Below are 288,358 nucleotides of genomic sequence, written 5' to 3'. Positions count from 1 at the left end.
CTGTTTTCTTCATTCTCACTGAAAACTTTGAGCACTCGGAAAACAAAAACCGAATACAAATAGTACACTGGACGGCGCAGCTCGGAAGGTTTGAAGATACAAAAAAAACTTCATCACAATTAGAGTGAAACATTCGAAATTCACTTCACTGTTCCGCGTAAAAACATTATTACGCACAATCGCTTCAAGTGCGCACAAATTCTGAATAAATACGATTTCCACTAACAGTTTACGACATTTTTACATATCGGTTTAGAAATTTAAATAAAGATATATCGAACACATGCGAAAAACATCAAAACAATGTTCAAGCAGTTTCAATAAGACTGTCCTTTTTAGCTTTTTAATGGATTGTTTTGCTTTGACACTTCTCATGAGTTTTTGGCTAATAAACTTGTTAATAATACCCATTTCAGTTTTGGTTTTTTTGTGCTGTCCTTCAGTAATGATGGTGATAGAGAAATAGAAACAAATTTTCTGATTTTAATAACAAAATTAGTTGTCAATGAGAATTTCGTGTTGGATTGAAATATTGCTGGTTTGAGTCCAGGATATTCACCAACTAAACACATTCTCTAAAAATAAGAGTTTTTTCAGCAAAGTAAATTCTCAATTTTAACTAATTTTATAGTTATTTTGGAAATTTTGTTGTTAAAATCAACTAATTCAAAAACAGTAATACGAATTAGGCGCAGAGCTAATTTCGGTCGTTCCGTGTACGAATGAATAGTACGAGAGGGCTAGGAAAGCATCTTCTCTACCAAATATTTCAATCATATACAAATGTTCGAAAGATTATGTAAAAGCAGAGAAATCGTTTCGAAAAATGTAAAACTATTTCTGGAACACAATGTTGAGCCGCACGGAGACAAGGAATTGAAAATGAAAGTTTTCTCTTCCCAGGACACGTTGCAAGTATTGAGTTTTTGTAAACCAGAAAAACCAAATCATATAAAAATTGCAACTTTGTAAAAGCTTTATGTCACCATTAATTTATTACTCACGTAAATCCTTTGTCCAAATTTTACTTGTTTTCTGTCTGAAACGTTGTTAACAATAAACTGACCAATTTAGGAATCGATCAGTGGCGCGACCAGTGTCGACAAGTTAAGCCCGTATCCGAGCCAGTTGCGCTGCGGTACGCTCCGTACGTGCGGGTCGTAATTGAAAAATTCACTGCTCCGAAAGTATTGATCTTTCCACTCTGAAACTTTGCCAAGATTGAGTTAAACCCCTAAGGCTTCTTTTTTCAACAAAAAAAAAGGAAAAACAACCAGGAACAAGTTTGATTTTTTTTATTTGTTTATTAATTTTTAACTTTTTTCATGAAACTAACTTTAAAGGTTGTTTTGTGGAATCGCTTATTTGAAAGCTAAAGAAAAGACGCGTATTTCATGTCTTGTTCGAATTTTTGTATCTTTATTAGATTATACAGTATAGGCTGTTGAAAAATGGCTCTTTTTTGAAAACGCGAAATTTCAAGAAATCATATTTCGAAAATTTTACGTACCATATTGAAATAAAAACCTGTTTTGATCCACCTAGTGGTGTAATGATGCCTTTCTCATATCAATCATACTATCATATATAATACTGTGGTATTCTTCAAAATTATTTTTCTTCGATTCTTAAAAGAATATCCGAAATAGATTTGCTTGACCGTCTGCTGGTAAAAATTATCAATTGGAAAAGATCGATTTAGAAAACTTTTTACGGTTTCTCGCTCTTTTCAGTGAAGGTATAAAATTTTAAACACACTTTACCCTATATTTCCGGATCCGGAAGTCGGATCCTGATGAAATTCAGGAATTACGTATGGGACCACAGGACCTTTTATTTGAACCTAAGTTAGTGAAAATCGGTTGCGCCATCTATGAGAAAAGTTAGAACACATATTTTCATTTTTTTGCACATTTTACCCCATAACTCCGGAACCGGAAGTCGGATCCGAATAATATGCAGGAATTTGTATGGGACAACAAGACCTTTCATTTGAATCTAAGTTTGTGAAAATCGGTTCAGCCATCTCCGAGAAAACTTAGTGCAAAAAACGTTACATACACACATACGCACACACACACACACAGACATTTTGCGTACTCGACGAACTGAGTCGAATGGTATATGACACTCGGCCCTCCGGGCCTCGGTTCAAAAGTTGGTTTTCACAGTGATTGCATAACCTTTCTATACGAGAAAGACAAAAAATACGTGTCGAATATTTCTTTACCGAAAAAAATTTTGGGTGGCTAATTTTGCGTGAAATGCCCCATAGGTATTTTCGGAACGGGTTTAATGAATGAATGTTGGAAAACGATGTTAGAGGTGGCTCTGAATTCCAAGATGGCATAGCATAGTTTCAACAGTCTTGATAATCTGAAGCTGATTTGTCTGGTTTTTCATCTTTTTTCTACTAAATCCGGCCATAATTTAGATCCCTCGCAGATATTAGGCTACTGCTTCAAATATGTAAGCCCTTACTAATAAAAACCGTTCCGAAAATATGCATATTGTGAAGGTATTCGAGCAATTCGAGAAATATCGACACAAATTGTAAGGGTTTTCAAGGAATATGAATAAACCGGAAGTCGCCATCTTAGATTTCAGAACCACCTCAAACATCGTTTTCTGACATGTACTCATCAAAACCGTTCCATAAATACCCATATTTTGAAGGTTTGTCACGAATATCGATGAACCGGAAGTCGCCATCTTGGAAGTTGATGAGACCTAGAACATCCTTTTCCTGCAAATACTAATAATTTTTTTTTTTTTTTTATTCAACAATATAATATAATTTTTTTAGGCACACTGCTTAAGCTCTAAGATGCCGACTTTTTCTAATTTTAGTTAACGACTAATATAAAACTGTAATATTGGTGTTGAAATTGTCTATTCTCGAGAATCCAGTCTACAGCTGGCAATCCGCAGTGGTTGATGAACTGAATATAGCGTGTGTCTTCCAGATGACGTTGGTAAATATTTATGCTGGCCGCATCCTTTGGTCCGTATGGGTCCGCGGGAAACACCCCCAGGCTACGAAGACCCGGCGGGTGGCCCGCATGCTGGTTATCGATTGGAGCGGTCTTCCATTGGGGTTGATTGTTATGTTACGGAAGAGAATAAAAGAGACATAGACTAGTAAATATTGTAGAAAAACGGGGTAAAAAGGGGATATGGGAACGAAATGCCTAGAAAACGACAGAGATCTAATTAGTTGACAACGAGATGGTGAAGAGACGGGGAAAGGGAGAACAGAAAAGTTAGTGACAACAAAAAGATCTAGTTAGTTCCAATGAAGATGGTGGACAGGACGAGGGGTCGATAGAATCGGGCGGATGTTAGTGTCGAACCTGCAGTTGGAGATTATTCTTAGTCATAGTTAAAATATCGTCGAGGAATGGGAGGAACTTTCTCTGCAAGATATAATAGATTACACTTGTATACGAATGTGTTTAAGGAATTGGTAAATGAGAAGCATGTATGAACTATCCCGACTCGCCAACACATCCCGAACCGGAACCTCAGGCGGTCTACCTCGGGCCCTAAGGGATTCCAGTAGCTTCGACCTGGCGTCACGATACTCTACGCACGACCACACGACATGCTCGATGTCCTGGTAACCGTCGCCACAGGTGCAGAGATTGCTCTCCACGAGCCCAATACGCCGGAGATGTGCGTTGAATGTATAATGATTTGACATGAGCCGCGACATAACACGAATGAAATCGCGACTCACGTTCATCCCCTTGAACCAAGGTTTCGTCGATACCTTAGGGATAATGGCGTGTAGCCATCGTCCCAGTTCGTCATTCGTCCATGAAGTTTGCCAACTTTCGAGAGTTTTCTGACGAGAGATACTGAAAAATTCATTGAAGCAGATTGGTCTTTCATAAATATCACCTTCTAATGCGCCCACCTTAGCCAATGAGTCTGCCTTTTCATTGCCCGGAATGGAACAATGCGAAGGGACCCAGACTAACGATATTAAATAAGACCGTCCAGATAAAGTTCTCAAATGTTCCCGTATTTTCCCCAGGAAATATGGGGGATACTTTCCTGGCTTCATTGCCCGGAGAGCTTCTATTGAGCTTAGACTGTCCGTGACAATGAAGTAATGGTCTTTGGGCAAGGTTTCAATGATCTCGAGGGTGTACTGAATGGCAGCTAATTCTGCGACGTAAACTGAAGCCGGATCACTGAGTTTGTACGAAGCGGTGATGTTCTGATTGAAGATACCGAAGCCTGTGGACTCGTTGATGTTTGATCCGTCAGTGTAAAACACTTTTTCACAGTTGACTGTTCTTAGTTTATTATAAAAAATATTAGGGGCCACTTGAGGGCGTATGTGATCCGGAATTCCACGAATCTCTTCTCTCATGGATGTGTCGAAAAACACAGTAGAATCAGAAGTATCCAGGAAATGAGCACGGTTGGAAACAAACGAAGAAGGATTAATATTCTGAGCCATGTAATCAAAATACAAGGACATAAAACGGGTTTGAGAATTAAGCTCAACTAACCTTTCGAAGTTTTCAATCACCATCGGATTCAAGATATCGCATCGGATAAGCAAACGATATGAGAGATCCCAGAATCGATTTTTCAACGGTAAGACGCCCGCGAGCACTTCGAGACTCATCGTATGAGTCGATTGCATGCAACCTAGGGCAATACGCAAACAACGATACTGAATTCTTTCCAGTTTAATGAAATGGGTGTTCGCGGCGGATCGGAAGCAGAAGCATCCATATTCCATTACGGACAATATCGTTGTTTGGTAAAGCCTGATCAAGTCTCCTGGGTGGGCACCCCACCAAGTTCCGGTTATTGTGCGAAGAAAATTGATTCTCTGCTGGCATTTTTGTTTCAGATACCTAATGTGACATCCCCAGGTGCCTTTGGAGTCGAACCAGACCCCGAGATATTTGAATGTGAAGACCTGAGCTATGTTTTCACCCCCTAGTTGAAGCTGTAGTTGTGCTGGTTCTCGCTTCCTTGAAAATACAGGTGTTCCATTGGCTCTAAACTGTTTGAACGCGGAGGCTCTATCAGCGTTCAGTGATGAGCACTCTTTGTCCCACCACGGATTGGGAGGACGGATGTTAGTTTTCGCGCCAGGTACACGTTTCGTCTGAGCTTGAATCGCAGTATCGAGAATCAAGCCAGCCATAAACGTGTACTCTTCCTCCGGAGGAAGTTCTTGTGTTGTTTTGAGTTTCTCAGATATCGAATTTGCGTAGTCTTTCCAATCAATATTTCGTGTGAGGTCATACGAAACATTGATTGTCTCCGATGGTCTTAATCCGCAGGTGATTGAGATTACGATAGGTAGATGATCGCTACCGTGGGGATCAGGGATCACCTTCCACTTGCAATCTAACCGTAGCGATGTCGAGCAGAGGGATAAATCCAGCGCACTTGGTCTTGCTGGTGGTGCAGGAATCCGTGTCATTTCTCCCGTATTCAAGAGTGTCATATTGAAGTTGTCGCAAATATCATGGATCATAGATGATCTGTTATCATCGTGAAGACAGCCCCATCCCGTACCGTGTGAGTTAAAGTCTCCTAAAACCAACGTCGGGGCAGGAAGGAGCTCTACGATATCACTGAGCCGCCGATGCCCAACCGAGGCTCTTGGGGGAATGTAGATGGAAGCAATGCAAAGGTCCTTACCTTTGATTGTAACATGACATGCGACAACTTCAATACCTGGTATCGAGGGGAGGTTAATGCGATAGAAAGAATAGCACTTTTTGATCCCCAAAAGTACTCCTCCATAGGGATCATCTCGATCCAGACGAATAATGTTAAAATCGTGGAAGTTTAGGGGTACATCAGAAGTTAGCCAAGTTTCGCACAATGCAAATGCGTCACATTTCAGATTATTCACTAGAATTTTGAGAGGATCTATTTTCGGGGTGATACTTCTACAATTCCACTGTAAAACAGTGATTGAATCCTTAACCTCAGAGGGTGACTTAGCCATCGAAGGACACGATCGCTGAAAGAAGGGGCCAATTTGCAGTCATCTGCTTCAAATATGTTTTCACTGTAGGCATGAATGCAATTAAAATGCATTTAAGAGGGTCAGATATGTTGAAATTTTTGAAAATCCAGTCCACAATATCTGAGAACTTGATAAGTCCAGCACTGAGTTGGTTCTCAGATAGATTTTCGGGGACGCTTGAGGGGTTTGATGTCCCAGGAAGTGGTGGGAATTCTTTCGTAGAATTTAGATTTCCTAGACCAGGAGCATTTTGCTTCGGTTTTGCTTTAGCACCACTTCCTCTAGCTGTAACTTTTAAAGGCCCTTCTGAGGATATCTTCGAACCCTTACTAGGAAGCTTGTGGGAGGATATATTTCTTCTCTTTCTATAGCTTTGAGGGACAGCCGAAGATGTACCTTCCAAAGGGTCGTCATAATCACTCTCGTCATTTGACAAGCAGGCATATGGGTTCGTTATTTGTTTGGGGGGAGTGGCACTCTTCAGCATATCGGCGAAAGAGCGTTTAGAATGTTCTTTCAGAGAACGCTTCATTCTGTCACCGCGAAGTCTATACGCGGGACATGCCGAGAGGTCATGCGGACCCTCCTTACAATAGAGGCACTTTTCAGTATCCTTACCGCAAGAGCCATCCGCATGTCCTCCCCCACAGTTGGCGCACCGGGGCTTATTGCAGCAATGAGAAGCTGTATGCCCCAATTGTTTACAGTTGGTACAGTTCATTACTCGCGGTACAAAGAGACGAACGGGCAGACGAACCCGGTCCAAGAGGACGTAGTTGGGTAAAGCCGAGCCAGCAAAGGTAACTCGATAAGAATCTGATTGGGGATAAGATTTTGTTCCATCCCCGGCGATCGATACTGAATGCAAGCGTTTGCAATCCAGTATCTTGACATTCTTAAGTAAGGGGTCTTTAAAACAACCTGCTCCGTACTTAAGAATGTCCTCACAAGTCAGAGTCGAATCGGTTACCACGCCGTCTATTTCGACTTCACGAGCTGGTACGTACACGCGGTAGTCCCGCGTAAAGTGCTCATTTCGAACAATCTCGTTTGCCTGCTGAGAGCTGGTTAGTAAGACCCTGAGCTTGTCTGGTCGTACTTTATCTATTCTTTTTATAGTAGAATATCGCGAGGACAGGTCACGAGATATTTTCAAAGTATTCAATTTTTTGTCGATTGATTTGGTCCGGAAATATACAGCATAAGGTCCGACCGGGAGTGCAAGCCCATCCGGATAGCTCTTAATGCGAATCTTACTGCTGTCAGCAGAAGTCTCCATCTTATCATCGGGAGGGGGAGGATCAGGTTCAGAGTTGCTCATGTCCTCACGGATAGTTGTGAGGATAAAATGATGAGGAACCGATAATAAAAAGGCGGGAGAATAAACAATGAGAAGACAGTACTTATCTTAAAATCCGGCTGATCGTCCACCAAGTTCTCGCTTTTGCAGATCGGTGTATCACCGCAGATGGTGTGTAAAAATCCTCCACGAGGAAAAAAAAACACAATTGTCTATAATGTTCAACGTATAACGGCACTTTTCACCAGAACACAATATACAGTGATATCACAATAGCACCCGACACTGGCCAACTGTGCCTATTGATACTAACACTCGCTAGCACACAGAGAGAGCAAAATGACCTTGAGAATGGATTAAAACGCTCGACTGGACAAATGTTAAGAGAAACGTAAATACGCATCCGATCACATCGACTGTTGATTTGGAACTGACTAATAATTTATTCATTATATTACACATATCCAATAACATACTTACATAGGGAAAACTTTTTTTACGTCATAATTCGATTTACGAAGTCCCGATTATTCCGTAAATGGAGGTTTGGGTGTACCGGTGTAGTGAAATTCAAATCATTCAAACATAAACTAATATGAACTTCAAATTGAAACAGTTTTGAGTTCAACTGAGAGAATTCTTTACGATTTTTCGTAACGACTAATTTATTTATTTAATAAATTATTTATTTATTTATTTATTTGTTTATTTATTTATTTATTTATTTATTTTTCCATTTTTGACTTTCCCTCCAGGCCTCCGTTAATGTCATATACCATTCGACTCAGCTCGACGATATCTGTATGTGTATGTATATATGTGTTATGTGTGTATGTGACAAATAATGTCACTCGATTTTCTCAGAAATGGCTGAACCGATTTTCACAAATTCAGATTCAAACGAAAGGTCTTATAGTCTCATACGAGGTCTGTTCAAAAAGTACCCGGAATTCTCATTTTTCTAAAAAAATATTTATTTATTCGTCTACATCTATATGGTCTCCTTCAAAGTAATCCCCCCTAGATATAATACACTTATGCCAGCGTTTTTTCCAGTCTTCGAAACACCCCTGATAGTCACTTTTTGTAATGCTCTGTAGCACTCTCAGCGATTCTGCCTTTATCTCTTCAATCGATGAAAAACGCTATCCTTTCATGGGTCTCTTCAACTTTGGGAACAGGAAAAAATCACACGGAGCGATATCTGGTGAATAAGGAGGTTGGGGCATGATTAAAGTCTTGTTTTTAGCCAAAACAACGATGAATGAGCAGCAGTTTTGGAACGAATTTTGCTGCCACTCGTCTCATGCCCAAAACATTTGAAAAAATATGATGGCATGAGCCAACTGATATGCCAACTTCATCAGCAACTTCTCTAATAGTGATTCGGCGATCATCCATAATCATTTTTTCCACTTTTCCCACATTTTCATCGATTATTGACGTGCTGGGTCGACCGGAGCGTTCGTCGTCTTCAACGTCTTCGCGGCCATCTTGGAAACGCTTATACCACTCGTAAACACTTGTTTTTTTCATAGCAGACTCACCGTAGGCTCTCTGTAACATTTCGCACACTTGGTTACACTTTATTTCATTTTTCACGCAAAATTTAATACAAATTCTTTGACTCTTCAATTCTTCCATTGTTTAAACTAACAAAAATCGCCGAGCTCAAAAAAACACGTCTACACCAGCCGCTACAAGACAGAATGTAAACAATGAATACAGCTGAAAATTTCACCATACATTAGGGACATATGTACCAACACAATAAAAAAAATTTTTTGACCACCGGACTCTCCAGACGCGCGCAATTAAAAAATTCCGGGAACTTTTTGAACAGACCTCGTATATCGCTATTGAATATAATCTTTATCCGACTTCCGGTTCCGGAATTACAAGGCAGTATGTGCAAATCTATGAAAAAATGCACATTCAATTTTCTCGGAAATTTGTTAACCGATTTTTACAAACAACGATGCAAATGAAAGGTCTTGAGATTCTTCTAAAAGTCCTCTAAAAGTTGATCCAGATCCGATTTCCGGTTCCGGTATTACAGGGAGATTAGTAAAAATGAGGATTTTATCACCAGTGATGGTAAAAAAAGTGCACATTTTCATAAAATTTACTGGAAAATTCATCTAGTTCACAGACCTTGTTAGTTGGTGGATATATAAATCCACTTTGGGACTATTAGTGTCCGGTTTACGCTTCCGAACGCACCAGTAATAGTGACGAAAAGCTCCAAAAACGGAACTTACTTCGGTTTCATAGCCACGGTTAAACCGCTTTTCACAAATCATGATTCGACTTTTTTGGGGAATTATTTTAGGATCCAAAAAATGAAGTTATCCGAATTTTGTACAAAGCAATTTTTAATATGTATATTTAAGTACAAAAACGTGCCTAATCCACCTAGTAGTGGGATGATACCTTTTTTACCAATCCGCATGTGTTTTTTGCATGAATATTCTTCGGTGTTTCAGTTTTCATGCCATTATTCTAATGTCCGTCGTTTTAAAGGGGCAATTTGAGATTTTAATCACTCATTACTCTGTAATGTCGAAACTGCAAATCGGATCGAATTTGAATCTAAAAGTGTAACAATCGACATTCCATGATATGTCGAAGTAATTTCCACTTTAGAGTTTAGGGTAATTTAAGGTACTTCCAGAGCCGGTATCCAGCAACCAGCATAATCCAAACCGATTCGTATGGCCATATGACGAATAAATAGCAATAGTTTTGAGTCCAACTTTAAAACTTTTCGGGATTGTCATCTTCTATATCGCTTAGAATTTTAAAAATTCATCATCCTATAATTCCTATTAATCGGAAGTCAGAATTGAATAAAATTGGATTTATTTTATTTGAACTTTTGTTTCTGAAATTCGATTTGGCTTTTTTATGAGAAAACGATTGAGCTTTGAAAAACGATTCGATACTGGAACCGGAATTCGAAAATCGGTATATCCGAAGTCAGATAAATTCACCTGAGTAGCTGTCTAGTTTACATTTGTTTCAAAATGTTTGAAAATCAATGAAGACATCTTTGAGAAATCGTAGTACGAAATAAATTTTTGAGTGCCTTCCGAAACGAAAACTGGATACAACCAAAAATGAAATAAGTTTATTTGGTTATCGACTATCCAAATCTGCTAACCCGATAAATCTGATTAATTTATGTGAAATAGACATTTTTATACTAATGTCCCGGGTTGGCGGTTCAATGCATAGGACGCTGGTCTTACAAGCCAGTTGTCGTATGTTCGTACTAGCCATGCAATGATTCTGTGATTCTGGCATACGAGAAAAATGAGTTACACAATTTTAATTTCGTTTCACATATCATCCTGTAGTTCCGGAACCCGAGGTCGGAACCAATCATAATTTAGGAACATTGTTTGGGAGTTTACACCTCTATGGAGATTACTATCGAGAATATTCTGTAAAATTTTTGAATCGATTGGTCAAGATTTACTTCACTTATGTTTCCGGCTGTTAAAATGTAACACTTTCGATCAGTTATATCAAGATCAGTTATTATCAGTGCTATATACAAAATTCGGATTACTCCATTTTTTGAATCCCAAAATAATTCCCCAAAAAAGTCCTTCTCTTTTTTTTTACATTGTTGTAACCCCTTAATAAAACAACTGTTTACAAATTGAAAAGGTGATAGTAGTTTATACCAAAGAAAGTTTTGATTTTATTCATCATTCATAAGAAGAAACTTGACAGAATCTTTAACTGATGTTTTTGAAAATATAAGTAATAAGAGAAAAGCATCATTACACCATTAGGTGAATTGAAAAAGGTTTTTATTTATTTACTCATTTATTTATTTATTAATTTGTTTATTTGTTAATTTTGTTTTTTTTTAATTTAATTCATTCGCCATTGAAAGGTCCTAATGAACATAATGCAGTAAAGTTATGAAATTGTGGAACGTAATCTCGGACTATCGCGACCTGCAAACTAAAGGAATTTGTTACCCAATTTTAGAAATTCGCTACTCATCACATCGTAACTTTTGAAAAAAAAAACTCTTGAAATTGACACTTTTTTTAAGCACCTTATCCCCGGAACCGGATGTTGGATCTTCATAAAAACCAGCACATTCTTATAGCAAATTTCAATTGAATCTAAGGTGGTTAAATTCGGTTGAACCACCTCGGAGAAAAGAGTGACATTGTTTTAATTTTGCCACACAAATCAGCTTTCCAAAGTTGCAAATCAGAACCGAAGGAACTTTGTACAGGACTGTAAGACCTTTCATTTGAATCTAGGTTTTGTGAAAATCGCTTAGTCAGTCGAGCTAAATGGTATACGACGTTCGGCTCCCTTAACCATAACCTTTCTATACGAAAAAAGTAGTTCGCATTATGAAGTACTTCAAAATGTTCCTCTTTCCTAATTTACTGCAGAAGGCGAAGAAATCTAAAAGAGAAAAAGAGCTTAAATTTCGGTTTTATGCTAGGAACTGCACGAAAAGAAAACCATAAATAAAAACAACATAAAAATTCTCAATGTTTTAAAAGTTTACCATCATTGGAATAAACTTGAAGGTATCAAATGTCGAGACTAAATCAAACGTTATCCAGTTTTAGGAAAGTAGTCATCATTCTCCACATCCCAGATTTTTTTGATTACATTTCTAATAAAAAAATCAATTTCTCTGGCATCACTGGCACCATTGCAATCCGGCGAGAGCTGCATAATCCTTTCCCATCGTACATGTCACGCTAAATCTGCACTTTTGCGGTCATTGTTGGGATCCACTGTTGAAGAATTCACGGCCTCTTGGGCGAAGGAAGCCAGACGCGTTGAAACGGAAATGAATTATGAATGCCGAGCCAAAGCGGACAAGTTTTCATCTTTCTGAACCGCATGGGGCGGATACTTGAAACGGAGTTGCTGGAATCTTCCTGCCGGTGCATTGAATTGGATATTCCTATGTTCTAAAGATATGCACGTTGCTATTTGGCGTTTATTTAGGCGCACAATTGGCGCATCCTGGCGTTTGATTGCGAAATATTTCGCAAAATCTCAGTACAGGACCATTAATCATCGCACAAGAAGGACGCCGTACACAAATTCTTGCTTGCTGCATCATACCGGCATCCGTATTGTAAATCTTTTGGACATGCCGAGAAGTACGCATCTATCCAGCCGGGTCAGTCTTTCAGCTATGCTCACCGGTTTCCGGCAGCTGGTTTGGGGTTGTCTATTCATTTTTGATATACGTGATTAGAGTAATTACGTACGGAAGATGAATGATGCTGATCGGCTGCGGTGGTTCGTAAGCAAAACACCGCGAACCACCAGCGGCTTAGCAGGAACGGAAATGCATGCGATCGGCTTTTGTTTGACGCTCGATCTGACCAAATGGTGCTGCTGAATGGAGCGCACTCCGGAAACGAACGCAGGGCTTTAAACCGGCTGTTGAAAACTTCAGAGAGTTTGGTTTTGTACATGAGAAAAATTAGAAAAGTGCAAGGAAAATTTTTCTAACTCAATTTTAAAAATATGAATTAAGATCATGTTATTTTTAAGATCGACCGAATATTAAAGTGGACGCGTGGTTGTTTATCCCAATCGATATGGTTTACACCTCAATCAAACATTCGTAACGCCATAAGTGACTAGGAAATTTTCGAGATTTCTAGTCACAAGTTTGGGAAAAAATCATGAGTTGTGAACAAAACTGAATCCTGTATCCGGAGAAACTACAAACTCCGCTCAATTGATTATTCAACACAAAATAAGACATCTTACATGAGTTTCAATTTATCTCAAAGTCATTAATTTCAATTTCAAACAGTTTGACGGCTCTGAGAACTTCCGGGTCAGGATATGGCCATTTGTGTAACGGAATGACATCACAACAACCCACATGATGTTGCAATTCCTCGATTCATTACCGTTCCACAAATCGTCTTCGCGCGTAACCACTCTTACTTGGTATGTTCTCTCAAGATGGTCAGCATAATATATGTAAACCGAGACGCTGGCTAATGTGTGTTTAACGCAGGAATTTAATTTCGTGCCAGATTTACAAGACATGATTCGTGATATAACAACGTAGCCAACAACATGCCTTTGCATTACACCACACCTACAGTAAGACAAACAGAGACGGACAACCACGATCCTAGAACAATGAGTTTGGATACAAAAGATAATTCTTTGATTATCGTAATCTCTCGAGCTAATGCCGCCTTTCGACGTTGTCCCCGATTTTAGGTTGGAGTATTATCCGGATAAAAGAATTAAATCGCTTCCATCAAATTGCATTATGCTTCAACAAAAATTCGGCACAGAATTGCCTATCTCATATCAACAAATGAATAAATTGAAAAAACGATATTCGTTTTTATTGCGTTAAGGAATAAACGTACAGAACAACAGATTTCAATTACTCATTTGTGCATTCTCTAAAATATTCGAAATAATGGAGAATTAGAAAAATTTTAGAAACAACACTCGCTATCGCTTCTGGCGCAGGGGTCGGGAACCTTTTGAGTCGAAAGAGACAAAAACGCTCTTCACAATATTTCAAACACTTTACAGAGCCACGAAATATTTTCTCAATAACAATAATTAGTACTTGAATAAATTCCATTTTTTTCTATTTAACTAATTACCTTCAAAAGCCTCAAAGTGGATGACGTTACTATTTGTGTTAACAGGATTTACTATATACGTTTGAGTAGTTTTGTTGACTTGCAAAATTATTCGTCAAAACAATAAATTTTTCCTCGAAGCAAACCAATTCTTGTGTCAAAACAAAAGCTGGGATTTCTGCATCTCCAAATAACCTGGGTGACGTGCTACTTGAGCCAATTGTTTTGATTCCATTCCGGGTTGGAGCTGAATCAGTTTCAGTTGTCTTCAAAGTTGTCTTCGAAAAAGATGCACTCGATTTTCTCAGAAACCACCCAAACGATTTTATTCAACTTAAATTCAAAACAATCGATTTTTATCTGGATCCGACTTCCGGTTCCGGAGTTACGGGGAAAAATGTGGCAATTTTCACAAACTGGGGCAGAACGAACATGACACGTAAAAATCGAAATAAATACATTTAAATAGCCGTATCAGAGCTAATAAAAGTCATTTTCATTTACTAAAAATAGACGAAAATGACAAGTAATTACTCTAACTCTCAGCTTCGCTTGCAAACTATGAGAACGAAATCCATGTCCAGTCAATGACATAAGCGGAACAGTAGTTTCAAAATTGTGTTTTTTTTTCATTTGCCCTTTCAGTCATTTGCAGTTTTCAGTGAAAATCCCATAGTATGAAGTGTCGATATTCAAACGAAGCTGTGAGAATCGAAAATGATAGAAAAAGGTTTCACAATAACTTTTACCTGATGGTGGTCGAATTTGTAGTAGTTTTGGTTTCCAAAGAGGTTCTGGGATGTAATTACTTCGATTTGTCATATTTTATCACTATTTATAGACAAGCGTCACAGATTTTCAATACATCGATGAAAGAATGAGAATTGAAATTCTACTGATGCTCCCTGAAGACGTTAGTTATGTTTCGTCTTGTCATACAGGAAAGAGTGAGGTTGGCAATTATTCTCTCTCATTTTTTCAATGAGAAACGAAAATGCTTCGTCTCTCTTCGTTTGTTCTGTTGTCGGTCATTTACGAACGAAACAGTAAAATATTGAAAATGAGGCTGTTGGATTGGATTCATTCATTGAGAATACGTGAAAATTTTAAGCTCTAAGCCGTATAACTCTTCTATCCGGCTGGTGTGGTTAGTTGATGACCAATTACGTTGATTTTGGGTATACCGGTGATACTGGAAATGTGCTCGTGTGCTCCAAACCGGAAATAACTCCAATATCTCAGAAACGGCCAGACCGATCTTAGCAAACTCAGATTTGAATGAAAAGTATGAATGTTTCCATGAGTTAATGTAGAATTTTATTATAATTGTTAATGTAAGAAACGTAACCGTCATCTGAATTTGATTCAAAACTACTTCAATTTACAGGTTTTGCTGGCCAAACGAACCGATTTCAGCTATACCCATTCCCAGCTCACGGTTCCAGGAGTACCGGAAATATAGACACTTAATTTTTTTCAGAAACAGCTGAGTTCCAAGGGGTCAACTTCTATAAAAGTAGACTGCTTTTCACTTCCGTTTCCGGTACTACAGGGTGAGATGTGTTTAAAATTTTAAACCGTCATTTTGTGCGAGGTCAAAAATGAACAATTCCTATTAACTTGAGTCACAGCTGTTAAAAACTAAAAGAGTTGTGCTAATATATGCCCGAACAAACTTTTGTTTTCTTATTCAAAAATCAAAGAAACGTAGTTGAAGTGCAATCTTCTTTTTTTGAGCATTTCGAGGCCAATAAACAGGTAGTCGTTAGGGGCCATATACGGCGAATATGGTGGGAGCGGCAGCACTTCGAAGCCAAATTCATGCAATGCAATTCATCAAAAGCCACCTTATAGACAAACGTTCATGCAAAATAGTGAAAACACTACCGTTTGACGTCTCCACGAAGACAGCTATCTCACGCAATTTAAATCTACGGTTTTAAAAATCGATTCGGTTGAATGTTGTCATGATATTACTTCTTTTTCGACCGGCCTGTTTCTGTTGTTGTTGTTGTTGTTGTTGTTGTTGTTGTTGTTGTTGTTGGTGTTGTTGTTGTTGTTGTTGTTGTTGTTGTTGTTGTTGTTGTTGTTGGTGTTGTTGTTGTTGTTGTTGTTGTTGTTGTTGTTGTTGTTGTTGTTGTTGTTATTGTTGTTGTTGTTGTTGTTGTTGTTGTTGTTGTTGTTGTTGTTGTTGTTGTTGTTGTTGTTGTTGTTGTTGTTGTTGTTGTTGTTGTTGTTGTTGTTGTTGTTGTTGTTGTTGTTGTTGTTGTTGTTGTTGTTGTTGTTGTTGTTGTTGTTGTTGTTGTTGTTGTTGTTGTTGTTGTTGTTGTTGTTGTTGTTGTTGTTGTTGTTGTTGTTGTTGTTGTTGTTGTTGTTGTTGTTGTTGTTGTTGTTGTTGTTGTTGTTGTTGTTGTTGTTGTTGTTGTTGTTGTTGTTGTTGTTGTTGTTGTTGTTGTTGTTGTTGTTGTTGTTGTTGTTGTTGTTGTTGTTGTTGTTGTTGTTGTTGTTGTTGTTGTTGTTGTTGTTGTTGTTGTTGTTGTTGTTGTTGTTGTTGTTGTTGTTGTTGTTGTTGTTGTTGTTGTTGTTGTTGTTGTTGTTGTTGTTGTTGTTGTTGTTGTTGTTGTTGTTGTTGTTGTTGTTGTTGTTGTTGTTGTTGTTGTTGTTGTTGTTGTTGTTGTTGTTGTTGTTGTTGTTGTTGTTGTTGTTGTTGTTGTTGTTGTTGTTGTTGTTGTTGTTGTTGTTGTTGTTGTTGTTGTTGTTGTTGTTGTTGTTGTTGTTGTTGTTGTTGTTGTTGTTGTTGTTGTTGTTGTTGTTGTTGTTGTTGTTGTTGTTGTTGTTGTTGTTGTTGTTGTTGTTGTTGTTGTTGTTGTTGTTGTTGTTGTTGTTGTTGTTGTTGTTGTTGTTGTTGTTGTTGTTGTTGTTGTTGTTGTTGTTGTTGTTGTTGTTGTTGTTGTTGTTGTTGTTGTTGTTGTTGTTGTTGTTGTTGTTGTTGTTGTTGTTGTTGTTGTTGTTGTTGTTGTTGTTGTTGTTGTTGTTGTTGTTGTTGTTGTTGTTGTTGTTGTTGTTGTTGTTGTTGTTGTTGTTGTTGTTGTTGTTGTTGTTGTTGTTGTTGTTGTTGTTGTTGTTGTTGTTGTTGTTGTTGTTGTTGTTGTTGTTGTTGTTGTTGTTGTTGTTGTTGTTGTTGTTGTTGTTGTTGTTGTTGTTGTTGTTGTTGTTGTTGTTGTTGTTGTTGTTGTTGTTGTTGTTGTTGTTGTTGTTGTTGTTGTTGTTGTTGTTGTTGTTGTTGTTGTTGTTGTTGTTGTTGTTGTTGTTGTTGTTGTTGTTGTTGTTGTTGTTGTTGTTGTTGTTGTTGTTGTTGTTGTTGTTGTTGTTGTTGTTGTTGTTGTTGTTGTTGTTGTTGTTGTTGTTGTTGTTGTTGTTGTTGTTGTTGTTGTTGTTGTTGTTGTTGTTGTTGTTGTTGTTGTTGTTGTTGTTGTTGTTGTTGTTGTTGTTGTTGTTGTTGTTGTTTCGAACCTATAAGAAGCAGAAACAACCAAAACGTAGTCAGAACCAAGAAGCATCGATCAGGCCGAGCTGTACAATACGATTCTTGGTGGAAATTAGAAATGCATAATCATGGACGACGAAACCTACGTGAAACTCGATTACAAATCCATGTCGGGAACACAATATTATACGGTGCAAGAAGGGCAAGTGTTAAACCAGTCGGAGACATCGATTGAAGTCGAAAAATTTAGTAAGAAAGCTATGGTCTGGCAAGCAATTTGTAGCTGCGGTAAGATTTCGAGACCCATCATCACCACTGCTTCAATGAACAGCAAAATATAGATCAAGGAATGTTTACAAAACGACTTCTACCCATGATTTGAAGCCACAAAGATCCTGGCCAGACCTTGCTTCTTGCCACTACTCGAAATCAACGGTAGAATGGTATACTACCAAAAATGTCACTTTCGTTCCAAAAGACATGAATCCATCAAATTACCTACAACTTCGACCAATTGAGGAATTTTGGGCATTAACGAAGGCACATCTTAGGAAACATGTCTCGGCAGCCGAAACCATTCAATAGTTCGAAAAAGATTGGAAAAAAGTGTCAAAACTTGTATGTACGGAATTTAATGAGGAACGTTCGCAAGAAGGTGCTAGCTAGTCTACAATGGCTAAGTAGCAAATGTTGAGAATAATATTCTGTTGTTGTAGTCTAATATTATCAGTATATCGAATAAAATTTGAATATCTAACACTTGTGAATTATTTACAGCAAAATCAAAGTGTGTCCATACTATCTGGGACAGTCTTTATTGGTTGCTCATAACTTGAATAACCTAATTTGAGACGCGTTCGAAATAGTTGGATAAGTAGTCGTTTTGCCGTTAAGTAGATTAAGTGTGCTTCCCCGCGAATGATAGAATTGGAGTTGGAATAATATATCCAATATAAGCATGACTGATATAAAATTCCAAAGTACCTCTCTTATTGGTACAACAACACAGAAGAACAAAGGAAAGGGATAGGAAACAGAACACAATTCGTCAAAATGTCGTCTCAATACTCCGGGCACTACGTTGCGAAGCGGAAGCGAACTTCTGAAAAATATCAAAACAAGAAAAATCACATGGCTTGCTATAGAATCTTAGTGACACTAATGTCGTTTTCGCTTGAGGAAACTGAAACTGACCCAGGGTAGTTTCATCAAACAAACACTTTTCATGGAACTGTGTTGATTTCGCACCTAGCAACGGGGGTTTAAGCAAACCTGATATAACAACCAGGTTCGAAACTGACTCGATTTTCAGTTCAACAACGTTAGAACTAGGCTCGAAACTAGCATCAAATAAACGGGATGAAAGCAGTTAGAGTGGACACTGGGTTAGGTTTGGCATCAAGCGAAAACGACATAAGCATTCTCCCAGATTGAGGCTCGAACTAACAGCATCTGTTTGGATAGACCAAAACCTTAATCTCTGACCCATCGACCTGGACAGAATTGAAGTGTGTTGGAAATAACGCAATACAAAATTATATTGGAAATGGATGAACGTGTACAGAATTCGTGTTATAAAGGGTGATTTTTTAAGAGCTTGAGAACTTTTTTAAACAATAAAACGCATAAAATTTGCAAAATCTCATCGGTTCTTTATTTTAAACGTTAGATTGGTACATGACATTTACTTTTTGAAGATAATTTCATTTAAATGTTGACCGCGGCTGCGTCTTAGGTGGTCCATTCGGAAAATCCGCTTTTTTATCGACAAATTTTGTTCAGCGATGAGGCTCATTTCTGGTTGAATGGCTACGTAAATAAGCAAAATTGCCGCATTTGAAGTGAAGAGCAACCAGAAGCCGTTCAAGAACTGCCCATGCATCCCGAAAAATGCACTGTTTGGTGTGGTTTGTACGCTGGTGGAATCATTGGACCGTATTTTTTCAAAGATGCTGTTGGACGCAACGTTACAGTGAATGGCGATCGCTATCGTTCGATGCTAACAAACTTTTTGTTGCCAAAAATGGAAGAACTGAACTTGGTTGACATGTGGTTTCAACAAGATGGCGCTACATGCCACACAGCTCGCGATTCTATGGCCATTTTGAGGGAAAACTTCGGAGAACAATTCATCTCAAGAAATGGACCGGTAAGTTGGCCACCAAGATCATGCGATTTGACGCCTTTAGACTATTTTTTGTGGGGCTACGTCAAGTCTAAAGTCTACAGAAATAAGCCAGTAACTATTCCAGCTTTGGAAGACAACATTTCCGAAGAAATTCGGGCTATTCCGGCCGAAATGCTCGAAAAAGTTGCCCAAAATTGGACTTTCCGAATGGACCACCTAAGACGCAGCCGCGGTCAACATTTAAATGAAATTATCTTCAAAAAATAAATGTCATGTACCAATCTAACGTTTAAAATAAAGAACCGATGAGATTTTGCAAATTTTATGCGTTTTATTGTTTAAAAAAGTTCTCAAGCTCTTAAAAAATCACCCTTTATCTGTAGATACATGTAACAAATCAAAAAATTGTGACAGAACACCCAATTTAAATCTTAATAATTGAAGATTAACTTATATTTCAATAAATATTTCTTTAAAAAAAAATAAACAAATCAGGAAAATGTAACATAGACAACAAGTCAACAATAACTCAATCAATCTTTTATATTCTACATGGTTGTAATCCGGGTTCCGAGACACATGACTTGCTTCAAATGTTATCCTTGGCATATGAGAATCATTTTACTCCGACATGCAAGTAAAAAGTGATGACGTCTTTTAGCAAAACCTAAATGTATGCATGATGCAAACCTCTGATGGAAAATTAATTACACTTGGTTGCGATGTTTCTGGTGTCATCGTTCTACTAAATGTCTTAGAATGAAATATCCTCTGAAAGTAAGTTTTTACGGTTGTAATTTCACGAAATTTCCTATGAAAGACCAGCACCTTTTGTCCTGTGCTCCTTACCAAAAACCTATGCATTCAAACCAATACGACTTTTCATCGTTTCACTAACAAGAACTATCCGACGATCTAACCACCCTACAAAAACCAGCTTACCAACTAGGACAAAAAAGTCCCACACATCGTCTCCGTATCTAAAGTGTTCAGCGAAATGGAAAACCGCTTTTCACCTTCATCACTATCAGGAGCACCATCTTCTAGCGGAGTCATTATCGTTATCATGAACAACATTTTGCGATATACATGAGCATAGCCAGTCTGGTGCACAACGAAACGGTTAGTGTGACGACCAGGAAGTGGGAAATAACTTTTTCCTTGACAGGCAGGCGATATCAACCGGTTTCGTCCATTATTCTAAATGCTTTCCTCGTCCTGTACCTGCCATGCCGCTTTAGAAGGAAAGTCGTCATTTTTCATCGGGGTTTTTTTCCAGTCTATACGACACTGACAGCTCTACTGGGACGGCCTGATGGATAGTAAACCGAACCAGTGAACTCGGAGCGAGAACTGTTGGTTGATCGAGCAACGATTGTTCCCGGACTGATGTTCAAGTTTGCCATGATTGATTATTGGTAACATTGATGCTCGGTTTGCAACTGCTGTGCTGAATGCATGCACGGAACCACTCGTTTGAATGCATGCACGGAATCAGTCGTTTTTTCTGAATTCTATTGGTTGAAACTTTGTACAACTAGTCGATTGTTTTTCTTTTTTTTTTTTTCTAAACTGTCATTTTTGTTTTACAATTAGCAGAAACGATGGTTGAAACAACTAATATTATTGTTGAAAATAAATGATTTTAGGAAGTTCGGGTATTTTTTATCTGGACGAACATAACACAAAATCGTGTTAGAAATCTTTGTAACACCCTAAAAAACGTGTTTCGGGTTTTTTTAATAGTATTGTACTGTAGCTTTCGTGACTCCTATGGTAACACTCCTATGGTATTGTTAAATATATCACAAGCCGAAGGATTGCTACTTCTACCAAACAAAAATAACTGGTCACCATCATAAATCACCTATTAAAATATGTCTAAGTGATGACTGTATCGAAACCAGTCCCAAGAGAAGAACAAGATTTACAGACAAAAATCCAGGAAATTCTCCTAAATTAAGCAACGAATCTTCTGAGCGAAATAATGAACCTATGATCCGTACGGAGTATTGGGTATCGTGTGACATTTCGTGTCAAGTCAGGATTATCGTGATCTTTCATTCAAAATGAACGTTCCAACTTTTTTTACTTCCTTGGTACAGAGTTGCAATTTGTCAGTCACGTCGTATGACCACAGACCACAGACTGACTAAAAACATCGTCAACTGTAATCGGTACTGTGAAAGTGACTGTCGAAAGAGATACTCGATAGTTATATGACCAAGTAGAAGTATCCTCAGTCAAGCACAGGCGAGTATTTTGTTCTCTCTCTCATTCTTCTATTCCCTGTTGAAGTAAAAAAAAGTCAATGAGAGTACTAACATAAACATAAATTGATAAAGTTCATTGTTCTTTGCAAAAAAATGATGAAAAAATGACTTAGTCGTCGTCAAGTTCGAACGTGTTTTTCATTCGCTCCCAGTGCCGCGCGCGAAATATTATTTATTGTTTATTTTAACTGTTTTTAGTTGTGTAATCCACATGAGTTGTGAAATTTGTGCACTGGATACCTCCGTCGACACAATCATGTGGACATGCGTTGGCTGCCCTCGAAAATTTCACGCGACTTGCATCGGTGTTACCATTCAGCGCGGTTCTCTCAGGAAGAGAGACAAAAAAGCATTATGTGCTGCCATGTTGCGAGGTATGTCAAGAATTACTACAAGTAAAGATGCATTATAGTAGCCTTGTTGAGCAACCAAAACTGCTGGAGAAGCAACTTCAGGCCAACACGGAAGTGCTGCATAAGTTTGCTTTTCAATAGGAGAAGACAACTGTAATACATGAGGCGATTGACGGACTAGAAGTCTTACTAACTACCATAAAAAATGAGCTGATCGCACTAAATAAAAATAGCAGTTTGCCGGGAAGTGTGACAAGTATTAAAAATCCCATGACTGCACTGCTAGATACAGCTTTAAAGTCGACAAAGGAAAGTGTGTTCTCGACACTGCAAACCGTGACGTCAGAATTTTCTACAAATTTGCGAGACCTGAGTAACGAAATAAGTCAACTCAGCCAGCTATCACTTGACACAGCAACCTGTTTACCTAAAAATCCGAATTCTACGGTTGAGTTGGACATTCTAGAGGAGTTGAAGTCTTCATCAACAAATATTGCTGGAATCCAAATTGCTGTATCATCATCATCGACACCTGACCCATGCCCCAGTTTGGATGACGAATTGAACTGTAAAAACCCCGACTATTCTGGGTGGCGTTTATTAGGCACCAAAAAGGTATGGAAAGCTGATTGGAGTGAGTAAGACGCACGCCAATCTAGGTTCCGACGTCAGCAAAATGACAAGTCAATAACAGATCCAATATTCTTTCAACGCATCATTCATCTACAAAACGACGTCGTGATAACGTTATTAGTCACAACATGAATAATAATTACAATAACTATAATAACAACAACTACAACAACAGCCAAAATAATCTTCCACCTGATAGAATACTTCTTGCTGCGGCAATTTTGACGCATTACCCGGAAGAAGAAGAGATGACAATATTATCATAAGTCAACAATCATGATCAATAAGATCTCCTCATCTAGCGTCGTCGACAGAAATCGTAGCATATTGTCAAAATGTCAACCGTATGAAGAGCGCGCTTAAGATTAATGAAATCCATAAAAATATTTTAGGGTGTTCGTATGGAATTATTCTAGCAACCGAAACTAGTTGGGATGAAAGCGTTAACAGCACGGAAGTCTTCGGAAACATTTACAACGTTTTTAGAAACGATCGGGAGCTCCATACATCTGATAAAAAATCGGGGGGAGGTGTTCTTATTGCTGTTTTAGCTGAATTTGACGCCGAAATGATAACCACTACGAAATTTAAAGAATTTGAACACGTATGGGTAAGAATTCATTTAGCAGGTTAAACACATATTTTTGTTTCAGTATATTTTCCTCCTAACAATGCCCAAAAAGCCACATATGAAAAGTTTTTGCATGTTGCTGATGAAATAATGACTAAGCTTCCATCGGAAGTTAAAGTTCATATATATGGAGACTTTAATCAGCGCAATATCGACTTTATTCCAGACGCTGAAAATGATAGCATTTTACTTCCTCTCGTTGGGGAGAATGAAACACTTCATTACTTATTCGACAAAATATCCGGTTTAGGTCTTAATCAAATTAATCATGTAAAAAATCAGCAAAACTGTTACTTAGATTTTTTATTTACTAATATTCACGATGATTTCTGTGTAATAGAATCACCAACTCCATTCTGGAAAAATGAAGCTTTTCAATCAAGCAATCGAATTCTCAATATTTATACATCAGATTAATAGACCCGACGACTACGAGTATGAGGAGATTTTCGATTATCACTCAGCAAATTATGATAGTATTAGTCGTAAGCTACGAGAAATAGATTGGCAAGAACTGAAAATGTCGAAATTTCTGTTGATATTTTCCACGCACGGCCGTATGACATAATAAATGAACATGTCCCATTAAAGAAAATTAGGCGACAAAATAATTCAAAGTATCCTATTTGATATAACGAGCATATTAGGAACCTAAGAAATCGAAAACAAAAAGCTCATAAAAAGTACAAAAGAGAAAATAATAGTGACAATTTATCGAATTACATACACATCTGTGACCAACTAAGTTTAGCAATTGATACTGCATTCAAAGAGTATAACTCAAGAACTGAACAGGAAATAAAGTCTTGCCAAAAAAATTCTTTGGTTATGTTAGAAACAAATTGAAATCAGAAAACTTTCCGTCAAGAATGTATCTACAGGAAAACATTGGTAATAACTCACAAGAAATTTGTAATCTTTTCGCTAAAATTTTTCAACAAATCTACACGAAGTTTTCTGAAGATGACCGCGATCGTGAATATTTTAATTTCTTTCCAGAGTTTACTGAAGATATTAATGTAAATCAAATCGAAGTGCTAGACATAATAGATGCCCTAAACAAATTGGATGTCTCTAAAAGTGCCGGACCTGATGGGATTGCACCCATATTTATGAAAAAATTAGCATTAGATCTTGCAACCCCTTTATGCTGGCTTTTTACCTTTTTACCTTTTTTTATATATATAAAAAATAGGTATAGAATTCGCTCAAACTTTCGAAAAATTTTCCGAGGCCCGGAGGGCCGAATGTCATATACCAATCGATTCAGCTCGACGAACTGAGCAAATGTCTGTGTGTGTGTGTATGTGTGTGTGTCTGTATGTGTGTTGTCAACTAAGAGGTCGAGATCTCAGAGATGGCTGAACCGATTTTGATCAAACTAGTCGCAAATGAAAGGTCTTCCCGTCACCCAAAACGCTATTGAATGGTTTTGAGATAAGATGTTTACTTTTTGAGTTATACGGAGTTTCATGTCAAAATTTTCAGTTTTTTGACAGTATCTGTCACAATTGACCTTGAAAACAGAATATGTTTTCAGACTTAGATTCCGCACGGTAATAGCTATCCAATAAGCCATAGATTGTTAAAATCCGTCCATTTTTAACGGAGATATCGAAATTTTTGTGTAAACGACTTTTCGCCTTATTCCAGCAGTAGAAGTTTTGAGCGCTGTATGACAAAAAAATGCTTGGGAGCAACGGAAAACACGATTTTTATACTGTGACATACAATTGTTTCTAAGTGCTTAAAAGACTGTGTACATCATCCTTTTTCATGACAATTTGCCTTGGACCAATTTTAGCACGGTTCGTTTTTGGCAACATAATCGTTCGAATATGGCATTTATAAACCAGATGATATCAGCATTTTCGAGTTGAAAGTAATTCCATAATTATATTGATTTAAACTTCTTACAGCAATAAATGCTGGAAGAACATAACTTCCATATACCATACGACTCAGTTCGTCGAGATCAGCAAATGCGTGTGTGACGAATAATTTCACTCAATTTTTTCGGAGATGGCTAAACCGTTTTCTACAAACTCAGATTCATATGAAAACTAGTATACTTCCAAATTTGGATCCGACTTCTGATTTCGGAACCACAGGATGACATGTGAAACGAAATTAAAATAATGCAATTCATTTTTCTCGTAGATGGCTGAACCGATCTAAGATTCAAATGAAATCTAAGAATCATCTATGATTCAAATGAGAGGTCTTAAAATCCTATAAAAATTAGTCAGATCCGATTTCTTGGTTAGGAGATACAGGGTGATTAGTATAAAAATGTCCATTTCACATAAATTAATCAGGTTTATCGGGTTTGCAAATTTGGATAGTCGATTACCAAATAAATTTATTTCAGTTTAAGCGGTATTCGTTTTTGGATTCGGAATGTACCCCCAAATTTTAATTCGCACTACAATTTCTCAAAGATGTCTACACACTCCTCAGGTGAATTTATCTGATTTCGGCTACACCGATCTTAGAACTTCGGATCCAGTTTCGAATCGTTTCTCAAAGTTTAATCATTTTTTCAAAAAGGCCAAATCGAACTTCAAAAACAAAAATTCAAATTAAAGGACTTCCCATACAAAATTGGTGAATTTTATCCGATTCAGGAATTACATTTTTTTAAATTCATACCGGTGATGAATTTTTAAAATTCATACCGATATAGAAGATGTAAATTGTTTGGCGTATTAATTTATGGCCATTCGAATCATTTTGGGTTATGCTAGTTCCTGAATACCAGCTCTGGAAGTACCATAAATAATGACGAAAAACTCTAAAGTGGAACTTACTTCGACATCTCATGGAATGTTCAATCGAATGTCACACGTTAAGATTGAAATTCAATACGATTTGCAGATTCGAAATTACAGGGTAATGAGTGATTAAAATCTCAATTTGCCGTTTGAAATGACGATAATTGAAATAATGTCATGAGAACTAAAACACCTAAGAATATCCATGCAAAAAAACACATGCGGATTGATAAAAAAAAGGTATCATCTCACTGCTAGGTGGATTAATCACTTTTTTATAATACGCTTCAATCTGGAGTTTTTTCCAGATGCGTGGAAAAACTCTTTCCTTACACCAATTTTCAAAAATGGGAAAAAAGCAGACATATGCAACTATCGCGGGATTGCTATTCTTTCTTGCATTCCGAAGCTCTTTGAAGCGATCGTTAATGACAAACTGTTTAGTCAAATAAAAAATAGAATTACTCATATGCAACATGGATTTTTCAAAGGACGTTCCACTACTACTAATTTGCTTGAATTCGTCCACTATACCCTGACCGCTATGGACAAGAGAAATTACATTGAAGCTCTTTATACAGATTTCAGCAAAGCATTCGATCGTGTTGACATACCCATGCTTATGTTCAAATTACAGAAATTGGGAATTTCACCAGGTCTTCTTAAATGGTTGGAATCTTATCTAACAAATCGTCAAAAAATTGTAAAATTCAAGGGTAAAAAGTCGAGCCCCATTCACGTCAGTTCCGGGATCCCCCAGGGATCTCATTTAGGTCCTCTTTTATTTATCTTGTTTGTTAACGACATTTCCTTTGTTTTCAAAAAAAAATTAAAATTCTAATATACGCAGACGATATAAAACTATTTTTAGAAATAGAGAAAAGTGAGGATGCCAAGGTTCATCAAGAAGAAATTCTTTCTTTTTATACATGGTGTAACAAAAGTCTTCTTCAACTAAATGTCAAAAAAATGCAGTAGAATAACATTCAATAAAAAACAAAATACACCTGACTTTATACTTACTCTTGGAAGTCAAACAGTTAAAAAATGCGAAAGAATTAGGGACTTAGGAATAATACTAGATTTTAAAATGACTTTTGTTGACCATTATAATACAATCATAAACAGATCCAATAACATGCTAGGATTCATAAAACGATTTTGTTACTGTTTTCACGATCCGTATACAATTAAAACATTATACATTGCCTATGTTCGGTCAGTACTAGAATACTGTAGCTTAGTTTGGTCACCTTACTTAATCACATGGGAAGATCGAATAGAATCAGTTCAAAAACAATTTTTGTTATTTGCACTTCGTAAATTAGGTTGGACAAGACTTCCTCTTCCGTCATATAAAGCCCGCTGTATGCTGATAAGTATTCAAACATTAAAAGAACGCAGAGAATTTTCAATGGTCTCGTTTGTAAATGACATTGTCTCGAATCGCATAGATTCCAGTCCACTCCTGTCCAAACTACATTTTTACATACCATCTCGGCGTTTAAGAAATCGAAATATTTTTATTACAAACCACCAGCGAACAAACTGCAAAAAATGGGCCAAAAAATCAATTGATGGCTGTATACAACAAGCATTCAGAAGCTGTCGATTTCACTATGTCAAAAACAAACTAAAGCAATATTTGAGTTCTATTCGGTAAGCTAATTATTATTATTTGACTCATAATAAATTATACATAAATATAAATTATTTAGTGATCTATTAAGAATAGTTTACTAAGACGATTATTGTAATTATCCTTATGGTCTACTTTTGATTGACGACAAATAAATAAAAAATAAAAAGTCATCGAACTTCGGAGTTTTTGCTTTCTAATTTTTACGTTTTTCCTTCGACTCATCAGTGCATTAGCAGTTCAACTGCTAACGCCACCACCACTGCTCAAAATAAACTGCTGCTGATGTACTGTTGAATCGAAGACGAAACGTAAAATTAGACATGTGCAGCCGTCCCAAGTTTCCTTCTTTCGGCACTTCAGTAAGCATGACATTCGGGTGCAAATAGTATAAATGTTAGTAGCATTACCTTTATGACTACTTAGAGGTCCATTAGGAGGCGTTGCACTGTGAAAACCGTTGAAACACAAAACAAAAAGAAAACAGTCATAATCACTTTAGCACAAATCGGCGCTTGTTCGGTACGAAACCCCTAAATGACGTGATCTTACACAATTTTAAGAACCCTTGAAACCTGATAATCAAAATATTTCATATCTTATACATTTGGACAATCTTTTCTGGTTTTCGGAAGTTATTGCATTGAATATTTTCGGCGGTGCCCAACAAATTTTAAATAAAACATGGCACAACAGGGTATATAGTCAATATGACTGGCCCTTACAAATGAGCTGTAACAGCTCGACTACAAAAAGAAGAAGAAGAAATAAAAGATGTGACCTATGACGCATGCTTATCTTTCCCTTACTCGGAAGACGGATTAGATGTGACTTATCAGTATTGAACAATACTGGTACTGAAAGAGTATAAAATACAAGACTAAGTCATTCAATATTTCAAGCGATCTTTTTACGCAATGAACAGATTATAGCAGCGGAATCTGTACTTTTCTTCCAATTAAAAAATAACTAAAACTTTCTACAAAAGCTGCCCAGTTAACAAAAAAATTGCACATAATTAACACAGTGAAAAACAAAGTTTCTGTTTTTTTTTAACTCGAAGCAATATGAACTGAATCTTATTAAAAGACACCTTAGACACCTCTTGAAACCGATCGACATCGGCTGTTACTGTTCAATATTCATAACAGCCAGAGCAATCTTTTGAAAACGGACCAAGCTAATTTGTACTCCCAATATTACTGCGGTTAACAAACCTAATCAAAGCAAATAAAAGTCATTTTCACTGACTCAAAATAGACGAAAATGACAGGAAATTACTGTAACTCTCAGCTTCGCTTGCAAACTATGAGAACGAAATCCATGTCCAGTCAATGACATAAGCGGGACAGTAGTTTGAAAATTGTGTTTTCTCTTTCATTTTCCCTTCCAATCATTGGCAGTTTTCAGTGAAAATCCCATAGTATGCAGTGTCGATATTCAACCGAAACTGTGAGAATCGACAATGACAGAAAAAGGTTTCACAATAACTTTTACCTGTTGGTGCTCGAATTTGTAGTAGTTTTGGTTTCCAAAGAGGTCCCGGGATGTAATTACTTCGATTTGTCATATTTTAGTCACTTTTTATAGCCAAGCGTCACAGATTTTCAACACATCTATGAAAGAATGAGAATTGAAATTCTGCTGATGCTCCCTGAAGAAGTTAGTTTGGTTTCGTCTTGTCATAGAGGAAAGAGTGACGTTGGCTATTATACTCTCTCTTTGTTTCAATGAGAAACGAGAATGCTTCGTCTCTCTTCGTTTGTTCTGGTGTTGGTCGTTTACGAATGAGACAGTAAAATATTGAAAATGAAGGTGTTGGATTGTATTCTTTCATTGAGAATGCGTGACAATTTTAAGCTCTACACCTTAGTTACGCGGAGCACCAAGTCTGAAAAAAGTTGGAACGGCAAATTTGAGCTGTCAAAGCTCAGTTGTTCCTTGACCAACTTCGATAAATTTCACACCATCGAATTTTTATTGAAGTTTGTAGATTATTTTAAGTATATCATTATTGACGATCGTTTAGGAGAAACTAACGAAAATCTGATTTTTCCCGTTCCAAGTTTTTTTTCAAGCTAAAAATATGCTCTATCTGCATTCATGCGGCACCTGCATCGCGAGTCGGATATTGAGAACTTCAACTTTACCGAGTCATAACTTTGTTGTTGGTCAACCAATTTCGAAATTTGTTCACCATTAGAAAGGTACTACTACCAGAAAAAAAATGCACTGAAAAAAAAAGGAAAAATAGGGTTTTATACCCAAAGTTATAATGAAAACTGTAGACCTCAGAAAAGATGACTTTTTACAATAATCGTGAATATCTCGAAATTCAAAGCAATGACCTACATATTTTTACACATCATTCGATTGCTAGCGACACCAGCTACAATTTTCGCCCAACTACCATTCCTGCACTATCAAAAGAAAACTTTAAAAAATCGATAAATTTATAAAAAGATATTAATTTCTAATTTTTTTTTCACATGTTTGTATATAACTCAAAAATTAAAGCAATAGCATATACATTTTTCTGCTCCAAAATATTGGAATCATTACCAGAACCAATGTATTGATGAACAAAATTATATATCCGTTCAAAGAATCTCAAGAAATTTGGTACAATTACAGAGATATTCTATTATTAGGAAAATTTTGACAAGCAAAATCAAGTCAAAACTTTTAAACTTTATGACATATATGTTTTTAATATTTTAGTTGGAAATTTATTATGAACAAAATTTACAAAAAAAAAAGTGCCTAATCCACCTAGCAGTGAGATGATACCTTTTTTTATCAACCCGCAAGTGTTTTTTGCATGAATATTGTTCGGTGTTTCAGTTTTCATGACATTATTCTAATATCCGTCGTTTTGAGAGGCAATTTGAGATTTTAATCACTCATTACTATGTAATGTCGAAACTGCGAATCGAAACGAATTTGAATCTAAAAGCGTGACAATCGATTAAACATTCCATGATATGTCGAAGTAATTTTCACTTTAGAGTTTAGGGTAATTTAAGGTACTTCCAGAGCCGGTATTCAGGAACCAGCATAACCCAAACCGTTGCGTATGGCCATATGACTAATAAATTGCAATATTTTTGAGTCCAACTTTAAAACTTTTCGGGATTGTCATCGTCTATATCGCTTTGAATTTTAAACATTCATCGTCCTACAATTCCAGAATCGGAAGTCGGAATTGGATAAAATTGGATTTATTTTAATTTGAACTTTTGTTTCTGAAATTCGATTTGGCTTGTTTTGAGCAAACGATTGAGCTTTGAGAAACGATTCGATACTGGAACCGGAATTCGAAATTCGGTGTAGCCTAAGCCAGTTAAATTCACCTGCGAAGCTATAGTTCACATTTGTTTTAAAATGTTTGAAAATCAGTGTAGACATCTTTGAGAAATCGTAGTGCGAATTGAATTTTGGGGTACCTTCCGAATCGAAAACTGAATACCACTAAAACTGAAATAAGTTTATTTGGTTATCGACTATGCAAATCTGCTAACCCGATAAACCTGATTAATTTATGTGAAATAAACATTTTTATACTAATCACCCTGTATCTCCGAAACCGGAAGTTGGATCTGACTGAAAAACAAGATGTTTTATAGAACCTTAAAACTTTTCATTTGAATCTTAGATGATTCTTAGATATCATTTGAATCTTAGATCTGTTCAACCATCTACGAGAAAAATGAGTTACATAGTTTAAATTTCGTTTCACATATCATCGTGTAGTTCCGGAACCAGAGGTCGGATCCAAACATAATTCAGTAACCTTGTTTGAGAGTATACGACTTTTCACATGAATCTGAGTTTGTAGAAAACACACATACAGACACACACACATACACACACACAAACACACACACACATACACACACATACACACACACACACACACACACACACACACACACACACACACACACACACACACACACACACACACACACACACACACACACACACACACACACACACACACACACACACACACACACACACACGGACATTTGCTCAGTTCGTCGAGCTGAATCGATTGGTATATCAAATTCAGCCCTCGGGGCCTCGGAAAATTTTTCTAAAGTTTGAGCGAATTTAGGGGGACACAAACATTTGTGGTTTAACCTTTATATTTTAGAACTATGATGTATTCCAAACAAATGATCAGTGAAAATTAAATTTTTTAAATTCATGTAAGGCATTAATTAGCTATATATGAAAATAAGGTATTTTTGTCTTCTAGAGTGTTAAAACTAATTTAGGTGCATATTGGGGAAGTTGAAGTTCACTCACGTTGGTTGTTACTCTATTTGATAATGCTATTACAGAGATTACCTGACTTTAAAAGCAATCGTTTGAATACCTCCTCCAGGTTCACTAAACGATTGTATTTTGCTATACTTGTGTATTGATTAATATTGACTTTCTTGCGCGTCCTCACCGAACGTCGGGATCATGAGTCATCTCGATTTTTTTTTTCATTTTCACTCTGATATTTGATATAAAAAATAAATTTCTGATTTCGGTGAATTTTTTTCTGAAAAAATTATTTTTGGATGACACTAGATCTTAACGTTTCAGCCAGTTTTAAGATATTTGTAATTGAAAAAAATTGTGTGGTGATTTCTTACAATGGAAAATTATCAAACCTTTACGTTTCACCTTTACGTTTCGTCTTAGACTCGTCAGTGCATAGCAGTTTATGTTGAACTGTTATGCCACCTGCTGTTCAACATAAACCGCCGAGGCTAAAACGAAACGTAAACATTATGAAATTGGTTATGTGCCCTAGCACAAACAAGTTTAATTCCTAAATGACTTCCAATGACGGCCGGTACCACTCACCAACCACCCGCTTTACGAAATTAAAGATGATTCCAAAGTATTGGTACCCTAGTGTTTAATTATAATGGTAGTAGTAATGATAAAAATCCAATCACAAACAATATTTTATGTTTTTGGTTAAAAATTATTCCCTTATATAGTATGAATTTCATATACAAATGTAACGTAAGTGCAGGGTTTCATCCAGTAGAAAGCATTCAAACGGAGGGGTTGTGTTTCGAGACGAAGACAACTGCAATGTGCAGGTAGATTGGTTAGTTGGTGCTAATCGCAAAGGTTGCGGCAAAGCCAACATTCGGGGCGATTCCAGTTTCACAAGTACCTGGAATAATGGAACTCACTCCGCTGAGAAAGATGGCCTAACCGATCTGAGAACTGGTTCATTCTGTAAGTTACACTAGTTCATGTATTAGCTTTCATGTTTTTCAAAAATCAAACAAAATTGTTTGAAGAATACCTTTTTTATATGAAAATAAGAGAGATATGAGAAAGGCATCATTACATCATTAGGTGGATAAAAACAGGTTTTACTTAATTTCGTGAAATTTTTTGAGCTTAATTCGTAATTCTACTTTTTCCGAGTTGATAAACAAGTATATGATAGATTTTCGAGTAGAATTTACTAATAGAAAATTCAAATAATTTTCGAATACTATACATTCCGAAATAATTCTAAGTTTGTGAAATTAAAAATTTAATATTCTATCGATTATAATTGATGTCGTTTAAGATAGCGGAAAATTTAAGATATATGTTTTTGTTCTTAAATGCTTGTAAAACAAAAAACCAAGCGATAAGTTATTTTTAAATTGTGGTTGGTTTCTTTTGCCATGAGTTAGTATACGAAATTCATGTAATTTTACGTTCCATTATTTATAGTACAAAGCCATTGAAATGATTTAAAATTTTTGTGTTGTCACAAAATTTATTTTATTAGTAAATCGGATTGCAATATCTTCACTATGATTTGCAGATACGTTAGAACGTAATATAAATAAAAATTGCATAAAAATTGTTCAATACAAAAATATAATTATTTTTAGAGTTTAGGTATATTTACCAAATTTTTAAGATTTTCAGTGAAATCCAAGTTTAAGTTTTTTTTGTAAATTTTGTTCATAGTAAATTTCCAACTGAAATATCAGGTGTACAACTTTGCTTCCGCCGTTTTTTTTTTCAAAATTAAAAGCTTTATTGTGAAAAAGTGCTTACAGATGTATTATTCAAAGTATTGCCCATCGCTAGCGACAACTTTCTCCCATCTTTCCGGCAATTTTCGGATCCCGGCTTGAAAAAAGGAGTCCTCTTTTGACGCTATCCATGAAGCAATCCATTTTTCCAACTCTTCGAAGGATTGAAAATGTTGATCTGTCAGGCCGTGTGCCATCGAACGGAATAAGTGGAAGCCAAAAGGGGCGACATTTGGGGAATACGGCGGGTGGGGCAAGACTTCCCATTTCAGCGTTTCCAGGTACTTTTTGATCACTTTTGCGACGTGAGGCCGAGCATTGTCGTGTTGGAGGATGACTTTGTCATGTCCCTCTTGATATTGTGGCCGTTTTTCTTTTAGCGCGCGACTAAGACGCATCAGTTGTGTTCGTAGCGATCTCCTGTGATGGTTTTACCCGGTTTTAAGAGCTCTTTATCAAGCAATGCTTCTAGTTGTTCATCTTTGAAGGTTTCTTCTCTTCCACCACCATGTTTGTCTTCGACATCGGAATCACAATTTTCAAAACGTTGAAACCACTCCCGATACGTTCTTCTACTCAGAGCAGCATCACAGTAAGTTTCTAAGAGCATTCGATGCGCTTCAGCTGCATTTTTTTGCGAATTGTAACAGAAAAGTAAAACTTCCTGCAAATGGCGAGAATTGGGCACATAAACAGACGTTTTAGAGCGTGAATAATACGAAAACAAGAACAACTGTCACTGAAACGGCGATGACAATTCGTTAAGCACTGTACACAGTCACTTTAAAGGCATCATCATAAATGTATTTTGACCAGCCTCAGCCGGTACAGCCACCTATCGGAAAACGGCGGAAGCAAAGTTGTACACCTGATAATAAAAAAATTGTGTCATAAAAATGGAAAAGCTTTGACTTTATTTTGTTTGGCAAAATTTTCCCAATAATAGATATTCTCTGTATTTTTACCAAATTTCTTGAGGATATTTAATTTTGTTCATCAATTCATTGTTTCTGGTAATGATTCCAATATTTCAGAGCAGAAAAATGTACATGTTATTGCTTTAATTTTTTAGTTATATACAAACATGTAAAAAAATGAAAAATTAATATCTATTTATAAATTTATCGATTTTTTAAGGTTTTCTTTTGATACTTCCAGAATGGTAGTTGGGCGAAAATTGTATCTCGTATCGCTAGCAATCGAATGATGTGTAAAAATATAGGTCATCGCTTTGAATTTCGAGATATTCACGATCATTGTAAAAAGTCTCACCTTTTCTGTAGTCATCTATCTACAGTTTTCATTATAACTTTGGGTAGACAACCCTATTTTTCGTTTTTTTTTCAGTGCATTTTATTTCTGAAAGTAGTACCTTTTCAATGGTGAACAAATTTCGAGACTGGTTGACTAACAACAAAGTTATGACTCGGTAAAGTTGAAGTGTTCAATATTTTCTATGCGACGTTTATGCCAAAGGAAAGAAAACAGGAAAGCAGATAGGGCATATTGGGCGCGTGAAAAAGCCAGGAACGAGAAAAATCAAATTTTCATTGGTTTTTCTTCACCAATCGTCTCCTACAAAGTTTTTGAATCCATGTACGAGCTTCACAAAATTCGAGGGTGTAAAATTTATTGAGATTCGTTGAAAAAATGCTGAGCTATGACAGCTCGAAGTTACCGTTCCAACTTTTTTTCAAGCTTGGTATATGGAGTGTAAGCCATCAAAAATGATAATGAACTTCTCTACAAAATTGTTAATATGTATAGGGTTGAATCTAGATTTGTTTCCGGTTTGAAGTAAAACGGCATAGGGCAAACATCTCTGACGTCATTGTTTAGACGGAAAGTGACTATTGTAATTACTTTCTCGAAGATCTGTCAGTGATACCACAATGGCTTTCCGTCAAATTCGTTTAACAGCAGCAGAAATCTTATCAGAATGCATAAACATCTAGTTGAATCAATTGTAAAATTTTGCATTAAACATTTTGACACGGTAGTATCTATATATGAATCCAGAAACTGTGAAACACAGCAACAAGTTAAAACACAGTGTTCGAACAAGGTCTGTGCTGACATCCCGATTACTACCGAAAACAACCGTTACAAATTGCCTACAATATGTAGCATTGAATTGAACATACCGATTGTTACAAAAATATTTGTTGCATTACCCTCAATCGAATATATAAACAAAATTATCAGCGGCTTGCTATTTTATCCAGAAATAATTGCCTAATTGGTCGTGAATATTCCTTCCCATCCTCTAACGCTTCTATCAACGCCCAAAAGTCACGAGACGGGTTCTGTTTTTCTCTTTTTGAACTGTGGGCATGCGGCTGCTCTCTGATGGACCGTTTTAACTTTATTTCGAGAATTTTGTTCGTTTCCTTTCTCCTATCCGAATGATTAACGATCGTAAAATTTTTCATCCAGCACATAAATAATTGCGTTAATACACGCGATTCGCTACCGTAGTTTTTCGAAGGCTGCGCTAAAATGCTTTCAATCATGTTTACAAATTTAATTATAAAATTTATCACGAAATTAAGTTTCCCTGTTTGGCCGCACTGGGCGATCCAGCAGGTTGAGTCCGCCCCTGCCACGAAGTCAGAAATTAAAACTCATTTGAAAAAAAAAACGATCTGAACTTTCGATAAACAAAGTCGTCCCATATCAAGATTCCGTCTTGGACATGAACATGGGTCAGCCTAGGATTGAATCGAGACAGCCATGACGACAGAAGAAATTTATTTCTGGAACAACAAGCAACAGCTCCCATGCCTGTATTTGCCCTGGTCCAGAGGCTTAGCGATGGTAATCCCATTCGAGATACCATTTCTGGTAAGAACATGACAGTAACCAAAGCTCGCCGGGGACTTTGCTGGTTCGGTACAGATGTTCGGAAACAATTGCGAATGAAGAGGGATTTTGTTGATTTCCTTATTCGATAGTGAAGTGGAGTCTATTTCTATCTTCTCCTTTTCAGTAAAACGTTGTTTAGTCTTTGCCATGTTAAATAGAGCATGAAAAATTATGAGTACAACAAGTTTATGAATATAATAGAAGGTAGAGACATGAACTTAAAGGTTCGCATCAGAGCTTAAAATTGTCACGCATTCTCAATGAAAGAATCCAATCCAACAGCCTCATTTTCAATATTTTACTGTCTCATTCGTAAATGACCAACACCAGAACAAACGAAGAGAGACGAAGCATTCTCGTTTCTCATTGAAACGAAGAGAGAGTATAATTGCCAATGTAACTCTTTCCTCTATGACAAGACGAAACCAAACTAACGTCTTCAGGGAGCATTAGCAGAATTTTAATTCTCATTCTTTCATAGATGTATTGAAAATCTGTGACGCTTGGGTATAAAAAGTGACTAAAATATGACAAATCGAAGTAATTACATTCCGGAACCTCTTTGGAAACCAAAACTACTATAAATTCGAGCACCAACAGGTAAAAGTTATTGTGAAACCTTTTTCTGTCATTTTCGATTCTCACAGCTTCGGTTGAATATCGACACTTCATACTATGGGACTTTCACTGAAAACTGCAAATGACTGAAAGGGCAAATGAAAGAGAAAACACAATTTTCAAACTACTGTCCCGCTTATGTCATTGACTGGACATGGATTTCGTTCTCATAGTTTGCAAGCGAAGCTGAGAGTGACAGTAATTTCTTGTCATTTTCGTCTATTTTGAGTCAATGAAAATGACTTTTATTAGCTCTGATTCGCATAGTTCAAAATCGGGTTACAAAATTACCTTACCAGCGGGATTATTTTGAGTTCATTAGAAAAAAAGTTTGGTCAGATTTTATCAGTTCTTAACACTAAAAATTTCCCTGGATTCAGAGACGCACCTTGTTTTCGTCTTGAAAATAAAACAAAAGTATTGAATATTATATTTTTGTTGTATATAGTATTAATATTAGACTAGTACAACAGATTGGTAATCTAAACATTCGCTGTATGGCTGTTGTAGACTAACTGGTGAACGTTCTTCATTAGATTCAACACAGACTTCTTGATGACAAGTTTTGACACCTTCTCCAATCTTTCTCAAACTGTTGAATGGTTTCAGCTGACGAATGCTGCTTCATTAATGCTCAATACTCATCAATTGGTCGAATTTACGGGCAATTTGGTCGGTTCGTGTCTCTTGTAATAGTCGATGCTTCATGTTTCGGATTGCCTTCTGGATACTTCTGCTTCTTATAGGATCTAAGATACAACCGTTTTAAAACCCAACGAACATTTTTCTACGAAGTGTCTACTTTTTTGAGCCACATCTCACACTAAAACCTCCTTCTTCCGCTCGAACGCCTTCAGTATATCCAGTTATCCAAACGAGGGATAGCAGGACCCTTTTTCGGTTAATCCCCAAAGGCATTACATTCAGTGAACTTTCTGATCGCTCTTCACACGGCTTTCTCACTTGCTTCATTTTTGCTATCTTTATCAGTGACAGCACGGATTCGGCCCATCATTTTAGAGCAATATTTCACCGAATTCTGCTGAAAGTCCACGCCTTTAAGCACAAACTGGTGGAAACAAATAAACGGATACTCAAGTGATGAGAGAAAAGTGTAAACAAAAAAGGGGGCTGTCACAAAAAATTACAGATTCTCAATTATTTCGAAATGGTTGCGGTCAGCCAGTATTACCTACAAAACGAATCAGCTCTCAGATCGGTTAGGCCATCTTTGAGCAAACTGAGAAGTGTGTTCCATTACTATATTATTTATTATTTATTATTTATTTGTAGTCAATCAAGAGTAGGCCATAGGATTCATTGCAATAATCGTCTATACTGAATAAATCACTAAATGATGTCTTCTTCTGAATGCTATTCAGGAATTTGAAGTCCTAGAAAGTATGGACGCACTTTGATTTCGCTGTAAATATTTCACAAGTGTTTGATATTCAAATTTTATTCGATATACTGATATTATTAGAATACAACAACAGAATAACTGGTTTCTTTCGGGACATCAGTTTTGATATTACACTTAGTTACCAGACCATAGCTTTCTTACCAAATTTTTCGACTTCAATCGATGTCTCGGACTGGTTTAACACTTGCCCTTCTCGTACCGTATAATATTGTGGTCCCGGCAAGAATTTGTAATTGAGTTTCACGTAGGTTTCGTCGTCCATGATTATGCAGTTCGAATTTCCAGCAAGAATCGTATTGTACAGCTTTCGAACCCTCCGCCTGATCGATGCTTCTTGTTTCGGACTACGTTTTGGTTGTTTCTGCTTCTTATAGGGTCGAAGATTCAAACGTTCTCTAGCACGAAGAACATTTGACTTCTAAATGCTCACTTTTTTGGCCACATCCCAAACTGAAACCTCCTTCTTTTGCTCGAACGCTTTCAGTATACCTTTATCCAACTGAGGGTTAGCAGGACCTTTTTTTCGACCCGTTTTCGGTTTATCCTCAAAGGTGTTATCCTCATCGAACTTCCCGATTGCATTTCGCACGGCTTTTTTACTTACTCCTTCCATTTTTGCTATCTTTCTCAGTGACAGTCCGCGTTCTGTGCACCATTTGTACACAATTTTTCGACGTTGCTCTGCTGAAAGTCCACGCATTTCGAAACAAACTAATGAAAACGAATAAACAACTGCACAAGTGGTTAGAGAAGAGTGTAAACAACCATAAAAATTGACAGATTTTGAACCATTGCGAAATACCAGCGGTTTTTGGTTGCGTCCATACTTTCTGGGACAGTCTTTAGTCTGCGCTGAGATCTCAAATCATGATTTATAAAAAGCGTCCTCAAAAATATCTCTCCATTGACTTATTTCTCAATATTTTTCCACGAAAAAATTACAAAATGTTGTTCGAATTATGCTTTTTATAATGCAAAACGTTTGAATTTATTTTGTTGAATGATAATTCTGGAATGAATTCGCAAAAATGATGATTTTTTTCATCGTTTTCATTTCCTGTAAGTTATTACCAAAGTTTTCCTGTAGATACATTATTAAGGTAAAATTTTCTGAATTCAATTTGTTTCTAATATAACTAAAGATTTTGGGTAAGATTTTATTTCCTGTTCAATTTTTGTGTTATACTCTTTGAGTGCAGTATCAATTGAAAATGTGTAAGTAGTTCGACAAATTTTTAATGTTGTTTTCTCTTTTGAACGTTTTATGTGCTTTTTGTTTCCCTTTCCTCTTGTTTCTAAAATGCAATATCCTTTATGATGGCTTGAATGAGTCTGTGTTTTTATTCACCCCATGAGAGGTATGCATTTTTTCTAGCCCGAACCCGACCCGTAACCGAATGAAAATAAATATCTTTTTCCCGTACCAGACCCGAAAGATCAGGCTCATTTCGCCGAAAGCCATTCCGCCGAAAGCCGTTTCGCTGAAAGAGTTATTTCGCCGAATGGGCCACTTCGCCGAATGCCATTTTGCGAGAAAGAGTCATTTCGCCTAATCTTGAAATTGTTTTTAAACCGTGATTGGAATTGATTTAAAATAAAGTTTTAAACTGAAAGATGATAGCGTTAATGCCCATTCTGTTGACTTACAATTATACTTCTTAAATAAATATTGATTCTTGTACTCTTGAATAAAGATTGATTCATGAACCTCAGAACGGAGTTCCCAAGAAAACTTGTTGACTATTAGCTACTAAGCGTGAAAGCAATTGCATAGGTGTATCTACCAGGCAAATGTATGTGGTATTTTTCGTTCATTAAGTGAAAATGAAAAATTATCTAATGCGGCTATGCTACATCGTTTTGGTACATGTGCTGTCCGACCTCGCTACCGCTTGTTCGGACCTAACTAAAGCAAAGAAACTTAGCTTTGTGTAGACCGGGCAAACGAGGCGGTTACAGGTTTTATGTAAGAGGTTATCTGTAACCAAACCCGAACAATACCCCTCATCTCTAATGAGAGTTTTAAATTTATCTAACGATTTTTTGGTGATCATTTTTGCCTGTTGCATACAGTCCATGGCCATGCCACCCCCTTCATACGAACCGGAGAGAACTGTCATGCCATATTTTGACAACTGGAATAAATATCAGGTGTTCCGCCGTTTTCCGATAGGTGGCTGTACCGGCTGAGGCTGGTCAAAATAAATAGATAATAATGCCTTTAAAGTGAGTGTGTACACAAGGAGAACCCGCAGATCACAAAATTACAATATTGTAATTGTTGTTTCACGCCCTGGTTGTTTCAACTAAAATGTTGTTGATTTAACTAACATATTTGTTGATTTTGTCATAACCATTCAGTTAACCTAAATTGTTGTATTCGAACGCTGTCACTTGGCGGAGAATGAATGTTCTAGGACAGGTTATGTCAATGTTATTAAAACGCTTAAAAATTTGCTGCCAAAGTGAAGTGGTACTATTTGTATTTTCTTGAAAGTGTATCTGTAGCATTAGGTTTACCAGCGAGCCATTCTGCAAGTGAAGGAAAAATTTTCAAATTCCCTGTGACCATTTTTCTGGTGAGTTCCCTTTGAAGAACTATAATCTTTTGGTTCATTTCTATATCCTTCGTGAATTTAGTGATAAAGATATAAGCTGTTAAGTAGGTAAAATTTCGTTGTTCAAGCAGTGAACGATTAGCTGCCCCCGAAGAGGCTAACCGTAAAAAAATATTTATTGCAATTGGCAATTTATTGCAAGTCATCCTCCAACACGACAATGCTCGGCCTCACGTCGCAAAAGTGGTCAAAAAGTACCTGGAAACGCTGAAATGGGAAGTCTTACCCCACACGCCGTATTCCCCAGATGTCGCCCCTTCTGACTTCCACCTATTCCGTTCGATGGCACACGGCCTGGCAGATCAACATTTTTCAATCCTTCGAAGAGTTGGAAAAATGGATAGCTTCATAGATAGCGTCGAAAGAGGATTCCTATTTTCGAGCCGGGATCCGGAAATTGCCGGCAAGATGGGAGAAAGTTGTCGCTAGCGACGGACAATACTTTGAACAATACATCTGTAAGCACTTTTTCGCAATAAAGCTTTTAATTTTGGAAAAACGGCGGAAGCAAAGTTGTACACCTGATATTAGAAAATTTGCTGAAAATATCTTATGATATAACACTTTTTTCTGTTCTCCCTGTAACTCGTATCTGTAATCCTTCATATTTTGTAAATAAGTTACTAGAATTTATTAACTATTTTACTACATTGTGAAATGTGCTGTACTTTACCACTTTCGAATATTGGTTATTACTGGAATAGTAGGCTTGTGGACATATTCTTTGCGACACACCTTTTGTAAAATTCTACTATTCTGTTGGAGAGTTCGCAGCTGACTATCAGTGCACAAAGCCATAGCAACAATACGATTCAACCAAAACGAAACAATTTTCAGATCAAAATTCAAACAAACAAAAACCTTCATAGACCAGCGCCATATGCATTGGAACCCCAAACCGCAATAGTCCATCAGTGAATATTCAATTTCTTTCTTACTAATGTTAGATTGAATTGAAATACACAAGAGTATCCAGAGTTCACAAATTATTGGTGGAACGTAATCGAAACTGTTCAGGCTTTCTCAAAACAGACTTAAATTGGCAGCGCGGTTATTTTTTCTGCTATTTAGCACTTCCGACAAACTGGCAGCTCAATTCCTTTTTCCTGACGGAAAGTATAAATTTTCTGCGACGTGGCTCACTTCCCTTGTACGTCGCCATTATCTTCGACGGCAGTAAAATGAATTGTGTCGACACTAACCAGCAGGGTAAGATATACTACTTTATCTATTATTTCACCAAGAATCGCCGGAAACGATACTCGCAATTCAGTCATTGTAAAATTGTAAAGACGGCTTGTGCAGTTGCCTTGGAACCGAGTGCTCAAAGGGGCACAGTTTTAGAGGAATATATCGTTATGCTAAAATAATGCCTGGTAGCTTTGAGCTATAAATCATTGTTCACAGTTGAATATAACAAAATCTAGGGTACAGAAAATGCCACAGTAAGATACTTTTAGGTATGTACAATATATATAATGTAGTAAGGCCATCGACGACAGTCACACTTGCCAGTGAAATGAAGCATTCTTCTTTGGTAGAATTTTTCAACCATACTACATAAATTGTATCCATAACACATGCCTTGGTGAAAGTAAAAAAGAAAGTATTTTGTCGCCAACTGTCTATTAAGTCTCTTAGTGCTGCGTAGCATTGAGACGATAGTCTTAGCGAATTGCACATGTATATATTATAATGTTCGCGCTAGTTGACTGATAAAAGCTACTTAGCCTATGGTATGGGGAATTTAAACCATTCCAGTTAGGATTGAACATCTCAACAGCATTATCGGCTTTGAATCCATCTCCATAGTTCACAGAGAGAATAAATGAATGATATGGGAGAGTCAACCTGCCACGAAACTATCAATTTTGACGGACATGAGGCCCAGGTATTGATCTAAATACAAAAGGCTTGAGTGCACACTTTACGAACGAGTGAGAAGAATTTCTGCTACCGCTGGCTACCGAAATCGTGCAATATCGTGTATGAGTATTCCTGTAGGCATCGAGTTAAAACAACTATTGACAGAATAGTACCCAAGGTAGACTATCCAATCAGTCAGTGTGGGATTCTAAACAGTGCTGACACGATGGTCCTCCGGCGAGACAGGAGGTTGGTGCAGGCCTAACAAGCTTCCCGGAAAACACTTGTTACCAATAATCAAGGAAGAAATACGACTCGGAATAATCGGCAAAGACATACGCGACGAGCTAAGGACTACCATTAGAAGCTTGACACATGGCACTGCAAATCGCTTGGCTTCCCAGGATGCGACCGAATGCTGCATGATGAGCTTCAAATCCGCGGCTTCGATGTCGTAGCACTGCAAGAACTTTGTTGGACGGGACAGAAGGTGTGGAAAAGTGGACATCGAGCGGCTATCTTCTACCAGAGCCGTGGCACAACCAGCGTTCTAGGAACGGGATTTGTAGTGTTGGGCAAGATGCGCCAGCGCGTAATTGAGTGACAGCCAATCAGTGATAGGATGTGCGTATTGAAGATCAAGGGCCGTTTCTTCAATTACAGCATCATCAACGTGCACTGCCCACATGAGACGAGACCCGATGACGAGAAGGAAACATTTTACGCGCAGCTGGAACGAACCTGCGACAGCTGTCCACGGAGGGATGTAAACCTCGTCATCGGCGACATGAATGCTCAGATAGGCCGGGAGGCTTTTTTTTTGTTCAATAACATATATTAAGGCACACTGCGTTAAGCTATAAGATGCCGAGGGCATTTTTATACTACTTAAAATTAGAGTAAATTAGAATCTTCACTTTCATGACCATATTTTCCAACTAGTCATTGGTGGAGGCTGTTCGGTTGGTGACGTTGGTGCCTGGTGACGATGGTATGCATCGATGGTGGTTTCATTCTTCGTGTGGGTCCGCGGGAAACACCCCCGGGCAACAAGAACCCGGCGGGTGGCCCGCATGTTGATCATCGACTCGGCCCTCCGGGGTGGTGAATTTTGCGGAAAAGAAGGAGTGAAACAGAGAGAAATAAATGTTGTTGAAAAAGGGGTTAGAAAGCGAAATTATTTAGGTCAGCGAAAAGATCTAATTAGTTCACGTCGAGATAGTGAAGAGACGAGAGAAGGGGGAGCAAAAAAAATTAGTGTCAGCACAAGATCTTGTTAGTTCCGAAGAAGATGGTGAACAGATGTTGGATGAGGAGTTGCGAGCGGATGTTAGAATCGAGCTTGAATTGAAATATCATCGGAGGATAGCAAAACACAGATCAGACTTGTAAGTTGATGTTTTTTATGAATTGGTACAAGAGTGACATATAGGGAAGGTCTCGATGGGCCAAAACGTCTCGTACTGGAACCCCGGGTGATATACCTCGGGCCCGAAGGGAGTCCATTAGCTGCGATCTGGTGCCACAATACTCGGTACATGCCCAGACAATATGTTCAATGTCGTGATAACCCTTACCGCAAGTGCAGAGACCGCTCTCCACGAGGCCGATACGCCGGAGGTGTGCATTCAAGATGTGGTGATTAGACATGAGCCGGGACATCACACGAATGAAATCACGACCCACATTCATCCCTCTGAACCAAGGTTTCGTCGATACCTTCGGGATAATGGAGTGTAACCATCGTCCCAGCTCCCCATTACTCCATGAAGTTTGCCAACTTTCGAGAGTCCTTCGACGAGATATACTGAAAAATTCGTTGAAGCAAATTGGTCTTTCGTAAATTTCACCATCTAATGCGCCCGCCTTGGCCAATGAGTCTGCCTTTTCGTTGCCCGGAATAGAGCAATGCGAAGGGACCCAGACTAAGGAAATTTGATAAGACCGTCGAGATAAAGCTCTCAAGTGTTCCCGTATTTTCCCCAGGAAATATGGGGGATGCTTTTCTGGCTTCATTGCCCGGAGAGCCTCTATTGAACTTAAACTGTCCGTGACAATGAAGTAATGGTCTTCGGGCGAGGTTTCAATGATCCCAAGGGTATACTGAATAGCAGCTAATTCTGTGACGTAAACTGAAGCAGGATCACTGAGTTTGTATGAAGCGGTGATGTTTTTGTTGAAGATACCGAAGCCCGTGGACCCGTTGAGATTTGATCCGTCAGTGTAGAACATCTTTTCACAGTTGACTGCTCTAAACTTATTGTAAAAAATATTAGGGGTCACTTGAGGGCGCATGTGATCCGGAATTCCACGAATCTCTTCTCTCATGGATGTGTCGAAAAACACAGTAGAATCAGAAGTATCCAAGAAATGAGCACGGTTGGAAGCAAGCGAAGAAGGATTAATATTCTGAGCCATGTAATCAAAATACAAGGACATAAAACGGGTTTGAGAATTAAGCTCGACAAGCCTTTCGAAGTTTTCAATCACCATCGGATTCAAGATATCGCATCGGATTAACAATCGATATGAGAGATCCCAGAATCGGTTTTTCAACGGTAAGACGCCCGCCAGAACTTCGAGACTCATCGTATGAGTCGACTGCATGCAACCTGAGGCAATACGCAAACAACGATACTGAATTCTTTCCAGTTTAATGAAATGGGTGTTCGCGGCGGATCGGAAACAGAAGCATCCATATTCCATTACGGACAATATCGTTGTTTGGTATAGCCTGATCAGGTCTCCTGGGTGGGCACCCCACCATGAACCAGTTATTGTACGAAGAAAGTTGATTCTCTGTTGGCATTTTTGTTTCAGATACCTAACATGACATCCCCAGGTGCCGTTGGAATCGAACCAGACCCCGAGATATTTAAATGTGATCAGGTCTTCACATTTAAATATCTCGGGGCAATGGTTTCACCCCTTAATTGAAGTTGTAGTTGTGCTGGTTCTCGCTTCCTTGAAAATACAACCAGCTCAGTTTTCTCCGTAGAGAAATCAATACCCATTTGAAGAGCCCATGTTGACAAGTTGTCGAGGGTATGTTGTAATGGTCCTTGGAGATCGGCAGCTTTGGGTCCTATAATAGACACAATGCTGTCGTCGGCAAGTTGCCTTAGCGTGCAAGGTGTGTTGATACATTCATCAATGTTGTTCACGTAAAAATTGTATAAAAGGGGGCTTAAGCATGAGCCCTGAGGAAGACCCATGTAACTGAATCGTATTGTCGACAAATCACCATGCGCGAAATACATGTGTTTCTCGGACAATAGATTAAACAAAAAGTTATTCAAAACTGGCGAAAGACCATGCTGATGCAACTTCTCAGACAGGATATTTATAGAAACTGAGTCGAAAGCCCCCTTGATATCTAGGAAAACTGATGCCATTTGTTCTTTACGAGCAAATGCCATTTGAATTTCTGTTGAGAGCAACGCAAGACAATCGTTCGTTCCTTTGCCCTTGCGGAAGCCAAATTGTGTATCTGAAAGCAAGCCATTAGTCTCCACCCAATTGTCAAGACGAAAGAGAATCATTTTTTCGAACAATTTCCGGATGCAGGAAAGCATAGCAATCGGCCTATACGAATTGTGATCGGAGGCTGGTTTCCCTGGTTTTTGAATGGCGATCACTCTCACTTGTCTCCAGTCGTGTGGGACAATATTACCCTCTAGAAACTCGTTGAATAAATTCAGCAAGCGTCTTTTGGCGGTGTCAGGCAGATTTTTCAACAAGTTGAATTTAATTCTGTCTAGCCCCGGGGTTTTATTGTTACACGACAGGAGCGCAAGTGAGAGCTCTACCATCGAAAACGGTGTTTCATTTGTATTCGATGTCGCGACGCGGGAGATCTTCTGTTCCGGAACAGAATCGGGGCATACTTTTTTTGCGAAATCGAATATCCAGCTGTTAGAATATTCTTCGCTTTCGTTCGACTTGTTTTGGTTGCGCATTCGTCGAGCAGTGTTCCAAAGAGTGCTCATCGATGTTTCTTTTGTTAATCCGTCAACAAACCGTCGCCAGTAACCTAGTTTTTTTGCTTTAACTAAGTTCTTCATTTGCTTGTCTAGTGCTGCGTAATTCCGATAATTTTCAGATGTTCCATTTTTTTTTAACTTTTTGAATGCTAAAAATTTTTCCGCGTTCAGTGATGAGCACTCTTTGTCCCACCACGGGTTGGGAGGACGGATGTTAGTTTTCGCGCCGGGTACACGTTTCGTCTGAGCTTGAATCGCAGTATCGAGAATCAAGCCAGCCAAAAACGTGTACTCTTCCTCCGGGGGAAGTTCTTGTGTTGTTTCTAGTTTCTCAGATATCAAGATTGCGTAGCATTTCCAATCAATATTTCGTGTGAGGTCATACGAAACATTGATTGTCTCCAATGGTCTCAATCCTCTGGCGACTGAAATTACGATAGGTAGATGATCGCTACCGTGGGGATCAGGGATTGTCTTCCACTTGCAATCTAGCCGCAACGAGGTCGAGCAAAGGGATAAATCCAGCGCACTTGGTCTTGCTGGTGGTGGAGGAATCCGTGTCATTTCTCCCGTGTTCAGAATAGTCATATTGAAGTTATCGCAAATATCATAGATCGCGGTTGATCTGTTGTCATCGTGAAGACAACCCCATCCCGTACCGTGAGAGTTAAAGTCTCCTAAAACTAACGTCGGCGCAGGAAGGAGTTGCATGATATCGCTGAGCCATTGGAACCCAACCGAGACTCTTGGGGGAATGTAAATGGAAGCAATGCAAAGGTCCTTGCCTTTGATTGTGATATGACATGCGACCACTTCAATACCTGGTATCGAGGGGAGGTTAATTCGATAGAAAGAATAGCACTTTTTGATCCCTAAAAGTACTCCTCCGTAGGGGTTATCTCGATCCAAGCGAATAATGTTAAAGTCGTGGAAGTTGAGGGAAATATTTGAAGTCAACCAGGTTTCACATAATGCAAACGCGTCACATTTCACACTATTTATTAAAATTTTAAAGGAATCAATTTTCGGGATAATACTTCTGCAATTCCACTGTAAGACAGTGATTGAATCCTCAACCCCGTTCGATGAGTTAGCCATCGAAGGATACAATCACTGAAAGGAGGGGCCATGTAGCAGTCAACTGCTTCAAAAATGTTCTAATTGTTGGCATAAATGTCATCATCATACTTTTAAGAGGATCAGTGATATTGAAATGTCTGAAAATCCAGTCCACAATATCAGAGAATTTCAGTAGTCCAGCACTTGATTGATTCTCTAGTTGAATTTTGGGGGTACTGGGGGTTTTTGTTGTACCAGGAAGTGATGGAAATTCTTGGTCTGATCTTAAGTTTGCCAAACCAGGAGCCTTTTGCTTCGGTTTCTGTGAAGCACTTCCCCGTGTTGTAACTTTGTTGATCCCCACAGAGGACACCCTTGGGCCTTTACAAGGCAGTTTAGGAGATGAGGTTGGCTTTCTTTTCCTAGAACCGCTAGGCATAGCAAAGGATGTTCCCTCTTGAGGGTCATCGGAGTCAATCTCGTCAGAAGGCAAACAATCATAAAGGTTAACTGATTCGACAGGTGGCATGGCGTTCTTCAGCATTTCTGCGAAAGTGCGCTTGGAACGTTCCTTAAGAGATCGCTTCAATTTTTCCCCGCGCAGTTTGTACGTGGGGCAAGAACTCAATTCATGTGGATTTTCCCCACAGTAAAGACACTTTTCAGCTTTTTTACCGCAGGAATCATCCATATGGTTTCCTCCACATTTAATGCATCTCTGTTTATTGCCGCAATAGGTGGCTGTATGGCCCAACTGCTTGCAGTTAGTGCAATTCATCACCCGCGGCACAAAAAGTCGAACCGGTAAGCGAACTCTGTCCAGAAGGATGAAGTTAGGAAGAACAGATCCAGCAAAAGTCACCCGAAACGAGCCTGATGGAGAATATGTTTTTGTATTATCCTCTGCAATTTTTATTGAGTTCAATTGCTTGCAGTCCAATATTTTTACCTTCTGGAGTGTAGGGTCCCTGAAACAACCAACCCCATGCTTCAGAAGGTCTTCGCAATTCAGGCTCGCTTCCGTGACCACGCCGTCAATTTCTACTTCTCGCGCTGGTATGTAGACTCGATAGCTCCGTGTAAAAGCATCGTGGCGAGCGATTTTACGACCACTTTCAATTTTTTTTGCTCAAACCTTTGTTATCTGAATCACGTCCGGATAATGTTTAGCCAGTTCGCGCGATATTTGCATCAAATTAAGCGGTTCATCTTTTTTGGACCGGAAATATACCACATAAGGCCCAGCAGAACCGATCGGCCACACGCGAGTACGAGATGGATTGTCAGAGGGAGGAAGATCATCTATACCCTCCATATTGATGAGGGAGACGCTTTACAAATATATACTAGCGAGAAGGATAGAGAGAACAAATACTACAATAATACTTAGCTTGATATAACACTGGTTCACTTCAAGGTCAGCAAAATGATCGTCTCTGCTGCTGGTGTGCAGAACGCTACTCAAGGTAACATATAATCAGCACAGCAACCAATGAACGCTGACCACGTGTTTGGTTGCACGATGGCGGTGGATGCTAAGCAGTATCTTCAGACACACTACTACTATCACACACGTCTTCACTGCACATATACAGTATTGCCGATAGGCTATCAATTTATGTCTGGAAGGCTAAGTCCGAGCTGGCTACCGTCCGGGAGGCAGAGCTCGACCTTGGCAGCCAATATCGTGATTCGTTGCTGTAAGCACGTGTTATCACAACGATTTTTGTGGTATCGAATAATGCACTTTTTATCCGTACAACGGATCGAATTTCACTTGATCGAGATGGATTAGCTCCGATCCTAAACACTGGTACTGAAATTACCCGTAACAAAAGGTTGCAATTCACAAATTTACACTCTACGCTTGGGGAGACTCTAACGAAGCGACCGATTTGAACGATTGTTCGATACGAACTGAGGGGGGGGGGGGTTATTTGCACTTTAATATAATAAGTACTCCATTGTTCATGAAACTTAATTTTAAAAAAATTCTTCATGGGGGGGGGGGGTTTAAACCCCCAAACCCCCCCCCCCCTGCGCACGGGCCTGTTCTGACCACTACATTGTCGCGGTTTGTATGCGATCAAAACTGTCACGGTCCACAACACTCGTCGCACAGTAACGCCGGGACTCAATCTCGAGCAGCTGCGTAGCTTTCGTACTGCAGAGGAATACGCGCAACAACTGGAGCTAGTGCTACCAACAGACGAATAGTGAGTAGCACTGCTGCAACCGGTTATCGAATCGAGAAAATGACTGATTTGACGGCGAATATCAGCAGTTGGTCGAAGAGAAGAATGCAGCAAGGGCGAGGATGCTGCAACATCGCACGAGAGCGAACGAGGAACGATACAGGCAGGCGCGGAGCAGACAGAACACGGTTTTCCGGAGGAAAAAGCGCCACCAGGAAGACCAAGATCGCGAAGCGATGGAACAGCTGTACCGCGCAAATGACACACGGAAGTTCTATGAGAAGGTGAACCGCTCACGTAGAGGCTACACGCCACAGGCCGAAATGTGCAGACATACCAGTGGTAACCTTCTCACGAACGAACGTGAGGTGATCGACGGGTGGAAGCAGTACTATGACGAGCATCTAAATGGCGAAGCACAGGATACAGAGAACGACACAGGAATCAATCTGAGAAAAGATAAGTGAGAAGATCGGTAAACTGAGGAACAACAAAGCCGCGGGCAATGACCAGTTACCAGGCGAGCTGCTCAAACATGGAGGAGAGGCACTGGCTAGAGCGCTGCACTGGATGATTTCTAAGATTTGGGAGGAAGAGATTCTACCGCAGGAATGGATGGAAGGAGTGATATGTCCCGTCTACAAAAAGGGTGATAAGCTAGATTGTTGCAATTACAGCGCAATCATATTGCTGAATGCCGCCTACAAGGTACTCTCCCAAATCCTTTGCCGTCGTCTATCACCAAAAGCTAAGGAATTCGTAGGGCCGTACCAAGCGGGATTTACCGCGCCATTACGGATCACATATTCGCAATAAGACGAGTACTCCAGAAGTGTCGTGAATACAACGTACCCACGCATCACCTATTCATTGACTTCAAAGCGGCATACGACACAATCGATCGAGAACAGCTATGGCAGATAATGCACGACTACGGTTTCCTGGATAAACTGACGCGATTGGTTAAAGCAACGATGGATAGAGTGATGTGCTACGTCCGAATATCTGGAACGCTAACGAGTTCCTTCGAATCTCGGAGAGGGCTACAGCAAGGTTATGTACTCACTTGTATCTTGTTCAAAATTGCTTGTGAAGGTGTGATTCGAAGAGCGAGAATCGACACGAGTGGCACGATCTCCCGAAATCCCGTACAACTTTTTGACTTCGCTGACGATATTGATATTGTGACATGTAACCTTGAGAAGATGACGAAAACCTACATCGGACTGAAAACTGAAGCTAGGAGTATCGGACTAGTCATAAATGCATCAAAAACAAAATACATGAGTAGAAGAGGCTCTAGAGAAGGAACACTATGACTGGCACCACGAATATTGATAGACGGTGACGATATCGAGGTGGTTGACGACATACAGAGGACCATCTATGGCGGAGTGCAGATGGAAGACGGAACGTGGAGACGGCGTATGAATCACGAATTACAACAGCTGCTAGGAGAGCCACCCATCGTACGGACAGCTAAAATCGGACGTCTACGATGGGCTGTGCATGTCATAAGGATGTCGGACGACAGCCCAGTGAAAATGAATCTAGTCCGACTGATACAAGAAGAAGAGGAGCACAGCGAACAAGGTGGATCGATCAAGTGCAGGGTGATCTCAGAAGAATCCGTGCCTTGAGTGGCTGGCGACGAGCAGCCATGGACCGATTTATGTGGAGACGTATGCTTGATACAGCAAAAGACACCCCACGACTATAGCTGTTAGGTAAGGTAAGGTAAGTAACTGATACAAACGAACCTTAAATAATTATAAGATCATGTAGAGTATATACAAAAATACACGTTTCTTTTCCAATCCAATTTATACCAGCTAATCATAGGATGAAACAATGTATTTGAGTAGGTTAACTAATAAATACCGAAATTCTAATTATCATATAAGTATATTATCATTTAAGGAAAGTATTAGTAATTAGAATAAAAAAACATAAATACTAACCGTTGTGACCATATTCGAAATATATTAGGTAATTATTTCCAAATCGGTTGAGAAAAGAATTTTTTTTGTTGTCTTTGCGAAATTTTGTTTTTGAAAAACATCTTCAAGAATTTTGGATACTCTGAAAAGGATCGTTAGTGTTCATTATAAAAGGTGCTAATCACGTTCATGCAGCACTCCATGATCGAAATCATCCTGCGTTTTCCTCGAAATCGAAGAAACGGCAGAGTTTCGTTGAAAATGCATCTCATTCAAAGCGAACGGCGCACAAAACAAATCCACAAACGGCCCTGTTGCTGATGTGCTTGGCAATCTTCTCTACGGCATTAACGAACCGCGCAGAGTGAAAATCGATTTGATACTGACACTTGTTCCATATCTTAAATGTATACGTAACTGTCGTTTCAGTTAGGAGAACCCGGTGTAATGGCTTGAAAACCAGACAAAATTCAACATCCTTCCCTACAATTAAAGTATCTATCACCAATTAAAAGATAAAAAGCGACTGCACTTCGTCGTTACACAAGTCGACGGGACCCAATTACAAAAAGAGATTTTTCCCTTGATCACTGTGAAAATTTCAATTTAAAATTACTTACTTCAACGAATTTTGATTCAAATGAATGGTCTTATGGTCTCATACAAAACTTCTGCATTTCATTTGGATCTGACTACCGTTCCGGAATTATAGAGTAAAGTGTGTCAAAACTTTTATACCATCACTTAGAGGGGCGAAACAAAAAACGAAAAAAAAATTCTAACTGAACTAAATACTACTCCATTCAATAGTCATTATCAGTAAACGGTCAACTAAACCGATTCCGGTTAATCTTTCAAGAATCGGAATTACGCTAAAATAATTGCAAAAAAGTTAATATTGATAAACCATCATCATCAGATTGAATTATTTGTAGTTTTTACCAGACTTGATATTCTCTTTTATTCAAGTTGTATCCAATTGTTAGTATTATTACAAAATCATGATAACGATTCTATTATATAAAAATATACGTATTGCCTTTCTCATATAGAACGTTTGTGCTGTCACTTGAAAAATTGACTACTTGGGTTAAGTGTCCAACACCATTCGACACAGTTCATCGAGCTGAGCAATGTCAGTGCGTGTGTGTATGTATGTATGTATGTATGTGTCTGAGTATCTGTCAAATAATGTCACTCATTTTTCACAAGCTTAAGCTGAAATAAAAAGTCTCATAGTCCCATAGGTTGCTATTGAATTTAATCGAAAAGTTTCACCGACAATAATTTCGGAAACAACACTGCTCAACATACATCCGCTTTGTAGTGCACTGTTTCAATGACACAACAGCTGCTTGGGGTTTTCACTGACATCCGACAGTACTTTTAGAAACCTGTTCATTCGTATGTGGTCTTCGGTAACATGACACAAGCCATCCATGCAAATCAATGCTCACCTACGAGAATCAACGAGACTAAAAGCCAATATTGGCATTAGAGGGCTCACTTTGATAAGCCTTGTGAGAAATCAGTTAAAGTACCAAAGCTAGAGGAAATTCTCGGTTGTAACGGGAGAGAAAGTGTATCAATTGGAAAAAGGGTGATTCGGACGTGTCCCGGTAAACTATATGATTTCAACAGTGAGAGTCCCGATACTATCAATTTTCCAAACACTTCAAACACTTGTTTCAATATTTGTTGGAATATATTAATAGTTGTGCTCACTTTTCATTAAGATAACGTTGTACAAAAGGAAGGCGCGTCTTTTCGAAAATTCAATTATGCTAGAAACTTACACAAGAAACACTCACGAGGACTATCTAAAGGTTTCAGTCCAATAAACAATGAACAAGTTTTACAGTTCGTCACTTTAAGGGTACATTAACTCATCAGCCAGCTTAATTTTCCTCACGTCTCTCTCTAGCATTAGGAGAAAAACGGAAGTGTCACGTTATTCAGGCAAGAAAATTTTCACGCTTTTTCTCTTCCTTGAATGTGACTGCGTTTGAAGAACAACTTATCTAATTAGCAAAGTGAAAACTGAATGAAATTTTCGCACCAGATAGAAAATCGCCGGCAAATTCGGGAACCTTGAACGGGTCCTCAAGTGTTTACATTGCAGCAGAGATCTAGGTCTTACAGACTGGATTCCGCTTTAACATGTGTACAATGCAACAGAACCCGGTGTTTTTGTCACCATAAATCTTCCTCGAGCGAAATATATCAAGATTAATTATTTCCTACAAAGAAGGGACTGAATGCTGGAATACTGGAGAGATTTATTTTTGTTCCACGAGACTTACTGTGCGTTTCATATCCTACCTTCTAACAGGATTACGAACGCCTTAGTGCATTCCCATTTCGTTGTTCAACGAGTGAAGAACTTGAAATTATGCAATGATCACTGCAGCAGATCTGTCCGAACACCGAACACCCAAGAGGAGCACTCCAGCACTCCGGGCTCAACAAAGTTCTTTGCACTTATTCCATACGGCTGGTGATAGCATGCTGGTTATTTTATACCGGGCGAGGGCAAAAGGACTTGGCTTGTGTAATTACATTGATGTAAAGCGGGCGGTAAATTTTATATTCGATTTTATATCTGATGAGTATTTGTACTTCAATTGAATATTCAGTACTTCAATGGAATATTCATTAAACTGCACCTTCAATAAACAGTTCTTGACAAATGTCGACAATCTCGTTCAATATATTCAAAATGCCTTCCAAATGACTGATTGTTCAGTAAAAAAAAACATGTTCGGCACGGATCATGACCGATTGTAGTGACATAAAAATGTATGAATGAATTTAACCTCTTAGTAAATTTCTGATGCACGGAACCACCCGCGATCCCATTTCAACCAGAATATTAGTTGATTTTCTGAATTCGATTGGTTAAAATTTGGTACAACTAATCGATTGTTGTTTTAACTAAACTGTCATTTTTGTTTTTCGATTAGCAGGAACGATGGTTAAAACAACTAATTTAACTGTTTGAAAAAAAAAATGCTGTCAATTAGTGAGGACACATACCTTTCAATTTCAACAAATATTTTAGTTGAAATAACTGGTGTTGTTATTGAAACAAAATTCTGTTAGTTGAAAAATAAATCGGTTTTGTTTGTTTGTTTGTTTTGAGATCAGTAAAGATCTAAATTCTAAAAAAATTACTTCTGATTCGATGTAGAAAAACGTTTTTAATCAGCAAAAGTGCCCGGAGGGGCGAGTAAATTAGCGAAATTATTAAATTTACCTAAAATGATGCCTTCAAACGGTTGAACTAAAGTTATGCACTGATAATTTTAGTCAATTTATATGAGCTTGTGTGTATCAACCGCTGGGAATTGGAATTTTGCGACGGCAATTCAAACGCGCCCTCAATCGCAGCACGTTCTGTGCGTTTGAAACCCTTCGCTCCTGTTACTTTTATAAATTAAATTCATGTCAAAAAGCGTTTTATTGCTAATGCATGAACATCATCATCGGTAACAAACAGCTGGAAGTAAAACAGTCTGCAGGAAGTAAATAATGATCGAATTTGAAGCATAAAATTTTTGCGCATACCTGAAAGATTACGAGATGATCATTCATTAACATTTTCTAATTTGTCACCAAATCTTTTTCATCTCAAACGAGGTTAACTTCATCACAACACCGCTGTTAGATAAACACTTGTTATCATAAAATTCTCAAATCGAATGAACACAATTTCACCAAACGCTTTAACCATCGATGTTGTTTTCATTGACATTTTGAAGCGACGCGAACAGATTTCAACTAAAAAAGTTGTTGATTTTGCATTGCAATTATTGTTTTGCTTTCAACTGTCTCCGGCATTTGACAGCATTCAAAACAACATATTTTTCAACTACTTGAATATATGCAAATCAAAAACCATTTTGGTTGAATCAAAAAGAAATTAGTTAAATCAACTATCGCAAAAATCAAAAACTGCGATATCGCAATTTTATGATCGAAGGGTTCTCCGTGTGGATTTATTGATTTGTGAAACTATCTAACTGTCATCAGTTCCTGGTATGGTTCATAAAGAGTTGAACAAACAACTGTTAGAAGTGACTCGAACTGTTACGCTGCCTAGCATCCAAGTCATACTACCGAAAAATTTTATACGATGACAATACAGCAATTCCAGAAATTAAGGGATAAAAAATAAGGCAGAATAAGAATGAATTTCTTCGATTTAGATGAAACTTTATAAAGCAAAGCCTTGGTATTACATTCCTGTAGTGGAGTTTGAGATGAAACCTTATACAAGGCTTCAAAATAGCAAATTAATTTTTCGCGGACAGTAAGACCGACTCGACTCAAGACAAATTTTCAAATAACCACAAACGTTTTTTTGTCATGAATACGACTTACTTTACTATGGAATGCCTTTTTAAAATTAGCCATATGGAAGAATGGACAGAACTTAATCGTGAATATCTCGGACTTGTATTAATGGCAGCAACATAATTCTTTCACTATTTCATCAAATATATAATCAGGAATTTAGGATAATATTTTGAACAGTGTGAGATAAACACAAAACACATTGCCGTTTCAACCTTCCGAGCGAACAGACGTGCTTTTGTGAACTGCGAAACGCTGAAAACCAGTGCCGTGTGTGATAAAGCGATCGGACAATCGACATTGTACCGTTATTGTATAATAGACAATGGTGCTCGTTCCGCTGAGAGGTTTTCATACATAATACAATAGTGCAGTGTATAGACTTTGAATAGTGAACATTTGGAGTAGTGTCGTGACCCGGTGCTGTGTGCTTTTTTTCCTCTTAGAGGTTTTTGGCACACAGATACAACAACAATTCAACCAACGCGTGGCCCCAGCGGCCGAGTTTCGTAGCACACCGATTAGCCAAGGCCAGGCATTGGTGGCTATCCATTATTAAGCTAAGTATCATTCTCTTTTCCTTTTTTTCTGTCCTTGAAATTATCTGGTGGTATCCCAGATTTCTAACCCGTGCGGATACAATTCCGTGCCATGACAAACCCTGTGAAACAAAACCCTGACCCACCAGATGATAAAATGGAGACAACTGTCGATAGCAAAACTCGCATTAAGAGCTATCCCGACGGACTTGCACTCCCGGCCGGACCGTACACGGTTTATTTCCGGCCCAAATTAAATGGAAAAAAATTAAATTGTCTCCATATATCGCGAGAGCTGACGAAGCGATACTCTACTATCAAGAGTATTGACAAAGTACGCCCGGACAAGCTTAGGGTCTCGTTAACCAGCTCAAAACAGGCTAACGAGATCGTTCAGGGTGAGCTTTTTACGCGGGAATACCGTGTGTACATCCCAGCTCGTGAAGTCGAAATTGACGGTGTTGTCACCGATGCCAGTTTGACTTGCGATGACGTTCTTAAGTACGGGATGGGTTGCTTTAAAAACCCCCTACTTAAGAACGTAAAGATACTGGATTGCAAGCGATTGCATTCAGTGTCGATCGCGGGGGATGGTACCAAATCATACTCCCAATCAGACTCGTATCGGGTGACATTCGCTGGCTCGGCTTTACCTAACTACGTCCTCCTGGACCGAGTTCGCCTCCCTGTTCGTCTCTATGTTCCACGTATCATGAACTGCACCAACTGCAAGCAACTGGGACACACAGCGTCCCATTGCAGCAATAAGCCCCGTTGTGCTAATTGTGGGGAGGCTCATGCGGATGGCTCCTGCGGTAAGGGTACTGCAAAGTGTCTTTACTGTAAGGAGGGTTCGCATGACCTGATGGCATGTCCCGCGTACAAAGTGCGCAAGGATGGTTTGAAACGTTCCCTGAAGGAACACTCCAAGCGTTCCTTTGCTGACATGCTCAAGAGTGCCACCCCCCCTAAGCAATCAACGAACATCTATACCTGCTTGTCAACTGACGAGAGCGATTTTGACGACCCATTAGAAGGTACATCTTCAGCGGCCCCTCATAGCTATAGGAAAAGAGTAAACAAATCCTCTCCTAAGCTCCCTAGTAAGGGTACGAAGTTGTCTTCCAATGGGCCTCCAACATTTATGTTTAGAAGTAGTGGAGACAAAGCTCCGAAGCAAACAGTTCCTGGTCTCGGAAAACTCAATTCTGAGAAGGAATTCCCACCACTTCCCGGGACACCAAAATCCCCAAGTGCCCCTGAAAACCCAACAGAGAACCAGCTGGGTGCTGGGCTCATAAAATTCTCTGATGTTGTGGACTGCATTTTTAACACCTTCAATATTTCTGATCCTCTTAAAAGCCTGTTTATGGCTTTGATACCTACAGTTAGAACTTTTTTGAAGCAGTTGACTGCAAAATGGCCCCTTCTTTCAGCGATCGTATCCTTCGATGGCTAACTCATCCACCGAGGTCACGGATTCAATCACTGTTTTACAGTGGAATTGTAGAAGTATCATCCCAAAAATAGATTCTTTTAAAATTATTGTGAATAATCTGAAATGTGACGCATTTGCATTGTGCGAAACTTGGCTAACTTCTGATGTTTCCCTGAACTTCCACGATTTTAACATTATTCGCCTGGATCGAGACGATCCCTACGGAGGAGTACTTTTGGGGATCAAAAAGTGCTATTCCTTCTATCGAATTAACCTCCCATCGATACCAGGTATTGAAGTTGTCGCATGTCATGTCACAATGAAAGGCAAGGACCTTTGCATTGCTTCCATCTACATTCCCCCTAGAGCCTCAGTTGGGTACCACTGGCTCAGCAGTATCATGCAACTTCTTCCCGCACCGACGTTAGTTTTAGGAGACTTTAACTCTCACGGTGCGGGATGGGGTTGTCTTCATGATGACAACAGATCAACCGCGATCTATGATCTTTGCGATAACTTCAATATGACTATTTTGAATACCGGAGAAATGACACGGATTCCCGCACCACCAGCAAGACCAAGCGCGCTGGATTTATCCTTATGCTCGACCTCGCTACGGTTGGATTGCACGTGGAAGGTGATCCCCGATCCCCACGGTAGCGACCATCTACCTATCGTAATTTCAATCGCCTACGGATTAAGACCATCGGAGACAATCAATGTTTCGTATGACCTCACACGAAATATTGATTGGAAATACTACGCAAATTCGATATCTGAGAAACTAGAATCAACACAAGAACTTCCTCCGGAGGAAGAGTACACGTTGTTGGCTGGCTTGATTCTCGACACCGCGACTCAAACTCAGACGAAACGTGTACCTGGCGCGAAAACCAACATCCGTCCTCCTAACCTGTGGTGGGACAAAGAGTGCTCATCACTGAACGCGGAAAGATCTTTAGCGTTCAAAAAGTTCAGAAAAAATGGAACACCCGATAATTATCGGAATTACGCGGCGTTAGACAAGCAAATGAAGAACTTAGTCAAAGCAAAGAAACTTGGTTATTGGCGACGGTTTGTTGAAGGATTATCAAAAGAAACATCGATGAGCACTCTTTGGAACACAGCCCGACGAATGCGCAACCAAAACGCCACGAATGAAAGCGAGGAATATTCCAACCGCTGGATATTCGATTTCGCTAAAAAAGTATGCCCAGACTCTGTTCCGGAACAGAAGACCACCCGCGCCGCGACATCAAATACAAACGAAACACCGTTTTCGATGGTAGAGTTCTCACTCGCACTCTTGTCGTGTAACAATAAAGCCCCGGGGCTAGACAGAATTAAATTCAACTTGTTGAAAAATCTCCCTGACCCTGCGAAAAGGCGCTTGTTGAATTTATTTAACAAGTTTCTTACGGGTAATATTGTCCCACACGACTGGAGACAAGTGCGAGTGATCGCCATCCAAAAACCAGGAAAACCAGCCTCCGATCACAATTCGTATCGGCCGATTGCTATGCTTTCCTGCATCCGGAAATTGTTCGAAAAAATGATTCTCTTTCGTCTTGACAATTGGGTGGAGACTAATGGCTTGCTTTCAGATACACAATTTGGTTTCCGCAGGGGCAAAGGAACGAACGATTGTCTTGCGTTGCTCTCAACAGAAATTCAAATGGCATTTGCTCGTAAAGAACAAATGGCGTCAGTTTTCCTCGACATCAAGGGGGCCTTTGACTCAGTTTCCATAAACATCCTATCTGAGAAGTTGCATCAGCATGGTCTTTCACCAATTTTGAATAACTTTTTGTATAATCTATTGTCCGAGAAACACATGTATTTCGCGCATGGTGATTTGTCGACAATACGATTCAGTTACATGGGTCTTCCTCAGGGCTCATGTTTAAGCCCCCTTTTATACAATTTTTACGTAAGCAATATTGATGAATGTATCAACACATCTTGCACGCTAAGACAACTTGCCGACGACAGCGTTGTGTCTATTATAGGACGCAAAGCTGCCGATCTTCAAGGACCATTACAAGATACCCTCGACAACTTGTCGACATGGGCTCTTCAAATGGGTATCGATTTCTCTACGGAGAAAACTGAGCTAGTTGTATTTTCAAGGAAGCGAGAACCAGCACAATTACAGCTTCAACTAGGGGGTGAAACCATAGCTCAGGTCTTCACATTTAAATATCTCGGGGTCTGGTTCGACTCCAAAGGCACCTGGGGATGTCACATTAGATATCTGAAACAAAAATGCCAACGGAGAATCAACTTTCTTCGTACGATAACCGGATCGTGGTGGAGTGCCCATCCAGGAGACCTGATCAGGTTGTACCAAACAACGATATTGTCCGTTATGGAATATGGATGCTTTTGCTTCCGATCCGCGGCGAACACTCATTTCATCAAGCTGGAAAGAATCCAGTATCGTTGCTTGCGTATTTCCTTAGGTTGCATGCAGTCAACTCATACGATGAGTCTCGAAGTGTTGGCGGGCGTCTTACCGTTGAAAAACCGATTCTGGGATCTCTCATATCGATTGCTAATCCGATGCGAAATCTTGAATCCGAAAGTGATTGAAAACTTCGAAAGGCTTGTCGAGCTCAATTCTCAGACCCGTTTTATGTCCTTGTATTTTGATTACATGGCTCAGAATATTAACCCTTCTTCGTTTGTGCCCAACCGTGTCCTATTCTTGGATACTTCTGATTCCACTGTATTTTTCGACACATCCATGAGAGAAGAGATTCGTGGAATTCCGGATCACGTACGCCCTCAAGTGGCCCCCAATATTTTTTATAACAAATTCAGAACAGTCAACTGTGAAAAGATATTCTACACTGACGGATCATACATCAACGAGTCCACAGGCTTCGGCATCTTCAATCAAAACATCACCGCTTCTTACAAACTCAGTGATCCAGCTTCAGTTTACGTCGCAGAACTAGCTGCCATTCAGTACACTCTTGAGATCATTGAAACCTTGCCCAAAGATCATTACTTCATTGTCACGGACAGTCTAAGTTCAATAGAAGCTCTCCGGGCAATGAAGCCAGGAAAGTATCCCCCCTATTTTCTGGGGAAAATATGGGAACACTTGAGAGCTTTATCTGGACGGTCTTATTTAATATCCTTAGTCTGGGTCCCATCGCATTGTTCCATTCCAGGCAATGAACAGGCAGACTCATTGGCTAAAGTGGGCGCATTAGAAGGTGATATTTATGAAAGACCAATATGCTTCAATGAATTTTTCAGAATCTCTCGTCAGAAAACTCTCGAAAGTTGGCAAACTTCATGGAGCAATGACGAACTGGGACGATGGCTACACTCCATTATCCCTAAGGTATCGACGAAACCTTGGTTCAGGGGGATGAACGTGAGTCGCGATTTCATTCGTGTTATGTCGCGGCTCATGTCAAATCACTACACCTTCAACGCACATCTCCGGCGTATTGGGCTCGCGGAGAGCGGTCTCTGCACCTGTGGCGACGGTTATCAGGACATCGAGCATGTCGTGTGGTCGTGCGTAGAGTATCGCGACGTCAGGTCGGAGCTACTGGAATCCCTTAGGGCCCGAGGTAGACCGTCCAATGTTCCGGTTCGGGATGTGTTGGCGAGTCGGGATAGTTTATATATGCTTCTCATATACCAGTACCTTAAACACATTAATATACAAGTGTAATCCGTAGTTTCCTCTCTCTTGTCGAGGCTAAGAATAATCTTCACCTGCAGGTTCGAGACTAACATTCGCCCGATTCTCCAAATCCCTCGCCTGTCCACCATCTCTGTATAAAATAACAAGATCTTTTTGCTGTCACTAACTTCTTCGTTCCCCCTTTCTCCGTTTCTCCACCATCTCGATGTCAACTAATTAGATCTTTATCGTGTTTGGTCATTCGTTCTCATACCCCCTTTTTCATCCCGTTTTCCACAAAATTACTTCTCTATACTTCTTTCATTCTCTTAGGCAAAGGCATCGCCCACGGGAAAACTGCTTCAATCGATGAACAACATGCGGGCCACCCGCTGGGTCTCTGTGACCTGGGGGTGTTTCCCGCGGACCCATTGAAACGTATAATCGTCATCTAGAAGAAACTAATGCCATATTTAATCCACCGACCATTGCCGATCGCCAGCTGCAGACTGAATTTGCAGAATCGACCATTGCGACCGGAATTCGCCACTACTTTAATGATAATACCCTAGTTTTAAGTTAGTTTTAATTTAAAATAAGAAAATGCCCTTGGCATCTAAGAGCTTAAGCAGTGTGCCTTCAAACATGTTACTATTGAATAAAAAAAAACACAAAACAACTCATAAATGAAGTTTTCTCAAAATTTGAAAACAACGCGGAAAACTCTTTACTTTCGCTTGGGTTTGTTCGCGCAAGGACGACGATTTTGAGGTAGTCAGGCACATATCTTCAACTGAACGTTATGAAAGGGGAACCGTGGTCGAAAATCGATCATTTCTTCTTGTGCTTTGGATGGAAGCAGACGTCGGGGCGAGAAGACGCATTGAAACAGCGGCATCGGAGAGCGCACCTTCTGCGTGGCTAAAAACCTCAAACGCTCAGGTCTTAGTTCTTATTTGCCTTCCGGTCGTCAAGGCGAAAATACGCATTAAACCAGTTTGGCATCATTTGGCACTGCAAGCGGATGTCTTGCTGTTTGTACGCAAAGCTAGTTTCAACTCAAACAAGAGCGATTGCATCATGCAACAGAGCTGCTGGTCGTTTGCATTGGAGAGAAAGAAAACTAAAAACGAAAAGTGGACAACATTATATAAAATCAGCCGTTCTAATAGCTCTAAATGATATTTGAAGAACTATTAAGATTACTTCTTTACAAATCGATAGTAAAAATTATCATTTTAGTGAAAATCCAAAATAATTTGATTTGCTTTGCACTTTTCGCTCCAGGAAAATGTTCCAAACTGTGCTAAATATCGTGCAGAATTCCACAATTTGGTCCTTCTAGAAGGCAGAAATGAATCACGTACAGCATTTTTATAGTTTCTTTCAATGAAATATGCAAATCCGAAATGAGATAATCGACGTCAAAAATCGTTTAAAATTTTAGTAGTGAAAAGGGGGAAAGTTTCGCAATTCACACAATCGATCAACTATTAATTCGAATTCGAAAGTATAAAGAAATCGTGTCAGTTTTATTCGTATTCACGACATCCAGTTATGTCCCTGACATTACACACCCGTACTATTTTTTTCAAATTGTCGGAACTCGGAAACCGTTATTTGTACAAAAATGGTGTCCAAGAAGAGTCAGGCATCCTATATAGATTATGCACTGAATAAAAAGGTCAATGTTTTTCTTTAATCAACAATATAATAGGCACACTACTGAAGCTCTAAGATGCCAAGGGCTTTTTCTAATTTCAAATAACGACTAACTTAAAACTTAGGTAATGTCGTCGACTCGGTAGTATCATTAGGTAATGTCGCCGCAGTGGTCTACTTTGGCAAATTCAGCCTTCAGCTGGTGATCGGAACCATGCGTATAACACAAATGTATGTGGATAGCTTATTTTCGATACACTCCTTACGATATTAAACACTGTTCGGAATATTTTCTGGAACGATTTGTTGTACAGCAGCAGATATTTTGTTTTCTTCTTCAGAACGCATTCTGATTGGCTGGTGTTGACATGAGTCAAATGAGACAGGTTTTTCAATAGTGTACTATTGAAATACTTCAATGCTTTTTCTATACACGCTTAAGTTGAAAAATTTCGATTCTATTGGTAGTTAGATTATATAAATCCTTCTACGGATACGAGAAAGGCAAACGCGCCTAATGAATTATCCTCTTTGACACTCGTTTATACCAAACATATCAGAAAAGCTTGATTTTGAACTATTTGAGATTATGTCACACAACTGAATATTTTATCATAAAATTGTGATCATATTTCCGATGGCATGTCGCAAGAATTATGTTGATTCATTAGATTCAACAGGAGATATTCACGATCAAAAACTTATCACTCTCTCAGAGGGTAAATTTTGAAAAGGCGCCCCATAGTAAAGTAAGTCGTATTCACGAAACAATTGTGAAATATAAATACAACATTCGTAACGTAACATTCTATAATTTATAAATTACTTTCTCGTAGAATATTGAGCGCATGTTATTTCAGCCAGTTATGCCACTATCTATAACCGCTACTTATTTCATCTAAATGTGTATGCTTTGCTTTATAGCGTCAACATTCTCGAAACCTTATCTATGGTGCCAGCAGACTTTCAAACATGATACCTGGATTTCAAATCAAAATATGAACGCTACCACCTGGAGCGATAGCGTGATGCACTAAATAGTTCAGTCCCAAACAAACATTTCAATAAAGCAATGCACATATTTCAGAAGCTCAACCACAAAATAACATACGCCTACAAACCAGTATTCAATATGGGTCTACTATAGAGTTTGCGCTCATTCATGAAATAACATGGAAAAGCTGTTCCCGAACGAATTTTCAGGTCGAGTGTCAACAGGAATGATCTCACAAAAGGACTCATCCGCAGTTTATTAACAATGTAGCATGTTGTCAGCGGATGGTGGTAACTAGAGCTAACCCAGTTTAAAATGAAGCAATAGTGGCCGTTTCGCGTCAACATCTACGGTTCAGCTTACAAGGTTGATTAATAATAGCAAACAGAAAAAAACAACATTAAATTCAAAACCTAGCCAGATTGTAAATGATATTTTTGAACAATATAAATATTTTAGATGCATTGCGTTTTCGATGGAGTCATATCGGAAAAAAATCAGAATGAATAGGATAACTAATTTGAAAACGATTGCTTCTTGATTGTGGGCTGTGCCGGGCCCAAAGCTACTTGCCGGGCTGCTGGGCCTAACGAAATTGTGCCGGGCCGCGCGCATATTTTTTAAAATTCAAGCACAATTCGAATTCGCATTTCCGTGTTCAGCATTAAGACGTTACTAACTTTTTCATATTTTTGCGAACCAAAATAACGGTAAGTATATATAATATATTGCTGGTTTCTATATCTCATGCTATTTCATCTCACAGAAGAATCGGAGAATTTAATACCGGTCTGTTCGACCGGTTCTGATTATTTTTCGTTCTGTATTGATAATCAACTTTTGAAGAATTCTATTCAATCAACATTTTTCATCTCTATCAGAGCACCAGAGGAAAAATAATTAAAATATGAGCTATTATGTTTACAGCAAACGCATTCTGTTTTATCTTTTTCATAGAATGCTACACTATACATATTTTCCAAGGTCCGATGGACCGAATTTAACATGCTGCTTGAATCCATTCGTTGAAAACTGTGTCAATAAATGATTAAAATTACAGAGACATTTCTCACAAACACAGGGCTTCGCCAGAACAATCATGACATGCGAATTCATTCGATGCTCGATACTATGCACATTAGGGTGGGACAAAATATTGATTTCAGATCCACTGAACATTTCGTATTCCTTTTGAGTTCTGTAAGCACTGAAAATTTAGTACGGAGAAATTCATTTTTTCCAAAAAAAAAAATCGGCTGGAGTTCAACCTATGAACTCTAAAAATCAGTGCATGTGTTTATTTTCGTAGGAGATTTATCAAGGAAAACCTTTGAACACCGCAAAATAATCCGACATTGGTAGAAAAAAGTTATTAAATGAAAATGAAACTAAAAATTTGTAAAAAAAAGTTACTGAATGAAATGGTAATATGATTTTGCTTTCTTTTCTAATGCTATAACGGTTGATCTGAATTGTTCGAAGTTGGTGTAAATACCGAAACGGGCAAATCCGTCGTCCACAAAGTGCAGCCAGATAGCCGTTTTCGACGTGATGGCGTGCCGTTCTTCGAACGCGCACACTTCTGGAAGGAGTTGCTTCACTGTTTTTGCCATCACGGTTAGAGTTTGACTGATACAGCTGACAAATTTCGGCTCATGGGTTACTGCGATGGATACTGTGTGGGTAGTTTCGTCAGTTGCGGCTGAAGAAAACACATGAAAAATCGGCATTTTTCGTACTTTTTTGCCTTTCTCATATGGAAAGGTTATGCAATAGCTGTGAAAAACGAGTTATGAACCAAGGCCCGAAGGGTCGAGTGTCATATACCATTCGACTTAGTTCGTCGAATACGCAAAATGTCTATGTGCGTATGTGTGCATGTAAAGTTTTTTGCACCAATTTTTTTCGGAGATGACTGAACCGATTTTCACAAACTAAGACTCGAATGAAAGGTCATGTGGTCCCATACAAAATTCCTGAATATTATTTGGATCCGACTTCCGGTTCCAGAGTGATGGGGTAAAATGCGCAAAAAATGAAAATATGTGTTCCAACATTTCTCATAGATGGCGCGACCGATTTTCACAAACTTAGATTCAAATGAAAGGTCTCACGGTCCCATACAAAGGTCCTGAATTTCATTTGGATCCGACTTCCGGTTTCGGAATTACAGGGTGATATGTACCAAAAATGTTAAAATAATGTCACTCACTTTTCTCGGTGATGGCTAAACCGATTTTCACAAACTTAGATTCAAATGAAAGGTCTCATAGTCCCATACAAAGTTCCTGAGTAAATTTTGGATCCTACTTCCGCTTCGCAAATAACAGAGGGATATGCACCAATAATATAAAAATAATGCCCTCAAAATGTGAAAATAATGTCAGTCACTTCTCTCGGTGATGGCCAAACCGATTTTCACAAACTTAGATTCAAATGAAAGGTCTCACGGATCCATACAAAGTTATTAAATTTCATTCGGATCCGACTTCCGGTCCCGGAATTACAGTGTGATATGCACAAAAATGTGAAAATAATGTCATTCACTTTTCTCGGAGATGGAAGTTCTTAAGATGTCATAAGAATATCCCAATTTTCATTTGGATTAAACCTCTTGTTCCGGAGATAGGGTGCTCAGTATGAAAATAATAATTTCAAAAATACTTTGTTCATAAGCTACCTCTTTATATTGACTCGAATTTGCAGACCATGAGACTCTGTAACCAAATAAACCATTGATAGTCCCATAAATGGTTTGCTGAATTTTATCCCAGTCCGACTACCAGTATATTCTTTTGTCCAATATTCAAATCGTCATAGAGAACCGTAAATAATTTTGTAGTTCATGTTAGTGTATGGTTAAATGAACCGAATGTCACTATGCCGATATCCAGCTTTCGGTTTCGGAAGCACCGGGAATAATTATCAAATATGATAAAATGTAGCTCACTTCACTTTCTCACATATGATTCAATAGATTTTCACTTTAATTCAAATGTAGTGTATCTATGTAGTAGTATTATGGAACAGAAATCTTCAAAACTATTTTCTAAACTTTTTCAAATTGTAGTATTTCGGGGAATTTCTGCTGTAATATACAGGAGAAAATGAAAATGAGAAAGGCATCATTGCACACTAGGTGGATTAAAACGAGTTTTTTTAAATGCAAACGTTGAGAGCTTAGTTACCTTAAGCCAGAAGACAGTGGGTCGCGAAAAGATTTTGAAACGACCACGTGGCTCCCTCAATTCCGTTTGCTTCTGTGTGTTTAGCAAACTTGTAGAGTCGATTATCTTTCTCTTTTCCCCTCTCCACTCCTTTTTTCGAGCGCTGCCAGAAAATTAATGTTGATAAAATGGCAGACGCATTGAAACTGACTGTGTTTCACAGAAAATAAAAGGTATAATTTTTATCGCCACAACGTATATGTTTTAATGTAATAATCGCATCGATACTAAATTATCTAGACTTTGTCACGGTAGATTTATGATTTAATTCTCAAAAATTGAGATACTCGATGGAGATTTCACCAATTCTCCAGTAAAAAAAATACTACACGAGCAGTAAACTCAATTAACCATTCTGAAAATTCCATAGAATATATAGAAAACTGATTTCATATTAAATTGAAAACTGACGACTGTCCCAGAAAGTATGGACGCAACCAAAAACCGCTACCATTTCGCAATGGATCAGAATCTGTCAATTTTTATGGCTGCGTCCTGTTGTTTACACTCTTCTCTAACCACTTTTGCAGTTCTTTATTCGTTTTCATTAGTTTGTTTCGAAATGCGTGGACTTTCAGCAGAACAACGTCGAAAAATTGTGTACAAATGGTGCATAGAACGCGGACTGAGAAAGATAGCAAAAATGGAAGGAGTATGTGAAAAAGCCGTGCGAAATGCAATCAGGAAGTTCGGTGAGGATAACACTTTTGAGGATCAACCGAAAACGGGTCGAAAAAAGGTCCTGCTAACCCTCAGTTGGATAAACGTATACTGAAGGCGTTCGAGCAAAAGAAGGAGGTGGGGATGTGGCCAAAAAAGTGGGCACCTCGAAGTCAAATGTTCTTCGAGCTAAAGAACGTTGGAATCTTCGAACCTATAAGAAGCAGAAACAATCAAAACGTAGTCCGAAACAAGAAGCAACGATCAAGTCGAGGGTTCGAAAGCTGTACAATACGATTCTTGCTGGAAATTTGAACTGCATAATCATGGACGACGGAACCTACGTCAAGCTCGATTACAAATCCTTGCCGGGACCACAATATTATACGGGGCGAGAAGGGCAAGTGTTAAACCAGTCCGAGAAATCGATTGAAGTCGAAAAATTTGGTAAGAAAGCTATGGTCTGGCAAGCAATTTGTAGCTGCGGTAAGATTTCGAAACCCTTCATCACCACTGCTTCAATGAACAGCGAAATATACATCAAGGAATGTTTACAAAAACGACTTCTACCCATGATTCAAGCCACAAGGATCCTGTTGTCTTCTGGTTAGATTTTGCTTCTTACCACTATTCGAAATCAACGGTAGAATGGTATACTACCAAAAATGTCACTTTCGTCCCAAAAGACATGAATCCACCAAATTGCCCACAGCTTCGACCAATTGAGGAATTTTGGGCATTAACGAAGGCACATCTTAGGAAACATGTCTCGGCAGCCGAAACCATTCAACAGTTCGAAAAAGATAGAAAAAAAGTGCCAAAATTTGTCGTCAAGAAGTCTGTACGGAGTTTAATGAAGAACGTTCGCAAGAAGGTGCGCCAGCTAGTCTACAATGGCTAAGTAGCAAATGTTGAGTAGTCTAATATTATCAGTATTTCGAATAAAATTTGAATATCTAACACTTGTGAATTATTTACAGCGAAATCAAAGTGCGTCCATACTTTCTGGGACAGTCTTTAATAGAGTTTGTACGTTGACACATGGGCTGAACAGTCAGCGTTAACGTTTGTTTGAGAATAAATTATTGCTAAAAGAAATCGTTTTAAACTCCATCTTTCAAGCCACTTTGATAAATTTGTTACACTGCATATATTAATTCAGTGGTGTCGGCAGGTGTAGTGTTATAAGTGTTAGTGTTACATACTGTAAAGGAAAACGAAGCATCACACCATCAAAGTTATCAGCAGATAGCTCTACTTGTATTATAAAATTATTGTAAATGCTTTTCCCGAAGTGTGAGATTGTTCGTGAATTTGTTTTTTTTTAATCTGCGTTGAATATCATTACAATATCAAAAGCTTTAGTTCTATAGAATAATAAACATAGCGTAAAATTGTTATATCATATATCTAGTTTAATATGGACTTCACATTAATATGCTGATTTTATATTATAACCACAAGGTGATCATTTTGAACATATAAATTTTCCTTCAAGAAATAATTTTCAATACTGTGATTAAAAAAAACGTGATTAAAAAAAGGGTCTAAACTGGGTTTAAACTGAAATAAATTTATTTGGTAATCGATGAAAATGCTGCCATCATCTAGTTTACATGTCATACTCGAACGATTATGTTGCCAAAAACAAACCGTGTTAAAATCGGTCCGAGGCAAAATGCAATGAAAAAAGATGCTGCACACAGTCTTTTTGGTACTTAGAAACAATTGTATATAACAGTATAAAAATCGTGTTTCATTTGGCTCCGAAACAGCGCTTTATCATCAAACGCGTAAAACTCCTGCTACTGGAATAAGGGGAAAAGTCGTTTACACAAAAATATCGATATCTCTGTTAAAAATGGACGTATTTTGACTATCTATGGCTTGTTGGATAGTTTTTACCGTGCAAAATCTAAGTCTAAAAACATATTCTGTTTTCAAGGTCAGTCGTGACAGATATTGTCAAAAAACTGACAATTTTGCCATAAAATTTAGTATAACTCAAAAAGTAAACATCCGATAACAAAACCATTCAATAGCGTCATGGGTGACGGAAAGACCTTTCATTTGCAACTAGTTTGATCAAAATCACACACACCCACACGGACATTTGCTCAGTTCGTCGGAAAAATTTTCTAAGATTTGAGCAAATTCTATACCTATTTTTTATAGTTATAAAAAAGGTAAAAATTCACGACAATTGATATCTAACAGATCGGCTGAAAAGTTCGTATCGTTTCTATGAGAGGGCGCAACTAGAATTAAATCCATACCATTTTCAGTTAGTACCAACATCCAAAAGATACGTGTATGAATTTGACAGCTGTCTGATTATTAGTTTATGAGATATTGCAAAAAAAGTGCCACCGATACCAAAAAATGGCTTGATGAGTGTTATCCAGACTCTGCACCGGGCGAAGCAACAATTGGAAAGTGGTTTGCAAAACTTCGTACTGGTCATATGAACACCGAAGACGATGAACGCAGTGGACGTCCAAATGAGGCTGTTACCGATGAAAACGTGAAAAAATCCACAAAATGATTTTCAATGACCGTAAAGTGAAGTTGATCGAGATAGCTGACACCCTGAAGATATCAAAGAAACGTGGTGGACATATTATTCACGAATATTTGAATATGAGAAAGCTTCGTGCAAAATGGGTGCCGCGTGAGCTCACAATCGATCAAAAACAACAACGAATTGATGATTCTGAGCAGTGTTTGGAGCTGTTATATCGAAATAAAACCGATTTTTTTCGTCGATTAATACACGGAACGACCGAAATTAGCTTTGCGCCTAATTCGTATTACTGTTTTTGAATAAGTTGATTTTAACATCAAAACTGCCAAAATAACTAATAAATTGGTTAATATTCAGAATTTAATTTGCTGAAAAAAGTTCTTGTTTTTAGCGAATATATTTAGATGGCGAAAATCCTGGACACAAACCAGCAACATTTCAATCCCACACGAAATTCTCGTTGTCAACTAATTTTGTTGTTAAAATCAAATAGTTTGACGCTGTTTGGCTGTCATCATCACTGCAGAAAGACAGCACAAAGAAAACAAGAATGCAATTGGTTTAATTAACAAGTTTGTTAGTCAAAAACTCATGAGAAGTGTCAAAGCAACACAATTCGTTGAAAAACAAAACAGGATAGTCTAGTTGAAATTGTTTTGATATTATTTATATATAGATTTTGAAATTTCTAACTGACCGATATGTAAAACTGCTGTAAAGTTGCTTGGTTTAAGTTTATTTGTGGAGTGCTTTCAGCTATCAGTGAATTATTAAAAGATTAACTAACAATCATTTCTGTGACCAGTGCAGAAAGTACATGTTTATTGCATATTCTATGCTTGCTTTGCCATTCCGACTTCTATCTCTGAACTTTATGTATGAGACGACATCTGAATGCTTTGGTTTCCGCTTAGTACATGTAAATAAACGAAAATATACTCGTTAAGACGCTCAATAATCAGAAAAGAAGTAAACAAATCGAAACTGACACTTCTCTGTACGGTCATTTGGAAAATTTACCGTGATGTTACAAGCAGCATCTACAACAATAGAGTAGGACACATGAATCAAAGAGCTACTATCCGATATGGTAAGACATTTTAATTGGCCATTCATTACATTCCGTGCCTAACCAAAGCAGATCGTTTGTAATTACGCTTTGTGATTGTAAGTGAGAGTTTACAATGAACAAACAAAATGTTGCTTTGGAGAAGCAAATCATTTTTACAGTGTATAAGAATTCAACGAATTAGATAAAATGAGTTATAATCAGGACCGTACCCATATGTATTGTTCCTTTTGTTAAGAGGCCTTTTACAAACTAAGGAAAGCAGCTATTAGTTTATAGTGCAAAATCAATTATTCACATTATAAACAGAAATAAATTTATTAAACTCAAGAAAGTTTATTGATCAAATCAACTGTCAATTCCAATTAAAATAAATTAATTAATTGGACTCGTTTTGGCTGTAGCTAAAATTAACAGTTCGTATTAGTTGGAATCAGTATATATTTTACTTAACTCAAGAAGGTTTATTGTTATTATTAACTGTCATTTTTCATTGAAATTAACAACAATATCACATAATTCAACAACATTTTTTACTGAAATCAACAATAATTATTTGTTAAAATCAACCATAGTTTTGCTGATTTTGCTAAAAATATTAGTTGAATGAAGGTGGAGCGTGTCTTTGCTAAGAAATGACAGCATGTAAATGTTGCAAAATCAACTGAAAAATTAGCAAATTCAACCAACTTTTTAGCATTATTAAGGGGTTCAAAAATAACAAATTTGAATTAGCAAATATAAGAATTTTTTAGTTGTCCTAAAAAATAACTAACTAAAATCAGCAAATCAACTAATTTTTTCGTCAAAAAGCTGATTTCGGTCTTTGCGTGTAACAATGGACGAAACATGGCTCCATCACTTCACTCCGGAGTCCAATCGACAGTCAGCTGAGTGGACTGCACGCGATGAACCGTGGCCACCCAAAGCGTGGAAAGACTCAACAATCGGCCGGTAAGGTTATGGCGTCTGTATTTTGGGATTCGCATGGTATAATTTTCATCGACTACCTTGAAAAGGGAAAAACCATCAACAGTGACTATTATATAGCGTTATTAGAGCGTTTGAAGGACGAAATTTCAAAAAAACGGCCTCATTTGAAGAAGAAAAAAGTTTTGTTTCATCAAGACAATCCACCGTGTCACAAGTCGATGAAAACCATGCTGAAATTGAACGAATTGGGCTTCGAATTGCTCCCTCATCCACCGTATTCTCCAAATTTTGCCCCCAGTGACTTTTTCCTGTTCTCAGACCTCAATAGAATGCTCGCTGGTAAAAAATTTAGAAGCAATGAAGAGGTAATCGCTGAAACTGAGGCCCATTTTGAGGCAAAGGACAAATCGTACTACAAAAATGGTATCGAAAAGTTGGAAGATCGCTATAATCGCTGTATCGCCTCTGATGGCAATTATGTTGAATAATAGAAACGAATTTTGACAAAAAAATGTGTGTTTCTGTTTAACGATACGAACTTTTCAGCCGAACTGTTATAACCTTCAACTATATCATTTTTGATCTTGAAAAATCAATAATCGAAAGAGAAAGTATGTATACAAAGAAAGTCTGTTAATTGAGGAATAATATAATTTCACTTTCGAATTACCCGATAAGAAGCGTTTAAAATTACGGTAATCCAGAGCCTACTTTGTAAGTACAGCGTTTTCTTCAACCGCATCATTCACGCTGAGCCAAAATTGATAGCGAATTGCAGTGCTGTGAGCACCCACACAAACGAACACATATTTACCATTTCCGCATACAGCGCCACACTACACATCGATCAGATGACTACAACCATTTTTCATGCCAATATAATGCTTCATATAACTATGTCAAGTTCTAACCATTTAATTAAGGTAAATGATTATTGTTTGGGTCAATAATAGCAACTAAAGGTTTACGCTGAAAGATGATTCAATATGTAAGTACCCAAGTAGCACACGTTATTTCACTTCAATGACTGTAACCTATATAAAACAAATTCATAGAATAGGTTGAAGACAAAGCAACGTTCATTAGAACTGCTATGTAACCTGAAAAGCGTAAGAGGCGGAGCTTGTGCGACTTACCGAGAGTTGCCAAACAAGTTATCAGTAACGAAATAGTGAACATCAGTCTCATAGAAACAGGAATATTTGAGCCTGTTTGTGGAAATCGATCAAATCATCTCTGCAAAAATTAAGTGCGTCTCGTTAGAGTTTTGACCACTATTTCCGATACTTCGGAAACATTAGAACTTGGAACCAGTATAGCCGAAGTCGAAGATCGTTTAGTAAATAAATAATATAGCCAACAAATTGAATCAGTTTTGAGCCAAATCTAGAAGAATTTTACCCTTTTTTGCATCATCACTGTAAATCACGGTGTGAAATTTTAAATACACTTCACCCTATGACATTCTTTAGCAACCTATGAGACTATGTGCCCTTCGGGCCTCCGTTGTAATATCGGTTTTCACAGCGATTGTGTAGCCTTTCTACATGAGAAAGGCAGAACGTGCCTAACGGGATTCACCAGCCGAGTGCGGCTAGGCCTTGTGGTACAATTCATATGTGGTATAGGAGTCCGTAATATTGCTATCCCCCGAGGCCCCTATTTTCTCTCGGCGGCCCTGGATGCAGTAGTCCGTGAAATGTGCTTCCAAGACGTATAAATGTAGTACTTTTAATTGTTAGCCATACCAGCTTCAGGAAACTGGAATGAATAACATCATTTACATAGCCCTTAATTTGGATTCCACAAAAATTCTGAAATTGTTTGGGTTGATTGTCGGTCTGACATCGAAGGGTGTCGGTTTTACCCGCAGTAATTGAATCAACTTAATATTAGTCAAGTTGTTTTGAAGCACGTTGGTTGATAGAATAATAAACAATTTTTCATGACGAATGGTTTCTGAATAACAAACCATTTTTTTCCGGAAATGTACCTATATCACGAATGGAATCGTAATTCCAGCACTCTGATATTAAAAAGTTAACCAAATGCTTTGAGTGACGTGCTTCCTCCTACTTTCCCTATGACTGCCCGGATAGCAAACAACAAGAAAGTTTCCTGTACACGGCTTTGAAAGCAAACATCTACAGTTCTGAGTACCAACTTAGGAACTTCACTTGTTGGAAACGGCTTTTATATAGGAGAAAGTTTGAAACCCATCCTGTAAAAACATAGCTCTAGATCTTACATCTGATATCAAATCAAACAACTAATCGAAACCGACTACAACTACTTAACCTCTGTTCCCGGGAACGATACTCCAGTAGAAAGAAATAGCCATGAAATAACCGCGTTGTGGTAAAACATATGGGAGTACGCAATCATGTAATTAGTGCAGTGCACAAAGTACGAACAGTTAAAGTTTAATTATAATCAGCGATTTATTTCGGTTTTGTTTCTTCTTCGTTGCATGCGGCACTGTCCCGCAGATAAAAACTTGGGTGCGTCCGAATACGACCAAGCCGTCTATAGACGAAGCAAATTCTAAATTACACCCGAAACAGAAACCAATAAATCTCCGAAGGTACAGCATCTTTTGCATGCTGTCGGCTTAGGTAGAAATCATTCCACAGATATGCAGACGAAACAAGATTTATTTTTAATCATTACGCACATTTTAAAGTTTTAAGTTGAAGTAGAACAAATCCCAGTGGACTCTGAAACAGTGTGTCCAAACAAACTGTCGGGACTAGAAGCAATTCAATCTTTTTTTTGGAGCCGCACTACTAGATCCTGTTGTCTGTGATCAATCAAGCAATTGCCTTATCATGGACAAACGGGAACACGACGGCGATGACAATGTAGTTGCACCTCTGCGCGAAGTTGTTCGGGAGTTTGAAACGATCGTGTTTTACTGCTATTGCTTGAACTGGAAAGCAACCGGTAATCGTGTTAATAATCAGCGTTCAATTCATGCTTGGTTACTCGAGAAAAAAAATACTGCATCACAGATGGTAGAATAATAAAAATTTGCACTTAGCATCATTCGATTTCTTTTTTGCTACTCAGCAGTCGGACTGACGAGCGGAAAGTGTGAAAAGTTTGTTCGGGCAGAGGAGAGAAAAAAAAACATCGAGCAACGGTAAAGTGGTTCAAAAGGAGGAAAAGTTTACAGCGATATTTTTCTGTGCTAGTGTTGATGACGAGTTGTAGTGCGAAAAAGAAAGTTGCTGCAAAAATAGCGAAAATTAAAGAAAACTGGTCTGAAAAGGGAAGTTTGGATTTTTTTACGGGAAACTTTCGTGCATCCATTTCACTGAAACCGAAAAGGAATCGATGAGTCCGTCGAAAAGCTTTATCAGTGTGAATGTTTCCCAGTGCGGGTATTTTTGCCAATCTGTAATAGCATCCAATCACCGGTAAATTCGTAACTTTTCCATTTATTTTTCTTCTAGTTAAAAAGTTGGAATGAATATTTGATTCTTTATTTGATTAGTAGAGTTTACGTTCAGTTTAACGTAAAGTTCAGAAGCGTTCAGTAAATAAAAATCTGTGAATTCTCAATAAATTTCAATATTTTTCTGGATAGTAGAGGATAATATGAGTGAACGTAAAAAAGATACGGAACTGACAACTGAATAGTTTTTATTGGAATCTTTTGCTTGATGATTAAAGACCTTTAAACAAAGTAAACTGAAGGAAAAACATTCAGATGACTAGATATTAAATTTTCGATTTTTTTTTCTCGATTACTATTTCAGAGTTTCGTTTCCTGTAGCAAGATGAACGTCAGTTTAAGAAGTAAACTTCTTCCTAGAACTGAACGTTCGCTCTTAAGTTCGACGAATTTGTTACATGCTGTTTCTGATGATAGTGAGGTGGAGTGTACCGAGGATAACATAATCGTAAGTACTACCCTAGTAGAACACGTTTCCTGTTGTAAGTTTTCAATACAATGCAAAGAGATTGTTTTGCTTCAATCCATACAACGACACGGAAAGTGTTGGTCATGACTGTGATTCATGACCGAATTTTCTAACCGATCGAAAGCCATCTTCAGTATGTCCAAACTTTATTTTTTCACAGATAAAGACACTAATTCGACTCTAACTGTTTTTAAAAAAGGGCGAATCTATTTTGGCACGCCCTTCTTTGAAAAACAAGGATTTTCTAAGTAGCATCATCCAAGATGACGACTTCCGGTTCATCGATATTCGTTACAAACCATCAGAATATGGGTTTTTTCGGAACTGGTTTGAGGAGTAGTTGTCGGAAAACGATGTTTGAGGTGGTTCTGAATTCCAAGATGGTGACTTCCGGTTTATTGATAGTTCTCTAAAAACCCTTACAATATGGGTATTTTCGTACAATGCCATTTATGGACAATTAACTCAGAATACAATATCGATCAAATGGCCGCCTCCAGTAGACATATGTACAAAAAGTGTCAATTTTCTTTCTCCCTTTATACTGTCAAGAGAACATTTAACGTTCGGTGAAAGATATTCTTAGGAACATTCATGTTGAGCTTGAACTTGAGCGACCATCCCTGGTTGCTACTTCGCTACTGATCGGGATTAGCTGAAATTGTACAGGGAATTTCTAGATGATCCAACCTGGAACTGGTAAATCATCCTTCAACGTATATCTTCTGGTAACCCCAGAGTTCATTGATCAGTATCGGCGCCTGCCAGGCCCGAACGTACATCTAACATCTGTGGCAGGTTTCTTTCATTAACGAAGAAGTCCAGTTCCCGTCTTGGTTACTGAATGAATGTCTGATTTATTTTCTGCATTTTGGTTTTTATAAAATGTACAAATTTTCTCTGTGTACGTGTAAGTTTGACGAGAAGTCTTGAGACTTGACAATTACATATATCGAACAAGTTTTGGTAATGATTATATGGAGAAGGCTAGTGTTTAATAAACAATTGAAGTTATTTATTTTCCTTCGCGCGAGGCGGAAAATCCACGCCAGCGGCGCAATGGTTTAAAGTGTTTATATTCATTGCGTTACTTTGCTTGTGCGCTGTAAGCAGTTCAAGTGTTTAAGATAGGAGGACCGTTTTTGGTACCGAGCATAATTTCGGCTGTATCGGTCCAACTCATAAAATATTTAAAGTTTATGATTTGTAAAGTGCCGATGCATCAAATCATAAAGCTGTATGTGCTACGATGTATGGCTGATTTCCGTACAAAGTATTCCCAAGAAGACGTTTACAATGTAACTACATTGTGTCGAAATGAAATGAAATGAAATGTACTATTGCAATTGTTCTGAGTGTTTAACGTGGAAAACGTGGTGGTTTTGTAATTCCGCCACACCTTCCCCGTAAAAAAAATGATGAAGTTTACGGAGTCATTTTCGGTTGATAAAAATTAAGGTCTGGTCTCAAGAAATCTCTTACAATATTGTGTGAAGTGTAATGTGTTTTACAATGTTTTAATTTTTCTTCTGTGTTATAATTCCTGAATTTTGATATTATTATGTTATTGTATAATGTCAATAGTGTAATTTGTGTGATATAATGGTATGTAAAGAAATGACAATAAGGTAGTTTTGAATGTAACAGGGATATAGTAATAAAATAATGTTTTGGAATTAATAATTGTATAGTTGTATAATCGTATGTGTATAATTATATGGTATATAATATGATATAAAATATAATAGTTTTAAAAATTTGTTCTTGAGTAAAATTTCGTGTTTTCCATAGATTTGTAATTTATTTTTGTATAACATGTGGTAATATTATTGTATATGATTACAATTTAACAATTTGATTTTTGTGGACTGTATGAGTTTGCTTTGTTTCTAGGTTTTCTACTATTGCATTTGGGTGGTCTATATTTTTTACTATGTAAGGGCCTTTGTAAATTTTGTCTAATTTTGTTCTATTGTGATTTTCTAACATTACCTTATCGTTTATCTGAATGGAAGAGGGTTTCGATTTATTTTCTTGATTTGAGTTTCGTTTAGTTTTGATTTTGTCTATGAGTTGGTTTGCTTTCAAGGCTGCAGTTTTTAATTTGTATTTCAATTCCGAGTAGTATTCGTCATAATTATATGTCGGTTCTATGAATTCTGGATTTTTCAATTCGTTTGGTACTGATGCTGTTTTACCAAAGATCAGTTCAAAAGGTGTGTATGGGAAATCGGTGTGAGGAGTCGAATTGTAGCAAAATGCGTAGTAAGGCAGCCAGTCATCCCAATCAGTATGTGATTCGTTGACGAACTGTCTTACGTACTCATTCAGACATCGATGGTTTCTCTCTAGACTTCCAATAGTTTGAGGGTGATACGGTGTTGAAAATTTTTGAGTGAACTTGAGTAATTCGCTAATTTTGTGGAAGACTTCATTTTTATATTCGGTTCCTTGATCTGTTCGTATAATAGACGGGGTTCCGTATATTAGAATGCAGTGTTCGACAAAAGCTTTTGCTATTGTTTCTGCTTGCTTGTCTGGAATTGGTTGCACGATGATATATTTAGATAAGTCGCATTGAATTGTTAGCGCGTATCTGTTTCCTGAATTTGATTTTGTAAATGGTCCCATTGTGTCCATAGCTATTGTAGAAAAGGCTTTTTGTGGTGTTGGTGTTTGAATAAAGTTTTCTGTTGTTCTAAAGGTGTGTTTATTTTCTTTGCATTTTATACAATTATGTATATAATTTGCAATGGATTTTTTCATATCTGGCCATATATAATGACACTTTAGTTTCCGATAGAGTCTGTTAATTCCGATGTGTCCGCCAATTGCAGAGTCGTGGTTTTCTTGGATAATTCTGTTAATTAGGTTTTTATCATCTATCTCGCGTTGCGGTTGATAGAGTATGATTTGGAGTGATTTCAGATGTTTATTACATGCTGACTTAAAATTATTAATACTAATAAAATTGAAAATTGTATTCGAAAGCGCTAGAGCAATTTTTCCAATATTCAATTTATTAGCTTTTTCTTCGATAATATTTAAAATTCTCTCGAGAGATTCATTCATATTTGTTATTATACATCGGGTAAATGACGCTTGAGTCAAGTCCTTTTTGTAATTTTTATTTTGAATTTTAATTTTTAGGCCATTTATATTATTTGTCGACGATTTTTCAATGCTTAATTTTTGCATGTTGTGTACTTCATTTATATTGATTGATTCAAATACTTTGAGTTGATCAGGCTCAGTATCTAACGAATCATTAGAGTTTTTCTCTTTCTGAATAATATTTTCGTCATTTTGTTTCCTTTTGTCGGCTCTAGTTTGAACCTTTAAAATAGACATATTACTTAACATGTCTGTGTTAATTTTAATCCTAGAGAGCGCGTCCGCTCCTACATTTAATTTACCTTGTACGTATTCTACTTCGAAGTCGAATTCTTCGAGGTCTAAACGCATTCTTGTTAATTTTGAAGAAGGATTTTTCATCGAAAACAGATAAACCAATGGTCTGTGGTCTGTTTTGACAAGAAATTTTCTTCCGTATAGATATGGTCTAAAATGCGTGATGGCCCAATGGATTGCTGTCAGCTCTTGTTCAATTGTCGACTTATTTGATTCGCCTCTGGTGAACGATCTACTTGCGTACGCTATTGGCAAATCAATATTGTCGTGTGTCTGAGCAAGAACTGCACCGCAAGCCATTTTGGAAGCATCTGTGATTACGATAAATTTCTTGTTGAAGTCAGGGAATTGTAAAATTGTTGGCGTTAAAAGTAGATTTTTAAGTGTTTGGAAGGATTGTTCGCATTCGAGCGACCAGTCAAATTTTGTATTCTTTCTAAGTAATTTGTTTAATGGGTGTGCTATTTTGGCAAAATTTTCGATAAAACGACGATAGTAGTTACAAAAGGCTACAAATCGCCTAACTTCATCTGCATTTGTTGGGATGGGGTAGTTTTTTATTGTTGAGAATTTTGATGGATCTGGCAAAATTCCTTTTTCCGAAATGTGATGACCCAAGTATGTGACGTCATTTCCGAAGAAATTACATTTTGCTGGATTTAGTTTTAAATTATATTTCCTGAGTTGTTGGAAAACCATCTCTAGATTTTTCAAATGGTGGTTGATTGAACAACCCACCACGATGATGTCATCAATGTACAAGAACGCACACTCTGGTGGTAAACCACTCAGAGCGATTGTCATCATACGTTGGAAGCTATTGGGTGAAATGTTTAGTCCGAAAGGTAATCTATTAAATTCATAGTGGCCTGTTGAACTCGAGAATGCTGTGTATTTTTTTGAGTTTTCTTCTAATTCGATCTGATGAAATCCTGACATCAGGTCGAGTGTCGTAAAATACTTTGCTCGACCTAAATTATCAAGTATCTCATCGATTCTTGGTAATGGAAATTTATCCGCAATAATTTTTTTGTTTAATTGGCGAAAATCAATGACTAATCGCCATTTTTTATTTTCAGTAGTTGATTTTTTCGGTACTAGTAAAAGAGGTGAGTTATACGGGGATACGGAAGGTTGGATAATATTTTCATCAAGCATCTTATTAATTTGATTATTTATTTCTCCTTTGTGGATTTCGGGTGTTCGGTAATTTTTTATGTAAACTGGTGATTTATTTTCTAGATTAATTTCTTGTTTGTAGAAAATGTTTGCACTTAACGGATCATCCTTGAGTGCGAAAATGTCGTTATATCTATAGCATAGGTCTATTAATTTACCTTTAGCATTGATTGGTATATTTTTAATATTAATCTGATTTTGTAAATCTAGTATTCGTTGATTAATTTTTCGTTTAGAGTTTTTATTTTCGTTTCCGGCTGCTTCGTAGTTGCTAGCTGGGATTATTTTGATTTTTTCTATTAAATCATTAAAAGGAATCTGTACGAAACTATCGCTAGTATTCATAATATTTACATATTGGGCACCAGGAGTGATAAGCGCGTTTGAGTAGTTCACTCCTGGCTTTATTTCACCGGATAGGATAACACTATCCTCAGTGATATTTCTTAATTTTATTTCTTTAATTACTTGGCATCTAGGTGGTATAATAAATTTTTCCTTGAATTTATCTCTAATGGGTATTTCGAAGATTTCATTATTTATTTCGAAAGTAATTAGCCATGTTTTCAGGCATATGTTGCATTCGTAGTTTATTAGAAAGTCTCTACCGAGAATTCCGTCTGTAAAGATAGGTAGCTTATCGTTAACTATTTGGAATTTATGTGGTATTAAATTATTATTTAGTTTAATATTAGCATATGTGCTACCTTCGGTTTCCATTTTACCTTCGGTAACACCATTTATAATACAGTTCTCATTCATGTGAATAAGTATATTTGGCTTTAGTGCGCTTTCTTTTAATATAGAGATGTCTGCACCTGTGTCTACGATTAGTGTGACCGGTTTGTTACAGACATCTAATTTTAAAATTACAAAATTTGTATAACTTATCTCGCAATTGAATATTTTCATTGCTGACTTGCTTGATTCGTTAACCGAGCTTGAATGTGACCCACATTCTGGTTCACATCCATTCTCATGTTCTGATTTGTCTTGGTTGTCCCATTTGCACTTCGTTGCTGGCCGACGTCTTGGGGACCAGACGTCAGCTCCGATGTGTTTTCCGCAACCATCACATTTCTGTTTGGATGTGCGTTGCTGTGATTGGTGTTGGAATTATTTCTCCAGTTATTTTGGTATTGATATGGGTTTTGTTGATAAAACTGCTGATACGGAGTATAAGGAAACTGTCCGTAACTGAACATTTGTTGAGGCAGGTTATGCCATTGGTTAAAATTTGGTCTCATTTGGCGCCCTTGACTTTGATTTGCTTGGTTAGGCATTTGTTGGTTGTTTTGATTATTCCAGCCACGCTGTGCTTGGAACCGTGGCTGAAAAGGCATATTGAAGAATGGTATCGGTTGTTGTTTAAACTGACGACCTTCACCGTTACTTTTTTGCTGTATATTCGTTTTATTCGTTTGCATTTTTGCAAATAGTATCTTTTCTTCGCAGGCCGGGTTTACCTCTAGCACTTTATTTATCGCTGAAGGTAGGTCCGTGAATGTTCCTGCTCGAAGAATAATTGATGTTTTTTCATTTTTTAGACCTTCCGCCATGTGTTTAATTGCTTCTTGGGTAGCCATTTCTTTTGCTACCTCGGCATGAATTTTTTTCGCTACATACGCAGCTTCAAGCTGTGTAGCGAGAGTTTCGATTTCATTTGTAAAGGTAATTATGTCAGACTTTTGTTTGCATAATTTTAGTTTAGATTGCACTGCTCCTACGGAGGCGGGTGCAATTGTTTTTAATTTGTCCACTATGGACTCGACGTTTTCGGGCTTGGCGGCAAATGCGTTTCGTGCTTTGCCTCTTAGTTTTGATAATATGATGCTGATAACTAATTGTTTGTTATCATTTGTGACTATTGTCTTAATAATATCCAGTGCATCAATGACACTGGTGAGGTTTGTTGGATTTCCATCAAATTCTGGCATCAAAGCCGTCACTGTTTTTATTGTATTTTCCTGATTAGTCATTTTGGTTTTTGCCTCACGATTTAGCTTAATTAATTTCTTTGTCGCCCGTTTAAATTTAGGCAATAACGACGGTTTGGCGTATGGGAGTTTAGTGTCTATGATATTGTAAATTTTTCCTGAGAGCAATTTTGCTTCTCGGTTGATTAAATTGAAAAGGTCTGAATCTAGATTGTTTTCTAGTTCGGCAAGTTTTTCGTTAATTACGTTTTGAGCGAAGCTGGCTTCGCTTCTTTTCAATAGTAAAATTTGGCTCGAATAGGTTCTATTCGGAGCTTTCCTAAAATTACTTTCGATTGCCTTTAATGTATTCAGGCTTTCTTCAATTTCGTCCATTCATATTCAATGGTTTGTTTGTTGTTAGTAAAACTGTAGAATTTACATCATATAATATGGTTGTTTAAAATTTATTTTTTTTTTTTTTCAGAGGTTATATTGTGCAGGATCCAGGTAAATTCCTTTCCGTGCAAAATAAGCCTTGTTTTTTCGAGTTGCTTCTTTTTTGTCGAAGTACGGCCCCTGCGATACTTCTATTTTAACTATTTCTGTTTTCTCAGGCTGTTCAGGAAAAATTTTAATTTCTAAATTTAATGTGTGATTTTCTGCTTCGGCAAAGGCTTTTATGTTTTCTTTGGTTTTAAAAATTTTTGCCGCTTGCCGGTCGATTTCATTAAAATATTCGGCGGCTGCCTCTATTTCTTCAAAAAATTCTTTGATATTTTCCATATTTAACTGTGTACTTTCAAATTTCTTTTTAAAGAAAAAAAATTTTCTACTGTACTCTATAGATATATAAATGAATAAAAATCAAAATCAGTACTTAACTTAGACCTGATTGGCGATGATCCTTCTTGTTGTCCGCTCGGCTGTCCTCTCCGTGTATATGTGGTGTAGCTTGGTGATGAATCTTCCAGCTGTGTAGATCATCAGGCAGGCTGCTATGATGATTCCTGTCCAGGTTTGGGCGTCGTTTCCAAGTTGGACGTACGTGGTGTTGGTATCGGTCGAGTCGAACCAGCCCATGTTGTTTTTTTTTTTTTTTTTTTTTTTGTATTTTATAACTGGTTTAGCACTTTTTAGTTTTGATTTGTTTAGTTTCATCTATTTCGATATTCTTTCAGTTCGGAAAGTAACACACATATTTGTTGCACTTGATTGTTTTTTCCAAGTTCACTATTTTTTAGCTAAGTCCCTTCTTAACTGGGACTTAGCTTGACGCGCGGTGAACAGTGTCACGGTCTGCCATGTGGCAGGTTTCTTTCATTAACGAAGAAGTCCAGTTCCCGTCTTGGTTACTGAATGAATGTCTGATTTATTTTCTGCATTTTGGTTTTTATAAAATGTACAAATTTTCTCTGTGTACGTGTAAGTTTGACGAGAAGTCTTGAGACTTGACAATTACATATATCGAACAAGTTTTGGTAATGATTATATGGAGAAGGCTAGTGTTTAATAAACAATTGAAGTTATTTATTTTCCTTCGCGCGAGGCGGAAAATCCACGCCAGCGGCGCAATGGTTTAAAGTGTTTATATTCATTGCGTTACTTTGCTTGTGCGCTGTAAGCAGTTCAAGTGTTTAAGATAGGAGGACCGTTTTTGGTACCGAGCATAATTTCGGCTGTATCGGTCCAACTCATAAAATATTTAAAGTTTATGATTTGTAAAGTGCCGATGCATCAAATCATAAAGCTGTATGTGCTACGATGTATGGCTGATTTCCGTACAAAGTATTCCCAAGAAGACGTTTACACACGGAACGACCGAAATTAGCTCTGCGCCTAATTCGTATTACTGTTTTTGAATTAGTTGATTCTAACAACAAAATTTCCAAAATAACTATAAAATTAGTTAAAATGTAGAATTTACTGTGCTGAAAAAAACTCTTATTTTTAGAGAATGTGTTTAGTTGGCGAATATTCTGGACACAAACCAGCAATATTTCAATCCAACACGAAATTCTCATTGACAACTAATTTCGTTATTAAAATCAGAAACTTTGATTCTATTTATCTATCACCGTCATTACTGAAGGACAGCAGTGTCAAAGCAAAACAATCCATTAAAAAGCTAAAAGGGACAGTCTTGTTGAAACTGCTCGCAAATTGTTTAGATGTTTTTCGCATGTGTTACGATATATCCCTATATAATTTTCTAAACCGATATGTAAAAATGACGTAAACTGTTAGTGGAAAGTGTATTTATTCAGAATTTGTGCGCACTTGAAGCGATTGTGCGTAATAATGTTTTTACGCGGAACAGTGATGTGAATTTCGAATGTTTCACTCTAATTGTGATGAAGGTTTTTTGTATCTTCAAACCTTCCGAGCTGCGCCGTCCGGTGTACTATTTGTATTCGGTTTTTGTTTTCCGAGTGCTCAAAGTTTTCAGTGAGAATGAAGAAACAGTGATTTAGAAGAAAAAAAATTCAAAAAGATGTTTACGTTTCGTTTATGTCTTTTTCTCCAACACAACATCGTATTTATACCTGCCAATATAGAAAAGACAACCGCGTCTGAGTTTTTTTCGGCAGTAGTGTGCCATCTAGTGGCTAGTAGTCATTAAGGTGTTACCGTTTCGGTGACAGGGCGCCATATAGCTGCAGATTGCAGAAGCCAATTCAACCATTCATATTGGTTGAAAACAACATTATATTTCTTTAATTCAACTAAAAAATTAGTTGACTGGATATGAAGTGTGCCTTAGCTAAGAAATGACAGTACGTTTAATTTGTGAATTCAACTAAAAAAAATAGTCATTTCAACAAATATTTTATTATTATTAAGGGAATGAGAATAGAAAATCTAAATCAGCAAAAGTAAGATTTTTTTAGTTGTCTCAAAAAATAACTAACTAAAATCAGCAAATCAACTAAATTTTTCGCGAAAATGCTGATTTCGGTCGTTCCGTGCAATGTAACTACATTGTGTCGAAATGGAATGAAATGAAATGTACTATTGCAATTGTTCTGAGTGTTTAACGTGGAAAACGTGGTGGTTTTGTAATTCCGCCACACATCTAAGGAATGGGAAGGGATGCGCGCTCCACAAGTAGCACGGGAGAAGGATATTTGTTAGTAAAAATTTCAGTATTGGTATTATTCGCGCGCGACTCAGTATGTTCCGGTTTCAAGATGCTCGGATGCACCACTAAACTCACTGACTTCTCGAGTGAACGTTTGAACAATATCCTATATTGAAGTCCCGGGAAGTCTTGATTCACAGCTCTTATTCAAGGAAACTGAAAAAAAATGTCAATACTATCGCGCAAAGAATAAAAACTTCTTTATTTTCTATAAATGAAATTACGTAATACAAAATAAACGAGTGAATAGGATTTAGACAAAATAATTGATTCATTGCATTGACATATTCTAAACAGTTGTCATAAAATCATTTTAAATCACCAAATAAAGGTCAACAGATTTCACGCGCATCTTGATTCTGTATTATGTCCACTTTATTATTTTATTATTTATTAAAATTAGCAATTGATTATATTGGTCGATCTGGGCAGCCGGCTACCGAGAAAAATATTAATTTATCGTTTGAAATATTAATATAAAGTGTTTCTGAACTATGTATTCAATATAACGATATATGTTATTTCTGTTATTAACTTTGTAATATCAACGGATTTGCGCAATAGTTGATTTTTATCATTCAATTTATAATACTGAAGACAATCAATAACATGGAAGAAGAAAACATTCCAAATAAAACTTTTCTCCGAAGCTAGACGGAAATTGATAGGTTGAATGAAGAGATAATTTAGTAAAATAGAGTAATCAAAAGTGAAACATTGAAAATATCTGATAACTGAAAGGAAAAAGAAACTCCTGCAATTGTCGCCTTTTACGACATGGAAGCAGGAACCCAGTGGATCTATTCTTGGTTCATCTTTTTCCGCCGGATTCCACACGGCATCTATGCTGGTACTGTCCGGAGAGAGCTAATAAGTACTATCAATCTCCTAGTGGACCCCAGCCCCTGATATCCTAGGAATATTAATGTTGTATGTCGTCAAACTACTCGAATACTGTTCCGACAAAGGTGGTAAGTTATTACTTAGAGCACTTTGAAAGAAAGACGCTGCTGACAAAAGCCAAATCAAGCAGTTTCCCATTATCATTAGACAAATAGTTAATTTGCTGTAAACCAAATGCAATCATGGATTCGACCAGTAAAATTTCGTGTTCAGAAGATGGATTATACGGAATTAAAGTAATGGCACAGAAGCGTAATTGATGCGAATCGAAATTTGCTCTAAACAATCAGCTTCAGCGTGAGTAACAGTATTACTACGAATGACTTTCTTGACTCCGATCAAGACACCACCACCACGATTGCACTGACTAGTAGAGGAATTTGGGTCACAGCGATATATCGTATATTCATCAGAGAGTTCTGAATTGATAATACTGTTTTTGAGCCAAGTTTCGGTTAACACAACAACGTCATAATCAGAAGAGGGCAGTGCTGTGTATAATTCATTTGTTTTTGTGCGAAGGCCACGAACGTTTTGGTAATAAGGAGTGTATCGAAAATAAGCTATTCACAAATTTTTTTTCCAAATTATGATAAAAAAAGATATTTTATTCAAAGTAAAAATTGATCCTCTATTGTACGAGGTTAAACTTGAGCATAATGAAAACCGGATGAAATTTAAATTGTTCCTTCACGAATTTTCGAATTTTTGATCGAACGCTCTTCATCAATTTCCGGACAAGTATTGCATCGCATTTTTTGGACGATTAAGCCCAATTTTTTTGAACTCCTGCATGCTCCCAGCTGCCTTACCAGTCTTCTTGAATACCCTCTTCACGATTGCCCAGTGACGATCCATGGGTCGAAGCTGAGGGCAATTTGGTGGATTGATATTTTTCTCAACGAAATGTATACCCATTTCCGCAAGCCAATTGAGAGTGGTTTTGGCATAGTGAACCGACGCTAAATCCAGCCAAAACAATGGAGGTGTACTACGCTTCTTAAACAAAGGCAGCAATGTCTTTCGGAGACACTCAGATCGATAGATTTCTGCAAACAACAGGAACATATTGCTTTCCGTACCAGTACCTTTCGACCGAATTCCTCCACTTGAATCGACCTGTCCGCATCGCTCACATCCTCCTCAACGACGACAATAAAGTATTGTAGACCTGGAAGGGTTTTTGTGTTTTCCTTTACATAAGTCTCATCGTCCATCAAAACGCATGCATCTGGACACTGCAAAAGACGCGAATACAATTTCCGGGCCCTTGTTGCTGCTCGCTTCTTCTGTTCTACACTTTGTTTCAAGATTTTCTGCTTCTTGTAGGTCTTCAGGTGATTTCGCCTCTTGATACACTGGATCATTCCGACACTCGTTCCTGCTTTTTTGGCCAAATCACGTGTTGACATTGATTTGTTCTTCATGATTAGAGATACCACTTTCTTGACCAGTTTCGGGTTGGAAGAACCGGGTTTTCTTCCTCTTCCTGGTACCTCATCCAAAGAATAGTGTTCCCCAAACTTATTAATGATGGTTTTAACACTGATATGATGAATTCCAAACCGCTTCGCCAATTTTCGCATAGTAATTCCCTTCTCACTTAGCCATGTGTCCAGAACCTTAATTTTCACTCCCTTTTCAATAAGCGACATTTTGAAAATGCAGAATTTCATCCGCACAAACAAGTAAGCAAACGAAAGCAGACAGCCAAACGCACCGCATACTATGATCTGAGCATAAAAAACCATCACAAATATATGCGTACAACACAAATGTATGTGGATAGCTTATTTTCGATACACTCCTTGTACAGTGAGGTATTGTTTTGGTTGATCGTTTGCGTTATTGATCATTTGATCGAAAGAGGGACTTTCAGAAGGGGATTGGGTTTGAACATCGTTATCAATGGATGGTGGAAAAGTGAAGAGGTGATGCTTAGTGGCTTAATATCAAGTTCATTGCGATGGTTGAAACAGAAAGGTTGAACGTGTTTGAAAATCAAACTGCCTGTAAACGATACCCTTCTGCCAAGTGGAATTAGACAATACTTAGAAAAATCAGGGTCCAAAGGGGCCCGCTCGCGAGATGTGCTTGATATGCCATCAGTGCGCTGGATTCGATTCTGAAAAACGGTCGGTATGCCCTGGAGAATTTCTTGAATTTTTTCACTATTTTGTTCCATTTCAAAACGAATGTCCTGAAGTGCTTCACTATGCTCTGCAGTTATGGCTTCCATTGCATTGTTTGTTGACAAAATTGCTTGGCGGAAAGTTGCATTTGCCATTATTTTAGTACACGCGTTACACATCCAGAAAAGCTGCGAGCATTTCGATACTGTTTCACGGATTGCAGCTGACTCTTTCACGCACTTTAGATAAATTAATGATGATATCCAAGCCACAAGCACAAGCACAACAGATGGTGGCAGCGTCCATTGTGTAGTCACAATGAAACATAATTTATCGAACGAAGATGCGGTAATTAACACGAAAAAGGTGAACTCGAGTTTTATCGCACGAAATGATGGTCGGTGAACGAGGACCTAGACGATTCACCGTTGGAATCCAATATGAAATCGTAACAAAAATGAAAATTAGAAACCGAGTGAATCACAAGCCTGTCAAAACTCTAACTTTACCTCAAACTGTCAATATCCTGCTCGCAAACGAATTTTTTGAACGGTACTGTGAGCAGCAGCGTATTTTTGAACGATTTCATTATCTGATAGTCCAGGGTGAAATTTATACCATGGAAAGTGAGTGCTAAAACAAACCGCTGTATACCCAAGTAGCAATCCGCAACTAGTTCTGATACGACAAAGTCCAAACTATGTTGCAACAAGAGCACGAATATGTTTTTTATGTTATACTGGTTAAAACATGGTGACAGCAATGTTTCATCATAACATAACTAGTTACGAAATAGTTATTTAGGTTTCCAATAATAACATATTTGTGTCATATTGAATTAAATATAATTTATAAGCTATCGTTACTTAATCCAAACATATCTTTAATCACAACAATGCTTCTAGCTACTAGTTGAAAATAAGTTTATTTGACTTCAATACACGGAACGACCGAAATTAGCTCTGCGCCTAATTCGTATTACTGTTTTTGAATTAGTTGATTCTAACAACAAAATTTCCAAAATAACTATAAAATTAGTTAAAATGTAGAATTTACTGTGCTGAAAAAAACTCTTATTTTTAGAGAATGTGTTTAGTTGGCGAATATTCTGGACACAAACCAGCAATATTTCAATCCAACACGAAATTCTCATTGACAACTAATTTCGTTATTAAAATCAGAAACTTTGATTCTATTTATCAATCACCGTCATTACTGAAGGACAGCAGTGTCAAAGCAAAACAATCCATTAAAAAGCTAAAAGGGACAGTCTTGTTGAAACTGCTCGCAAATTGTTTAGATGTTTTTCGCATGTGTTACGATATATCCCTATATAATTTTCTAAACCGATATGTAAAAATGACGTAAACTGTTAGTGGAAAGTGTATTTATTCAGAATTTGTGCGCACTTGAAGCGATTGTGCGTAATAATGTTTTTACGCGGAACAGTGATGTGAATTTCGAATGTTTCACTCTAATTGTGATGAAGGTTTTTTGTATCTTCAAACCTTCCGAGCTGCGCCGTCCGGTGTACTATTTGTATTCGGTTTTTGTTTTCCGAGTGCTCAAAGTTTTCAGTGAGAATGAAGAAACAGTGATTTAGAAGAAAAAAAATTCAAAAAGATGTTTACGTTTCGTTTATGTCTTTTTCTCCAACACAACATCGTATTTATACCTGCCAATATAGAAAAGACAACCGCGTCTGAATTTTTTTCGGCAGTAGTGTGCCATCTAGTGGCTAGTAGTCATTAAGGTGTTACCGTTTCGGTGACAGGGCGCCATATAGCTGCAGATTGCAGAAGCCAATTCAACCATTCATATTGGTTGAAAACAACATTATATTTCTTTAATTCAACTAAAAAATTAGTTGACTGGATATGAAGTGTGCCTTAGCTAAGAAATGACAGTACGTTTAATTTGTGAATTCAACTAAAAAAAATAGTCATTTCAACAAATATTTTATTATTATTAAGGGAATGAGAATAAAAAATCTAAATCAGCAAAAGTAAGATTTTTTTAGTTGTCTCAAAAAATAACTAACTAAAATCAGCAAATCAACTAAATTTTTCGCGAAAATGCTGATTTCGGTCGTTCCGTGTAGTAGCAACCCGCAACAAGTTTTGATACCACTTAACCCAACTGTGTTGCAACAAGAGCACGAACATGGTTTTTATGTTATATTGGTTAAAACAAGGTGACAGCAATGTTTCTTTATAACGTAAACATTGAACTAACTATCATTTATAAGTTATCGTTACTTGATTCTAACATATCTTTAATCACAGCTATGCTTTTAGCTACTAGTTAAAAAAAGGTTTATTTTCCGTTGCGAAACCATTATAAATACGTAAGCGTATATGTAAATCGTTACTGTGAATTGATGTAGTAATAACTTAGATATTATAAGATTCTAACATATAATTTCTTCATCGATTCAGACGGTTATCGGTTGGTTTTCCCAACGTTATGATAACGAAAATGCAAACAAAACAACCTTTGTTGGCTTGAATATGGCGAACACAATATGGAGTCTCAAGAAGTGTGTGAAACATAAATAAAACCAAGATATTACTTTTTTCAAAACTACTTTTTGCCGAATATAGTGAAAGGCAGAATAATCATTTTTGTTCTATGCACTGTCATAAACACGAAGAAAATAATATAGGGATTGAACATCGGTTGTGATAATTCTATAATTCTCATGATATATGAATTTAAAATGATGAGAAATCACTCTACTTGGAATAATTTTGAGCATTCTGAACATAGGGTTATTTTGCTGTTTATTTTTTATATCTTTATAAACTGTTCTAATAGTTTGTTTTTTTGCGTTCTGGAATTTGTCCTGAAATATGGAAGAAATCCTATGTGAATAAGGGTATAGTATCCAACTACCTTGGAATTGTTACTTTGTGCGCTGTATCGAAGCTGTTTGAAATTATAGTTCTGGATTTTATAACACATAGTTGCTCTGACTACATATCAGAGACTCAGCTTGGATCCATGCCAAAGCTTTCAACTTCCCCTGCTGCGGTCGACAAAATCAATCATCACATAACGATCTCCAAGTTAAGTAGACTGGGATTAAATGGATAATTTTTTAATTGGCTTCGATCATATCTAACTGGTAATGAAATGATAGTGAAAAAAGGAGCCTGTACAACCTCACCAAGTGCTGTTACATCTGGAGTTCCTCAAGGAAGTCACCTTGGACCGTTCATAATTTTATTGTATCAACGATCTAAATTTTTCGATCAAGTGTAAGAAACTATCGTTCGCTGATGACTTTCGTATTTCATATTTCTAAATGGTTTAAATGCCACTAAATGCTCCGTCGTCTCTTTGTGTAGCAAAAAGTCTGTATTCAAGTTCGACTACAATATGCCACAAACTGTTCTCGAACGCGCATCGTCTGTTAAGGACCTGGGTGTTCTGGAAACCAAGTTAAATTTTAAAGAGCACATAGAGCTTTCAATTGTTACAATTTGACATTCGACATCGTAGTTTTCCTATTTTTTCGGATTCCCTATGTTAGAACTAATTATGGATATAACGAGCCCATTGCTAGCATGTGCTGCATATTTAACAAATGTTTCAATTCTTTCGACTTTCATTTATTACGTAATGTTATCAAGAAATCGTTTCTCATGTTACTGTCTCATTAGATGTAGTTACTATAGAAGCACTAGATTTAAGCAAATGTATCATTTGGATGATTTTGATCTATTGATGCAAAAGATGAGGAGTTTTTATGCCTACTTGAGAACAAGTTTGACAGAAACTAATTCCAGTGAGCTTTTCCCTGATCCAAATAAAAGAATAAAAGATGATTTCCTCCTCAGACATTCAGAGTAAAATCTTTCAGCAGAAGAAGACGCTATTATAATTGAAACTGATATTAAAAAGAGTGAATCAGATCATCCCGATGTGGTTTACCTAAAAATTCTTCTTACCAAGAAGGAAATGTTTGCCGAGCAAAAAAAAGTCGAAACAAAAAAAAATATCTTCGATGAAATCTGTTTCACTTCTTTTAAAATCACAAGTGTAAGCATTTTTATTTTTACTGTAACATTTTCCGTACATCAGAGAGTATTAATTAAGGATCAAGAATAAACCAAGTTAACTTGTGTATTACGTACAATTTATTCAGTACGTTTGTTATAGATTAATAAATGCAGTGCAACGAGTTTCTTAAAGTAACTTGCAGGATTGAGTTTCAAACAATTTTTTTTAACAATAATTTATTCTCAAATGAATGTTAAACCTGACATTTTGTATGATATTTCAGCTTTGAACAATTTCTCACCAACGTTTGATGGAAAATTGCTTACATTTTATGAATATAGATTTTAATTCCCTTATAAAAAAGTTGGCATCACTGCTTCAAATCATTTGTATTAGATTGCGCTACACAAAATAAGCAAAACTAAATATTTTCTGTTAAAAAAGTAGTTTTCCGGAAAAATAAATAGTTTTACGACAACATGCCATTTCCATTGCCTCTCGCATGTTAAATTAAAGGTTCCTATTTTACGGGTTCACTTGTAGAAGCTACGAAAAAAAATTTTGCAAGAGGAAATCCATATAGGAATGTGTTTGTTGCTAATCAAATGTGTCAGTGGAAGTAAGCTGAAACTGAGATAATTTTTCTCGAGCAGTTTTAAGGAAAACCGAAGAGTTCTAGACTAAGACACTTTTCTTGAATTGCAATTTTAAGTAGAATGAACTGATTGGTTTATTTTTCAACCATATGGAAGATTTATTGATTAAAATCAGTAAAAGAAGCGCCGGAATTTGTTTTTACGCACATATTGTTGACATTACTCATACGCTTGCAAAAAGTCTTGCTCCTTAACTAAGGGCATCGAAAAAGATGAAGAATAAAAATGAAATCGTTTTCGTTGGGTTTTTCGAAGTGACGTGCTGTATGCGGACTTATTTATTGTGTTCATATGACAAACTTATGCAGATTTTTAAATTATATTTAAGTGAATTTTCAAGTACTGCGTAAAGTATCACCTGCATAAAAATAGTTGTCTAACGCTTCGCTCGAATATCGCGCGTTTCAGTTTTCAACTTCGCGCGGATTTCGCGCGTTTTAGTGTTCGACTTCGCGCGGATTTCGCGCGTTTTGATTTTGAAATTTTTCGTAACAACCCTGTTGATATGCCATCAGTGCGCTGGATTCGATTCTGAAAAACGGTCGGTATGCCCTGGAGAATTTCTTGAATTTTTTCACTATTTTGTTCCATTTCAAAACGAATGTCCTGAAGTGCTTCACTATGCTCTGCAGTTATGGCTTCCATTGCATTGTTTGTTGACAAAATTGCTTGGCGGAAAGTTGCATTTGCCATTATTTTAGTACACGCGTTACACATCCAGAAAAGCTGCGAGCATTTCGATACTGTTTCACGGATTGCAGCTGACTCTTTCACGCACTTTAGATAAATTAATGATGATATCCAAGCCACAAGCACAAGCACAACAGATGGTGGCAGCGTCCATTGTGTAGTCACAATGAAACATAATTTATCGAACGAAGATGCGGTAATTAACACGAAAAAGGTGAACTCGAGTTTTATCGCACGAAATGATGGTCAGTGAACGAGGACCTAGACGATTCACCGTTGGAATCCAATATGAAATCGTAACAAAAATGAAAATTAGAAACCGAGTGAATCACAAGCCTGTCAAAACTCTAACTTTACCTCAAACTGTCAATATCCTGCTCGCAAACGATTTTTTTGAACGGTACTGTGAGCAGCAGCGTATTTTTGAACGATTTCATTATCTGATAGTCCAGGGTGAAATTTATACCATGGAAAGTGAGTGCTAAAACAAACCGCTGTATACCCAAGTAGCAATCCGCAACTAGTTCTGATACGACAAAGTCCAAACTATGTTGCAACAAGAGCACGAATATGTTTTTTATGTTATACTGGTTAAAACATGGTGACAGCAATGTTTCATCATAACATAACTAGTTACGAAATAGTTATTTAGGTTTCCAATAATAACATATTTGTGTCATATTGAATTAAATATAATTTATAAGCTATCGTTACTTAATCCAAACATATCTTTAATCACAACAATGCTTCTAGCTACTAGTTGAAAATAAGTTTATTTGACTTCAATAGTAGCAACCCGCAACAAGTTTTGATACCACTTAACCCAACTGTGTTGCAACAAGAGCACGAACATGGTTTTTATGTTATATTGGTTAAAACAAGGTGACAGCAATGTTTCTTTATAACGTAAACATTGAACTAACTATCATTTATAAGTTATCGTTACTTGATTCTAACATATCTTTAATCACAGCTATGCTTTTAGCTACTAGTTAAAAAAAGGTTTATTTTCCGTTGCGAAACCATTATAAATACGTAAGCGTATATGTAAATCGTTACTGTGAATTGATGTAGTAATAACTTAGATATTATAAGATTCTAACATATAATTTCTTCATCGATTCAGACGGTTATCGGTTGGTTTTCCCAACGTTATGATAACGAAAATGCAAACAAAACAACCTTTGTTGGCTTGAATATGGCGAACACAATATGGAGTCTCAAGAAGTGTGTGAAACATAAATAAAACCAAGATATTACTTTTTTCAAAACTACTTTTTGCCGAAAATAGTGAAAGGCAGAATAATCATTTTTGTTCTATGCACTGTCATAAACACGAAGAAAATAATATAGGGATTGAACATCGGTTGTGATAATTCTATAATTCTCATGATATATGAATTTAAAATGATGAGAAATCACTCTACTTGGAATAATTTTGAGCATTCTGAACATAGGGTTATTTTGCTGTTTATTTTTTATATCTTTATAAACAGATTTTGATTGACGGCGCATAAAAAACAGTTAAGTAAAATTTAATTCCGCTTGACAGTTTTAAAATCGTTGTGAAATTTGTACCTTGTATCAAGTTTGTGATTTAAAGCACTCTTCTGCTTTTTTATTGATGATAAAAAAGTGTTCTGTATTCATTCAATGTTTATAATATCGATGGCGACTAAGTTTCAACTAGTTTACTTGAAAACAAGTTATTTTCAAGTTATGAAAAGATAAGTTCTTTCAGTATGACATTACAACGTAAGGACAACTTATTTTTAGCCGACCTAACAACTAGTAGAAACTGCGCTTTTTGAGTCATGCAAGTGGTTAGATGTTAGTAACAATCACTCAAATATCTGGTTGCAAACTAGTCACAAACAAGCTAGCGTAACAAAAATTGTTACTTGGGTAAGAATTCTCGCAGTGGTCACTTTCCGTGCCGTTGCAACACAAAAAGTGATTCCGGACTCTAACTGGACAGAACTTTACGTTCCAGATTACTACTTTGTAGATCTCCTGCATTGTTTAAGAATAGCGTTGATGGACTGTCAACCAATAACCTCATAGAAAGGTAATATATAATACATAACACAATATAAATCCAATGCATAGTAATATACACATGCTAATATTATTATTACAATTACTAACAAACTACTATTTTCTGTGATGTATGTTGAAGTGCAAAGATATATTTAGTTTCTAGGCAATGCTTCGAACTAACAACCGTTTCTTTCCCAAGTAAATCTGCATTCGGACGTAGCACAATGTGAAAGAACGTGTTACTCCCGAGCATGTTGCTACAACATGTTACCATTCTGTAGCCTTAATTTATCTTGATCAACGACGGAGTAGCAATGGGCGGTCTCTAGTGCTATTGCTTAATGAAGCATTATATACTAAATAAAAATCAAATTCCAAAAACAGCGCTGCAAATGAAAACATGGGGAAAGACGTACACATTACAGTCAAATTTCTCTTTGAATACTTACTTTCGAAGAGAAAAATCGTAAACAATTATGTAAGTACACTGTAGGCATTTCATCAAACATACATACACACACACACCGTACTCCGAAGTAAGAAAACCAACCAGTCAAAATAACAACGATTTCATGAAAATGTGAAATGCTTTCAACCGGTGGCGTAAGGCATCACTTTCCGTGAATGTTTTCAGACAGGCAAACGGAAAATAGTCATATCATCGTGCTGGGAAGATCCGACCGGCGGAGCTGCGTTTGAAATAAGAGACGCATCCGACGCTGGAAATGAACCAAATGATATAGTTTATGTAAGGCTTTTCGTTCTTTGTCGTTGCTGCAGACAAAGGGGCTTGTATGTGTCGTATGCAAAGTAATAGACTTTCTAAAGCATCATGCATCACGCAAAAGACTGAATTGAGGCGGTAGAAAAACATTGGCTTTATGCCGTACGTATTTCTTTATTGCAAGGAAAGCATTTCAATTCTTAATTGCAGACTTGTTTGGAATGAACTAAGTAAGTCCTTCGTGAAAATTGTTTATTTCCTATTTGGATGGGAGTGGAAATGGTAATATGATAATGCTTTAAACTCTGTTAGCGAAAAGATTTCAAGGGTATTGAAATAAATATACCGTCACTTTCTGTTGAGATTAGTTGTTTAATGATACCATTTTTCAACAGATAAACCACAATCCAATTCGTAAGCCTTTTCACTATTGCTGGTATTATATTTTATTCAGAAACAACTTCCGGTTCCGGAGATAGGGTGCTTAGAGCAAAACGGTCAATTTCAACAGTTTTTTTTTCATAAGCCACTATATAATAAGTAGCGGGTCTTCATATAAATAAATTTCTCTAGTTTGCAGATCAAGATAGTCTCGGACCCTAAAAACTCATATGAGATTTTCATAAAAAAATTCAAATTAACAGGTGTGATAGTCCCATAAAAATATTCAAATTCGATTTCCAGCTCTAGCGTTTGGATTTAGTAAATCGATAAAAGCATGAAGAAGAACATTTGGCACTGTTGAACATCCCTTCGGTTTTGGTAAACCTACAAATAAATTCACAATTTTATAGCTTGACTACATTGTATTCATTAAGACCATTTATTGTCGGATGAACTGAATAAGAAATTAATAAACAAATATTCTATTGTATGATTGATAGGAGGAGATTTTTTTTATAAAGTGTTTTCGGAAACTATGTGAATTCTCACACTAATAGACATATCGAGCAGACAAAAATGATCATCAAAAAATCACTTTAAGTCAGATGCAACACTTATTCCATCTTTTTGACAAACTCTTCTTCAAATCCTTGTCGTTATCGAAGACTTTCCAATTTTTTCGAAACTTTTCCTTCACAATCGCTCAGATGTTTTTTCTTTTGGACAAAGTTCCGAAAAGATGTGCCATCTTCAGTACAAAAAACATCAATGTTGACCACCCCTTCACCGATTTCGTGAATCAGCACGATGCCACATCCTTCCAAAACAGAGCGTTCTTCGAGGGACCGGAGGAAGAAAAACAAGAGGCTTTGAAGTCATTCTGCTTTATAAATTCTGCGATTGCGATTTTGAAATCTGTTTTCAAACGAACATATTCAAATAAGTTTTCTTTTACTTATACAACTTACCCAAAAAGCAATGAGACAGATTTATTTACATTTTTAATATTTCATCACATTTGTAAGGACGTTACCTCAAAAAAATTATTTAGCCACTAAAATCAACTGTAACTGTTTAATATTTCTGATTAATTCGCCTTGCTTCACATTTGTTGGAAATTGAACTAAAATAAAAAAAAACAGCTGAAAACACTTTTAATATGCTCACAACTCTGTTTCTAATTTCATCTAAATGGATTTTTATTCATCCTATCCGTGGTCCAATATTCGTCCTATTATTAAACAATTGCAAAAGCAATCAAAATAAAATATTGTGCTATTACACTTTCAGGTTCAAAATGTCAAAATTCTTCTTAAAATGGTCCAATGTTAAATGTGAGATAACACGCGATATTTTTAGAACCAGATTGGAATCACTTTGACATTTAAATATTTTTGGGTCGTTTTCGTTTCCTTCCATTTTCCACTAAAAAATTCTCTGTAAGGTTTATCTCAAGGGTTTCCAAATGACAATCGTGATGAGACTTAATCCAGGACTACTCCGATTTTTTGCGAGTAATCCAGTAATCGATGGATTACATTAGGAATCCAAAAGAAATCATTGGTAATCCTAAGTAATCTGAGTAATCACATTTATTCTCAGAGTAATCCAAGTAATCAGAAAATATCTCGAAATAATCCAGTAATCATAAAGTAATCATCAAATAATCAGAAAGTATTTTTTCGTTTTGATTTAAAGTATCGTTATTTTATATTATATTAAGTTTATGATTAGTTTTCTATTTAAACCATATCTGTTTTGTACAATAGAGCGTATCAACTCGTTATCTTCTAATTTGAACCAGTTACATACAATACCGTTCGTGGTTCGTGGTTCGTGGTTCGGTAGAAAAAAATGAGTAAAAAGGGCGAAAAACGAATCGTGCCTCTGTTTTCGCACAATCCTGACTTGTAAGCAAAGTTTTGTTATTACATGCCTTTTGTAAAATCTGACTTTCTGTCTCAACAGACTTCGCAGGCGATTCTTAGCGTACAGAATCATTGCATGGCTGGTGCTACGATCCTACTGACACTAAGAATCCTTCCAAGTCAGGGCTCGAACATACGACAACTGGCTTATAATCCTGGTTTGTCTTTACGTCAAATGCCCAAAAATGGTTGATATCTATAAGAATTATAGCTCTATTATCAACTGCCGAAACACATTTTATCACAAAAAGTGAGACCTGGATTTTGCAAGAAGATAATGATCCCAAACACCGGAGCCGTACTGTACTGAACGAAAACGGGAAAAATGCATGCAAATGGAAAGTACACCGAAAGGGCATTTGGTACATTTTTTTGGGTCAAGAATGCATTTATTTCAAATTTAAAGGAATTTAATGATTATTCAAAGTATCGTCCATCGCCGTCCATACTTTTTCCCACCTCTCAGGCAATTTTCGAATTCCGTATTGAAAAAATGTTTCGCCTTTTGAGGTAATACAAGATTGAAGCTAATTTTCGGTTTCTGTGAAAGAAGTAAACCAATGACCTGCCAGATCGTCGTAATCAGAAGGAGCAATGTGAGGAGAATACGGCGGGTGCCACAAAATATCCCACTTGTGCATTTCCAAATATTTAATAATGACTCATGTCGCGAAAGTCTTGAAAAATATTTGGAAAACCAGATGCCAGAGAGTAGTAACGTCATTCCCGTAGATTGGTATTTTTCTCGGAAGCTCTCGCGGTGAAAAGCTTTTTTTTTGCTCTTCAGACAAAACTAGTTTCCGTAGTTCTTCGTTGATAAATTCAAATTTCCGTAGATTTCCGTATAAAACAATCCAATTTTCGTAGATTTTGTCTACGGATCTGTTCGTATCCGTAGATCTACGGAGATTTCCGTAGATCTGACATCGCTGGACATGAGGCCGAACTCCTACCGGTATCAGTTCATAGGGCACCAAATTGTCTTTCTTTTAAATCATTTACATGGATTTTAATCGTACAGTTAGTGCTTGTTGAGCTAATTTAACTGATTCTGCAAGTTTCTTCTGCATTTGATTCGGATCTTCATCGAGTAATTTCTCTAACTGTGTCAGCCGTCAGAGCGACTGACTGTTCCCTGTCGCAAATTCTTTTTAATTTGCCTTAAGACTTTACGATTAAAGTTTTCGGATATCCGGGGAGAAGCAAGTAGGGCATAAGAGCGGAAGTACGCTTTTATGCTGGCTACGGTTCTCCAGCGGACTGTACCTGCGAAGGGAAAGGAAGAAATATTTGTTGAAGTAAATTATACTTATACAATTCTCTTCTTAGAGAGAATTACTTCCTGGGCGATGATGCTTCCTTCTAGGGGAGGATGACTTCTTCTGGTGGGGGCTCGTCCGGGAATTTTCTTTCTAGTGATGAATGCGAACGACCGTTTTCTCTGGTAACTGATGACTGATTTATTTTTAATTTCCTTAAACTATATATACATGAATCTTATGGTAAAATATTAAAGATGTTGCACGACATGCAGTGCAACATTTATTACTATCTCCCTTTCTCCTTAGATGCTGACGTTACCATTCGTCAGCACGGTAAACAAATTCCTGGTGCCTCACTACTACATAAAGATTTGATTAGATGGTTGCACTTGCATTTCGTGCTATCCCACTCTATTCCCTAACGGCTGCAAGGGCCCTCCTAGAAGGTTCAAGTTCAAGTTCAAATCTTGCTTAGCCGTCCTATCTAAACATATGCGGCACCTTATCTGTATGCTTGAAGAGCATGTTAATTATTTCACCAGATGTTTCCATGACGGTTACTAGATCGTCGATTTATTGCATCCTTCGTTAGAGATGCATTTATGACTTTATTACCACAACCCTCCGAGAGCAAGTTCTAACCGATATTTGTTATCGTTCCCTTTTGGAGTTTGTTTATGTTTTGTTCCTTCGCATTTCGTCATGGTCCTTGCTAGTTAATTTACATTGCCATCAGCACCAGCTTATCTGGTGTCTCGACCCGAACTTAGGCTTCCGCCGCTATATGAATCAGTGCAATATTAATGCATACGGGATGCGAGATTTGATGGGTAAATAACAGCTCTCATGACTGCGCTGGGAACGAACTATCGGGACAATTACTTCCCATGATAAGTGCTCCTTTAAGCACGTATTTTTTTTAAATTTTCGTTTCTTTTGGTTGATAAATAAAGTCTATTAATGCCATCATCTGATTAATGCGAATGTAGCAAACACTACGCTCGACATTTCTGGCCCCGTAAATCTTCCTGAAGAATTACCTTTATTGATAATCGAGCGACTGTCGTGGAATATTGGTGTTTACTCTTAAATTTTCAAATTGTGTTCGTCCTCTCTGTTAAGTTTATTATTCCTATAAATAATTGCAAAGACCTTATTTTTTTTATAACGAGCTTTCAGCTGTATTTCGCGGAAGTGGAAACAAACACTCCGCCGGTCTTCTGGAATTTCGTGTTGTATTACATTTTTTAACTCGTAGATAAATATATACTACCACATACATAATACCTAACAATCCTACACCCACTAATACATATTCAATAATGGGTTCACCTATATCTTGTTCCTTATAATCATCCGTTGTTATAGTGAAAATTTTGTTGTCAAATGGATTCGCAGGCTTATTTAATTCTGCTAATGCCGTTTCATTCTTCTCTAAATTGAAATTAATCTGAATTCTTTCTTTAAAGAATAAGTTTGTCCGCCTTTCTTCCCTATTCACGAATCCATATATAACACTCTTATTATTTTGGATTTTACAATCGAAATCTAATTTAACTACAGCCACCTTGTATGGTGGCGCTATAATAGAATTCTTGCAGTGAATTATAATACTAGTTGTGTCGCTGGCGAAGTAAAGCACCTGGTTCTCATCCGTGAGTGAAATCATCTCGGCGTATGGTGGCGATAGGTGCGTAATATTGCAGTGGCTTTTCGAAAGTTTGTGTGCCACTAGTCCAGATACGCAGTCAAGCTCCTTATGAACCGGGCTAGGTTCCACGATAAAATGAGTTTGGTTCATCCGTACTGGTTCCGTAGTTGGGTAGAAATATTCCCCGTTATGGTCAATCAGTATGCGTGGTTTTCCTATATCAATGATGGCATGATTTTCCATATGAGGTACAGGAATAATTCGAAACATTTCGTACACTGTTTTGCTGACAACTACAGTGTACATTGCGATTACGATAGTCCCATTGATCTGCTGCGTTTCATATTTTACCAATGAGGATTGTCGAAGAACTGTTAGTCCTGCTGGCAATGTTGACGAGATGTTGTCGAACGTTGCGGTAAGTTCTTCCGTCGAAAGTGGATATGATCTCATCCTTTTGTACTTGTGAAGCACTGCGTCAATAGTCTCTCGAGAAAGCATGATTATCTCGATCAAACGACTTTCCAAGTACTCCGTTTCACCTAGGGCGTACTTTTGCTTCAGGTGGTTTGTTTCCTTCATCAGACCGTAGAATTGATCGTTTAAGGTATTTCCCATCTCAGTGGTCTTTCCATTTAATTGAACTAACGACTCAGATAACTGATGTATTTTTTCATTGTCGTGCATTCTCATTGCTTTTAGTTCAGTTTCGATGTCATTTTCACCGAATAGGAAGCTCCACAAGAATCCAAATATCCCTTTTGAGCGTCGAGATCTTGTTCGCTCATAATCAATTTCGGAAATTGCATCCGAGCATAATTTGTCGAAGACGCTCAAAATTCTATTCATATTTTCATTTTTTATGTCCTTGGTCATGCGCTTCCTTGTTGCTGACATATTACATCTTATGCCTTCGATCAATTCCCGGTCTTCATTCGGCGATATCGACGTATTTATATTCGTCCGCCATATGCCCCGTTTCATAAAAGTAGTTCCTATGTGGTCGAGAAATACCCCATCTTGCTCGACCGGTGTTACTAATAAGGAATTCGCCGTGCTGAGAACTGCTGCTGTAGTTAACATAGCTGCAAGTACAGAACGAGGAGAAAAACGAATAACTGGTCTTTTCTTTTTGCCCGATTGAGAAATATTGTTAATTTCTCGTTTCATTTCAATCCGGTGATCTTCAAACTTAGGATCAGCGGATTCAGTTTCAGATACGTGCATTATTACATGCTCTGATTCTTGTTTACTTTGCGTCGGCTCAGGAGTTAAATCCTTCCTCTCGACGTCCAATATCGCGAGTTTAGCAACTGCGCGCCTAAAAGTACCTTTTCCGGTGATAACTTCAGCTTGTCTAGCTACGCCATCATCAGAAATGATTAATTTGACAACACGTCCTTTCAACCACCGTCCAGGTGGTTCTTCATTATCTACCATTAAGACTATATCATCAGTCTTAATTGGTTTGACATCTCCAGTCCATTTCTCTCTGGTGATAAGTGTTGGAAGATACTCTTTCTTCCATTTATCCCAAAATACCTTCATGGCGTGTTGAATCCTTGCCTGCGAGTTCTTATCGTAAGGTTTTGGATCAATCTCGAAGGGTGGTGCATATTGTCCCGGCCTTCCTAAAATCGCATGGAAGGGGGTTAATAGCTCATCATTCACATCCTTTAAAGCTCTATGTATCAAAGGACGTGAATTAACGAACCACTCCGCTTGAATAAAGGCTGATCGCAGCACTTCACTCGTAGGTGTCCTTTTAGACATATCGTCTATCATGACACCAAGCGCCTTCTTTACTATTCCTATTAACCTCTCCCATACGCCTCCAAAATGTGGAGCCGCTGGAGGGTTAAACACCCATGAAATTTCTAACTCTGCGGCTTCTCCTTGTCTCATTCTTGTGTCGAGTTCTTGTAGGAGGCGTTTCAACTCTCTTTCGGCTCCAACGAAATTAGTTCCGTTGTCGCTGTAAAGCTGAGTTACTTTACCTCTGCGACACTGAAAATTCCTAAAGCATACGAAAAAGGCATCGGTACTCAAATTTTCTGCCATTTCGATGTGTATCCCTCTAGTAACTAGGCAGGTGAATATAACACCCCATTTTTTTTCCTTGCCATTTCTACCCCTTTGAACGTAAAACGGTCCGAAATAATCCACTCCACTAAACTGGAATGGAAACGAATTTAAATTAGTTCGTACCTGCGGGAGAGGCGCCATTCTAGGTACTGCTGCATGAGCTGTATTCAGAATGCATTTCTGACAACAACTTTTTACATTTTTTAATACAGCTCTCGCGTTTATAATATAAAAACGTAGCGCCAGATTGCTTATAACAATTTCATCTGCTTGATGGTAGCATTCCTCATGATAACGCCTCACAAGCAGATTAGTTATATGGCCTTTTTGAGGTAATATTATGGGGTATTTTTGCTCATGGTTTACATGAGCACTATACTCCAATCTACTTCGTGCCCTCATGACCCCATTTTTGTCGTCTATGAAGGGATATAATTTCCTCAAGCAGTCTTCCTTGGGCACATAGTCCCTTGTTTGTTTTCTCTCCTCTTCGTTTTGAATATCATATCGCGGCATATTTTTCATTTCCTTTGAAAACGCTTCTATTTCAGCAATTTTGAACATTAACCTTTTTTTTTTTTTTGTCTTTCATCGTCCAAGCAGGATCCAAGTTATGTTTGGAAGTAATAAAATTGATATTTTCCATTCAAAATATTAGTCTCTGCATACTTTTCTCCAAACAGAGAATGCCCTGACATCTATAAATTTGATGTTTGAATACTTTGTGCCGTTTTTTTTTTTGAAAATATCTTCCAATTCAGTCCAATCATTAACGAGCGAATTCTTCAATCGAACATTTTTCCACAGTCGGAGGTGGTTCGCTACCTGGTTCCTCATTCGACACACAAAGGTAGCTTGGGAACCAGTCCTTATTTCTCTTGATTCAGGAGGGGTTTGCGAATTCGAGCGCAATGAAGGAGTTGTACCTGATCGACTTACGGATGCACATACCAACGACACACATGGCGGTGAACTTGTTTCTTTGAGCAGTTTACCCAAATTGTTGCCTGGTAGTGGTTCTGGTATAGGTAAGGAGTTCAGAGAACGTCGAGGCGTTAATCCATATGATTTGGCACTTCGTATAATTTTTTCATCTGATGATCCACCCACGGAATCTTTCTTAAACGTAAAATTATCCGACGTTAACCCCCCGTGTAGTGGCATGATGATATAATTATTTGTATCTTTACTATTGCCATCCAACTTGGCATAATAAACCAATTCCCTTTTCCATTCATATTCAAAGGGTACACTGAAGGCTTCATCGAGAGCATTGACAGGAGCGGTGACTTTTCTCTTAGTCACCATCGTAGACATAGCTAATACTTTAGCGTTGTTGTCAAATGCATTCCCAGGTGCTGGTGCCATACCAACAACAGATTTCATTTTGTTCTGTTCGTCGGAAGATCCTAATGTGACACTTCTCACCGAGGCAACCACATTTTCCCCATATGCTTCCGTAGACGACCAAAGATTTGCTTCCAGTTCTTGGACTTTTTCAGAATTTGTGAAATCGGAAATCGAACTTGAGGATCTTGGAGAACTTAACATTCCGTTCTCTCTACCAGCGACGTCCTCATCGAATCCGACAAAATCATTTTCATTACTATCACACTCTAACTCTTCAGAATCGCTTGTGTTCTTTTCTGAGCCAGTGGTTATTGTAATTCCAGTTGTTCCACCAGTCGTACTTGGCTGCAGCATATCATATCGGTGCAGCTTTGGTTGTTGCTCCATTCCTCTGGCATTACCGATAATCTTAGGCAAGGTTTCATAATAACTTTTCCATTCAATCGAGTTTCCTGAATTTACTGACATTGCGTCTTCTTTCATGCTCGTATTCTGAATGGAAGTCACGAGGGATAACATGGTCCTCTCGTGTATTCTCATCAGCTCAATAATTGCCCTGCTGCTGCCATTTTTTGCTTGGAGTGCCATATTTGTCACTTCCAAGTCCTTCGTCATTGCAGCGTATTCCTTTTTACGCTGCTGGCATTTCATACAGTACCAGTCCTCTGGTCTTGGTGGCCGTTTATCAAGATTCACACAAGATAAATGGAACCACCTATCGCACTCATCGCAAGTTATCATTTCGACCATTGCACGATCTTTCTTCGTGCAAAGGCGACAATGTCCATTTGGATTAGCCACAAACTCCATTTTAGTACAGAGAATTGCTATGTTAATCTATTTAGAAGTTCCCGCAACTCAAATTATCTACTGCTGATGGCAATGATAATAATATTTTTTTTTTTCAACAAATATTCTCCAAAATAGTTTAAAGCAACTATTCCAGAGTCTTTTGATAAAGCTTAAGCAAGTTAAAAGAATTTGCGATACGCTCCTCTCTGGAGCCACCAAAATGTCAGCCGTCAGAGCGACTGACTGTTCCCTGTCGCAAATTCTTTTTAATTTGCCTTAAGACTTTACGATTAAAGTTTTCGGATATCCGGGGAGAAGCAAGTAGGGCATAAGAGCGGAAGTACGCTTTTATGCTGGCTACGGTTCTCCAGCGGACTGTACCTGCGAAGGGAAAGGAAGAAATATTTGTTGAAGTAAATTATACTTATACAATTCTCTTCTTAGAGAGAATTACTTCCTGGGCGATGATGCTTCCTTCTAGGGGAGGATGACTTCTTCTGGTGGGGGCTCGTCCGGGAATTTTCTTTCTAGTGATGAATGCGAACGACCGTTTTCTCTGGTAACTGATGACTGATTTATTTTTAATTTCCTTAAACTATATATACATGAATCTTATGGTAAAATATTAAAGATGTTGCACGACATGCAGTGCAACATTTATTACTATCTCCCTTTCTCCTTAGATGCTGACGTTACCATTCGTCAGCACGGTAAACAAATTCCTGGTGCCTCACTACTACATAAAGATTTGATTAGATGGTTGCACTTGCATTTCGTGCTATCCCACTCTATTCCCTAACGGCTGCAAGGGCCCTCCTAGAAGGTTCAAGTTCAAGTTCAAATCTTGCTTAGCCGTCCTATCTAAACATATGCGGCACCTTATCTGTATGCTTGAAGAGCATGTTAATTATTTCACCAGATGTTTCCATGACGGTTACTAGATCGTCGATTTATTGCATCCTTCGTTAGAGATGCATTTATGACTTTATTACCACAACCCTCCGAGAGCAAGTTCTAACCGATATTTGTTATCGTTCCCTTTTGGAGTTTGTTTATGTTTTGTTCCTTCGCATTTCGTCATGGTCCTTGCTAGTTAATTTACATTGCCATCAGCACCAGCTTATCTGGTGTCTCGACCCGAACTTAGGCTTCCGCCGCTATATGAATCAGTGCAATATTAATGCATACGGGATGCGAGATTTGATGGGTAAATAACAGCTCTCATGACTGCGCTGGGAACGAACTATCGGGACAATTACTTCCCATGATAAGTGCTCCTTTAAGCACGTATTTTTTTTAAATTTTCGTTTCTTTTGGTTGATAAATAAAGTCTATTAATGCCATCATCTGATTAATGCGATTGTAGCAAACACTACGCTCGACAAACTGTTTGTCTTCGATTTTTTTATTTGTCCAGAGTGAGGACTATGTTCAACGCTGAAATCTTCTTTCTTGAAACGTCGGAACCATCCATTCTATCTGCACTTTTCTTTCAATTAAAACAAAAAACCAGAACTTCCCGTAAATGTGAAGCTGAAAACCATTTCGCCGAAAATCGTTTCGCCGAACACCATTTCGCCGAGGGGGTCATTTCGCCGAAAGGGTCATGTCTCCTGTATGTTATGTCTCCTGTATAACTGATGTGGCGGAGCCACGAAACCGAAGCCAAGATGGCTCGGCGGCACAAAGCCTTAATTTTCTTTGGTTTAGTTAGGTCCGAACGAGCACATGAACCAAAATGAAAATAAACTAACATATTTTCATTTTAACTTAATAAACGGAAAAGACCACATACATTTGCCTGATAGATACACCTATGCAATTGTTTTGATGCTTAGTAGCTAATAGTCAATAAGTTGTCTTTGGAATTCCGTTCTGAGGTTCATGAGGTGCAATCTTTATTCAAGAAGACAAGAATCAATTTTCATTCAAGAAGAACAATTTTAGGTCAAGAAAACAGGCGTTTACGTTATCATATTTCATTTGTCTTTATTTTAAATCAATTCCAATTACGATTTGAAGACGAAGTTAGGATTCGGCGAAATTACTCTTTTGGCGAAATGGCCTGTCTACTGTCTACTGCATTTCTCCAAGTATCATTGCAGTATTCTGGTCAGAGCTCTGACTGGACATTGCAAACTCAATTATCACATGGCTACTATTCAACGTGCTGAGTATTACTCGTGTGATTTGTGTGAATGCGATTATGGTACTTCATATCATCTGATATGTAACTGTCCCGCATTGACGCAGCTACGTATCCGGGTTTTTGGTTCTCCATACATGGTTGAGTCTGTGTATGCGGAGCTAAAATTGAAGGATATTCTCTCGTTTCTCACCCAATGTGGTAAGGAGCTATAGTCAGAAGGGTTCATCGTTCTTCCTGGAGTGAATGGATCCCTTCTGTATTCACCTTAAATAGGGTTTAGCAGATTGTTTGGCATCCTTTAGGGGGTACCGAATTTACTTCTGCTCGTACATACTGCGAGTCGTTCTGCATTCTTCCGGGAGTGCAGAATGGTGTCGCTTTTGTAAGATCTCTAAATCCCCTCGGGGGTTGGAGGTTTGATTAACAGCAGACTGTTCGGGACCTCGTAGAGGTTCAGAATTTACTTCTGCTTCCACTAAATGTGATCCTCAGCAGATTGTTCAGCATCCCTTTGGGGTGCAGAATTTACTTCTGCATTTATGTGTTTTTGTGTCGTAAATTTTTCCCATCCTCCTAGTCCAACCCTCACCATTTCCTTTCAATCCTTCCCTCTTATACATCGGGAAAATGATGCTAAAAACAAATTGATGGCAAGTCACAAATATCCAAATATCAAGGGGAACGTGCCATTTGAGCCAATTTGTTCTGATTCCTGATTCCATGCCATTTCAAATAAATTTCAATCCTTTGAAATCCTTTCATTCTGTCATTCAAAATTACACATCGGTAGCAAACATTCCTATGTGCATCTGGTTCTGCAACACGAATAGAACCACGTGCACATGTGTGCTCAATGACAATGAACTCGGTTGCTGCTTCAAATCCGAGCTCAGGTTTTCGTTTTCTTTGCCGCGTGCACGAAATCCAACACGGCCTTATATGTGCATGTGTTGTGTTTCCTTTATCAATACGAGCACATGTTCGTACAGGTGCATTTAATATTTTAGTTTGAACATTCTGCCACTCATCACCTTGTAATCTCACTGCAGGAACTCTTATTCGGAAGAAATAAAGGAATATGAACTTTCATTTAAACCTAAGTATGTGAAAGTAACTCAAGCTATGGCTGAGAAAAGTGTGTTCAATTTTAAAGTTTTGACCACACACCTCCGGCATCGAAAACCGGGGAATCATATAGCCAAAGTCGATTTGTTTGGACATCAACTGACAAGGCCTATCGATTAGAAATGATTTGAGTCAAGTTTCATTTTTTTTCTGTGTTTTGAATCGCTGCTCCACACAACAATTCACCATTATTCCGGACAACACTTCAGGAACTTTGTACGAGACCAGAAGACATTTCATTTGAATCTAAGTTGGTGAAAATCGACCATCTCCGAGAAAATTTAAACGTTACTTACACATATACACAGACAAACATTGTACGTACTCGACGACTGAGTCCAACCAAAGGGTTTTCAAAATCGTCCAAGTTGGATTGTTGCATCTCTATATTAAATAAATGTTTCTAAGTGGAACCTGCATGGAACCGATGTTCTGAAACGAGTTTTTTGTTGTTCCCACAGGATTGTGGTAACTTTTCATTCAACAAACAAAATGGAAACTATCGGATAATGCGAAAGAGTTAAATTTCGTGGTTGGCTCACTTTAGAAAAATTGTATATTGACGTAAATAATATAATATCCTGAAGAAATATTACCATAAACAAGAAGTAATCCCGAGTAGTCTCGAGTAATCCAGAGTAATCAGATTTTAAAAGTATTCGAGTAATCCAGAAATAATCAGGGTAATAATGTAAGTAATCGAAGTAACCCATTTCGAGACTGGCAAGTAATTCAAGCTGTTGAAAACCCTTGGTTTATCTGGATTGGCCCACTTTGACAATATGAAAATATCAGATGCCCAGCCGATGAAACACACACACACACACACTGCTTTATGTTGACAATGGAATCAGTGCTTTCAAATGCTTCCAAAATTGTCCATACTGGTTATAAATATTAATTATATAATTAAAATAATGTCAAAGATACAAAAAAATGCTTGTGGATGGGAATTTAAAGCAGAAAACAAATTTTTTCATTACATTGTGAGAAAACTTGGCAACCATGCGATACGAAATTAGATGAAAACAAGACGCCATGAGGTAAATTGGTTGCAAATATTCATCTCATATTTTTTAAGATTGCTATTGCTTAGTGGGTAATTTTAGAAGTTTTCAATTGTTGATTAAACAAGTGAAAAGTTAACATTACGAATTATGAAGTCATTCAACATTGAATAGTGATGTTATTATTTGATCACTATATGTTTAGAGAGTAATCAATAAAAAATATTCAGTAACATGACGAACTGTTAAGCTTGAGACGAAATTGTTTCCTAAATTGGAAAGTTATTTTTAAATGAAAAAAAACGATCGATGAAGGATTTAGACAAATTTTCTAATGGGAAAATATGACAAAAACTTAAATAAACGTTTTAAAACATTTCACAGTTTTGTTCAGGTATGTTGAAAGATATGATTCATGTTCAAAATTGGGTTAGGAGAAACGCAGTTGTGACAGTACAAAATATAAAACTGCGTTAAATTTTTTTACACATTTCTCTAAATCTCTTCGTTCAAGTGAATCATCTTTGGATAATTGAAAAATGAATGTGATTTTTTTCAAATAACTATTTATTGGAATATGAGTTAAAATTAAATTATTAAGATTTAAATTGGGTATTCAGCCACAAGTGGTGACTTTTCTGCCCTATTATATATATGACTTGGTTATTACCATGAAGACATCGTACGGGTAGTAATTCAGATTTTCAATTCTGATAGCTAACCTGAAGTGTGCGATCAGTTAAATAATTTTGAATCATTTTGATCAAATAAATAGGAAACTGGAAATCAGACATTTTTGCTATTAAACTTTTGTGCCAAACACTGCCGAATGCTTTTTCTATGTCTAGAAGAGCAACTCTAGTGGACAACCCAGAAGATTTATTTGCTTTTATCATGTTCGTTACTCTGACAAGTTAATGAGTAGTTGAATGTTCATGACGAAATCCAAACTGCTCTGGTGAAAAATTGAATTCTCATTTATATTAGACATCATTCTCGACAAGATAATTTTTTCAAAAAGTTTACTGATAGAAGAAAGTAAGCTAATTGATCGATAACTTGATCTTTCTGCTGGATTTTTATCAGGTTTGACGATAGGAATTACTTTAGCATTTTTCCATCTTTTTGAGAAGTGTTAAGCTAATGAAAAACGCTTAAAATTTAAACCAAGTGACTCAAGGCAACATCGGGAAAATTTTTAATAAGAATATTAAAGATTCCATCATTACCAGGAGCCTTCATGTTTTTCAGTTATCTAATAATTGACTTAATTTCATCAAAATTCGTCTCAATAATGTCATCTTGTAATAACACTTGAGTTGAAATATGATCATATTTCAGTGAGACTTCATTTTCAATAGGACTCACAACGTTCAAATTGTGGACACTCTCGAACTGCTGAGCAAGTTTTTGAGCTTTTTCGCCAATTGAAAGAAGTATTTAATTTCCTTCCTTGAGAGCAGGAATTGGTTTCTGAGGTTTCTTCAGAACCTTAGAAAGTTTCCAGAAAGGTTTAGAATATGGTTTAATTTGTTCAACTTCTTTAGCGAAATTTTCATTATGCAAAAGAGTAAATCTATGTTTAATTTATTTTTGTAAATCCTTAACTATGTTTTTCATAGCAGGATCACGATTAAGTTGATATTGTCGTCGACGAACATTCTTCAACCGAATGAGCAGTTGAAGATTGTCATCGATGATAGGAGAATTTAATTTAGTTTGAGCTTTACGAACTGAAATATTTCTTGCTTCGATAATGTAATGTGATGATTATCAATTGCTGTGTCGATGTCCGCAGAATTTTCTAAAATAGTTTCATGATCCAAATGGTTTTCAATTCATCCTCACTCAATTTTAAAGATCGATCATTCCAATTTAAAATATTCAAATATTTATTTAACATAACTGTTTAATTTTAAATGCATTATAATATTATTTGCAATATGACATCCGATTTGAAATGCTTCAAAAAGTGATAAAGTCGAATGCATTCGGATGATCATTTGAAAAAGTTGATCTTACAGGTAGATCATTTTATTTTCAGTTATATCGCCTAAATCGACTTCGTTTAAAGAAGTAAATGGCATTGAAGGATTATAGGTAGGTAGATTTCTACTTGTTACACTAGTGTAACTGCCATTAGAAGAAGATGATTTGGCCGATCTACCTATTAATAAATTGTGTTCGTTAGAAGATGAACTGGAAGGCGTTCCTGTGTTTTGATTATTTACATTAGAAGAATTTCTACCTTTTTACATTAGAAGAATTTCTACCTGTTACCAAAGCGTAACTGTCATTAGAAGATGATGATGACGAAGTCGATCTATCTGTCGATAAGTTGTTTTCGTTAGAAGACGAATTGGAAGGCGTACCTGTTGAAGTGTATTAGGTAAAGTTCATGAGAACTTCCAGAGCGTGGTTTAGAAGTACCATTCGCTCTTTTTTTCGTATTACTTGGGAAGGGGCAAAACCAAGCAATTCTTTTAGTCCATTTTTAATTTCATCAGTACTTTGATCATTTTATAAGCCTTTCAAGACAGCCTTGAAGGGTTTGTCTGATTTTATATCATATGAATAAAAGTTATGAAGTTTCTTGGACAAATATCGGATAAGACGTTCATAATCTTCCAATCCATCAACCAAGACTCGACATTCTCCTCTTCTCGTCCGATTCGAAATGAGACTTTTACTTCCGGGAGAAAAGTAGAAAGCTCAGTACGGAATGCTTTGAAATCGGAGATCATCACCGTCTCGGGTGGTATAGATTGTTGTTTCTTCCCAGAACGAGTCTTAGTCTTGAAAAAGACTGATTATATTAAAATATCACTCTTTGTATAGCCTTGATAAAGGCTGACTAATTGTTAGTCTTTCAAAAGACTGCTAGTGATTCAGGTAGCCTTAAAAAAGACTGAAGTTTTGAATCAATGAAACTCTAGGTAGCCATAAAAAAAATTCCAGGAGCCAAGAGTTATACGCGTGCGGTGCGAACGACTATTCAACACCGACTGATGAATGTGATTTATTTCAGTGTAATACTCGATACATCCGAAAACCAATAACCTGTTCAGTTTATCATATAAACATGCATTGTTCATCAAATCGGCCTGTTTAGTAAGAAAATGGGCTCGATTTCCGTCACCCGGTGGATACGTGTTCCCTTACAATGTCATCACTTCTGCCTACATATGACATAAAATATGCAGTTGATGATGAACTTACAACACAATTTAAGTTTGCCATGAGATACGAACTATTGGAAATCGAAAGCATTGCTGATAAATCGCTACTTGAAAAAAATGCCGACAAGGGACGCGGACGAAGCGAGCCCACCACCACCTCTCCGGAATACCCAGACGGGACTTACTGAGAAAAAACTCCATGCCAGGGATCTACTTGGCGTCCGCTTTAATGTACATATCGTCGACTATTACGATACATTTCGGCTGCACGGGGTTTGGCCAACGTATTCTGTTTATTGGTTCGGTTCGATGCCTTTTTTATCTCGAAGACATAAAGTCCAGCCCATTGCCGTTTCAACCTTCCGAGTGAACGGACGTGCTTTGTGTTTACTGCGAAAGCGTTGAAAACCAGTGCCGTGTGTGATAAAGTGACCGGACGATCAAAACTAGATTGCTATTGTGTAATAGACAATAGTGCTTTTTCCTGTGAGAGGTTTTATGCACATTATATACTGAAGCAGTGTATTGTTGTGAGCGGACGATCGAAACAGTACCGTTAGCCGGTGATTGTTCGATCGATCAAAACAGGCCCAGCGGTGTACGTGATATCACTGTGCGGATTAAAAAAGAGTGTGCTTTTTCCTCTCGGAGGTTTTTTGCACACCATCGCAGCGGCGATACGCCGATCGACGAGGGCTAGGCCTTGGTGGCCCCCGTTGGATTTAAGTTAAGTATCATTATTTAGTTTTTTTTTCCTTCCTGCATTCGACTGTTCTATTTCTCCCCGATTCACTTATTTCTGTGCGGAGGTAGCTCCGCAACATGTCTAGTGTAAATTCTGACCCCCCCGTTCCCGATGATCAAATGGAGACTTCCCTTGACTATAAAAAGTCTCGCCTAAAGAGCTATCCGGATGGGCTCGCACTACCGGCCGGTCCTTATGCGGTCTATTTCCGGACCAAATCGAAAGAAAAAAAATTAAATATTTTAAAAATATCGCGGGACCTGTCCTCGCGATACAATACTATAAAAAGTTTTGATAAGATACGTCCAGACAAGCTCAGGGTCCTGTTTACCAGTTCAAAACAGGCTAATGAGCTCGTTCAAAATGATCCTTTTACGCGGGAGTACCGCGTCTACGTGCCAGCTCGCGAAGTAGAAATCGACGGTGTGGTCACCGATTCGAGTTTGACTTGCGAGGACGTTCTTAAGTACGGGGCGGGTTGTTTTAAAGACCCCTCACTTAAGAATGTCAAGATACTGGATTGCAAGCGATTGCATTCAGTATCGATCGCCGGGGATGGAACAAAGTCCTATCCCCAATCAGACTCTTATCGTGTGACCTTCGCCGGTTCTGCTTTGCCCAACTACATCCTCTTGGACCGGGTTCGTTTGCCTGTTCGCCTATTCGTACCCCGAGTAATGAACTGTACTAATTGCAAACAACTGGGGCATACAGCTACCCATTGCAGCAATAAGCCACGTTGTGCTAACTGTGGGGAAGCTCATGCGGACGGCTCTTGCGGTAAGGATGCTGAAAAGTGTCTCTACTGTAAGGAGGGTCCGCATGACCTCTCTGATTGTCCCGCTTACAAACTGCGAGGTGATCGAATGAAGCGTTCCCTAAAGGAGCACTCCAAGCGTTCTTTCGCAGAGATGCTTAAAAGTGCCACCCCTCCTAAACAGACAATGAACCCATATGCCTGCTTGTCAACTGACGAGAGCGATTCTGACGACCCTTTGGAAGGTCCATCTTCGGCGGTCCCTCATAGCTGTAGGAAAAGAATAAATAAATCCTCTCATAAGCTACCTAGTAAGGGTTCGAAGGTGTCTTCCGAAGGGCTTCGAAAAGTTACAGCTAACGGGAATCGGGACACAACACCGAAGCAAAAAGCTCCTGGTCTCGGAAAACTCAATTCCGAGATGGAATTCCCACGACTTCCCGGGACTACAAAATCCCCAAGCGTCCCAGAAAATCTACCAGAGAACCAACTAGGTGCTGGACTTATCAAGTTCTCTGATGTTGTGGACTGGATTTTTACAACTTTCAATATTTCAGACCCTCTTAGAAGCATTTTAATTGCTTTCATGCCAACAGTAAAAACATATTTGAAGCAGTTGACTGCAAATTGGCCCCTTCTCTCAGCGATTGTATCCTTCGATGGCTAAATCATCCACCGAGGTCACGGATCTAATCACTGTTTTACAGTGGAATTGCAGAAGTATCATCCCAAAAATAGATTCTTTTAAATTTCTAGTAAATAATCTGAAATGTGACGCATTTGCATTGTGCGAAACTTGGCTAACTTCTGAAATATCCTTAAACTTCCACGATTTTAACATTATTCGCCTGGATCGAGATGTTCCCTATGGAGGAGTACTTTTAGGGATCAAAAAGTGCTATTCTTTTTATCGAATTAACCTCCCCTCGATACCAGGTATTGAAGTTGTCGCATGTCATGTTACAATCAAAGGTAAGGACCTTTGTATTGCTTCCATCTACATTCCCCCTAGAGCCTTGGTTGGGCATCGGCGGCTCAGTAATATCATAGAGCTCCTTCCCGCACCGACGTTGGTTTTAGGAGACTTTAACTCACACGGTACGGGATGGGGCTGTCTTCACGACGATAACAGATCAGCTATGATCCATGATATTTGCGACAACTTCAATATGACAATCTTGAATACGGGAGAAATGACACGGATTCCTGCACCACCAGCAAGACCAAGTGCGCTGGATTTATCCCTTTGCTCGACATCGCTACGGTTGGATTGCACGTGGGAGGTAATTCCTGATCCCCACGGTAGTGATCATCTACCGATCGTAATATCAATCACCAGCGGCTTAAAACCATCGAAGACAATCAATGTTTCGTATGACCTCACACGAAATATTGATTGGAATAGCTATGCGACCTCGATATCTGAGAAACTTGAAAGAACTCTACAACTTCCTCCGGAGGAAGAGTACACGTTTTTGGCCGGCTTGATTCTCGATACTGCGATTCAAGCTCAGACGAAACGTGTACCCGGCGCAAAAACTAACATCCGTCCTCCCAACCCGTGGTGGGACAAAGAGTGCACAAATTTAAACGCGGAGAGAGCCTCCGCGTATAAAAAATTCAGAAAAAATGGAACACCTGATAATTACCGGAATTACGCGGAGTTAGACGTTAAAACTAAGAACTTGATTAGAGCCAAGAAACGCGGTTACTGGCGTCGTTTTATAGACGGCTTAACGAAAGAAACATCTATGAGCACTCTTTGGAACACAGCCCGACGAATGCGCAACCATAACACCACGAATGAAAGCGAGGAATACTCCAACCGCTGGATATTCGATTTCGCTAAAAAAGTATGCCCAGACTCTGTTCCGGAACAGAAGATCACCCGCGCCGCGACACCAAATACAAACGAATCACCGTTTTCGATGGTAGAGCTTTCACTTGCACTTTTGTCATGTAACAATAAAGCCCCGGGATTAGACAGAATAAAATTCAACTTGTTGAAAAATCTGCCTGACCCCGCCAAAAGGCGCTTGCTGAATTTATTCAACAAGTTCCTCACGGGTAATATTGTCCCACACGACTGGAGACAAGTCAGAGTTATCGCCATCCAAAAACCAGGGAAACCAGCCTCCGATCACAATTCGTATCGGCCGATTGCTATGCTTTCCTGTATCCGGAAATTGTTCGAAAAAATGATTCTGTTTCGTCTAGACAATTGGGTCGAAACTAATGGTTTACTTTCAGATACACAATTTGGTTTCCGCAGGGGCAAAGGAACGAACGATTGTCTTGCGTTGCTCTCAACAGAAATTCAAATGGCATTTGCTCGTAAAGAACAAATGGCGTCAGTTTTCCTAGACATTAAGGGGGCTTTTGACTCAGTTTCTATAAATATCCTATCTGAGAAGTTGCATCAGCATGGTCTTTCGCCAGTTTTGAACAACTTTTTACATAATCTATTGTCTGAGAAACACATGTACTTTGCGCATGGTGATTTGTCGACAATACGATTCAGCTACATGGGTCTTCCTCAGGGCTCATGCTTAAGCCCCCTTTTATACAATTTTTACGTAAGTAATATCGATGAATGTATCAACACATCTTGCACGCTAAGACAACTTGCCGACGACAGCGTTGTGTCTATTATAGGACCCAAAGCTGCCGATCTCCAAGGACCATTACAAGATACTCTCGACAACTTATCATCATGGGCTCTTCAAATGGGTATCGAGTTCTCTACGGAGAAAACTGAGCTGGTTGTATTTTCGAGGAAGCGAGAACCAGCACAATTACAGCTTCAACTAGGGGGTGAAACCATAGCTCAGGCCTTCACATTTAAATATCTCGGGGTCTGGTTCGACTCCAAAGGCACCTGGGGATGTCACATTAGGTATCTGAAACAAAAATGCCAGCAGAGAATCAACTTTCTTCGTACAATAACCGGATCATGGTGGGGTGCCCACCCAGGAGACCTGATCAGGTTGTATCAAACAACGATATTGTCCGTGATGGAATACGGATGCTTCTGCTTCCGATCAGTGGCGAACACTCATTTCATCAAGCTGGAAAGAATTCAGTATCGTTGTTTGCGTATTGCCTTGGGTTGCATGCAATCGACTCATACGATGAGCCTCGAAGTGCTGGCGCGGCGTTAGACGTTAAAACTAAGAACTTGATTAGAGCCAAGAAACGCGGTTACTGGCGTCGTTTTATAGACGGCTTAACGAAAGAAACATCTATGAGCACTCTTTGGAACACAGCCCGACGAATGCGCAACCATAACACCACGAATGAAAGCGAGGAATACTCCAACCGCTGGATATTCGATTTCGCTAAAAAAGTATGCCCAGACTCTGTTCCGGAACAGAAGATCACCCGCGCCGCGACACCAAATACAAACGAATCACCGTTTTCGATGGTAGAGCTTTCACTTGCACTTTTGTCATGTAACAATAAAGCCCCGGGATTAGACAGAATAAAATTCAACTTGTTGAAAAATCTGCCTGACCCCGCCAAAAGGCGCTTGCTGAATTTATTCAACAAGTTCCTCACGGGTAATATTGTCCCACACGACTGGAGACAAGTCAGAGTTATCGCCATCCAAAAACCAGGGAAACCAGCCTCCGATCACAATTCGTATCGGCCGATTGCTATGCTTTCCTGTATCCGGAAATTGTTCGAAAAAATGATTCTGTTTCGTCTAGACAATTGGGTCGAAACTAATGGTTTACTTTCAGATACACAATTTGGTTTCCGCAGGGGCAAAGGAACGAACGATTGTCTTGCGTTGCTCTCAACAGAAATTCAAATGGCATTTGCTCGTAAAGAACAAATGGCGTCAGTTTTCCTAGACATTAAGGGGGCTTTTGACTCAGTTTCTATAAATATCCTATCTGAGAAGTTGCATCAGCATGGTCTTTCGCCAGTTTTGAACAACTTTTTACATAATCTATTGTCTGAGAAACACATGTACTTTGCGCATGGTGATTTGTCGACAATACGATTCAGCTACATGGGTCTTCCTCAGGGCTCATGCTTAAGCCCCCTTTTATACAATTTTTACGTTAGTAATATCGATGAATGTATCAACACATCTTGCACGCTAAGACAACTTGCCGACGACAGCGTTGTGTCTATTATAGGACCCAAAGCTGCCGATCTCCAAGGACCATTACAAGATACTCTCGACAACTTATCATCATGGGCTCTTCAAATGGGTATCGAGTTCTCTACGGAGAAAACTGAGCTGGTTGTATTTTCGAGGAAGCGAGAACCAGCACAATTACAGCTTCAACTAGGGGGTGAAACCATAGCTCAGGCCTTCACATTTAAATATCTCGGGGTCTGGTTCGACTCCAAAGGCACCTGGGGATGTCACATTAGGTATCTGAAACAAAAATGCCAGCAGAGAATCAACTTTCTTCGTACAATAACCGGATCATGGTGGGGTGCCCACCCAGGAGACCTGATCAGGTTGTATCAAACAACGATATTGTCCGTGATGGAATACGGATGCTTCTGCTTCCGATCAGTGGCGAACACTCATTTCATCAAGCTGGAAAGAATTCAGTATCGTTGTTTGCGTATTGCCTTGGGTTGCATGCAATCGACTCATACGATGAGCCTCGAAGTGCTGGCAGGCGTTCTTCCACTGAAAAACCGGTTCTGGGATCTCTCATATCGTTTGCTCATTCGATGCGACATTTTGAATCCTCTGGTGATTGAAAACTTCGAAAGGTTAGTTGAGCTTAACTCTCAAACCCGTTTTATGTCCTTGTATTTTGATTACATGGCTCAGAATATTAATCCTTCTTCGTTTGTTTCCAACCGTGCTCATTTCTTGGATACTTCTGATTCTACTGTGTTTTTCGACACATCCATGAGAGAAGAAATTCGTGGAATTCCGGATCACGTGCGCCCTCAAGTGGCCCCAAATATTTTTTATAATAAATTTAGAACAGTCAACTGTGAAAAGGTGTTTTACACTGACGGATCAAACATCAACGAGTCCACAGGCTTCGGCATCTTCAATCAAAACATCACCGCTTCTTACAAACTCAGTGATCCGGCTTCAGTTTACGTCGCAGAATTAGCTGCTATTCAGTACACCCTCGAGATCATTGAAACCATGCCCAAAGACCATTACTTCATTGTCACGGACAGTCTAAGTTCAATAGAAGCTCTCCGGGCAATGAAGCCAGGAAAGTATCCCCTATATTTCCTGGGGAAAATACGGGAACATTTGAGAACTTTATCTGAACGGTCTTATTTAATATCGTTAGTCTGGGTCCCTTCGCATTGTTCCATTCCGGGCAATGAAAAGGCAGACTTATTGGCTAAAGTGGGCGCATTGGAAGGTGATATTTATGAAAGACCAATTTGCTTCAATGAATTTTTCAGTATTTCTCGTCAGAAAACTCTCGAAAGTTGGCAAACTTCATGGACGAATGACGAACTGGGACGATGGCTACACTCCATTATCCCTAAGGTATCGACGAAACCTTGGTTCAAGGGGATGAACATGAGTCGTGATTTCATTCGCGTTATGTCACGGCTCATGTCAAATCACTATACATTCAACGCACATCTCCGGCGTATCGGGATCGTGGAGAACGGGCTCTGCACCTGTGGCGACGGTTATCAGGACATCGAGCATGTCGTGTGGTCGTGCGTAGAGTATCGTGACGCCAGGTCGAAGCTACTGGAATCCCTCAGGGCCCGAGGTAGACCGCCTGAGGTGCCGGTTCGGGATGTGTTGGCGAGTCGGGATAGTTCATATATGCTTCTCATATACCAGTACCTCAAACACATTGATATACAAGTGTAATGTGTTATTCCTCGCTCAGAAAATATAATCTCCACCTACAGGTTCGACACTAACATCCGCCCGATTCTCTCGATCCCCGTCCCTGTTCACCATCTTCATTGGAATTAACAAGATCTTTTTTTTTGTCACTAACTTTTTCGTTCCCCTTTCCCTGTTTTTTCACCATCTCGATGGCAACTAATTAGATCTCTGTCGTTTTCAAACATTTTGTTCCCACACCCCTTTTTTACCCCGTTTCCCACAATATTTACTTCTTTTTTTTCATTCTCTTCCGTAACATCACCATCACCGGAAGACCGCTCCAGTCAATGACCAGCATGCGGGCCACCCGCCGGGCCTTCGTAGCCTGGGGGTGTTTCCCGCGGACCCTCACGGACCGAAGAATGCGGCCAACATAGAAAATTACCATCGCCATCTGGAATCATCTCATCCTAAATTCAATTCACCGGCCACTACCGATCGCCAGATACTATATTACATAATGATACTACTCTAGTTTTAAGTTAGACGATAATTAAGATTAGTAAATACCCTTGGCATCTTAGAGCTTAAGCAGTGTGCCTTAATATTATATTATATTATTGAATATAAAGTCCAGCCCGCTTCATTGTCTGCTGGATGAACCAGACGGAAGAATTGGGCTTTTTGGTCATGTACCGAAGCAAACAGTTTGGATTGCGCTTGAAGCAAACCCTCAACTTTCTTGCGAAATGCTACTCTGATTTCTACACTTCTGCTGGCGCTCGTCGCGGGGTCCACTTAAATGATTTTACCATACGAGACAAATTTGAATTGTCGAAATTTCCGGTTCAGCCATTCCGATCTCGTAGAGCTGAGTCGAATGATACATAACACTAGGGGTCTCCGGGGCTTCTACATCCATTGTATAGAGAAAATCCAGAAACAACTATAGTGACTACAGTACTATTGGGCATACCCTAGCATTGCATTCTGTCTGTAAGTTTTCAAGGACAGTTATTCCATTTAATAAATTTCCCGTACCTTAGTATTTTGTTTCGGAAAAATATATACAGTTCCTTTTGGTCGAAGCCTCACTTCTTGCACGAAGCAGCTTCTTGCACTCTCAAGAGCGTTCATGAGATAACACCCGAACCCTAGCAGCAACGGATGCTGCTGATGTGCAGCCACCGCCATTGCAGCACCTAAACGTAATCTTCGAGAAACAACGAGCTCGAGTAGAAGTTGGCCAAAGAAGACAATCTCATTATCATCATTTGGTGTGCGCTATATTTATTCTGAAAAGAAAGTTCAACTTGCTAATGTGAGGGATGAAACTGAGCTAGAACAGTCACGATATCAAGTAGGTGGACATTTTGGCGTGTCGGATAGTGCAAGATGAGCAGGGAAGAATTTTGGGTAGCTCACCGGGGGGGTTTCACAACAGCATGGAAAGTTTTCGATTACGTAAGAAATTTCAAATTTCTTTCCAAGCTGTCCAATGCACACAGTAGGAAGAAGCTCATTATGACAGCATGACAGGGGAAGGAAACTTTGGTGAATGTTGGATTCTTATGTTCACCGCCACTCACCATCATTAAGCTATTGTGTCGGAGTTCAAGGTTGCACCGTGCTTGGCTGTGGTGCCACAGCTCAGCACCTATCGTACTGTCTTGGAATTAAGCGAGAATTTCTAGATTGCGAAAGGTTGTTAAAAAAAATAATCAATGAGTTCGAAGCTCTACGAAGAAGAGTGCTCTAAAAAAATCAAAAGTCCCTTTTGACGATTTGGTCTACTAGGAAACAATAAAGTTGCCGATTGAGCCGATTTTTTAAATAAATTTTGTCACCCTTTTTCTAGGGGGAGAGGAGCTTCCATTTCCCTTCTGCGAGGATTTGAGGGGCACTTCGCTCGTGGTTCGTCTCGTCATCCATTGCCGCATCGATGGTATTGTTGTCGATTTCCGTCTTCTTTTCATTGATAGTTGCTGTAGATGCACCTTGTTGTACATTGGTTGCAATTGCTGGTTGGTTGGAGGGTAAGTTGTTAACTTCAGCTGCTGCACTTTGTTCTAAAGGGGATGATGATGCATTCGTTGAAGGGGATGTGCTTCATTGTTGTTGGTGGCTGTCACAGGTGTACTGGGGTTGCTTGGGGTTGGTGTGAAGGAAGCACCGTTGTCCTTTGGTATAGTTGTCTCCTTGTCCGGTTTATCACATGGCTTCCCGTAGTGAACAGCTTTTTGGCAATATTGCCATGTGGCCATCTGATTGTCAATCTCTCTGTATTGGGACATAGTCTTGCGAATATAAGGATCGATGACGCTTAAGGGAAGATCATGCACCCGCACTTCTATAGCACTATCTTCCATATATACTGGAATGTTGTACTTAATGTTCTCGTGCCCCACATAATGCACATTGTTATTGTCTTTTTCGAATTGAATTGCATCCAACTTTTTATAAAACTGGATGCAAACAACATTATTTGTCTTATTGCATTGAAGTAAATGCACACGTTTAATGTCAAGATGCATTTGCTCCTTAAGCAACCCTTCAAGTTCTCGTATCGAAGGTCGAATTTTGCACTGCCTGAATTCAACAACGCGGCTTTCTCAGTCAAATGGATATAGGCAAACGATTTGTTTGTAAAATTGCCCGACGTTTCGGCCGTTTTTGATGGCCTTTTTCAAGGGAAATTTGGTCTAATCGTTATTGTCAGTCTCGTTGATTTCCAATGGTGGGATGTCTGTTGTCTATTTACGGTAACATATATAAAATAAACTAAGTTCGTTAAGGAACTTTTCATCGGATAGCACTATTGCCCCAGAGTTTGGTGATTGCATACACATGTGTGTATGTGACAGATAATGTCAATCAGTTTTCTCGGAGATGGCTGAACTGATTTTCACAAACTTAGATTCCAGTGAAAGGTCTTATGGATTCATAAAATTTTCCTGAAGTTTATTTGAATCCGAATTCCGGTTCCGTAATTACAAGTAAATATGTGCAAATTTATTAATAAATGCGCACTCAATTTTCTCGGAACTTTCTTAACTAATTTTTCAAACTAAGAAGCAAATAAAAGGTCTTAAAATTCTCTAAAAAGACTCAGATCCAGATCCGACTTCCGGTTCCGGTATTACAGTGCGATTGGTGAAAATTTTCAATTTCCTTAGAATTTTTTCACAAGCAATGGCGAAATGAAGTGCACATTCATATAAAACTAAACTAATGTTATCTAGTTGACAGATCTTGTTTGTTAGTGAATATATGAAACTACTTTGGGACTACTAGTCCCAGGTTTCCGCTTTCGAAAACACCGATAATAGTGAAGAAAATCCCCAAAAAGGGGACAGATGTAGCGTGATGGATAAGTCGATGCCTTTCACTCAGCCCGCCTGGATTCGATACCCAACCCCGCACATAGGGTCAGAAAGTTTTTCTGGCCCGAAGAGGTGAAAGATCTTAAGGTTAAAACTTCTATAATCGGAACAAAAAGAAATCCCCAAAAAACGGAAATCAATTCGATTTCTGTACTTTGCGACGGTTAAGCCGATTTGACGATGCAACACTAGTACGCGACCCCCGATGAACGACCAAAATGGTTAAAGCTGGGGTAAAATAAATTATATAAAAAATAGTACGCGACGGTACGTGCGGCTTTGCTCCGTTCGCAGCGTGCTTTGTTCAATTTCGTATAGCGTGCAGGGTTGCTACATCAAAATTTTTATTTTTCGGGTTAAAAAAATGTAAATTTTCTTATTCTTTTATTCAATTTGTACCTACTTGTTAGTGTTATAACGATGCTTTTCTATAAAAGTACACTTATTGCCTTTCTCATATAGAAAGGTTATGCCATCACTTGAAAACACGACTATTGAAAATTGGCCCGGAGGGCCAAGTGTCATATACCATTCGACTCAATTTGAGCTGAGCAATGTCTGTGTGTGTGTATATGTGTGTATGTATGTGTGTATGTGTCAAATTATCTCACAAGGTTTTCTCGGGGATGGCTGAACCGATTTTGGCAATCAAATCTATAGTCATTATCAGTAGGCAACTAAACAAACCGATTCCGGCTATCCTGGTTCCCGGTATCCGTTTCCGGAAGTACCGGAAATAGTGATCACATATACCAAAATGGATCTCACTCACTTTTCTCAGTGATGGTTTGACCGATTTTCACAAATTTTAATCAAATGAAAGGTCTCGTGATCCCATACGGAATTCTTGATTTTCTTCCGGATCCGACTTCCGGTTCCGGAGTTATAGGGTAAAGTGTCTTCAATATTGTACACCGTCTCTTAAGCCCGTGAAACAAAAAACAAAACCTGTTTTAATCCACCTAGTGGTGTAACGATGCCTTTCTCATATTACTAATATTTTCAAAAATATCACCAGAAAATTTTGTGAAGAATTTTTTTTCAATCTTGATTAAAATAAGAAACTCTCTTTGGTTATAAACTAACATAACCTTTTCAAATTGCAAACAGTTATGTCAAGTTGATAAGAATTTTTCTTTATTTTGCATCGTCGCACTAAATGATTAAACACACTTTACCCTGAAACCGGAAATCGGACCAGAACGAAATTAAACAGCAACCTATAAGACTGTAGGAACTTTCATTTGAGCCTGTTTGTGGAAATCGATCAAATCATCTCTGCGAAAATTGAGTGAGTCTCGTTTTAAGCTTTTTGACTACTACTTCTGGTACTTCTGGAGCCAGGAACTTGAAACCAGTATAACGAAAGTCGATTTGTTTAGTAAGTAACTAATATAGCCTACAAATTGAATCAGTTTTAAGACAAATCTAGAAGAATTTTACTCTTCGTCGCTCTAAATGACGGTGTGAAATTCAATAGCAACCTACAGGATTACGAGATTTTTTATGAGTGACATTATTTGACACATACCCACACATCCACATACATTGCTCAGCTCGATGAACTGTGTCGAATTATATAGAACACTTAGCCTTTCAGGTCAATTTTTCAAGTGATTGTATAAACTTTCTTTATGAGAAAGGCAATAAGTGCACTTTTATTGAAAAGCATCTTCAACATGATTTTGTATTAACACTAACAAGTAGGTACAAATTGAATAAAAGGATTAGAAATTTACATATTTTTCACCTGAAAAATATAAATTTTAATGGGGCAACCCTGCAGCTATACAAAATTGAACAAAGCGCGCTGTAAATGGAGCAAAATCGCACGTACCGCCGCGTACCAGTTTTGCATCTTTGTCATTCACCTCTTCGGGCCAGAAAAGTTTTCTGACTCTATGTGCGGGGTTGGGAATCGAACCCAGGTGGGCAGCGTGAAAGGCATCGACTTACCCATCACGCTATACCCGTTCTCCTGCATCATCATTTTGAATTTGAATGTTTTGACACTCATCGCCCTATAATTTCGGAACCGGAAGTCGAATCAGGATGAAATTGCACAGTATATTTAAAACCAACGAGAGCTTTAATTTGAAAAAATCGTAAAAATCGGCTTAACCGTTGCTGAGAAATCGACGTGATTTCCGTTTTTGGAGATTTTCTTCCCTATTACCGGTGCTTTCGGAAGCGGATACTAGCAGTCCCAAAGTAATCTTATATAATCACTAACCAATAAGATCCATCAACTAGATCAATTTATCAGTAAGTTTTATAAAAATGTGCACCTCGTTTCGCAATCGCTTGTGAAAAAATACTCATGAAATTGAAAATTTTCAACAATCGCACTGTATACCGGAACCGGAAGTCGGATCTGGATCAACTTTTCGGGGACTTTTTAAATAATTTCAAGACCTTTTATTTGCTTCTCAGTTTGTGAAAATTGATCAAGAAATTTCCGAGAAAATTGATTGCATATTTTTTCATAAATTTTCACATTTTTCCTTGTAATTCCGGAACCGGAAGTGGGATTCAAATAACATTCAAGAAAATTTTATAAGGCTATAAGACCTTTGATTTAAATCTAAGTTTGTGAAAATCGATTCAACCATGTTTGAAAAACGTGTGTAACTATTTTGTTTCTTATTTTTGGTGCATATCACCCTGTAATTCCGGAACCAGAAGTCGGATCCATACGAAACTCAGGAACTTTGTATGGGACCTCAAGACCTTTAATTTGAATCTAAATTTGTGAAAATCGGTTCAGCCATCTCTGAGAAAATAAAGTGACATTATTTGTCACACACACAGACATTTTGTGATCTTCACGAACTGAGTCGAATGATATATGACACTCGGCCCTTCGGGCCTTGGTTCAAAAGTCGGTTTTCGCAGTAATTGCATAACCTTTCTATATGAGAAAGGCAAAAACGTAAAAAAATTTCTAAACTGGTCTCAAAACTACACAAATCGATAGTCATTATAAGTAGGCAACTAAACAAACCGATTCCGGCTATCCTGGTTCTCGGTATCCGGTTCCGGAAGTACCGGAAATAGTGGTCATATATACCAAAATGGATCTCACTCACTTTTCTCAGCGATGGTTTGAACGATTTCCACAAACTCAGATTCAAATGAAAGTTCTCACGGTCCCATACGGAATTCCTAAATTTTATAAGGATCCGACTTTCGATTCCGGAGTTATAGGGTACAGTGTGTTCAATATTGTACACCATCACCTAAACTGGCGGAACAAAAACCGTACAAAATGTTGTAAACTGGACTCAAAACCGTCATTCCCAATCTTAGGGTCAAATGAAAGGTCTTATGGTCCTACCGAAAATTAGTGCATGTTTTCGGATGCAACAAACATTTAAATCGTTATTTAGAGTGCGATGGCAAAATTGTATATAATCTTCAAAATTTGAATAGAAACTAGTAGAGTTTGTAAGCCATGTTAGTTGGTGGCCATACAAACCGACTCTCGGGTTCTCGTGTTCCGTTGCCGGATGTGCATATAATAGTGAACCCACTTCGTTTTCTTCAGGATGACCGACGCGAGCAATGCACTGTTTCATTATGTATGTTATGCATAAGCAATCTCTTAGTTTCTTTCAAAAATCGAAGAGAAAAATTTTGAATAGAATACCACAATATTATACATGAGAAAGGCATCATTACACCACTAGGTGGATTAAAACGGTTTTTTTTCTGTTTCAACCACCTTACGCGCACTGAACGTTTTCAGGAAAGATCAGTTTTTGTTCACCGGCGAATATATTTATCACAACAAAAAGGGTTGAGATATAAGGGCTGTGAAAATTAATTTCCCAGGAATCTTTATTCGAGAATTATATCAGATATAATCAACGAGCGAAATTTTTTTAAAACATCATCGAGAAGAATGTTCGCTAATGAACTTTTCATAACTGATTGTTTGACATGTGAGATCAATTTCTGTGAGATACGCGTTTGCAAAAAATCAGTAGTGAACTTTGCTTCAGTGAGTTTTCTAATCGATGATTATTTTTTGTCTGAAAATCACTCGCAATTTTTTTTATTTTATCCCAATAACAACAAGCAATTTTCATAGCATCCTCTGATCTAATCTTGATCTGGTTAGTAGCATAAATCAAATAAACATAGATTTCTCATTGTACGGAGACACTAACAGCGCTTCAAGCTACTGTGGTTGTGTTGAATGCGCAGGCAACTTTTTACATGCATTTTACGAGAATTTACGCACCCATTCTAAACCAGACGTCGCTTTTGGTGTCACGGGTTGCTCAAGTACAGTACTATTACACTGGGGGATCTAGGATTATTTTATTTATGTTAGTAGTTACAATAACCAAAAATTTAAACGAATACCAAAACAAGGTAAAATATTGGTATTATTCTATTATGACCGGCTGATCGAGGAAAGGTGCTGCATTTGGCGCCGTTAACGAGTGCATATCGGCTCAATACGTAGAATATTTTCAAGCAGTCTCGTAGGATAATAATATCTAAAATCTGTTTAAAATGGGTTGAATTGCAGATGCTCAAAACCTGGCGATTTTTTCACGGATTTATTTCCTGAAATTAGAAAACGAATCGAAAAACCATAGTGCTGAAAACTAAGACCTGAGTGAAAAGCAAAGGAAAAGTAGCGACATAGCTAATGTTTTTAATTTAATTCAGTCACTGTCCCACCTCCACCAGAATCATTATTGTTGAAATAACGGGTTATATTTTTGCAAGCGATAGTTGAATTAGAAGTCGTTTTTTTTTTAATGTGAACTTTACACTCTTGAATTAATCAGAGACATAACAAAAGCAAAACAAATGACTACCAACAATTTTATAACAAATATTCAAACATGACACTTGCTGTTCCAGTGTCGATGTGGACAATCCGAGTAATGAATCTGCCAAGAGTCTGTTCAGGCATTCCATGCTCACTTTTAAGCCACTGCACGTAGCTTTTGAATTACACAACCAATTTACTGTTGTGGGACTCATCAATCTTCAGCTCCGAAGAGACAAACACACACCGAAGAGTATGATTTACGAGTTGATTTAACCCAAGAAACCACTTGACACAATGACCACCGTATCGAAGCAGGACCGCTGGATGCAACAGAGTTGACATTTCAGACGAAGGGTTTGCTTTGTCCGTGTGTACATGCGAGCAAAAGACCCGGTGGACTATTGCCCAGGGACGACACCGAACTGTTCCTGTCCATCGGTTCGACCGTTCCAGGTTACTGCTGTGCGCTCACTTCCAAACAATGAGAATTATATTAAACCATACTACTGCTGCAATCTATCACCAGGGACCGATGGCGGTGGCGTTAAGACTGGGAGTTGTAGCCGGTTCCAGGATATCGATTACAATTACGCTAATTAAACTGTTAAATATTGTAGCAACCGTCCACGCATGCTACGGAAATTTTCCTGGCACACGCAGTTTCAATAAATTTCCTGACTGTGTTGTTGTGGGATTTCCGAAACGAAAACAATCGCCGCCTTCAGATGCACCGGGACCCAAGCGGCCGATCGCCTATGTTGGTGTTGGGTGGACAAATGGGATTTCACTGAGTTTGAGTTTGGAACACTCGTAGCTATTTTTTTAAATGAATCCGACTGCTTTGAGATTCGTGATTTAGTGTGATCGTACGTAAATGAATCAACTCAGTTATAGGTTGGAAAACGTTTCCTTTGAATGTTTAGAGCGGGTCAGAAGGTAGCGTTCTTTTTTGTCATTTTCACAGGTCAAACCAAGCTTGCCTTATCCAACAGCAACAAAAACGTTAACCAAATGATTTGCAATTGAGTTGGAACAAAGCGTGATGAATAAGATGATCGCCTTTCGTACAACCTACCTGGGTTCAATTCGTCCCAATGATGCCTAGTTGTTTATCCATACGTAACATAAATGCTGCTGAAATTTTGTAGAAATCAAGAATAGTGGTTCGACTTTAGAACATTCATTCAAACATGAGAAATAAACAGAATTTTTGAAGGTGGAGTGCTATTCCTTCCATAGTAAATGTATGCCTCAAAGATGATGCACTGTGGGAAAAAATCAAATACGCGATATTAGTCAAAACTGCATTCTTATGCAAAAACTACAAGGATCAGCCCCATGGGGGTTTTCGAGCCATTGATGGGGAACAAGGCAATTGCACGAGAGTCTGCTTAGATGGATCTTGATTAGGAACCAACACCAAACATTGTTTGTCTTGATTTGTATTTATTTTATAGGGACCGTGCACGACAACAAGTAGCGCCATTGGTGGCGAATAGGCGAAACTATCTTACCATAGCTTTACACTGTTACCATATGTTTACGTTGAATAAAATAGTCTAAAACCAGTTTTAATCCACCTAGCGGTGTAATGATACCTTTCTCATATCAATCATATTCTCATATACAATACTGTGATATTCACAGAAAAAAATTATGAATTTTACTGGTGACATAATTCTACAAACGTTACAATTCATAACTAATTACCTTCATATGAAAGATGAAATATTCCATTCGTACGAAATTTTACAAGCCCCGAGTGTAATCTGCACTCGGCTACAATATGCCTCTGTATAGGATTATATGTATCAATTATCCATCAAGCAGATATGTACTTCTGTGGCTCAGTCGATTAATTCATGTGCTTTATGACCAAATGTTTCTCGGTTCAAGTCGCGCTGCTACCATCGCTTTTTTTTATTTTATCGCATTTCAAGCCATGTAATTTTCGTATCAGACAATTTTACATGTTCCTGAATATAAATTTGTGTGTAATACGACGCTCCATATATGTGCATCAGATAAGATATAAAATCACAAGATTTTTTCGAACTGTGTTCTATTAAAAATATTTCTCTTCGATTCTTAAAATAAACCAAAGAGATTGTTTATGCGTTAACTAGTATAACCTACAGAATGAAACAATTTTCTGACATGCATGGGAAAACCAAGTAAGTTCCACTATTGTAGGTATTTCGGGCACTGGAACCCGAGAACCGGTATGATCTAAGTTGGTTCGTATGACCATCAACGAACATGACCTACAAACTCTACTAGTTTTTATTCAAATTTTGAAAATTTTATACGATTTTGACATCGAACTATAAACGATGATTTTAATTGCATGCTTAATTTTCGGCAGAAGCATAAGATCTTTCATTTGACCCTAAGATTAGGAATACTGGACTGCCATCTCTGAGAAAAGTAAGTGAGATCCTTTTTTGAGTTTATAACTATTATCTAAATATTACCATTTATTCTGTTTATTTAAAAAATTCATCCTTGTAAAATCATTCTGTTCAAACACTCAAACGAATAGTTAACTGTTATCTGCCGTTTTTATTCGAAAACCGGGAATCAGAATAGCCGGAATCATTTTGTTTGGTTGCCTACTGATATTGGCTACCGATTGGAATACTTTCGAGACCAATTTAGAAAACTATTTACTTGTTTCGTTTCGATTCTTTAAATGACGGTACACAATTTTTACCACACTTTACCCTATCATTCCGGAACCGAAAGTCGGATGCGGATGAAATTCAGGAATTCCAAGTAGAACCACAAGACCTTTCATTTGAATCTAAGTTGGTCAACATCGATGACGTCATTTTCGAGAAACCCACACACACAGACATTGCTCAGCTCGACGAACCAAATGAAATGGCATATGAAACTTGGCCAATTTTTACTAGTCGATTTTCAAGTAAATGTATAACTTTTCTATATGAGAAAGGCAAAATAGTTCAGCGTTTCAATAAACTGATTATTTATTGTTAATCTTGTGACTCGTATTTTCAATATACGTCGTGCAATTTTTACGATTGCAATTTATTTCCTTTCTCCATTCTAAGAATATGGACCATTCTGCGAATTATTTAAACCTTTCGTTGAAATTTGACATTCGAGCAGTTATTTTTTATCGAGTAGTTAAATTTGGGAGCGAATCATTTCGCCGAATAGGTCATTTCGCCGAAAGGGTCATTTCGCCTAAAGGGACATTTCGCCGACCCACCGTCGGAAGCGGCGGCGTCTTGCATACAAACCTGTAACCGCCTCGTTTGACCGGTATACTCAAAGCTAGGTATCTTTGGTTAGGTCCAAACGAGCGGTAGCGAGTTCGGACAGCACACGAATCGATGTGACGAAGCTGCATTAGGTATTTTTTCACTTAGTAAACTGAAAATACCACATATATTTGCTTGGTAGATACACCTATGCAATTGCGTTGATGCTTAGTGGCTAACAGTCAACAAGTTTCCTTGGGAACTCCGTTCTTAGGTTCATGAATCAATCTTTATTCAAGAGTACAAGAATCAATCATTATTCAAGAAGTACAAAACGGGCGTAAACGTATCATTCATTTGTGTTTATTTAAAATCAATTCCAATTATAATATTAAGACAATTGCAGGAATCGGCGAAATGGCTTTCGGCGAAATGACATTCGGCGAAGTGACCCATTCGGCGAAATGGCTTTCGGCAAAATGACCCTGACCCGTTAAATTTATCTAAAACTGCGGCCCATTTCAAAGTTGGACGGATGGAAAGTTATTTGGGTCTATTTTGCTCTGAAAATAAGGTAATAGCAAGTGCTGCAATAATTGCTTTCTTCTTCTTCCTTTCTGGTTGGCGTCACCTCACTTGAGATGACGCCGAATTGATGGCACAGCAACTAAGGCTATATTGCCAGTTAATTTTCGTTTATAGTCCAGTGGACTTTCTTTTCACTTGACTACAAGCGAAAATCTCGCTGTGTGGCTGCGTCGAATCGTCAAAGTACGGCTGAAAATCCTTTCTTTCTTGCGAAATACTCGAATTTTCCCCGGACTAACACGATGCAACGTGCTCACCCGTTGAGAGTTTCACCGGAAGTGGCAATAATTGCAATTCAACGAAAGTAAAAAGAGCTTCGAGATAAACTTACTTCATTTAACAAAGTATTTAAACTCTTTATTGGGGTATTTTCTTTGAGTGATTTTTTAATCGACTGTTTCCAGTCCAGTCGATTAAAAAATCATTTAATGTGCTGAGAATATCGTGATAATAGAGTATGTTTGAGAAAATGTGTCAATATTATACACAAATCCAACTGCAATAACAGAAAATGACGTGGCCGTATTTAGATAACGTACAAAACGTATAAGCGACTGTCCATAACAGACGTCACGCCGCAAGGAGGAGGGGGGTGTTTCACAAAGCGAGACCTTTTGTGACAGAGGGAAGTGGGGAGAGTTGTTGAAATGTGACGTCCAACATTTTCAATGAGCGCATTTTTGAAATGCCTAATTATATTCCTGCTTTGCCCAATTTCCTGCAAATTTTTCCACAATAAACGTTTACATTCTATAGGAAAACGTGTATTTGTTGATGTAAAAGCTTCTTGTGAAGTCGGAAACGAATGATGCAGGAAATCATTTCTGTTGTGATCAGCTAAAGTGCACGGAGGGACGCCTAATATGAGTAAAAAAAAGATGCCTTCAAACGGTTTAACTTAAGTTATGCACTGACAATTTTAGTCAATGTATATAAGATTGGGAGCACCAATCGCTTGGAATTATGGATTTTTTAACTTTCGGAAATCTTATGATAGGTAGTAAGCAGTTGTGGAATAAAAACCACACAAAGAATGAAAGAATTTCAAAAAGTTTGTTTGGTCGGTCGCATCGAAATTTCATGCTTCTTGATGTATTTAAAATTCATTCAGCAATACCATGTTGGCGGAGTAATATCAATAAAACCATCAAATAACATTAACATATCTGCTTTGATTATCAATAATTATAATGATAAGAAAAACATGTTCAATCATAAAGCATGTCATGCAGCTGATTAATTGATCCTGTTTAGCTTAAATATCATAAAGTAACAGCCCGGGTAGAAGTGATTTGCAAACCAATTATTAAAACCAAACATCTCAATGGTAGAAAAAATGGTACTTATTTTGAAATAAGAGTTAAAATATCAAAAACCATTGCAAAGTCTGCATGAGAAAATAGCAACAAAATATAAAATTCTGCCATTGTAACATCAAAGCAAGAGCAAAACATTTATTTTTCAGTAATTTGATTTTCCAGCATTGAGAATAGTCTATCATAAGAAGTTCTCTTATCTGATTCTGATGCAGTTTATTCAATTGTATTCCATTTGAAAAAGGAACCCCTGGATTATTTGTACTTAATGAAATTGGTGTGCCTCATCAAAAACGAAATAAGATATAATAACAAATGCTAAATAGATAATCTCAATCTAGTAGTCATTTGATTGCGAATGAAACAACGGTTGCGAAATCGAACACGGGATGCATCAAACGAGAATATATGTTGAAACTACGTAAACCGTGCCTCTACGAAACCGGTATTTTCCCCAACTCTGTTGATAATGAGTGTTAAAAGAGCATTTCCCAAAGATACAAAATTGACAATGTTCCATGATTTTGGAAAAGTCTCATTGACACGCGTTATCCTTAGTTATAAATTTCTGTAGGATTGCTGTTGTTACTAATTTTCACGATTTCAGACGTAGATCATGTCATGTCTTATCTTGATCATATGTGACTTTCCTCCACCAAGATCAAAGCTGATCGAATCATCCAATGATTGAACTTACATGAATCAAGAATCATTTTAGCTCAAAATCACTACCGATTTTTTGTGATGGATCAGTACCGATTTTAATCGATGTGTTCTGCAGAAAACTCGACTCTTCAGAACCCAAATTATTTTTATTCTTGCGTACACAGAAAGAAATAATGAAATTTACACGAGATGTAAATCTAAGTAACATGGAATAGACATGGGTTGAATCGAAATTTTGATTGAAAACCTTCATCGATGCAAAACTAAATTGAATTGCATAGAATTTTCAATGAATATAACTGTATCTTTCAATTAACGCTTATTTTGCGATTAAATTGTATGGAAACGTACAGAATTGTAAAGTAATTTTATGTTTAATTACCTGCTCCAAATATGTGCATGAAAATAGATGTAAATTCACAAAATATTTTTATCTGTGTACGCTCTCTGTAACAAGTTTCAAACTCTTCACATGAAAAAAAATATGCGATCTGTGGCACTAAACATGTGTAGCATATTGGATTACAGAATCTGTGGTTGTCCATAATATATATGAAAATGGCACCACCGCGCACAAACAGCTTATGTACATGCTCTAGAAGCACCGAATGAAAACAGCAACCGTCCTGCCCTCCTCTCGATAAATTGCACCAAATATAAGAACGAGTGCGAATAGCAGCGTGTGAAACTCTTTCGTTCGCACACGTTACTTGAATCCTCAAGCACTCCATAACGCTAGACACTCACATAACTGAACACCAGCACGGCCATGCTTCGAAACCCAAATCACTCTCGCACAAAATGCCTCTGTTGCCATATTCTAATCAATTTATAAATTTTACGTGTATGTAACGTATACGGAAGCAGTTTATACTACTTTCTTTGTATACGGAATAAACATGTGTGTTTTTCGGTATCGAAAGTTATCCAAAGGACATCAGCTGCTACTCAATCTCGTTCACATTTCAATCAACCATATGTTTTACAAAGCAGTGTTGACAGTTTTTTTTTTGCTTTGTCCTGTTTCGCACGTTTCTGAACTCTGAGTTGAACTCAATTCTTTGTGATTTGAATTTTCCAATATTGACCATGAGTTTAACTCGGTGCAATATACTTCATGTTGGTCATGGGCTTAACCCGACGCAACAGTTATTCTTTTCTTTCTTTTAATATTGACCATGAGCAAAACTCGGTTCAATGAACTTTATGTTGGCCATGGGCTTAACCCGACGCAACAATCTGTTTTTTTTGTTTACAATTCGACATTGACCATGAGCTTTACTCGGTGCAATGTACTCTATGTTGGTTATTTGCTTAACCCAACGCATCTCTTATCGTTTTTTTTTGTTTTTTGCTGATTATTTTTAATTTTATTTGCCATGAGCTGAACTTGGCTCACTCATTGCGCACTTCTGGTAACACTTGAAAAAAAAGCTTGCCATCGTTTTTTTTTCGGCTTTCTCGTCGTTTGTAAATCGTCTTAATCATACTTACGATGAAAATGAATTTAAGATTCTCCAGTTCAGTTTATCATGGCAGGATAGCCAATGTGATATTCTCCTTTCCGCAGATATCCACACATATTCTAGACACTCGTTCGCAGCCCTTGACTCAACGCATGCCACCGTTATTCCGCACTGTCACTCACCGCTACACGCTAACCCAATCATACTCAATGTGGATATCACATAATTCAGGATACCACAACACTAAGCAAATATTGTTCCTTAGCTAAAAAATACATAATATTTCTGTGTACCCCTAGGAGGATTAAACAGATGATTTAAATGTTTCATCAGTTTCAATCAAATACTTTTGTTAAATTATATAATTAATATTAATAAAATAATTTCGATGGTTTTGTAGTTTTAGGGATATTTTTTAATCTAATGTAGTATGTGATAAATCGATGTTTCCCTCATATTCGTATGGTTTGTTATACATATTGAGTATGTATTGAGATGAGTTTTATTTATTTTGAATTTGTGACATGTGACATAGGGGGGGTGGGGGATCTTTGCTGCTGTGACAATTTGTGACAAAGGGGGGATAGGGAGTCGAAAATTGCCGAAAAAAGCGTGACGGACAGCCCCTAATTCGACTCAAAATTTAATAGCCATGTTGAACGATGTTGAACAATCGTTCGCACCGAACGCGAATAGTTCCTGGTTCCGAAAAAAAAATGCGCAGAGAAAATACACTGGGAAGTATTTTCAAACTCAGATTACAAGTTTTGCTATGGTAACATATCAGTTGAAATGCACGTTGGAATGCCTTCAATTTGTTTCGTATATGAGTTACTGTCGTTGAGGTGAACGCATTGTCATTGAGGTGAACTCAATCGAAAAATCTTCCAGCTTTTCTTAGATCGATAAAATAATAGTAAAACACATTATAGGGGCAAAATTTGATAATCTGTCAAAATTATATACTGTAAACGAAAATGTTCATTGCTCTCTAGAACGGAACAAAGTGAGGAAAATGCGATTTAAAGCCATTTTTATTATCTCTCAAGGTTTCTAATGAATGTTAAGTTACATAAAATTTAAAAAATTGAAGAAACTTGTTTTTAGGTCTGAATCGGATGTGACGAGCGATATGATTCCCTTTCTTGGGGTGTTTTGATGGTGTACGTCAACCTGTTTGGCAACCAACGAAGCGTTGAGTGTTAACCTGCCTCAGCCCCGTTTAGGTGCTAGGTTACAAATTTTGTCTCAGAAAAAAATGTTTCGCCCCTCTCCGCTTTTGCCCCTTACCTTGTCCTAAATGCACGTTTACAATCAAATATTCAACATATGACCAAAACTAAATATAACAGTTCGGTTCTTCGCTACATTTATTCATTGTGGTGTTCACTTCGACATCATATAAATACTTCAAATGCAAAAACAACAACGTGATTGTGTTATACTAGCCAATGCAACGGTTAATATAATTTAGAATCTTGGTTAGCTTTCCACCACTCTGTAATGCGTGATCAGAATGTGCGGCAACGTTTAAAATTACATCACGCCAGTTTTACAACAAAATGATTTACCGATAACTCACCGCATTGCCCCGCATTTCTCTACAATGAATACACTATTCTCAATTTGAGACTATTCTTGAGTTCAACTATTTAAATAATCAACCTAATTGATCAGTATATACTATTTAGAGCACGGTATGTTTGTCAGGTGTCATAGATATCTCGTAGCATATCCCTTAACGGTAAAACTTTCTTACCAACACCTGGTCACGTCGTTCCACTTGAGATAAGCCAGACTACACCTTTCTTTTATTTACAAAATACTGACTTAGAATATCAGCGATATCATGAATGTTGAAAGCCGAAGTGCATCTCGGAGAAATGTTTTTACTACTGCTCGGTTGATAGAAAATCAAATGGGGCAAAGTTTGAGTTTTTGCTTTCATTTCCTATGGCCACATAAATTGATTGTGTCACTCAACTCATTCAACATCCGCAATTCATTGGGAAGTTTTACTCCTACAGACTCCACTAGACACAGTGCAAAGCGGAAATATTTATCAAGTGGTTGTTGGTTTTTCTTATCTATGAAATAAAATTCGTTCAAACTTTATCTGTCGGAAAGTTTAGTTCCCCTCTCGATGGCTGTGCTTCTTTCCATTTATAATGACAAAAATGTCAGTCAAGAAGTGAAAAACGTGCTTGACATAGTCACCAGTGCAATTATTCAGAGTTTTGGCATCTGCATTCCAAGCTCATCAACTCAGGCTTCCCATTTGAATTCATCTGTAAGAATAAAATTAATTAATCATGCCAAGAAACATAAAGCTTGTTTTCGAGCCACGCCTTACATGGGCGAAGTTTATAATAATTCTTTGTTCATTTAAAACTGCTTCTTAAACTTAAACAGATGCGGTTTATCATATTACATACTAAATATGAAAGTAAAATCTCGTTGTTTCATCTTTGTTCTTGGAGGCAGACATACGGTGCTTTGTAGATCTCTAGTGTCACATACCACTCGAATCAGCTCGACAGACAAGGAAGTGTCCGTGAGTATGTGTGTGTGCACCTTTCTGCTCTTTTTCTATCCGCTCGATTTTCTCGAAAATGGTAGAGCATTCCGTTTTTAACAATCTAGTTTGAAAGTTACTAATAGGTCATTGATTACGTTTTCGATCATACGATCGTAATCGTAAGACAGACCACATGATTATTTAATTCGTTCAATTTTCTCGAAGATTTTTGAACCAACTTCGAAAATTTCAGGTTAGTTTGAATGTTACTATGAGGGCATTGATAAAGTTTGGAAGGTCCTTTGCGAACACTTTCGGTTCCGGAGATATAACATTGGCCTACCATTATATATTTATGCGTTGTACGAAGAGAAACTCCCTGCTTGGGACAGTTATAAAAAACCTTTTTTAATCCACCTACTGGTGTGATGATGCCTTTCTCATATTACTTATATTTTTTATCACTAGATTGATTTTCTTTTTCAAACTTGAATAAAATCAAAAAATTTCTTTGGTGTAAACTACCATCACCTTTTAAATTTGTAAACAGTTATGTCCAGTTAGGGCATGTTCAGGAGTGTTCTGGTTCTAAATGCATAATTTATTTCAGTTTTAAAATTCAAATCTAGAAATTATAACAAAATAAACTGGCAGCTCTAGCAGCGTTTTATCTGTGTTTCGAATATATAAAAAAATAGAACGGCAGCGTATTCCAGTTCTAAATTTGACAGTAGAACTGTTCGAATAAATAAAACTAAAACGGCTTGCTGGGGATATGTTTGTTTCAGTTTCAGTTATATTCTAGACCACCCATATGAATCCTGCAGCTGCTGAATTTGCTCTTAATATAGATTTAAATGTGGCAGCCCTGCACGCTATACAAAACTGAACAAAGCACGCTAGGTGGGTACGTTTTCATTTTCTTATTCTTCTTCTTCCGTACCAGCACGTACCGATGTGCCCCAATTTTGCATCATTTGGTATGACAGTTTGAAAGTTTTGATATTCATTGTCCTATAATTTCGGAACCGGGAGTCGGATCTAGATGAAATTGCACAGTGTTTTTAAAGACACTGAAAGCTTTAATTTGAATCATGATTTAGAAAATCGGTTTAACCGTTGCTGAGAAATCGAAGGGTGTTTCGTTTTTGGAGCTTTTCTTTACTATTACCGGTGCGTTCGGAAGCGGAAACCGGGCACTAGTAGCCCCATGGAGATTTATATATCCACCAACTAAAAGGATCTGCCAGCTGGATGAATTTGCCAGTAAATTTTATAAAAATGTGCATGCTCAGTTCGTCGAGCTGAGTCGAATGGTATATGACTCCGAACCTCGGTTAGAGCTGTGCGCCGATCAAAATTGTCAACATCGGCGGCTGAAACGTCTTTTTGACCAGCGGCGGCGGCGAATCGGCGTGACGCTATTTCCTGAAAACATCGGCGGCGGAGGCGGCGCGATTCGGCGTAATCAATTATAAACATATTAAAAATTTTAATAGGACAATTTCTCTATCTTATTGTTTTGTCGACCTACAATCAAAGATCCTAATTTTTATGTAATCCATTAAAGCCAATGTAGTGAATAGAGATGGTAAATGGTTTCGAATGCATCGAATTAGAAGAGAAATTGAGATGAGTATAAGTGCGATTATTTGGAGATGGTTGACTATTGTTTAAATAAATATTTCGTTTCATATACAAAGGGTTTTTTTATTGTGAGCAAGAAATATAAAGTTTTATTCGGAACTATTTTTCAAATCGCTTTTTACATAGTTGATAATTATCATGTATAAAAATCGTTTTATCAACTCAAAAAATAAGTATATCTTTTTCGTACGTATGTAATTAACATAAAATCGATTTGGCGCTCAAATTCATTCAGATATCAAAAATATTATCAAATTAACAAATTCAAATTTTAATTACTTCACATTTGTAACGATTTCTTATAAAAACGGGTAAATTCATTTGAAAAGTCATAGTAGAAGTAGAAGAAAATGTTTTTACTTTGAGTTGGTAACGTTGATCCTAATTTATTGTGCGAAAACTATCGTTTCTTTAGAATGGAGCATGAAACTTTGTTCAATACCATTTTTCAAATACGCGGAAATAACAAATAAAGTATCCAAAATAAATGATACTCGATCGCTAAACATTCTAGTACCCGAGAAATCAACACTACACTGGTTTCTAAAAAAAATGTTAATCCGAAAAAACCTAACATTATATTTTTTTTCGGAAGAACCCTCCTTTTCTTGGTTCCATTTTTCATTTTCATATGTCGCGACCGATAATGTTGCGATAATGTGCCAATAGCTCAAAACCTTTTAAATAAAGACAGAAAATAGACTTTGAATCAAATGACATTGGCTTCGGTTGACAACGGTAGTACTGAGTTTCAATATAAGTAGGAGGAAAGTGACTGTACTGTAATTTTCAATGAATTTTCATGAAAACTGTAAACAATTTTCCACATTGATAAAATCATTTTTTCGGCTGATGTAATATTATCGGCGGCACGATTAAAATGGGATAACCGGCGCGCTGATCATATTTTTCTTAAATTGGCGGCGTGTCGAAATTATCGGCGGCGGCGGCGTGGCGCGGCGGCGCACAGCTCTAACCTCGGTTCAAAAGTCGGTTTTCACATATGAGGTTTTCTATATGAGAAAGGCAATAACAAAACGATGGAACGATCTCTCCGGTAATCAACATGCTGACTCTTATGTCTTGTCTACTCTCATGAATATCTACTAATGATTCCTGCTGCACGTTCAAACAACTTTCACAAATATTGTATCCAAGTAATATTGTATAATCCGGCATTAGCGAACACTATTTCGCTTTTGGTAAGTTTTTAAACAGTTACAACTCAGTCTATTTTGTATCAATTATTAATATTATATCATCATTTTATTCGAAATATTTCTAAGTTTCGATTTGAATGTAGCAAGTCACGTATTTTCAATTATGAATGATTGAAATTTTGATTAGTAGCGAGCAGTGTCCTATTTTGTCTGCTAAAAAAGGCGGTTGGGTAATGTCAGAGACATAACTGGATATCGTGAATACTAAAACAACTGACATGTTCCTTAACACTTCCGAATATCAATCAGTTGATCAATTGTATGAATTATGCAAGCATTAGTCTTTTTCAATTTTTTCGCAAAAACAAAGCAGGCTTCACTTTATCTCAATTATTATGAATTTCACACAGCGGAAAGTGTACAAATCTAATCAAACTGTTCTAGATTTGCACACGTTTTGCGAAGAAGAAATCGTAATAGTACCGTTGTCCACTTTTCGTTGTTTTTGCACCAATGCAAACGACTAGCAGCTGTGACGTAATCGCTCTTGTCGGAAGCGAAACTAGCTTTGCAAACGTCACACAATACATCTGCTCGCAGTGGCGATAGAATCCAAACTGATCCGATTTTTGTTAGGAGGTTTCTTTTCACGTGATTTCGTTTGTAGCTTTTTCACTAATGGGCGGTCCTAACGGCTATAAAAAAAGCCACATACAAAATTTTAATGTCGATTATTTCATTTCGGATTTGCATTTCATTGAAAGAAACTATCGGGATGCTGTACGGGATTCATTCCTGCCTTTCAGAAGGACCAAATTGTGGAACTCACTACGATATTAAGCACGCTCTTCCTCAGAACGCGTTCTGATTGGCTGGTGTTGACATGGGTCAAATGAAACAGGTTTTCTAATAGTGTACTATTGAAACACTTCAATGCTGTTGCTATACACGTTTGAGTTGAAAAATTTCGATTCTATTGGTAGTTAGATTATATAAATCCTTTCACAGATCACTGAGCTATGAGTTTTAAAAATACGAGAAAGGCAAACGCGCCTTATGAATTATCCTCTTTGATACTCGTTTACCAAACATTTCAGAAAAGTTTAATTGTGAATTATTTGAAATTATGTCACACACTTGAAAATTTTATCATAAAATTGTGATTATTTTGATTCGTTAAATGCAACAAGAGATGGCCACGATCAAAAACTTATCACTCTCTCAGGGGGTAAATTTTCAAAAGGCGCCTCATAATAAAGTAAGTCGTATTCACGACAAAATCTCCGGCACACCGGATTTAGACGGTTTTGATGGAGTAAACGATATATCAAAGGGAAAGCTTCGCTCTGATTGGTCAATCGATGCAAATGTAAAGCTGTTGGAAGTACGCGAATCTGTAATTAGAAGCGAAATTATAGTTAACGTTTCAGTCCTACGCGTAGCATGCTAGAGGTAGGTTGTTGCTAGACAGCAAAACAAAAAGTGCCATAAAACGATCTGAAGTTTTAATTTTACGTAAATTTTGAGTACTTGAATTTAATTTCTAATTTATGTAAGATGATCTCGATTGATAATAAGAAAAAGTTTATCGCTTCAACCGAAATCGCAGAATGGTAGTAGGGGCTGGGGTCCACTAGGAGATTGATAGTACATATTAGCTCTCTCCGGACAGTACCAGCCTAGATACCGTATGGAATTCGGCGGAAAAAATTAATTAAGAATAGATCCACTGGGTTCCTGCTTCCATGTCGTAAAAGGCGACAATTGCAGGAGTTTCAGTTCGTGCTAGCATCTCATCAGACACAGTCGACAATTGCTTACGGTCGAGACGATAAAAACAAAGAGAATACAGTGTAGTGGACAATAGAGTGTACGAAATGGGCAAATACGATCTAACAAAGCCTGAAACTTGGCCTACAAGGCCAAATTCAATCTGTATTGATTTCAAGCGATGCAAAGTTAGACCAGCAGCAACCGAAATTGAAATCTTGCTTAAGGAACGAATGCATCTAAACGTTACTGATGTAAGTGAGATTCAATTCAACAAGGCGTCTAACTGTGTGTATATTATGTTTAAACGTGAAAGCGATGCAATTGCATTCGCTTCGGTTAACAACGAGGTGCACATCGTTGAGTGTGACAACATTAAATACAAAATTCCTGTGCACATGGTGGACAATGCCATACAAGTACGCGTGCATGATCTTCCCCCGCAGTCCAGCGATGAGTATGTTCGGGAAAGTATGTCGCAGTACGGTGAAGTTCTTTCCATCGAAAGGGAAGTATGGCGGAATTTTTTTCCGGGTATCCGGAATGGCGTGCGAGTGGTACGTATGCAACTACGTAAAGCGATTCCATCTTACATCATTTGTAATCAAGACGGGAAACATCCATGTAAAACGCTGATTACGTATGAAAATCAACTGGTTACATGTCAGTTTTGTGAACAACCTGCACACTACGGCAAACCTTGCACTGAAACCGCAAAAACGACATCTTCAAACAAAAATAAGGACAACCACCCAACAACGGAAACTAGTGAGCGCAGTACTCCTGTTGTACCATTAAACCCACCAGCAACTGCAATTATTGCACAACAAGGCGCGTCTACAGCAACTAACAACCAACCCAAGAATGCGAATAACAAGGAAAACGATGAAAAAACGGGAACCAACAACGATACCACCGATGCGGCAATGGAGGACGAGACGAGCCACGAACAAAGTGCCCCTCACTCATCGCAAGATAAAAATGGAAGCTCCTCTTCCCCTAGAAAAAGGGTGACAACGAGATCCAGCGGTAGAAAAATTATTTTATGTAATAAAAACAAGGCTCATTCGGCCACGTAAAGCTTGTACGCAAATTGGCCTGAATAAAAAAAATTAAAAAAAAAATTGCAGGAGTTTCTTTTTCCTTTCAGTTTTGCAGATATTTTCAATCTTTAACTTCTGATTACTCTATTTTACTAAATTATCTCTTCATATAACTTATCAATTTCCGTCTTGCTTCGGAGAAAAGTTTTATTTGGAATGTTTTCTACTTCCATGTAATTGATTGTCTTTCAGGATTATAAATTGAATGATAAAAAACAACTATTGCGCAAATCCGTTGATATTACAAAGTTAATAACAGAGATAGCATATAACAATGTATTGAACACGTAGTAAAAAAACACTTGATATTAATATAAACAATAAAATAAGATTTTTCTCGGTAGACGGCTGCCCAGATCAACCAATATAACCAATTAATATTTTTATTAAATTATTAAAATAATAAAGCGGAAATAGTAAAGAATCAAGAGGCGCGTGAAATCTGTTAACCTTTATTTGGTGATTTAAAATGATTTTATAACTAGAATATGTCAATGCAATGAGTCAACTATTTTGTCTAAATCCTGTTCATTCTTCATTTTGTATCACATAATTTCATTTATGAAAAATAGGGAAGCTTTTATACTTTACGCGACAGGATTGCAAATTTTTCTTCAGTTTCCTCGAATAAAAGCTGTGAATCAAGACTTCCCGGGACTTCAGTATCGGATATTGTTGAAATGTTCACTCGGGAAGTCTGTGAGTTAAGTGGTGCATCCGAGCATCTTGAAACCGGAACATACTGAGTCGCGTGCGAATAATACGAATAAAAAAATTTTTACTAACAAATATCCTTCTCCCGTGACACTTGTGGAGCGCGCAGTAGTATATATGGCTTCTAATAACAACAAGTGTCGGACTAACATCCCTTCCCATTCCTTAGACGATCTAAGTTCGGGCCTGGCCGGCGCCGATAAATGAATGATAAATGAATTCTGGGATTACCAGAAGATGTACATTGAAGGATGATTTACCATTCCCAGGTCGGATCATCTAGGAACTCCCTGTACAATTTCAGCTAATCCCGATCAGTAACGGAGTAGCAACCAGGGGTGGTCGCTCAAGCTCAAGCTCAACCGAAATCGCAGAATGGTAGAGAAACTTAACACTATAAAAATAACTGCTTGCATACAAAACTTGAACACAAGCTTGGCGAAAAGAAGCTTAAATATCGAAATCCGTATCGCAAGTATGTAAAAAGATATAATTGCATCCATTTGGGATTTGGTGTAATTTTGACGATGGTTTTAAAACTGTCGTATGCAATCGTTGCAATAGTTAACTGAAATATTGATTATAACTCTATTTAGCATGGTACTATGGTATATTTCGTTGTTTTTGGAAACAATCGTTCTACTACGACATGGTGTGAAACACATATACTGAAAAAATGTCATTATCTCCGAATTCAAAAGGGAGACCTAAATATTTTCAAGTACTAACCGATCTCAAATGTTTATCAATTTTTTTAAGCACAGAATTCCAACCTACGTAAACTTCTCCAAAAATGCTTGTTTATAGAAAATTTCGCTTATTCAAAGTATTGAATTGATTAAAATTTTTAAGCGATGGCAGTTGTGTACAGAAATCGATCGAAATTCGTTTTAGCTACACGTTCTGGGAGGCACAAAACTCATAAGCGAAGTCCTGACGTAACATTATTCCTTTCGTGGAATTTGGCCTTTCTGTTTCTACTGACATCACAGCCTAGTCATAGCGTACAGAATCATTGCATGGCTAGTGCTGCGATCCTACTTGCACTAAGAATCCTTCCAGATCGGAGCTCGAACATACGACAACTGGCTTGTGAGACCAGTGTTCTATGCATTGAACCACCAACCCGGGCCATCAAAAGTCATACTACTCGGATTATTTTGAAAACTAAACATGCGTTCAATTAATGACTGAAAAAAATGATCTTTGCATTTCGCTCCATCAATCGATGGTAGTTATTATATGTTAAGATAAAAAACGTGTCTAATCCAACTAGCAGTGAGATGATACTTTTTTTATCAATCCGTATGTGTTTTTTGCATGAATATTCTTCGATGTTTCAGTTTTCATGACATTATTCAAATGTCCGTCGTTTTAAATGGCATTTTGAGATTTTAATCACTCATTACTCTGTAATATCGAAACTGCAAATCGGATCGAATTTGAATCTAAAAGTATAACAATCGATTAAACATTCCATGATATGTCGAAGTAATTTCCACTTTAGAGTTTAGGGTAGTTTAAGGTACTTCCAGAGCCGGTATTCAGGAACCAGCATAACCCAAACCGATTCGTATGGCCATATGACGAATAAATTGCAATATTTTTGAGTTCAACTTTAAAGCTTTTCGGGATTGTCATCTTCTATATCGCTTTGAATTTTAAAAATTCATCATCCTACAATTCCAGAATCGAAAGTTAGAATGGGTTAAAATTGAATAGCTGTATAGTTTACAGTAGTAGCTGTATAGTTTACATTTGATTCTAAATATTCGTATCAATGTAGACATCTTTGAGGAATCGTAGTGCGAATTACATTTTTGGGTGCCTTCCAAAACGAAAACTGAATACAACCAAAAATGAAATAAGTTTATTTGATTATCGACTATCCAAATCTGCTAACCCAATAAACCTGATTATTTATGTGAAATACATATTTTTATACTGATCACCCTGTATCTCCGAAACCGGAAGTTGGATCTGACTGAAAAACAAGATGTTTTATAGAACCTTAAAACTTTTCATTCGAATCTTAGATGATTCTTAGAATTCATTTGAATCTTAGATCTGTTCAGCCATCTACGAGAAATATGAGTTACACAGTTTTAATTTCGTTTCACATATCATCCTGTAGTTCCGGAACCAGACGTCGGAGCCAAACATAATTCAGAAACCTTGTATGGGAGTATACAACTTTTTATATGAATCTGAGTTTGTAAAAAATGGTTGAGTCATCTTCGAGAAAATTGAGTGAAGTTATTTGGCACACAAGCATCCGCTGATCACGACGAACTAATTCGAATGGTATATGGATGTTAGGTTCTTCCAGCATTTATTGCTGTAAGTAGTTTAAATCAATATGGAATTGCTTTCAACTCGAAAATTCTGCCATCATCTGGTTTACATATGGCATATTCGAACGATTATGTTGCCAAAATCGAACCGTGCTAAAATCGGTCCGAGGCAAAATGTCATGAAAAAGGATGCTGTACACAGTCTTTTGGGTACTTAGAAACAAATGTATGTAACAGTATAAAAAATCATCGATTTGTTTTAGTCTTTGTTAAGACATAGAACCGTCTTGAGCTAGTTTTATTATTATCAGTATCAGTATCGGCCAGGGTTGGCGGTTCAATGCATAGGGCGCTGGTCTTACAAACCAGTTGTCGTATGTTCGTGCCCCGGCCTGTAAGGATTCGTAGTGTCAGTAGAATCGTAGCACCAGCCATGCAATGGTTCTGTACACTCTTAATCGGCTGCGAAGTCTGTTGAAACGGAAGGTCAAATTCCACTACAGGAATGTAATACCAAGGCTTTGCTAAGGCTATCTAACGAGGAAACAGATAGGAAAACTGACATATAAACATAATGATGTAATGAAAACCGCGAAAATGTTACCGCAGAGACGGGACTCGAACCCGTAGCTAGCTCCGAACCGGGGAAATTGTTTTACCAATTAAACTACCCTGCATATGAGAACACATGAAGAGAAAGTCCAATTGATTGGACGAAACTAAGCATGCTTCGCTGTACTTAGCCACCGCGGTATTCACTTACAGTCCCGTATCGACGAAAACAAATCCAACAGAAACACATACAATGATCACGAGTCTATTTCTACCCATCTATTTTTGCCGCACGATACTGATTCGAGACTTTTGATTTTGGATTGAATGCTGGAACCTTAGCTTCATTTTGAACCTGAATTCTAGACCTGGTTTCCGGAACCAAATTTTGAACTGATATTATTAAACTGAATTCAGGAACAAATCTATTTCCTATAATTTTATGGGAAATATTTTCCTCTATGATCCTCAGAAACAGATAAACGAATAGTTGGGGTATTATACGTTTATATTATTATATTATTGCTGTTTCTTTTCTAATTTTCAGATAGACGAACTAACAGAGCTGGAACCAACATCGGTAATTTTGCGCTACTGCAAGAGAAAAGTGAGTGTAACATTGAGTTTTTTTTTTCAGCAGATAGAAAAATATTTGTCTTCAAGAAATGGATTAAACAAATCCTGTTTGTGTTGTTGTCCATATAAAATATGTCATGTCAAGTGAATGAAATCAACAAACAACCATAATTGAACAAAGTTGCGATGACTAACACAAATAAAGGCATGCTTAGTGTCGATAAATACTAATCTATCGTAGCGGTTTGAATGGGTCGTTCCACCAAATGCCATTTGACAGAAAAAAAAACATTTCACCGAATGCCATCTTGACGAAAGGATCATTTCAACAATTCATAATATTGTCCTAATACCGTTTAAGTTTTGGTTTTAAGTTAAGAAAAATGAAAAAATATTAGAGTTAATCCAAAATCGCATATACGTAATTTAAATTTAAATAGCGGATAAGATCATTTTCCCATGCTTTTTCGACGTGAATACGCTTTCCTTTACTATGGGGCGACTTTTCAAAATGCATCGAATATGTGAGTGATAATTTTTTGATCGTGAATGTCTCTTATTTTATTTAACACATCAGCATAATTATTTCTCCGCGTCATCGGAGATATGATCAGAAATTTGTGCTAGAATTTTCCGTAGTATGAGATAACCATAAATAACACGAAATTATTTGTTTCTAAAATATATGATATGTACGAAAAGTAAAAATTTGATACTTCATTCATTCAAGACTGCGTTGTTGTCTCGTTCAGTTTAGACTAGAATCAAATTCTATAGATCAGTTCTGAAACTCAGTTTCAGAGTCCAAGACCAGATTTTGCTTCTATGTAAAACTCAGTCCAGAACCCAGGGCCAGAATCGAGATCCAGAGTTCTGGAACTGAAAACGAATTTGAAAATTTTATTGTTAGCCTGGATTTTGGAACCCAAACCTGTAAACGAGGTCACGATCTTAATTCTAGATCTGTACTCTGGAACTAAATTTCTGAACTGTACCTGAATTCAGGAGGTAGATTTCACTTTAGAACAAAATTCCTAATCTGGATTCTAGAAAGGAGTTAACTTCTGGATCTGAGCATACGACATTTCATATGAAAAATGAGCCCTGCAACGGAATTCTGTTACAAAAATTCAGCACCCTGAGTTCAGTGCTAGGATGCAGGTTCAGAACTCATTGGAATGTTCAGACTCAGGAAGTTTTCTACAAAATCATATTCATATGAAATGTCGTATGCTCCCAAACAAGTTTCCTGAATACAATTTATACAATTCTGATTTCCGATTCTGGAATTTTTAAAATTCAAACCGATATACAAGATGACAATCCCGAAAAACTTTAAAGTTGAACGGTTTGGGTTATGCTGGTTCCTGAATACCGGCTCTGGAAGTACCTTAAATAATCGTAAATTCTAAAGTGGAACATACTTCGACATATCATGGAATGTTCAAACGATTATCACCCGTTCAAATTCGATCCGATTTACAGTTTCGACATTACAGAGTACTGAGTGATTGAAATCTCAAATTGCCGCTTAAAACGACGGTCATTAAAATAATGTCATGAGAACTAAAACACCGAAGAATGTTAATGCAAAAAACACATGCGGATTGATAAAAAAAAGGTATCATCTCACTGCTAGGTGGATTAAGCACGTTTTTATATGACAATAAGAGAGATATGAGAAAGACATCATTACACCACTAGGTGGATAAAAACAGGTTTAACTTAATTTCGTGTGATTTTTTGTGTTAAATTCGGAATTCTACTTTTTCGCAATTGTAAAACAAGTATATGATAGATTTTCTAATGAAATTTACTAATAGAAAGTTCAAATAATTTTCGAATTCTAAACACTTAAATTGGTTTACCGATGCCAGCTGTTCCATCCTCGTTAGCAGCTTTTTTTCTGTAAAATCAACATTTCATCACAGCGGTACCTCAAGGTACTGCTGTCAACCAACGTTTATTTTTACTTATAAATCAGCATAATGAGAATGTTCGGTAGCTCGGCTGTTCTAAGCTGGTCAAAAGATTAAAAAATACCGAAGGAGTTTAGCGTGTATACATTCCGAAATAATTCGAAATAGATTGCGAAATTTATATTTTAATATTCTATCAACTAATTGATGTCGCTTAATATAGCGGAAAATTTAAGATATATGCCTTTGCTCTTAATTGCTTATAAAACAAACATCAAGCAATGTATTATTTTTAAATTGTAGTTGGTTTCTTTTTGTGCCAAGCCATTAAAATTATTTAAAAACTACAAGGATCAGCCCCATGGGGTTGTTCGAGCCGTTGATGTGGAACAAGGCAACCAAAATTTCTAATGATCTACAATCAAAAAGTTCAATCAATCCGAATCAACACCGAACATCATTTGTCTTGATTTGCATTTGTTTTATGACCGACGAAATTACACCATTATCCTAAATATATGCAATTATATCTTTGTACATACTTGCGATTTCGATAATTAAGCTTCTCTTCGCCAAGCTTGTGTTCAAGTTTTTTATGCAAGCAGTTTTCTAGCGTTAAGTTTCTCTACCATTCTGCGATTTCGGTTGAAGCGATAAACTATTTCTCATTATCAATCGAGTTCATCTAATATAAATTAGAAATTAATCTTAAGCACTCAAAATTTATCCAGAGGTAGGGTAAGGGCTTCCTATTTCATCTCATTTGTAAGGACGTCGCCTTCAAACCTCGATTTAGCCACTAAAATCACTATAACTATTTTATATTACTGCTTCATTCGCCTTGCTCCACATTGAGATTTGATTCACATTCCTTGGAAATTAAAATAATGTTCATAAAACAGCAAAAAAACACTTATGAAATGTTCAATACTCTGCTCCTAATTTCATCTCAATGGATTTTTATCCATCCTATCGTTGATCCTTTATTCATCCTATAAATTAGCAATGGCGACAGCAATCAAAACGAAATATTCCACTATTACACTCTCAGGTTCAAAATGTCAGAATTCTTCTTAAAAACGGCCTAATGCCAACTATGAGACAATATACGATATTTTTAGAACCAGTTTGAAGTCATTTCAACGTTTAAATTTTTTTCAGTCGTTTCCGTTACCTTTCGCTTTAAATTTAAAATTTTACTGTTAAGTTAATTTGGTGAACTTTAAATAAAAACAAAACTGTGATTGTTACTATTTATTCATTAGCCCTTCTTAAAACAAAGTGTAGAGCCAGAGATGCCATTTCTACACATTTATATGTATTGTATAGATTTTTGCGTTCGCATACTGGTTTAAATCGAAGTACCGATTTTGTAAAGATTTCCTAAATTTCAAACAGATTTGTACAGGTTCATAAAAAGAAAGAAGTAAAAAATTAGACTTTTCACTCTGAGTATCTATTAGTATTTGATTGCAGTGATTCTTTAAAAGTTTATTAATCAACGGACAAATCACATGTTGAAGTGGAAATCTTTTATGTAGATAATTGATTATGAACACTGACAAACATTTATAATTAAATTTGGAACCAATTTGAACTATTTGAAGCCAGATATTTTCATAGAATATGTATTACGTTGCATAGAAAGTCTATATCTGGTCTATCTGTTTTCACTAATAAAATGATGTTAACAGATTTTATTAGTGAAAACAGATTTAACATCATTTTATTAGTGAAAACAGATAGACCAGATATAGAGTTTCTATGCAACGTAATACATATTTTCTATGAAAATATCTGGCATCTCTGTGCAAAGCCGATGAAACACACACACTTCACAGCGTTATGTTGACGTATAGCGGAATGAAACCAGTGCTACTAGATTGGTCACAATGGTTATTTCATTAATATTTAACATGCTCTTCCTGGTAATATTCGAAGCCAAAACAGTTTTATTGAAATATTAATATCAATAATATAATTAAACTAATGTCACGGATACCAAAAAAACATACTTTTTGATGAGATTTTGAAGAAGAAAAACAATTTTTGTTTTGTAACATTATGAGATAACTTGGCAACTTTGCGAAACCAAATGAGATGAAAACAAAGCGCAATCAAGTGAACTAAGTGAAAAACTTTCATCTCATATTTTTAAAGACTTTTATTGTTTGTCGGGTAGTTTTTGAAGTATTAAATCGTTAATTAAACAAGTAGCAAGTGAACATTACTAATTATGAAGTCATCCAGCATTCAATGGTAGTGTAATTGTGCGAAAAAGTGATCATGTTTTGAGACGAATCGATTAGTAGATAATCAGAAACATGACGAACTGTAAAATCTTGAGACGAAAATGTGTCCTAAATTGAAAAGTGAGTTTATTTGAAATGAAAAAAACGATAACCGAAGAACTTAAAACCATTTCTTTCAATAGGAAAGTGTGACGATAGCTTTTATAATCATTTTAAAATATTTCACAGTTTAGTTCAGGTAGGTTTTAAAATATTATTCATGTTCAAAGTAATGAGGTGAAGGGATGAGATGGAAATAGGAGCTCAGATGAAATAGGGAGCCGTTACCCTAGTTGTCAGTTTCTCATGGAGAAACGACATAACATGGTATTCCGAGCTTGCGCGACACAAGATCAGAGCATACCAATTATGGGCTGAGACCAGTGTGTTTTAGGGCGTTTTAGAGGGCTATTTTCACGTTTCAAATCTGATTTTCTCAGAAACGGTGACGAATATAAAAAAACCCAACAGACAATCTCTTAGAAATTTAGTTTAGATTATTCTGTGAAATTTTAGAATGATTGTTTGACTTTAGCGGTCGGGAAAGTCTTTTTTCTGAAGGAAGAGTTGCATAGCTGAAAACGGCAACTTTCAACTTGTTCATGGAATATCTCGCCTTCAAAAGCATGGATCAAAAATCTATCCTGACAATGTCTAGATAATTTAGTTTATATGCGGTTATTGCATAAAAACATATATGTTGTCGCGATGAAAATTAAGTGAAAGTTATTTTTGTGGAGATAAGTCGGTTTCTATGTCGGCGCCATTTTAGTTCTCTGGTAACGTAACGAAACATGAGAGAGAAATAAAATCGGCTCATCAAGGATGCCAAACAAGCTGTAGCTTTATTGGATTTTATGTGATGTAGTCAAACTTGTAACCGAAAATATCAAAACTTTCTTGGCCACCCGGCCACATCGAGAGTCATTTTACACATTTACGAGAGAGCATGAAGAGAAATGTAATGCGCACAGCGAGCGACACGGTTTCACGCTAACAACTGGCATCAGCCCTTAAAGCTTCAAATCGTTTTATGGCACGTTTTTGTCTTGCTGTCTAGCAACAACCTAACTCTAGCATGCTAGGAATAGGACTGGAACGTTAGCTTTAATTTCGCTTCTATTTATAGATTCGCGTGCTTCCAACAGCTTCGCTTTTGCATCGATTGACCAATCAGAGCGATGCTCTCTCTTTGATACATCGCTTACTCCTTCAAAACCGTCGACTATGGCAGGGAAATCCGGTATGACGGAGATTTTTTTGCAGACAAAATAGGACACTGCTAGCTATTAATCAACATTTCAATGATATACAATTCAAAATACATGCCTATGAACATTCAAATCAATACGTAGAAATATTTCCTATCAAATGATGAAATAATATTGATAATAGATACAAAACAGACTGAGCTGTAAGTGTTTAAAACCTGACCACATTTCTACGTGTAGTTTTTCTTGAATTTTTGATTTGCACCCCTATATAGAAAATAAAGATGTGTTCCACATCAAAATTTTATGTTGACACAAAAATAATTTTATTATTAAAATCTCTATGAAATAGAGATTTTATCTCTATGGAATAGATGAAATCAACACGAATTGTTATATATTCACTTTGATTTGCAGCAACGTTGAAACGTAATATATATCGGAAATTTTAAAATTTCCTATCTTCTACCGATTTTTTTGAGATTTTACGGAAAATCAAAATCAGAATTTTAGTAGTTATCAATTGCGTTTGGGTTGTACATGAAAATTGTTTAGATCTTTTGTTTAATACAAATATATTTTTATTGTTAGAATTTAGGAATTTTTCCATAATTCTTGAGATTGTCAGTGAAATCCTAGTTTAAGTTTTTTGTAAATTTTGTTCATAATCAATTTCCAACTACATTAATAAAAACCTGTTTTAATCCACCTAGTGGTGTAATGATGCCTTTCTCATGTACATATAATATTGTGGTATTCTGTTTGTACTTCCGGAACCGGATACCGGAAACCAGCATAGCCGGAATCGGTTTGTTTAGATGCCTACTGATAATGACTATCGATTTGTGTAGTTTTGAGACTTGTGTAGTTTAGGAAACTTTTCGAGATTTGTGTAGTTTAGGAAATTTTTTACGTTTTTTTGTTTCGCCGGTTTAAGTGACGGTGTACAATATTGAACACACTTCACTATAACTCCGGAACCGGAAGTCGGATCCGGATGAAATTCAGGAATTCCGTATGGGACCGGAAGACCTACCATTTGAATCTAAGCTTGTGGAAATCGGTTAAACCATCTCTGAGAAAAGTGAGTGAGATCCATTTTGGTATATATGACCACTATTTCCGGTACTTCCGGAACCGGATGCCGGGAACCAGGATAGCCGGAATCGGTTCGTTTAGTTGCCTACTGATAATGACTATCGATTTGTGTAGTTTTGAGACCAGTTTAGGAATTTTTTTACGTTTTTTGTTTCGCCGGTTCAAGTGACGGCGTACAATATTGAACACACTTTACCCTATAACTTCGGAACCGGAAGTCGGATCCGGATGAAATTCAGGAATTCCGTATGGGACCACGAGACCTTTCATTTGATTCTAAGTCTGTCAAAATCGGTTCAGCCATCTCCGAGAAAACCTAGTGAGATTATTTGACACATACACACACAGACATTGCTCAGCTCGATGAACTGAGTCGAATGGTATATGGAATGGTATTTTCACTAGTCGGCTTTTCAAGTGATTGCATAACCTTTCTATATGAGAAAGGCAAAAATATGTGTCATAAAATTTAAAAGTTTTGACTTGATTTTGTTTGGCAAAATTTTCTCAATAATAGAAAATCTCTGTATTTGTACTAAATTTCTTGAGATTATTTGTACGGATATATAATTTTGATCATTAGTACATTGTTTCTGGTAATGATTCCAATACTTTGGATCATAAAAATGTACATGTCAAGCTTTAATTTTTCATTTATATTCAAAGAAAAAAAAATGAAATAAATATTAAAACATTATAAATTCATCGATTTTTTAAGGTTTTCATTTAATAGTGCAAGAATGGTAGTTGGGCGAAAATTGTAGCTGGTATCACTAGCAATCGAATCATGTGTAAACATATATAAGTCATCGCTTTAAATTTCGAGATATTTACGATCGATCATTGTAAAATGTCTCACCTTTTCTGAGGTCATCTATACACAGTTTTCATTATAACTTTGGGTGGACAACCCTATTTTTCGTTCGTTTAAGTGCATTTTATTTCTGGAAGTAGTATCTTTCCAATGGTGAACAAATTTCGAAAATCGGTTAAATAACAACAATGTTATGACTCGGTAAAGTTGAAGTTTTCAATATTCTATATGCGACGTTGATGCCAAAGGAAAGAAAATAGGAAAGCAAAGCCTTGGTATTACATTCCTGTAGTGGAATTTGACCTTCTGTTTCAACAGACTTCGTTGCCGATTCCGAGTGTACTGAACCATTGCATGACTGGTGCTACGGTTCTATTGACACTACGAATCCTTCCAGGTCGGGGCTCGAACATACGACAACTGGTTTGTAAGACCAGCGCCCTATACATTGAACCGCCAACTCGGGGTAAAGCAGATGCCCTGCAGATTGGGCGCGTGAAAAAAACCTGGAACGGGAAAAATCGAACTTTCATTGGTTTTCCTTAACCAATCATCTACTACAAAGTTTTTGGATCAATCTACGAAGTTCTTAAAATTGCAGGGTGTGAAATTTATTGAGATTCGTTGAAAAACAGCCGAGCTATGACAGCTCGAAGTTACCGTTCCAACTTTTTCTCAGGCTTGGTATTTGGAGTTTGAACACACAAAAAAGAATGATTATTGGTACAAGTTAGAGATGGACAAGCCGTTCGTGATTGGTTTAGAAGAACTAGTTCTACTAGCAGAATGAGTGAAGTGGAAATGTAAGACAACCTCGAATCAAATAAAACACAGTTATAATTAAATGACTATTTATCAGCATCGTACAAAAAGTCATACAAAACTCTGAGAACATAAATACCCTGGAAAAGTTATTTGATGCATTCCTGTTGGTATACTGCTCTTCTCACCATGGTTCCTAAGCAGTTGGGGAGTGCACGGAAAAGTTTGCTACGGCCTCGCCCCGCAGCAGCTAAACTCCTTACTTTAACCCGAAACCCAGTCAGCCAAACTAAACTAGTTTATCCAGTGCTTAAAATACTGAAAATATTAATATAAATACAAGTGTGCTCGCCTCAATGAAGTTTCCTCTGTTTTTACTACCCTCCTCCACCCACAGAAAGTGAAGGAACACGACGGAAAAGTTGATGCACTCAGGATACATGCATCAACTGAGTACAGAGCGGAAGATACACATATAAATTTTAAGTGCAATTATGAAGCTTCCAGAGAGCGCACCGCATTAACATTTGGTGTGATATAAATGTTCCACAAAGAGATGAAAAAGTTCATTTACCGACCATGTAGCGTTTTATATTCGGTGCCTGGATGGTTGAAACTACAAAGTAGAGCTATTTTGCATAAACTTTCACTAACTTATGAGTATGAATGAGTGGATATTATACAAAACGACAAAAAATCATCGCTAAACAACTTTTTGTTCAACTATTTCTGGCATTAATGCGCGCAAGTTCGAATATTCACCTGACATTGATAAATTTATTCCTCTGGTATACATGCGAAATTATACCGCATTGAGTTCAACATCGCAACTGCATCCGCTATTTTCTCTGCTTTAGGAAATGTGTCAAACTTAATTCGTTCTATGAAAATTCACAAAAAAAAACGAAATCATTCACAGCATTAATTATTTTCTTTTTTTTATTTATTGTTTGCCGAACCAATCCATCGAACAACCCGCCACTGCCATTTGTGTGAACTTGAAATGGGGCGTGAAAATATCCTCTTCGTGAAATAACTGTTTCTCCTCATCGTGTCCAAATGGTAACTAAAAATAACTACCAAAAACGTCCAAAAAATCAACTACAAAATCTTATATTCTTCGTCCGCCATTACAGCAACGCTGGAAACCTAAAATGCAACCATAAATATCCAACAAATATCACAACCGGTTGGAACACAATGCCGGGCCAAACAAAAAAAAACACTGGATTTCCAACACCCAAACAACGCCCAGTTTCTGCGGCCGTACGTATGCATCCTGGGCCTCGTTGGACTGCGGCCAAATGCTGTGGACGTCGACCTCAGCACCCTGCTAGGGCACTTGCAGTCGATCATAGTGCTGGTGCTGCTCATCGGCGGCTATACGCTGCAGTATATGTCCGGATTTCGGTGAGTGCTATTGCTAAGCGTTTTGTTTTTTTTTTCTATCCGTCTCGACTCGACCGAATCGCTGCGACTATCCTGAATTCGCTCTTCCCGGTGCCACCGGATGCGATGTTTCTAAGCTGAACTAGAGGCTCTATCGCTTGAATCCACTAACCCCTTTGTGCAAAGTTTCTGGCATCTGGCTTATGTTGTTGAGCACAGCTGATCCTTGTATTAGCATTCGGACTGTTTTAATGTAAATAAATTATTTGCTGAATGTTCTGAGTTCGGGAGCTGAATGTTCTGAGTTCGTGGGGGCTGATAGTTGCTGTTATACTTTATAGGAATATTAATTACCGTCATATCTGATGGGTTTCTATTTTCCAGGGAATAGCGGTTTTTGACCGTTATCACCAAGTCATGACCTTAGAGATCTGATGAGAAATATTCGATATATACCACATTTCTTACAATTTAAGCATGATGAAAACCGAATGAAATTTGAGTTATTCCTTCAAGAATATTTGAACTTTTGATCGAACGCTCTTCATCAAGTTCCGTACAAGTGCTGCATCGCATTTTTTGGAGGCTTGAGCATAAATTTTCTTGAATTGCTGCATGTTCCCAGCTGCCTTACCAGTCTCCTTGAAGACCCTCCTCACGATTACCCAGTAACGTTCGATGGGTCGAAGCTGAGAGCAATTTGGTGGATTGATATTTTTCTCAACGAAATTTATACCCTTTTCCGCAAGCTAATTGGGAGTGGTTTTGGCATAGTGAGCCGACGCTAAATCCTGCCAAAACAATGGAGGTGTACTATGCTTCTTATATAAAGGCAGTAATGTCTTTCGGAGACACTCAGATCGATAGATTTCTGCGTTAAAAAATGGTTGACTTCAAACCACAGGAACATATTGCTTGCAATACCAGTACCTTTCGACCGAATTCCTCCACTTGAATCGACCTGTCCGCATCGCTCACATCCTCCTCAACGACGACAATAAAGTATTGTGGACCTAGAAGGGTTTTTGAGTATTCCTTTACATAAGTCTCATCGTCCATCAAAACACATGCATCTGGACACTGCAAAAGACGCGAATACAATTTCCGGGCCCTTGTTGCTGCTCGCTTCTTCTGTTCTACATTTTTTTTTCGAGATTTTCTGCATCTTGTCTTCAGATGATTTCGCCTCTTGATACGCTGGATCATTCCGACACTCGTTCCTGCTTTTTTGGCCAAACCACGGATTGACATTGATTTGTTCTTCATGATTAGAGAAACCACTTTTTGGTCCAGTTTCGGATTGGAAGAACCGGATTTTCTGCCTCTTCCTGGTAGCTCGTCCAAAGAATAGTGTCCTCCAAACTTATTAACGATGGTTTTAACACTGGCATGATGAATTCTAAACCACTTCGCCAATTTTCGCATAGTAATACCCTTCTCACTTATCCATGTGTCCAGAACCTTAATTTTCACTTTCTTTTCAATACGCGACATTTTGAAAACGCAGAAATTCAACCGCACAAACAAGTAAACAAACGGAAGCTGACATCCAAACGCACAGCATGCTGTGATCTAAGCATAAAAATCCATCACAAATACATGCGTACAACACAAATGTATGTGGATAGCTTATTTTCGATACACTTCTTTGCCCCCCCCCCTGAAAAGTAGTTGACATCATGTTATGCTGTTTTAACAGTTGTCATCAGTTACATTGTTCCAGTTATGAGAAAGGCTGTTTATATATATATATATATATATATATATATATATATATATATATATATATATATATATATATATATATATATATATATATATATATATATATATATATATATATATATATATATATACACATGTATATATATATAATAGGTATAGAATTCGCTCAAACTTTAGGAAAATTTTCCGAGGCCCGGAAGGAGCCGAGTCTCATATACCAATCGATTCAGCTCGACGAACTGAGCAAATGTCCGTGTGTGTATGTGTGTGTCTGTATATGTGTTGTCAACAAAGAGATCGAGATCTCAGAGATGGCTGGACCGATTTTAATCAAACTAGACGCAAATGAAAGGTCTCCCCGTCACCCAGAACGCTATTGAATGGTTTTGAGATCGGATGTTTACTTTTTGAGTTATTTATTTATTTATTTATTCACTATTATTGTGTCCATCGGATACAAGATCTAAATGGACAATTAGAGTGGGAAAAAACCCATTTGAGTTGAACTGTTCGTTTGTCATTCTCAAACGGGCGCAAAAACCACTATCTTTTCAAAAACATAAACGAAAGTAATGAAACACAATGTAACTTAAAGCTAGTTTCACAAATGTCACTAATAAAATATCTTAAAAATTTAAATCACAGTGGATCGTTTCAGTTTTTTCGCGAAATGATTCACCAAACTCGAAAAGATCCTCAACAGCGGTGAAAGTTCGAATGGAAGCAGTAATCGGTTCATTAAACCCAAAACGAGTCCTGTGAAATCTTTGCTGAAGCAGTGATGTATTCCGCAGTGTCCTATTCGGTATCCGAAAATTTACTTCAGAGCGTAATTCAGGAGCATCAATTTCCCCATTGATCAGTTTTGCAATTAATAATGCTTGTTGGATTTTTCGGTGTCGATGAAGCGTATCGATTCCTAATAGCTGACCTCTATCCTGATATGGGGGCAGATTAGCAGGATTTTGCCAAGGTAAGTTTCGTAATGCCAGACGAACGAATCGTTTTTGAACTCTTTCAATGCGTATGCTCCACGAAAGTTGATAAGGAATCCAAACTACTGAAACATTCTCTAGAATAGGCCGGACAAGTGAACAATACAAAGCTTTCAAACAGTCAGGATCTCTAAACTCCTTGGCGATTTTACTGATAAAGCCCAATTGACGTGATGCTTTTGAGATGATCTGTGATCGTTGTAAATCAAATGATAATTTTTCATCTAGCAGTATTCCCAAATCGCGAACCTGGGTAGCTCTAGCCAAGACTAAGCCATCGATGCGATAGTCAAATTTAACAGGTCTCAGGGTACGGTGAAACGTGATCACCTGACATTTTGCGACGTTGATTATAAGTTTGTTTCGACTACATCAATCTACGAACGATTCAAGTGCATTTTGCAACCGCCAACAATCCTCCACAGTCCACAGAACCTAAAAACACCGAAGAATATTCATGAAAAATCAATGCGGATTGATAAAAAAAGGTATCATCTCACTGCTAGGTGGATTAAGCACGTTTTTTTTAATAAAGCGAATATATCTCAAAAAATAATTTTTTTACATTATTTATGTCTTCAGTAAAAATACTTCGAATGTTTTGCCTTTCTCATATAGAAAGGTTATGCAATCACTGTGAAAACCGACTTTTGAACCGAGGCCCGGAGGGCCGAGTGTCATATACCATTCGACTCAGTTCGTCGAGATCACAAAATGCCTGTGTGTGTATGTGTGTGTGTTTGTGTGTGTATGTATGTGTGACAAATAATGTCACTCAAATTTCTCAGAGATGGCTTAACCGATTTTCACAAACTCAAATTCAAATAAAAGGTTTTATGACCTTATACAATTTTCCTGAAATGAAAGGTCTTGAGGTCCCATACAAAATTCCTGAGTTTCATATGGATTCGACTTCCGGTTCCGGAATTACAGGGTGCACAAAAAAAATGAAAAAAATGTCACAAACGTTTCTCAAAGATGGCTGAGCCGATTTTCACAAACTTAGATTCAAATAAAAGGTTTTATGACCTTAAACAATTTTCCTGAGTTTTATTGGGATCCAACTTCCGGTTTCGGAATTACAAGGAAATATATGAAAATTTATAAAAGAATATGCAATCAATTTTCTCGGAAATTTCTTGACCAATTTTCGTAAACTAAGAAGCAAATAAAAGGTCTTCTTTAAAAAGTCCCCGAAAAGTTGATCCAGATCCGACTTCCGGTTCCGATATTACAGTGCGATTGATGAAAATTTTCAATATCATGAGTATTTTTTCACAAGCGATGGCGATATAAGGTGCACATTATTATAAAACTTACTGCTAAATTGATCCACTTGACGAATCTTATTAGTTAGTGATTATACTAAACTACTTTGGGACTACAAGTCCCCGGTTTTCGCTTCCGAAAGCACCGGTAATAATGAAGAAAATCTCCAAAAACGGAACTCCCGTCAATTTCTCAGCTACGGTTAAGCCGTTTTTCACGATTTATGATTCAAATTATAGCTCTCATTGTCTTTAAATATACTGTGCAATTTCATCTTGATCCGACTTCCGGTTCCGAAATTATAGGACGATGAGTGTCAAAACATTCAAATTCAAAATGATGATGCAGGAGAACGGGTATAGCGTTATGGGTAAGTCGATGCCTTTCACGCTGCCTCCCTGGGTTCGATTCCCAACCCCGCACATAGGATCAGAAAACTTTTCTGGTCCGAAGAGGTGAATGACAACAAAGTTAAAATCTCTATAATCGAAAAAAAAAATACGATGCAAAACTGGTACGTGCGGCTTTATTCCATTCACAGCGTGCTTTGTTCAATTTCGTATAGCGTGCAGGGTTGCCACATTAAAATTTATATTTTTTAGGTGAAAAATATGTAAATTTCTAATCCTTTTATTCAATTTGTACCTACTTGTTAGTGTTATTACAAGATCATGATAAAGATGCTCTTCAATAAAAGTGCACTTATTGCCTTTCTCATAAAGAAAGTTTACACAATCACTTGGGAAATTGACCAGTGGAAATTGACCCGAAGGGCTAAGTGTTCTATATAATTCGACACAGTTCATCGAGCTGAGCAATGTATGTGGATGTGTGGGTATGTGTCAAATAATGTCACTCATAAAAAAAACCTCGTAATCCTGTAGGTTGCTATTGAATTTCACACCGTCATTTAGAGCGACGAAGGGTAAAATTCTTCTAGATTTGGTTTAAAACTGATTCAATTTGTAGGCTATATTAGTTACTTACTCAACGAACCGACTTTCGTTATACTGGTTCCAAGTTCCTGGTTCCAGAAGTACCAGAAGTAAAAAAGTAGTCAAAAAGTTCAAAACGAGACTCATTCAATTTTCACAGAGATGATTTGATCGATTTCCACAAACAGGCTCAAATAAAAGTTCGTACAGTCTTATAGGTTACTGTTTAATTTCATCCGGGTTCGATTTCCGGTTCCAGAACTATAGGGTAAAGTGTGTTTAATCATTTAGTGTGATGCAAAATAAAGAAAAATTCTTATCAACTTGACACAACTGTTTACAATTTGAAAAGGTTATGTTAGTTTATACCCAAAGAAAGTTTCATATTTTATTCAAGATTGAAAAAAAAATTTCTTCACAAAATCTTCTTGTGATATTTCTGAAAATATTAGTAATATGAGAAAGGCATCATTACACCACTATGTGGATTAAAACAGGTTTTTTCTTCAAAACGAGAAAGAAAAAACATTTTTGCCTTTCTCTATAGAAAGGTATTGGAATTGCTGGAAAAACCGACTTTCGAACGGAGCTTCAGAGACCCATAGTGTTATATACCATTCGACTCAGTTCGTCGAGATCGGAAAATGTCTGTGTGTGTATGCATGTGTGTGTGTGTGTGTGTATGTGTGTGTGTGAGTATGTGTGTGCACCTTTCGAAGATATTTGAACGCGATCAATTTTCTCAGAGATGGCTGAACCGATTTGAACAAACTTGGGCTCGTTTGAAAGCTACTGTTGGACCATTGATCAAGTTCGAAGATCAAATGGCTGTGACTTTTGATTCCGGAGATATGATTGTATAAGTGACGTAACCGACAAAAAGCGTTGTATTTGAACGCGCTCAATTTTCTCAGAGATGGCTGAACCCATTTGAACAAACTTGGGCTCGTTTGAAAGCTACTGTCGGGCCATTGATCAAGTTCGAAGATCAAATGGTTGTTACTTTTGGTTCCAGATATATGATGGCATAAGTGACGTAACCGACAAAACACGATGATTTTTACCGCTCTTATATATAAGGGTGCCAAAATTTTGGGATCACCTCTATTTTCGTTAAGTTCTAGTGCTCAAAAGTTTAAGCACCTCGAAAAAAGCCTTCATGCAAAATTTGACCTAAATCGGACATGCTTAAGGGTGGTAAAGGTTTGACAATTTTCGATTTTGAAAAAGCACCATAGGGGGGAGTACATGAAATTTCCAAAATCGAAAAGTTTTTTTGATGCCGAAACTCTTAAAACTGCATGAAACATCGAAATTTAGTGTCATCTCAAAAAAAAATTTTTTTGAAAAAATCGACTTTCATATTTTTTTCTAAGTCCCAAAAAGTCGACTCTTTCAAAAAAAATTTTTTTTTCGAGATGACACTAAATCTCGACGTTTCATGCAATTCTAAGCCGTTAGGCATGAAAATTTTTTTTTCGATTTCGAAAATTTCATGTACTCCCCCCTATGGTGATTTTTCAAGATATATGAAAATTCCACTAAGTGGACTAAGAAGGCTTTTTTAGATTAGCATCACTGATTACAAATAGGCAACGCAAATGTCAAGCACTAATTTGGAAAAATGATGCTGACTGTGTGACATAAACACTGAAGCATGCTTTTGTGAACTACTCGAATCAATCTGAATCAATTAGTTTCGAAATTAGTATCCGTAATTATTTAATAAAATTATGAAATACATTTTCATGAGACTGTTATGAAAGAAGAGAAAGGCATTATCACACCACTAGGTGGATTAAGAAAGGTTTTTTTTTAATTATTTTTGTTGGGAACTGGTACTATCCCCTTAACAAAAATTAAGGTGCCACTTTCAAAAGAATCGTTATAAAATATTGTAAAACTTCTTCGAAGACACGTAGCTCTTAAAAATCAGTGAAAGTCAGTACAGACTTTTAACCGTCTTTTTCCAGTTTTGGACCACTGTGCGTTGCTTAGAAAGGCAAATAATAACAAAAATACCTTCGACAGCTAATTTGAATTTAGTAATCTAACAAGTATGTGTTACATATGCCATATTCTTCAGTTTCCCTTCTTGACCGCTCTTTACATATTAAAGTTAAATCAGTACCTTGCCTTAATCCGATGGTGGTTTTCCAGGCATCCCGATACTATCGTTTGTAATCTCTATGAAAAGAATACTGCCAATGCAGCGCTTTTTGCAAAGTAGCATTGTAGCAAGGGAAAAAAAGTAAAATTATTTTCGTCCGATTGAATAAATTTTCCTGTCAATTACCAAACACAATCCTCCGCCGAGCTTTGGTAAAACGAAAAATCTGCCTGAAGCAGAAATGATCCCACACCGTCATTCACCAACGAGAGCAGCAGATTTCCCTGGATTTTCAGCTGAGTCAGTGAAGGAAACCGTCCCCTAAATAGGCTACATGTCCAGTTTGGTTATCCTAACCGGAACTTTTCCTGGATGTCAAATTGTCCGTATGAATATTCATATTTTATTTTTATTTTATTTTTTTTTTTTGCTGTTTTATCCAGCCCAACCCGTTCGGTGGGTTTTTCCACTCGGTTGCACAAAATGAATATTGAGGAAAGAACCAATAGTACAAAGTTCCCCGTATGTGAAATGTAACTTTCTGCTGCCAATCACGGGTACTGACGGTTAGCATAGAACGATTAACTATCGAATATGGTGGCAGTTGGTGGCATAACAGTACCGAGTGATGGTTTTGGTTTTTTTTTTTTTTGATAGAAACAATCGATTCGATGCAAAGATTGACGCAGTCATGAACAAAAAATTGGCATGTCGTTCGAGGCAATCTGCATGAACTCAAATCGTTCGTGAATAAAAGATTAGCTATGCTTCCCACAGGATAACAATCAGTATGCTATTGACAATGGTGACTGGAGTGCAAAAAACGACACCAATGAGATAAAGCGATAAATACGCTATTTCAAGGGTTTGAATTTTCCATCCGAACCAGCGCTCAGTCCTGCTGGTTAGGTTTGACAATTCAGTATTTTGCAAAGAATCAATTGAGATGCAATCAAAAATAGAAACATGTTAATCACGAGAACGAGTTTTGATCTGAGACGAATGAAATGTCATTTCAACAAATGGACCATTCTACAACAAAAGCACAGACTGGCTCTGTATGCTGCTTTCTGCATTCACTCGAACAATTGCGCTACACTTGCAACAAACAGTACCTGAATGGTTTGTTTGTGAAATCTTGTTCAAAATAATGCTTGTACAGTCAAAACTTTCTACTGAATGTGCTCCCATACTATTCCGATAAGCAAAACTGCACCAACTCCAACCAGCATCGTTTGTTCTCATCACAGGACTTAGTGGACATCCACCGCGGTCATCGGAAATGGACATGAGCACACAAAAAAAATGCTAAGTCCATTCAACGAGAACTGGTACGATAGCAGCGTTTGCACACAACGAGTTTGCTACAAACGTGCTGAAAGTGAGCATTGCCAAAATCGCTCTGCTTCACGATTTCCTTTTCGTTTGGTTGTTTACTGTATTTCGAGAAGAATGTTGGTGAAATCGCGCGATTTTGCTGTGTGATGGATGAATGTAAAATATGCTTGAATAAACCAGTGCAAGTAATTCAGCGTTAGTTACCAGCATAAACTGTTTATGGTCTGTTTAATGTGTTTTTGAATCACAGTAACTGGTACATCTCAATCCAGAGAAAACATTTTTACTGAACAGGTGTAGCTAATTAGCGGCTCCACCGGAGTATGATTGATTTGACGTGAATACGTCTTATTTTTTTATGAGGCGCCTTTTCAAAATTCACCCGGTGGAAGAATGGGTAGATCTCAATCGTGAATATCTCGAGTTGTACTAAATGCAACAACATAATTCTATCTCCATGTCATCAGAAATATGATCAGTAATTTATGATCAATTTTTCAACAGTGTGAGATAACCACAAATAACTTTCGTCTTTGACTCATCAGTGCAGAGCAGTTCAAATTGAACTGCTTAGTGCTAAACTCGGCAACAAACTCCGTTGCAAAACAAAAAGTGTTCTGTAAATAGCAGAAACTTTACGTCTGCTTAGCGGTTCAAATTGAACTGCCGAGCTTAGCACTAAGTAGTTCAATTTGAACTGCTCTGCACTGATGAGTCAAAGACGAAACGTAAACATAATAAAAACGGTTATGTGCCCTAGCACAAAATTTGTCTAACCGCTAAATGATTGAAAAATTAGTTTTCTCGATCTTTTGGAAACAATGAGGAGAATTCATCTCGCTTCCTTGCTTGCTTTTCGATGTTTAGAACTGCTGAGTACTTTTCGTCATCCCTCATTTAGCTACACCAAACCTAAATTCTGGACCAGGATTCAGGAAGTGGAACTGAATATAAGAACGAAATTCGGAATCTAGGATAGGCTCAGATTTCAATTGTAAAATCCAGATTCGAAACAATGTTGGTTGAATATCAAAAATGCAACGAACGCCAATGATAATCGTTCGCTTCCCTTCGCCATTGTTCGATAATCGCTCTGATATTCGGACTTGTCCGTACATTCGGGTGCAAACGAAGTCGACGTTGCTTCGTTACTCGCATGAAGATCTATTCCTTGCAGATGTTATTCGCAATAAAACAAACCCCCGAATGACTTGAGGTGAATGAGGAACGAATATTCATGCAGCGATAATCGTCGAAGCATAACTGGCGGTGATCGTTTGTGCTGTCTTCGAAACAAGCAAATTGAAAAGTTTGACACTGTATTGGTACCATAGTCTTATGTGTATATGATGAACCATATCTCAGCACTCTCCCTTTGCTGCTATCCAACGCGATATGATGAATGATAAATGAACAAATGACAAACGAATGTATAAAACGAACATGCACGATGTATACCAGCAGCGGAGAATGTATTAGTAGATTCGGGTTCTCTACGATTATTGCTTATCCCTTTTCACCCTTCTCTCTTTTGTGCAGTGAACAGTTCAATGTAGTTCGAGACGGGCGTGAGTAATATAAGTATATTCGCAATGAAGATGGATGAATGAATTACATTTAGGGGTTTTGTTGGTTTGTGTAAAAAGCACATATTTTATTTCTATTTCTTCGCGTTTCGCCTTCGGCTCGTCAGTGCTTAAAGCAGTTCAAATTGAATTGCCATCTCCCCTAAATGTTCACATTCTGCGACGGCCAGTAATAAGCCGTCACTCGTTTACGCCTGAGACGTCAGAAATAATATAGCACTTGTGCAATATTATTTAAGGGTTGCATAAGTAGTGCAAACTTTGCGTCTGCTTAGCGGTTTAAGTTGAACTGCTAGGCACGAGATGGCAGTTCAATTTGAACTGCTTTAAGCACTGACGAGCCGAAGGCGTAACGCGAAGAAATTGAAAGAATTAGTTACACGAAGAATATGTGCAATATTGGTTCGAAATCCAAATCAAGAATTTAATTCGTGAAATTAGTTTCAGAATACTGGAGCTGAACTCCAGAAATTTTCAACTTCAGAGTTTAGTTTTAGAACTAAACTCTGAAGTTGAATTCCGAACTTGAATAAAGAAACTGAATCCATTTCCAATTTCCAGTTCCATAATCAAAGTTTTAAATTCAGTTCCAGCATGCAAAAGGTCTGAACTCTGAATTTGAATTTTAACATTCAGACACTTAATTCTGAAACTGAATTCAAGAATTAAATTCTTGTTCAGATGTCCAAACTCTGTGGTTCGGAGTTCATATCTAACAATTAGTTCCAGAATCCAGATCTAAAATTCATATTCCGAATTTTATTCCTCAATTGTGATGTTGATATCCAAAATCAGAGTTCTGGATTCGACTTCCGAACCTAAAACATGGAACTAAATTCAGTTCAAAATTCTAGTTATGAAACCAGTTCCAAGAAATTAGTTCCAGAATCCAGGACTTAGTTCCAGAACCATTCATTCTAAATTTTAAACCTGTAATTCGGAACAAAATCCCGAAAACTAAATTCTACACCAGAAATTTCACTGAAAATATTTCGTTTTTCTATGTGTCGGTTTTGCACGATACGCTTTGTGCGATGATTCATTCAATTCATGCGGTTTAAATTTTGTGCTCCTGATTATGACCCTAATGTTCGAGCATACCAAACATTTGAAAAAATTTTAATTTCGAGTTATTTATAGTTATCTCATTCCACTGAAATTGTTGAACAAATTATCGATGGTATGGAAAAAAAACCTCTTTTTAATTCACCTGATAATGCCTTTCTATTGACATTCAAACATCCCCATTAAAACATATAAACATGGTTTCGTAAGGATAATATCATAAATTTGGGCAAATTTTTAACACAAACTTAAGTTAGTTCAGAAAAGCGTGACTCAACGTGGCTTACGTCGCATATTCGACAACATTCTCGTAACCAAAAGTATCAGCAATAATACATTTGAACTTGGTAATTCGTTAGTTTCTGAAAAAAGTACGGATAAAAGAAGATGCGCTTTGGTGGTTACGTAACTTATACTATTATACATCCGGAACCGGAAGTGACAGCCAATTGGTCTTGAAACTAGGTTCACAATTTGATAGTAGCTTTCAACCGTGCCTAAGTTTGAAATAATCAGCTAAGCCATCTCGGAGAAAGCAGAGAGAACATTTATGTTTTCTGTCGGATACGTCATTTATGCCGTTATATCTCCGGGATCGGAGGTGACAGTCGCTTTATCTTCGAAATTGATTCTCAACCAAATAGTAGCTTACAAATGGGCATCAGTTTGTAAAAATTGGTCTAACCCTCTGCGGGATTGCACTTTCAGAATCAAGCTCCAGATTTTAGTATCAGAATACAGGTTCAAAATTTAAAACTAAGACTCTGGAATTGGATACTGGAACTAGATTTTTGGAACAGGTCTCTTGACTAAATTTTGGAACAGCATTTAGTGCCGTAATGTAAGTTCGGAGCTCGAATCTAGAATTCTGATTCAGGAATTCAACTTCAGAATTCTGGAAAAAAATTCAAAATAAAAACAAAATTCTGATCTCGGAACTTGATTTTTTGAACCGTCCTCTGAACCAGTTCCTGAATTCATTTTCAGGATTCAATTCCTAAATTCAGTTTCAGAATTCAGGTTCAGTATTCAGAACCTGCATGCTAGAATTGAATGCGGGGCTTGGATGATGGTCCTAGTTTTTGGAACTGTATTCAGTTTTTTTATTCAGGTTCGGAATTCGATTGTAGAATTAAATTTGGAGTTCGAATTCTAAAAATTCTCCACCGAGTATCAAATTTTGTGTTACAAATGGATTTAAGTGTTCCGAAACGTTGAAAATGTTAGAAAAGGCCTTTGGTGAATCGTATCTAGGAAAAACACAGGTATACGAGTGGTATAAACGCTTCAAAGGTTGGGATTGGGAAGCAAATTATTTATTGTATCATTTCTATCTATTTTATATTTAAATCTCGAGTTAACTGCAAAAATGTTGATTGTCGTAGTATTTAATTTTTTTTTTGCTACTTGATGGGGGAAGAGGAACGAATAATATATTAAGTCGGTAGTGCTTGAGCAGAGTGTGGAGGGAAGACGAACCAATGCTATAGGTGGTAGTCCTGCTGCAATAGATGGTAGTCACACTCACCATACATTATACATCATACAAGAGTTCCGTTTTAATAATTGAAATAAATATTCAAGCACTGTAACATCTATTTGCTAGAGTGATACCGAGTTTGACAAGCTTCGAGTTGCTTGAAAACAAGTTTCAAGCCCGCATTCTTCCAAAAGCTTAAATTTTTGTGACACTTTTTTTAAAAATCATTTTATCTACAGTCAGCAAATGAATTATTTTATGTTCTTTTCAAAGCGTCCCTGGTGAAGAAATTTTGAACTAATTATCTGCAAAATGCTCTTGGTTTCATACAAAGCGGATTCGTTTCACACACCACTGTGAATCACGAGAACTACTCTTCCAAAACTATATACACCCAAACCTCCGTTTACGAACACTTTTTATACGTAACCTCTTTTTACGTACCTCTTTTTACGAACCAAATCCCAAATAACGTAAACTTTTTTTACGAACCAAATCCCAAATAACGTAAACTTTTTTTACGAGCTACCTCTTTTTACGAACCCCCGTTTAGTTCGTAAATGGAGGTTTCGGTGTATTGTGATGGCTTCAAATTCTATTTTTGAAACAGTTCGATAAAACACTGTTACGTGATTAGAGTCCATTTTGCTCTGCCATCAGAAAACCAATTCTAGTAGTAATGGAGCCAGAGAGCAAAAGTCGCAATAAAATATTCAAAATAGCAAATATAAAGCCGATGACTTACTGTGAGGAGACCTTTTTTGCTGAGACCAACACGGGTTTTAAAGTTACTAAAGCGCTTTCATGTCAGTTCAGTTGTAGTTCAAATTCAAAACTCTGTTAATTAGTAATGATTCTAGACCCAAGCAGTAAACTGTCCTGGAATCTCATGTCAACACCATTGTTTTTAGTCGTTACTGTAACGAGGTAATTAGTTTTTTTTTACATGTTATGAATTTCTTTCGTGGAATGACTTAAATCACAAAGTTAAATTTTAGATGAGCTCGAAAAATGAAAGAAAAAGTTGCATTTAGTCAGAGCATAGAAATCATAGTGACAAGTCCCGGTACTCCCAATTATGCAGGGTATTTTAGTTGCTAGTGAAATATACAGTCATGCTCAATAAGTAGAACCTTTTGACACTCTTGCCGGTTCCGTGGCTTATGTATTTCTTCGGTTCTGTTAATTCATGCAAAAAGTTCATTGTTAAAAGCTAACAGATCGGCTGAAAAGTTCGTATCGTTTCTATGAGATGGCGCCACTAGAATTAAATCCATACCATTTTCCGTTAATACCAACCTTCAAAAGATACGTGTATAAATTTGACAGCTGTCTGATTATTAGTTTGTGAGATATTACATTTTGAGTGAAGCTACTTTTGTTATTGTGAAAAAAATGGAAAAAAAGGAATTTCGTGTGTTGATGAAACACTACTTTTTGATGAAAAAAAGTGCCGCCGATACCAAAAAATGGCTTGATGAGTGTTATCCAGACTCTGCACCGGGCGAAGCAACAATTCGTAAGTGGTTTGCAAAATTTCGTACTGGTCATACGAGCACCGAAGACGATAAACGCAGTGGACGTCCAAAGAAGGCTGTTACCGATGAAAACGTGAAAAAAATCCACAAAATGATTTTCAATGACCGTAAAGTGAAGTTGATCGAGATAGCTGACACCCTAAAGATATCAAAGGAACGTGTTGGACATATGATTCACGAATATTTGGATATGAGAAAGCTTTGTGCAAAATGGGTGCCGCGTGAGCTCACAATCGATCAAAAACAACAACGAATTGGTGATTCTGAGCAGTGTTTGGAGCTGTTATATCGAAATAAAACCGATTTTTTTCGTCGATATATAACAATGGACGAAACATGGCTCCATCACTTCACTCCGGAGTCCAATCGACAGTCAGCTGAGTGGACTGCACGCGATGAACCGAACCCAAAGCGTGGAAAGACTCAACAATCGGCCGGTAAGGTTATGGCGTCTGTATTTTGGGATTCGCATGGTATAATTTTCATCGACTACCTTGAAAAGGGAAAAACCATCAACAGTGACTATTATATAGCGTTATTAGAGCGTTTGAAGGACGAAATTTCAAAAAAACGGCCTCATTTGAAGAAGAAAAATGTTTTGTTTCATCAAGACAATGCACCGTGTCACAAGTCGATGAAAACCATGCTGAAATTGAACGAATTGGGCTTCGAATTGCTCCCTCATCCACCGTATTCTCCAGATTTGGCCCCCAGTGACTTTTTCCTGTTATCAGACCTCAAAAGAATGCCCGCTGGTAAAAAAATTAGAAGCAATGAAGAGGTAATCGCTGAAACTGAGGCCTATTTTGAGGCAAAGGACCAATCGTACTACAAAAATGGTATCGAAAAGTTGGAAGATCTCTATAATCGCTGTATCGCCTCTGATGGCAATTATGTTGAATAATAAAATAGAATTTTGGAAAAAAAATTTGTGTTTCTATTAAACAATACGAACTTTTCAGCCGAACTGTTAATGTGTCGTTTTATTGGGATTTTGTGTTTCGTATTTTCGCACGGCGTTTTTTTTTTTTTTAATAGAGAATTAAATATTCATCTCTCGGGACAGAAATACTTTATGGCTCCAAAGGGCATGCTGTAAAAGGTCTATGTTTAACAGAATTTAAAGACTGTTCCAGAAAATATGAATACACCTACATACCCGTGAATATAATACGACATTGTTGGATATTTATTTTTATTGAGTGTACTGTTAATATTAGAACAAAACTTTTTTTACTCTTTCTTTTTGACGACTAAGTCAATATTTCTTTTTTCTTTTTATGCGATGTTCACCTAACCAGAGACCATTTTTGTACAAACAGAAAATGAAAATTATAGAATGATAGTACTCAAGAGAGAGCAAGGATGTGAATATATAGAACGGAAAAGGAGAGACATGACAGAGGGTCACTTAAGCAAGCAGAAATCTTTTAGTAACTTAACTTTTACCTTCTAACAGAGGAGTCGGGCTTAGGCATCTTAACAATGCGAATCGCCCAAGTCTCTGGTATGTCAGAAAGTAGTGATAAAGGTCTTTTACCATTTACTATCCGAATCGGCTGGTATATATTCACATCCTTGCTCTCTCTTGAGTACTATCATTCTATAATTTTCATTTTCTGTTTCTACAAAAATGGTCTCTGGTTAGGTGAATATCGCATAAAAAGAAATTAGAACAGAACAACATACCATTCTACCTTCGATTTCGTGTATTGGAAAGTTGCAGTACCTGGCCTCGTGACATCGAGTTATGTATGGAAATCGTTTCAAATAATTCTTTGATGTATTTTTCCCTGTTCATTAGTTGCTAACCACAGCCACAAATAGCTTGCCAGACTATAGCTGTCTCATAAAATTTTTCGACTTGACTTGATGACTTGCACTGTTGCAATTCTTGATCTTCTTAGTCTGCATAATAGTGTAACCTCTACAAAGAATTTCACGTAGGTTTCGTCATCCATAATTATACAGCATTGCATCGTACTACTTTCGAACTGAAGGATGCTTTTCGTTTCGGACTGCTTTGCTTCTAATACTTTCGAAGATTTAAACGTACGTATGGGAGCTAATGTCGTTTCAAGTTGAATAAACGAACTAATTTTCATCCTTTGCTCAACTCCGATCTGAGAACTGAAACCTGAAATGAATCAGGCTCACATCGTTTGTGTATGTACCATTCACGAAAATGTAAATTTCATCATCCATAGCTTTAAAAAATATGGCTTATCTAATGAGTTGATAGTGTATACAAATAGTTTAACATGTGAAAACGTAACAGTAGATTGTTTTTTTACGTCACAGCAAAACAGCATAGATTCAGCCGCATTAGAAAAGAGTTTATTAGAAGAAATGGATTGAAAATGTATTGATGAAATTATTTTTGAGCAATGGATCACAACTGACAGATGCAATATAGAAACAAGGATAATTTTTTTAAATATTACCATTTAATTGTGTTATAAGTATATCACGTCACTATACAAATTCACTATGTATCTCACGTGTATAGTGACGTGATATACTTATAACAGAATTAAATGGTAATATTAAAAAATTTATCCTTGTAAAATCATTCTGTTCAAACACTCAAACGAAAAGTTAATGAATACAGAAACGTTCATAACACAGAAGAAAGAGTTTGTTTCCTGTTTTGTTCAAAAGTTAGATAATTTGCAAGTATTTCGAGAAATTTTCGTATCCCAAAATATTTAAATACTACGCGGCTTTCGCCGGAAATCATGATTATGTTCTTTAATTTAATATTTGATTTTTTTTATTTGGCTCAAATTTTGAAACGCATACGCAAAACAAATTTGCATGATCAGTTACAACTTGGACTCTAGTCTTACTTTAAAAAAAGGCATAATTCGGGAAATTTTCGAAAAAAAACGATTGATTTGTTGTCTTTCGCAATGTTTTAGATAACTGTGTTATCTTGTTTCGAAAATGAAGCAACACATCGATCATTTAAAAAAAAACTATTTTTGACATTTATTTTACGATATTTTCTAACTGATAATAGAATCAGTCTATGGCACTTTTGGTAAAGATGGAGAAACTATGGTCCAAAAAGATATAGTATTTAAAAAATATGTGGAATTTTAAAAATTGAAAACTTGTTTGAAAAATTTTCGTCGCACTTTCATAAAAGAGTCTGATATCGTATAATCACCCATAAAAAAAAGATTGTTATTATTTGATCGAATATTGAAAGATTAACCAAAATAAACGATTTTTTTTTTATTTGGAGAATTTGAAACCGCGTAACTTCGGAAATCCGCGTAGAGAAAAGTCGCAAAATGGAAGATCATTTTTTGTATGTCAAATGTCTTCGAAATGCATAAAACGTCCAGATCTTGTGTAGTCTGAAATTTTTTTTTTGAAAAAAATCGAAAATTTCTAAGTGTCAGAGTTGACTTTAAAAAATCGGGATAACACCAGATCTCGACGTTTCATACATTTCTAAGACAAAACAAGAAAACTGCGTATCTTGGGAAATCCGCGTAAAAAACACCGTATAACTTCGGATATCCGCGTAAAATGAAACTGCATAAAAATAAACCGCGTAAAAAAGACCTCAGTGTATCTCAAAAAACGGATGGTCCGATTAAACTGGTGTCTTCGGCAATGTTTTAGGTAACTGTTGGTGGTTGTAAATGGAACTTAATCATCTAACCGATCATTTCAATAAAGTATTTTTGATATTTTTCTTTGTTTTACGATATTTTGTAGCTGTAGAAGAAGTTTATGGCACTCTAGGTTAACATGAAGAAATTGTGAATCGAATATCGCATATGGGTAGTATTTCAAGAATACGTGGATTTTTGAAAATTTTCGGTGCACTTTCTTGAAAGGGGCTGATATCGTAAAATCACCCAGAAAGAAATGATTGTTTTAAATATTGATATTGATAATTTGGTTTGATTTGAGCGTTAAAACGAATTTCCAAAAGAAACATTTAGCAAAACAATAGTCTTTCAAAAGTTATTGTAAAAGACAGTTTTCTGTCATTTTTTTTTAACAAAATCGTACCAGGGGCTGGGGTCCACTAGGAGATTGATAGTACCTATTAGCTCTCTCCGGACTGTACCAGCCTAGATGCCGTGTGGAATCCGGCGGAAAAAAATGAACCAAGAATAGATCCACTGGGTTCCTGCTTCCATGTCGTAAAAGGCGACAATTGCAGGAGTTTATTTTTCCTTTCAGTTATCAGATATTTTCAATGTTTTACTTCTGATTACTCTATTTTACTAAATCATCTCTTTATTCAATCTCTCAATTTCCGTCTAGCTTCGGAGAAAAGTTTCATTAGGAATGATTTCTTCTTCCATGTTATTGATTGTATTTCAGAATTATAAAATGAATGATAAAAATAAACCATTGCGCAAATCCGTTTATATTACAAAGTTAATAACAGAGATAACATATATCGGTATATTGAATACATAGTAAAAAACACTTGATATTAATATTTCAAACAGTAAATTAATATTTTTCTCGGTAGCCGGCTGCCCAGATAAACTAATATAACCAATTAATAATTTCAATAAATAATTAAAATAATAAAGCGGAAATAATAAAGAATCAAGACGCGCGTGAAAACTGTTGACCTTTGTTTGGTGATTTAAAATGATTTTATAATAACTGTTTAGAATATTTCAATGCAATGAATCAACTTTTTTGTCTAAATCCTATTCGCTCGTTTATTTTGTATCACGTAGTTTCATTTATAAAAACGTGCTTAATCCACCTAGCAGTGAGATGATACCTTTTTTTTATCAATCCGCATGTGTTTTTTTGCATGACTAAAAAAAAACGCGAAAGGTAGATGCATAAACGAGTGACTGCATACTCGACAGCCGGCTGTCCGGAGTTTTGTCAATTTCGGAGATTGACTGTTTCGTGCATTATATTGCCAGCACAAAGTAACACATAAAACGATAATACTTAAAAACATTCTTGGTAGCCGGCTACCCAGAGCAATAAACACATGATAACATTATTAAAACATTTACTAACAAAGTATCCTCTCCTGTGATGCATGTGGGAATGCAGAGGATTCCTCGGTTCTTAGTAGCAACATGCATCGAACTAACAATCCTTTCCCTCCCAAGTAGATCTGCATTCGGACGTGGCCGGCGTCGGTATTGATCAGCATGCATGGTTCAATACAGTTTGCACAGTGTGAAACAATGTGTTATTCCCAAACATGTTACTTCAAAAAATCATTTTGCAATCTCAATTGGTCCAGATCAATAACGGAGTAGCAACACACGGGCGGTCTCTAATGCTAATGCTAATGCTAATGCTAATGTTTTGTTCAAAAGTTAGATAACACATGATTTAAAGTGTTTCATTCATTGAAGTTTTGTAGTTATTTACAAGGTTTGCATCACGATTCTATATCCATTAATTTATTTATCTCCAAAATTGAAATCAATCAAGAACGACCAGAGCAAGAAAAACCTTTCTTAATCCACCTAGTGGTGTGATAATGCTTTACTCTTTCTTCAAAACAGTCTCATAAAAACAATTTTTATATTTTTATTAAATAGTTTGTGACACTAATTTGGGCTCATTTTTGACACGAATTGATTCAGACTGAATCTAGTAGTTCACAAAAGCATTCTTCAGTGTTTATATCCCATAGTAGGCATCATTTTTCCAACCAAGCGCTTGACATTTGCTTTTCCTATCTGTATGAGAAGAGTGATGCTAATCTAAAAAAAACCTTTCTTAGTCCACTTAGTGGAATTTTCATAGATCTTGAAAAATTACCATAAAATTTCCGAAATCCAAAAAAAAATGTTTTGTCAATTTTTTTTATGCCAAAAATCTTGAAATTGCATGAAACGTCGAGATTTAGTGTCATCTCGAAAAAAAATTTTTTCTGCAGAATCTACTTTCTGGGACTAATCTATATCTATATATATATATATATATATATATATATATATATATATATATATATATATATATATATATATATATATAAAAATGCAGAGATCATTCTTTGTAATCGCATCACGTAAGAACGGATGGACGGATTGAGATGCTTTTTTTTTGTTTGATCAGTTTTCACCCCCACCGGGTTCGTACATCAAAAAAATTAGGAAAACTTACCGGAAAAGTGGGAAAAACCAATAAAGTTATTTTGTATGGACAATGGAATTTTCCACTGAAAAAGTCGCCAATGATTGCTAGATCATCGATAGGTGTTTGGCGCATAACGAGTTGCATAAGTGTTTGGCCGTCGAAGAAAGGAATACTAGATCGTTGAAAGAATCATTTGGCGCGCAACGAGTTGTTTTGTGTGAATTCATGTGGTTCGTCATTTCGAGCCACGTGCTTAATTGGGTATCAACATTATTGATTGCCAAATGATTCAATGATGAAACGCATATGAGTGTTCTAGCTATACCGTAAACATGATCAAAAGTTCTGATACTGTTTACCAGAAGATGCATTGTGTGCAATGTAATCAGTTAGTTGTTTATTGTTGGCCATCGTAGGCGTGAGTTGAACAAATCACCTTATAAATAGAACGATTTTTGTACGAATCAATGATAAGATGCTGCTGTTTGAATAATGAGATCAATCATAGAGGTTTGCTTTGAATTTAGCATGCTGAAGTTCGTTCGCGTCGGGTGAATTCTGGTGGATTGAAAACCATTAGTTGTGAGATTTTATGCATTGACTCGAACGATAAGCTGCATACTGGTACAATCACTCCTCTATAACAGAAGAACTGCACATTATTTTCATATAAAACTTTCTAATATAGATTCTCAGTGCCGAACTCCACCATTCATTAATTGTAGGTGGGGTACTAAACAAAATTAGGTGGTGTTGACTAATGAGACGACTATTGATAAAACTATTAAACGAATGCAGTGTTCATGTAAAAGTTAATGGATACAATATTTAAAAGAATGGTAACTTGAACTTTCGAATGTCCAAGAATTACTCATTTTATCATTCGATTTTTTAACAGTATCAAACTAACCATAGTACTCAAGGAGGAGTAAGGATTTGAAGATAAAGTGCGGAAAATTCGACGTAACAAGGTTCATTAAATAAGAAGAAGATTTCTCGCATCTAAACTTTTACCGTCTACCAGAGGAGTCGAACTTAGCGATGCGAAACATCCGAGTCTCTGATATGTTAATTTTTTTTGCCCACCACATTTCCCCACACTAAAAAATTTACTAAATAGTTACTGACTGACCAGAAGTCATACATTAAAAGTAAAAATAAAGTTTTATCGCTAAATTGTTAATGGAAATTTTTTCCTGTGATTGTCACGCTACGAACATTCATCAAACAGGATTAAATAATATCACCAGACTAGCGAGAAGTGACGAACTACAAGTCGCGAGGGCAGCTTTTGTAAATTTGTTCTAATCAATTTAAAGTAGTCATCTCAGTTATTTTTGCTTCACTTTTTATTCCATATGTCGAAACCATAGTCTGAGAGAGATCAACAATCGCTATTCGATGCACTGACTCAAAAGATGATTCGCGGTTCATTCGCTTTATTTTTGCGTAACAAAAGCTTTTAACATATTCACAATTTTTTTATGAATTCATCGCAGCCAAGTAATCAGTAAAATAATGGAAAGATACATTAACAGCATAACGTTTGACAATTCTACTGTCCGAAAACATAAATTAAAAAAAAACGGGCGAGACGAAGTTCGACGGGTCAGCTAGTATCTAATAAAGTCCCAGAGAGTCGATTTGAAAAAAAAATTTTTAGATAATACTAAATCTCGTCATTTCATTGAATTTTAAGATTTTTGCCATCAAAAAAAAATTCGATTTCGGAAATTTCATGTACTCCCCCTATGGTGCTTTTTCAAGATCGAAAATTTTCAAACTTTAACCGCTGAGCAGCACCCTTTACCCGTGTCCGATTTAGCTCAAATTTTGCATGAGGACATTTTTCGGGGCGCCTAAACTTTTGAACAATAGCGCTTATCTCCGGAATAAAAAATCACAGCCATTTGGTCTTCGAACTTGTACAATAGTTCGATAGTAGCTTTCTAACGAGCCTAAGTTTGTTGTAATCGGTTCAGCCATCTCTGCGAAAATTGAGCGCGTATAAATATCTTCGAAAAGAGCACACACACACACTGAGTCGAATGGTATATTACTCTATGGTTCTCCGAGGCTCCGTTCGAAAGTCGGTTTTTCCAGCAATTCTAATACCTTTCTATATGAGAAAGGCAAAACCGTTAGAAGTGAACCCATTTTATTTCATATAAGAATCACAATGTAAAAATAGAAGTACATATTACTAAGAAATATGAAATCTTTAATAACTGCTGCTCTCGTTACATTATATAAAAGCTTAAAAGAGAGAAAGATCAAAAATACATTTTTGAGGTATTTGAATTTTAAGTGTAACTTTTCAAATAAACAGAAAACATTTTCAACAGTAATACATTTCTTTTACATAGTCCTTACATTTACCTAAAACATTGCAGAAGATACCAAATCGATCGGACCCACCGTTTCTGAAGTATTCATTATTGAACATTTTCAAGGGAATTTGTTTAGTCCTTTCTCAAAAGTAAGGCTGGAGTGAATATGGCAAATTTAAATTGTCGTTTTAGAATGCATATGCAAAATTTGAACCAAATAAAAAAATACATGAAAACATCGACCTTCGATTTCGTATGGATTTGCACAGCCATTAAAATTGACAGATTTTCAATTAACTCAATATGGCAGTGGCTTTCGACCGCGTCCTTTAATTCTGGAATAGCCTGGGATTTTAATAGTTTAATATATATTCGAAACTACCTATTCATTTTGCGATGTTTAAATAGCATGGACTGTCAGCTCAATTTTTTCCAAAACATACCAGATATACCGAAAATTCATAATAGTTCAATAGCAAAATGAGAGTTCACCATGGTTGAGAAAATGCCGAACTTTTTCTCTTCTTGCATAGCTCATCTGTACTGCATATCCATTCTGTTCAATACTATCTTCCTAAATCAACCTGTTTCATCTGGCTCTAGCCTGGGATAGAGATTTGTCATCTCTGAAAATGGGATTGCTCAGTACGAAGCATATCATACATGGTATGTGAAAGTATGTCATACTAGAATGATACGTATGCAAATTCGAAAAGGGAAGCTTTCATCGGTAGCAACAATCATATTTCAGGCTTTAAGAGCGTATTACAGTGTAGACCAACAATATTTTTCACTTTGCACCTTTTCAAACTAATTCAGATTAAATTATTATCAGCAGCAATAGATGTAAACTCAAATATGATATTCGTTATTGGATGTGAAAACCAAACAGGTAACATATTTTGTCCTGTTACTGTGCATGGTGTACCAACTCTGTAGTATTTGTTGCTTTCATTGGAACATTTTGTGTTACCGCAAATTGAGTTTAGCATTAGTGATAAATGCAGCACATTGAATAGACCTGATTTCAATTGGATTCTGATGAAAAATTTACAAATTCTTGTCATCAGAACTCAGTCTATCAGTAGCATGGGTGTCATCCCGTAAAAATTATATTATTTCGTACCTTTCCGAAACAATCCATCTAATTATTCATTTAACATGTTCTATTTACTTTGTCTGGTATACGACACAATCGATCGACTTTAGCTGACGTATATTATGGATTGAAGAAAGGGCTAAGGACTAACTTTTTACAAAAAAAAAAACATCTGGAGAATCAAAAATTCAACGCTCTCGTTTACTTTTGTAGTAACTTTAACGAGAAAGGAAAACGTACAAACCCGAAAAATGAGCTGACGTTCTCAGAAAAAATATTAAAGAAAAGACGACACAAGGTCCGAACAATGGCTCATTATTTGATATATCTAGATATATTTTATTGTGCTATAACAGTTGATTTAAGCGGGTAATTATATGCAGTTTTACCGATCGAGCTGAAATGTTGCCTAGTTCCGTAAGGACCTTTTTTATTTTTTCCCATACCACCTTGTATATAAGAAGCTTGCTTCTCCATCCCACACAATTTATGCTTGCTCGCCACCAGTTTTTGTAGCAGTGATGGGTCCGCAGATTATTCAAAACTTGATTTTTCATCTTTTTTTTTTAAAATGGATTCAATAATATAATATATTTTTAGGCACACTGCTTAAGCTCTAAGATGCCAAGGGTATTCTCTAATCTTAATTAACGACTAACTTAAAACTAGAATAGTATCATTAGATTATGTCGTCTTTGATTTTCTAGAATCCATTGTATGTTGCATGGGTCTTCCAGATGGCGCTATCTATGGCCGTTTCCTTTCGGTTCGTGTGGGTCCGCGGGAAACACCCCCAAGCTACGAAGGCCCGGCGGGTGGCACTGATTTTGCATCTTGCTTACTGTGCATTTCTTCTTCTTTTACCAGTAGGATCCTTGTCGAGTACCATTTAAACTGGTTGTTCTCCACCACTGTAGTAACATCATTTGCGAATTTTCCCAATGATTCTTATAGCAATCTTATATGTTTCCTGTAAGGAAATGTGTATCAGGAATCAGAACAAATCGGCTCAAATGGCACGTTCCCCTTGATATTTTCAGATTTGTGCCTTGCCTTGATTACTGTTATTTAGAGGTTATGCTATGTTTGTGCGTAGAGTACATAACCATTTTTACTTTTGTTTACGATAGACTCGTCAATCTAAGACGAAACGTGAAAGAAAATGATTACAGTTACTTAGTTAGGCTACATGAAGAAACTACAAACTTTTGAGTTGACTCCAGCCATTAGGGTCTGTGTAGACTTCTCTGCAACCGATTCAGCAGTTTTGTCCAAGATTTTCTATAGTTCTAGCTTGTTGTTTAAATTGAAAGAGTTCTCTCTTCACGATTGCACAATACGGCTCGATAGGTCGCAATTTCAGGCAGTTAGCTGCACATGGACTCCATTCGCTTTATACCATTGCAAAACATCTTTGCAGGCCAGAATAGCGAGAGAGCGTCATGGCTAACCACAGAACGTACCGAAAGATCCGGTCTCTTCTGTAATATTTACTTCATCTTTGCGTCCTTCTGATGGATCCTGAGACCTGTTTTTGTTAAGCTCCCAGCCTTCCTGGCTGATGTCAAACGTTTATCGAAAGATTTAAGAATATTATGGACAGTAATTGCAGGAAAATATGCTTTTATTTCCCGTCCGATACTGTTAGCTTCGACTTACAGTTCGCTGTATGTTTCCATCATCTTCTCAAAGTTACGTGTCACAATATCAACGTAGTCAGCAAAGCCAAAAAGCTTTTCGCACTTTCGGAAGATCGTTGCGCTCATGGTGACCCTCGCTCTTCGAATCGTCCCTTCCAAAGCAATATTAAACAAGAGACAAGAGAGTCCATCACCTAGCCGTAGCCCACTCCGAGATTCGAAGGGACTCGAACGTAAAACGTTTATACAATTTCACCATCACACTCTAAATGACGATTTAAATGTTTGTTGTATCCTAAAATATGCAGTACTTTTTTGTAGGACCATAAGACCTTTCATTTCAGCCTAAGATTGGGAATAAGGGTTTTGAGCCCAGTTTACAACATTTTTACAGTTTTGTTCCGCCGGTTTAAGTGACAGTGTACAATATTGAACACACTTTACCCTATAACTCCAGAACCGGAAGTCAGATCCGGATGAAATTCAGGAATTCCGTATGGAACCGTGAGACCTTTCGTTTGAATCTAAGTTTGTGGAAATCGGTCAAACCATTCCTGAGATAACTCGGTCTATGGCTGCTCGTCCCCAGCCACTCAAGGCAAGGATGCTTCTGACATCACACTCCACTTGATCGATCCACCTTGCTCGCTGCGCTCCTCTTCTTCTTGTACCAGTCGGATTAGATTCAAGAACCATTTTCACTAGGCTATCGTCCGACATTCTTATGACATGTCCAGCCATCGTAGACGTCCGATTTTAGCAGTCCGTACGATGGGTGGCTCTCCTAGCAGCTGTTGCAATTCGTGATTCATACGTCGTCTCCACGTTCCGTCTTCCATCTGCACTCCGCCATAGATGATTTTCAACACCTTTCTTTAAAAAACACTGAGGCGCGATGGTCCTCTGCCAACATTGTCCAAGGTCTCGTGGCCATAGAGAACAACCGGTCTAATGAGCGTTTTGTAGATGGTCAATTTCGTGCGTTGGCGTACTTTTCTCGATCGAAGGGTTTTTCAGAGTCCAAAGTACGCACGATTCCCTGCCAAAATACATCTATGAATTTCTCTGCTGGTGTCATTATCGGCGGTTATCAGTGAGCCCAAATACACAAACTCGTCAACCACCTCGATATCATCACCGTCTATCAATATTCGTGGTGGGAGGCGAAGTTTTCCTTCTCTAGAGCCTCTTCCTCTCATGTATTTTGTTTTTGACGCATTTATGGCCAGTCCGATCGGCCTAGCTTCAGCTTTCAGTCCGATGTAGGTTTCTGTCATCTTCTCAAGGTTACGTGTCACAATATCAATATCGAGTTGTACGGGCTTTCGGAAGATCGTGCCACTCGTGTCGATCCTCGCTCTTCGAATCACACCTTCCAGGGCAATATTGAACAAGATACATGAAAATTCATCACCTTGACGTAGCCCTCTCCGACATTCGAAGGGACTCGAGAGCGTCCCAGATACTCGGACGTAGCACATCACTCTACCCATCGTTGCTTTGACCAATCGCGTCAGTTTATCCGGGAGACCGTATTCGTGCATTACCTGTCATAGCTGTTCTCGATCGATTGTGTCGTATGCCGCTTTGAAGTCAATGAATAGGTGGGTACGTTGTATTCACGACAGTCCTGGCGTACTTGTCTTATCGGGAATATGTGATCCGTAGTGGCGCGGGCTACAGTAAACTCCGCTTGGTACGGCCCTACGAATTCCTTAGCTAGTGGTGATAGACGACGGCAAAGGATTTGGGAGAGTATCTTGTAGGCGGCGCTCAGCAATGTGATTGCGCGTTAATTGCAACAGTCTAGCTTATCGCCCTTTTTGTAGACGGGACATACCACTTCATCCATCCATTCCTGCGGTAGAATCTCCTCCTCCCAAATCCTAGAAATCATCCAGGGCAGCGCTCTAGCCAGTGCCTCTCCTCCATGTTTGAGCAGCTCGCCTGGCAACTGGTCATTGCCCGCGGCTTTGTTGTTCCTCAGCTTGCCAATCTCCTCACTTATCCCCGACAGATCAGGGGCTGAGAATCTGTCGTCGGCTGAGCGTGCACCCAGATTCCTGATCCGTTCTCTGTATCTTGTGCCTCGCCATTCAGATGCTGGTCATAGTACTGCTTCCACCTGTCGATCACCTCACGTTCGTTCGTGAGAAGGTTACCACTAGTATCTCTGCACATTTCGGCCTGTGGCGTGTAGCCTCTACGTGAGCGGTTCACAGTGCTACTCAGTGGTGGACCTTATGTTCTTCCAGCCGTCTTCAAGAGTCGCCGCGCTAAGCTGCTCTTCCGTAGGTAGCACTAGCTCCAGTTGTTGCGCGTATTCCTCTGCAGTATGAATGCTACGTAGCTGCTCGAGATTGAGTCCCGGCGTTACTGTGCGACGAGTATTGAGCACCGTCGATAGTTTTGAGCGCATACAAACCGCGACAAGGTAGTGGTCAGAATCAATGTTGGCACTGCGGTAAGTGCGGACATTGATGACGTCGGAGAAGAATCGCTCGTCGATGAGAACGTGGTCGATTTGATTTTCCGTATGTTGATCAGGTGATCTCCAGGTGGCTTTGTGGCTTTCTTTGCGGGGGAAGAAAGTGCTTCGAACTACCATTCCTCGGAAGGCTGCAAAGTTTACGCATCGTTGACCGTTGTCGTTTGTTACCGCGTGCAGGCGCTCCAGCCCGATCACGGGCATTCATGTCGCCGATGACGAGTTTTACATCCCGCCGTGGACAGCTGTCGTAGGTTCGTTCCAGCTGCGCGTAGAATGCTTCCTTTTCGTCATCGGGTTTCGTCTCATGTGGGCAGTGCACGTTGATGATGCTGTAATTGAAGAAACGGCCCTTGATCTTCAATACGCACATTCTATCACTGATTGGCTGCCACCCAATCACGCGCTGGCGCATTTTGCCCAACACTACAAATCCCGTTCCTAGAACGTTGGTTATACCACAGCTCTGGTAGAAGGTAGCCGCTCGATGCCCACTTTTCCACACCTTCTGGCCCGTCCAACAAAGTTCCTGCAGTGCTACGACATCGAAGCCGCGGATTTGAAGCTCATCATGCAGCATTCGGTCGTATCCTGGGATGCCAAGCGATTTGCAGTTCCATGTTCCAAGCTTCCAATCGTAGTCCTTTGTTCGTTGCGAAGGTCTTTGCCGATTATTCCGAGTCGTATTTCTTTCTTGATCGTACGTAACATATGTTTTCCGGGCGGCTTGTTAGGCCTGCACCAACCTCCTGTCTCGCCGGAGGGCCATCGTGTCAGCACTGTTAAGAGTCCCACACTGATATAAGGACTGTAATCAGCCGCTCCTAACATGGAGAACAGACGCTGTTTCGAGCCGCCCCAACATGGGGAACAGACGATCGGGTAGGCTCGCTCTCTGTAAGGAGAAGGCACGCATAGGAGTTACTGGACAAGAGGCTAAGGACCACATTGGGGCCTGAATTGCGCATTGTCCAGTCTTTTACCAACCAAAACCATTTTGGTATATATGACCACTATTTCCGGTGCTTCTGGAACCGGAGACCAGGAATCAGGATAGCCGGAATCGGTTTGTTCAGCTGCCAACTGATAATGACTATCAATGTATTTTTTAAACCAGTTTAGAAATTTTTTTACGAATTATGAGACCTTTCATTTGAATCAAAGTTTGTCCAAATCGGTTTAGCCATTTCCGAGAAAACCTAGTGAGATTATTTGACACACACACACATGTCTTATTCTTATTACACTGGAAACATAAGTCGTTTTAAGCTACTCTTAGCATGGAGTACAGATGTTCCGATATCCTTCGACGGGAACTCCCTTTCTTGTTACCTGAGTTCGAGTTACTCATATCCCGGTTAGTACGACAGGGAGTCACTAAACTGAAGGTTAGAAGCATAATGAAATAAATTTTGAGCCATATCCGTTCTTTTATAAACCTGGAATTCATTAAAAATTTACTGAGGTATTGAGCTTTGAATATTTCTCAATTTCCAAATTTCAAATTTTGACTAGAAGAAAATTGAAAACCTTATGATTGGGAATAACATAAGCTACCACATGCAACGACGGCAATCATATATGCTTCTACAATTTGTCGACGAATAAACATCCAGAACTGATAGTTCAAAAAATCTTGTTTAACCTTCTCCATAAAAAAATATATTCTACTTGCGAACAAAGTGAAACAAAATCGACTGATGTGAGCACGTATATTTCAGGAATGCATTGAAAATCTCCATTGGTAATGAGTTTTCGAAAGTGGTTTTCCTTATCAACAGTCAGAATTCTTAACATCGCTGGCAATACGAACCGCTGCCGCAGTCCAGCAAAACTATTTGAAAGTAGTAAATGGAATGAACTTTGTGTGAATCGCTTTCGTTTCGTTTCAGCTAGCCTGTGAGCTAGTAAACAACGGAGAACTTTCAATATTTAACTCTTGTCTGGCTGTCAAACACTAAAGTAAGCAACAATATTACCTTGTTAGCTCGGTGACGACGCTAGCGGCCAAAAGCCTATGCTTGTTTTGTTTTCCTTCCACGGAAGTGACTGACCTAAGTTTGGGTAACGTGCCTAACGGTGATTACAAAAAGCGAAATGTTCGTGAATACAAGCTCATATTTTTGACCTGGGTAGCTGGTGCTTTCAATAGTACTAACTGCATGTTGTTTGCTGCACGCATTATTTTTCACACTCCTTGCCACTCGGCGGAAAGAAATTACTAGTAGAACATGGGTAAGCGCGTAATAGGAAATAGTAAATGGAGAATTATGAAAGAATTTCGTGAAAAATCGCAGTAAATATAAAGATCCTGTAAAATCAACAATATCATTCAGTTGAAACCATATAACGTTGGTCTCGGATAATTAGCCAGAAAACACGTGCTCGCAGGTAGCGGATTGCAGTTTAATTTGAATTTACTACAATTTGATAAAGGATATACCATATTAACTCATTCCGAGATTGATTGCTTCCAAGTTGTGATTCTGTGGTTATTTCAAAGTGGTTGTTGATGGTTTGTACTCGGACTCGGAATTAGTTCAAAAGTTCAGTTGCTCTGACACGAACATAACGTGTGGGTATAGGTGGGATGCTCGACATCCTCAGCCACCTACACTTCGATTTAGTTTCATAATATTCATATTTGAGCTTGAGCTTGAGCGACCACCCCTGGCTACTCCGTTACTGATCGGGTTTAACTGAAATTGTACAGAGTATTCCAAGATGATCAGACCTGGGACTGACAAATCATCCTTCAATGTACATCTTCTGGTAACCCCAAAGTTCTTTGATCAGTACCGGTGCCGGCCATGACCGAACGTAGATCGTCTAAGGAGTGGTAAGGAACGTTAGTTCATCACTTGTTGTTACTAGAGATCGTATATGAGCAATTCCAGGAATGAGTAGACAAAAAAGTGACAAAATCAGAATCAACCTTCTCCGATTTGGATGAAACTTTGCACATGGCTTCAGTATGACAAACCATAAGTTTTGAACCGATGGAGAGGTCAATCCGACTCACGAATGATTTTTAAAAAGGGCGTATGTGTTTTTGCATTTCACAAAAATTGCCTTTTTCAAATCGTTGTAACTCGGAAACCGGTAATTGTACAAAAATGGCGTTCAGGAAGAAGTTTTAGGGAACTCTAAAAAAAATATACACTGAAAAAAATTTTTGATTTTTTTCTCAATAATTACAAAATAATCCGAAAAAGTTAAATAAAAAAAATCAGAGTTTTTAATTTTTTTGATAGTTTTTATTTTAAAGCTGTTATTAAAACCTACAGATTGATGGCTATCCCATCCGTGCTTTTTGAAAAATGAAAAAGTTACAGCTAAAACAGTTTACGGGTGCATGCAAATGATCAAGATCTTCTCGTTGTAATTCGGAAACCGTTCATCGTACAAAAATGGCGTCCAGGAAGAAGTAGGTTCTGTCCATGAAGTCTAATTTGAGTACGCAAGGAATTTATTAGTTGAGATCTGACATCACGATACTCAACGCATGTCATAAACGACATGATCAATATCGCGATAACCTTCGCCACAAGCACAACGACTAGCCTCGGAAAGTCCAATTCGAAGGAGATGTGCGTCTAACGTGTAGTGATTGGACATGAGTCTGGACATCACACGAATGAAATCTCTACTCACATCCAGCCCCCTGAACCATGCCTCTGTCGATATTTTAGGAATAATTGAGTGCATCCACCGACCCAGATCATCTCTATCCCAAGAAGCTTGCCAGCTGACAAGTGTTCTTTGGCGAGACGAGCTATAGAATTCGTTGAAAACGATCGGTCGCTCATAATTTTCACCCTCAATAGCACCACGTTTGGCTAAAATATCGGCTCTAGCATTGCCTGGAATGGATCAATGAGCCGGGACCTAGATTATAGTGATTTGATGATTATTATTCAATATGTCGATCAGGCACTGTATTATTTTACCCAAGAAAAAAGATTCACTCTCGCCAGTCATGTTTGAGCGAATGGCTTCAATTGCACTTAGACTATCTGAGAAGAGGAAATAATGGGTTGGAGATAATGTGACGATTACACTCAAGCTATAACTGCTGCTAACTCTGCTATATAAATAGATGAAGGATCTTGAAGTCTAAAGGAAGCCCAAACATCACTGTTGAATATACCGAACCCAATAGCCTCTTCAATTCGTGATCCGTCCGTGTGAAACATTTTCCCAGAGTCAATATGTCTGAGCTTACTTGAAAATATTTTTTTGAGAATTCCAGGTGATCCAGGATACCACGTACTTCGCGCTGCATGGATGTGTCGAAAAATAATGTTGAGTCAGGAACATTCAGGAGGCTGTCACGGATAGGAATATATCTTGAAGGGTCGATTTCCTGTGACATATGGTTGAAATATAATATCATGAATCTTGTTTGAGATTAAAGCTCAACTAGCCTTTCGAAGTTATTAATAACCCGGGGGTTCAGTACCTCATATCTTATTAGTAGTCGAGATGAAAGCTCCCAAAAGTGATCATTCAATGGAAGAACTCCCACCAGAACTTCAGAAAGTTTTCTCTCTCATTCTCCTATTCCCTGTTAAAGTAGAGAAATTCCATGAGAGTACTAACATAAGCATAAATTGATAAAGTTCTTAAGTTTACGTTTCGTCTTCGACTCATCAGTGCGTCAGCAGATTATGCTGACGCAAACCCCCGGATCAACATAATCCGCTGAGCAGACGTAAAGTTAATGCTATTTGCAAGACACTTTTTTTGTACACATGAAGTGTAACGTCTAACCTGACGTCTCGAACGTTCTTTGCAAAAGGATATCGGACTTCAGAGTTTATTGGTGTAAATGAATTTAATTCAATGTTTATGCTGCTTGATTAATATTTAGTCACATCGTAATCAAACAGTGACAGGAGAAATGAAGATAATATCAATCGCATCGGTAATCAATGAGTCCTGGTTTACACTCAATCCTGGTGAGTGTAATATCAAGAGAATTTAAGTTATGACAGATCGGCTCTCAGACACAGAGATGCCAGGTAAAAATTTTAAATATCTTCAGACAGGGTTGTAAAAGTCCAGTCCAGTGACATAAGCTTTCCAATCTTCGTCGTGCAAAGTTGCTAGTTGATAGTGACATTTATCAGCTCTGATTGTATGTGTCGAATGCATGCAGCCTAAAGCAATTCGCAAACAACGATACTGAATTCGCTCCAGTTTGATAATATGAGAGTTTGCAGCGGAACAAAAGCAAACACATCCATATTCTATCACTGAAAGTATCGTTGTCTGATACAATTTTATTAGATCTTCCGGATAAGCACCCCACCAAGATCCTGGTTTTGTTCGAAGAAAATTTACTCTTTGTTGGCATTTTGTTATCAGATACCTAATGTGTCCTCCCAACGTGCATTTGGAATCAAACCACACTCCGAGGTATTTGAAAGTCAAAAACTGTTGGATAATTCTTCCCATCATATGAAACTGAAGCTGCGCGGGATCATGCATTCTTGAAAAGACGACTCTGTTTTTTACGCAGAGAATTCGATGCCTAGATGAACAGCCCAAACGGACAAGTTATCTAAGGTATCTTGCAATGGTTTTTGCAGGTTAACAGCTTTGGGTCCAGTAACAGAAAACATGCCATCATCAGCCAATTGTCTTAGTGTACATGGGGTTACTAGACAGCTGTCAATGTCGTTTACATAGAAATTATACAAGAGCGGACTGAGGCGTGAGCCTTGCGGGAGACCTATGTAGCTAATTTTGATTGTTGCCAAATCGCCATGTGAAAAATACATGCACTTTTCTGACAAAAGGTTGTGCAAATATTATTTTATAATTGCTGGAAGTCCATGTTGATGGAGCTTGTCTGAAAGAACATCAATGGAAACTGAATCAAATCCCGAGTAGCAATCCGCAACTAGTTCTGATGCGACTAAGTCCAAACTATGTTGCAACAAGAGCACGAATATGTTTTTTATGTTATGCTGGTTGAAACAAGGTGACGGTAGTGTTTCTTTATAACGTAAACATTGAACTAGAAATCATTTGTAAGTTATCGTTACTTGATTCTAACATATCTTTAATCACAGCTCTGGTTTTAGTTACTAGTTAAAAAAAGGTTGCGAAACCATTATAAATACGTAAGCGTATATCGTTACGGTTAAGTGATGTTGCAATAACTTTGATATTATAAGATTATAACATATAATTTCTGCATTGATTCAGATAGTTATCGGTAAGTTTTCCCAACGTTATGATAACGAAAATGTAACCAAAAAAACTTTTATTGGCTTGAATATGGCGAACACAATGTGGAGTCTCAAAAAGTGTATGAAACGTAAATAAAACCAGGATATTACTTTTTCTAAAACTACTTTTTGACGAAAATAATTTTTTTTTCTATACACTATTATAAACTCGAAGAAAACAATATAGAAACATCGATTCTGATAATATTATAATTCTCATGATATATGAATTTAAAATGATGAGAAATCACTCTACTTGGAACAATTTTGAGCATTTTGAACATAGAATTATTTTGTTGTTCATTCTTTATAGTTTATAAACAGATTTTGATTGATGGCGCATAAAAAAACAGTTAAGTAAACTTGAATTCCGCTCGACAGTTTTATAATCGTTGTGAAATTTGTACCTTGTATTAAATTTTTAATTTCAAGTACTATACTGTCTTTTTAGTGTTGATAGGAAAACATTATGGATTCATTCAATGTTTATAATGTCGATGGTAACAAAGTTTCAACTAGTTTACTTGAAAATAAGTTATATTCAAGTTATGGACAATAAGTTATTTCAGTATGGCATTACAACGTAACGACAACTTATTTTTAACCGACATAGAAACCAGTAGAAACTGCGCTTTTTGAGTCACGCAAGTGGTTAGATGTTAGTAACAATAATTCAAATATCTGGTTGCAAACTAGTCAAAAATAAGCTAGCCTAACAAAAATTGTTACTTGGGATGCTCCTTTAATGTCTAAAAATACAGATGCCATTTGTTGTTTTTGAGCGAAGGCAATTTGGAGGTCAGACGAAAGTAATGCAAGGCAATCATTCGTCCCTTTATTTCTACGGAAACCAAACCCATGTGTCGAGACGTCGAAGAATACTTTTTTCGAACAATTTTTTAATGCAGATCAACATTGCAATGGGTCTATATGAGTTGTGATTGGAAGCTGGTTTCTCCGGTTTTTAAATGGCGATAACTTTCACTTGCCTCCAGCCAGGTGGGACAATATTTTGCTCAAGAAACTTGTTTAACAATTCCAACAAACGTCTTTTTGCGAGGTCGGACAGATTCTTCACCAAGTTGAATTTAATTCTGTCCAACCCAGGAGGGTTATTGTTACAAGACATGAGTGCTACGGAAAAATCCATCATTGAAAAGGGGCTATCAATTAGAGAAGACTACCGAATAATGCTTTGCGTAGGAACAGAATCTGGACAAACTTTCCCCGCAAAATCAATTAGGTTCGAGTATTCCTCACTCTCATTTCCTACGTTACGATTCCGCATTCGTCTGGCCATGTTCCAAAGAGTGCTCATTGAGGTTTTTCTTGACAAAACTTCGACAAAATGTCTCCAATAGCTACATTTCTTGGCCCGAAGTATGCACGAATTTCTCAAAACTCTGAGGAGTTCCTCCTCCCCGTTTTAGAAACGTCTTACAAGCATTTTGTTTCGCATGTTTAGCATCGGATCACTGTCTTGTCCCACCAAGGGTTTGGAGGCCTTCTGTTAGTCGTTGGACCAAGAAATCGTTTGATTTGGGCTTGTTCTGCGGCCTCCAGAATCGAACAAACGAGGAAGTTATATTCTTCAAGTGGGGGGGGAGCTCTTCCATTGAATTTAAAATACTAGAGATATTACTTTGATATTTAATGCAGTCAATAATTTTGTCAAATCATATGGAATATTAACTGAATTAGCAATGTCTTTGTTACTGCTAATTGAGATAATGATTGGTAAATGATCACTACTGTTTAAATAAGGAAATACTTTCCAGGTGCAATCTAGTCGAATTGAAGTCGAGCAAAGGTATAAATCTAATGCACTTGGACGTGCAGAAGGTCGTGGGATCCGGGTCATACTACCCATGTTTAATACCGCCATGCTAAAATTGTCGCAAGTATTATATATTAAAGATGGAAAAAACAACAATTTTGTGATTGATTGGTTTTCCGTGAGGTAACAATACAAAACTTTAGACTCCGTATATTTTTCACATAAATCGCTTTTCAAATCTCACCACTAGGATGTGCTGACTGTAGAGTGTCTGTCCCAGGGAACAGCCCGCGCAATTTGTATAGTTTTGCATTTAGTTACCAACATTTTTCGACACTTGAAACATCTAATTTGCTATCCATTTTAAAAGAAAAAAAACAATGTTTTTGCTTCTAGTAAAATTCTTGAATATCCAGCTTTTGATTTCAGTACCCGCTAAGCCAGAAATTGCACTCAGAAAACACTGTTCCACAAATCGAGCGTAACGGTTCAGAATGAATATTTAAATATAAATGAAAATATGGAAATGGATGGCTTCTAGCTGTGCGCTGGCTATTTGTGTAAATGTGGTTAGTGTTCATCTCGTGCAACTCAGTGGAAAGAAAAGCACTTACTGCCGTTGCAAAGTTTCGCCGACGAATGTATTTCAACCGATCCCTAAAGACTTGTGCCATTCTTTTATACAAACTTTTTCGTCAACATGCAGTAACTATGGTGTGTTTTGGGGCAAATCTCGTCCCACTTTGGATCGAGTTACATTGCGTTTGAGTGGGGAACGAGTTGGGAATTGGGCCAAAAAAAATGGAAAAATAATGAACGGAGCGGAGATTCGTGCGGTAACCATGCCAGTCGGAGTTGGGACTAGCATTTCCTTGGCCGCCATCGAAAGGCGAATGATGAAGATGTCTGTTATGATCTCTTCTGGCTATCGCATTAGTCGGCCGCAGCTGGAGTTCCGGCAGCGAATGACGCCGTTTATGATGAGATACGGGAGGCTTCGTATCGGCGCTCTATCATTGCTGCTGTCCAAATACCTAAACGAAAAAAAATGCCAGACAGTGTGGCAAAACAACCGACAAATGCTGAATAATAGACCAGCTGAGTAAGAGCACATAACGAGTGTTATCAAACTAATGTTGTGCAGGGACGTAGCTCCGAATATCAATGCGATATATGGTACATTGTGGCTGTGCATTGTAGGATATTGGCAGAACGGGTTCTTCGTAGGAATATTTTATACTTTCAACCGGTGGAATCCGGTATATTCCAAGGATTCTCTATTTTTTTGCGCTGAACAGAACAGTTTCATGAAATAATCATTGATGTTCAATTGCAATTATTGAGTCATCATCGGAAACAAACTGTTCCGAGCTATTCCTGTTGGTATGCCCTGTCAAGTTTACAAAAGAAAACATCAAACTTGTTTTATTGTTCAGAGCTGAAAGAGGATAGCTGAGGCAGGCAATAAAGAAGTAAATTACAAATCATCACCGTAAATGCTTTTCAAATGGGCGAAAACTTGTTCCTTCATTTGTCTGGATGAAAACGTTGAAATTTTGGCACTGTAGAACTATAAACGATAAAGAACACAGCTGTTTTCGTCTTCGTTCACCCTCGTAATAATTCACACGGTAGAACTTTTGAGCCCATTTGAACTAACCAACGGCGCCAAACAGCAGCATACTATTAGAGGAAATGGTAAAGTTTTGAATTTTCCTTTCGGTCGAATTAAAATCATAACCTACAACACCGAAGCGCTCGTGGTTTTGCGATGATGTTTTCCGGACGAGTCAATCAGGGTGGTTGACCACATTGAGCCTCCCTCAGACCAATCATTTTTACGCCATTAGTTGCTACCGCAGCATGATCAACGGATGCACACTCTATGTAATATAATTGCTGGTTTTTGCGTAATGCTTGCATGAGTGCACAATTGAATATGTTGAATGTGAAATTTGCTACATGATTTTTATTATGCTCAGATTCATGATACTGTTTGTGCAGCTGATTTTCCACTGTCATACTTTGTTGACATTCAGACCAAATTATCGAATGTGAAGATTGTTCGTCTCTTTTCCTCTTGGCCAACCTCACCCACAAACCCGTAACTCGGGATCCGAGTAAAATTAAATAGGAGCATATGATGTGAAACTATTTTTCATTTGGTTCTTGTGTATGAGCAATCGACGCGGGTCTAACTCCCGACAGTTGCGTAACTACCACCACCAGGAGGTCACAAAAGTGGCAAGAGAAAAAAATAGGTACATTGTGTGAAGACGAAAGACTATCTGATGGAGAAGCATAATTCGGTGTCAATATTTTCCTTAGATGTCTCGACATCATTGGTAAACAATTAATGAATCGATTTAGTAATTTGAAATTGATTGATTTTTGCTGATATTGACACCGAAGTCCTCAAAAATTCGATCATGTCACAAAACCAAATTGAAAAATTTAGTTCTGTCAAACTATTGGGAAAACGAATTTTTTCGGTCCATTTTTAAAAGATGGCTCTGGCTGCTATGAATATTGAACAGTAACAGCTGATGTCGATAGTTTCAAAAGGTTAGACATCAGTCATTAATATGCAGCTCAAATTGCTTCGAGTTTTGCCTTTCTCATTTAGAACCGAAGCCCAAAGGGCCGAATATCTTATACCTTTCGACTCAGCTCGACGAACTAAGTAAATGTCTGTGTGTGTATGTATGTGTGTATGTAACAAAATATGCACTCACTTTTCTCGGAGATGGCTGAACCAATCCTAGATTCAAATTAAAGTTCTCACGGTCCCATAGCTTGATATTGAATTTTTTTTTTATTTATTTTTTTTTAATAACTATTTATTGGAAATATGAGTTAAAATTAAATTACTCAGATTTAAATTGGGTGACTTTTCAGCCCTATTATATATATATATATATATATATATATATATATATATATATATATATATATATATATATATATATATATATATATATATATATATATATATATATATATATATGTATATATATATATATATATATATATATATATATATATATATATATATATATATATATATATATATATATATATATATATATATATATATATATATATATATATATATATATATATATATATATATATATATATATATATATATATATATATATATATATATATATATATATATATATATATATGATTTGGTTATTACCATGAGGACATTATTTGCTTCCGCAATTCTGAGATTTTTGTGTAGGGAAAATTCTAAACCTACTTGTATTGTGTAATGGGAAAAAGGAACTTATATACTAACTTACTAACTAATACAGAGAGCGAATCGATTCAATTGAAGATTGCATCGATTTTTGTCGGAATTTGCTTATAATATTATGTGACATTACATCTAATGGTTCTACATTTGTGAGTCTGTGTAACTCATTTGTACTAAACCAGGGAGGACGCTTCAAAATCATTTTCAGAATTTAATTCTGAATCCTTTGAAGCGCTTTCTTCCTGGTAGAACAACAACTTGACCAAACTGGTACTGCATGAGGCATGGCTGGTCTGAAAATTTGTTTATAAATTAACAATTTGTTTCTTAGACAGAGCTTAGAATTTCTGTTTATAAGAGGATATAAACATTTAATATATTTATTACACTTTGCCTGGATTCCTTCAGTGTGATCCTTGAAAGCGAGTTTTTTGGTTTAATTTTCTATTTTGACAGATAATCACTGAAAATATTTAAACTTCTTTGTAGGCAACTGCAGCTCACTCTTAGATTTCTACTTGTGGCTAACAGACTTGTGTCGTCACAGAATAGCGATTTCTAACAACCAACGGGTAGATTTGAAAGATAAGAAGTGAAAATATTATACAAGATTGGAGCTACGCTCGAACCCTGCGGAACACCGGCTCGTACGGGTAGCAATTCAGATTTACAATTCTGATAGCTAACCTGAAGAATACAATCAGTTGAATAATTTTGAATCATTTTGATAAAATAACTAGGAAACTGGAAATCAGCCATTTTTGCTATTAAACCTTTGTGCCAAACACTGTCGAATGCTTTTTCTATGTCTAGAAGAGCAACTCCAGTGGATAACCCAGAAGATTTATTTGTTTTTATCATGTTCGTTACTCTGACAAGCAGAGATGGCATTTCACCAGAGTTATACACACTATAGTCAGATTTTTGCCACACCGAGGTGCAAAAAACGAAGCACCGCACAAAGAGGAAAGCGCACTTCTTCTCAGTGTCGAATAGACAGCATTTGAGTGTGTGCTTGTGGTTAAAGCAGCTGGCGCGAGTGAAACACATTCTCTTCGCATGAATCGCTCACACGCGCTCTCGTCTAAATACACCCAAGTGACCACTGGCGCGTGATTGTGAGCGAACACTTCTGTGAACTTCAATTAATAGAGAGTAGATCTGGCCTTGCTATGAAAAATTTGCAACGAAAACCGAAAATTTTACGATAAATTGTTTTATTTTGCTGATTTTGCGTGTCCACGCTTCATCTACGAAAACCGTACAGCAGAGTGCTCACCGGCGTGTACACCTCTGTGAAAGTATCTGCAGATCCACCTCAGAGAATTTATTAGCTAATGCTCTAGCACTTTGGTGCGATTCAGTGGAAGAGGTAAAAGGAAATAAACAAACGCACTCATGATGCGTGCACACTTACACAACAGTGGTGTATAAATGTGAAAGAGAAGAGCTCTCGTTGAAGTTGTCAGTGCGAGGGGAGAAATTTTGCTTGCTCTTCGTCACACAGAGGAGATAGACATCTCTGCTGACAAGTTGATGAGTAATTGAATGTTCATGACGAAATCCAAACTGCTCTGGTAAAAAAATTGAATTCTCATTTATATGAAACATCATTCTCAACAAGATATTTTTTTCAAAAAGTTTACTGATAGAAGAAAGTAAGCTAATTGGTCGATAATTTGATGTTTCTGCTGGATTTTTATCAGGGTTTCAGGATAGGAATTACTTTGACGTTTTTCCATCTTTTTGGGAAGTAAACTAATGAAAAACACTTGTTGAAAAGTTTAACCAGGAGTCTCAAGGCAACTTCGGGAAGATTTTTAATAAGAATAATAAAAATTCCATCATTACCAGGAGCCTTCATGTTTTTGAGTTTCCTAATAATTGATTTAATTTCATCATAATTCGTCTCAATAATGTCATTTGGTAATAACACTTGAGTTGAAATATGATCGTATTTCAGTGTGACTTCATTTTCAATAGGACTCACAACGTTCAAATTAAAATTGTAGACACTCTCGAACAGCTGAGCAAGTTTTTGAGCTTTTTCGCCATTTGTAAGAAGTATTTGATTTTCTTCATTGAGAGCTGGAATTGGTTTCTGAGGTTTCTTAAGAACCTTAGAAAGTTTCCAGAAAGGTTTAGAATATGGTTTAATTTGTTCAACTTCTTTAGCGAAATTTTCATTTCGCAAAAGAGTAAATCTATGTTTAATTTCTTTTTGTAAATCCTTAACTATGTTCTTCATAGCAGGATCACGATTAAGTTGATATTGTCGTCGACGAACATTCTTCAACCGAATGAGCAGTTGAAGTTTGTCATCGATGATAGGAGAATTTAATTTAGTTGGAGCTTTGGGAACTGAAAGATTTCTAGCTTCGATAATGTAATGATTCAAATTATCAATTGCTGTGTCGATGTCCGCAGAATTTTCTAAAATAGTTTCATGATCCACATGATTTTCAATGTGAGATCTGTAATCCAACCATTTAGCTCTATGATAGTTGAATATAGAACTAATTGGATTAATTATAGCTTCGTTGGAAAGTCTGAATGTTACAGGAAGATGATCTGAGTCAAAGTCAGCATGTGTAATCGGTTCACTACAAATGTGACTTTGATCCGTTAGAACCAGATCAATTGTAGAGGGGTTTTTCACAGAAGAGAAACAAGTAGGATTACTGGGATGAAGAACTGTGAAGTAACCAGCTGAGAGTTGATTATGAAGTATTTTACCATTACTGTTATTTTGCCTACAATTCCACTGGACATGCTTAGCATTTAAGTCCCCTATTACGAAAAATTTCGATCGATATCTTGTAAGTTTTTGCAAATCGCCTTTAAAGAAATTTAATTGTTCGCCGGTGCATTGGAATGGCAAATATGCTCCAGCGATGAAATAAATTCCATGAATGGTTTCAACTTCGATTCCCAAGCTTTCAATAACTTTAGTATTGAAATAAGGTAAAATTCGATGTTTAATTTGCCGTTGGACATAAATGGCAACTCCACCACCCATTCCAGTAAACCTGTCAAATCGATGAACCACATAATGTGGATTACTTTTCAATTTGACATTTGGTTTAAGAAAAGTTTCTGTCACAATGGCAATACGAATTTTGTGAACTTTGAGAAAATTATAAAATTCATCTTCACTCGATTTCAAAGATCGAGCATTCCAATTTAAAATATTCAAATAATTATTTAACATCACTGTTAAATTTTAAATTCATTATAATATTATTTGCAAATTTCCATCCGATTTGAAATGCTTCAAAAAGTGATGAAGTCGAATTCATTTGGATGATCATTTGAAAAAGTTGATCTTGTAGGTAGATCATTTTATTTTCAGTTATATCGCCTAAATCGACTTCATTTAAAGAAGCGAATGGCATTGAAGGAATATTTGTAGGTAGACTGCCATTAGAAGAAGATGATTTGGCCGGTCTACCTATTAATAAATTGTTTTCGTTAGAAGATGAACTGCAAGGCGGTCCTGTGTTTTGATTATTTACATTAGAAGAAATAGGTGGTAGATTTCTACCTAATATACCAGCATAACTGACATTAGAAGAAGATGATGACGGGGTCGATCTACCTGTCAATAAATTGTTTTCGTTAGAATGCGAATTGGCAGGCGTACCTGTTTTTTTGTTTTAAATTCGAAGAAATCAGCGCCTTAGAAGAATTATGCATGGCATTTGTAACAGGTTTTTGATTTTCAGGTATGTTTTGTAAATTTAAGGTCGTTGATTTGACTTGTTGTCTAAGCGAACGAGCGTTTAAAATTTTTTCCCTGACAGGACATTTCAAATAATTGGATTTATGATTTCCATTGCAATTTGAACATGAAAATTTATCAGTGGTTTCATTCATTGGACAAACGTCTTTTGAATGCGATTTACCACAATTCAAACACCGTATATCCATATGACAATTTTTGGTTCCATGGCCGAAGCCTTGGCAACGACGACATTGCATTAAGTTCGCAATACGATTATGCCGTTTGTAATGTTCCCAATGAATTTTAATTTGGGAAATGAAACGTACTTTTTCTAAAGTTTTCAAATTGTTTATATCACTTCGATTGAAGTGTATTAGGTAAAGTTCATGGGAAATTCCAGAGCGTGGTTTAGAAGTACCATTCGCTCTTTTTTCATAAGTATTGCTTGGGAAGGGGCAAAACCAAGCAATTCTTTTAGTTCATTTTTAATTTCATCAATACTTTGATCATTTGATAAGCCTTTCAAGACAGCCTTGAAGGGTTTGTCTGATTTTATATCATATGAATAAAATTTATGAAGTTTCTCGGACAAATATCGAATAAGACGTTCGTAATCTTCCAATCCATCAACCAAGACTCGACATTCTCCTCTTCGTCCGATTTGAAATGAGACTTTTACTTCCGGGAGAAAAGTAGAAAGCTCAGTACGGAATGCTTTGAAGTCGGAAATCATCACCGTCACTGGTGGCATAGATTGTTGTTTCTTCCCAGAACGACAAGCGTCCATTTTGGGAATTTTTGAAGAATTTTCTTCTATGTCGCTACAATCGGATTCAGGAAGAATCTCGTAAATATTGTTAGACGGCATAGGATCAGCGGAAGAGAAATCCGTCCGTTGTCTTTTATTTTTACATTCAGATTCTATAAGATCGTGAATGTTATTAGAAAAATGTTGAATAACGGATTGTGATTTATTCCGTATTGAATTATTTTTAGCCTTACGCTTGTTGTCTTTCCGGTTGGACGCAGGCATTTTTGAAATGAATGAAATTTTAAATTAAATTAACTAGGCTAAATTAGCCTTCGATTAGACTCCTAGCTAGCCTTAAAAAAAGGCTGATTATTTCTTAGTCACTCTAATATCACTCTTTGTATCACTTAGTCACTCTAATATCACTCTTTGTATAGCCTTGAGAAAGGCTGACTAATTGTTAGTCTTTAAAAAGACTGTTAGTGATTCAGGTAGCCTTGAAAAAGACTGAAGCCTTGAATCAATGAAACTCTAGGTAGCCAGAAAAAATTTTCAGGAGCCAAGAGCTATACGCGTGCGGTGCGAACGACTGTTCAACACCGACTGTTGATATTGAATTTCATTTGCAAATTAGAGAAAAACTGTGCACTCAACTTTTTCGGAAACAGCTTGACCGGTTTTCGCAAACTAGGATTCAAATAGAAGATATCTCAAATATTTTTGAAACATTTTATTCGAATCTGACTTCCGATTCCAGAACTAAGGCGTGATAAGTGGAAAGTTACCAATTTCATGAGTATTTTACACGAACGATTGTCAAATACCGGTAAGGGAGAGTGTTCGGTTACCGGCTCCCTTTTCTTTTAAGCTCATAACTTCTAACTTAGTGTACATTATGCAGACATCTAAACATCAATGGAAAGCTAAAGTCCCTGGCCAACAACTGGTTAAGAAACTAAGTTGATTCATTTGATGGAAAAAAATTGTTATCAATTTAGTAAAGCGTTAAATTTTGCCCATTTTATAAAAGGTGTTCGGTTACCGGCACCCCAAGAAATTTCGCTAAAAATGGAAAAAATACAAGTAAAGACTGCAGCTATTCAAAGAAAAAAACAGAATTTAATCTTTTTGAAAGCGTTTTTGACCAAAGTCTTCATTGTCTGATTGTGACTTCACCTTGGCTCTCTTGGTCGAATATTTGGATGGTGGCGCCTTTGGTATTAATTTGACCGGTCTTCAACGTTTTTTCTTAGCCGGAGCATCTGCTGTATGAGCAGCTAGATGTTTGTCTCGACGGCAGCCTGCATATCACTGACAATTTTTCACGATTTGTCGAAAAAAAAATGGGGTGGCGGTAACCGAACACCTTGGAGTGCCGGAAATTGGTAGACATTTTGTAAATGACAAAAAAATCTTTGGTTGCGAAAATTTTGATAGCATCCGGTATTAAATCACGAAATATATATGTTTCACCTCATAAATATTCAATCCATCGACCTTTCCGATTGATGCTCTTTAATTCATGATACTCTAAAAAAAAAGTCAGAAAAAACTTTTGTATTGATATTCACGTAATTAAAAGTTATTTTGAACGCTGCAAAAAATACAAGTGACTGTTTGCTTCGCAATTCGGCACAAAAAGAACGTGCTGCTATTACACACACACATGACATTTGTCGGATTGACGCTATCTGCTTTCTGTCAAAAGTTACGATGGGGTGCCGGCAACCGAACACCTTCCTCTATGAATGTATACAGTTGCACTTTTTTGACAAGCGAAAAATGCAATCGAAGTCAGTAAAATTCTGGACTTTTCGTGATTGGAGCAGCATGTTTTTTTTACGAATTTCATCATATTACTTCACCTATAAAATTCATAGTTTCGTAATAAAAGATGTTTTCTGTTTTCCCGTAAGAGGAGCATTTTACGACATCTTACCCTAATTGAACAAATGCAGAATAAAAACTGAAACACCGGAAATGCTTCTGGCCAAGCCGACAATGGAAGGAAAGAAAATACAGTGAAATTTCAACAGAACGGCCAACCGCACCATTATTGCAGCAACTATCGTGTGCTCGACACCGCACCGTTCAGGTCCGACATGATGCCGTGTCGTAGGGATCGCCAGGAGCACCACCCCACATCAGCGCCTTCAGTGAAAGTAAATGTAGGTTCAACGGAGTAAGGAAAATGGCGGAAACAAATTGGCAAAAGCTGTTCATGACTTCTACAGAGTAGAGGACGCCTTGCCGGTGCCTAGCCAACGATGGTGCGGTGTAAAGTGTTGGTTCATTCTTTTGATGTTTCGTGTTGGTGGGAGATTAAGGATCTTAATAGTCCTAAAAAGTGAGAATATGTATAATGATGATGAATTTTACAGGGCAGCGGTTGAGACTTACGGTTTTTCACTGAGCATAATTTGCAGAGCTTGCGAACCGCCAACGCGGTAGCGGAAGGAAGAACGTTAAAGAGGAGCCCATTAATACAACTGTTAAGAACCAAAACTTATTGAGGAAATTTTATTCCTTAACCAAACTTTAGAATGAAATCGGTTTCCCTTAGACATTTTTCTGCAAAGAGAAAATTCATACAACTTTAATATTTGAATATTTTCTGAGACAGTATGCTAGATGAGTAAGCTTTTTATGATTTTTGGTAGCATTCGACTCAGTTCGTCGAGTAGGCAAAATGTATGTATGTGTGTATGTGTGGGTACATATGTACGTAACATTTTTTTGCACTCCCTTTTCTCGAATACGGTTGAACCACAGAAAGTTCCTGAATTTTATTCGAATCCGACTTCCGGTTCCGGAATTACATGTGCAAAAATAATGAATATTTTCCCAAGTAACTTTCCTCAGAGACGGTTGAACCGGTTCTCACAAACTTAGATTCAAATAAAAGGTACTATTGTCCCATATAAAGTCCCTGAATGTACAGGGTGAATAGTGAAAAAATTCTTATTTCAAATTACTTCCTCATTTTTCTCAGAGATGGCGTAACCATTTTCAACAAACCTAGGTTCAAATGGAAGGTCTCGTGGTGTAAAATGAAATATCCAAATTTCCTCCGGATCTGGCTTCCGGTTTCGTAATTGTAGGGTAAAGTATTTTAAAAATTTGATACCGTCACTTATGCGGTGAAACAAAACACGTAAAAAATATTTATATTGGCCTCGAAATTACTCGATTCGGTAACCATTGTCAATAGACAATCAAACAAACCAATTCTGGCTATGCTGATTCTCAGTTTCCGATTTCGGAAGGATCGGAAATATAACATGAAATGAGCGATTATATCTGTTTCCGGTTTCCGGTTTCGGAAGTACCTGCGATAGGGGAACTCACTTCGTTTCCTCATCGATGGCCTAACCAACCAGAGTACTGTTTCACTCGGTAGGTTATACTAGTTTATGGAAAAACCTTTTTGTTTTTCAGGAAAAGAATATTATTTTGAAGAATACCACACATTTATATATAAGAACGTGAGAGATATGAGAAAGGCATCATTATACCACTAGGTGGATTAAAACAGTTTTTTTTTGCATCATCGCTCTTAATGACGAGTTGCCATTTCATACGCACTTAAGCTTGTATATCCGGAACCGAAAATAGACTACTACACTTACTTATAGATTTTCATTTAATCCTAGGTTTGTGACAATCAATACCGCCGAATCTTATGAAATTGGAGTGATCTCCGGTTTGGAGTTCACGATCACTTTTTTCTAAACTTCCGTAACCGAAGAAATTAAAATCCGGTATACGCAAAATCAATGTCAACTTAGTCATCGACTAACCAAACCTTTTAAATTGAACAATTATACGGCTAGTTGAATGTATTTCGCTCGATTTTTTAGTATCATTTATAAAATCACGCTCTGGAAAATGAAATTTTCGTATTTATCAGTCTGTAATTCCGTAACTAAAAATCACATCCGGAGTTGTATAAAATTGTAAGACCCTTTATTTGAACCTAAGTTTGTGAAAATGAATGAGCGATCCCAGCGAAAATCGGGTGCACGTTTTTAATTCAATTTGCACATTTTACCTCGTTACTCCGGAACCGGAAGTCGGTCCTAAACAAATTTTTATCACAATCGAACAAATGGCAAATTTTTATCACAATCGAATCAAATGGCTGTGACTTCTGGTTCCGATGGTATAAGTGACGTAACCGACAAAACGTATTGTTTTTTTACCGCGCAAGTTTATTGGAGATGGCTAAACCGATTTTTGAAAAACCTAGGCCCGCTTGGAAGCTATTTGTAGGCCATTAATCAAGTTGGAAGATCAAATGGCTGTGACTTTTGGTTCCGGAGATAGGATGGTACAAGTGACGTAACCAACAAAACACGTTGTTTTTATCGCGTAAGTTTCTCGCGCTCCAACCACGCTAAACCGATTTTAACAAGCCTAGATCCGTTTGAAAGCTATTTAAAGACCATTGATTAAGTTAGAAGATCAAATGGCTGTGACTTTGGGTTCCGGAGATATGATGGTATAAGTAACGTAACCGACAACCGATTTTAACAATCTTAGGCTCGGTTGAAAGCTACTATTGAGCCATTGATCAAGTTCGAAGATCAAATGACTGCGACTTCTACTTGTTTTTTACCGCTCTTACATATAAGGGTGTCAATTTTTTGGGATCACCTCTAATTTCGTAAAGCGCTAGTGCTAAAGATTTTTAGCACCTCGAAAACAGTCCCATTGCAAAATTTGAGCTAAATCGAACATGGATAAGGGGTGCTGCCCGGCGGTTAAGGTTTGAAAATTTTCGATCTTGAAAAAGCACCATAGGATGAAATACATGAAATTTTCGAAATCGAAAATTTTTTTTTTGATGCCAAAAATCTCTAAATTGCATGAAACGTCGAGATTTAGTGTTATCTAAAATTTTTTTTTTAATCGACTTTCTGGAACTTTTGATAGTCCTAAAAAGTCGATATAAAAAAAAATTTTTTTTCGAGATGGGGCCCCTACTGAAGAAATGATTTCCCTTATTTCGTTACCAGGTTTATGAACCTTTGGTAGTCCTTTTATTTTGGATAAAGAGGGGTTAGAAACTTTGCGACTACTGCGATTGATATCGAAGTTTGGGTTGCATTCATGAAGAGTTTTATCTACTTTTTTAATAATATCTGGAAGGGGGTCGGCTCTTTGTTTCCTATAAGGGCCATCATTGATTTTTTGGGTTATCAAATTATCATAATCTCCTTTGTCCATAATTACGACTTTGTTTCCCTTATCAGCCTTAACATAAAATACAGGCTTTTCCCGCAATTGTTTCACTAGTTCTTTATCACCCATATTTTGTTGATTTTTCAGCGAAGTATTTTTAATGATATCAGATACAATAGTTCTGGCATCATTAATTTGAGAAAAAGAAAGAGTACAGTTATTTAGGCCTGTTTCTACGTCTATAATAACTTGTTCGAGATTTACTTTAGAAGAAATTGCATAATTTAACCCAAGATTGAGAAGTTTTGTTTGTTCGTTGGTAACTTTGCTTAGGAAAATTTCGAAACCTTGGGGATATTGTTTCGCTAATTTTAAATGAAGATTATAACATTCCAAAGTGTTCACGTTCAGAATGCTAAAATATTTTTTAGTTGAAGAAGGATGCAAATAGCATTCCGAAATACGTATCTGTATTATAACGTTTGATACAACGTACTATGCAATTCTAAGACTTTTGGCATACATATATTTTTTTTTTGATTTCGAAAATTTCATGCACCTTCCCTCCCATCCACTACCCACCTCTTTTAGGGATTTTTTAAGATCTATGAAAATTCCACTAAGTGGACTAAGAAGGGTTTTCACCTTTTTTTAGATTAGCATCACTCTTCTCGTACAAATAGGCAACGCAAATGTCCAGCGTTTGGTTGGAAAAGTGATGCCTACTATGTGATATGAACAGTGAAGAATGCTTTTGTGAACTACTCGATTCAATCTGAATCAATTGGTGTCAAATATGAGCCCAAATTAGTGTTCGAAATTATTTATTTTAAAAGATAAAAAATATATTTATGAGTCTGTTTTGAAGAAAAAGAAAGGCATTATCACACCACTACACAGTGGTTCAAAAGCGCAATTTCACGCTCTTAATTGATAACAGCAAAGTTGTTCAGAATGATAGACGCCATCTTTTGGAAAATTCCATTTATGTGAGTTAATGAGTCCCCTAAAAGCGAGATAAATATATTATTTTTGCTCAGAGCCAACATAGGGGCTAAGTTACTTCGAGATAGTTTTGCAGAAAGTTATTTCAAACAAATTCGCTGAAGGTACTATTCCCGTAACTTGAGGGTAATTCATGATATAATGTATTTTCTGAAAGTGTTGTCCTAAAACCAGTTTTCATACGAAAATACATATATTTTCAATTTATATGAGTTTTTCATGTTTTACAAAGTTTTTTATCATTTAAGACTACACAACTTTCTCAAACATAGTATGCTGCTATCATTTCAGTTTATTGAAATAGAGCCACTTTTCTCTACCAGAAGATGACATAACTTAATTCGATTTGATGATTGCTTTTTTCAAAAGTCGTGACAAAACAGTTACTAAACTATTCAATTTATAGACTTCAATGTGCAAAAAAATCATATTTTGTGGCAAGTACCATAGTAATGAATATATTCTGAAATCTGATCTGACATGAAGTGAACCTTATCATTGCAAATGTCAAGGACAAGGCTATTTGAAAAGAACATATCTTGCCTGCAGACGAGTAATTCAACCACGGCATGAAAGCTCTTTTGATTTAGTTTAATATGTAAGTAGTCTCATCTACACCTTTCTGCGCCTTTTGATGATAGGCAAGTTTGAATTTTGTAAAAAAACATGAACAATGGCTCTATTTCAATAAACTGAAATGATAGCAGCATAGTATGTTTGAAAAGTTGTGTAGTTTTTAATGCTAAAAAACTTTGTTGAACATGAAAAACTCATATAAATTGAAAATATATGTATTTTCGTACAAAACCCATTTTCAGAAAATACATTACACACTTTAAAGAAAACCCTGTGATTTTACATCTAATTAGATGCACATAAATGGAGCAGTTCACGCAAATTTACGTGGAAGAACATTTAATATTGTGTCTAAAATTCCATGACATGAAATTCATTGAAATAGAAAAAAGAATTCTGATAGCAACCGCCGTGACTTGAATCGACAATCATTGGATCGCAAGTACGTCTGTTAATCGACTGAGATACAGAAGCACAAATTTGCTTGGCTGGTAGAAGGTGCAATTAAATTCATACAATCGCATCTGCTAGCTGAACGCTAGTTACAGTCGAAACAGGTAAAATTCAAGCTCATCTAGCATTAAGTCAATACAAATAAAAATTTTCCGTCATTTGACAAATTAGGTCTTTATGAATTACATCGTATGAGGGATTAAGTCACCTGTAAACTTCAAATTTTTTTGGAGTGTATATCATGAATTACCCTCAAGTTACGGGAATAGTACCTTCAGCGAATTTGTTTGAAATAACTTTCTGCACAACTTTCTCGAAGTAACTTAGCCCCTATGTTGACCCTGAGCAAAAGTAATATTTTTATCTCACTTTTAGGGGACTCACTCACTAACATAAATGATATTTTCCAAACGATGGCGTCTATCATTCTGAGCAACTTTCTACAAAATAAGTCAAATTTTCGAGTAAAAATACCTGGTTTTTCAGTATTTTTACTCGAAAATTTGACTTATTTTGTAGGATTTGTTTTTCCACTATAACTATTTAAAAAAAAAGTTTTGCCCGTTTCAAACGACAGTCTAAATCAGTTTTGGAAAAACAAAGTATGCAAAATGACCTTTTGTGACAAAATATACATATCCAGAAAGTTTCATTCAAATCTGATAAGTCAATAGACAACTTTATTATCCATTGCTTTTAGTGCTAATATAGTCATAATAAATTAACCATTCAAATGGGGATAATTTTTTTGAAATCGGCTGAAAAATAGCTATGATATAGTCAGTCTAATTGACGGTCCAACTTGTTTTATCCCCTAGGTTATCAGAGATTTTCTGTTTTGTTTATGCTTGCTCAGTTTTGCTCAAAATGCCGTCGAAACAAGAAGTAACACATGGCTCAATAAGTCCCATGTAATAATAATAAGTAACACATGGCTCAATAAGTCCCGAGACAACATTTTTTTTGCAAATTTTTTTTTTATTCATCAACATAATCACATTTTAGGGTGATACAATGGTTCCAACGTTTTTCCAATTTTTAATACCATGTTTATAAAAAAATTTATCTTTCGCTTCAAAATAAGCTTCAGTTTCATCCTCATTTGAGCCAAATCTTTTTCCCTGGAGCATTTTTTTTAGATCAGCAAAGAGCCAGTAGTCACTGGGGGCTAAATCTGGCGAGTATGGGGGGTGGGGAAGCAGATCAAAGCCCAATTCGTTCAATTTCGCCATTGTTTTCATTGTTTTATTCATTGCTGTTTTTGTTCCATCGAAAGCAATCGCGGCACCCACTTGGAAAAAACCTTTTTCATGCTCAATTTTTCATGAAGGATAGTAAATACACTTCCATATGATATCTGTGTTATCTCAGCAATCTCACGGAGCTTCACTTTACGATCTTTCATTATAATTTTAGTCACTTCACTCACATTTTCCGGTGTAACGGCTTCCACAGGTCTACCCGAGCGTTCCGCGTCATTTGTGTCGGTACGACCACGTTTAAACTCGGCGAACCACCGACAAATCGTTGCTTTTGATGGACAAGAGTCCGGATAACATTTTTCAATCCATTGTTTCGCTTGCACGGTGTTTTTACCCATTAAAAAACAATGTTTTATCAAAACACGAAACTCGGTTTTTTCCATTTTTTAAACAAACTACAAAACGACTTTACTCCAACCTCGATAACTCAGCTGTTTCTGGTCGGATCGACTTAAAATTCTGACCCGTTTCAAGCAAAGGCTAGTACTCTAGAAAGACGTGGTTACTGGTTTACTACGAGCGCCATCTCTGCTTTAGTCTCGGGACCTATTGATCCATGTGTTATTTCGCGAGCGCGTTATACAGTTCTACAAACTGCACATAAATCTCGGCAAATAGTATACGGTACAACATTTCAAAAGCGAAAATGTTGCGGCTTCGACTCTTTATCATATCCTAAAATCCCCAACAACTGCTCGCAGGCAAGGTAGTGGAAGACCAGCCAAAATTATGGACGCAAAAGGACTTCGTTCTCTTTCTCGTGCCTTCAACAACAAGCAAAAAAAATTCAACTGTTCTCACCAGTACATCTGCAAAACATTGAAAATAGTCGGAATAAAGTGCCGAAAGAAGACACGAGCCCCGGAATATACTGACGTACAGATTTCAACGCTGAAGTCCCAATGCCGCAGGTTGATTGAAAATTATTCCGGAAAAAGTTTTGTTTTGGACGACGAGAGTTATTTTCCTCTTTCGAAGACGCAGATTCCCGGAAACGATCGATACTATTCAACGGATAGTTCTATTGCACCTCCGAACATGAAATATAAGTTTTAACATAAGTTTGAACAGAAAGTGATCCTGTACATTGTCATTTCCGAGAAAGGCATTTCTAAGCCATGGTTCAAGCCATCTGGGTTGGCAATCAATCAAGATGTGTACCAGAACGAATGTTTGAAGAAAATTTTGATCCCGTTTCTTCAAAAACATCATGCTAATGGACAATACGTGTTTTGGCCGGATAAAGTGTCATCGCATTACGCCAAAAAACACAATCGTTCCTGAATACCCATTCGATCCCATTTGTACCCAAAACCCACAACCCGATAAATCTACCTCAGTGTCGCCTAATCGAAGATTTCTTCGGGGTTTTGAGCTCCTTGGTGTACACAAATAACTGAAGAGCCACGAATTGCTAACAGTTGATTGGTAGAATCAAGAGTTGCATTCGCAAAGTTGACATGAAGGCCGTACAACGCTCCTGTTCCGACATCAAACGGAAGCTTCGCCGAACATCCGATTACGGACCGTTTTCAAATGTTCACTATTTTTTTTTTCAACAATGGACAATGTATGTTTAATTTCAATCAATTAGATCATCTTCAAGTATGTTTGTCTTTTTTTTATAGCTTGAGAAAGAAATTCCAAAATTTTAGTTGCCATCCGTTAGAATGGATCGGGCTATAAAATGTTTTCTAATAATAATTTGACCAAAAATGAGAGGAACATTTGTTGAAACCGCAAGCAATTGGAGTAAAAATTTCAATTATTCCCAAAATACAAACAGCGATGCGAAAATAAATTACATCTGATTCATGACAACCGCGGTTGGATCTCCTCCCCCTTCTAAAGAGTTATTAGAGAAACCCAAGAAAAGGAAGAAGTTTTCTATGGTTTATCAGTTTAGTGGAGTATACTAATATTGCTCCAATTTTAAAAAACAACGTTTCATTTCATCATTCAATGAAAAATCTTCCGGAGAGTTGATAGCTTTTTTAAACAACTCATATTTTACACTACAAAAAAGGCGTTGAATAAATATTTCTCAAAGGTTTATTACAAGCCCTATAGTGGTTATGCAATCTGATTAAAATCTTCCCGAGAGATTTCAATTCCATTTTGTCCCTGTAGGCAACATGAAAAATGTTCCGGCAGCTATCGCCTTTCAGCTGGTAATGTATGCAAAGTAAATGTTCTGTCATATCACGATTGTGTGCGCTGCAACCCGCAAATCGCTTTTGCAACAATGAGCGTCGTCAAGCATAAAACGCTGCACGCCCAACAAACTCACCGACGACGTAAGCACGAAACTCCAAACTCGCACCGAGAAATATAGTTTTAAACAGCCACTTTATTAAAATAATAAAGGGATTATTAATATTTATGGTCGAATTTGAATAAAAAAACATTGCAGCTCCACTGGCACGAGCTTATCTCGTTTCCTATAAGCTTTCTGCTGTTATTTTTCGGGACGCTTTATTATTGTCCCATTCCTCCGTTTTCTCGGTGTGCGATGGTTTACTGGCTGTGGTATTTTCCTTCACGGGACTGCCGCCTCTGATGCTGACCGGTCGCAGGGAGCATGTCCAGTCGGTGTTGTATGTTGTTGATGGCGAGCGGTTCACTGAAATACCCGTTTGCTCAGTAACAGCCGTGGGGAGAATAGTGATGGCTGCCGCGTTGATACAACACACTCCGCCGGCACTGACCGGCAGTTGACCAGTTCGGAACCCAGTCAAGTGGAGGATCTCACTTATAGAACTCAATTTCACTACTCAATGATAATCCGAGCTGAAGCGCACACGTATTCGAGCCACGTTTCTGCCTCTAGTGATTAATTATTTCTTCTCCTGACTGACCACACTTTTGCAAGTGACCTTTTTATTTATGGACGGAAACATCGAACATATGGAAGGATTTTTCAGCAGTATTGGCCCCACAGATGGATGGCGTGTAATGTCCCGGTCGAATTGTGACACATAATTTATGTTCCATTCTCCAATGACGACAATTATTTCCATTTCAGGCGTGACCGTGGTTTCCTTCAACCGGAACATCCTGCGAATGGCGATGAAGCTCAATCTGGTTTTTCCACCACCACGATGTCGTCAAGCTCAGCACTAGGTGTTAGTTCATCAATTTCCATAACCAATACCACCGCCGGCACTGTTATGAGAGCAATAATGGGCAACAGCGGAGAGGCGATATTCATTTACATTATCCCGGCGCTGCTGCATCTCGTTGGCTACGTAATCGCAGTTTACATTTACCGCTTCGCCGATAATGAACATTTGCAGTGCTTAATTGAAAGGGTGGGTACATTTGTGGTCGCATGTTGTCGTACACGTATAACAATAACAACCAGTTGTTCGCATTTTGTTCCTTTTCATACCTTGTGCCGGACCTTGACTTCCCGTGTGACGTTCGGTTCTCACGATGCGTATAACAGTTCAGATCATTTGTCGTTAACTTAGGTGGAAAATTGAATCGTTACCATATTTTTTTCAGCGAAACATTTCACTGGCAATAATCCGTTCGGAATCTATCTCGGTACATGCGCATCCATGCGAGATAAATATGAAACATTTTGGAACCTGCGAGCTCTCCGCATCGATGATCGCTCGGCATCGCATTGATTGCTACTTCAGATCATACATTGCATGATATCGCAACTGATTCAACTGATTCAACTCAAGACTGATTTGAAAAAATAAACTGTAAATTATATGAAAATGGTGTCTGAGAAGAAATTGTAGGAAATCAATTGAACACTCTTGAAAAATATACAACGTAAAAGAAATGAATACTTTTTCAAGAATCAGATTACCAACCAAAAAACTAAAATTAGGAAAAAAAAACTTATCTTTAAAAAAAATTGATCTTAGGAGAAAAAAACACTGGCCCTTATTACCGTTCTCACTTCCACTTACATGTCACTTCACTTGATTTTCCCTATTACCAGTATTACGCATAGTGAAGTGATCACTGTAGTGGACAAAACTATTTTTTTCAACAAAATGTTGATGACGTGATGTTCATAATGATATCTAGTGCATCCAAGTGATTACTTTTGTCTCTGAAGTGACCTCCGTAATAAAGATTTACATCCACTTCACTCGATTTTCACCGTGAAGTGATACCGGTAATAAGGGCCCCTATCTTTGAAATTAAATAATTTTATTTTTAACCTCAACTTAAAGCCCACATATTGGTGAAAGTTTGATTGGTGTTAATTGGAAAATGACAATGTTACAGTTAAAACAATTTACCAACACTTGCAAAACTTCAAGTTTTTTGATAACAAATAGTCATTCAGACACCAGAATATAATTCTAAAGATTAAAAGAAATAAAGGGTGTAGCCGGGTTTTCATATAAAAACTGCCCCCAAACAGAAAAAAAAATTTATATACGTTGTTTGAAAGGGTTTATATTGGAGAACATTTTCCCAAAAATTTAGCCCTTCAACTGCCATATTGGTGGAGTTAGGGTGGTTCTTCTGATTTGCATTTTATTTAAAAAAAATTTTAATCGCGCTTACAATTTTGGTACCACTCTAGATTTAACATCCAAAATCAAAGATTTTTAAAAAATAAATCATTCGAAAAACCATGCCTCGCCATCAAATTGTCATCATCCGATGGATACGCATGGTGTTTAGTCCTAAAATCATATATCACATGCCCTTAGAACTAAATACCATGCGTTTCCTTCTACAACTTGAGCTCAGGGCTTGAGTATTGACGTAATTAATAATGATAAAAGAATTGTATTCCTTATATAATTTACACAGGCCCGCACGCCTGACTCGATTTACCAAGCAATGATGTAGGGAATACATTAGTGAATATGTGTGCCAGCGGACGGTTGTAATTCGTTTCTAACTTGCGGGATAATCTGTAGGTTTCGAGGTTAGCTATTAGCAGTCCTAAGAAATACTATAAACCAGATAGAAATGAAGTCAAAGCGCCTGCAGCAAATCCCGAAGACCCAAAATGAACGTATTAATTCGCATCGTCGATTTTATATACAAAACATGTTCTTTTAAACTTAATATTTTCAGTTTTTTGCTATTTCCTGAAGAGGACCGCTTTATTAAACAGTTTCGGAAAATCGTATTTTTTTATTGCTTCAATCGAAATATGTATTAACTATGAATAAACGAGAAACTGAGCTATGTATAAAAATTGAATTTTAAACACTTTCAAAAATACAGTCCATCGAATTTAGTTTCACTTAGTGGTCTTTTTTTGTGTTTCGTAGAGTACTTTTAATCTATTATGTAGTCGTCTCCATACAGCTCAGACTTTGAACACTCTTTGCCTCCATTTGATCGATCCACCTTGCTCGCTATGCTTTCTTGAGCCTTCCGAATGACATTCAAGAACCATTTTCAAATGTTTGCCATCTGTTATTCTGATGACATTCCCTGCCGATTGCAGCTGTCCAATTTCAGCTGTACGTATGATAGGTGGATCTCCAAGCAGCTCTAATGGTGACGTATTACTTTCCTTGTATCCTTATCCGCGGTCATAAATGAATGAATACACGAATTCATCAACCACCACGATATCGTCGCCACACACCATTATTCGAGTAGGAAGGTATTATATTTTAAAGTCTTTTTCTCTCACAATTTTTGTTTCGACGGATTTACTGTCAATCCGATCCCAGTTTGATTGATACGTCTTCATGAGCTTGAGCCGTTTGACTTTAGCTGTCTTGTTGAGCAATTTCAGGCAACTTGGCTATTCATACCATGTGATACAGAACACGAACGACGAACATTTTACCTTAGAACTGATAGTTTTTCAGATTTCGGTTGGATTAGAATTTTCATTGATTTTGCGCTTGGTATCTAGAAATACTTTTTTCTGCAAAATTGAATTGTCCTTTAGAATTTTTACTAAATATAGTTATTATTTGATTTGAATACAATAAATACAAAATAAATGTAAAATGACTTATCAGTTCATAAATAAAAACTTAAAACCGTATGTTAAAATCTAAATATTTTTCAATTCATTAGTTCTGATTGATGTTTCTCTCACTGGTTCTATCTTATGAAAATTTTTTGCTTAAGCCCTGAACACAGGTTGTAGATGAAAACGCATGGTATTTAGTTCTAAGAGCATGTGATATACGATTTTAGAACTAAATACCATGCGTCTCCTTCGGATGATGACAATTTGATGGAGACGCATGCTTTTCCGAATGATGTAAAATCTAGAGTGGTCCTACCAAAATTGTAAGTGCGATTAAAAAAAAATCGAAAATTTTGAACATTTTTTTTCACATGAAATACTGCCCATACTCGCATATCAGTCCCATATCGTTTTTCGCTAATATTGAGTTAGCTTGAGGAATGCAATCCTTCCTCAATATACTCTCCGAAATTTCAATAAAAGTTGAGGGTTTGTTCAGTAAAATGTGAAAAAAATATCAACTCATGTCTGTCCCATATGCAAAGTACCTGCATATCAGTCCCATTCAGTGCAAATTTCAATAATTTCATTTGTTGCAATATTGGAATAGCAAAGGTGTATTACCGATATTTCATGTAATAATACCATGATTTAGCATTAGGTAGCACAATAAATCAAAAAATTTGAAAATAAAATTTTAATCGTCTTTTTCTCGACATGCCGATATTCCATATGGGACTGATATCCAAGTATGGGCAGAATACATTTTGAAAAATTCTGAAAAAAAATCAGAAAGGTTTTCCATAATTCCTAAAATATTCCTGATTTTTCTCAATTTTTTTGCTAAAGAGGCTTGAAAAATTTAAATAAAATGAAAATCAGAAGAACCAACCTAACTCCACTAATATGGCAGTTAAAGGGTTAAAATATTGGGAAAGTTATCTCCAATATAAACCCTATCAAACAGCGTATATAATTTTTTTTTCTGTTTGGGAGCAGTTTTTATATGCAAACCCGGCTACACCCTTTTCTCAAAATAACCTTTCTCCTAGAAGCAGCCATTCTCGAAATATTTGGACATTAAAGTAAAAAAAACTCGTATTTCTGTTAACTTGCACCGTCAAACATTTCCACAACCTTTACTATTTCGTTACTGCAAGGATTATGTTAGCTAATTTCGATAAGCGTGATTCCACTGAAAATTTTTCTTTTTTTCTCCTAGATGCTATTCAGAGCTACTTTTGGAGTAACGATCAGGCAACAATTCATCCGTTTGTGCTTTTTTATAAATAATTTATTTTAGAGTATTGAAAAGCTAAGTTAAAATATTTATTGATACCCGGCGTTAACCTACTAACGGTCGTTCGCCGGCGAAAGAGCTAAGCTGTTGCGATTTAAGAACTCATTTTAACAGTTTTATTTTTCTAAATTCATATGTATGTATAACTACGATCCTACTACACAGTTCGCTTTCACATCTCATCCAAGTCAGTCGATAAAACAAAACCGCTTACGTTCGGGACGGAAGAAACCAAGTACAGTATTGTGTAGTGAACAATAGAACGACTTTGAAATGAGTTAACCAAACGAACAAAAGCTACCGCCGACACGAAAGAATACAATTGTTGTTGACTTCAGACAGTGCAAAATTCGACCTTCGATACGAGAACTTGAAGGTTTGCTTAAGAAGCAAATGCATCTTGACATTAAACGTGTGCTTTTACTTCAATGCAATAAGACTAATAATGTTGTTTATATCCAGTTCTATATAGAGTTGGATGCAATTCAATTCGCTAAAGACAATAATAATGTGCATTATGTGGAGCATGAAAATATCAAGCACAACATTCCAGTATATATGGAAGATAGTGCTATAGAAGTGCGTGTGCATGATCTTCCCTCAAGCGTCATCGATCCTTATATTCGCAAAACTATGTCCCAATACGGAAAGATGCTCTCTATCGAAAAAGAAAAGTGGAAGAACTTTTTCTCCGGTATTCTAAATGGCGTACGTTTATTAGGCATGCGCTTAAAGAGGCCTATACCTTCTTATGTAACTTTCGATCAGGATACAAGAATCCCGTGCAAATCACTTGTTACCTATGACAATCAGATGGCCACATGTCAATATTGCCAAAAAGCTGTTCACTACGGTAAGCCATGTGATAAACTGGACAAGGAGACACCTACACCAAAGGACAACGGTGCTTCCTTCACACCAACTCCAAACAACCCCAGTACACCTGGGACAGTCACCAACAACAGTGAAGCATCCCCTTCAACGAAACCATCCAACGTATTCCCTATAGAACAAAGTACACAAGCTGCAGTTAACAACTTACCATCCAACCAACCAGCAACTGCAAACAATGTACAACAAGACGCATCTACAGCAACTAGCAACGAAATCAACAACAATAGCACCGATGCGGCAATGAGTGACGAGACGAACCGCGAACAAACTGCCCCTCAATCCTTGCAGGAGGAAAATGGAAGCTCCTCTCCCCCTAGAAAAAGGGCGACAACGAGATCCAATACAAAAAAAAATTATCTAAAAACTCAGCTAAATCGGCCACGTAAAGCTTGTACGCAAATTGGCCTGAATAAAATATCTTTCAAATAAAAAAATACGATGCTACTACCACTAATAATACATTAAATTCGTTCGGCACGTCAGTATAGATAAACATAAAAGTGTTCTGCAAACTGTCGAGTTTTGCATTAAGCTGTTCAATTTGAACTGCTACGCACTGATGAGTCAAAGACGAAACGTAAACATATTGAATACGTACCATTTTTTTACCAATTGACAGTATGGTATATAACATTGTATATTTCATTTAGAGTAACTGTTTTCATATTCTTAGAAATACGATTGACCTGTTTGACTTTCATGTCCAAATCACTCGAGAACAGCTGCTTCTAAAAAAAAAAGATTGTTAGGAGCAAATTTATTTCTTCTAACCTTTAGAATTATATTCTGTTTTTTTTTATCAAAAACATAAAGTTTTGCAAATGTAGGCTTTAAGTTTAAAACTTTTCCTTGGATTCGATTTTTGTACAATTTACAGTTTCCGAGTTACCACGGTTTGGAGAATGTGTATGTAAAAATACATACGCCCTTTTTAACAATCAGTCTTGAGTCGAATTCATTTTATATAGATGCCATATAAAATAAATGTTTTGTCATACTGAAAATGCGTGCAAAATTTCATCCGAATTAAAGTAAGTGAATTCTGATGACTTGCTAACCGTTTCTGGAATTGCTTTCCATATAACTGATTCAACTCTCTTAAACCTGTAATTCCGGAACAGGAAGTAGGATCCGGATGAAATTCAAGGGTTTGTATGAAACCATCAGACCTTTTATTTGAACCTAATTTTGTGAAATTCAGTCCACCTGTCTCTGAGAAAAGTGAGTTAATAATTCGAAATTAAAATGTTTACCTTGTAATTTCAGAACCAGTCGTTGGATTAAAACAAAATTCAGGTGTTTTCCATGGGACCTTAACACCTCTCATTTTACCGAAACCGTATAAGATTAGTTTTTATCGATCTGTTGAAATTTCATATTAGAAGGCTGACTAGTTTTTGCCGACAAAATTAGCTCGACAAATCTCCGGAAGTCGAGTTTCTCGTAAAAGTGTTCACAAAAGGTGATTTTTGAGAACTTTTCACTCAAAATAATTGATGTAACTCGATCTAATGAAGAGGTAGAGAGATGACATCTTCAACAAAGTTACTCAATATAAAATTTCCTACAACCCTGCTGTGAAGTGCAATAATTTTCACTAAATTTCTGTTTGAGCTGTTAGTAGAATGTTGTCACTAATAGTACTGTTGTTGTACCGTTGAATTCCACTATGTTATATCACGTCATTACACTCTCACAAAGTCACTATTTTCACAGTCACTATTTTTCCGAAAGTGTATCAAACGTTATAATACATATGTGTATTATAACGTTTGATACACTTTCGGAAAAATAGTGACTGTGAAAATAGTGACTTTGTGAGAGTGTAATGACGTGATATAACATAGTGGAATTCAACGGTACAACAACAGTACTATTAGGAATAATTTTCAAATTCAGACTACAACTTTTGTGAAGACACCAACTACAAAAAAAAAATTATATTTAATAGCAACAATATTTTTGTCTCGTTATTTCCCGTTTCAGACGACCACTGTGCAATGACGTTTTGAAAATCCAAAAACGGTAGGGGCTAACGGATGAAGAAAAAATACCAGTTTTTTTTAAGCAATCATTCAAAACAATTAATTCGAATGTTTTGCATCATACAAATCATCATTCGAACAACATTTTGTATTTTCTCGTGTAAGAACATTTGAGAAATAAGTCATGGGAAAAGTATTTTCGAAGACGCGTTTTCGAAATCATGATTTGCATTGTCCACTGTTTCTCAGCGCAAAATTATCAGAAGTCAAAAAACCCAAGTAATATAATTGTAGTAGATGTTTTTCTATGCCCCTACGTTTTTATGATACTTTTTTTAAATTTATTCTATTTTTGGTGGTTGTTTAAAGTCAAATTTTCGGTTTTCGACAGAAAAGGACGCCATTTTGTAATTGTAAAACCTCCCCCAAGGTAACATAAAACGAAAAGGAAATCGTTGAGGTTGGGTATTTTGTATGTAGAAAGTGTGTGCAAAATTTAAAAACATTTTAACTTTTAAAAACGTGCTTTTGAAAAAAAACGCGGTTTGTTGTCTATAAAATCGAAAGAAACGAAATTTTTTCCTACGAGGCGAATAGAGTCTAGATGAATCTTTTTTATTTTTCTTTGAATTTTCTTATAGTAAAACATTCCAAAACTACATTCGGAAGAATTTTTCAAAGTTCAAAGTGTTCTCCCAAAATATGAAATGAAAATCATTGCAACGATAAGAATATCAGAAACTACAAAGGACAATTTCAAACAGTGTTGATTGAGAGCCATCAACTGGCGGGACACTTAGCTTCCGCTAAAGTAATCTGAAGAATGGAGTTGAATTTCGAAAAATACAAAAAAAATCAAGAATTGTGACATTCTCCCGAAAACAAAAATTAATTTCACCTTTTTTACCTATAACTTACGACAAATGGCAATTATTGTCATGTTTTGGGTTCTTTTAGGCTTAACTGTCAGAGAGAAGTCCTGTACCAAATGTCATAGGAATCGGTAGAGAACCAAAAATTAGAGGGTTGTATTCAAGACACGACCGAGCACAATAACATTAAAAATGAAACGTTTCTAGGGTCTTCATAATAAATACAAAAATTAAGATGATAATGATGATGATACACTAAACTTCACTACACTTCAAAGTTACTTGAAAGCTCAATTTTAGGTACAAACAACCTAAAGATTTAAACCTGAACAAATGAAACTATTTTGTTTTATGATGATAATTTTCGTTTAATTCCTGGTGGGACAAAACTTGTCAGTCACATTCAATGAAAAAGATGAATACAACTTTATACTGAATCCATTTGCGCGCCACCGTTTTGTTCTTATGGTAATGGAGATTTAAGTATGCAAACCGATCCGCTGCCAAATTAAAACATTTTGAAGCTTACAATATCGAATCTTTGGAATCATTTAAATTAGGAAAATCCATTAACAAATCATCGAGAAACAAGCGCTGCACATTAGATCCAAAAATCTATCGCCGATAATTCAAAATTGGCCTGACAGTTACCAGAAAACCAAAATAAAATACTCAATTCAAACCAATTTTTCAATGGTATGCAAATATTGAAATATTCAAATGACGTTATCTCATAAGTTTAAGTTAAATGTTTCCAAATCGATTGGTTGTTGAATTATATAAATCCATCAACAAATGACATGTTTTAAATTGACACCCAGCCTCGGGAAGCGAAGTGTAAGGCATTTTTAATGGCAAAATCGACCAAAAATTTGTTAAATACATGGGATATTTCAAAAGAATCGGAAACCACGCTGATTCGGTTTTTCAATAGCTAGATGATACATAAGATACTCAAGCGAACACGGTGTTGCACAGACAACAGGAAATTTCACCAACACATAATGCAAAAGCGACAATCCGTCAAGTGAACAATCCAGTCATCAGCTCACTGGACAAGCTACTTGTTTCATTCACAGTCAAACATCAACTAGGCAAAGAAATATTGTGCAGCCTATATTTATAGATTTCTCTTCATACTACGCATAACGATACGGTGTTTTTTATGCATGACGCAAAGCCTCCTATGCCGAACAAGAAGTTGACGTCATTTTGCACAACAGGGATTGGTGGATAAAAACATAGGTCAGTTCCAACCATTTTTTCAATAGTATGCTATTGAAATACTGAAAAGACGTCGTCATACATGTTTAAGTTAAAAGTTTCCGAATCGATTGGTTGTTAAATTATAACAATCCATCAACAAATGACCGAGTTATTAACGTTCAAAATTATGACACAAAAAGGTTACGCGACTATTTTTGAAACTTTTGATTGACACCCGGCCCCATATAGTGAAGAGTAAGGCATTTTTAATGCCAAAAATTTCTGATCTTATTTTGTTTTTCAGATATTTATAATTTCTGAAAAGCACTTATTATAAGTAATAAATACTTTTGCTATACTCGTTTGATTAAAATGTTTTCGATCCTACTGGTTGTTATACAATATCACCAAGCTAGAAGCGTTTAAAATTACGTTAGTTCTGATCCTACCCTACTAGTATAGCTCTGTCTGCAACCCCATCGTTCAGCGGTGAACCAAAATAATGGCGAACTGCAGTGCAGTGCAGTGAATACAAACAAACACGGTGTGCAGCAGACGAGAACACGATCGACGTATTTGACATATCCGCATGCTGCAAACCGAACAGTTGACTATTCATCGAGCGGATTACAAAGCGAGTGTTTTACCCATTCCTTCTGCATAAGGGTAGGCGTTTACTGCGTAAAAAAATGTGACAGAGCATAGATTTATAGAGTTTGTTCTGTGCGAAAGTTCGGATTACACCTTTATGACATGCTGTGATGAGCTCGTCAAATCAAACCGATTTTTCATTGATGTAATATTGAAATACTAACACGACGTTGCAATACTTGCTTAAGTTGATTGTTTCCGAATCGATTGGTAGTTGAATTATATTAATCCATCTACAAATGACTGAGTCATAAGCGCTCAAAATTATGTTACACCGCTAGTTTTAATTTTGTATTTGATATCCGGCTCCATATAGTGAAGAGTAAGTCATTTTTAATCCCAAAAATTAATAATTGAGTAAAGTTCCATGTACATTTTATTTCTCTCCCTGATATTTCCTCAGAACTAAATCAGAAAAAAAGATATATTAATGTAATATCTGTTCGAACAAAACTCTATTGAATGAAATTTTCGACTTAGAAACATACATGAAATTTCCGAAATCGAAATTTTTCTTTATGTCAAAAATCTTAGAATTGCATGATACGTCGAGATTTAGTGTCACTACAAAAAAAAATTTTTTTCAAGAAATCGACTTTCTAGAACTTCAAAAAATGTTTTTTTCGAGATGACACTAAATCTCGACTTTTTATGTAATTTTAAGATATTCGGCATCAAAAAAATATTTTGATTTCAGAAATTTCTTCTATGATGTTTTTTCAAGATCGAAAATTTTAAAACCTTAACCACCGGGTAGCACATCTTACTCATATCCGGTTTAGCTCAAATTTTCCATAGGAACTTTTTTCGAGGTGCTTGAACTTTTGAACACAACCGCTTAACTAAATTAGAGGTGGTCTCAAAATATTGGCACCCTTATATATATTAGAGAGGTTAAAAACAACGTGTTTTGTCGATTACGTCACTTATACCATCATATCTTCGGAACCAAAGTCACAGCCTTTCGATGTTTGAACTTGATCAATTACCCAACAATAGCTTTTAAATGAGCCTAAGCTTGTTAAATTTCACACGTCTAGCTGAGTCGAATGGTATATAACACTACGGGTATCCGAGGCACCGTTCGAAAGTCCGAGTTATCCAGTATTTCTAAAACCTTCCTATAGAAAAAGGCAAAGCGTAGAAAAGTGCACACACCAACGCACGCACACATAATCAAACACCAAAATCTCATTTTACTGAGTCGAATGGTCTCTTGGGCTCCGATCAAAATCCGGGTTTCCAACAATTCTTCATCCTATTTATGTATAGAGCAATTCCAGGAATGAGTAGACGAAAAAGTGACAAAATTAGAATCGACCTTCTCCGATTTGGATGAAACTTTTCACATGGATTCAGTATGGCAAACTATAAGTTTTGCACCGATTGGGAGGTCAATCGGACTCACGACTGATTTTTAAAAAGGGCGTATGTATTTTTGCATATCACGAAAATTGCCTTTTTTCAAATCGTTGTAACTCGGAAACCGTTCATCGTACAAAATGACGTCCAGGATAAAGTTGTAGGAAATCAATAGGGTACTCTAAAAAAACATACACTGAAAAAAAATTTGATTTTTGATTTTTTTTTCTCAATAATTTCAAAATGAACCAAAAAAATTATATTAAAAAAAATCAGGGTTTCGATTTTTTTTGATAACTTTTATTTTAAAGCTCTTTTTAAAACCTACATATTAATGGGGATCATTCATGTACATGTAATAATTGTAGATATAGCAAGCAAATAAACAATTCATGGAAATATAAAAAATGCTGTTATAGTTAAATATCCAAGTATCTCAAGAACAGCTACTATCATATCATGAACAAATTTATTGCCTTTAATCTTTAACTTTTCGAACATATCTGTAAATAGTTTTAGCTGTAATTTCTTCATTTTTCAAAAGCCACGAATCGGATAGCCATCATCCTGTAGGTTTTAATAACAGCTTTAAGATAAAAATTATCAAAAAAAATTAAAACCATTTTCAATTTAGCTTTTTCGGATTATTTTGTAATTATTGAGAAAAAAAAACCTATTTTAATCCACCTAGTGGTGTAATGATGCCTTTCTCATATTACTTATTACATCATAAATATAACCGTGAAATTCGCAAAAACAACTGTTTATTGAATGGGAATAGGATAATTTGTTCGGATCTAATCTCACAAACTCTATAAATCCTGTTTAACCTGTAGTTCCGGAACCGAAAGTAGTATCCACAACAAATTAAGGAATTCCGTATGAAACTGTAAGACTTTTCTTTTGAACCTATAAGTTTGTGAAAATCTTTTCGGCCATCTCCAAGAAAAGTGAGTGAGATCCTTTTTGCAGTTTCTAATCACTATTTCCAATTCTCCCGAAACCGGATTCAGATGAACGGAATAGCCGAAGTTGGTTCGTTTGCTACCAACAAATATAACCTACAAATTGGAACAGTTTTGAACGTAGTTAAACTTATACTTACTATCTCATGCTCTATTTCGTTTAAACCAATTAAACTAAATCTAACGAAACGAACCTGCGTTTCTGTTACTACACGGAGAACCCTTCGATCATAAAATTGCGATATCGCAATTTTTGATTTCTGCGATAGTTGATTTAGCTAATTTATTTTGGATTCAACCAATATGGTTTTTGATTTGCATATATTCAAGTAGTTGAAAAATATGTTGTTTTGAATGCTGTCAAATGCCGGAGACAGTTGAAAGCAAAACAATAATTGCAATGCAAAACCAACTACTTTTTTAGTTGAAATCTGTTCGCGTCGCTTCAAAATGTCAATGAAAACAGCATCGATGGTTAAAGCGTTTGGTGAAATTGTGTTCATTCGATTTGAGAAATTCATGATAACAAGTGTTTATCTAACAGCGGTGTTGTGATGAAGTTAACCTTGTTTAAGGTGAAAAAGATTTGGTGACAAATTAGAAAATATTAATGAATGATCATCTCGTAATCTTTCAGGTAGGCGCAAAAATTTTATGCTTCAAATTCGATCATTGATTTACTTCCAGCAGACTGTTTTACTTCCAGCTGTTTGATACCGATGATGATGTTCATCCATTAACAATAAAACGCTTTTCGACATGAATTTAATTTATGAAAATAACAGGAGCGAAGGGTTTCAAACACACAGAACGCGCTGCGATTGAATGGCGCGTTTGAATTGCCGTCGCAAAATTCCAATTCTCAGCGGTTGATGCACCCAAGCTCATATAAATTGACTAAAATTTTCGCGAATCAATAACATTGTTCGAATTGATTCAACTATTTGCAATGTCTAAAACAAATAAAACCGATTTATTTTTCAACTAACAGAATTTTGTTTCAATAACAACACCAGTTATTTCAACTAAAATATTTGTTGAAATTGAAAGGGATGAGTCCTCACTAATTGACAGCATTTTTTTTCAAACAGTTAAATTAGTTGTTTCAACCATCGTTTCTGCTAATCGAAAAACAAAAATGACAGTGTAGTTAAAACAACAATCGATTAGTTGTACCAAATTTTAACCAATCGAATTCAGAAAATCAACTAATATTCTGGTTGAAATGGGATCGCGGGTGGTTCCGTGTACTGCGTGATAAACAGCATGAAACATGTAGTAGGATTGTTATTATTATTATTGACATCACTACACAACGTGTACGAAATAGAACAAAGCACGCCTTGTTCGTTTTGTGTTTTCTTCTTCTTTCGGTGTTATACATATTGTCACTCTATATGGCGATTTGAAAACTTTGACACTCATCGCCCTGTAACTACGGAACCGGAAGTCGGATCCGGATGAAATTTCACAGTAGGTTTAAAGACAGTATGAACTTTAATTCAAATCAATATTTGTGAAAATCGGTTCAAGCATCGGAGAGAAATCGAAGTGAATTTAGTTTTAGGAGTTTTTCTTCTTCACTTTCGGTGCTCTCGGAACAGGAAAAGAGGGGACCAGTAGTGCCGAATTAAGTTTTTATGCCCACAAACTAACAAGCTCTGCAAACTAGAAGAATTTATCAGACAGATTATGGGATTTGTACCTGTTTTTAACCATCGTTCGTGGAAAAATACTAATAAAATTGGTAATTTTCTACTTATCACGCTTTAATTCCGGAACCGGAAGTCGGATTCAGATAAAATGTTCCACAATTTTTTAGGGTATTATAAGACCTTTCATTTGAATCTAAGTTTGTGAAAATCGGTTGAGTTGTTCCAGAGATAATTGAGTGTAAACTTTTTCTCAAATTTTCACATATTACCATATAACTCCTGAACCGGAAGTCACATTCAAACGAAATTCAATAGCAAGCTATGGGACCATAATACCTTTTATTTGAATCTTAGTTTGTGAAAATCGGTTCAGCCATCTCTGAAAAAAGTGGGTGCATATTTTTTTCACTTTTTTGGTACATATCATCCTATATCACCGGAACCGGAAGTCGGATCGGAATGAAATTCAATAGCAGGCTATGGGACTATGAGACCTTTCATTTGAATCTTTGTTTGTGAAAATCGGTTTGGCCATCTCTGAGAAAAGTGAGTGCATATATTTGTTACATACACACACACATACACACACACACACACACACGGACGGACACACACACACACAGACATTTGCTCAGTTCGTCGAGCTGAGTCGAATGGTATATGACATTCGGCCCTCCGGGCCTCGGTTAAAAAGTCGATTTTCACAGTGATTGCATAGCCTTTCTATATGAGAAAGGCAAAAATCAAAAAAAATTTTCAGTGTATATTTTTTTTAGAGTGCCCAATCGATTCCATACAACTTCTTCGTGAACGCCATTTTTGTACAATTAACGGTTTCCGAGTTACAGCGATTTGAAAAAGGCAATTTTCGTGATATACACACGCCCTTTTTAAAAATCAGTCGTGAGTTGGATTGACCTCTCCATCGGTATCAAACTTATGGTTTGCCATACTGAAGCCATGCGCAAAGTTTCATCCAAATCGGAGAAGATCGAGTCTGATGATCTGCTTAGTATTTCGGGAATTGCTCTATAGGAAATGCAAACAAACAATCATTCCATACTAAGGAGTGTATCGAAAATAAGCTATCCACAAATTTTTCTTTAAAATTATGATAAAAAACGATATTTTATTCAAACTAAAAATTGATCCTATATTGTACGAGGGTAAACTTGAGCATAATGGAAACCGGATAAAATTTATATTATTCCTTCACGAATTTTCGAACTTTTTATCGAACGCTCTTCATCAAGTTCCGGACAAGTGTTGCATCGCACTTTTTGGACGCTTGAGCCCAAATTTTTTTGAACTCCTGCATGTTCCCAGCTGCCTTACCAGTCTTCTTGAAGACCCTCTTCACGATTGCCTAGTAACATTCGATGGGTCGAAGCTAAGGGCAATTTGGTGGATAGATATTTTTCTCAACTAAATTTATACCCTTTCCCGCAAGCCAATTGAGATATATATATATATATATATATATATATATATATATATATATATATATATATATATATATATATATATATATATATATATATATATATATATATATATATATATATATATATATATATATATATATATATATAGTTCCGGTAGTGTGAAAAATGGTTGACTTCAAACCACAGAAACATATTGCTTGCCATACCAGTACCTTTCGACCGAATTTCTCCACTTCAATCGACCTGTCCGCATCGCTCACATCCTCCCCAACGACGACAGTTAAGTATTTAGGACCTGGAAGGGTTTTTGAGTCCTCCTTTACATAAGTCTCATCGTCCATCGAAACGCATGCATCCGGACACTGCAAAAAACGCGAATACAATTCCCGGGCCCTTGTTGCTGCTCGCTTCTTCTGTTCTACACTTTCTTTCGAGATTTTCTGTTTTTTATAGGTCTTCAGGTAATTTCGCCTCTCGATACGCTGGATGATTCCGACACTCGTTTTTGCGTTTTTGGCCAAATCACGTATCGACATTGATTTTTTCTAATGATTAGAGATACCACTTTCTGGTTCAGTTTCGGGTTGGAAGAACCGGGTTTTCTGCCTCTTCCTGGTAGCTCATCCAAAGAATAGTGTCCTCCAAACTTATTAACGATGGTTTTAACACTGGCATGATGAATTCTAAACCACTTCGCCAATTTCCGCATAGTAATACCCTTCTCACTTAGTCATGTGTCCAGAACCTTATTTTTCACTTCCTTTTCAATGCGCGACATTTTGAAAACGCAGAATTTTAACCGCACAAACAAGTAAACAAACGAAAGTTTACAGCCAAACGCACAGCATGCTGTGATCTGAGCATAAAAAACCATCACAAATACATGCGTACAACACAAATGTATGTGGATAGCTTATTTTCGATACACTCCTTATTTCTGAATCCCATAAAATGTAATAAAAACCGAAGAATTTGTAGCCAATAATATCTAAATTTTATAATATGTCACGCCATCTCTGGGAAAAGTAAGCAGTTTCAAATTGGAATTTTACACTAATCACCCTGTAATTCCGAAACCGGATGTCGGATCAAAATAAAATTCAAGAATTTTCAAGCTTTTCACTTTATTCGGGTCTGATATTGGTATAGTTGGTCAGATGCATATTCGAATATGTGTTGAAAATTCTTCAAATACTGTCGAGTAAGATTCAATGAACTTTATTTGACCGAATTTCATTCCTAAAATTTGACACCAGAAATAATGAATTCACCTAACAAACATATATTTCCGAGTTTCGACAAACAGAATGATCAATGGTGCTTTATTAAGGTGTACAGTTTTGCGTTGTTTAACATTCGTTTTCCAAAAATGCAAAAAAAAAGGTTTTTCACTGCATAACACTTATTATTATCCCGATTCTATACTAATGTTTCCACGCATCTTCTCCCATATTTCGTGCTAGCGAACACTTCGACATTGCGGTCGGGGATCGTAAATTTTTAATGACGGTAATTTAACATGCTTGCGTTGCGATGAGTTTGTTTGGTGAATTATCTACGTTGTTGGAAAATTCAGACCCTGTATTCCATACGGTACTTTCTTCACATGCAATTTTTCTTTTGTTAGTCAAGTCTCGCCCATGAGCCGTTATAATATAATGATAATAGAGCTCATAATCATTATCATCATCATCATCATCAAGCGGCTGGTGGGTCGATGCACCGAGGCAAGGCTGCGGTGCAGTAGAGACGTACTTCTGAGGTTTGATATTCTTTACTGCTTGTGTATGCACCATCAGAACGCTGTATAGTCCGGGTGAGGATGTATGCGAAAAACTGCATTTCCACCGGAAAGGGTACTTCCGCTTCGCATATTGGCTTTTAAACACATTGACGGGTTAATTTATGTTCATTTTACATTCCATGCTGGTGGCCAAAAGTCGAAAGGCTCTGCCGCTGTAGCATGATGCGTGTTATGTACTATCTACTACTGATTTAAACTTATGGGCTTTTAAAGGGTGATTTTTTAAGAGCTTGAGAACTTTTTTAAACAATAAAACGCATAAAATTTGCAAAATCTCATCGGTTCTTTATTTTAAACGTTAGATTGGTACATGACATTTACTTTTTGAAGATAATTTCATTTAAATGTTGACCGCGGCTGCGTCTTAGGTGGTCCATTCGGAAAGTCCAATTTTGGGCAACTTTTTCGAGCATTTCGGCCGGAATAGCCCGAATTTCTTCGGAAATGTTGTCTTCCAAAGCTGGAATAGTTACTGGCTTATTTCTGTAGACTTTAGACTTGACGTAGCCCCACAAAAAATAGTCTAAAGGCGTCAAATCGCATGATCTTGGTGGCCAACTTACCGGTCCATTTCTTGAGATGAATTGTTCTCCGAAGTTTTCCCTCAAAATGGCCATAGAATCGCGAGCTGTGTGGCATGTAGCGCCATCTTGTTGAAACCACATGTCAACCAAGTTCAGTTCTTCCATTTTTGGCAACAAAAAGTTTGTTAGCATCGAACGATAGCGATCGCCATTCACTGTAACGTTGCGTCCAACAGCATCTTTGAAAAAATACGGTCCAATGATTCCACCAGCGTACAAACCACACCAAACAGTGCATTTTTCGGGATGCATGGGCAGTTCTTGAACGGCTTCTGGTTGCTTTTCACTCCAAATGCGGCAATTTTGCTTATTTACGTAGCCATTCAACCAGAAATGAGCCTCATCGCTGAACAAAATTTGTCGATAAAAAAGCGGGTTTTCCGAATGGACCACCTAAGACGCAGCCGCGGTCAACATTTAAATGAAATTATCTTAAAAAAGTAAATGTCATGTACCAATCTAACGTTTAAAATAAAGAACCGATGAGATTTTGCAAATTTTATGCGTTTTATTGTTTAAAAAAATTCTCAAGCTCTTAAAAAATCACCCTGTATTTGGAGAAGCGGTGATTGTTTGTCCGTGCAGCATGAAATTCAATGAGTTTGTTTACATTTTGTAATTCACCTAGCTAGTCATTTAGTCCTACGTACGGTAATGGGACAGCAATCAAACAGACCTGCATCTATGGTATCTCAACTTTGCTTGAATCCGGAGATATTCCGAAAATATGAAAATGGGTTCTTATATATACGAGCCATGTTCGAAAAGAAAGGGCGGATCGCTTTCAACAAGTCGAAATACATTCAATCGTGCGGTTCTCGTGCAGCTACATCGGGTGTTGTTTTGATTCAGTGTTCATTAGCCTATCTGTGCGTCCAGCAAATAATGGCCGCAATAACACTGCTCCCGCAGACTGTGAAGCTCGCGCTGTAATAATATATTTGTTTTTTTTTTTTCATAAATACGTTCATTTCATAAGGTAATATATGTACATAAGTTTTTCTTCGCCGTAACATCCACAATACATAGTACTTCAAACCTAATACATTTCGAATATCATATTAGTATGTCGGAATTCATTAATTAATCTAAACACTGTTTAGATTAATCAAGCGATTTGCTATTATAAATTACATTACATAAAATACATTCATTTTGTACATGATCTCATAACTATTTCAAGTTTGTTTGTATCAGTTCATCACTTTCATTTAATATAAGATAGCTGGCTATTGGTTGAACTCATGAAAACAGTCTAACATAAAATTTAAATAACTCCAATGGACTTAATGAAATGATAAAGAAGTTTCATGTAAGAAAGGTCACGACAAGCAAGAATGTCGCAAACTGGGACATTGGATAGTCTACCTTGAGTACGCAAGGAATTTATTAGTTGAGATGTGATATCACGATACTCCACGCATGTCCAAACGACATGATCAATATCGCGATAACCTTCACCACAAGCACAATGATTAGTCTCGGAAAGTCCAATTCGAAGGAGATGTGCATCTAACGTGTAGTGATTGGACATGAGTCTGGACATCACACAAATGAAATCCCTACTCACATCCAGCCCCCTGAACCATGCCTTGGCCGAGATTTTAGGAATAATTGAGTGCATCCACCGAGCCAGATCATCTTTATCCCAAGAATCTTGCCAGCTGGCAAGTGTTCTTTGGCGAGATGCGCTATGAATTCGTTGAAAGCAATCGGTCTCTCATAAATTTCACCCTCAATAGTACCACGTTTGGCTAAACTATCGGCTCTTTCATTTCCTGGAATGGAGCAATGCGCCGGGACCCAAACTATTGTGATTTGATAATTATTATTCAATATGTTGTTCAGGCACTGTTTTATTTTGCCCAAGAAAAAAGATTCACTCTGGCCAGTCATGTTTGAGCGAATGGCTTCATTTGCTGTAGCTCGTCTAACGTCGTTGTTCTAACATTTTTGGTATGCGCTAGCGGAGAGAACATAATGTAAGTGGCTGTTAGTGGCGACTTTACCTGTCAACACCTTAGAAATAAAATATAAATCACCTTAGAAAATTCCAATAAATTTCGAAACAAAAAAAGGGTAGCAAAAATTGCTTTCCGACGCTTACTCACTAAGCTCGTTTCTCAAATGCTTGTAGTGTATGCAGTAAAAGCATTTGCAAATCACTTTTTTACTTTGATTTTACTTCCTGCAAAGTGTTACATGAATTAAGAATATTTTGCAGAAAGAGATTTTAGAGTTCATATAAAAATACATTCTCCTAGAACATGTTTGTGGTCCAGTATCCATGTTTTGTATAGTATTAATAAAATTGTAGAATGGTAGAATTTGAAATGAAGAACTATTATGTTTAAGTGAGAATACTCATTGCTGTGCTTGAAAAAATAATTGTACATTTGAATGGAGTGAAACATGATCCTACGAATATTACAACTCCCAATCTTAAACTAAATTGAATTCTCAAACAACAGTGTCGGGCAGGCCCGTACCCAGGATGTTGTTTCGGGAGGGGCCCTAAGATAAAAAAAAATAATGTTACTGTAGATTACTTATGTACCTAATTCTCGGTGCCCCTTTTACCAGAGTTTTTAACAGAAACTTACAACTTTTCCACTGGAAAAGTTTAAAGTTTTTTAACGTTTGAGCACAGATAATAGTACGAGGAAGCCAAATCAGATGAATCTTTTTTTTTGCTCGTCCAAGTCATCTTTCCGGAGATGGTGTTCAGCATTTGTGTGCTCACTAAACCAACGATGAGGGCGGCAAATCTTATTTTGCCAAATTTTCTCGGTACGCCACTGATTATTTATCATTTATTTTACCGCGGTTTCATCCTCCATTTTACTCCATTTACTGACAATCACGTAACTCTCAAAACCTCTATCTCACGGTGTAGTCTACAGGATCAACAGCGCCATAATATTTCTCAAACTTGTTTTTCGTTTTCGTTTCTGATTTCGGGAGAGACTTCTTCTGGGTACGTGGCTGTCGGTAAAATTTAAAATATTAAAACCGTTCAATCATCTGAAATAACATTTCAATTTACTGAATACATATCATATCAAGAAAAGAATAAATGATTCCTTCATGGATAGAATAGAACAATTTATTCACTTGAATATGTTTTCTTTTCGATAAGATATGTCATGGGGTTATGTATGCCATGTTGTTGCAAAATCACGACATCAAGATTTCAGAAACTCTTCAATATGTTAAAATTGGGATGCCAAAACTCTTGTAACGCTTTTTAATATCTATAACTTACAAAATGTAACACACATAACGCTTCCTAACACACAAAACTTACAGATGCGTAACAAATGTAACGCCTCGTAACGCTAGCACCTTTTAAAAATATAACAAATATAACGTTTTGTAACATACAAAAACATTAAAAAAAGTAACACATGTTACGCTTCGTAACGCCTATAACTTACAAAAAAATTAACGCGTGTAACGTTTCGTAACGTCATAACTTACAAAACGGTAACGCATGTTACGATTCGTAGCATCTCTAACTTTCAAAATAGCGTCGTATATAACACTTCATAACACCTATAACTTCCTTAAAATAAACGTGTCGTAGCGCGTGTACCGCAAGAATCTAATTCTTAAACGGTTATTGACATTCATAATTTCTACATAATATTTCATACATACACGATAATATCGAGTGAAACACTTCGTCAAATGGAACATTCTCCCATATTGGGGACGGGACGGAGTCGATGCCTTTCACGCAACCCGCCTAGGTTCGATTTCCAACGCACATAGGACCAGAAAGTTTATCTAGCCCAAAGAGGCGAATGACCTTAAGGTTAAAACCTCTATAATCAGCACAAAAAAATTCCATGGTAACTCTACTCAAGCGTTGACTCAGACAGGTCTCAAAATACTTCGTAACGTATATAGCTTCAAAAACTAAACTCTATTTTATGTATCAAACTACTATTTTATGTATTATTATTATTATTATCTTAATAGTACATAAATATTATTATTGTCATTTACTTTACCCCAGTTTCATCCTTCATTTTATGTGAGTTGACTCTTTGATGCTTCGAAGAACCTGCGGCTTGCTTTATCGCCAGGGAGATTAACAGCTCCAAAATATTTTTGTCGTAAATACGACTTACTTTACTATGGAGCGCCTTTTCAAAATGTACCCTCTGAGAGAGTGATAAGTTTCTGATCGTGAATATCTCCTGTTGTATCTAATGAATCAACATAATTCTTGTTACATGCCATCGGAAATATGATCACAATTTTATGATAAAATTTTCAGTTGTGTGACATATTCTCAAATAGTTCAAAATTAAACTTTTCTGAAATGTTTGGTATAAACGAGTATCAAAGAGGCGCGTTTGCCTTTCTCGCTATGAAAGCTCATAGCTCAGTGATCTGTAGAAGGATTTATATAACCTAACTGCCAATCGAATCGAAAATTTTCAACTTGAACATGTATTGCAACAACATTGAAGTTTTTCAATAGTACACTATTGAAAAACCTGTTCGATTTAACTCATGACAGCACCAGCCAATCAGAACGTGAGATGTCTGCATCTATACAAGAGCATCCATATAAAAGTTGAGTGGTTCATTTTTCCTACCATTTGCTGAGCAACTGTTCCCGAAACAAGACACACGAAAGCAACATCGAGGACCTGTCGTCTCACTGTTTCCCGATCTGAATGCACGAGACACCGTCAGCACAATGGCACCGAAAATCGGTAGAAAGGCAGCCAAAAAAGTCCAGCAAGGCCCATTGCCGAAACAAGACACACACGAGAACCATCTCAGATCTCAATATTTCCTACCAAAAGATTCATCAAGATGGAAGTTAAATTAATTTGCACCGTCACTAACACATTCAATTACGAACGGCAATGCGAAAGCGAAAGTGATGATTTTGAACAGATCTTTATACTTTATACTTTATATTGATCTTTACAGATCAATATGTATTTTTGTCGTGATTACTTTAGTATCCGACCGAAAACAAAAATGAACAAATTGTTGAAACAAATGTTTCCACTTGATTTGCGCATTCTACTTTCCAGGCGTATCAGAACTGGCTAAACTTAAAGCAATCCTAAATATTTCTTTATCACAGTGATGTGGTCGTCCTGAAAAGGACGGGGTTTTCAACTCCTCGTCGTTACGGATGGCCAGCTGCAGATGGCGAGGGATGATTTTCGTTTTCTTGTTGTCACGGGCAGCGTTACCGGCCAATTCCAACACACTTCGGCAGCCAAGTACTCCATCACTGCCGCCAAATAGACCGGTGCACCGGACACGCTCTGCGTAGTTTCCCTTCCGGAGCAGACGATGGATTTTGTCAACTGGGAACTGCAGACCAGCACGGTTCGTGCGGGACTTTGCCTTCCCCTCACTGTTCCTCCTGTGTGCGTGTTTCTGCGTAAAAATTCCACAAGATACTGTTAACTAGAGATGGGCAATTCGTTCGCGAACTGTTCAAAAGAACTAATTCTTTTGAAAGAATGAACGAGCTATAGTTCTTTTTTCGAGAACGGTATTTCCTCAGTTCAAAGTCGAGGGATCTTTTTTTTTTTGTTTTTTTAACTCGCTCAACCTTTTTTCAAGAACGGTACCAATAAGAAAGTTTCATCACGAAACCGCAGTTCTGCTTCGAGGTACCTTTTTTTGCTCGCTTAAGCTTACAAAACTAAGTTTTGGTTTAGTCTTTGAACAAACAAACCAACGATGAATAGAACGAACGAACGGCTCTGGAGAACTAGTTCATTCAACAGAACTCTGCATCGCTGAACGGTTCTTTGAAAAGAACTGTTTTGCCCATCTCTACTGTTAACAGCTAGACAGCCAATTCAGTATTACTGGCTGCCGCTCTGTTAACTCTCTCTTTTATATCGTCTCACTGTTTCCCGTTCTGCGATATTTTAACAAAGGGGACGTCCGTCCACCGCTACCACTAGCAGGTATAAAATGAAATGTGATGTGAGAAATTGCGTCATTTAAGTTAAAGCAGCCACTCTGAACGTACGAGACACCGTCAGCACGATGGCGCCGAAAACCGGTAGAAAGGCAGATTTGTACCGTCACTAGCACATTCAATTACGAACGGCAATGCAAAAGCGAAAGTAATGATGTTGAACACATCTTTATACTAGTATGGGGTCATGTGAAAATATGCCATGCGAAACAGGGTTGCCATATGTACAGGTTAATCTGTATTGTTATTATTATTATTATTACAATCATTATTATTATTAGAATGACTCTTGCATACCGAAGATCGTCGATACATTTCAGACCAGGCCATTGCAATTGTCTCGTACTGAAATTTCGAGAAGAATCAGATATCATCGAACTTCATAGCTTCAATAAAAATAAACTACAAATTTGTCGTACCTAGCCTCCTATATTAGCAAATTAAAAAGGAATTGTTTCAAGTTTGGAATATATAGTTGTAGAATAGTAGCTGTTTAATGTAACTAATCTGTACTTTAATGTAGGTACATCGCTTCAAACTCTATTAGTGAAAAAGAGGAAAGCTTGCACAACTCATACAATCAATCAACTAACTGATATTCGGAAAAATGATGGGAGCGTGTCAGTTTTTTAGTATTCACGACATCCAGTTATGTCTCTGACATTACCCACCCGCCTTTTTTTTTCGTTTCTGTTTCTGATTTCGAACCCCCCTTCTGGGTACGTGTCTGGTGTCGGGTGCTGAACTAGTTGTTAAATATTTAAATGCTATCTTTTAACGTAAAATTATAAATTCATGGATGGAGTTAACTCGTCGCTGACATCTGTACCAATACAATCTACAATCGATTTTAGAATCTATATTTGGCCACTATTCCAGTAGCGTCTCATTATTCATTAACATCCGTTGCATTCTCCCAGAAGGCAACAAAACCGATAAAAGCAGAATCGCGTCTTATGCTTCTTCTATTGTCCCCGCTGCTAACTGACGGAAGCCGCTAGCAGACATTAAAAATTCATTCTCACTACCGCCGTCGGTTGTACCATCGCAGTTTCACCATCCACTAATCTCCTTACAGGTTTTCATCTTGTGCGCCACCCCCCGCCGACTGGTAGCGACTTTATGGGTCTACTTCGTCCTCGGGGCACTATGGCTGGCCGGTTCCACCGTGTACATCTGGCTGCTGGCGAACGAACAGCCGGTTCCAACCCAGCTCAAATGGACGGAAGAGCTCGGTCCAAGCGGACAGAATTGTGTCAGGTGTCTTCTCAGTGTGGCGCTATTCTTCCACGATCTGGCCCAGATGGTGATTATCGCCAGCTATAGTCTCACATGCTACCTTCTGCGATGTTACCTGCAAGGATTGAAGGAAAAACTGCTTTTACACACCATTGAACCACTCAACTGGATGCGGGTGAGTTTCGTGCTTTTCAATTTACAGACCCATTCCGCCGATGACCTGATTTCAACGGGACTTGTGTGAAGTGAAATTATTTATGTAGATGTATGATCAAAAAAAAAGTTCATAGAGTGGCATTAGATTAAATTATCTCTGCACTTCTGAACCATATAGTTTAAGTGCTGCCTGATAGTATGAAACCTCTTATTGCTAAGAGGTTTTTTTCAGCAACTTACGGAGCTCAAAATTTTTCGCATGAATGATTCGAAAACGCAGAAACCAATAGAACATTACTCCTATGCAAAGCTACTCACCGCAAAGCAGATATCGAGAAAAATCGAACAGCTTTTCCTCGATGTAAGCTTTAACGCATGGTAACATGCATGATTTTAAGCTTTAGCATTAACACTCCCAAAGTAGAATCATTTCTAGTCAGTCCATCAGTTTTCTCATAAGACATTTTAGCAATATTCAGCTGCCTAAGCTATGCCAAAAACTTTTCTTCTGCATAACTAATAACTTTAAAGCCGATTAAAATAGAGGAAACGCATTCTTGTTTTTCAGATACAAAAGGAGTCGTTCTACTTCCATAAGCTCTTTCCACCAACGCCAACCTCCTCAGGATTTCTTCGATCATACATCTTCATCAAATCGATCGTAAAACGAAGAAAAGCTACGTCCCCAGCTCTTTATACTTCAATTTATTGTCTGATATATGTTACTCCTCTATTACAACTCGAAAAGCATGTTTATTGTAAGAAAAGCTCGTTACGTTCGGTTGCAGATGTTAGCCCTCCGCCCCATAACAGTGCGACTGTGCTGATAAAATAGAATCCATAGACCAAGATAGATGCGCCATTTAGATGGAACTTCGGCACAGGACCAACACTCCACTGTTCGTCCTAGCCTGAACTGGACGAACACACAATGCCAGAATTGCACCAGTCCTTCTCACGGTTGACTTGTTACGGAACGAACTTTTGCATCGTCCCGGTTTGCTGCTGACTGGAATAGGGACGATGTTAAATTTATCTTTATGTGCTATAAACATTTTTTCATTCGTGTTTGCTTTATAATTCTTCATCCCGGAGGTGTTGGCTAAGGAATCCAATAAATGAATCAGAGCCAAATGAACAGGACGAACTGAATTAATTTACAACCCGTTCGTTGGTCGTCCGTGCCATACATGTACCGATTGGAACACAAATCTTCGGAAATTCAAACCAGCAATTTTTTATCTTTATTGCATTATTCTGAGCCAGGACGAACGCAAATAGTTGATCTGCTCGGGCCGGGTATGTAGTGGGAGTTCAGGGTCCCAAGAATTGCCTTGGAATCGACATAGATTGTTCATTCGGAAAATATATAAATAAGTGAACATAAGTATAAATGGGCTTAGAACTATTGTCTTCTCTGCCCCTGCCTTATGAGTATTTTCGAAACGGATTGGTTGTGTAGGTACCGAAAAACGATGTTCTTTGATATTCAATCCGTTACGAGAATATCCTTATTGTAAGGGTTTTTATGGAGGACCGATAAACCGGAGGTCGCCATCTTGAATTTCCAATCGACATCAAATAACGCTTTCCGGTACATCAACGTACTGCAGCGCGATTCGCTCGGACTTGAGCAGTTTTCCATTCCTTAAACAAGCCTCAAAAAGTCAGAACGGTTTTTCTAAATGACTGTATCTTCGTTGGTACTGAACCAATTTGTATGATTTTGGTATCAATACATTTTTTGGAATGTTTAGTTTAGTGTAGACTGGTCCTGACTTGGATTTGAGCTTTGATCATTTTTGAAAACTGAAAATGTCGGAGCAAGTACTGTTGCGATACATACAATTGTTGAGAAACTTAGCATCTATCGTGAGAACCTACGTTTTTAACGCAGGACTACATCTTTCTTTACTATGCTCACCGGGGTGCATTTTCAAAATTTAACGACACGAAAGCGTAACGAAATTACTCCAGATTTGATTTTTTAATATTTGTTTCCCTGATTGAGTATTTTCTCTTATTCTTTCACGAAACGAATGGAAAAAGATTGTTGCTAATGCCACGTTTATTACGAAAACATTCTTTAAACAATTAAAAAATAGGTCCAAACACGAAACACTAAAAATAACCGTATCTATAAATAAACCTTTTTTTATTCAATAATATAATATATTTAAGGCACACTGCTTAAGCTCTAAGATGCCAAGGGTATTTACTAATCTTAATTAACAACAAGTCTTAAAACTAGAATAGTATCATTAGATTATGTCGTCTCGGATCGGCAGTGGTCGGTGAATTGAATATTGCATGAGTCTTCCAGATGGCGTTGTTAAATATCTATGGCCGCTTCCTTCGGTTCGTGTGGGTCCGCAGGAAACACCCCCAGGCTACGAAGGCCCGCATGCTGGTCTTCGACTGGAGCGGTCCTCCGTGGGCGGTGATGGTGATGTTACGGATGAGAATGAAAAAAAGTAAATATTGTGGATAGCGAGGTAAAAAGGGGGTATGGAAACAAAATGTCTGAAAACTACAGAGATCTAATTAGTTGCCATCGAGATGGTGGAAAGACGGAGAAAGAGGGAACGAAAAAGCTAGAACTTGCTAGTTCCAATGAAGCTGGTGGACAGGGACGGGGTTCGAGAGAATCGAGCGGATGTTAGTATCGAACCTATAGGTGGAGATTATACTTTCTAAGCGAGGAATAACACATTACACTTGGATATTAATGTGTTTGAGGAAATGGTATATGAGAAGAATATATGAACTATCCCGATTCGCCAACACATCCCGAATGGAACCTCAGGCGGTCTACCTCGGGCCCTAAGGGATTCCAGTAGCTTCGACCTGACGTCGCGATACTCTACGCACGACCACACGACATGCTCGATGTCCTGATAACCGTCGCCACAGGTGCAGAGCCCGCTCTCCACGATCCCAATACGCCGGAGATGTGCGTTGAATGTATAGTGATTTGACATGAGCCGCGACATAACACGAATGAAATCGCGACTCACGTTCATTCTCCTGAACCAAGGTTTCGTCGATACCCTAGGGATAATTGAATGTAGCCATCGTCCCAGTTCGCCATTGATCCATGAAGTTTGCCAACTTTCGAGAGTTTTCTGACGAGAGATACTGAAAAATTCATTGAAGCAGATTGGTCTTTCATAAATATCACCTTCCAATGCACCCACTTCAGCCAATGAGTCTGCCTTTTCATTGCCCGGAATGGAACAATGCGAACGGACCCAGACTAAAGATATTGAATAAGACCGTTCAGATAAAGTTCTCAAATGTTCCCGTATTTTCCCCAGGAAATAAGGGGGATACTTTCCTGGTTGCATTGCCCGGAGAGCTTCTATTGAGCTTAGACTGTCCGTCACAATGAAGTAATGGTCTTTGGGCAAGGTTTCAATGATCTCGAGGGTGTACTGAATAGCAGCTAATTCTGCGACGTAAACTGAAGCCGGATCACTGAGTTTGGACGAAGCGTTGATGTTCTGATTGAAGATGCCGAAGCCTGTGGATCGGTTGATGTTTGATCCGTCAGTGTAAAACACCTTTTCACAGTTGACTGTTTTAAATTTATTATTAAAAATATTAGAGGCTACTTGAGGGCGTCTGTGATCCGGAATTCCACGAATCTCTTCCCTCATGGATGTGTCGAAAAACACAGTAGAATCAGAAGTATCCGAGAAATGAGCACGGTTGGAAACTAACGAAGAAGGATTAATATTCTGAGCCATGTAATCAAAATACAAGGACATAAAACGGGTCTGAGATTTGAGCTCGACAAGCCTTTCGAAGTTTTCAATCACCATCGGATTCAAGATATCGCATCGGATTAGCAATCGATATGAGAGATCTGAGAATCGATTTTTCAACGGTAAGACGCTCGCGAGCACTTCGAGACTCATCGTGTGAGTCGACTGCATGCAACCTAAGGCAATACGCAAACAACGATACTGAATTCTTTCCAGTTTAATGAAATGGGTGTTCGCGGCGGATAGGAAGCAGAAGCATCCATATTCCATTACGGACAATATCGTTGTTTGGTACAGCCCGATCAGGTCTCCTGGGTGGGCACCCCACCAAGTTCCGGTTATTGTACGAAGAAAATTGATTCTCTGCTGGCATTTTTGTTTCAGATACCTGATGTGACATCCCCAGGTGCCTTTAGAGCCGAACCAGACCCCGAGATATTTAAATGTGAAGGCCTGAGCTATGGTTCCACCCCTTAGTTGACGCTGTAGTTGTACTGGTTCTCGCTTCCTTGAAAATACAACCAGCTCAGTTTTCTCTGTAGAAAACTCGATATCCATTTGAAGAGCCCATGTCGACAAGTTGTCGAGGGTATCTTGTAATGGTCCTTGGAGATCTGCAACTTTGGGTCCTACAATCGACAAAACGCTGTGGTCGGCAAGTTGTCTTAGCGTGCAAGATGTGTTGATACATTCATCAATGTTGTTTACGTAAAAGTTGTATAAAAGGGGTCTTAAACATGAGCCCTGAGGATGACCCATGTAACTGAATCGTATTGTCGACAAATCACCATGCGCGAAATACATGTATTTCTCGGACAACAGATTATACAAAAAGTTATTCAAAATTGGTGAAAGACCATGCTGATGCAACTTCTCAGATAGGATGATTATGGAAACTGAATCAAAAGCCCCCTTCACGAGTAAATGCCATTTGAATTTCGGTTGAGAGCAACGCAAGACAATCGTTCGTTACTTTGCCCCTGCGGCAGCCGAATGGTGTATCTGAAAGTAAGCCATTAGTCTCGACCCAATTGTCTAGATGAAACAGAATCATTTTTTCGAACAATTTCCGGATACAGGAAAGCATAGCAATCGGCCGATACGAATTGTGATCGGAGGCTGGTTTCCCTGGTTTTTGAATGGCAATAACTCTTACTTGTCTCCAGTCATGTGGGACAATATTATTCTCAAGAAGCTTATGAAATAAAATCAATAAACGTCTTTTGGCTGAGTCAGGCAATTTTTTCAACAAGTTGAATTTGATTTTGTTCAACCTCGGAGCTTTATTGTTACACGATAAGAGCGCAAGTGAGAACTTTACCATCGAAAACGGTGTTTCGTTTGTATTTGACACGAAATAGTTATTTAGGTTTCCAATCATAACATCTTTGTGTCATATTGAATTAAATATAATTTAAAAGCTATCGTTACTTAATCCAAACATATCTTCAATAACAACAATGCTTCTAACCAAGGATGGCTTTTATCGCATCAAAGAATGCTCACTCGCAACTCTTCCACGATGAAATCGGTGCCATCAAAGAGAATCGAAAATCATCGCAACAACAAAAAAAACCGGCATGGTACATTTAACACAGAATAGACACTAGTGCGAGAGCGAATTTCTCTCGGTGAACCGTCTGAGAATCAACGGCTATCACGCTGCTGTGGGGATTCTCTCTGAAGCAACAAACGGTCGTTTATTCTCGTTTCGCGATCCGATTCTGTATGGGCAGTGGATAATTGCGATAGAATCATTTTACTATTGCCGCTTATTCTAACTATGTGCTTATAACCTTTGTATAATTTGTGTCTATGAAAATGTATGTGAATGCTCCACACAAGGGTTTTTAAATATTGCAACCTAGTATGAGAATCATCAAGTCTAATCATCGATTCGATTTTCTGCGATAATTGTCAACTTGCGATTCTCTCTTGGTAAATTCCACACAGTGGCGATCATTATCAGACTGAAATTTTTTTTAAGGGCCATGAAATACTCAGAGTATGAAGTGGAGCGAAGAAATGTAGAAAAATTCTCTCACGGTTCATGCATTGAGAGACTCGAATTCTTGTAGCATCTTCTACCGGATTGAAAATGTTGTATACAATATAGATAAAAATCGAGCAGCTTCTGTCAAATTTTCAGCAATCACCAACACTGCTTCTAGCTACTAGTTGAAAATAAGGTTATTTGACTTCAATAGTAGCAACCCGTAACTAGTTCTGATACCATTTAGCCCAACTATGTTGCAATAAGAGCACGAACATGTTTTTTTGTTATACTGGTTAAAACAAGGTGACAACAATGTTTCTTCATAACATAACTACCCAAGTAGCAATCCGCAACTAGTTCTAATACGACAAAGTCCAAACTATGTTGCAACAAGAGCACGAACATGTTTTTTTTTGTGTTATGCTGGTTCAAACAAGATGACAGCAGTGTTTCTTTAAAACGTAAACATTGAAATAACTATCATATGTAAGTTATCGTTACTTGATTCTAACATATCTTTAATCACAGCTATGTTTTTAGCAACTAGTTGAAAAATGGTTTATTTTCCGTTGCGAAACCATTATAAATACATTAACGTATATGTGAATCGTTACTGTGAATTGATATAGCAATAACTTAGATATTATAAGATTATAACATATAATTTCTTCATTGATTCAGATAGTTATCGGTAGATTTTCCCAACGTTATGATAACGAAAATGCAAACAAAACAACCTTTGTTGGCTTGAATATGGCGAACACAATATGGAGTCTCAAGAAGTGTATGAAATATTAATAAAACCAGGATATTACTTTTTTCAAAACGACTTTTTGCCGAAAATAGTGAAAGGCAGAATAGTCATTTTTGTTCTATGCACTGTCATAAACACAAAGAAAATAATATAGGGATTGAACATCGATTGTGATAATATTATAACTCTCATGATATATGAATTTAAAATGATGAGAAATCACTCTACTTGGAATAATTTTTAGCATTCTGAACATAGGGTTATTTTGTTGTTTATTTTAGTAGTATTAGTACATTAAATCACAAACTCGATACAAGGTACAATTTTCACAAAGATTTTAAAACTGTCGAGCGGAATTCAATTTTACTTAACTGTTTTTTATGCGCCTTCAATCAAAATCTGTTTATAAAGATATAAAAAATAAACAACAAAATAACCCTATGTTCAGAATGCTCAAAATTATTCCAAATAGAGTTATTTCTCAACATTTTACACTCATATATCATGAGAATTATAATATTATCAGTTATGACAGTGCATAGAACAAAAATGATTATTCTGCCTTTCACTATTTTCGGCAAAAAGTAGTTTTGAAAAAAGTAATATCCTGGTTTTATTTATGTTTCATACACTTCTTGAGACTCCATACTGTGTTCGCCATATTCAAGCCAACAAAGGTTGTTTTGTTTGCATTTTCGTTATCATAACGTTGGGAAAACCTACCGATAACTATCTGAATCAATGAAGAATTTATATGTCATAATCTTATAATATCTATGTTATTGCTATATCAATTCACAGTAACGATTCACATATACGTTAACGTTGTTATAATGGCTTCGCAACGGAAAAAAAACCTTTTTTTTTCAACTAGTAGCAAAAAGTATAGCTGCGATTAAAGATATGTTAGAATCAAGTAACGATAACTTACAAATGATAGTTAGTTCAATGTTTACGTTGTAAAGAAACACTGCTGCCACAGTTGGGTTAAGTGGTATCAAAACTAGTTACGGGTTGCTACTATTGAAGTCAAATAAACTTATTTTCAACTAGTAGATAGAAGCATTGTTGCGGTTAGATGTTAGTAACAATCACTCAAATATTGTAACAAAAATTTTTACTTGGGTAGTTACGAAAAAGTTATTTAGGTGTCCAATCACCACATCTTTTTGTGATATCCCAAGTAACATTTTTTGTTACGCTAGCGTATTTGTGACTAGTTTGCAATCAGTATAACATAAAAACATGTTCGTGCTCTTGTTGCAACACAGTTGGGTTAAGTGATATCAAAACTAGTTACGGGTTGCAACTATTGAAGTCAAATAAACTTCTTTTCAACTAGGGGCTAGAAGCATTGTTGTGACTAAAGATATGTTTGAATTCAGTAACGATAGCTTATAAATTATATTTAATTCAATATGACACAAAGATGCTATGATTGAAAACCTAAATAACTATTTCGTAACTAGTTATGTTGTGATGACACATTGCTGTCACCATGTTTTAACCAGTATAACATAGAAAACATATTCGTGCTCTTGTTGCAACATACTTTGGACTTTGTCGTATCAGAACTAGTTGCGGATTGCTACTTGGGAAGCGTATATGTAAATCGTTACGGTGAAACAGTGGTTAGATGTTAGTAACAATAACTCAAATTTCTGGTTGCAAACTAGTCTGAACATAGGGTTCAAAAGCTAGCATAACAAAAATTGTTACTTAGGAAATATCGCTACTGAAAGTAGTGAAGTTGATTAGAAAGTAATGGATTCGATTGATTGATTGATTGTAAGGTTTGTTTCACCTCGGTTTTAAACATTAGATCTTTCGGCAAAGGTAAATAACAGTTTTGATTTTGTTCCCAGTCCCATTTTTCGGGTGCATATTAGAGATGGTCGGGTATCGGGTATTTTACCCGAAACCCGACCCGTACCCGTACCCGACGGGTTTTTGGTCGGGTACGGGTAAAAATTTTTATTTTCAATCGGGTACGGGTCGGGTACGGGTAAAAAAAATTTACTACTTACTCGGGTACGGGTCGGGTCGGGTAAAAAAATTTACTACTCACTCGGGTACGGGTCGGGTACGGGTAAATTTTTTTTTCTGATCGATTACCCGACCATTTGTACTTCACATAAATATGTTTACACGTTGACGAGAATTTTTTATTGCAAAACAGTTATTCCGAAAAATAAACAATTTGATTCAAGGGGTTTTGACATTCGCGCCTAGAACCAGACCTGAAAACTGGCATCTTTTTCCAGAAAAAAACATTTCTTTTCTTCATTTAAAAAAAAACGATCAATCATAGTTACGTGAAAAGTTATGTGAATATTTTCCACCCTACTTTTTTATAACATATTTTATAAGATACACTGCCTTAGCTCTAAGATGTTGCGGTCAGACCCTACTTTCCACGTAGGTTTTAATGGACTGCCATTTTAAAGCTGTTTAATGCACAATCCAGTAAAAATTATTTGATTAATATATAAAATGTAGTGTAGTACTCATATCACATTCAGATACCAGAAAACTGTTATTTTAAATATGGTTGAGATTTTCAAAATTTACATATAAATCATTAGGATTCTAACCATAAAAACATGAACATTTATTTCAGAAAATCTGCATAGAAGTTCTTCTTATTCTTCACTTCTGGGTGGTGTCACCTCACTTGAAATGACACCGATTGATGGCACAGCAAGTTGAGCTATATTGCCAGTTCGATGTCAACATTTCATAAGGGCACATAAACCAATGTTTACTTTCTCTTTTGTGAATATCTCCTTAATTTTCACGTGTACCTACAAAGTATTCGTGTAGAATGAAAGATAATATCTCCATGTTTCCAACATTACCAAATATGTAACGAACGTTTGTATAATAACGCAGATATAGTCGAAAGAGAAAGTAAACAAAGAAAATCTGTCAATTGTTTTTAGGCCCTTTTGAAATGTTGACGTCGAGTTAATTTACGTTTCTTTTCACTGAAAATCTCGATGCGTGACAGTCGCAAAAGTACGGGTGAAAATCTTTTCACGCGAAATGCTCAAATTTTCACCGTGTTCACTCGTTGAGGGTTCCAAGGGAGGTGGAACAGAAGTTCAATGGCTGTAAAAACCACCAGCTCCCGTTAACATCGTTGGTGTGGGTTTGTGAGGCTTACAAAACGGGCATATTTGACAGATTAATTTAAATCAAAATCATAATTCATTTTGCTTTGTAGTAAAAAAAATGTAACCAAAAAAAATTTCTCACAAATGTTCAAACTACTTACACTTGAAGGACTCACAGTTCACCATTTTCAAAATTGAATTTTTCACACCGGGAATACACGTGAATTATTTGATGTTTGGTCAATTCACGTAAACGAACCGATGATACTCTATTAATTTTAGGGGATGTTCGTGATCTTTCAAGTGATTCTAATGTGAATTTTTATTTGTGTGTCAAGATAATGAGCACGCTTACTTGTGGTTCTAAAGAATTGGATCAAAAGTCGCACTGTTTCGTAAAAACCATACCTACCCAAAATTGAATAAAATGGGTATTACGACATTTTGGATAAATATGCTTCTCGAAAAATTTGAGTAGATATTACTCCTTTTTGTTGACATTTGTAAATGAGTATAAAGTACCAAAGACATTGGAAATTTATTCATGCTTCACAGTGTATTTATATGTTTAAATGTAAACAAGCATTTTAATGTATTTTACTGACAAACTAGAGCCTGATACGCTCTATCTAGCTCGCTATCTAAAACACTATTTTTTTCCATCCTGAATTTTGGTAAACTTTTTACTACTCATTCGGGTCGGGTACGGGTACAGGTAATTTTTAATCGGGTACGGGTCGGGTACGGGTAATTTTTTTTTATTTTTTATCGGGTACGGGTCGGGTACGGGTAATTTTTTTTTATTATTGATCGGGTACGGGTCGGGTACGGGTAATTTTTTAAATTTTTAATCGGGTACGGGTCGGGTACGGGTAATTTTTTTTGCTGATCACTCGGGTACGGGTCGGGTTCGGGTATAAGAATTTCTATACCCGACCATCTCTAGTGCATATGCATATAACATAGAACGAAAAAATATTTTCTTTATATACTTTATTTAAATTTGGTTGACGATTCAATGCATAGGGCACTGGTCAAACAACCCAGTTGTCGTATGTTCGAGCCCCGACCTGGAAGGATTCGTGGTGTCAATAGAATCGTAGCACCAGCCATGCAATGGTTCTGTACACTCTGAATCGGTTGCGAAGTCTGTTGAAACAGAATGTCAAATTCCACTACAGGAATGTAATACCAAGGCTTTTTTAAAATATTTCGCTCTGAATATAGGTTGCATAATACGAAGGCTTCTGGAACTACAAACTGTGCACTTCCTTTTCATGTAACATTAATGGAGATGCATGATTGTTTCATTGATTTACTTTCACGTAGAAAATCCCGGTTGCTTAATCTAACCAAAAAAATTGTTATTTCCAACGGAGTTAGCACTGATTCAAGTAAAACATGCTTGCTTCAAACAAGAAACTGGTAATTCCAAACAAATGTTGGTTGTTTCAAACAAAGCGTTAGTTGAACCAAATCAAAATTGTTGTTGTCACTACACTAACAACAACAAAATCATTCCAATGAACCGGAATTGATTGATTTTTGTAATATTTTTTTCTATACTTCTACTTGTAAGAATATTCCACTTTTTACCTTTTTTTATATATATAAAAAATAGGTATAGAATTCGCTCAAACTTTAGAAAAATTTTCCGAATGTCATATACCAATCGATTCAGCTCGACCAACTGAGCAAATGTCCATGTGCATGTGTGTGTGCCTGTATGTGTGTTGTCAACTAAGAGGTCGAGATCTCAGATATGGCTGGACCGATTTCGATCAAACTAGTCGCAAATGAAAAGTCTCCCCGTCACCCAGAACGCTATTGAATGGTTTTGAGATTGGATGTTTACTTTTTGAGATATACGAAGTTTTATGTCAAAATGTTTTTTCACTATATCTGTCACAATTGACTTTGAAAACAGAATATGTTTTTAAACTTAGATTCCGCATGGTGAAAGCTATCCAACAAGCCATAGATTGTTAACATCCGTCCATTTTTAACGGAGATATCGACATTTTTGTGTAAGCGTCTTTTGCCCCTATTCCAGCAGTAGAAGTTTTGAGCGCTGTCTGGCAGAGAAATGCTTGGGAGCAACATAAAACACGATTTTTTATACTGTTACATACAATTGTTTCTAAGTACCCAAAATACTGTGTACAGCATGATATTTTGCCTCATTCAGTAATAGCCGTTCAACCGAGAAGGTTGTGTATAGAAGCGTACAGTTTAATAACGCTGGTTAGTTTACACGCGTTAAATACGACAACGGTTGAACTACAGGTAGAGACCTGTTGGCAGCAGCCGTTAAAACGTATAGTCGTGCTGCATAAGAGAGCCCTAGTGCTGGGCCAAGCTGGTGAAGGAAACAACAAAGGGCGTTTCCCAAACTCTACCCAGGCCGCAATATACAGCCACAAGTGCTGAGCAGGAGAGTGCAAAGGCACATCGAAGAGGAAGAGTGCAAAGGCACATAGAAGCAGGAGAGTGCAAAGGCACACCGGTGCGAAGGCACTTCGGTGCAGAAGCATATCGGTGCGGAGCACTAGGAAGAAGGAGACAAGACAACTCGGTCTTTCCACTGCCATACAACACGCAGGTATACACCGGTGACCTGCGCTGGTTACAGCTGGCGAAGACGAAAGCAAATCGGAATTCGAGTGGTGCTGGATGTCAGGTAGCAGTAGCATCACATCATATTCTATCGCTACAGTGAGCTTCAGCATTGTATCAACGTCCAGATACATCCAACAAGAACATCTAGAGCAACGAGGATCTACACGGCAGTGCAACGGAGATAGACAACAATTTCAAGGTAGAAGTTTTTTCTTTTCCTTTTGATTGAGTACTGCGTAGTGTTGGTTTCAAATTTTATTTTAAAGTTTAGTTAAAAATTTTAATGTAATGGATGAATCCATGGACGTAAATCCTAGCATGAATCCGATACCCCCACGAACGAAAAAATATCAGGAGAGCTCTTCTGGGCCTTGGATAGTCTTTTTTAGACGTATATCAAAGCCATTAAACATTTTTCAAATTAATAAAGGTTTGACATCACGATACTCTTCAATCAAAGAGATCATAAAAGTAAATAACGATAAAATTCGTGTTGTGGTAAATAATTTGAAACACGCGAATGATATTGTCTCTTCGGAACATTTCAATAAAGAGTATAAAGTTTACATACCCTCCAAAGATGTCGAAATTGACGGTGTTGTTACCGAAGCGAGTCTTTCGGTAGATGATTTACTCAAGCATGGTGTTGGTCGTTTCAAGAACTCTATGCTTGAGGGTGTGAAAATACTGGAGTGCAAACAACTGTACTCAGTAGTTCATGAAGAGGAAAAAAAAGTTTATCGCCCATCAGACTCGTTTCGAGTGACATTTGCCGGGTCTGCGTTGCCGTCCCATGTCTATGTCGATAAAATTCGCCTCCCTGTTCGGCTTTTTGTTCCAAATGTAATGAATTGTACGAACTGCAAAAAATTCGGCCACACAGCTACTTACTGTAGTAATAAACCAAAATGTATTAAGTGTGAAGGGCCTCATAAAGATAATGATTGCAACAAGGAAATTGAAAAATGTATTTATTGTGGGAATAGTCCTCATGATGATATTTCAGTATGCACTGCATTTAAAGTGCACAAAGACAAAATTAAGCTTTCTTTAAAAGCACGGTCTAAGCGCACATATGCAGAAATGCTTAAAACGGTCATTGATGTCCCCCCTTTGGAAACCGAAAACGGGTTTTCAAATCTAGAGGAACCAGAGGACTCTGACGCTGACGAAAATAGTGAAGGTAATTCGTTTATCACTACCCAAGGGTCAGTTAAGAGAAAGAAGTCTTCCTCCAAATTACCAAAAAAGACACCTAAAATTTCATCTTCAAAAATAGATCCCCGTGTTAAACAAAAAAAGTCAAAACCAAAGACTGTGCCTCCTGGTTTGTCAAATTCACAAACCAATCCAGGATCTAGTACAGAAAAAGATAATAATCCAGTGGGCTCCATTTCACAGCCACCAACAGGATTACTGAAGTTTTCTGAAATTGTTGAATGGATTTTCTCAGCATTCAATATATCTGAACCCTTAAAGACCCTCATAATGGCATTCCTTCCAATAGCTAGAACCTTTTTGAAGCAGTTATCAGCTCAATGGCCAATTGTCTCAGGTTTTGTATCTTTTGATGGATAATTTATCACCCGTCGCAAATGATACAATCACTGTCCTGCAGTGGAATTGTCGAAGCATCATGCCAAAACTTGATTCATTTAAAATATTATTGCATAGTCAAAAATGTGATGTATTTGCTTTATGCGAAACATGGCTTACTTCAAACATAGCTTTAAATTTTAATGATTTTAACATTATACGTCTCGATAGAGACTCTCCGTATGGTGGAGTGCTTTTGGGAATTAAGAAATGCTATTCCTTTTATAGATTAAACATCCCTTCAACTTCTAGTATAGAAGTTGTTGCTTGCCAAATAAACATTAAAGGCAAAGATATTTGCATAGCTTCGGTTTATATTCCTCCAAAAGCACAAGTTGGACAGCGACAGCTTAATGAAATGGTTGAAGCCCTTCCTGCTCCACGATTGATTCTGGGGGATTTAAATTCGCACGGTATTATGTGGGGTTCCGTTTACAATGATAGCAGATCATCTTTAATACAAAACATTTGTGACAATTTTAGCATGACGGTACTAAATATGGGTAGCATGACACGGATCCCAAGACCTCCGGCACGCCCAAGTGCATTAGATCTATCTCTTTGCTCAACATCAATTCGACTAGATTGCACCTGGAAAATACTGCCTGATTTACACGGTAGCGATCATTTACCAATCATCATCTCAATTAGCAGTAGCAATTGCATTGCTACTTCCGCTAGTATTCCATATGATTTGACAAAAAATATCGACTGGATTAAATACCAAAGTAGAATCTCTAGTATTTTGAATTTAATGGAAGAGCTCCCTCCACTTGAAGAATATGACTTCCTCATTTGTTCGATTCTGGAGGCAGCAGAACAATCCCAAACTAAACGCTTTCCTGGGCCAACGACTAACAGAAGGCCTCCCAACCCCTGGTGGAACAAAGAGTGCTCAGAGGCTAAACTCGCAAAACAAAATGCTTGCAAGACGTTTCTAAAACGGGGAGGAGGAACTCCTCAGAATTTTGAAAAACTTATGGTTTTAGAAACCAAGTACAAGAGCATACTTCGAGCCAAAAAATGTAGCTATTGGAGACATTTTGTCGAAGGTTTGTCAAGAGATACCTCAATGAGCACTCTTTGGAACACGGCCAGACGAATGAGGAATCGTAACGTGGGCAATGAGGGTGATGAATACTCGAACCGATGGATATTTGACTTTGCTAGGAAAGTTTGCCCAGATTCTGTTCCTACGCAGAGCATTATACGGGAATCTCCTCCAAATAATGGTTTTATTAATAACCCATTTTCAATGATGGAATTTTCTATAGCACTCTTGTCTTGTAACAATAACGCTCCAGGGTTGGACAGAATTAAATTCAACTTGGTGAAGAATCTGCCCAACCTCGCAAAAAGACGTTTGTTGGAATTGTTCAACAAGTTTCTTGAGCAAAATATTGTTCCACCTGACTGGAGACAAGTGAAAGTTATCGCCATTCAAAAACCGGGGAAACCAGCTTCCAATCACAACTCATATAGACCCATTGCGATGTTGTCCTGCATCAGAAAATTGTTCGAAAAAATTATTCTACGACGTCTCGACACTTGGGTCGAGACGAACGGTTTGTTGTCAGATACTCAGTTTGGCTTCCGTAGAAATAAAGGGACGAATGATTGCCTTGCATTACTTTCGTCTGACATCCAAATTGCCTTCGCTCAAAAGCAACAAATGGCATCTGTATTTTTAGACATTAAAGGAGCATTTGATTCAGTTTCCATTGATGTTCTTTCAGACAAGCTTCACCAAAATGGACTCCCAGCGGTTATAAATAATTATTTGCACAACCTTTTGTCAGAGAAACACATGCATTTTTCACATGGCGATTTGGCAACACTCAGAAATAGTTACATGGGTCTCCCGCAAGGCTCATGCCTCAGTCCGCTCCTCTATAATTTTTACGTAAATGACATTGACAGCTGTCTAGTAACCCCATGTACACTAAGACAATTGGCAGATGATGGCGTGGTTTCAGTTACTGGACCCAAAGCTATTGATCTGCATAAACCATTGCAAGATACCTTAGATAACTTGTCCGATTGGGCTGTTCATCTTGGTATCGAATTCTCTGCGAAAACAGAAAACAGAGTTAGTCGTCTTTTCAAGAAAGCATGATCCCGCGCAGCTTCAGCTCCATATGATGGGAAGAATGATCCAACAGGTTTTAACTTTTAAATACCTCGGGGTGTGGTTCGATTCCAAATGCACGTGGGGAGGACACATTAGGTTTCTGATAACAAAATGCCAACAAAGAGTAAATTTTCTTCGAACAATAACAGGATCTTGGTGGGGTGCTCATCCGGAAGATCTAATAAAATTGTATCAGACAACGATACTTTCAGTGATGGAATATGGATGCGTTTGCTTTCGTTCCGCTGCAAACTCTCATATTATCAAACTGGAACGAATTCAGTATCGTTGTTTGCGAATTGCTTTAGGCTGCATGCATTCGACACATACAATGAGTCTTGAAGTTCTGGCGGGAGTTCTTCCATTAAAAGATCGATTTTGGGAGCTTTCATCACGCCTGCTAATAAGATGTGAGGTGCTGAATCCCATGGTAATTAATAATTTCGAACGACTAGTCGAGCTTCGATCTCAAACAAAATTCATGACAGTATATTTTAACCATATGTCACAGGAAATCAACCCTTCAAGATATATTCCTATCCGTGTCAGCCTCCTAAATGTCCCTGACTCAACTTTATTTTTTGATACATCCATGCAGCGCGAAGTGCGTGGAATCCCGGATCATCTACGTTCGACGGAAATCCCAAAAATATTTTCAAGTAAGTTCAGGCATATTGACTCTGAGAAAATGTTTTACACGGACGGATCGCGAATTGAAAAAGCGACAGGGTTTGGTATGTTCAACAATAATGTTTCGGCCTCATTTAGGCTTCAAGAACCTGCATCTGTTTATATAGCAGAGCTAGCAGCAGTTCATTATAGTTTGAGTGTAATCGTCACATTAATTCCAAACCATTATTTCCTCTTCACAGATAGTCTGAGTGCAATTGAAGCCATTCGCTCAAACATGACTGGCAAGACTGAACCGTTTTTCCTGGGCAAAATAAAACAGTGCCTGAACGACATATTGAACAATAATTATCTAATCACTATAGTCTGGGTCCCGGCTCATTGCTCCATTCCTGGCAATGAAAGAGCCGATATTTTAGCCAAACGTGGTGCTATTGAGGGTGAAATTTATGAGAGACCAATTGCTTTCAACGAATTCTATAGCTCGTCTCGCCAAAGAACACTTGCCAGCTGGCAAGCTTCTTGGGATAAAGATGATCTGGGTCGGTGGATGCACTCAATTATTCCGAAAATATCGACAAAGGCATGGTTCAGGGGACTGGATGTGAGTAGAGATTTCATTCGTGTGATGTCCAGACTCATGTCCAATCACTACACGTTAGATGCACATCTCCTTCGAATTGGGCTCTCCGAGACTAATCATTGTGCTTGCGGAGAAGGTTATCGGGATATTGATCATGTCGTTTGGACATGCGTGGAGTATCGTGATGTCAGATCTCAACTAATAAATTCTTTGCGTACCCAAGGTAGACTATCCAATGTCCCAGTTCGAGACATTCTTGCTTGTCGTGACCTTTCATACATGAAACTTATTTATCATTTCATAAAGAAAACTGGAGTTTCAATTTAATAAAGGCCCCTTTCAAGACTTAGTTCTGATCCCAGCTGCGTCCATGAGTTCAACCAATAGCTAAATTAGAATAAAAATTATGTAATGATACAAACAAACTCGAAACAGTTTATGAAATTATTAACAAAATGTCTGAAAATAACAGCTTATTTTATAATTTATAGAAGTTAATCGTTTGGTTCAAATAATATTTCCGAGTAGATTTCATAATTAATGACGAGTTACCTAAGATGATATTTAAGTAATAAGAGAATATGTTTTAATAAATGCAAAACGTTGTGACTATGTTAGAATTAAATTAGGATAAGAATATTATGTAAAAGTGATGCTACGGCGAAGAAAAACTTATGTAAACTGCCTTAAGAAATAAACGTATTTATGAAAAAAAAATGATATTTTGCCTCGGACCGATTTTAGCACGGTTCGTTTTTGGCAACATAATCGTTCGAATATGCCATATGTAAATCAGATGATGGTAGAATTTTTGAGTTGAAAGCCATAATTATATTGATTTAAACTACATACAGCAATAAATGCTGGAAGAACATAACACCCATATACCAGTCGAATCAGTTCGTCGAGATCAGCAAATGCGTGTGTGACAAATAATTTCACTCAATTTTTTTCGGAGATGACTCAACCGTTTTATACAAACTCAGATTCATATGAAAAGTCGTATACTCCCATAGTTCCTGAACTATGTTTGGTTCCGACCTCTGGTTCCGGAACTACAGAATGATATGTGAAACGAAATTGAAACTGTATAACTAATTTTTCTCGTAGATGGCTGAACCGATCTAAGATTCAAATGAAATCTAGAAATCATCTAAGATTCAAATGAAAAGTTTTAAGATTCTATAAAACATCTTGTTTTCCAGACAGATCTAACCTCCGGTTTCGGAGATACAGGGTGGTTATTATGAAAATGTCTATTTAACATAAATTAATCAGGTTTATCGGGTTAGTAGATTTGGATAGTCGATAACCAAATAAACTTATTTCATTTTTGGTTGTATTAAGTTTTCGTTTCGGAAGGCACCCAAAAATTTAATTCGCACTACGATTCCTCAAAGATGTCTACATTGTTTTTTGAAACAAATGTAAACTATACAGCTACTCAGGTGAATTTGTCTGACTTCGGCTACACCGAATTTCGAATTCCGGTTCCAGTATTCCGTTTCTCAAAACTGAATCGTTTTCTCAAAAAAAGCCAAATCGAATTTCAGAAACAAAAGTTCAAATTAAAATAAATCCAATTCTGATTTTCGATTCTGGAATTGTAGGATGATGAATTTTTTAAATTCAAAGCGATTTAGAAGATGACAATCCCGAAAAGCTTTAAAGTTGGACTCAAAACTATTGCAATTTATTCGTCATATGGCCATACGAATCGGTTTGGGTAATGCTGGTTCCTGAATACCGGCTCTGGAAGTACCTTAAATTACCGTAAACTCTAAAGTGGAACTTACTTCGACGTATCATGGAATGTTTAATCGATTGTTACACTTCTAGATTCAAATTCGATCCGATATGCAGTTTCGACATTAAAGAGTAATGAGTGATTAAAATCTCAAATTGCCACTTAAAACGACGGACATTAGAATAATGTCATGAACACTGAAACACCGAAGAATATTCATGCAAAAAACGCTTTCGGATTGATAAAAAAAAAGATATCATCTCACTGCTAGGTAGATCAAGCAAGTTTTTTAACAATAAAATCACTAATTGCATAACCCACCTAGGAATAAGTTGATTCAAGTCGTTGATTTAACCCGGAATGTTAGTGTTTTAATCCAGAGTGTTTCAAATTCGAATGTGATTGCTAAAAACTTTTCTTAATCTAATTAATCACAAAATACAATGAGACAACTTCAACCATAAATGGAATAGTTCAGGTTTTCTTTAAGAATTTTCAACAAGTAATAGATCAGAAAATACAGATGGGCAAAACTGTGAAACTAGAATTTTCAGAAAAAGTTCCTCCATCTGAGCAAATTCCTTGTGATTAAGTAATCAGAAAATATAAACTTTATTGAAAAATAATTACCACACTTATTTGATGCTGCTCTCATGAGTGTTTTACAAATCGGAAAACTTTATCTTGCCAAAATTCTTTTACATAAATTGGTTCAGAGCAATCCAACTTAGGCAAACAAAATTCAACGTGCGCATTCTCAGTAGAACCCAATAATACACCCTTCCATTCCTACCTAATATGAAACTTTGCGTGCCATTTGGCAAGCGCATTTACATTATGGTAAAGACATCATAATTACTAGCTTTTACCACAGAAAGTTCAATATCCGCCCATAACTTCCGATTTCCGGTCAAGGCAGAAATGTAGCAATTCCAATTTAAATAGTTGTCGTAACGAGTTTGCGTTGGTCCGGATATTTAGCTATGGAAATTTCTAAAGTAACCATTGCCCACTGGGACGCATCCTTGGTGTCCGTAATGGAAAGCTAGTTAGAAAACAGTATAAACTGCTATTATGGACAGCGTTAAATCATAACCATCAGTAAAAATAGCATCCCATTACGAAGCATGTGTGGATGTATGTGTGTGCGTGTTCCACATTCTCTAACAACTCAGCCCAATTTGCCCCAAGAACGAATGTAAGCTTGGGCATCGCCAAGCCACACAATATCCGCCGAATGCTTCCGGGAAATAGCCAACTGCTGCTACACGGAGCACTTTCGCTTTTGAATTGCATTCGTGCAACCGATCGTTCGAACGGATGCGGACTACACAATGGATCTCGAAATCGTTGCGTTAATTTACGCGCTCAGTCCCTTCTAATGGGGCTTTCAATTATAGCTATTTGCCACATAATCACCGCCCTAATCTATTGAATAAATAAATCAGCAGCTTCTCATTCAACATTTTCAATCTAAACACACATCCACGAGCGAGTACTAGAATGTATGTGTGTGTGTTACGGGTGTGAATTGGTTTTGCTACGGTTGGTTTCCGAAAACAGCAATCTCCGCTTGGCGGGAAGTAGACGGTTATTTAGCTCGGAGGAAAGTTCTGTTAGCATTCATGTCGTACGTACATATTTGAAATTTGATAGGCTCCTCCACTCAGTTTTATAGGCATTCTAGTGCCAAAATGAATTAATTGAACCTTACCTAAACGATCCGTGGAAAAGTTTCTGCGCTGTGCTATGAATGAATTCTAACAGTTAATATGTTTGAGCAGCAAAGTTTGACGTTTTTGTTTAAGCATTTGTAACAGTTGATTTAAGATTAATTTTAAAAGAATCGTATGACATAAAAATTTCTAACATTTCGTCAATCTATTTTCACAAACTTAAGGGTCAGCTACCAATACGATATTCAATTATTGTTTTATTTTCTTAACAACAAAACTTCTACATGAAGGGATTTTCTGCAAATTTGGACATTGCAGATGCAAAGAGTTGTTTAAACAGGCGAATTTTCAAAGTCATAAAGTATAGAGGAAAGTATGAGAAAGCGCCTTTCCTGGCCAAAACGTTCCCCTTCCTTTTTAAGCATTCAAGACTTTTCTAAACAAAAATTTTATCATAATATCACTGATAAGAAATAATCATATGAATAATAATAGAATATAATCATACAGATAAAAAGCAATAAACTTAAAATAATTATTTTGTGATCTTTAATCAATTTTCGTTTTTGGACCTACACGCGGGCGACTCTAACTCTGAGTAAAACGAACACGTGGAACGCACCCCAAACAACAGCTCATGAAAAAAGAAAAAAACAAACTCGCATGGATGTCGTGGTGTGCACCCGAGAAAATTTTCAGAGCGAAACTACACGATTGGAGTCTGATCTAGAGCGACCCCAGGTTGCTAAAGCAAACATCTCTAAAGTTGTTTAGGCGACTCTGGGTGAGCTTTCGGGCTGCTCTGATCAATAAACGAAAACGGTATATGATTCAAATTAAAGGTATTATGGTCCCATTGCCTGGTATTGAATTTCATGTGGATCCGACTTCCGGTTCCGGAGTTACATGTGAATGTGAAAATTAGAGAAAAAGTGTGCACTCAATTTTCTCTGAAACGGCTCAACCGATTTTTGCAAACTAAAATTCAAATGAAAGATCTTACAGTTTCCTAAAAATTTGTAAAACATTTTATCTGGATCCGACTTCCGGTTCCGGAACTAATGCGTGATAAGTGAAAAATTACCATTAGTATTTTTTCACGAACGATGGTCAAAAACAGGTACAAATCCCATAAAACTGACTGATAAATTCTTCTAGTCTGCCGTCTAGTTTATCACTACAAATATCCGTTATCTTATAACTACTAAAAACCATTTTTTTATTTCATTTCTCAAAACACAGGAAATTTGCGAATTCCGCAAACTATTGCATCATTTGAACGGAAAAGTTTCAGCTCCCGTTGCCTGTCTCACTCTGCTAAATGTCAGTTATACTTTCACCAGTGTCGTTCATCTTTTCCGGGACCTAAATACCTGCCCGATCGGTGTATTCAGTTTTACCGTAGCCAACCTGTTGCTGTGGTTGCTTATCTCGCTTACACCGTTCTTCCAGGTACGTACACATAGTATTAAGCATAAATCTATACATACTATTAAGTCAAAATCTAATTTTGACACAAAAAGTTTCACGGTACTTTCTCATCATTTTGACGTGAGACTATGCCTTTGTTTTCAATGTGAACATTCGAAACACGGGAAAGAACTCGTACAAACATTGATCAGGTCTGTAACATCTTCAACTCGTTGAATTTTCAACAGATTTTCGTTACAACTAAACATTTTGCTTAGAAACATTTCTAAGCATCATCTCGAGTAGATAAACAATATATTTCAGACAAGGATGGCTTTTATAGTATCAAAGAACGTTCACTAGCAACTCTTCACACGACTCAATCAGTGCCTTCAAAGAGAGACGGATATCATCGCAGCAACAAAAAACCGGCATGGTTCATTTAACATAGAATATACACCAGTGCGAGAGTGAATTTCTCTCGATGACCTGTCTGAGAAGCATTGAAGTATTTCAATAGTACACTATTGAAAAACCTGTCTCATTTGACCCATGTCAACACCAGCCAATCAGAACGCGTTCTGAGGAAGAGAACAAAATATCTGCTGCTGTACAACAAATCATTCGAGAAAAATGTTCCGAACAATGTTCAATATCGTAGTGAGTTCCACAATTTGGTCCTTCTGAAAGGCAGGATTAAATCCCGTACAGCATCCTGATAGTTTCTTTCAATGAAATGCAAATCCAAAATGAAATAATCGACATTAAAATTCTGTATGCGGCTTTTTTATAGCCGTTAGGACCATTAGTGAAAAAGCTACAAACGAAATCAGGTAAAAAGAAATCTGAAAAATTGGATCAGTTTGGATTCTATCACCACTGCGAGCAGATGTATTGTGTGTCGTTTGCAAAGCTAGTTTCGCTTCCGACAAGAGCGATTACGTCACAACTGCCAGTTGTTTGCATTGGTGAAAAAAACAACGAAAAGAGGACAACGGTGGAGAGCAGCACGCAAAATCAGCCGTTCTAATAACTCTAAAAGTTTTCTAAAGAACTATTAGGATTTCTTCTTCGCAAATCGAAGGTAAAAAATCTCAGTTTAGTGCAAATCTAGAACTGTTTGATTAGATTTGGCCACTTTTCGCTGAGTGAAATTCACAATAATCGAGATCAAGTGAAGCCTTCTTTGTTTTTGCGAAAAATGTGAAAAAGGGTATTCATACAATTGATCAACTAATTGATATTCGGAAGTGTTAAGGAACATGTCAGTTGTTTTCGTATTCACGACATCCAGTTATGTCTCTGACATTACCTGCCCGCCTTTTTTTGTGTTTTTATTTACTTTTGGTTAAAATTCTGAATATAAATGAATTTTCGGATCTCATAAAACATTTTAAACTTACGATTTGGTTTTTCGATTTGAATATCGCGATTCGGCGACAATACCGATTTACCGTAAGAATTGTATATCTATTTAGAGAGTTCTGTAATGAAAGCTTGCGTTAAACTGATCGTTCGGTAAAAATTTGCTCAATTGTTGTAAAATGAATTTCATGTACCGAAATATCAGTTATTTATATTGATTACCGAAAATTACCGACCAACGCAATCAAATCATAGTGTGTAGTTCCGGTTTGAATAAGCATTCAGAACATAAATTGCTTAGTTTTCATGTATGAATGGAAAATTTACACTATTTTTAATCTCACTATTGTGGGCCGTATCTTTAGAAAAATCCCTTTAATTCTTTTAATTGCAAATAGAACATCCCAACAAAATATGTTATTTAAGTGTGATCATTATTTGGTAGTGAAATTCAATTGCTTGTGGATTTCTGAGTTTAGTAGAATATTTTTTCCTTCCCGATTTATTGCGCCATTACTTGAGTAACGTGACATAGTGCAATGCGAGGAAGTTGAAATGAACGCATTTTCTAAGAAGTTCATAAACATCAGATACTCAATTTGGCTTCCGAAGAAATAAAGGGATGAATGATTGCCTAGCATTGCTTTCGTCTGACATCCAAATTGCCTTTGATCAAAAACAACAAATGGCCTCTGTATTTTAGACATTAAAGGAGCATTTGATTCAGTTTCCATTGATGTTCTTTCAGACAAGCTCCACCAACATGGACTTCCAGCGGTTATACATAATTATTTGCACAACCTTTTGTCAGAGAAATGCATGCATTTTTCACATGGCGATTTGGCAACATTCAGAATTAGCTACATGGGTCTCCCGCAAGGCTCATGCCTCAGTCCGCTCCTGTATAATTTCTATGTAAACGACATTGACAGCTGTCTCGTAACCCCATGTACACTAAGACAATTGGCAGATGATGGCGTGGTTTCAGTTACTGGGCCCAAAGCTATTGATCTGCTAAAACCATTGCAAGATACCTTAGATAAATTGTCCGTTTGGGCTGTTCATCTTGGTATCGAATTCTCTGCGGAGAAAACAGAGTTAGTCGTCTTTTCAAGAAAGCATGATCCCGCGCAGCTTCAGCTCCATATGATGGGAAGAATGATCCAACAGGTTTTTACTTTTAAATACCTCGGGGTGTGGTTCGATTCCAAATGCACGTGGGGAGGACACATTAGGTATCTGATAACAAAATGCCAACAAAGAGTAAATTTTCTTCGAACAATAACAGGATCTTGGTGGGGTGCTCATCCGCAAGATCTAATAAAATTGTATCAGACAACGATACTTTCAGTGATGGAATATGGATGCGTTTGCTTTCGTTCCGCTGCAAATTCTCATATTATCAAACTGGAGCGAATTCAGTATCGTTGTTTGCGAATTGCTTTAGGCTGCATGCATTCGACACATACAATGAGTCTTGGAGTTCTGGCGGGAGTTCTTCCATTGAAGGATCGTTTTTGGGAGCTTTCGTCGCGACTGCTAATAAGATGCGAGGTACTGAATCCCCTAGTTATTAATAACTTCGAAAGGTTAGTTGAGCTTCAATCTCAAACAAGATTCATGACTGTATATTTTAACCATATGTCACAGGAAATCAACCCTTCAAGATATACTCCTATCCGTGCCAGCCTCCTAAATGTCCCTGACTCAACTTTATTTTTCGACACATCCATGCAGCGCGAAGTGCGTGGAATCCCAAAACACCTACGCTCGATGGAAATCCCAATAATATTTTCAAGTAAGTTCAGGCATACTGACTCTGAGAAAATGTTTTACACGGACGGATCGCGAATTGAAGAAGCGACAGGGTTTGGTATGTTCAACAATAATGTTTCCGCCTCATTCAAGCTTCAAGAACCTGCATCTGTTAATATAGCAGAGTTAGCAGCAGTTCATTATAGCTTGAATGTAATCGTCACATTATCTCCAAACCATTATTTCCTCTTCACAGATAGTCTGAGTGCAATTGAAGCCATTCGCTCAAACGTTGCTGGCAAAAATGAACCGTTATTCTTGGGCAAAATAAAACAGTGTCTGAACGACATATTGAATAATAATTATCAAATCACAATAGTTTGGGTCCCGGCTCATTGCTCCATTCCAGGCAATGAAAGAGCCGATAGTTTGGCCAAATGTGGTGCTATTGAAGGTGAAATTTATGAGCGACCGATTGCTTTCAACGAATTTTATAGTGCGACTCGCCAAAGAACACTTGCCAGCTGGCAAGCTTCTTGGGATAGAGATGATCTAGGTCGGTGGATGCACTCAATTATTCCTATAATATCGACAAAGGCATGGTTCAAGGGGCTGGATGTGAGTAGGGACTTCATTCGTTTGATGTCCAAACTCATGTCCAATCACTACACGTTAGATGCACATCTCCTTCGAATTGGACTTTCCGAAACTAATCATTGTGCTTGTGGCAAAGGCTATCGCGATATTGATCATGTCGTTTGGACATGCGTGGAGTATCGTGATGTCAGATCTCAACTAATAAATTCCTTGCGTACCCAAGGTAGACTATCCAATGTCCCAGTTCGAGACATTCTTGCTTGTCGTGACCTTTCTTACATGAAACTTCTTTATCATTTCATAAAGACTATTGAAGTTTCAATTTAATAATTTGATCTTTTGAGGGTTAGTTCTGACTCCTACAGCGTCCATTAGTTCATCCAATAGCAAAATTTTAATAAAAATGATGTGCTGATACTAACAAACTCAAAATAGGTTACGAAATCAACAACAAAATGTATAAAATTTAAACTTATCTTATAATTTAAGGCAAGTTAATCGCTTGGTTCAAATAATGTTCTTAAGTAGATTTAATAATAAATAACGAAATAGCTAATATGATATTTAAAAATTAAGAGGAATATGTTTTATTAAACTCAAATCGCTGTGACTATAGTAGTATTATATTTGGTTAAGAATTCTATGTAAAAGTGATGATACGGCGAAGAAAAACTTATGTAAATTGCCTTAAGAAATAAACGTATTTATGAAAAAAAAAAGTTCATAAACACCAAATAGTGGACGTAGTTGTTATGTATTTTTTCAGCTTTCTATTTATAAGGCCTACCAGACTACATTTAACTATTGCCCTATACTGAATGCCATACATCATAAAACAAGTGCTATAAATTCTTCTAGTCGTGATCCCTACTAGCAAACGTATCATTTCACATTCGTTATGGGTGCTTGACAAAGCATCCTCTGCCCCCTGGAGACAAAACGCCAGAAAAGTGGACCTAAATTCAATTCTCCAAAGTGAAAGTACCCTTTCATCGCACGGATACTGTGACACGTCTGAGCAAAGTACGTGTAAACGTGCCGAAGATTTATTGACGTTTCACGCACTAGAACGATACGTGATCTCAACATAGCACTTGGTGTTTTTACCTTCGGGCAATGTTGCTCGTGTTGTCACAACGAATGCTACCCCAAAGAGTACGCATGAGTGCAGGGAAACACTTTGTCGGACGAGATCATAATGTTTCAACATGTCGCATTAGGTGCAAAAGGAATCCTCGAATTCGTGACATAATGAAACCCGTAATTGGAATCGTCTATTTCCATCCATGAAATCTGTGGCTACCATTAGATGAGATGAGATAGTAAGCACTATCGTACCATTGATTTGTGGCACTGGATTCCACGCCACGTTCCGCTGATACTGATAGCTTCCCATATACATAACCTATAATAAACATTACTGTCGATGCCACTGTGAATCAACGAATCCGCATCACAGGTCGGTTAGTGAACCTTCAAACGGAATGAACTGTTCCACCTGAGAAGCACGCACCTCACGTTGTTCCACTCTATCTCTCTCTGTCTCTCTCTCTCTCTCTTAGCCAACGTGTCACTAAGTGGGTGAGTGCAGATCCAACCCGATGCCAACTGTAAGGAGTGAATGAATTGCTAAACATAAAACTAATACCGGTTGCACGGTGGTTGACGGGAGGAAATGTTACCTGTGATGCTACTCCGTGGTTTCAGGTCCCATTCCTTCAATGAGTTTTTCACTTATGGTTGGCGTGATTTTTTGTCAATGACCCAATTTTCACTTCATTGATCAGTAGTGCATTGTTTTTATTCAAACCGTGAAATGTACGAAGAGTTCGAAACCAAAAAAAACCTGAATCATTGAACATCCCTACACCATTCTCATCCATATCTCAGCGAATAGTAACCGACCTGTCTGATTTCCAGTTGAGGTTTGAAATGAATACCGTGGTAACACAGGAGCTGCTCGCGTACATTTTGGCAAAAGCCACCTTTTTGTAGTGAGGCATTGCATTCAGCAACCATCCGGCAAGACCTGACCAAGAACTCTGCTTTCCCCGTCCGTACCCGTTGGGGAGCAAAGTTTGCACACGCCGGCAGGGCTGGTCGTATGTAAATGAGTGGGTATCAAGTTTCAGCAGGAGCAAATCTAATTTCACAGATGGAACACCACAGAGATCCTTTCACCTGCCGTTATTTTCTAGACTGATGTAGACGACCATGGTGAACTCGCGAAACACGCCAATTCCCCAAAGTGGACGTTTCCCGGATGGAGAGCGTGGCTTCGTCCTCCGACGTACGTGTTGAGCGAGTTGTTACGGATGGGATGTCGAACCACAGCCGCAGAGCATAGTAGTGGGTAGTGGACTCTAAACGATTTGAAACATGTTGGTGTCGCACCGGGAACTCCGTGATGTGTGAGCTCTGACTCGCGATATAGTGCTGCTGTTGTGTGCGGTTTGATCGCTATTTTGGCCGAAATCCTGGCACGCACTAGTCTCTAGCATCTGCGAACGAATGGTGGCCGTTTCACGTCAACGCTGGGCAAACGCAACGGGATGAATAAAATATGAGGCAGGATTTAGTTTGCGGAAAGTAATTAAATTTGATACATTGCGCGTATGCGTTTGTGTGGAAGTACGAACAATGTACCATGTCCTGGCGTATTCCAACAAAATTGAATTGTTTTTGGTGCGTATGCTAGGTACCTCGAAGCCCCAAGGCAAAATCGGGCATTCAGACTATCATTTTTTTCGGCTCGCTTACCATATTGTCGAATTTTCTATCATCATAAAGCTGCCAAAATTGTAAAATTGTTAATAAAAGTGGGTTGTTACCAGATGTTGGCTGACTCTGGGCTCAAACACATGAGCTGAGCTGAAGTGGATCGCCCGTAGTTGCATTTTGTGATTGACCAAATGAGTGGAAATGTATAATGAACCAAGAAAATCAAGCTTGGGAGAAGCAAATCATTTTCACTGTACATACCCACTCACTCCTAACTTTTTATTAAATGATCAATAACGATGCTGGCTACGACCAAAGGCTGTGCTACTGAGGGAAAGGAAGGAATGTTAGTCCGATACTCGTTGTTTCTAGCGACCGCGGGTACCACTGTATCTCCACGAGCATCACGGGATAGGAAATTTGTTAGTAGGAAGGGAAAAAGATCCGGATATGTTTTGGTAAACAATATGATCTCAAAAAAACCTGATTTTCGATACTCAAGAGAAATATAATAAGTAAGAAAAATATAAAATATCTCCACAGAACGATCTCATCAGTATCCCTTTTCTCCTGCTCGCTCTGCTGTCAGCAACGTGAGATGAAACACGACCACTGAATGAATAAAATAAAAACACTCGCGAATTGATCCGCTGCAGACCAACCCTAGACCTTCAGTCTGAATTACACGATCGACTTGTGTTTTGCGTTCGCGTTCGTTAAATCAGATTACAGATTTTCTAATTTTAATACAGATTTGTAAAGGTTCATAAAAGGTGAGAAGTAAATCGTTAGACTTTTCTCTCTGAGTATCTATTAGTATTTGATTGCAGTACTTCTTTAAAAGTTTATTAATCAACGGACAAATCACATGTCAAAATGGAAATCTTTTGTGTAAATGTTTGATGATGAACACTGATAAACATGTATATTAAAATTTAAAACCAATTTGAATTTGATTCATTTCATTAGTGAAAACAGATAGAGCAGATACATATTTTCTACGAAAATATCTGGCATCTCTGTGCACAGCCGATGAAACACACACATTTAACAGTTTTATGGTGACGTATAGCGGAAAGAAACCAGTGCTACTAGATTTGCCACAATGGATATTTGATTAGTATTTAACACGCTCTATTTGGTAATATTAGAATCCTAAACAGTTTTATTTATATATAAATATCAATGATATAATTAAACTAATGTCACGGATACCAAAAAATACTTGTTGATGATAATTTAAAGAAGAAAATTTTTTTTTTATTTAACGTTATGAGAAAACTTGGCAACATTGCGATACGAAATGAGATGAAAACAAAGCGCAATCAAGTGAATTAAGGGCAAATTTTCACCTCATATTTTTCATTGCTTTTATTGCCTATCAGGTAATTTCAGAAGTCTTTAATCGTTGAATAAACAAGTGGAAAGTGAACATTACTACTAATAGTACTGTTGTTGTACCGTTGAATTCCACTATGTTATATCACGTCATTACACTCTCACAAAGTCACTATTTTTCCGAAAGTGTATCAAACGTTATAATACAGATACGTATTTCGGAATCGGTTTTATAAGTTTATTGAAAGAATGCTGCAGTGAAGTTCCTTTTATACAAACGTAAGTAGGTAGAAACGTAAGTAGGTAAACCACAAAAGGGAAAAAAATTGAAAAGGTAAAAACAGGTAACAGAAAACTGGAAGAGTTAAGTGTTTTCTATGTTTGTTTTTATCTTGGATATGGGTAGTAACTGGAAAAGCCAAGAAGATCTATTCCCTTGGTCTCGGTTTAATAAAGAGATGGAGTTGTTTTTGAATATTTCTAAACTTTCTGCTGAATCTAATTTCCATGGATTAGAAATTTATCTTAAGATTTGTATGTCATTAGTAGTGAGTTCATGATCTTCAAAAAAGGCATGTTCTCATTCTACTAACAGCTCAAACAGAAATTTAGAACATTTCTAACTATAAAGTCATCCAACATTGAAAAGTTGTGTAATTATGTGAAATAGTGATCATGTTTTGAGACGAATCTATTAGTTAATATACAGAAACATGATGTATTGTAAAACTTCAGACGAAAGTGGTTCCTAAATCAAAGAGTGAGTTTATTTTAAATGAAAAAAGCGATCGTTAAAGGTTTTTTAACTATTTTTTTCAATTGGAAAGTGTGACAAAACCTAAAATAAATGTTTTAAAATGTTCCACTGTTTTGTCCAAGTACGTTTAAAGATATGATTAATGTTCAAAGTTATGAGGTTAAGGAATGAGATGGAAATTGGAGCTGAGATGGAATAGGGAGCCCTTACCCTAGAAGTTCGTTGTTGCTAAATATCTGTGATTTGTTGAAACAAAGTTGATTTTTTTATGTTTGATTATGAATGTGATATCGTTATAAGACGTGCGGTGCCAAATTGTAATATTGATTTTCACATTCGATGAAGTTTTGTATTTTACTTAATTTTGTTTACTTTGCTCTCACTGAGTTGCTAGCTTTGAAGGCCCCGAAGGACTGAGATGTTGGTTACGATAGCACTAGCTGGAGCGCCTTATTGTTGCCACCGAGCTGGCTTAAAGTAGTAAAGTAATCATGTATCTATACATAATAAGAGAAAAAAAAATCATAGATCTCAATGTTATTCACTCAAAAACTCACATTTTTTGACAACATCATAAGTATCACTTATATTGATAAATTTTAACAATTTTGATTGGAATCTAGTGCACTTTATTATTTGAGGATACCCCTAAATCAGTGATTCCCAAAGTGGTCCCTAAAGCCCACTGGTGGGCTCTAGTTCATTTTTAGTGGGTAGTAAACTCAAAATTGACAACAGTTTGGCAATGAGTCGCAAATAGTGGGCTTTGCTAGTAAAAAAATCTTCTGAGATAGGCCCTGAGTAAATGTGGAAAACTTTTCAATATATCATTGTAAAATACAATCCAGAATCAAGACAATCTATTAGTTGTAAGAATGACGTGATTAGTAAATCATTTTATTCTTGTGAGATTTGTGAGTAAGAATAGAAAAGTGAGAAGATGAATGCTTAAATGGTGTTATTTCCAAAAATTGGTCAAATAAGATTCAGTGTAAATAGTTTAAATGTTTCAATAGAAATTCAAATCATGTCTTTTTTACAAATTCAATCCATACAAAATACAGAAGAGAAATTCAGGTACAGGTTCAGAATTCAGAATTATAATTCAGGTCCACATTCATGATTCAAATGTATTCCTCGGATCTCTGTTGAATTTCAGGAATTCGAGTCCAAAACCTTGTTCAAATACAGAACTAAGGTCCAGAATCCTACTTCCCGAATCAGAATTCAGGTTCAGATCCAAAATTTCTCCAGGAATTCAGATCCAGAGTCTAGGTCTGAGATTACAATTCTTATCCAAAACTGAAATCCAAGTCCATGTTAAAAATTCAGGTCACGGAAATCTATGAATTGCTGTCAGGAGTTGAAAATTCAAGCACAGAATTCGGAGTCCGATTTCTGCTCAGGAATCCAGGTCCATATTCTTAAGAGTTGGTGGGGAGGGGAAAGGGGGGGGGGGGGGGGGAGCTGGGGTTGTATAGGGTTTAAATGATGAAAAAAACATAATTTTTGCGTTTTTTTCCTAATTATCGTTCAACTGAATAAATTCAAATGTTTCACGTGATACAAAGCATCATTCGAACAAAATTTTGTAATTTGTAATTATAATTGAGAAGTAAGTCAGTGAAGAGGTATTTTTGAGGACACTTTTTTAAAGACATAATTTGCGGTGGCCACTGTATCTCAGCGCAGACTAATCAGAAGTGAACAAATCGAAGCAGCTGAAAACTACGATTTTTCACGAAAAAATGCGTCATTTTATAGCTGTAGAAACTCCCCAAAGTAACAAACAACGAAAAGGAAAACGTTGTGGTCTGTTTTTTTATGTAGAAAGTGTGTGCAAAATTTGAAAAAAATTGATGCAGCAGTTTTTGAATGACGATGGACACGGACTTTCAAAACCTGCTTTCGAGAAAAACGCGTTTAAAGATTTTTGTCTATAAAATAAATGGAAACAATTTATTACACAAGGGAGCCTAGATTTTGTCTAGATGTTAAGTCAATCTTGGGTCTGTGTGCCAAGCTCTTATTTCTTCGCAGTATGAGATAAGCACAAGTAAAGGTCCATAACTTCCAAAGTTTTGTGAATAAATGATTTTTCAAAAGTGTTAGACAATACTCGCCCCTTAAACTAGGTCCAGAATTCAGATGAAGAGTCAAGGTTCAGAATCTAGTTTCTGGTTCCAAAACTCTGGTAGGAGTTCCGATCCTGAATCCAAGTCCGGGATCAGGATTCTGGCCCAGAACCAAAGTCCAAGTCCAGGTTGAGAATCATTTTCCAGAATCCAGATCCAGAATCCAGGTCCAGGTAAAACCTCTATCAAGAATGTTGGTTCAGAATCTGAGTCCAAGTTTAAAATTCATATCCAAAGGTTAAAAGTTGAGGTCCAGTATCTCGTTCCAAAATCCAGGTTCAGACTAAGAATTCTGGTCCAGAATCGAAGTCCCGAATTTAGGTTCAGAATTCCGATTCTGCACTCATATCTTTAATTCATATTCAGAAATTAGGTCAAGTTACTCCATTCCTGTCCAGGTTCTGAATCCATGCAGAGAATACTGGTTCAAGGTCAGAATACAAATCCAAGGTTAGAATCTTTATCCAGAATACAGGTACAGAACTCAGATTCAGAATTAAAGTCTTCAATCATGTAACAAAATTTTGACCTAGAATCCAAGTCCAAAGTTCTGTTTTTGAATCCAGGTTCAGGTTCAGAATCCAAAATCAGAATCAGATTCCAGGTTTACGATTATGATGTATGTCAAATTATCAGAGTAAAAAATCTTGTTTAGAATCCTGAATCCAGGTCTATAACCCTGCTCCAGATTTAGACTAGATTTTGAGTCTGTAGTTCAAGTCAAGAAACTTGGTTCAGGTCTAGAGTACCAATACATGCTCAGAATCTGCTTCAGGCTCTGAATTTTTCTGTCAAAATTCTGGTTTAAAATCCATGTCCAGTTTCAGTATTAAGACCCAGAAAACCTTTCGGGTCTTACGGCTCAGAATCCTGTTCGAGGTTTATAATCTCTGTCAAAAATGCAGGTTCTAGTTTAGAATTGAAGAATCCTAGAGAACTCAGATCCACAATCCAGTCCAAATTCACAGTCCAAGGGCAAAATACTGGTCAAAAACCCAGGAACGGAACCCACACCGACAGTCTAGGTTTAAAGTTTAGCGTCAGAAACTCTGTCAAAAGTTCGGAAACCGGAATTCTTGTCCAGAGTACAAGTCCAAGCCCATGTTTCGAATTCAGGCTTAGGTTCAGAATCTAGGTTAAAAAGTTCAGGTTCACAATCTCGGTCCAGGCCTAGAATCCAGAACCATGTTTCGAATTCTAGTACTGAATTCTGCTTCAAGTTCATTCATCTCCGGGTAAAGAATCTTAATCCAGAATTAAGATTCAGATTCAGTATTCGGATCCAGAGACCTAGTTCTATAACCCGATCCAGTGTTCAGGACCAGAGTACAGATCTGGACATCGCTTAGTTATTATTGAGTGAGAGGACTTGCGAATTTTCCTTCCGAGGTTTTGAATATGTCCTGTATCTTTTGTTAAAATTGAAATATTTTCAATATTGATGTCTTATTTGAGAGTTTGCACTGTCATAAGAAACTTCTAATTAGATTGAATTGCTGCGCATTATAATAACAAAAGTTATTAAAATAAAAGAAAAAATTTAAAAAGTAGTATAGGTTGGGACATTGCCACTAGTGATTCTGGACGAAATATGCACTACACTAATTTTAAATAAATAAATATGGAACTATTTATCGTTATTTTAATTGAACATTGATCAGTTTTGATATGCTATCAATAAGAGTGTTAAGGGCTTCGGTTACAAACAAATGATACATAAGTCTTGATCCTCATAATCATCAAAAGAGGTTTATTGTTTTTAGGGCGTCGTCGGGGTGTCGCACTTCTGTTGTTTTTCACGCAACTCTTCATCGGGTGGCGGCTCTCAGATTAGATTTAAGTGTTGGTACGGTCGCTGGCAGAGGTTCGACAAATAACATAATCGTGGAAAAAAGTAGAATCATGAAACGAATACGTCGAAGGCAGAGAAGAACTTCTTCGTGCGTATCAGTAAAACAAGCTGCTTTCCCGTTCGGGTCAACTCTGTGGGTATTGAAAACTGTAATACAGTGTTGCGAATCCTTTTCTGTAACAGTTCGCTCAATTTCTCGCCTCAAAGTTGACCGTGGCACATTGTGCCGCCCTGCAGCAGCTCATATGGATTCATTTTCCAACATTACAGATTTGATAGCCCGAGAAACGTCGATCACATTGAATTTACCCTATTCAAATGTACGCATATTACCAGAAGTTCTGAAAACATGCGACCAATGCACAAAACTTTAACAGAACATTCTCCGTGACAAACAATGCACTGAAAAGTCTGCTGTCATTTAGAATAATACTTCCACGATATAACACTGATGGCAACACGTGTCATATAAAAGAAAAAGCAATTGGCCAACCTAGACAGTGGCCCAACCCTGAAGACATTCCCCAACTTGTGGATGAATGTCCTAATGCAGTGCTTTTCTCGATTACCCAACCCAAAGACAGACTGAAATTATGACTGATACAATAAAAATAACGAAATCCCACAAACCGGCGTTACAAGCTCTCAGAAACAGTGATGTGATGATACCAGTGGTGTACCGAGGAAATTTGACCCCCGGGGTTTGATTTTGATGTGATAAGTGAAGAACGTGGAAGACTAACAACAAAATGTGTGAACGCCGAACAAGCAATATTGAATGAAACATTGTGTTACTATTTTGAATACTACATAGTACCAAAAAACCTTAAATTCTATAATCGGTATGGCCGAAGTCAGATAAATGCACCTTAGTAGCTGTATAGTTTACATTTGTTTCAAAATATTTGATAATCAGTGAAAACATCTTTGAGAAATCATAGAAAGAATTAAATTTTTAGGTGCCTTCTGAATCGAAAACTGAATACCACTAAAACTGAAAAAAGTTAATTTTTTTTATCGACTATCCAAATCTGCTAACCCGATAAACCTGATTAATTTATGTGGAATAGACATTTTTATACCAATCACAATGTATCCCCGAAACCGGAAGTTAGATCTGACTGAAGAGCAAGATGTTTTATAGAACCTTGAAACTTTTCATTTGAATCTTAGATGATTCTTAGATTTCATTTGAATCTTAGATCGGTTCAGCCATCTAGGAGAAGAATGAGTTACACAATTTTGATTTCGTTTCACATATCATCCTGGTTCCGGAACCAGAGGTCGGAACCAAATATAATGCAGGAACTTTGTTTGGGAGCATACTTCTTTTCTTATGAATCTGAATTTATAGAAAAGAAATTTTCCGACAAAATTGAGTGAAATTATTTGTCACACACGCATTTGCTGATCTCGACGAACTGATTCGAATGGTATATGGATGTTATGTTCTTTCAGAATTTATTGCTGTAAGTAGTTTAAATCAATATAATTAAAAAAATTCTGCCATCATCTGGTTTATATATGTCATATTCGAACGATTATGTTGCCAAAAACGAGTCGTGCTAAAATCGGTCCGAGGCTAAATGTCATGAAAAGGGATGCTGTATACAGTCTTTTTGGTACTTATAAACAATTGTATGTAACAGTATAAAAAATCGTGTTTTCCGTTGCTCCCAAGCATTTCTTTGTCATACAGCGCTCAAAACTCCCACTGCTGGAATAGGGGGAAAAGTCGCTAACAGAAAAATTTCGATATTTCCGTTAAAAATGGACGGATTTTAACAATCTATGGCTTGTTGGATAGATATTACCGTGCGGAATCTAAGTCATATTCTGTTTTCAAGGTCAATTGTGACAGATACTGTCAAAAAACTGAAAATTTTGACTTAAAACTTCGTATAACTCAAAAAGTAAACATCCGATCTCAAAACCATTCAATAGCGTTTTGGGTGACGGGGAGACCTTTCATTTGGGACTAGTTTGATCAAAATCGGTCCAGCCATCTCTGAGATCTCGACCTCTTAGTTGACAACACACATACAGACACATACACATACACACACACACACGGACATTTGCTCAGTTCGTCGAGCTGAATCGATTGGTATATGTCATTCGGCCCTCCGGGCCTCGGAAAATTTTTCTGAAGATTGAGCGAGTTCTATACCTATTTTTTATATATATATATATATATATATATATATATATATATATATATATATATATATATATATATATATATATATATATATATATATATATATATATATATATATAAAGGTAAAAAGGCTGGTGGGTAATGTCAGAGACGTAACCAGATGACGTGAATACGAATAAAAGGAATCGTTCAGTTTCTTTGACGTTAAAGATTCTGAATTTTTTAACTGGAATTGGAACTTCATATCCAAATGCTAGAATTGAATTCTGAAACTTAATTTTGATGCTAGGATCGGGAATTGAATTCTGAACCTGAGCACGTTAACTAAATTCTGAATAGTTAAACTCACCATTTGAGACCAGGATTCTTTTTCGGTTTTAAATTCTGAACCAAGCACTGAAGTCTGGACCTAGATTTCGATCCGCAGCTGTATTTTAGTTACGGAATTTCGGTCCAGGATTTCGTTTTCATATTCAGCTCAGAAGATCCAGAATGTAGTTCAAAGATCATCCGAATCTAGTTCCTAGATTCAGTTACACTTCTAGAATTGTAGAACTGAACTTTGGCATCAAATTTGAATAGATCAGTATTTCAACACCATTCAATTCCACTATATATAGTGTTAAAATATTATTTCAGTGAAATTATTCTACTAAACGCTTAAGTGTCAAACTAGTGGCCAAATTCTAGACTTGTATTCTTGTATTCTTGTATGGTTTAGAGCTCCGAACCTGGACTCTGGAATGCAGTTCAGAACTCAAATAATGAAATACAACCTCATTCGGGATCTGAGATCTGTTCCTAGATTTCGGATTTTGGGACCCGAATTCTGAAACTATATTCTAAATCTGAATTCCGGTAAGAAATTTCTGAAATCGCTCTTGTTTGAAGCAAAACTGGCTCGGCGAACTTCCCACAATTGATTCAATATTGAACTATATTCTTGATAATTGTACAACTGGAACTGAGTCAACCGGAAAGATGCACTTGCTTTACTTCCCGCTCAGTCAACTGCGCAGACTAGAATGAACGAAATATATCAAGTGTAAACCTTTTATACATACTCAGGTACGAGAAAAATGTTATCATAAATTGCTGATCATATTTCTGATGGCATGTAGCATAAATTATGCTAATACGTTATATACAACAAAAGATATTCACGATCAAATACTTATCACTCTCTCAGAGGGTAAGTTCTGAAAAAGTAAAGTAAGTCGTATTTACGACAAAAACTGATAGCGACTGCGGCGACTTTAACCGAGAATCATTGGATCATAAAGTACGTCCATTAATCAACTGAGCCACAGAAGCACACATCCGATTGGCTGGTAAATGATGCGTATAAATGCCAGCAAAGCGTCATAGATTTAAAGCGAAAAAAGATACTACGCGCTACTAATTAAAGTTCAACCATATATAATTGCAAATACATGATTTATGTATGTATGTATGTATGTATGTATGTATGTATGTATGTATGTATGTATGTTTGAAGCCACCATCAGTTCAAGGCATTACCAATGTATGCGGGTAGACTTACAATAGATCCGAATTGGATTATTAGATAGCTTTCAAATAATTGCTGTTAAGAATGCCAAAACAATGTTGCTCGAATATCAAAAATACAACGAATGTCAATGATCATCGCTCGCTTTCCTTCGCCTTTGTTCGATAATCGTTCTGGTATTCGGACTTGTCTGTATATTCGGGCGCGAACGAAGCCGACGCTGCTTCGTTACTCGCACGAATATCTATTCCTTGCAGTTGTTATTCGCATTGGACATACCCCCGAATGACTTAACGCGAATATCGAACGAATATTCATACAGCGATCATCGCCAAACCTAATTGGCGATGATCGTTCATGCTGTCTTCGAAACATGCAAATTAAGATGTTTCCCCCGCACTATTACCATAGTCTTATGTGTATGTAATGAACAATATTCCAGCATTCTCCCATTGCTGCTACCCAACGAGATATGATGAATTTATTAGATGAAGAATGCTTCGCGAAGAATGAAAACCAACGATCTTCGCCGTGACGCTATTCGATCCAACTCGAAGAATAAAATAAATGAACGAATGACAAACGAATGTATAAAACGAACATGCACGATGTATACCAGCAGCGAAGAATGTATTAGTATATTCGGGTTCTCTACGATTATTGCTTATTCCTTTTGCACCCTTCTCTCTTTCGAGCAGTGAATAGTTCAACGTTGTTCGAGACTGGCATATTCGAAAGCAGTATAATCACAGCGAGGAAGCGTGAATGAATTAGTTACACGAAGAATATTTGCAACATTGTGCCAAAATGGGGTTTGAGGACTCGGCGCCTTCCAGCAAGAACATCTGGCCATATAATAAAGAATTTCGCTGTACCAGCTTAAACCCGCCTTATGGGTTGTTTGTTAGAAGGGTGCGTCTTACTCATTTCAGACCTTCAGGGAAAAACACAAAGCTTTCCCCACGTGACTCAGGTTGGCAATCCATTCCATCATCCAGTCATTCACTTGTAAGATACCCTGATGCACTCCCTGCCCCTCCCCGTTGTCGATATACTTGAGCATAATACAATATAATATTATATAATATAAATTTATATAAAAAATATAATATAATAAAGTACAATATAATATATCACATCCTAATGCAATACAAAACAGTATAATATGATATAATTCATTAAACATAACCCAATATATCATAATATAATATAATATAACATAATTTAATGCAATACAGTATCCTACCAAGCTAGTACAAACTTTTTTAAAAAGCTATGTAAAGCATACAAGTGAAAATCCGTTAAAAATCACCGTTTCACACGAATTTGCACGTATGAATGTCTGTTGTATATCTGTTCTCTGTGATATAACATAATATAATATAGTGTAATGTAATAATATATAACATAATATAACACAGTATAATATAATATAATAAATTATAATATAACATTACACAATATATTCTAACAATATAGTATAACATAACACAATATAACACAATACAAATACTTGTAATATAATATAATACAATATAATATGATATAATGCAATGCAGTATAATACCATACAACATAGTATAACATAACAGAAGATACTACATGAAATAATATGCTATGATACAATGTATAACAGTTAATGTCGCAGTGAAAGTTATGCTCTTCTTTCGTCGCAGTACTGCAGGAAATATATTATTTCTTTATTAATCCTAATAATAATTATAATAATAGTAATAATAATAATAATAATAATATTAATTGTAATAATAACAACAATATATAATGCAATGTAATATAATTCATTTCAATATATAACAAATAATGTAACAAACAACAGAACCACATGTTGCAATATACTATGATAAATATTGCACTTTAGGATGTGCTTCAAACTACAAGCCTTTTCGCACCCTCTCATTCTGCTACTAACGCAGAAGGCGATAGCACCCAGTCGACGCCATTCTATTGACCAAATGTCATCATAAACGCTCGGGGAGGCATGAGATAGGAACTTGTGAGGACTTAGTTATCTCACCATTTGACGACCAAATAATGTTGGTGATTTTATAAACCTCAAAAACCGAACCACATTTCTATAAGATTATTTCTTTGACTGTATAATTTGTACCACTATCTAGGCAACAAAAATGTGATTTACATCAAAACCAGAGATTTCACATTCCAATCACGAAATAATGTTCACCAAAGCTTTAATCAATATATAGCTTAGTGGAATTGAGAATTCGATGAATCAGCCTTCAGTAAAATTGTCTAAATCTGCGAAACGGTCTGCGACAAAACGTTTTTAGGAAAAATGTATCTAATTCTCATGTATGTGTAGGTATGTCACAAAAGCATAAGTAATTGCATCGAAGATGGCAGAAACATTCCTCATTCACATTTACATTTTTTAGTTAAGTTACAATACAGATACATATTTCGAGCTGTCACAGTAATCATCAGTGTATTAATTCTAGAAGCTTGTTGAAACAAAACTGCAATGGCTTTTATATGAAGGCATTCCCTTAGCAACTCATCAGCCAGGAGCATGGTGTGATCTTATTTTCCAAAATCCACCCAGTGGATGCCTATCTCAAATTACTGTTGGACCCTAAAAAATGCTTTTAATTGAATCTTGAATAAAAGCAGGAGAGTTTGTTCGGTCCCTTCTAATTCCTTAACCTAACATAACCTACGAAATGGAACAGTTTTGAGCCAAATTTAGCAGAATTTTCATCTTATTTAGGGTGCCTTTTCAAATTGTACCCTGCACACTTACTCAATCGTGAATATCTCTTGTTGTACCTAATGCAGCAACATAATTTTTTCGTCATACCATCACTAATATGCAAATATGTTCAACAATTTATATTGAAATTTTCAGTAGTATGAGATAACCACAAAGAACTCAAAATTAAGATTCTCTAATACGTTTTATATGAACGAGCATCAAGCTGAGCTGAGCTGAGCTGAAGTAGATCGCCCGTAGTTGCACTTCGTGATTGACCGAATGAGTAGAAATGTTCAATGAACTAAGAAAATGAAGCTTGGGAGAAGCAAATCATTTTCACTGTACATACCCACTCACTCCTAACTTTTTATTGAATGATCAATAACGACGCTGGCTACGACCAAAGGCTGTGCTACTGAGGGAAAGGAAGGAATGTTAGTCCGATACTCGTTATTTCTAGAGACCACGGGTACCACTGTACCTCCACGAGCATCACGGGATAGGAGATTTGTTAGTAGGGAAGGAAAGAGATCCGGCTATGTTTTGGTAAACAATATGATCTCAACAAAACCTGATTTCGATACTCAGGAGAAATATACCCGATCAGATGCACATAACAAAATCATAACACGAGTATATCAACAGTTGATATGTATAACAATTTGTATTATTTTGAGATGTTTAACAAATGAAAACAGTTGAAAGTTGAAACCTATGATAGCAAAGTCAGTTATGATGCTTTATTTTCATTTGCAAGACTCATGATAAAGTTAATTAATTGAAAAAATGAGTTCTTCCGTTACTTCATATCGAAATATAATGATCAGAATTTCAAAGAACTAAAATAAGAAACCAGATCACTACATAAATAATTCATTTAATAAAAAAATCATTCAACAATTTTGGATTGATACGATGCTGGAAGTTGGCTGTGATATAGTTTTTCTGTGTTAAATTTGCTATCTAATTTATTACAACTATTTTTATTAATTTCTGCTTTCGAACTTCTGTAGTTATATCAAATTCAATAATAATTGTGATACAAACGTTGCAAAATCTGTTATGATTTTGTTCCCGTTAGAGTCTTTTTTGTTATGATTTTTGTTATTTTACCAGCCAAAAATATTTCAAAATTTGTTACAAAATATGTCTGAAATAAGTTACTCCAATTGTCTTAATTCTGTTATTACCATCTGATCGGGTAATAAGTAAGAAAAATATAAAATATCTCCAAGGAACGATCTCACCAGTATCCCATTCCTCCTGTTCGCTCTGCTGTCAGCAACGCGAGATGAAACACGACCACTGAATAAATAAAATAAAACCCTTCTTAATCCACCTAGTGGTGTGATAATGCCTTTCTCTTCTTTCATAACAATCTCATGAAAATATGTTTCATTATTTATTAAATAATTTTAGACGCCAATTGATTCAGATTGATTCGAGTAGTTCACAAAAGCATGCTTCAGTGTTTATGTCACACAGTCAGCATCATTTTTCCAAACTAGTGCTTGACATTTGCGTTGCCTATTTGTATGAGAACAGTGATGCTAATCTAAAAAAAAGCCTTCTTAGTCCACTTAGTGGAATTTTCATATATCTTTAAAAATCACCATAGGGGGGAGTACATGAAATTTTCGAAATCGATAAAAAAATTTTGATGCCAAAAGGCTTAGAATTGCATGAAACGTCGAGATTTAGTGTCATCTCTAAAAAAAATTTTTTGAAAAAATCGACTTTTTGGGATTTTTTTGAGATGACACTAAATTTCGATGTTTTATGCAGTTTTAAGAGTTTTGGCATCAAAAAAAATTTTCGATTTTGGAAATTTCATGTACTCCCCCCTATGGTGCTTTTTCAAGATCGAAAATTGTCAAACCTTTACCACCGGGCAGCACCCCTTAAGCATGTCCGATTTAGGTCAAATTTTGCATGAAGGCTTTTTTCGAGGTGCTTAAACTTTTGAGCACTAGAACTTTACGAAAATAGAGTTAATCCCAAAATTTTGGCACCCTTATATATATAAGAGCGGTAAAAATCAACGTGTTTTGTCGGTTACGTCACTTATACCATCATATATCTGGAACCAAAAGTCACAACCATTTGATCTTCAAACCTGATCAACGGCCCGACAGTAGCTTTCAAACGAGCCCAAGTTTGTTAAAATCGGATCAGCCATCTCTGAGAAAATTGAGCGCGTTCAAATACAACGCTTTTTGTCGGTTACGTCACTTATACAATCATATCTCCGGAACCAAAAGTCACAGCCATTTGATCTTTGAACTTGATCAATGGCCCGACAGTAGCTTTCAAACGAGCCCAAGTTTGTTAAAATCGGATCAGCCATCTCTGAGAAAATTGAGCGCGTTCAAATAGCACGATTTTTGTCGGTTACGTCACTTATACAATCATATCTCCGGAACCAAAAGTCACAGTCATTTGATCTTCGAACTTGATCAATGGCCCGACAGTAGCTTTCAAACGAGCCCAAGTTTGTTAAAATCGGTTCAGCCATCTCTGAGAAAATTTAGCGCGTTCAAATATCTTCGAAAAGTGCACATACATACACACACACACATACACACACACACACACACACACACACACACACACACACACACACACACACACACACACACACACACACACACACACACACACACACACACACACACACACACACACACACACACACACACACACACACACACACACACACACGCACACACACAAACACACACACAGACATTTTCCGATCTCGACGAACTGAGTCGAATGGTATATAACACTATGGGTCTCCGAGGCTCCGTTCGAAAGTCGGTTTTTCCAGCAATTCTAATACCTTTCTATAGAGAAAGGCAAAAACACTCGCGAATGGATCCACTGCAGACCAACCCTAGATCTTCAGTCTGAATGACAAGATCGACTTGTAAACTTCCACACATTCCGTAGAAAAATGACAACACCGACAATGACATGCAGACGGCGCTTCGAACGGTTTTGAAGCGGTAAATTCTCAGTTTTCGCCGCTTGAGCATCTTTAGTTTCGCGGATCAATATTATTCAATAAATAGCACTCTCACTACTAAACACATACTTTTCACACCTGCACTATCACTCAATATTACTATTTCAACCAAATTTTTAACTATACGTATCAAACAACACATTGAAATTATACTTTTTCGAAAGCAGCACCAGGACACCGCATCGCACTCCCAGTGATGTCAACTCTTCCTCCGTTTTATATGAACGAGCATCAAAGAGAAAAACTCATGACGCGTGTTTTTCGTTTTCTGTCATAATTTTGAGCGCCCATAACTCAGTGATTTGTTGATAGATTAATATAATTTAACTACCAATCTGTTTGAAAGCATTCAGTTTTACATACAAGATTAGAATTTGAAGTTTTATATTCAAAATTAGAATTTGATGACTTTAAAAATGCAATCTTAAAAGCATTTTCAACGTCATCATAATCGGTCGTGTCTCGAACACAACCCCGTAACTTTTGCTCTATTTTGCTCTACCTGAATGTATGATAGGATAAGTCGTACTTTAGTATAGATGCACCGTTAAAATTCCGGAAGTGCAGCATGAAAAGTTGGAAAATTCATACAAAGTCTTGTGATTTTATATCTTATAAGATGCACATAAATGAAGCGTCGTATTTCACATAAATTTTTATTCAAGAACATTTGAAAATTTGTGATTTGAAAATTACATGGCTTGAATTGGATTAAATAAAAACCAAAAGAGCGTTAGGGCATGGAGTGTTCTAGTTCTAGAAGCTTAATTTATGTCAGTTTTAAAATTTAAATCTAGAAATTATAACAAAATAAACTGGCAGCCCCAGCAGCGTTTTATCGGTGTTTCAAATATAGAAAAAAAATAGAACGGCAGCGTATACCAGTTTTAAATTTGACAGTAGAACTGTTCGAATAAATAAAACTAAAACAGCTTGCTGGGGAAACGTTTGTTTCAGTTTCAATTATGTTATAGACCACCCATATGAATCTTGCAGCTGCTGACTTTGCTCTTAGCATTAGAGCGACTTGAACCTAGAAACATTAGATCACAAAGCGCGTCAGTTAATCGACTGAGCCACAGAAGCACATATCTGCATGATGAATAATTGACACATATTAATCTATACAGCGGCGATTGCAAATAACACTCGGATCCTGTAAAACTCTGTACGAATGGAATACTGCGTCATTCGACACGTAAAGTAGTTAAAATTGTATCGTTTGTAGAATTATGTCACCTGTAAAGTTCATAATTTTTTTCTGTGTGCGATTCTCGAAATTTGGAAGTGTGGAAGAAGCATGAGGTGCCGTTACCTAAACGAATAGATGCATGTCAGTTTTATTCGTATTCACTTCATCTCGTTATGTGTCTGCACACTTTAAAAAAACCCTGTGATTTTACATCTTATTAGATGCACATGAATGGAGCGTCGAAGCTCCCGCAAATTTACGTGGAAGAACATTTAATATTGTGTCTAAAACTCCATACATGTAATTCATTGAAATAAAAAAAAAAGAATACTGAGAGCAACCGTCGCAACTTGAACCGAGAATCATTGGTTTGCAAGTACGTCTGTTAATCGACTGAGACACAGAAGCATGCATCTGCTTGGCTGGTAAAAGGTGCATTTGAATTCAGACAGTCGCACCTGCCAGCAGAACGCAAGTTACAGTCGAAACCAGTAAAATTCAAGCTCATCTAACATTAAGTCATTACGAATAAGATTTTCCGAATTCATTTGACAAATTAGGTCTTCAAGAATTACATCGTATGAGGGATTAGGTCACCTGTAAAATTCAAATTTTTTTGGTGTGATGCCATTAGTCACACAGGATTGAATAGCATACACTCTAAAAAAAATGTGAATTTTACAGATGACTTAATCCCTCATACGATGTAATTCATAAAGACCTAATTTGTCAAATGACGGAAGATTTTATTTGTAATGACTTAATGTTAGATGAGCTTGAATTTTGCTGGTTTCGACTGTAACTTGCGTTCTACTAGCAGGTGCGGCTGTATGAATTTAAATGCACATTTTACCGGCCAAGCAGATGCATGCTTCTGTGGCTCAGTCGATTATCAGACGAACTTGCGATCCAATGATTCTCGGTTCAAGTCGCGGTGGGTTGCTACAAAATTCTTTTTTTATTTCAATGAATTTCATGTCATGGAGTTTTAGACACAATATTAAATGTTCTTCCACGTAAATTTGCGTAAATTGCGACGCTCCATTTGTGTGCATCTAATAACATGTAAAAATTTTTAAGTGTGTACTATAGGGGTTTGTGAAAATCGATCGGGCCTTCTCCGAGAAAATCGAGTACATATTTTAGTTACATATACAGATATCCTATGATTTCGACGAACTGAGTCGAATAGTATTTGACAAACGGCCCTCCGGACCTCGCTTCAAAAGTCGCTTTTCACAGTGATTGTATAGCCTGTGTTTATGAGCATAAACTGAAAATGAAGATCTTTTTACATACAAAAATCGCGGACATTGTTTACTGTACGCAAAGATAGGCAAATGACTACTGAATCAAATCAACATTTGAAATAGCTACACGAATAGTGCATGTAAAGATATGCACAAATTCAATCGTGTAACGACTTACTTTTCGAATATGCCTAGTAGTTTGACATGCGGTTTCATTAAAGTTCATCTAGAAAATACCTAAAATTTAAGTACTTCATCAATCCAAAGCCATGGATTCCAAGATATTGACAAAAAATTAGTGTTCCACTGCTTTTTTCGCTATGTCATTGAATTTAACTTATCCCTCATATTACTGGCTCCATAACAATCAGCCTCAACATATTTTTTTCTTCGTAATTGCAGGCAGCATCCCTAACAGTAACCTGCCGACGGACGCAAACCTGCGGGCACCTGATCAGCATTCGACCGTTCGTCCATCGCAATACCTCGTCGGAAGATTTGAACACCGTTCTGCTGTACGCCTCGTCACTGCAAATGTCAGCGAAACTGTTCCGCATGCCAATCAGTGCCCACTATCTGTGCTTTTTCATGTTCGTGTGCGTTATCAGTATCCTCACGTTCGGGATGTGTCTCAGTTTCACGATTGGTGGCATTTAACTTCGCTCAAGTGTCCACCCACGCTCTTCGGTGGCGTTGGCTATCGAAAGGAAGCTCGTATAAACAAACAACAGACGAACAAATGTTAGCAATATCATCTGCTGCTGAAGAACGAAACCATTTCAATTTTTTTGTTACTGCAGGCACAGTTTGGATTTCGATTCTGGCAGTTCAAATATTGGTAGTGAGAAAATTGTGCAAATAAACAGTATAGTTTACTGGAATCGTAAAGGACAGATTTGGATTGTTTGGGGTCATGGCATGCCGGATAGGAGAAATGTAAACCACCAACCCAGCAACTAATAAAACGAACTCAGGGATGGGTGAACTAATTTAACCGTTCATTCGTTTTATGTAGAGCGGCAGGAAGTAATTAAACAGTTGTATATTCCGGGGAGTACAAGGATAATGAGAATGTGAGCTCGTTAATCACATTCCTCGCAATGTGTCACTGTTATTAATTATCAGTATACTATTACAGTTATTCTGAATAAACATAGCGTTCGACAAAATACAATGGTTTATGAAAGTGTGTTGCGGCAGTGTGTAGTTTATGAAAATATTGTGCAGAAAACGGGTACTCGATACAGAATAATCGAAATTATAATTACCGATATAGACTCGATTTCAGAGATAATTACCCATCTTAAAACTCAGATTCAGATACAGATCAATTTCAATATTATTTAATCGTAAAATACACTGTTACTGAAACTGTAATGAACAATCACGAATCCATTGTATTATCATATGCATTACAATAAAGAAAACCTTTTTTTTGTATTTAATAGAAACGGGAGAGTGTTTGGTTACCGGCACCCTTTTATTTTAAGCTCATAACTTCTGACTAAAATCGAAAGCCTAATAATCAATCGAAAGCTAAAGTCCCTAGCTAACAACTGATTAAGAAACTAAGTTGATTCCTTTGATTAAAAAAAACTTTATTATCAATTTAATAAAGTGATAAATTTTGGCCATTTCAAAAAAGGTGTTCGGTTACCGGCACCCCAAGAAATTTGGGAAAAATATAAGTAAAGAATGCAACTATTCAAAGGAAAACCGGAATTTATACTCTTCGGAGACTTTTTCGACAAAAGTCTCCATTGTCTGATGGTGACTTCGCCTTGGCTCTCTTGGTGATCTGGAAGGGGGTACCTTTGGTATTGATTTGGCCTGTCTTCGACGTATTTTTCTTAGCCGGAGCATCTGCTGTACGAGCAGCTACATGTTTGGCCAAAACTTTGGCTTGCTTTGTCTCGACAGCAGCCTGCGTATCACTAACAATTTTACACGATTTATCGAAAAAAATGGGGTTCCGGTAACCGAAATCGGTAGACATTTTGAAAATGACAAAACAAATCTTTGGTTGCGACAATTTTGATAGCATCCGGTATTAAATCACGAAATAGATCGATTTCACCTCATAAATATTCAATCCATTCACCTTTCCGATTGAGTCATAAATAACTTTTGTTTTGAATGCAGCAAAAAGTACAAGTGTCTGTTTGTTTCGGTATTCGGCACAAAAAGAATGTGCTGCTATTACACACACATGACATTTGTCGTAATGACGCTATCAGCTTTCTGTCAAAAGTTACGGTGGGTTTCCGACAACCAAACACTGCCGGC

The 288,358-nt window shown here is 37.3% G+C and overlaps 2 protein-coding genes and 1 pseudogene across 2 annotated transcripts; 1 reads left to right on the top strand and 2 right to left on the bottom strand.

Moving 5' to 3' along the window:
* Positions 1-15,901: 15,901 nt before the first annotated feature.
* Positions 15,902-17,435, bottom strand: LOC131433830 (putative uncharacterized protein DDB_G0271606; annotated as a pseudogene).
* A 59,000-nt stretch (positions 17,436-76,435) lies between these two features.
* On the top strand, positions 76,436-287,470 carry LOC131439654 (uncharacterized). Its single transcript, XM_058610943.1, has 8 exons — positions 76,436-76,944; positions 77,287-77,430; positions 150,201-150,260; positions 159,580-159,734; positions 214,669-214,954; positions 239,339-239,674; positions 261,513-261,722; positions 286,475-287,470. Exons 2-8 carry the CDS (start codon positions 77,308-77,310, stop codon positions 286,727-286,729), a joined length of 1,425 nt encoding a protein of 474 aa, XP_058466926.1. The 5' UTR covers positions 76,436-76,944; positions 77,287-77,307; the 3' UTR covers positions 286,730-287,470.
* Positions 101,997-109,063, bottom strand: LOC131439653 (uncharacterized). Its single transcript, XM_058610942.1, has 2 exons — positions 108,156-109,063; positions 101,997-104,559 (listed from the first exon to the last, which is right to left on the bottom strand). Exon 2 carries the CDS (start codon positions 104,555-104,557, stop codon positions 102,986-102,988), a length of 1,572 nt encoding a protein of 523 aa, XP_058466925.1. The 5' UTR covers positions 104,558-104,559; positions 108,156-109,063; the 3' UTR covers positions 101,997-102,985.
* Positions 287,471-288,358: the final 888 nt, after the last annotated feature.

This window comes from Malaya genurostris, chromosome 3 (genome assembly GCF_030247185.1).
Source record: "Malaya genurostris strain Urasoe2022 chromosome 3, Malgen_1.1, whole genome shotgun sequence".
NCBI lineage: Eukaryota > Metazoa > Arthropoda > Insecta > Diptera > Culicidae > Malaya > Malaya genurostris.
The sequence above is the reverse complement of the archived record's forward strand: the minus strand, read 5'-3'. Positions and strand labels throughout refer to the sequence as shown.

Bases quoted from the DNA above. Each gene is read 5' to 3' on its own strand.
- LOC131439653 (XM_058610942.1), bottom strand. From the start codon at position 104,557: ATGTTAACTACAGCAGCAGTTCTCAGCACGGCGAATTCCTTATTAGTA.
- LOC131439654 (XM_058610943.1), top strand. From the start codon at position 77,308: ATGAACGTCAGTTTAAGAAGTAAACTTCTTCCTAGAACTGAACGTTCG. The intron at 77,431-150,200 runs GTAAGTACTACC...TCTAATTTTCAG, and splicing joins GTACCGAGGATAACATAATC to ATAGACGAACTAACAGAGCT. The intron at 239,675-261,512 runs GTGAGTTTCGTG...CTCAAAACACAG, and splicing joins AACCACTCAACTGGATGCGG to GAAATTTGCGAATTCCGCAA.